The sequence below is a fragment of the Erpetoichthys calabaricus genome, chromosome 1 (genome assembly GCF_900747795.2).
Source record: "Erpetoichthys calabaricus chromosome 1, fErpCal1.3, whole genome shotgun sequence".
In the NCBI taxonomy this organism is placed as follows: Eukaryota; Metazoa; Chordata; class Cladistia; order Polypteriformes; family Polypteridae; genus Erpetoichthys; species Erpetoichthys calabaricus.
Window position 1 is genome coordinate 150841293 of NC_041394.2, and position 288358 is coordinate 151129650.

The following is a 288358-nucleotide window of genomic DNA, read 5'->3' on the forward strand; positions in this document are numbered from 1 at the left end:
AGTGAACTGACCACAACAGCTTTTGCACACTCTCTTTCTTTCTACACTTTTTTGATATTCTTTTCTGTAGTCAGCACACAACATATAATCTACTTTTTTGATGTCGAAGAGAGAAGCTCATATTTTTTTCTTTACTGTACTTTTTAAACTGCAGTTGCACTGCTCCAGGATGTGCACCATATGTGGTACACAGGCTGCTAAAAATGGAGAAATGTGTGTACCCTCATCATTTCCTCTCCAGAAAATTCTACCAAAAAGGGAGGGCTCCTTAAGTGGTCCATGTTTCAGAACCCTTTCTTGACTATGTTGGAGATCATATTTTTCTAAGAATCTACAAACCTGTGATATGTGTGTGAGCATCAGTGTGCAGGCATGGAGAGCGTGTTCTGAAACTTTAATTTTCCATAATGACTAATAGATAGAAACTGCGATAGCCACAGTGTTAACAAACATCAACAATCAGCAAAAATGCTGTTAAAACATAAATGAGTGCTAGTGGTTTGGCTTTGAATGTAGTTAAGATGACTTTCAAGTAATGTACATTCTGAAGCTAACAGGTTGTCAGAGCAAAAGATACAATTTTCAGATATGTTGCACTACTTTTCTGAAAAAAAATGGACCTTATAATGAAACTGAATGTATCATCTTCATAAATAAGAAAGTACTGAGTCAGCAGGGGAATATCAAAAGTCAGCAGACTCTCCTAGTATAAGTTTCATAGAGTCCTTTTACCACTAACATTATTTACCTCTATTTTGCCCATTTATGTACTTCTCTTGGAATATCCTCTTCAAAAGTACTAATACAAAGTATTGTCCACTAACATTTGCCTCAGAAAGATACTCATTTAGGAAACACAAACATAAAACAAGTAAAATCAGAGCAGTCAATCAACTGCAGGGGGTGCTTACCCCGTGGTCTGTGTGTGGTCAAATACAGTGACACTGTGCTGTAAAAACTGGTGCCATCCTTCGGAAGAGACATAAAGCTGATGACTCTCTGTGGTTGTCCAAGATCCCTGGGCATCTTTTGAAAAGAGTAGGGTGTTTCTTAATGTCCTGGCTAAATTGCCCACACACGGCCTGGTCATTCTGGCCTACTAATAATCCTCTATCCTGTATTGGCTAACTGTCTCTCTCGCCCTTTCACCACCTTGTGGGGTGAACATACTGGTGCAAGAATGGCTGTCTTTGCGTCCTACACATTGGTGGTGGTTGAAGTAGTTCCCCATTGTTTATGTAATTTGTTTGTGCAGATTAGGATAGTGCTATATAAATTACATTTATGAATTTATTAATCAAATATTTGGTCCAGAATGGGGCTGTACACCGGTGTCAATAAGTTAATTTTATGTGGTTGATAAAACAAGCAACTACAGTTGTGTGGTGAAATCACCATGATGGTGTCCCATGACACATCCATCCAAGCATTGTGCAGCTCTTTCAAAGTGTCAACAGCTCATAGAAAGAGTGGGAATGCAGCAGTTCAGGAAAGAGGACTGACATCACACTCTACTTTGGAACCTTTGGATTACAAACTGTGCCGGTGCTAGGTAATTTTGAACCCTAGGTCAAACTTATTAGTGTGCCAACTGACTGTTTGGTAGCTAACCCATGTGGCTGGGTCTCCCCCCACTTTTATGATCTGCTTAGATTACAAAGCAGCTATTGACGCTCTTACTGGTCATCCACCAGTTGAAATTGGTTAATTTCCACTACAAATGGCTCGAACGTAAGTATCCACATTTTATTGACCTCAAAACAAACAATTATTTACATTCTTTTTGGAAAGTTTTCAGCCCCTTGAATGTTTTCACATTTTATTGTCCTGCAACATTGATTCACATGGGATTTAATTTGTCTTTCTTCAGAGTGTCAAAGTGGAAATGGATTTTTAAAGAGTGATCTAAATTAAATTACAAAGATAAAACACAAAATAAATGATTGTATAATAATTCGGTCCCTTGAAGTCACTATTTAGTAGATGCACCTTTGGCAGCCATTACAGCCTTGGATCACAGGACTTGTGCACAGGTCTCTATCAGCTTTGCACTTCAGGACATTGCAGTTTTTCCCATTCTTCTTTGCCAAACCGTTCAGGTTCTGTCTGTTTGCATGTGTGTGAACAGCATTTTTTCAATTCCAGCCAAAAGTTCTCAATTGGATGACTTCTAGTCTCTGAATCAGACACCCTAGGACATTAAGGGTTCGCTTCCCAGTTCCTCCCTGTGTGGATAGCGCTTTGAGTACTGAGAAAAGCGCTATATAAATGTAATGAATTATTATTATTATTATTATTAACTTTGTTGTTTTTAGGCCACTGTTCCTGTGTAGCTTTGGTTTTATCCTTGGGGTTGTTGTTCTGCGGATTGATACATCTTCTCCCAAGATACAGGTTTCTTGCAGACTGCATTAAGTGCTCCTCCAGGATTCCCATGGATTTTGATGCATTCATGTTACCTTCCTGTTGTGGTGTGAAATTCTGTATACAAGTGGATAAATATGTTGTATGTCTTTAAGTCAGACAAAGCAATGAAATATTAGAGTGTCATGATTTAATTGATAAAAGCCGCAATACTTTCATGTCTAAATAACCAACCCGATGAGTCTTTGGTACTGGTCCAGGAAGTGAATTGTATTACAGGGTTGGGCTAGGGAGCTTCAAATCAGTTTGGTACGTGATTCTCTACAGAACATACTCTCAGCCCCCACAGGAAAGCCACAAACTTACCTAGCTGGCAAACTTCATCTTAATAATTGGTCTTGGGTGAAGGCAGTGAGAGGGATGGACCATCAGAACAGCTTGACCAGAGTGACTGTGTTTGGACTGAGAGCCTAAACACCATAAACAAAGCAACTGGGGGATAAGTTGTACCGAAATTCTTTTGGTCTGAAGTATGGCTGTTTGGGATTGGTTTTGAATTAGAGGCCATTCTGTACCACAACACCCTATTGGCTTTAGAATTTGGACAGAAAATGAATAAATTTGGTCGCTTTACCCCTCCCACTCTCTCTCTCTCACACACCATGGCCTCAAACACTGAGAAGCACAGCACAGCAGCCATATTGAGACAGGTATGTGGCCTGTTCTGAAGAAAGCTAGAAATGATGACTTAACTAAAGACATTCAAGTAACTGACATGTCTGTGTGCCACCTGAAACTACACATCAGCATTTATCAGGTTGTATGTTTGCCAATATTCACCTGTACTTTGCTTATTGTTATTATTTTATTAATATCATCAATAATACATTATTTAAAGTGTAACTTAACTCCTGCTTATCTTTTACTACATCTAATTGCCTGAGGATATAAATGTAGAAGGGAAGGTGGGGAGAAGTTATATAGTACAATACCTTATTAACAGTAGTAAATCTGGGAGATTTGAGGCATTCTGACAAAGACTACACATTAATAATACAAAAGAGGAAAGTAGAGCAATATAGAAGTCTACAAAGACAAAACACCTCTACCCTGACAAGCCTTCCAGGTAGTGGTGTGGAGCAGAATCCCCACAGCATGTTGCTGCCACCACCATGTTCCACGTTTCATGGTGGGGATGGTGTGTTTTTCATAATTTGTGATGTGTGGCTTAAGCCAAACATGGCAAATAGTGTAATGGATAAAAAGTTCAGCTTTGGTGTCATTAGACCAGAGAACCTTCTTCCATCTGATTACAGTGTCCCGTGTGCCTTCTGGCAAACTCTAGCTGATATGTCATGTGCGTTTTCTTTTACAGCCTTTTTCTCTTTGCCTCTCTCCCAATAAGTTGCAACAGGTGAAGTACAGTTATTGTCTGCAGTCTCTCCGATCTGTGCTTGTGACTCCTTTAGAGCTGTCATAGATCTCTTGGTGGCCTCTCTCATTATGTCTTCTTCTTCCATTATCACTCAGTTTTTATGGATGGCCTGCTCAAGGTAGATTTGCAGCTCTCCCATACTCTCTGATTTAACCGGACTCCATGGGATATTCAGTGACTTGGGTATTTTCTTGTACCCATCCCCTGGCTTGTGCTTTTCATGGAGTTACTTGGAGTGTTCCTTTGCCTTCGTTGTGTAGGTTTGGCCACCATACTGACTCACCACAAGCTGGATTTTCCAGAAAAGGGGCATTTATACTATAATCAACTGAAACCCCAGACTGGTGATCTCCATTGAACTAATGATGTGACTTTTAAAGCCAACTGGCAACCCCAATGATGATCAGGCGTGTCGTATTAAAGGGGGTGAATACTTATGTGGTCAATTATACTGTGGTGTACATTTGTAATTAGTTTGGACCATTGGGCAGAGATCTGTTTTCACTTTGACATTAAAGAGTCTTTTTTCTGTGGTTTGGACATGTGCAGAGGAGAGATGCTGAGTATATTGGGAGAAGGATGCTAAGGATAGAGTTGCCAGGCAAGAGAAAAAGAGGAAGGCCTAAGAGAAGATTTATGGATGTGGTGAGAGAGGACATGCAGGTGATGGGTGTGACAGAGCACGATGTAGAGGACAGGAAGATATGGAAAAAGATGATGCGCTGTGGCAACCCCTAATGGGAGCAGCCGAAAGAAGAACAAGAAGTGTCAAAAAAGGATAATTAAATCCATTGCATTGTATAAGAATAAAATGTGAAAACGTTACTTTTTACAGGTGCTGTATATTAGTGCAATGAGGATGTGAAGGTTTAATACTCATAACATTTAACTGACATTAAAACAAACTAACAGAAGATAACAGAAACAAGTTTAATCAGTCATTTGAATAAATACATTTCGTACATAGGAATACAGTTTAGAAATTATATTCTATACTTAGTATATGCTTAAATATTTTTAAATAAATACTTAAAAGAATGTAAACAGATATTTAGATTTACACAATGTTCAGAAGTAAGACAAACCATTTCATAATTGTAATGATTGAAATCAAAGTAGTTAATTAAACAACAGGTTTTAAAATGTTAATGTAGGAATGTTCGAGAAATTGCACAATACTCTAGGTCCTTATAAATTTCGGTTGAGAGTTTCACTGCGGCTCCTGCACTCAACTTCTTCATTGACTCCTCTTCTCACGGCAGAACCGAGTCAGATACTCAAACAGAATGTCCAGCTCCCCGAGAGCTTTGGTCTGTCCTTGTCTCCCCAGCTACAAAATATTAAGAGAAAAAACATATAAATTATATTTACAATTATTTACTTATACAATGATAATTGCTGATAGGAGTCGAAAGCTTACAAATAAGGACATTTTTAGAAGATTTAAGATACATGATTCATTTTCTCCCTTTGTGGATTTCCAGCTACAAGTATACAAACTGTATCACAGGCCTTCGCTTCCATTCGTACATTCATTTATATACATCTGTTCAGACTTTCCTATACACTATATATCACTTTAATTAATAATGCTTCCCTCCATTATAAAAGTTGATCCATTACATCACAGAAGCACCAGATGTAAAATGGGCACCAACCCCAGACGGGATGCCAATTTATCACAAGTCCACATGTACACACACGAACATACACTGCACCAGTTTAGCTCTCCACATAACTTAACATCAATGTCTTTGGAACATGAGCGTGCAGCAGAACTTCCTGAGAGGGACTGCAATTCCCAGCATGCCACGAGATTGCCTGAGAGGCTACTGAGGGGACACACAATTTTGAATGCCGCCGGTTAGAACTGAAAGGGCTTTTTATTGTAGCCATCTTCCATTCTCCTTATTTGTGTTATAAACTCTTCATTACCCACAAGGATTGCAGACTTTTCCTTAATGTATAGTGTTTGTTCATCATCTAATGTGTTCGTGGGATTTGTGTGTTTGGAGTCATTGTCACACAGAATGTGTTCCTTCCAATACTGGTCATCATTGGACATTCAAGATATGGCAAGACAAAGTTAATGTTTTTCCAAAGGGCTGCTTATTTGGATGTATTTCTGTATCTCATCTTCTTCTTCATCAGATAGCTGGACTGTCTTTTGAACTGTGCTTGTGGTTTTGCTAGTTGTTTGTCGTATGTTGTTGCTGTGGGTTATTGTTATCAGATTGTTAGGTATTTACTTGTGTTTGTAAATAGTTTTCTGAATACACCTTTTTGAATTTTACTTCAATGTGGTGTACCTCTGTGGAAAGGTTGTGCATGCTGGACCACAGAGGATGATGTCCTATTACATATAAGCAAATCACTGCTTAGAAAAGTGTGAATCATAGCACTTCAAGACCACCAGAGGTGTAAAAATTGAATTCCCAAAAAAATCCCATATAGACAAACACCACACAGTCTGCTAGGTGGAGAAAATAAAAATAAATAAATTGTTAATTCAATACCAGGCATGAATGAGGCAGACTTAGTACTTGTCTGAATTAAAATCATGCAGTTTACATGACTTGATATGAAAATAAAATACTTTATAGGTTATCAGCAAATAAGATTGCCTAATGGTTTGGTGTGTATGCTGTCCACCCATACAACAGTAGATGTGTTTAATTCAATTAGTGTGGCAAAAGCTTCAGAAATGTCCTTCAGTCACAGGCCCTATTTCTACACACACTTTCACTCTCACACTTGGCCACTAGGCCCATCTTGAATCCATTATTAACCTACGTGCATGGCTTATGGATGTGGCAGGAAAGACTCCACACAGTGCCACTGGAGTGTTCATGCTTCTATTCAATGAAGCTTCTAATTCCAATTCAGAGTTATCAGAAGCGACAGCCATTTCTGGCAGCTTTGAGCATTAGGTAAAGAAACAGAACCCTCAACTGTGCCATCTACAGTACATAGCAAATGTAATCAAGTGGAATTTGTCTAGAGCTGAAGAATCTCTAAGGAGATCTCTTTGTGTGTCCTGGGGTGGATGGGTTTTGCTAAAACTGGCTCTTGTGTGGTTGAATCCCTGAAAAGGACAAAGCACATCTGAAAATATAACAGTTAAACAGAGCACCCCATTCAAAGTGCAGTTCTGCTGCTACCAGGGATGAAGGAGAAGATTAATCAACATATTCTTTCACTTATTTCCCAGATTTATTCATTTCAATTTAGAGTCGCAGCTGTCTTGTACATACATATCGAAAATGTTTAGTTGCTCATTGTGTGCATCTTCCTGCTGTTTCGGACATTTATACAGTAATAAACCATACAAAATGCTTAGTGTGGACTCATGAATTGTGCTTAATAATGTGACTTCAGGCTGGAGTTTAGAGAGCATTCCTTGTAACCTGGGTGAAAATCCAAAGAGCAGGACTGCTTACCTTTTTGTATTCTTCTTTGAAGGTATGCAAGTGCCGGTCATACTTCCCATTTTTGGTCATCTGAAACAAAAATATGAACACAATGACTATTTCATCTCTTCATCTCTGCCCTGCCCAAGAGTTCCCTTATATAAATTTAATTTAGGCGCTTCTTCTAAAGTAAAATGAGTAACCAATTCCCAAATTAAAATCTACTGCAACAGACTTCAAAATTTATATTTACAACTAGTTAGGAATTTGTAATTTTCTTGTTTTTATGCAGTTCCAAATTTATCCCGGGAGTATGTGACACAATGTAGGAATTAATGCTGTCCAAAGCACGAAAATGTTGATTCTCATTTTCATTCATTCATTTTCCACCACTTATCAAAGAGCGGTTCACAGGACCAACAGTCTTAACTGTGAGGCCCAAGTATCCTTTTCTTTAGTCACACTTGCCAGCTCATACTGTGGAACCCCAAGGTGTTCCCAGGGCATCTGGGAGATATTATCCTCCCAGCAAGCCCTGGGTCTTTCCTAGGGTCTCCTCCTAGGTGATTGTATAAAACCTCCACAGGAAGGTGTCTAGGAGGCATCCGTATCAGATGCAAGAACCACCTCAATTGACTCCTCTAGATGCGGAGGGTCAGTGGCTCTACTCCGAGATGTCTGTGCTTCTCGCCCTTCCTATAAGGGAGAGCCCAGCCACCCTACAGAGAAAGCTCTTTTTCTCAGATTCTCATCTTCTATGTACAATTAAGAGCCTTATGCAAAGCTATTGGATCTGAACAACTGCAAATGACCAAAGGGGTCCATATTTCTTGGACAGCATAGTTGTAATAGCAAGCAAGAATGAAGGAACAGAAGTGACTTTGCAGCATTGAATGAGTCAACTTGCAATTGACAAGAACAAGACCCTCTAGAAGTGGACACAGTCCACCATAGCCACTTCATCATATCTTCTCATTTGCTTACAATTTTATTTGCGACAGTATATGAATTGAAGATCACGTTATGGCATGTCCAATTTACACTTTTAAAACTGCATCAAAGTGGTAACTAGGAACTAAGAATTGTTACATTACAGAAAGGCAGCTAATGAAGCAATGACCCTGGTAAACAGGAATGAATTATGCTATTGTAGTTCATTTAATTTATAAAACAATGATAATAATAATAAAAAAATATTTTGATTTTAATGTACACACTAATTAAATTAGTTATATAAAATAATAAATAATGCATACTCAAAAATTATATCAACAGCTGGCTTTTATAATCAAATAGTCAATCCCATTGATACGCAAGTTCGTCTATCCACACTTGCCCTGGTACGAGTGCGTCATCTTGCTCTTGGAGGTCCTGGCACCCCTTACCAGGTAGACTCTTGCATTACAGCTGGTATAGCAGGTTCATGAAATCAGTGAGTCGAAACTGAGATCAGTTTATTTTTGTTTGCCTTTTTTTGTTATTACTTCGAAGACACATTTTGCCTTTGCATTGTATGATAATCTCCCTGTCCTTTCAGTTAAACTTTGCAAAATGAACCTCTGCATAAGATGTGAACACTTTTAGCACTTACGCAGCTTTTTAGGTCTTTAGCAATCCTGTGGAGATCTTCGGTCACAGTCCTTGAAATCGGAAACTTAATCTCTAACGGTTCTGAAGGAAGCATGACTTGGTGGAGGTAGAAATCGAGAATATTAACATGAAGGCAGCAGAGGTAATGATCCTGCAAGTGAAGAGAAGATAGCAAAATTTAGAATCCTGTTGCATAGAGCTAAAAGTGAAGCTCAGACATTTTGTTTCTTGGCTTTACAGTACACTATCCATCCATCCATCCATCCATCTATTTTCCAACCCGCTGAATCCGAACACAGGGTCACGGGGTCTGCTGGAGCCAATCCCAGCCAACACAGGGCACAAGGCAGGAACCAATCCCGGGCAGGGTGCCAACCCACCGCAGGACACACACAAACACACCCACACACCAAGCACACACTAGGGCCAATTTAGAATCAGCATTCCATCTAACCTGCATGTCTTTGGACCATGGGAGAAAACCGGAGCGCCAGGAGGAAACTACAGTACACTATACATTGCCAAATGTAGGATAGAACAATTTATTAGCATAAACTCTTTTTACAAATGTTTACTGACCGTCATGTTGGTGTGTTTTTCATTGAGTCGCAGCAGTCTAGTGTCCGTGTCATTGTCATGACGTTGTGCCTGTTAATGAAAGAGTGGGTCAGAAAAGTATGGCATACATCTACTTTTTAATGAATTCATGTCTGCTTTTAAATAGCCCTCTCCCAGGCCAAGAAGTCAGAGCACAAGCTTGACTGATTACTTTGCATTATTTCCTATCTAGCTCATGGATCAGGAATGACTAGTTATTATCCAAATAATAAATGCCCTGCATGCTTCATCCTCTTTGCTGAGGGCTGTCCTATTAATCACCTCAAAACAGAGGATAACATAGCTTTGGTGTAAGTTATCCTGCCATTCATTTTTGAACCCTCTCTTTCCCACTAGAAGTTTAATGTTATCCCAGGCTACATTGGGAGCATGGGTCTTGAAAGGGGCAGATGTGCAAACACACCCTCACAGTAACTAGTAGCAAATCACCTTAGACATCATAAGAACATAAGATATCTGACAAACAAAAGGAGCCCATTCAGTCCCTCAAATTCGATTTGTTTAGCTTATAGCTAAGCTGTCCCAATATCACATCCAGATTCTTCATAAAGGTTGTGTTTTCTATTTCAACTATATGCCTCAGTAGTTTGTTCTGGAGTCCCACAACTCTTGCTTCCTGGCTTTGGTCTTAATTGCATTTCCCTTTAATTTCCACTGCTGTTCTCACATACATAATTCAACTGGATCTAATTTATGGATGCCTTTGAGACAATGTGTGGGATATGTTTGGAAAACTGGGCTTTCATTTGTTTATCCTTCAAATCTATAAATTTGTTAATCTGTGACATTCTTGTTCCTTTACAGTGTCACTGTTAGCTGGAGCGTATCAGGCAACACTAGAGTAAACAACAAGGAACCACATCTGGATATGAAGTAAACCCATTGCAGGGTATGCCCCAGAGTGACACTTCAGTGCAAAATATAAAATTTGGGGATGTGGGAGGAAATGCAGGCAGATATGGAAAGTCCATGAAGACTTCACACAGACCAGGTTGGAATTCAAAACCCAGATGCCTGAAGCTGTTAGATGGCAACCACTGTCTAATCACTGCTCCAACCTAGCCATAATTCTGCTACCTAAGCAGATGATTCGAGGCTGAATATCAGCAAGAAATCTGTGACAGGGTATTAGTAAAACCCAGTTTGACAAAGGAGGTTCAGATGTAGGCTTATTAAAAGAATGTATGTTCATTTAGGAACAATACTAAGTAAGTTCTTAAAGAACTTACTTTTAATCTCATGACTTGTGATTTAATGGCTGAATCTGTCTGACATGACACAATATATTCTTAACATAACACAATACCAGTTCATATATTTCAGCATTAATATAAACCTTGAGGACAGACTACTTGAATTATTATGAGCATTAGTTCCCATCCACAGTTGGCACCACTGCTGCCTCATATATCCTGCATCCTATAGGTTCACAAATCACATCTGCACATTATCTGTGTGGACTTTGCACCTTCTCCCTGTCTCTCCATGGTTCTTCTCTACTAGTTTCATTAGTAATCCCAAATTGTCTCTGGTGCCTGTGTGGACATGTGTACAAGTGGACCTTGTAATGGACTGGCACCCTGTCCAGTCCTGTTTCCCGCCTTGTGCTGCCAGGATTGGCTTGGTTAGACAAAGCTAGCTTGAGAATGTGAGGGTATATTATAAGTGGCCATCTAGGAACTATAAGTGTAACTAGAGTAAGCCTAACTGTGTAAGAGCCAAGAAGTTACGTTTTTAATTATTATGAATTTCTCAAGATAGTGGTCTACAGTTTTTAATGCAAATAGAATGTTTTCACTGAATTAAAGTCTGTACCTCTGAACCTCTAAGATCAGGACAATGAAGGTTTAAGAATTTTTAACAAGTTCATGGCAGTTCAATCAAGGTGGCGCAGCCTCAGCTTCCTTATTAATTCACATATATTTAAGCAAAATATCTCCTGATCCAAATTGACCACTGTATAATGGTACCCAGTCTGAACAACGTCCTTCCTGTAAAGCAGATTTATTAATTTAAGCTTACAGGTTAGAAAGGAAGCTGCTTGGTGTGGATAGCCCAGGTCCCATACTGATAAGTTAATTTTGTTTAATTTCTAACCATTTAAAGACTGCACCTTCTTTTGCCCACAAATACTCACCGCTCTGGCAAACTGGTTGACACGCTGTCTTGGCAGGGGGCTATTTAATGGTGCACTCCTCAGATGCTTCAAAGTGTTTGTGCTGTTGGTCTGTGCAAGCATTGTGCAGCTGAAGAGTAAAGCGATAACTGCTGTCTGCCACATCATTAGAAGCCGTGCTGTCCAAAGACCTAATCTGGAAATAAAGAAGGTGATTGAAGTGAAGGCAGGAGTAGGACAAGCCCAACATTTAGAAGTTGTACTTGTTGTGTGGTTACTTACCTCTTGGGTTTCAGTCTGTTGTGGATGAACTCTATCCAGGCCTTCATTTTATAGCATCAATTGCATGCCCCAGATCTGCAGATAACATCATGACGTAGCATCTTGTGGGCTTTGCTTCTCTGAAATTACGTTGAAGGAGTGTGAGCTATTGAAACCCCCAATATTCATCTCTACATATTTTCAGGTCAGTAGAGCAGTGGTTTTAAAAGGAGGCATTAAAAAAAAAAGAAAAAAAGCAGTTTGAGTAGTGACTCGAAATCTCTCCTGCTATTAAGCAGTCCTTCCTGCTTCCCTTCTCTGTCTTAGATGAGCCTGGTGTTTGCTGGGAACAGGGGGAGCCTACCACACAGAAAAAGAAAAGTCATTACAGTTGTACACCTCGGCATGACCTTGTGGCCTAGGAGTTCCCCAGTAAACCTTAACCACCATGGTTCACTCTTACCGAAAATGAAGGCCTTTGGTTCTTCTGATTGATGTGTATGAATTACCTTGGGACAGAAATTACATAACTTAAAGCCGTAACATTAGTTTTACGCAGAAGCTGTGATCACCTTTGTATGAAACTTGCAATGGAGATCAGAATATTACAAAATACAAGTATTCATCACATAAAGGCTCTAATTGGACTGTGTCATATCATAGGTGTCCTTTGTATTGCAATGACTGTGAATGTCTCAGCAATGTATGGGTGAATAATGGACTAAGTGAGATAGAAGCAGGATTACTGGTGTTCAAGAGGACAGGTAGTCAGCATTTCTCATAACGTAATGTGCTGGCTGTACATGCTGGACAGTGGGACTCCACTCATGTGGATTATTGAAGAAAGGCTGTCATTTCTATCAGCTATGGTTCGGTAACCCTGAACAAACAAGACATTGGGAAGACCACAGTCTGTTACGTTAGTCATTGCCGGTGTTGGACATGAATGACATCAGGAGATCATCATCAGCAATGTGTCTCCATTCTCCCTTGAAAGAGAATGGAAACACAGTAGTTGTGGGAGGCAAGCTGTCAGACTCCATCACCTGCAGTACAATACTGGTCATTTTCCTGATTGTTGGAGGAAATTTTATTACACAATTTAAAGTTGAAGAGACCCCTTCTTATTGCAGACATATCTAGAGACAATTTTCCAAAAGAACAATAACAAATTACATATGACTATTAGGGTGTCAGAACTCTTCCATTCTAGTATCCTTGTCCCCAGGCTGTTCAGCACAGAATTTTATAGAGATGAACCTGAAAATGAAGCCAAAAAAACAAAAAAATATCAAGTCAAGTTCAAACACCAAAAAATACCTGTACAGTACAAGTAAACACAGATACACAAAATGAAATCAAAGGTCTGAAAAACAAACCAAAAAAGTTTCAATTGCCTGAAAAGCCTGTCCCTAAATGACTCTTGAGAGTCCTTTTATCCTGAGATTTAGATGCTCATATTACTGTATCGCCATATTAAATTCATAGTTACAGATCATAATTACAATGTCTGACATTGTGTCACCATCAATCACATGCCCAGCAGCTAACAAGACAGAAATCATAGTTCACTTGCAGTACCAATTTATTTGTGCAAATAAAGAGAGAGATGCAACGGACACTCACGTGCCAGGCTCGGGGGATGTACCTTTAGCTAGCGAATGAGAGAACTACTTAACGGATGTAGAGTCTAGGTTTTTTAGGTTTTTTTCTAAAATTTGCTTGAACATTCCAGTTGATTTTGTGACTTCTCTCATCATGCTACGAATCATAGTTTGCTTGCAGGAGCAATATATATTCGTGCTAATCCAAGACAGAGGCTGCGGGCCGAGGGGAGGGGCAAGCGTGACGTCAGGAGTAGGGCTGCGGGGGGTGGCTAGTTTATTATAAAATACAAATCCACATATATAAGGTTTACCTCTCTATACATTCCTTATTTTTATTGATGCCTTTGTATTACAATTCTAGCATCCTGTAGATCTCCTTTTGGTAGAACTCCATTCCAGCCATGCATAAAGAGCGACGCTCTGCTGCTGGAATAAACTCATTTCTGTGACTGTCACATATCAATTCTCTCTAATGAGCTCATTCATTTTTTGCCTTGTTGCTCCTGGTAGTGGCAGTTTGTTGAGGTTTCTGCTCTGAGGTTACTCTGCGATGTCAGTATTCACCTGTATAAAATGCTTTACCCAGTGTCTGACTCTACTAACATCTACGCAAGCGGCTCTGTGTACACGCTGAATTTATTTAGTTTGAAACTCCTAATGCTATTTAACCAATTGTTTCTACCTGTTTATCTATTGCTTATTTACTTACTTAGTACAGCTAATTTTAAATGGAAATTTGTAGCAGTATTATTGTGCATATGTAGGGTACACACCAACATCTGTGTTTTTGTTTATTATTTCCTCTACATATTTAGAACATAAAGTTTTTTCAGACGCACCCAACCTCACCAGGAAGCATGGTCATTACAAAGCTCAGACATCAGTAAAGAATATAACATTTCAGATTGTAGTAATACCAGAAATTCACTTGAAAAACTTTGTCATTAATGAAACTTGGGAAGATTTTAGTTGAGTACCATCACACCTACCACTAGCTAAAGAAAGAGAGATGTGAAAATCGTAGATTCTAGTTTATCACTAAATGGATAATCCCTTTACCACCCAATAAGAATGCTCCTCTACAAGCCGCACCAATCAAGCATGTACAGTAAGTCACACCAATATTCTCTGTATGGATACAGCTAATAAAATGAAGGATATAAAGGTCTCAATAATTTTTGGACATTTCTGATAACAGATGGATGAAATGTGCTTATTGGTTTGTTTGTTTTTTAAATGCTATGTGACATGGGAGGCTCCAACTAATAACTAAATAACATAATAATTGGTATCACGTCACTACACGCTCATCCCAGCTCACATAATAGAGCTCCACTCATTCTTCAGTCCTCTCTGTTAGGGTCTGTTCATTGGCATAAACTGAGCCAGGGATCACTGATACTACAGACTTTACTAAAGAATGCATTTTAGATGTCTAAATCTGGCAGTCTTAAGATGCCAAGGTGAGATCAAGAACATTTTGTATAACGTTCAATCAGACAGGTAAGCCAACCATGATAAAACATTGACAAAGAACCAATCAAGCACTCCATGAGTATCAAGGCTAAAGTACTGTCTAAGCTGATGTCACATTGTGTGCTAGTCGGGGGGTATGTCAGACATATCAATTTACACAACTGAAAATCTCTGGGCACATAAGTGGAGACTTTCCAGTCGTGCTCAACCCTTTTAGTGACATCCAATAAAGTGCTCCCTGATACAGCTGGTGCTGTACGAAGGGTTAAAAGGTACAGCGAATTCAGTCTCAACCTCCACCTTTTTTATTATTCTGTTGTGGTACATAAAACATGAGACATTAGACAGATGAGGTTCTGTTCTGCTTATGAAGTCCAAAACACCCACTTTCTTTATTCCTTGTTGCCGTTTTATATGTATTGAACTTTTAGATGAGCATTCATTGGTTGTCTGTTCTCATGAACACAAAGCCCACCCCTATGATTAAAGTCAAAACCATCAACTCAAAATCACAATGTTTCATTTTGACAGGGGGAAGAGGTGGTCTAGTTGGAGTGAGTCGTTGGGTATGTTACACTATGCGACTGGGATTCATGGGAGCATGCTGCTGAGTGCCCCTGACTTGCCAAGATAATGAAAAAGAAGGCTACAACTGAAAATTGCTGGAAAAGTCATCTAATGTGACATAGCCTTAACAAACAAACAGAAGCACAAATTATAAAAACAAAAACAAAAAAGTATTCTAAATAATTACAGTTAGCTTAATAAATAAAATGATTAATGAACAAAGCAAAAGGAAGACCAATCACTGAGAGCAGTCAGGTGCTGTTGGTTGCCATGTAATTGCAGTTGTCAAGCAACTATACCTTACAAGCATAGTTAAAACCAGCTAGGACATAGAAAGCTTGTCACAGGTTTCATGATGAGTGTATCCAAATGAAATCAAGCCCACAATGACCATTGATCATCCTCCACGCTCAACAAGTAGACATCTCTACATCATACATGTTCGTCAGAATTTTATTGAGGGCAAGAATACAAAAAGCCAATAAAACATTCTGTATGTTTCCACACTAAGTTTGGTTTAATAAATTCTAACTTTTGCATATTTAATGGCTTACACATGTTTTCAGGTGTAAGCAAGTTTTATACATGAGGCTCCAGTATGTTAAAGAACTAGAATAAACTAGAACAGACTTCGAAAAGTGAAACCATGCAAAATAAATGAGAAGATGAAGAAAAACATTCTAAAAACCAAAATACGTATGCCTAAGACCTAAAAACAAATCAGAGTCCATACTCTAAAGCAAATTAACAAAGAGCAGCGTTCTGCCATACAGCAAGTGGAATGATGTCAGAGAAGAGTTTATTAAAGGAGCAGAAGTTGAATACTGAAAAATCAGTGGAAAGTATGAGTCGTTACCAAAGTCAAATGTAGTCAGAAAAACCAAAACTGAATTTACAAATGAAAATTCAAGTTATGGAAATCTGGAAGAAAATGCTAAGCTTTTAAATCTTTCTTCAACACTAAATAATCACCACAAACATTTTTGGTGAATATTCAGAATCTTGGACAATAAATATGTGAACAATGCTTACCTTTATATGGTCACAATAGCGTGTCACGATTTCCGGTTATCATATGGTAGCAATGGGATAGCTACAATACATAATGTTTTTCCTAAAATGGCCATGCCACTAAGAAAAGAAAAACAATTACACATATAAAAAGTACCTTAAAATATTGCTAAAATTACAAAATAAATACAGAATCAAATTTCCTCAAGTTTCAAAATCTGAGAAAGTGGAGGAAAAATGAAGAAAATACATGAAACCAAACCCAAAAACATTAAAAAGAATACCAGTTAATTGTAATTACAAACACAGAAAACAAAACCTCAAGGGAGATTGACATGATGTCTTTAATCTTCCCTCCGGTGACTGTACGTATAATTGGTGGCAGAATTTGTCACAATGGGAGGCCCCTCCTGTGCTGCTCCTCATCATTATTGAAACGCTTAGTAAATGAACAACTGCAAAGGACATTATTGTAAAATTTAAAAAAAAGAAAAGGTGGAACAAGGAACAGTGCTCCAGCAAACCACAGCCCCTGGTACAATGTAAGCATTGAATTTTCTCATAAAGGGTAGCAGGACCTAGCGGTTTATCCTAACTGCAATGGACATAAAGCATAGGCCCACCCTAGAAGGAAATATCATTCTATCATAGAGCACATTCATTTGCACAGAAAGAGTATAACGTTTACATTCAAACTTGTAGGACATTGTTGAACTGTGGAAGGAAGCTGATACGTCTGGAGGAAAACCAAAGATGAAAAACAGATTTGGCATGTAAACTCCCCACCAGAAGCTGCCGATTTGAGAATTGACCTGATTTTTGACAATGTATAAGTATCCACTGATCACTTGGAATTGCCTCAATTTTATTTTATGTAAAGAATTAGCAGATGTTTTTGTAGTATGAATGGCTTGCCTTCAAGGACAGCAATCTAGAATAATGGATCTTCATTTAACTTTTAAACTCCTGAGATCAGTGGGGCACCTCTATCAGTCAAAATGTAAAACACTCAAATGGTTTTACTCATCGTGTAAATGCAAAGAGCTCTTGCATCTTGTGATTGAATTAAACGCCTGCAGAATGGCATTAGTAACTTCTAATGAAACTTAGGCTAAGGTGAAGCATTACTTCTGGAGGAATTTTTTAAAAATCTGCAGGAAAATTAAACTAAGGACAGGGTAATGAATTAAAAACTGAAGTTCTATGGTCATAATTCAAACAAGAGCTGGTTGAAAAGTAATGAGATTTATTTTTTTTATTCACAATCACACAGTAACTCCACAGACTTGAAATATTTTTTATTTGCCCAGTAGTGTCCTCCATGTTGAATATATTTCTTACAACAATACAATTTAAAGACAAGTGACAGACATCACTTTTAGTGAAGCGGCCATGGTGTTTTTCACTTACATCATCTGGGGAGAACTTCTTTCCGTTGGGAATGCCCACAAATCACACAATGCTAAATCTGGGCTATATGAAGGGTGTTCCAGTGTGGTCCCACCAGTTTCAGTCAGTGCTGGCAAGGCAACAGCATCAACATGCAAATGGAGTAAAAAAAAATGTTTCTTGAGCAAATCTGGTATTTTCCTCCTTCAGGGTCCATGCAAATGGCTTTTCAGGATGTGTGTGCCTCATAGTCACCATTAACTGTATAAATACCTGGGAGTGCAGCTGGATGATAAATTGGACTGGACTGCCAATACTGATGCTCTGTACAAGAGAGGACAGAGCCGACTATACTTCCTTAGAAGGCTCGCGTCCTTGAACATCTGCAATAAGATGCTGCAGATGTTCTATCAGACGGTTGTGGCGAGCGCCCTCTTCTACGTAGTGGTGTGCTGGGGAGGCAGCATAAAGAAGAAGGATGCCTCACGCCTGGACAAACTGGTGAGGAACGCAGGCTCTATTGTAGGCATGGAGCTGGACAGTTTTACATCCATGGCAGAGCGACGGGCACTGAGCAGGCTCCTGTCAATCATGGAGAATCCACTGCATCCACCGAACAGTATCATCTCCAGACAGAGGAGCAGCTTCAGCGACAGACTGCTGCTGCTGGAGTGTGTGAATTTCCCCTTAGGATTAATAAAGTATCTATCTATCTATCTATCTATCTATCTATCTATCTATCTATCTATCTATCTATCTATCTATCTATCTATCTATCTATCTATCTATCTATCTATCTATCTATCTACGTAACTGTCTGTCCATGGGGAACCCAGTGATGTAGGATCATCGATAAAGTAGATCCAGCAACATTCTTGCAGCTTAAGGGTGAATCACGTACTTGAGGACATGAGTGGAAAACTGAAGCAGGAAGGTACTTCTTTACACAAAGAGCTGTGAGACTTGATAACAAACTACCAAGCCATCTAGCTGAAGCCGAAATCTTGACAAACCTCAAAGAATTATCTGGATAAGATGTTGGGACAGCTTAGCTATTAGCTAAACAAATGTGTTTGATGGACTGAATGGTCTCCTTTCATTTGTCAAATTTCTTATGTTCTGATTATCATACTGTGCCCATCAAAGAACAGCAGAAGCATGACTTTACCCGCCGAGAGACACACACAAAATTTTTTGGGCAGTGGCAAATCCGCATTTTCCACAGACTTGACTGTTGTTTGATTCTGGGTCATAATGACAAACTCACAGTTTGTCAAACATCACAATTGAGGTTAAGAAATCAGGAATTCTCTGTGACATTTGTACAGTGTTCTCCCATACCTTAACTCATTCTTGCATCTGCTCTTCTGTGAGATCTCTGGATATACACCTGGCGAACATGCAATGCATTTTCAGTTTCTCTGTCACAATGTGTTCGGTTTGTTCAAATGAGATGCCAATGAAGCTGAAAATGCATGTAGAGTGAGCCTTCTGTCTTCTTGCAACAGTTCGTTAGCCTTCGCATTGTTGACATCCATAACTGCGATGGATGGCTTCCCTGAATGTGCTTCATCATTCACTCCCATGTTGCCAGCCTTAAACTGCTTCCACCAGTGAAACACAGCAGCGCAGCTAATCTTTTCCTCACCATATGCTTGCCGTAACACTTCAAGAGTTTGCTGTAATCATACAATAATGTCTTCTTCATCCACCATGATGACACATATGAAGTGCTTTCACTTGCGGCAACAGAATGTTGAGGAATATGGTGGTCCAACTGCAGGTTCACACACATTGATGTATGCCATTCACAATCACCTACACAACATTCCTATGTCTTCCTCCACGAAGGAGAAACAGGCACAGTCGAATTACTTTCCAAATAGCCCTCTTACAATTGTTGCAACTGTGTTTTATAATTACAGTAGATACTCACGTATAGGTTGGGTCTTGAAACACAAAAAATCGATCATAAAATCAGACCCAGACTTACACACCCATTCAAAAATGCAACACTTAAATCTTTTTGCCTCCTCCAATCTCACATCAGTTTCTCAGATGCATCTAATTTTGTTATAGCAGCGCAGTTACCAATTTCTTTCGCTACATCGACAATGTTTAATTTAAAACCAGCTTCATATTTTTTTCTGATCAAACGCTCCATTGTAGATAAGGGATGCTCTTACGATAAAGGTATATGAGGGTGTAAGATACAAAAAACACAAAATAGTGTAATTGTTGCTTTGGAATAGTTCAGGTATTACCATGTGGTCATGTAGGCACAATACGTAGAAAAAAAAGGCAGTGTGCTCTGTGGTTACTCTCTCAGGTGAATGTTAGCATATCATAATCTCTTGGACCAATAGCGCGACTTAAACGACCGACATTATAAAATACCAGAAATTATACAGTAGAATCAAGTCCCGACTTATCTGCGGGAGAACTTAAACGTGAGTATATATGGTAAGTGTAGAGTGTAGAAGCTCACAATTTGATCAGTCATATAAAGCGTTATGATTATTAATTCTCTTTAATACACATGAATGACCTATCTGGGTAGATGCTACATATATGTTTGTGGTTTCTTCAAGGAGGAAAATTACATGTTATCAGGGGAATGTTAGCTCTACAAATCAGATTAGTCTGAAATCCACCTGAATTTGACAAAACCTCATACCAATTAGAGTATATTTACTATTATGACGTTTTATTTATAACCCTCCAGTTTACTTAGCGATAAGCTGAAAGCTACAACATTACATGGAAAAAATGGCAAAAATATTTTTATGTTAAATATTAAGGCTTTCAATAATTAAACTTGTTTATTCTTTAAAATCCCGGTGATGGACTGGTGCTGTGTCCACGGTGGTTTCCTACCTTGTGCCCACTGCTACTTGGGTTAGCTCCAGTACACCTCGTCCCTTAACCGGATTGAACGATTTTGAAAATAAGAGGCATATGCTGTGTTAATATTTTGTGATTCAAATGTGTATGCTTTTACTTTCTAAGATATCATAACCACATGGTTGGTAACAGGAAAAATGTCTAGTGGTTTTACTAATTAATTAAATCTTCATACTTGTAAGAATACAATCTGTAGACTGCAGACTGGAGGTTGACTTTCATTCATGATGCTTATCACAAACCAATATTGCCATTTCTCTTATCATTTGTGATCTTTTCTAGTAACTCAAACCTGATATCAGCTTTCACAACTGAAATGGAAAAGCTCTGTGGCCAGGGTTGACTCGACGTAATCATTATGGTATATCTAGAATGCACCGATAAGGAAACATTTACACAGAGAAAAAATTTGCAGGTCTTACATTCACATGCTTTTTTTTCTAATTCAGATGAAAAGGATGAGCAGCATTTCTTGGACTCAAGAGTTTCATGGCTTTGGCTTCAGTTTCTGGCAGAATGACAGCCTATTGAGATTTCATGTTCTACCCTCCAACTTACAGGGAAAACTTGGAGGTTGGTGGCAGGATTGGCACTCCAACCATCATTAAAAAACCTTACACTGTTCCAGTGTGGTGCTGCGGTGTCACCCGCTGCATCCTAGTAGTTTGTTATGTGATGGGTGCGGCAACGCGCTATCAGCTCATGTTCCCATGGTTTTTCTTTGGGTATTCCAGCATTTGCCTGGACCCCAAAAACAAGCCCACTGGGCTAACTGGTGGCACTAAATGATTTCAGTGTAAGTGTAGTGTGTTAGTGCTCTGTGATGAACATTCAGGTTTGCTTCCAGAGCAATCTGAGTGAGGACAGGCCATTCAGCCCAACAAGTTCACCAGTTGTATCAGCTGAATTCCTCCAAAATAACATCAAGTCGAGTTCTGAAGGTCCTTAAAGTCGTACTGTCTACCACACTACCTTATTCCATGTGTCCATGGTTCTCTGAGTGAAGAAAAACTTCCTAATGTTTGTGTGAAATTTACTCTTAACAAGTTTACAACTGTTTCCCCATGTTCTTGCTGAACTCATTTTAAAATGACAGTCTCGATACACTGTACTAATTCCTTTCATAATTTTAAACACTTCAGTCATGTCTTGTTTTAATCTCCTTTTGCTTAAACTGAAAAAGCTCAGCTGCTTTAATATTTCAATCTTTCCTCATAACTCAAGCAACAAGCAAGTGGTTGGCTGTAACACTGCATGGATAAGTGAGGATGTGTGCACATCTGTGTTCATAATGTCTATCCAGGGTTCGGTCGTGCCTCACACTTGATGCCACAAGAATAAAGTCTTGCTCTCCCAGAACCTATAATGGGATAGTGGGTTTAGAAAATGGAGGGTTGTCTCTTCCCATGTGCTTTGTAGTGTGAGGGGAGGTATGTGGGTTGTGGCAGCTGGGGACTTAGTGGCTTGTGCTGATGATTCAGCTGGCTGGGGTCAGAGTGACATAAACTGAGATCAGGAAGCTGATTATGTCTTTGCTCATATCATAAAACTAGCTGTGTTACTCAGCTTTGCCTGGGAAATTTCGTAAGACAATGGGCCTAATTATAGTGTAGTCACTTAATCGGATGTATCAGAAGTAGTATGAAAGGTAATGATTTTTTTTATATGCTATATTTATAATTTTTTTTTTTTTTATCAAAGGCTCATATTATTAGCAGGTTGGGTTTACATAGTGGTTAAGGCTTAGGCCTTCAAACCCTGATGTTGTGGGTTCAAATCATCCTACTGACACTGTGTGACCCTGGGCAAATCACTTCACCTGCCTGTGACCCAATTAGAAAAATAAAAGAAATGTAACCAATTGTGTCTTAGATATTGTAAGTCAAAAGATCATAAGTAATAATAATTTTATTAGATCACTGGAGCTGCTCACTGTTTAACATGCTACATAAAACTGCCCATGAGTAAAACATTCCTACATTAGATCACTTTCTGCTTTCCTTAGTGCCTTGGCTTTTGCTGATGATCATTGTAAAACACAAGTTTACAGAAAACTGTAATCTTTTGTATAGAAACAGGAAATCAGTAGGAACAATGTTTAATTTGATTAAACACTCTTATCAGTGGGTGGCATGGTGACACAGTGGTAGCACTGCTGCTTCGCAGTAAGGAGGCCAAGGTTTCTGTCCCTTTGTGGAGTTTGCATGTTCTCCCAGTGTCTCCAGGGGTTTCCTCCCACAGTCCAAGGACATGCAGGTTAGATGGATTGATGATGCCTAATTGGCCTGGGTGTTTGTGTGCGTATGTGTGTGATGGACTGGCGTCCAGGATTTGTTCTTGCCTTGTGCCCTGCACTAGCTGGGATAGACTCCAGGACCTCCCATGACCCTGTTCAGGACTAAGCAGGTTAGAAATTCTTATCATTATGAGAGGTTTATGATTTTTACATGTTTACATGGATCACTCGTGTATTTCTGTTTGTGTTTTTCATCAGTTGCATGTACATGACTGTCTTTTTTTGTTGTTTTTGCTGTAGCCATAGGCAGACAATAAAGTTCTGACACATCATGTTGTACTTTTAACTTCTTACAAACAGCAATGACGTTTACAGACTGCACACTTAGGTGGCTCATGTAATGAATTGGATGTTTTTGCTTTTGGGCTTGTTTTCTCTAGTGCTTGAAGGGGAAGAAAATAACTGCAAGGGGTATGTTTTGGAGGCTTCTTAAACCTACTGCTGGGCACTATTTAAAGTTCAACAAGTGCAAATGTTTGTGTAAAGATTTTTGGAGAGAAGTGCAGGTGGGGGTCGAGGTATCCCCCATTCAAATTTAGCAGATGCTCAGATAAATGTAAATAATTGCATAGGGTGGGGTAGGGGTGCCTTTCAAAGTCTGTACATGCAAAAGTATATTATAATGGAGTTGCACGTGCAGCATCTGTCAGCTTTAGGTCAGGTTTATACTTCACGCGACGCATGCTCCAGCGGATGCTACTGTTACGCAAGTGTTTTATTGTTTATACTTGCGCACGTACTTTACGTAAACCTGGAAGATTCCACCAGGTGGCAGTGTGAGATACCGCTGTGTGGTGAATTGCCTGAAACATTCATTAAATGATTACATCCATCAATCCAGGGATGTGCCTATTCCAGCAAGCATCAGGCATAAGGCAGAAACAATCCCTGGACTGGGCATCAGCTCATCGCAAGGTGAATACAATCATTCACATACACTGGCGTCATTTTAGTGTCACTAAATCTGCATATCTTTGGAAGGAAACCGGAGCACACTGTGGAAATCCGTCAGGAAAACATGTAAACTCCAGGCAGGGAATACCAGCGACGTGACTCCCTGCGAGACAGCAGCGCTACTACTCCGCCACGTGTCACCCCCATGTGTGTAATTATTAACAGTATTTATTATTTAAATGAAATTAACGATTTATCTGTAAAATGTAACATAAATACTTTAATGCATTTCATCATGAAAGTGATATCAAGTATAAATCTAAGGATTCTAAATGTGCAGAGAGTTGGAATATCATACATCAATCATATGTTTTGTGTGGTGATCTATTGCTGTTTGCCGCTGCTGTCAGGTCAGGAGGAAGCCCCAGGAGCTCATAGTGATGAAAAACTGGGATGACGTTTACGATGGTCTGCTTTAATGATAAAGTAAACTACGAGATTAAAGTGGACATTTCAAGATTAAGGCTGAAATGTCCACTTGAATCACAAAATACACCTTTTCACCATGTCCTTAATTTTTTTTCTCTGTGGCTCAAATACAGCGCTGTACTTTATGTTGCTGTTGTGAAGTTGCAAAAAAAAAGACGGCAAAAAAACATGAAATGTGAGACTTTTAAAATGTATCATGTCATTATGTTGGGGAGTATGTGACACTTGAATATAAAAGCACCATGAATGCATTTGTATGTCAGCATTTTGCTTCACTACATCGAACCATTCATCAAACGTCGAAGCAGGCACATTGATCCTGGAGGATCCGCCTGGCGGCTTTCTGTCACATGTAGATAGTAAACAGAGACTCTGACGTCACATTCCAACTTTTATCACACTGCGCCCCCTGACTTTTTGCTGGTACTGCAACTCGCGCATGTGTCGTGTTAATTTCTGAGGACTGTCACAAGAATGAGTCGGAGACATCATAAAGAGTTGGGGCAGCCACCCGTATAATATGCTCGGCTGCAAAATTGCTTCGTTAGATACAAATTGTTGATAGGTTGGAGTCCAGAACAGAACTGCCTGTACTGAGGCAAGATGGCCGTTTTAAAGGCCTAGAAAGGATATAACATCAATGGGCAGGAACTGGGAGTGTCCTCCTCAGGCTCGGAAGTGACGCCATCCTTGGGGCTGGCAAGAGGCGGGATTTCCCAGGAAAGGTCTGCAAGGGACTGAAAGAGATAGCCAGTACACTCCGCCGCCCCCTGGCCTGGCGTAAAATTACTAGTGAGTAAGCCCTTCAGCTGTTTCCCATGCGCACGTGTGTGACAGGACATACTCAGAGGACGTGTCAAATGAACATTGGGAATGTGTGGCGGCCATGATGCGTGCACGTTCGAGTTCTGAGCGTGAAGTATAAACGAGCCCTTAAACTTACACCATCTGTCCTCCTTGGCTTGGATCAGAGGACACTGCGTCCACCTGTACTTCTCTCTCCCTGCCTTTTTGCTTCTTGCTAAGCCACACAAACACTCACATCTGCAGTATCTGGCAAGGGCACTGGAGGTTTATAGCATTTGCCAACCACTGAGCTTTGCTGAACTTTTTCTTTTCATCTCACCTCACTGTGTAAGGCAAACATGAAGATGTCTGTCTTTTTCTGACCAGGACATCTCCACGGTATTGGTCACTGGCACTGTTCACACAGCTCGTCAATTGTTTGTGATGCACTCTTCATTTGCCTAAACACCCCTTCCAGTGCTGTGCAGCCAATGAACATTACCCTGAATACAGTTTTTACCCTAAAATCTTGATATACTGTATCAGGTCAAACATTTGGATTGAGATATAGTCTAATGTCTTCCCCTGATCAATTTAGGGAGCTGTGCAGACTTTAGCAGAGATTGGTCCAACGGTGTGGATTTGTATACTGGACATATACATATGCAACATATTTTGAACTTTGTATATTAGATAAATGCAGTAATACTCTAAGCACACTGAAAAAAAGGGAAATGGCAGGTTGTTACATTTACAAAAATATATTTACTTTATATTACATGTATTGTTTATGTTCCACTTTTGAACATAACTCAGTCATGTTTAATTTATTGAATCTTGTGGGATATACAATATACTAATTTTAGTCATTTAGGTAGAAGTCAAAAATAGTTATATTTAGTCCTCACTGAAAATTAATACACACACTAAAAGGATTCATCGTCAGTGGAGGCTAGATAATTTGCGGTAAAGTCATGTGACTTTCAAAGAAGCAACATGTTGTGGGTTTGAGTCGCTGGTTAAGAGCAAAAGGTTAGTGAAATAAAAGTTAAAAAAACACATAAACAAGAAATATTCAGATATTCATTTAAAACACTTCATCACACAGACTAACTTTACTCCGTTTTGCATTTTTCCTTGTATCCTCTTTTAATGTTTTATCAGACTATGCTCACTAACTACCATCAAAAGTCAGTAAATGTACTATTAAGTAATTTAGATTTACATGCTTAGTACAGTTACGTTTACGTACTTGAAAAAAAAAAGGTTTGACTTTCATTACAGGACAACTACTTTCAGCATTGCTGTTCATTAGTATTACCATAACATTGCTCAACCAGATAAATACTATTAATCCAGACCAATAAATAATACACCCGAATGCAATACAATGCAGTTGCCGAATTTGCTTGTTTGAAAACAAAAAATAAAAAATAAATTATTTTGTGAAAGCAGGTGCCAAGCAGCAATTTTTACACTTTATATTCTACTATTATTTAACATTTATTCTATAATATATACAGTTACATAAATATAAATAAATGTATTTTATAATATAACACTCTATCCAAGGTGAATTTTGAGTTCATATTTAGTAATACATTGGTCATGGCATTATAGCACAGCCAAAGAAGCAGTGTTCTTGTACAGCTGTTGTACATTTCAGCTTTTGAATAATAATCTTTTGTATTTTTGTTGGTTTGTATTGTTTTTACCAAATAAAACTAGTTTTGGTATAAGCAAATCTGTTTATTTCTTATTGATAACTTGAGACATGAACTATAAAATGATATTGGAATAAGCATAATTGACAACCTAAAAAGGTTATTCCTAAGTAACTTGGTGAGGTGCATTTTTTAAAAAGTGTTTATAAAACAATTGTTAAAATAGTATGCTTTATTCACATGTCCTTTTTAACACAATATAATTAATTTAACAGAGAATTAAAAAGTTTCATTCATTTTACATAAAAATATGTTGTTTCAGGATATATTAATTTAGTGCATTAAGCATAATTAAATTATTTTTGATACAAACAATTTTATTATGTGCAAACGATCTGACATGCCATTTTTTCAGTGCATTAGAGGTCTGTTTTTAAATAAATAAAGAGTTAAATAGCCGGCTCGATCTCTGTGGGTGTGTGTGCTTGTGCGGCTACAGGAGGTTGGTAGGGTGATTGAGACAGAGCACACCCAAACACATACGGGTACGGTCTGTCTTGATTACTCCATTGGCTTTCCATGGTTCACAATTGAGGCGCTGCGCCACGGAGGCATATAAGGGGGAGCCAGCATGGCAGAAAGGGATAACATGGAAATGAAAGAAAGCTTGGAGGTTAAGAGATGGAGAGAAGCATGCAAGAGCAAGAGAGAGAGCTGATGAGGGAGACAGAAAGAGAGAGAAAAGCAGGCAGCCATGAGGAGAGCCCTTGGGACAGCATGTGGCCAGCACTCGGGGCTGAAGAGTGGAGAGGGACATGACATGTGGCTCACTTCCGCGCAAGTCCAGGAGAGCAGCGGGAGTTGGGGAGGCTCAGATGGGGAGCCCATGGATGGCTGCAGGGACTTGAGCCTCAGTAAGAAGAGGTTTGGATGGTGTGCCCTACTGGGAGCCATGGAGAAGTAGGGACCTGATCCTGAAGATGGTTGTACGTGACTGTTGGTTAGGTGTCTCCCCTTTTGCAAGGTTCCATTTGGGGTTAGCAGAGGAGATGTCAATTTTAAAAGGACGCACCGGAGACTGTAATTTTAGAGAAGTTCCTCGCCTTTGGATTTTAACTTCGCTTTTATGGAATTTTTATTTGACAGTGTTTTTTTAACCTTAACCTTCCTTCCTTTATGGAAGACTTTTGAGCTCTGCACCGTTGAACACTGTTTATATGATTGATTTTAATGAAAGCACTCACTTTAACTGCTACCTTACTGTGGTGGAGGAGTTTGCGTGTCCCAATGATCCTAGGAGCTCTGTTGTCTGGGGCTTTATGCCCCTGGTAGGGCCACCGAAGGCAAACTGGTCCTAGGTGAGGGATGAGACGAAGAGCGGTTAAACAAACCTCCTATGATGAATGAAAACTTTGGACGGCGTTTTCCCTTGCCCGGACGCGGGTCACCGGGGTCCACCTCTGGAGCCAGGCCTGGAGGTGGGGCTCGATGGCGAGCGCCTGGTGGCCGGGCCTGCACCCATGGGGCTCGGCCGGGCATAGCCCGAAGAGGCAACGTGGGTCCCCCTTCCCATGGGCTCACCACTTATGAGAGGGGCCAAGGAGGTCAGGTACAGTGTGAGTTGGGTGGTGGCCGAAGGCGGGGACCTTGGCGGTCCCATCCTCGGCTACAGAAGCTGGCCCTTGTGACGTGGAATATCACCTCGCTGAAGGGGAAGGAGCCTGAGTTAGTGCGTGAGGTTGAGAGGTTCCGGCTAGATATAGTCGGGCTCACCTCGACGCACAGCTTGGACTCTGGAACCAATCTCCTTGAGAGGGGCTGGACTCTCTACCACTTTGGAGTTGCCCCCAGTGAGAGGCGCCGAGCGGGTGTGGGCATACTTATTGCCCCCCGACTTGGAGCCTGTTCATTGGGGTTTACCCCGGTGGACGAGAGGGTGGCCTCCCTCTGCCTTCGGGTGGGGGGACGGGTCCTAACTGTTATTTGTGCGTATGCACCAAACAGCAGTTCGGAGTACCCACCCTTTTTGGAGTCCCTGGAGGGGGTGCTAGAGGGCATACCTTCTGGGGACTCCCTCGTTCTGCTGGGAGACTTCAATGCTCACGTGGGCAATGACAGTGAGACCTGGAAGGGCGTGATTGGGAGGAATGTCACCCCCCCCCCCCCCCCCCCGATCTGAACCCGAGCGGTGTTTTGTTATTGGACTTCCGTGCTCGTCACGGATTGTCCATAACGAACACCATGTTCAAGCATAGGGGTGTTCATATGTGCACTTGGCACCAGGACACCCTAGGCCTCAGTTCGATGATCGACTTTGTGGTCGTGTCATCGGACTTGCGGCCACATGTTTTGGACACTTGGGTGAAGAGAGGGGCGGAGCTGTCAACTGATCACCACCTGGTGGTGAGTGGCTTCGATGGTGGGGGAGGATGCCGGTCAGGCCTGGTAGGCCCAAACGTGTTGAGAGGGTCTGCTGGAAACGTCTGGCAGGGCCCCCTGTCAGAAGTAGCTTCAACTCCCACTTCCGGCAGAACTTCGACCACATCCCAAGGGAGGTGGGGGACATTGTGTCCAAATGGGCCATGTTCCGTGCCTCTATTGTTGAGGCAGCTGACCGGAGCTGTAGCCGTAAGATGGTTGGTGCCTGTCGTGGCGGCAATCCCCGAACCCGTTGATGGACACCGGCGGTGAGGGATGCTGTCAAGCTGAAGAAGAAGTCCTACAGGACCCTTTTGTCCTGTGGGACTCTGGAGGCAGCTGATAGGTACCGGCAGGCCAAGCGGAATGCGGCTTTGGTGGTTGCTGAGGCAAAAACTTGGGAATGGGAGGAGTTTGGGGAGGCCATGGAGAACGACTTTCGGATGGCTTCAAGGAGATTTTGGTCCACCATCCGGTGTCTCAGGAGGGGGAAGCAGTGCAGTGTCAGCACTGTATATGGTGGGGATGGTGTGCTGCTGACCTCGACTCAGGACGTTGTGGGTCGGTGGGGGGAGTACTTCGAAGACCTCTTCAATCCCACTAACATGCCTTCCAATGAGGAAGCAGAGCCTGAGGACTTGGAGGTGGGCTCCCCCATCTCTGGGACTGAGGTCACCGAGGTGGTCAAAAAACTCCTTGGTGGCAGGGCCCCGGGGGTGGATGAAATACGCCCGGAGTTCCTCAAGGCTCTGGATGTTGTAGGACTGTCTTGGTTGACATGCCTCTGCAACATTACATGGACATCAGGGACAGTGCCTCTGGATTGGCAGACCGGGGTGGTGGTCCCCCTCTTTAAGAAAGGGGACCGGAGGGTGTGTTCCAACTACAGAGGGATCACACTCCTCAGCCACCCAGGAAAAGTCTATTCGGGGGTCCTGGAGAGGAGGGTTCGTCAGATAGTCGAGCCTCAGATTCAGGAGGAACAGTGTGGTTTTCGTCCTGGTCGCGGAACAGTGGACCAGCTCTACACCCTTAGCAGGGTCCTGGAGGGTGCATGGGAGTTTGCCCAACCAGTCTACATGTGTTTTGTGGACTTGGAAAAGGCATTCAACCGTGTCCCTCGGGGAATCCTGTGGGGGGTACTCCAAGAGTATGGGGTACCGGACCCCCTGATAAGGGCTGTTCGGTCCCTGTACAATCGGTGCCAGAGCTTGGTCCGCATTGCTGGCAGTAAGTCAAACCCGTTTCCAGTGAGAGTTGGACTCTGCCAGGGCTGCCCTTTGTCACCGATTCTGTTCATAACTTTTATGGACAGAATTTCTAGGCGCAGCCAGGGCGTTGAGGGGGTCCAGTTTGGTGGACTCAGGATTGGATTGCTGCTTTTTGCAGATGATGCTGTCCTGTTTGCTTCATCAGGCCGTGATCTTCAGCTCTCTCTGGTTCGGTTCGCAGCTGAGTGTGAAGCGGCTGGGATGGGAACTAGCACCTCCAAATCCGAGACCATGGTCCTCAGCCGGAAATGGATGGAGTGCCCTCTCAGGGTTGGGAGCGAGATCCTGCCTCAAGTGGAGGAGTTCAAGTATCTCGGGGTCTTGTTCACGAGTGAGGGAAGAATGGAGCGTGAGATCGACAGGCGGATCGGTGCGGCATCCGCAGTAATGCAGGCTCTGCATCGGCCTGTCGTGGTGAAAAAGGAGCTGAGCCGCAAGGCGAAGCTCTCAATTTACCAGTCGATCTATGTTCCTACCCTCACCTATGGTCATGAGCTATGACCGAAAGAACGAGATTGCGAATACAAGCGGCTACAATGAGTTTCCTCCGCAGGGTGTCTGGGCTTTCCCTTAAAGATAGGGTGAGAAGCTCAGTCATCCGGGAGGGGCTCAGAGTAGAGCCGCTGCTCCTCCGCATCGAGAGGAGTCAGATGAGGTGGCTCGGGCATCTGATCAGGATGCCTCCTGGACGCCTCCCTGGTGAGGTGTTCCGGGCACGTCTAACCGGGAGGAGGCCCCGGGGAAGACCCAGGACACGCTGGAGGGACTATTTCTCTCGGCTGGCCTGGGAACACCTTGGGATTCTCCCGGAAGAGCTAGAAGAAGTGGCCGGGGAGAGGGAAGTCTGGGCATCTCTGCTCAAGCTGCTGCCCCCGTGACCCCCCCTCGGATAATCGGAAGAAGATGGATGGATGGATGGACTCACTTTTACTCCTATCCCTTGCTATGTTAGTGTCCTCATGTGCCTGGCTCATCTTGATTACGGTATCGATGGTGCCGGGTTCAACAGGCTCCCAAAGAGGAGTCTATATTTTACCTCCACATTCGTCATCTTCTCACTTGGTGACATTCCAAATATCAATCTGATCGTTCTTATTTCTATTCACTGACAAATATTTTTAGTTTTTCATTTAAATTTGCACTGCGGTGGGCTGGCGCCCTGCCCGGGGTTTGTTCCCTGCCTTGCGCCCTGTGTTGGCTGGGATTTGCTCCAGCAGACCCTCGTGACCCTGTAGTTAGGATATAGCAGGTTGGATAATGGATGGATAGATTTAAATTTGCAATGATTATCTTAGTAATACTGATCTATGTGTTAGTAATCTTGCTGGCATTAAGAAATGCAATTTGATGGTGTATGCTAATAAATTTACAATATAAAAATAGGAATTGTGATGGTGGTCTTGTATTCTGCGTGATGCCATTAATGATGCTACAAAAAATGAAACATTGATTGTTTGACCGTGTGTGTTTCTTGTTGGCTATGGGAGCCTCTTACAGTACAGTAGTCTCATTTAAAAGAAAAAATGAACTCTTAAAGCAGACTGACCTGTACTGTATATTGTTTTTAATGTTACCAAAAATGTTTGCTGGATCATTTAGCAGCATTTCGCAACTGTTGAGGTCATGTAACAAAAACTGTGCGCTGCATTTACAACTTTGATGTGCAGTGTTTTGTTTTTAATCACTGAACAATGCTGATGTAAAGCCAGAGTGTCGACCTCAGGATGACACACATACATTTCAGCCTTGCCAGACATTTTCCATGAAAAAACAATTACATGGAAATTGTGCAAAACTTATAAATACAAAGAATTCATAAATGCATGTCTCTGGAATAGCTAAGATCTTGTGACATACAGAATGACAGGTTTCTAATCCTGTATATCTTATTTTGAGAATTTTGCACATTTTATGCTAAACCTTGATATAAGTTATCAAGGTTTCTCACAAAGTTTGGTGTGAAGATGTGTGCCCTGGCTTTTTGAATACACTTGGCTTTTATTTCTGCTGGTGTCCTCAAATTTATAATTCAGTAGAATTTAGCTGCCTCATCTTATCAGTGGCTTTGAGAACTGTGCAGACTTTGATGAGGTTTGGATAAGCGCCCCATGTAGCCTTTCTAAGTCTAGAATAAAAACAGAATGTTAGATAGTTATTGGGTCACTGCATAACCTGAAAAAGGCCTTTGGGCTTTTCTTCCCTTCCGTTAGTAACTAGCTTGTATATGTATGGTTGTGCTGTCAATGCAGGCTAATGTAAAAGGTACAGTGCAACAAAGATGTAGTGCTTTTTACTCCATGTGTGGACCAGCTTAAAATAAATAATGAGCAAGGTACTCTGACAGCATGCTTTTGGAATAACTACTACTACTACTGCACACACAGACGCGTATATACATATAAAAGTATATATGTATGATGTGTGGGTCACAGACTTACACAAGACGGAAGGAGCCGAGTCCAAGTTTCCGAGAAAATCAGCTTTATTGTTGTGAAGACGAACATTCTCAAAGCATTTATTGAAATGGAAGCTGTCACTCAAACACACGCAGCATGCAAGCAGGCACAATGAAGTCATCCTGCATTCACTCCCTTCTCATATTAAAAGAACAGATAGCCTTCGTGCACAAGCAAGAAGACAGAAAGAGAGAGAGGCCCGGTCAGTGGTCAGTTTTAAATGTTCCCAGCATCAACCATCGGGCAACAGACATGTTAGGTAGTTAGCCTGCAAACTTGCAGTTGAACCAGCAGTGAACAACCTCCCCTGCCTGTTTTAATAGAGTTTCATCACACAGGAGATTTGGGGGGTGCTGGGATCTCACGATATATATATTGTAAGAGCGAGCCCTGACACAGACAGACGTAGGACACAGGTTCAAAGCACACAGGGCTTTTATTTTCTTTTTTCCCCCCTTGTGGAAACATCTTCCCCATTCCCACAAGCACAACAACACAGTCCCAACACCAAAAGACAATTCTTTCTCTTCTCTCTCTCTTTCTTTTTCTTTCTCCTCCAGCACTCATCCTGGCAAGCTTTATCGCCCTCCTCCCGAATATGGCTTCTGGATTAGTGGCTGCTGGCTCCCTTTATAAGCCTCCTGGAAGTGCTTCAGGTGATTGATTGCTTGTTTCTGGCTGCACTTTCAGGTGTGGCGGAAGAACCGCCCACACAGGCTCAAGATCCATTGCAACACCCCCTTGTGGCACCCGCGGACCCCAACAGGGCCCTGCAGGTATCCGAGGCACCACTGCCATCCAGGGGGGGCTGCCATCTTGTATCCCGGAGGAGGTATTGTGCAGCCCATACTTGTTACCCCAGACCGTATGCAGAAGAGGTTTCCCAGTCGAGCTAGGGCCTCGGCCATCCGCCACAATATATATATATATATATATATATATATATATATATATATATATATATATATATATATCCATCCATCCATCCATTTTCCAACCCGCTGAATCCGAACACAGGGTCACGGGGGCCTGCTGGAGCCAATCCCAGCCAACACAGGGCACAAGGCAGGAAACAATCCTGGGCAGGGTGCCAACCCACCGCAGGACACACACAAACACACCCACACGCCAAGCACACACTAGGGCCAATTTAGAATCACCAATCCACATGTCTTTGGACTGTGGGAGGAAACCAGAGCGCCCGGAGGAAACCCACGCAGACACGGGGAGAACATGCAAACTCCACGCAGGGAGGACCCGGGAATCGAACCCAGGTCCCCAGATCTCCCAACTGCGAGGCAGCAGCGCTACCCACTGCGCCACCGTGCCGCCCTATATATATATATATATATATATATATATATATATATATATATATATATATATATATATATATATATATATATATATATATATATATATATATATATATATATATATATATATATATATATATATATATATATATATATATATATATATATATATATATATATATATAGTGATGGATGGCACGTAGGTACTGGCATTGATGTCAGGATGATTTCCAGTCCCTTACCTGGCCAGGTGGTCATGGCACAAAGAAAGGCAAGATGTTTCCTGCTATAGCCAGCCGACTGATAAAGTTTGTCAATTTGCAGGTAGGCACGTTGATTTCTCACAAGAATGGACTGAACGGCCAGGGGGAGATAACCTGGCTGACCTACTTATTCCCCTAACACGCTAGGTGTCAGGATCCCTGGGCGATGTTACCTGCACAAACACCCGCAAGGTATGCTGGGAACCGGAGTCCATTAGGGCAGCCTTGTCAGTTTCCAGGTGGGGGTGCTGCAGGAATACGTGGTCCCTACTTTGTGGAACTTCTGTTTGACCAAGAAGTGCTTCCAGCAGGCTATGCCCCTGGCACCGGAAGTACTCCTGGGTCTTAAGATAAAAGGAGCTGCTTGACCTCATCCAATCGAACTGGAGTTGATTGTGGAAGAAGGACAAACTTCACCTGGGAGGAGTGGTGGAGAAGCAAGAAAGAGAAAGAGAGAGAGAAAAGAATTTGGATTGATGATTGTGTTTATTAAAGAAGCTTTTTGTAAGGTAATTTATAATAATTAACCTTACATTTGCATCTGTGTCTGTGTGGTTGTGTCTGGGGTTTGGGATGATCATAATTTTTATATAAAACACAAATAAACCCAAATAATGTATTTTCCAAGATTATCCCTATGAACACTAATACACATATGGTAAAAGTCACAAAGCTTTTCTATGCAAAACAATACTCTTCTGTAGTTGACTTGATGTCTTCATTGTTGGCACAGCAGACCCCATGTAGATAAGGCCTTCAGTTTGGGGAACAGGAAGTCATCATTCAGAGCCAAGTCTGGAGACTAGGGTGGGCATGGCACCTCTTTTATAACACAGTTGCAGAAAGCAGACTTTGTGACCCATGTAGGGTGAGCGGGACCATGGTTGTGACGCAGAAGAGGGATGAACAACAGCTTTCACCCAAATATGCACAATATGGATTGATATTGTGGCCATTTTCAGGCATGTAGTCAAGGTGGGCTACACTCTCAACTTAAACATTAAATCTGTGCATATGATCTGGCAGGCTTGGGCTTGTGCTTTGTATTATATTATATTATATTATATTATATTATATTATATTATATTATATTATATTATATTATATTATATTATATTATACTAGCCAAAGCGCGACATAGCATACGCCGCATAATCACGCCGCTTTTTTAATGATCTTTAAGCACAGGGAAAAAAATGAACATTTGAAAAATCCGTAATTTAATAAACCACCAAGAAAAGTAACATTGCAACAATGCACACTACGAACCAACATACAATCATCGTTCAGTACGCACTGCCTGCTCATGTGCCTACCCCCAATGCTTTTGTCTCTGCTACAGTCCACATGCACCTCTGAGCCACGTTATCTTTTCATTGTTTTTGCGGTTCTGGCTGCTTCTCTGTATACTGTATAATCCACCAAGTCACCCGACCATGGTAGTAGCGAGGGGGGGTGTGTGTACAAAGGGCAGGAACGTAATCAGTGCGAGCGTATGACCCGCACTTACTGGGAATTCCTCGTTTGTGGGGAGCAATTGCAAGCCCCGGTCTCCATCACGAATGGAGTTCAATGGCTTACCCATGCCTGTCGGCACCGGGTAGACACACGTTGATCCATTCAGTGTAGCACGCGTGCAGCACCGGACATCTAAGGGCATCACAGACCTGTTAATGCTCAATCTCATGTGGCTGAAAGCCACTTGTCCCTCTAAGAAGTTGGACGTCGACCGGTTGGCGATCGCATAACTATTTAGCAGTAGGGAGTCTCATTCATTTTCAGAATTAACCAGACAAATCGCTCCACCAACTAAGAACGTCCATGCACCACCAGCCAGAGAATTGAGAAAGAGCTATCAATCTGTCAATCCTCTCCGTGTCCAGGCCGGGTGAGGTTTCCCGTTTTGAGTCAAATTAAGCAAAATTTGTGTGTGGTGAGTTGTTGCATCCGGGCACATGAGCAGGCACTGTGAATGCCTTGAGAGCGTGGATTTGATGCGTGCCGGGGAATAATGAGTATCTATATATCTTCTTAGATATAGAAAGCGTCTGATGCGGTGTTTGGTGAATTGTTGCAGTTTGTGAGTTAGCAGTTGTGATGGTTTTACACTCCAGTACATTGCGGTGAACGCTGGTAACAGTCAGGCAGGCGGGCGGGCAGGCGTTCTCGTCCCATGCTCTTAGAGTTGGTGAGCGTGTCCCTGTATCGGTTCGAGTTGTTGGGCGGTGCTCTGTCGTTTGTATCCCATGGTCGGACGACTTGGTGGGTTATATATAGAAATGCAGCTGAAACTGAAAAGAATAATGAAAAGTCAACGTGGCTCAGTGGTGCATGTGTACTGTAGCAGAGACGAAAGCGAGTTGGTGAGTTGCTGCGTCCGGGCACATGAGCAGGCACTGTGAATGCCTTGAGAGCGTGGGTGGACACGTGCTCGAGTTGGTGGGCGTGAGTTGGTGGGCTGGGCTTTGTGAGTTGACTGACATGGCTATTTTTTGCTTATCCCATGGTTGTGTTCTGGCAGTGTGAATGCCTCGAGAGACAGGGTGTCCTTGTTTGGTGAGTTGTTGCAGTTTGTGAGTGCATACAACGATTCACATCCGCGACAAACATGATTTTTCTTAGATGGTCCTGTCGCGTCCACCCTCGCACTCGAAGCATACACACTGCCTGGTCATGTGCCCACTTGCAAGAGCAACTGACAGAGACCCGCCCACCAACTCTAAGACCATGGGATACCCCTCGCAAACTGTTTTACACGCTGCATACAGCGATTCACATCCGCAACAAACATGCCTCTTCTTAGATGGTCCTGCCGCGTCCACCCTCGTTCTTGAAGCATACACACCACCTGGTCATGTGCCCGCTCGCAAGAGCAACTCACGGAGACCCACCCACCAACTCTAAGACCATGGCGTGTAAAACAGTTTGTGATGGTGGGCGCGGTCGTGCGTCATAACCGAAAAGAATAATGAAAAGTCAATGTGGCTCAGAGGTGCATGTGGAATGTAGCAGAGACGAACGCTTAGACATCTATTGCTTGACAATTGTTTGAACTCTGGGTCATGTTGAAATATCCATGTTTGTTCCCTAGTTATGAAATTCTGCTTAAATTTCTCCTAGTCTGAATTCCTTATCTAAAGATTCTTTGGAAGTAGTGATGCTTCAGGTTAGGAGTCAACATTCTAGGCACCCGATATGTACAGATCTTGCTCATGTGTTATTATTTATAAAAAACTAATTCTAATTACCCATGACTAATCCTTATAGTTTCATGCACCCATCACTATTCCATCCTTCATTTTGATGTAGTCTAGATCTAGAACAATGTTTTCTTCTGTTGTTGATGTCAAAGGCCAATCAGACCCTGGGTTATCTCCAAGAGACATTGTGTCACAACATTATTCTGTACCCCATCTCTTGATTTTGGCATATGACGAATTAATGTCTAAAGGTGTATTCTTTATTAGTGATGGAACTTCATTTATACTACCATAATTATGTTGTATTTTTAGCATTCAATTGACATTGCTTAGCTCTAAAACAACAAACTAAACCACAAATGTTAGAAACACATATTTAACATATTTCCACACAAAGGAAGTAACTTTTAGTCACATACAAAATTACCACTGTTAGAAGAGCCTCAGGCTCAGGTTCAGAACCCTTCATCCTACTGTATGTTTATTATGAATGTATATGTGGTGTAAGAAGACAGAAGAAATGTCAAAAAGAGTTGGGACACTACAGTGTTCCCTGTATATTGTAATAGCTAAAACAGACAAAAAATGCAGTAATCAAAGGTTGTCTTGATCACATGCAAGCCTTCTTCTGACTGCCCCAAGACAGCATTAGAGCCGGTTATGACATCTGCAAACCACAAAGGGTGGTTTAGAAGGGTGGAAATCAGAAGTGATGTCATGGATGGAAGAGCTGTTAATCTTCCTTTATGCAGAAGGGAAATGTGAAAAGGCATTAGACAAGAGCACCCCCCTCTGGCTCGGAGTGTAACAGTTATTAATTAAGTCCACAGGTTGTCTCCCAGATACACGTGTGACAGTATATGTATAAGTATATATGCATATCTATATATCTCTATATATATAAAATCCAGCGTCTGTGTGTCTGTCTGTATGTCTGTTCACTTTTCACAAGAAAACAACTTAAATGATTTCTATCATTTGTTTTAACATTCCAGTTGATTTTGCGACTTCTCTTATCGCGCCAAGTATCATAGTTCGCTGGCGGTACCGATTTACTTGTGCAAATCCAAGAGAGAGGCAGTGGGCCCCTCCTCACTCATGCGCCAGCCTCCGTTCCAGTCGGTCTACCTCTTGCCATGTGTCGGGATGCCCCTGGCCTTCGCTTAGCTGGCAATACCTGTTTGTTCAACAGACATTGTCATCTACAGATTGTTAAGGTGTAAGGTTTGACATTTATGAGCGAGAGAGAAATCAGAGCTACATGTGTTTTAGAGGGGAGCTGTTGATTGCCAAGGATATCCCGGTCACATGCTGTTCTCCCCACGTGGGGGACGCTCTCCCATCAGAGCTGAACACGATCAGACACAGTGCCAGCCGTTGACGTTGGCTAGAATTACATTTTTTTTATTATTGATTTTTAAAATTTGTCCTGTCTCTCTACTACATGCAGGGACAGCTAGTATATGTATATATATTTAAAACTATGACTCAGGTGCTGCCGAGAGTGGCAGCCTTTTCAGCAGCTCCGTGTATGACTTTATTTTTCTACCTTTTATTTTTCTCTTTTTTTTTATTTTTTATTGATCACTCTTATCACTTTCTTTTATGTGGATTCATTCCCTGGACACTTTTACTTTTACAACGTGGACATACATTTTTACAAGTATTCAACTTCAAGCGCTGAGAACAAATGCCAGTGCCAGTGTGGTTCCCTATTTACCCGACGAGGTAAGAAGGCGGTATCGTGGCAGCAGAGCCGGCACTAAGCTAAAAAATGAAGCAACTTGTGAGCAAGTGCCGTTTTAAGCCTTCCGTGCCTTCTGTGATCCTGGGAAATGGGAACTCAATATCAAATAAGATCGACGAACTGGCTGTGCTGGTGAAAAATGTCAGAACCTACAGAGAATGCAGTTTGTTGTGCTTTTGCAAAACGTGGCTAACTACCACCATCCCAGATGCTAACGTGGAGCTACCCGGGTTTAGCACAGTTAGAGTGGACAGAGATGCAAGTACCTGTGGGTAGCACAAAGGAGGAGGACTCGCTTTCTATGTTAATACACGGTGGTGTGACTCTGGACATGTAAACGTCAAAATCTCCACTTGCTGAAGGGATATCGAACTGTTGGCCGTAAGTTTGCGTCCCTATTACTTGCCCAGAGAGTTTGGACACGTCATTGTTGTTATTGTTTACATCCCTCCTCGGGTGGACGTGGAGATAGTGGGTGACATCACCCATTCTGCTGTTGCTAAGTTACAAACGCAGCACCCTGAGGCACTTGTGCTAATCACTGAAGATTTTAACCATGTGACGCTGGACAAAATATTACCTTCCTTCTCCCAGTATGTGGATTGTAACACCCAGGAAAATAAGACTATTGACTTACTGTATGCAAACATTAAAGACGCATACAGCGCCACCCTGCTGCCTGTGCTTGGGAAAGCAGATCATAACCTGGTTCTGCTTCAGCCTCAATACAAACCAAGAGAGAGGGAGCTACCTACAACCACATGCTCATTCAGGAAGTGGTCCCCTGAGCCAGAGCAGGCTCTGAGAGACTGCTTTGGAACTACAGACTGGGATCACATAGTGAGAACATTGAGGAGGTTTTTGACTGCACTACTAACTACATCAACTTCTGTATGGACATTGTAGTTCCAGTAAGAACAGTACGCTGCTATGCTAACAACAAGCCATGGATTACAAGTGACATCAAGGGCCTTTTGAACCAGAAGAAAAGGGCTTTTAAAGGCGGTGATCAGAATGAGCTCAAGCGCGTGCAGAAGGAACTCCGAGTCCAGCTCAGGGCGGTGAAGGAGTAGTACAGGAGAAAGCTGGAGCAGAAGTTGCAGAATAACAGCATGAAGGAAGTGTGGGATGGGATGAAGATCATCACTGGCTGCACCTCGAAACGGGGTGCCACCATCGAGAGAGACGTGAAGAGAGCAAACCAAATGAACAACTTCTTTAACAGGTTTGACCACCCTAACCCACTATCACCTCGGAGTACTGCACCCTCCATCCATCCTTCTGCTGATACCAGCATAGGAGAGACATCCCCACCCATAATTACAGCAGCGCAGGTGAGCAAAGAGCTGAGGAGACTTCGTGCCAGCAAAGCAGCGGGTCCAGATGGAGTATCGCCACGACTGCTGAAGGTCTGTGCGTCGGAGCTGGGGTGTCCTCTACAGCGCATCTTCAACCTGAGCCTGGAACAGGGGAGAGTCCCGAGGCTTTGGAAAACATCTTGTATCACCCCAGTCCCAAAGATATCACGTCCTAGTGAGCTGAACAACTTCCGGCCTGTCGCTCTGACGTCACATGTGATGAAGACCATGGAGCGGCTGCTGCTTCACCACCTGAGGCCACAGGTACGCCACGACCTCGACCCTCTGCAGTTCGCATACCAGGAAAAGGTGGCAGCGGAGGATGCCATCATCTATATGCTACACCGATCCCTCTCCCACTTGGACAGAGGCAGTGGTGCTGTAAGAATTATGTTTCTGGACTCCTCTAGTGCCTTCAACACCATCCAACCTCTGCTCCTTAGGGACAAGCTGACAGAGATGGGAGTATATTCATACCTAGTGGCATGGATCGTGGACTATCTTAAAGACAGACCTCAGTATGTGCGTCTTGGGAACTGCAGGTCTGACATTGTGGTCAGCAACACAGGAGCACCGCAGGGGACTGTACTTTCTCCAGTCCTGTTCAGCCTATATACATCGGACTTCCAATACAACTCGGAGTCCTGCCACATGCAAAAGTTCGCTGACGACACTGCTATTGTGGGCTGCATCAGGAGTGGGCAGGAGGAGGAGTATAGGGACCTCATCAAGGACTTTGTTAAATGGTGCGACTCAAACCACCTACACCTGAACACCAGCAAAACCAAGGAGCTGGTGGTGGATTTTAGGAGGCCCAGGCCCCTCATGGACCCCGTGATCATCAGAGGTGACTGTGTACAGATGGTGCAGACCTATAAATACCTGGGAGTGCAGTTGGATGATAAATTGGACTGGACTGCCAATACTGATTCTCTGTGCAAGAGAGGACAGAGCCGACTATACTTCCTTAGAAGGCTGGCGTCCTTCAACATCTGCAATAAGATGCTGCAGATGTTCTATCAGACAATTGTGGCGAGTGCCCTCTTCTACTCGGTGGTGTGCTGGGGAGGCAGCATTAAGAAGGACGCCTCACGCCTGGACAAACTGGTGAGGAAAGCAGGCTCTATTGTAGGCATGGAGCTGGACAGTTTGACATCCGTGGCAGAGCGATGGGAGCTCAGCAGGGTCCTATCAATCATGGAGAATCCACTGCATCCACTAAACAGTATCATCTCCAGACAGAGGAGCAGCTTCAGCGACAGACTGCTGTCACTGTCCTGCTCCACTGACAGACTGAGGAGATCGTTCCTCCCCCACACTATGCGACTCCTCAATTCCCCCTGGTGGTTGGGGGGGGTAAACGTTAACATTATTCAAAGTTATTGTCTGTTTTTACCTGCATTTTTATTATTCTTTAATTTAATATTGTTTTTTGTATCAGTATGCTGCTGCTGGAGTATGTGAATTTCCCCTTGGGATTAATAAAGTATCTATCTATCTATCTATCTATCTATCTATCTATCTATCTATCTATCTATCTATCTATCTATCTATCTATCTATCTATCTATCTATCTATCTATCTATCTGTCTATCTGTCTATCTATCTGCAAGGAGGTCCTCCAACTTACAGGGAAACCTTGAATGTTGGTGGCAGGATTGGCACTCTAGCCACCATAAAAAAACTCACACTGTCCCAGTGTGGTGCTGAGGTGTCAAGAGTTGCATGGATGCACTTGGATCTCAGTCCGGGTGGTTCGTCGTGTGATGGGTACGGCAACACACTGTAATCAGTGCATGCTCCCAACCTTATCCTCCTCCTCCTATATATATATCAAAGGGAAGTTGGAGCCTATCTGAGCAAGCATTAGGCGTAAAGCAGAAACAAGTCCTAGAAAGGGTGCCAACCCATAGTAGGGTGAGCACACATACTTACATACATATATAATGCCAATTTTCTATATGTATATTCGCATTTATTTGTTATAGCAACAGGGTGCCCAGCTCTTATGTTGTTAAAGAGGCCAAGTAAAGTAGAAGTATTGCCTCTAGACCAGTTTGGGCAGGTAGGGGTTGCTGGGGGTTGTCCTTTTGACACCAGTGCTAAATGGAGGAGATCCACAGCACATATGTGCTGCTCTTCTAGAATACAGTTTTATTGTGGTAGGAAGCCTAGAGTCACCTTATTCTTACTTTCAGACTCTTTATTATGTAGAGCTCACAGAATGCCCCAAAGTCTAGGTAAAATACACCTATATCTGGGTATCCATTAACACATAACAACGATCTTTATCTTTCTCTGTCTAGAGCAGGTCTTTCCTAAGATCTTATCTATGCTAGTTCTGATGTGGTATGTGGTAAGTAATGGTTACAAGAAAAGTTTCTAAAACAGTATTTTTTTTCTTTTAAGCACATACAGTATTTTTATCATAGTATTAAACTGCACCATCCACATGACAGACACTAGAGGGCTGGTTACTTCTGAGGTATCACAGGTATAGCAGTGTCTGCTATCGCTAACTGGTTCCATACACGTGCCCTCTCATCTCTGTCCCCTTTGGAAGTTTGAGTCCGTCCAGTTAAATATTACTTACTGCACATAAATCCAAAATGTGCAGCAACTATTGCTATAAAATATCCTGAACTGAACATTTGTGTCTAATGCAGAGCTTTTTGGTTGGGTTTTCAGGTTGATCAGCAGTCAGATCATAATCCCCAAGCTCACTTTAGTGGCACATGACACCATACTTGATGTCACCTCTGTTTTATTCATGCACCACAGACCACAAAGACATAATTTTAGACAAAACACCTCAGCTGCTTAATGCCCATTAGAGAAGGTGGAATAAATTACACAGTCCAGGTTGCGTGTCATAGCTGCATCTCTTTCTGTCTACTTAAATGGAACATGGATTGGTGAATAGTTTGCTAACATGGTTTCATAAAAGGTGGCACTCTGACCCACTTATATTTGGTGACTAGAAATACAACTAAGAAACAGACACTAAACTTTTATCTCAGTGCAGACCAATAAGTCAACTTAGTGGACTGTTTTGAACCCATGTAGACCACAGCTCTGACATCCTAACTGCAGGCAGTAAATGAGAACATTAGAATAATTTTGGGCCATACAGGCCAACAAGGCTGTCACTCCTAATCGCCTAACTTCTCCAAAATGTCATGAAGTCAGGTTTTCTTTTTTACATGTTAATCTTTACCTTGGGGAATGTAAAAAAATGGTATCTAGGTTACTGAATAAAAATTAACTCTAAATTCAAATTGAAGCCAATATAAACTACTCAAAAAAATTCAGGAACACTTTGAAAACAGATCAGCTGTCAATGGGAAGAATGGACTGGATGTGTTAGGAACAAAAGGGAGCCGGAAATGGAAATGAAAATTATCAACCTACAGTGGGCTGAATTCAAAGACACCCTAAAAATCAAAGTGAAAAAATGATGTGGCAGGCTGGTCCATTTTACCGAAATTTCATTGCAGCAACTCCAAATCATACTTAGTAGTTTGTATGGCCCCCACATGCTTGTACGCATGCCTGACAACAGATGGTGTCCTGGGGGATCTCCTCCCAGATCTGGACCAGGGCATCACTGAGCTCCAGGACAGTCTGAGATTCAACCTGGCGACGTTGGATGGACTGAAACATAATGTCCCAGAGGTGTTCTATTGGATTTAGGTCAGGCGACTGTGGGGGCCAATCAATGGTATCAATTCCTTCATCTTCCAGGAACTGCCTGGATATTCTCACCATATGAGGCCGGGCATTTTCATGCACCAGGAAGAACCCAGGACCCACTGCACCAGTGTAGGGTTTGACAATGGGTCCAAGGATTTCATCCCGATACCTAATGGCAGTCAAGGTGCCATTGTCTATCCTGTAGAGCTCTGTGTGTCCCTTCATGGATATGCTTCCGCAGACCATCACTGACCCACTCATCTGTGAAAAGCACAGGGGGCCAGTGGTGGACCTGCCAATTGTGTTATTCTATGCAAATGCCAATTGAGCTCCACAGTGCCGGGCAGTGAGCACAGGGCCCACTAGAGGACGTCTGGCCCACAGGCCACCCTCATGAAGTCTGTCTCTGATTGTTTGGTCAGACATTCACACCAGTGGCCTGCTGGTGGTCATTTTCTAAGGCTCTGTCAGTGCTCATCCTTTTCCTCCTGGCCCAAAGGAGCAGATACCGGTCCTGCTGATGGGTTAATGACCTTCTATGGCCCTGTCCAGCTCTCCTAGAGTAACAGACTGCCTCCTGGAATCTCCTCCATACCCTTGAGACTGTGCTGGGAGACACAGCAAAGCCTCTGGCAATGGCACATATTGATGTGCCATCCTGGAGAAGTTGGACTACCAGTGCAACCTCTGTAGCCTCATAGATAGATAGATAGATAGATAGATACTTTATTAATCCCAATGGGAAATTCACATTCTTCAGCAGCAGCATACTGATACAATAAATAGTATTAAATTAAAGAATGATAATAATACAGGTGAAAAAAACAGACCATAACTATGTATAATGTTAAATATTAACGTTTACCCCCCCTGGTGGAATTAAAGAGTCGCATAGTTTGGGGGAGGAACGATCTCCTCAATCTGTCTGTGGAGCAGGACAGTGACAGCAGTCTGTCGCTGAAGCTGCTCTTCTGTCTGGAGATGACATTATTTAGTGGATGCAGTGGATTCTCCATAATTGATAGGAGCCTGCTGAGCGCCCTTCGCTCTGCCACAGATGTTAAACTGTCCAGCTCCATGCCAACAATAGAGCCTGCCTTCCTCACCAGTTTGTCCAGGCGTGAGGCGTCTTTCCTCTTAATGCTGCCTCCCCAGCACACCACTGCGTAGAAGAGGGCGCTCGCCACAACTGTTTGATAGAACATCTGCAGCATCTTATTGCAGATGTTGAAGGAAGCCAGCCTTCTAAGGAAGTATAACCGGCTTTGTCCTTTCTTGCACAGCGCATCAGTATTGGCAGTCCAGTCTAATTTATCATCCAGCTGCACTCCCAGATATTTATAGGTCTGCACCATCTGCACACAGTCACCTTTGATGATCACTGGGTCTATGAGGGGTCTGGGCCTCCTAAAATCCACCACGAGCTCCTTGGTTTTGCTGGTGTTCAGGTGTAGGTGGTTTGAGTCGGACCATTTAACAAAGTCATTGATTAGGTCCCTATACTCCTCCTCCAGCCCATTCCTGATACAGCCCACGATAGCAGTGTCATCTGCGAACTTTTGCACATGGCAGGACTCCGAGTTGTATTGGAAGTCCGATGTATATAGGCTGAACAGGACCGGAGAAAGTACAGTCCCTTGTGGCGCTCCTGTGTTGCTGACCACAATGTCAGACGTGCAGTTCCCAAGACGCACATACTGAGGTCTGTCTTTAAGATAGTCCACGATCCATGCCACTAGGTATGAATCTAATCCCATCTCTGTCAGCTTGTCCCTAAGGAGCAGAGGTTGGATTGTGTTGAAGGCGCTAGAGAAGTCTAGAAACATAATTCTTACAGCACCACTGCCTCTGTCCAAGTGAGAGAGGGATCGGTGTAGCATATAGATGATGGCATCTTCCGCTCCCACCTTCTCCTGATATGCAAACTGCAGAGGGTCAAGGGCGTGTTGAACCTGTGGCCTAAGGTGGTGAAGCAGCAGCCTCTCCATGGTCTTCATCACATGTGATGTCAGAGCAACAGGCCGAAAGTCATTCAGCTCACTAGGACGTGATACCTTTGGGACTGGGGTGATACAAGATGTTTTCCAAAGCCTCGGGACTCTCCCCTGTTCCAGGCTCAGGTTGAAGATGCGCTGTAGAGGACCCCCCAGCTCCGATGCACAGACCTTCAGCAGTCGTGGCGATACTCCATCTGGACCCGCTGCTTTGCTGGCACGAAGTCTCCTCAGCTCTCTGCTCACTTGCGCTGTTGTTATTATGGGTGGAGATGTTTTTCCTAGGCTGGTATCAGCAGAAGGATGTGTGGAGGGTGCAGTACTCCGAGGTGAGAGTGAGAGTGGGTTAGGGTGGTCAAACCTGTTAAAAAAGTTATTCATTTGGTTTGCTCTCTTCACGTCTCTCTCAATGGTGGTACCCCGCTTCGAGCTGCAGCCAGTGATGATCTTCATCCCATCCCACACTTCCTTCATGCTGTTATTCTGCAACTTCTGCTCCAGCTTTCTCCTGTACTGCTCCTTCGCCGCCCTGAGTTGGACTCGGAGTTCCTTCTGCACGCGCTTGAGCTCATGCTGATCACCGTCTTTAAAAGCCCTTTTCTTCTGATTCAAAAGGCCCTTGATGTCACTTGTAATCCATGGCTTGTTGTTAGCATAGCAGCGTACTGTTCTTACTGGAACTACAATGTCCATACAGAAGTTGATGTAGTCAGTAGTGCAGTCAACAACTTCCTCAATGTTCTCATTATGAGATCCCTGCAGGATATCCCAGTCTGTAGTTCCAAAAAGTTCTCTCAGAGTATTCTCAGCCTCCGGGGTCCACTTCCTGAATGATCGTGTGGTTACAGGTAGGACTCTAACTTTTGGTTTATAGTGAGGCTGAAGCTGAACCAGGTTATGATCTCCTTTCCCAAGCGCAGGCAGCGGGGTGGCGCTGTATGCGTCTTTAACGTTTGCATACAGTAAATCAATAGTCTTATTTCCCCGGGTGTTACAGTCCACATACTGGGAGAATGCAGGCAATGTTTTGTCCAGCGTCACATGGTTAAAGTCTCCAGCGATTAGCACAAGCGCCTCAGGGTGCTGCGTTTGTAACTTAGCAACAGCGGAATGGATGATGTCACTCGCTGTCTCCACGTCTGCCCGAGGAGGAATGTATACAATAACAACAATGACATGTCCAAACTCTCTGGGCAAATAGTAGGGACGTAAACTTACGGCCAACAGTTCGATATCCCTGCAGCAAGTGGAGATTTTGACGTTAACATGTCCAGAGTGACACCACCGTGTATTAACATAGAGAGCGAGTCCTCCTCCTTTGTGCTTCCCACAGGTACTTGCATCTCTGTCCGCTCTAACTGTGCTAAACCCGGGTAGCTCCACGTTGGCATCTGGGATGGTGTTATTTAGCCAGGTTTCGCAGAAACACAACAAACTGCATTCTCTGTAGGTCCTTACATTTTTCACCAGCGCAGCCAGTTCATCGATCTTATTTGAGATTGAGTTTACATTCCCCAGAATCACAGAAGGCACCGAAGGCTTGAAACGCCACTTTCTCGCAAGCCGCTTCTTTTTTAGCTTAGTGCCGGCTCTGCTGCCACGATACTGCCTTCTTACCTCGTCAGGTAAATAGGGAACCACACCGGCACTGGCATTTGTTCTCAGCGCCCGAAGTTGAGTACTTGAATAGGCGAGTCTCGGCGTGTTAAAATCCATGCCCACGTTGTAAAAGTAAGTGTGTCCAGGGAAGGAATCCACATAAAATAAAGTGGTAGGAGTGATCAATAAATAAAAATAGAAAAATAAAAGTAGAAAAGTACACATACATATACAGTCATACACGGAGCTGCTGAAAAGGCTGCCACTCACGGCGGCGCCGGATGCAATAATGGCTACCAGTAGTGACACTGACCATAGCCAAATGCAAAATCATTCCTGTTTTGTGGGTCGTCTCATTGTTTCCCCTCTATTACACCTGTTGTTAATTTTATTTACATCAAAGCAGCTGAAACAGATCAACAGCCCCCTCTGCTACTTAACTGACCAGATCAATATCCCAGAAGTTTCATTGACTTGATGCTATACTCTGATTAAAAAGTGTTCCTTTAATTTTTTGAGCAGTATAGAACCTCACATTAAAGTCAGATATTCCTAAGGGGTGTCATTAATAATTTGCTTCGTACAAGGGTAAATCAAAAAGTAAAGACAATTTGAAAATTTTGCTGTAACTGTAACAAAACACGTTCATGATGGCTTATGGGTAGTTTGAACACACCCAGTGTGTGGGATCAGTTTTTATAATGGAAACAAAAATATTGTGTATAGAAAGGGTTCAGTCTTCTTAGACTTGTTGCGACATTTTAAGATCATCTCAAAATTAATTTTTACTATTATAAAATGCAGTTCAACTTTTCAGATGTCTGAAACTCAATTCAAAAGTTGCAACATTTCTTTACATTTTAAGATATATGCAATACATTTTGGGACATCTTTGGGACATCAAATTCGCTTACTAGACATCTTATTAAACATCTTATTTTTGTCAACATGACTTTGTGTTATTTGAAATATCGTAAAATAACAAGAAATCATTTTGAGGAATCTTGCAAGGCAGTTGAGACATCTTTAAATGGTATTTTGGATATCTTAAAAAAATATTCAAATGTCTTGAGATGGCCCTGCAGTGGGCTGGCACCCTGCCCAGGGATTTGTTCCTGCCTTGTGCCCTGTGCTGGCTGGGATTGGCTCCAGCAGACCCCTGTGACCCTGTGTTAGGATATAACGGTTTGGGTGATGGATGAGTTAGTAATATGTTGATGAAGCTACTGGATGGTGCAATGATATTTTGAAATGCTATCAAGATATCCCAAAATGTCAAGAAACTCATTTTGAGAAACCAGAAAATGAATTTTTAAATGTGTTTTAAAATATCTTGATTAAATTTGTAGATATCATGGAATTTTAACCAAATCATTGAGCTCTCTAATGACTAAAAAAGGGGCACCACTGAGCCCCAAAGCAGTGCCACAATCAGACCGGACACAGCTCCAAGTTCATATGCAACTGATTTTATTACTCACAGGACCTTCTTTTGGTGTACAAAGCCCATATGCCACCATCACAAATAATGAACAGTCCTTCTCTACTCCTTCTGCTCCTCCAGGTGAGTGTTGCCCTCTTCTTTGTGACTCTGATTCACCTAAGTGAGGCAAGATGACTCCTTTTATGTTGGACCACTTCTGATGTCTCGACATAATATAGCAGAAGCACTTCTAGGTTATATGCAAGTTCTACAACGTAGGAAGACCTTCCGGTGGCAGCACCCAGGGATTCCAACAGGCTGACCCTTCTGATCTACAAGTCCCATTAAATCCTGCAGGAGTCCAAAGTGGGGCCGCACCTAAGTAGCATTGCTACCTTTTGCCCTGGGGGATAAACTGTCCCTGATAACCAATCTCCCCCAAGTCCGTCCATTATATGCTTGTCCCGACTGGCATAGCAACGTAAAGCCATTCCAGCCTGTGGTGCACCTCCACTTATGTAGTCCATCCATTTTGGCCCCTAAGCCAGGTAAGGCATCACTCTTTGTCCCAGTCAGGATACCATTCCATTTGTTCAAGCATTTATATCTTATATGGTAAAATAATTTCCCAGGCATTTCGAGTTATTTTAGAAGGCCAAAATGTTTAATTTAAAACACAGAAAATCTTGGTGAAAACCATTTTGAAAAATATTGAATTGAATGAGATCTTTAATTTTTGAGTTTCTGAAAGTTTCTGAAAAGAAACATTTTAAAACTGCATTTCATTATATCATGAAATACATTTTGAGATATCTCAAATACAGTACTTATTCAGCTTGCCATAGTGATGATGATGATGAGATGTTAGATTTCATTGCTGTGAGTGTCGTCCCAGGGTTGGCACCGGTACAGACTTAATGGGGGTAGATGGAGCATTAGGTTTTTATGAGGGGCTGATGTGTGATTTCTTCTTCTTCTTCTTCTTTTGGCTGTTCCTGTTAGGGGTTGCCACAGCGGATCATCTTCTTCCATATCTTAATAATAATAATAATAATGATAATGATGATAATTGAGACTGTGGCATTTTCAGAGTATGGCAAATATGCCCCAAGGTGGAAACAACAGACTGGAGCAAACAGAACTTCATCCTAGTCATCAAAACACCGCAGGTTAGCACTGCTGCTCAACAAGTACAAAGTCAAGCAGACATCATATCAATCAAACACACGTAAAGTGAAATGTGTAAGAGCTCAGGCTCATACAAATATAGAAGACCTAACGCACAGCACTGAATATACCATTCAATACAACAAGAGATCATAGAATATAACAAATAAATGTAGACATAAAAATGTACATCAGGCCAACGAAGTTATTAATATTAACATTAGTTATCAAAACACTTCTGCACTAATATATTACTAATATACTAATATATAACTTGGTGTGTGGGTGTGTTTGTGTGTGTCCTGCGGTGAGTTGGCACCCTGCCCGGGATTGGTTTCTACCTTGTGCCCTGTGTTGGCTGGGATTGGCTCCAGCAGACCCCCGTGACCCTGTGTTCGGATTCAGCGGGTTGGAAAATGGATGGATGGATAATATATAAACACAAAGGCAGCTGTTAAAGCAGTAAACTCACCATTAGGAGCGCCGAATGTTATGAGCCTGAGGAGACGAAATTTTCAGCAGTTGGGCAATCAAAATCACACTGCACTGCTGTCTATTTTGTATTTTTCATTAAATAGTATTCAGTTTTCACTTTTATTATGTTACATGTGTGTATCATGTATTAAAAACATGCAGTATATACAAAGCAGCGAACTGTCAGGGGGCACATCCTTCCTGGGATTGTGTTGGTTATTGAAATATAGGAAATTAACTTTTTATAACCATCCATCCATCCATTTTCCAACCCGCTGAATCCGAACACAGGGTCACGGGGGTCTGCTGGAGCCAATCCCAGCCAACACAGGGCACAAGGCAGGGAACCAATCCCGGGCAGGGCGCCAACCCACTGCAGCTTCTTATAACCATGGCGGAAATATTCAGACAAGAGGTATACAGGGTATGATACAATACATTTATACATATACGTATATATTTAACTTGCTTTAAAAATGCAGCTTTCACTCCCACTGTATAGTGTAGCATAATTATTTATACATACATATCCAGGCTGAAGAGATGCCCTGAAGCAGTACAATCATCGTCCATTTTTTCAGTAGGACACACTGATGATAGATAGATAGATAGATAGATAGATAGATAGATAGATAGATAGATAGATAGATAGATAGATAGATAGATAGATAGATAGATAGATAGATAGATAGATAGATAGATAGATAGATAGATAGATACTTTATTAATCCCAAGGGGAAATTCACATACTCCAGCAGCAGCATACTGATAAAGAAACAATATTAAATTAAAGAGTAATAAAAATGCAGGTAAAAACAGACAATAACTTTGAACAATGTTAACGTTTACCCCCCCGGGTGGAATTGAAGAATCGCATAGTGTGGGGGAGGAACAATCTCCTCAGTCTGTCAGTGGAGCAAGACAGTGACAGCAGTCTGTCGCTGAAGCTGCTCCTCTGTCTGGAGATGAAACTGTTTAGTGGATGCAGTGGATTCTCCATGATTGACAGGAGCCTGTTCAGTGCCCGTCGCTCTGCCACGGATGTTAAACTGTCCAGCTCAGTGCCTACAATAGAGCCTGCCTTTCTCACCAATTTGTCCAGGTGTGAGGCGTCTTTCTTCTTAATGCTGCCTCCCCAGCACACCACCGCGTAGAAGAGGGCGCTCACCACCGTCTGATAGAACATCTGCAGCATCTTATTGCAGATGTTGAAGGACGCCAGTCTTCTAAGGAAGTATAGCCGGCTCTGTCCTCTCTTGCACAGAGAATCAGTATTGGCAGTCCAGTCTAATTTATCATCCAGCTGCACTCCCAGGTATTTATAGGTCTGCACCCTCTGCACACAGTCACCTCTGACAATCACGGGGTCCATGAGGAGTCTGGGTCTCCTAAAATCCACCACCAGCTCCTTGGTTTTGCTGGTGTTCAGGTGTAGGTGGTTTGAGTCGCACCATTTAACAAAGTCCTTGATGAGGTTCCTCTACTCCTCCTCCTGCCCACTCCTGATGCAGCCCACGATAGCAGTGTCGTCAGCGAACTTTTGCATGTGGCAGGACTCCGAGTAGTATTGGAAGTCCGATGTATATAGGCTGAACAGGACTGGAGAAAGTTCAGTCCCCTGCGGCGCTCCTGTGTTGCTGACCACAATGTCAGACCTGCAGTTCCCGAGACGCACATACTGAGGTCTGCCTTTAAGATAGTCCACGATCCATGTCACTAGGTATGAATCTACTCCCATCTCTGTCAGTTTGTCCCTAAGGAGCAGAGGTTGGATGGTGTTGAAGGCGCTAAAGAAGTCTAGAAACTTAATTCTTACAGCACCACTGCCTCTGTCCAAGTGGGAGGGTGATCGGTGTAGCATATAGATGATGGCATCCTCCGCTCCCACCTTCTCCTGGTATGCGAACTGCAGAGGGTCGAGGGCATGTTGGACCTGTGGCCTCAGGTGGTGAAGCAGCAGTCTCTCCATGGTCTTCATCACATGTGACGTCAGAGCAACATGCCGGAAGTCGTTCAGCTCACTAGGACGTGATACCTTTGGGACTGGGGTGATACAGCGGGACTCTCCGCTGTTCCAGGCTCAGGTTGAAGATGCACTGCAGAGGACTCCCCAGCTCCGACGCACAGACCTTCAGCAGTCGGAGAAATACTCCATCTGGACCCGCTGCTTTGCTGGCACAAAGTCTCTTCAGCTCTCTGCTCACCTGCACTGCTGTAATTGTGGGTGGGGATGTCTCTCCTATGCTGGTATCAGCAGAAGGATGGGTGGAGGGTGCAGTACTCCTAGGTGATAGTGGGTTAGGGTGGTCAAACCTGTTAAAGAAGTTGTTCATTTGGTTTGCTCTCTTCACATCTTTCTCAATGGTGGCACCTTGCTACGAGCTGCAGCCAGTGATGATCTTCATCCCATCGCACACTTCCTTCATGCTGTTATTCTGTAACTTCTGCTCCAGCTTTCTCCTGTACTGCTCCTTTGCCACCCTGAGATGGACTCTGAGTTCCTTCTGCATGCGCTTCAGCTCATGCTGATCACCGCTTTTAAAAGCCCTTTTCTTCTGGTTCAAAAGGCCCTTGATGTCACTTGTAATCCATGGCTTGTTGTTAGCATAGCAGCGTACAGTTCTTACTGGAACTACAATGTCCATACAGAAGCTGATGTAGTCAGTAGTGCAGTCAACAACCTCCTGTATATCTAGTTCAGCAAAGTGCAGGCAGTATTCCTCTTGCAGACAACTTCTATGCTTCTACAAGGTCCTCACCATTATAAATAACCCTACATTTTGCATATTCAGTGAGTTTTTCATGAAACTTGCCAGGTATGGGTAACTACCATCTGATTTTATGTTATATATGGATTGTGTTCTACCAAGACAATAATTGCACCTTTTTTCCTATTTTTGCAGATTAGACCTGCTCTAATCATTCATGGCCTCTGCCTGAAAGTGATGGGTCAGGCCTGCTTTAATCAACCAAAATCCCTGCCTGAAAGAACAGTGGCCACATTAGCTGCATTAGGCTCACAAATCACCATTATCAAATAGTCATTTTGTAATTCTAGATACACTGGACCACTCTGTTCTTCTTGTTCTAACTCCAATTATAAGATATCTCATTTTGAAGTCATGCTTAACATGTCATGTTCTTTCCAGAGGATACTTGAGCATGGGAAAGGCGCTATATAAATAAAATGTATTATTATTATTATTATTATTATTATTATTATTATTATTATTATTCTATAAAGGTAATTAAAAGTGAGGCAGTAAAAGAGTATCTAGGCAAATGATTCCAACTGGGGACTAGAGTGAAAAAAGAATAACATGAGACGAGTGAACTGAAAGTAGTGAACTGTGGATGCTGGGCAGAACCAGAGTATGTAGCAACAGAGCTGAAGGACTCAACACTCCTGTTACTAGCAGAGTTATTAGTAGTGATGTGGCCAGGCTGGGGTCAACACTGCAGTTTACGGAGGCTGAAGGTTGTTCAGAACTAGAAAAGGGCGCAGTCCACAAACGTGAAAGGGCTTGTGATTTCAGGAGTGGCTGAGTTCGGGGATTCTAAATTGGGATGGTGCTCTTATTTAGAAACAAAATATGGCTGGCATGTGACTGAATAATAAATACCAGTGTTTTTGCAGGCCAGATGATGTAGGGTTCTTTTTTTAAATTTTATTAATTTTATTGTAATCATTCCATACAAATAGATCAATTTTTACAAAAGATAGCATTGAAAACAAGTCGCCCCCCACCCCTGAACAGATGATGTAGGGTTCTGTTTGACTGTGCGGTAGTTGCTCCCATTCTAAAATGAGCACCTCCTCTATGTTTTATGTCAAATGGACGATCCTATAAGATGTGAACACTGCTCGACTGGTCTCTTGAGTGCCTTTGTGAGCCTTGTTAAGAAATTGGTAGGAATGCCCCTGTAAATGTGTGACTTCTGCTGCACTGTCACCCAGTCTTCAGTTTCAGTGGTTGCAGATGACTGAGTAATGTTCCCCTCAAAACTGTGAAACAATGTTATCTTACAGATAAAAGGCCACTGGGGACCTTTGTTGATTGTTTTTGAATGTTTGCACAGCTAGGATGGCTATCATTTTTTTTATACCAGAACTGACAAAAAGGCCTTCAGGGCTTCAACCTCATTTCTTTTCTAGACATGAGGTGTCCTTCACGGTGACATTTCTGGAATGTATCAGCATAGCAGGCTGGAGTTCAGCCCAGATTGTTCATGCTGCCACAAGTATTTGCTAGAACTACAGCATCATTTTTAAGGCTGTCATCTTTCCTGGCCTTGTTCAGTGATGTGCTGGCTGTTAAACCACATCCTACTTGTCAAAGTCAATGACTATAGAAGTCTGAAATGTGTCATACAATAATGAAGAAGGAATTTCTTTTTAGATGTGTGCACAGGCTTTTTATGTTTTTCTTCTGGTGGTGTGGTATAAAGTAGTAGTTCAGCATTGCCGCCTCACCACTCCATAGTGCAGGATTCAAATCCTTGGGTCGCTGTCTATGTGTGGATTGCACATTCTCCCTGTGCACATGTGGCTATGCTTGAGCCATTCCAGTTTCCACTCATATTTCACACACATTTATGTTTGATGGATTATTGATTTCAAACTGGCCTGCAATGAGATAGTGGGCCCTGTGGTGGACTGGTGACTCATTGTGCTTTAATAGCATTTGGTATTAATGTGCTCTTAAACGGAAGAAGCTCTTATAATTTACTCGCATACTTCATTTTGTGTATTTTTTATTTTGTAGACGCACAAACATTCTGGTGTCCCATTCCATTTTGAAATCGCTTGTGTGGGTAGAAAGCAGATGTTTGCGGAGCAGACAGAACTTCAAAAAAGAGCCAGGATGAAAGTGTGTCTCAGCTATGTGAATTGGCTGCTTGGATTGTTTATCCAGTTCACTTACCCCTTACTTGAAGTAAAGGCCTCGACTGTTCTTATCCAGGGTTAAGCACTCAGGCATGGCGACCATCTGAAGGTGCACTTATTTCTACCCTAGACTAGAGGAAGGCACCTCAAAAGAATTCCTGTAAAGTCACTTCCACCTCCGTCAGACCAAGGCACATTATCATCAGTCCATAGACCACCACCATCTAATTTGTTTTCCCTTTGCGTATTAAATTTGTTACATTACCTTACAGGTAATTTGATAGTCATTTTCCTGATGATGTGTATATTTATAAATAGTTTTGCCTGCCCTTTGCCTTAGAGATTTCATGGATGTCAACACTCCAGAGCACATTTCACAACCTCTTAAAATGCCAAAGACTAATCAGTTGAGTAGAGGAAGCAGCGCCTTTAGTACTGGAGTCAACCACGTACAAATAATAAAGAGGTGATGTCAGACTTCGCTTCAAATTCAGACCAAAGCGGAGTGAGACTACCGCTTTTTAATAACATTAGCAATCATTTTGACTGAACAGTATGAAGTCTAACCGATTTACTTTCTCTCTGTCCTGTGGTGGCATTTACTGACACACTCTCTTTTATAAGTTCCTGATCTTGGAATGAGAAATTACTTTTAATTACATTACATTTACATATTTTGCTGATGCCTTTATCCAAGGCGACTTACAACATTTATGATATATTACAGTTGCATTTCTTTTGGTTTTCCAGTTGGAGTACAGTTAGGTCAAGTGACTTGCTCAGTGTCAGTAGTGGGATTTGAACTCACAACCTCAGGGTTTAGAGGTCCAAAGCTTTAACCACAAAGCCATAGAAATTGAAGTAGCTGTGTCACGGCTATTGCAGTTACTGTCTGTATATTTGACAATATTAATACTCTCCTACCCCGACACAACTCTGACAGTGACAGCAATAGCAGTATTAATATTGTCACATATACAGAGTGCAGGGAAATTCATACTTGAATGCCTGCCCAACATGAAACATGCTGCCACACTCCGACACAATGATTAGCAACAATAAAGCAAAAAAGAGAACTTACATGTATTTAGCAGACAACACAGTTCAGCTTATCTGATATACTCCTTACCCCTGATCCCATACCACTTGTTTAGTTATACCCCCAGTTCTTGATATCTCATTGAAGAAAAAAAAAATACATGAAAAACTCCAGTATAGTTAGCAATGCACAATTCATTGCAGTGCTGGGGCAGGTGTTGACCCCAGGAAATTGGAATCTGGCATTTGATTTTTAGCATGGTGGGCAGTTGATAACACTGCCACCTCAGAGATCTGTGTCACAAGCTTTGAAACTCATAGTCTCTTATACCCAGATACTTACAGGGCAGGTGATGGGTCATTCAATCAGTGTGAATTAGTGGGCCCTATGATGGGCTGCCAACCCATCCAGGGCTGACTTGTGCTGTGAGAATGGGCTCCCGCTCCTCCCCATGCCAGATTGGAGAATGAAATGACATAAAACATGGCATGTTTGTGTTTAACATCATGTTTTGTTCAAAGTTATTATTCATTTTAATTTGACTATGCAGCATGTGTATATCCTCAGAAAATGGCACACTAACCCTTTCTAATGACACACAGACTGGAACGGCTTGGATTATTAAGGTGGCAGGCAGCATGAAGATCAAAGCCACTGCCAAAAGGGAATCCTCAGCTGTGACGTCTGCTCTGAAGGCAAAGAAAATCTGCAATATTTCAAACATGAGAATTTAAAAGTAACAACAGTCTCACTTTTTATGGACTCTGTGTAGCATTGAATGGTTGGTAGAACTTTATTTGTTCTAAGAGAATATTTAGCTTTAGAGGCACAAGAAATATTATAACAAAAAACAAGCAAACAACAACAACCCACTCAAATTCACACAAAAAAATTACAAAAAAGAAAAAAAACTTATTGGCTTAAAACATCAGTCACAGTGAGGCACTAAAAAGGTAAACAGCCATTAATATATTGCATTTCTCGATACGATTCTGTTGAATTATTCATTGGCTAAAGGTACTCATGGAGAGGATGTGCAGCATTGTTCATAATGGCCACCAGTTTTAGATAAGTTAGATTAGATAAACTTTATTAATACAAAGGGGAAGTTCATATACATACACCAGCAGAAACATAAAAAACACAGACTCCCAGGACATATAATAAAGCCAATCAATCAATTGATAAGTAAATAAATAAAAATAAATAATATAGTGCAGACATTTCAATATGAACTTTATGACTACCTCAGGAGGAAGCATCAAATTGAATAATAGCAGTGGGCAGGAAAGACCCCTAGAAGCATTTCTTAGCACACAGTGGTGGAATGAGCCTGTGGCAAAAAGTGCTTCAAGAGAATGCCTCCTGAGGGGGATGGAGGGGATTTTCCATGATGGCATCCAATTTTGAAACCATCCTCTTTTCTACAACAACTTCCAGTGTGTCCAGGGTTTGCCCAGTGATGGAGCAGTCTTTCCTGATACGTTTATTCAGATATTGGGCTTCTTTTAAGGTCAAGTTGCTTCCCCAGGAGAAAACAGAGTAGAACACCACACTGGCTACTATGGACTGATGGAACATTTTGCAGCAGTTTCCAGCACACATCAAACCACAGGAGTCTCCTTAGCAAGTACAGTCTGATCTGGCCCTTCTTGTACAGAGCCACTCTGTTGTCAGACCTGTCCAGTTGGTTGTTCATGTGAATCCCCAGGCACTTGTATCTCTACACCATTTCCACATCCTCCCCCTGGATGGTGACTCAGCTCCGAGGCTTCTTCACACGCCCACCACCAGCTCTTTTGTCTTGCTGATGCTGAGTTGCAGGTTGTTGTCCTTGCACCACAAGACAGACCTTCCTGAACTCTGATTTTTCTCAATTATTAATACAGCCTATGATGGAGGAGTCCTCTGAAAATTTCTATAGATGGCAAACACTGGGCTTGTACTGGAAGTCTGTTGTGTAGAGGGTGAACAGGAAGAGAGACAGGACATTTACTTGAGGTGCTCCAGTATTACACATCGCCATTTCTGAGACACAGTCCCTCAGCCTCACAAACTGCTGTCTCTTGGTCAGGTAGTCCTTGATCCAGGAGATTGTGGGGGCATCAAGACTCAAAGTCTTGAGTTTTTCCCCTAGTCGATGAGGCACCGTTAAAGGCACTGTCTTCATTTATGCTGTAGAAACTGAAAAAAAATCTGGCGTCCCCAAAATTATTCAAAATAAAAACCATGCTAAACCATAAAATAACTTTTAATTTTTCAAATTGAACGGAAACATACGGGTGTGCTGAAAATAAATACACTCCCTTCTTCGTTTTCCACCTGTAAACTCCTAGCTGAATTTTTCAGAGATTAGTGGCCACTTCTGCATATGTCAAGGAATGGAAATCAAGGATGTCAGACTTTGTCAGAATCATTTTAGCTAAAAATTCTAGCCATACAGCAGAGTAGTTAAAAATATTATTATTATATATATTATATATATTATCACTATCATTAATAATAATTCTTTAGATTTTGTTAGATTTTAGAGTTTGAAAAATAAGCATAGTGTCAACATTTGGACATTTGGAAGCACACATTAAACTAGTGGATGTAACTTTGTTTCATTTACCTTTGTGCTCACAACACTGAGCTCCACAGACATTCATATTCAGGTCAACTGGGAAGTTTCTGCAGACACTCTCTAAACATGAAAATACCACAGCTACTACATTAGAAAGAGCTAAATTTACCAAAAATGTTAGTGAAGGGCAGAGTCAGTTATGATTCGGAAAAAGGAGTTCAATTTCATTTACTGACACAATGTTTTGGCTCTAGTGAAATAACCCTGTAACTCTCATCTTGAGTCTTGCTCCACAAACAGATTATATGGTTAGCAGCCTGCATGCTGGTTATTTTCATGCCGTCAGGTGAACATTCACCTATTGTACCAGTGAAACTAAACGTTGTATGATATGGAAAAAAACACCCACAGAGCAGAGCAACTGAATCACACTTTCTGCTAAACAGCAGTCACAGAGCAAAGGGGTCAAAGATCTGCTCTAACTTTGTGAATCTCAAAACTGGCATTTTGTTGTGTGGTTTTCGTTCATCACAACCTAGTTTTATAAACAACCTTTATCAGAAATTCTTCAAGCTGTTCAAGAATGATTGGCTAGAGAACAGCAATATATCCTAAATGAATTCTAATGTTCACCATCAATCAGCTGCCAGTACTTCAAAGCAGGTGTCCTAGGGGGTAAAGAGCTGAACTGGGTAAAACTCTATTACTGGCCCAGTTGTCACCCATGGCTTATGATGTGACCTGGAACAAATTATTCATCCAAGCAAACAACAGTATTGATTTATTCCTGATGATTTTTTTCTTGTTCTGAATTCAAAATTGTGTTTCAAGTATTTATCTTCCATTACTGGAAGAATGCAGGGAAATTTCATATTGCAGCTATCAATTTTTTTTGTAAAGCAGATTAATCACTTTTAAAGATTTGAAATCAGGGGAAAAGACATACAAATTCTTTCCATGTCCACCTGTTTAAGATGGCATGTAAACTGAACCAATGAGAGAAGCAAGCAGTCCCTAGTTTAATGTTGGGAACCCATGAGCCTTTCCCAGAACTTTTAAATGGACATCAAAAAGGTGAGACGCACAGAAAAGTGGAGATGACAAGTTTGTTGCTTCAGTAACATGGGGCGTTAGAGGCTGGACACAAACTTTTCAGCCACTGAGTAGTCTTGTTACACTGAAGATTCCTCAGTTCTAAGATTGTTCAGGTAAGTTCAATCTATCAAATGGTGACGCCAGACAGGTAAAATTATGAATGTTAATCAAGTCTTGCAAGTAAGAATAATATTGTACTCTCCAGATATGACAATAATCACCCTATAAACCTAAATTTTGGAGTGCCAAGTTGTGGCAAATTCATCTCCTCCAAATGAATATTTTTCCCAAAAGGATACATGGGATTGTTGGTATCCTTTACACCCTTGAAACGTTTTGTACTTGCTCACAATGTGCTATTCAGCAGTTCTTCCATCAAATTGTCATCAAATACTAAAGTCTCATCAGTCAGATATATAAGGGTGCCCTGTTGCAAGCAGAAGCTCATATGCACAAAGTAGCTGATGACCTCCTCCTGGCTGAAACGTTTTGTGGCATTTTCTCACACCGGGAGGGGTCCAAATGCACACAGTGAGTATACAGATCATTCAGTTTTCAAGTTAATGCTTGGTGTTATTGAAGTTTGATGTTATTTGTGTACAACAAAAATGTTCTGACCATCTCCTTGTGCTGGCAGAATATTCTGTCTTGACATTGCATTTATTTTGGGATTTACTAGTCTATTTGTCTGACACTCTTTTCACCTCCAAAACACTTGACATACTGTTCCTTCAGAATAACCCCTACTCCATTTCTCCTCCTATCCACACCATGATAGAACAATTTGAATCCACCTCCGATCCACCTGGCCTTACTCCCCTTCCATTTAGTCTCTTGCATGCACAATATATCAACCTTCCTTCTCTCCATCATATCTGCTAACTTTCTCCCCTTACCAGTCATACTGCCAACATTCAAAGTTGCTACCCTCAGTGCCACTCTCTTTACCTTCGTCCTCTCCTCCTGCCTCCGGACACGTCTCCCCCCTCTTCTTCTCCTTCTTATTCTTCGGCCAACAGTAGCCCAATTTCAAAATTCAAATCACCATTAAATTTTATTCCCCATTTCAATTGGCAATTAGGCTCAAAAGGGTAAAAAGCAGAAATAGCCAAAATTAGTACCATTTTGGCAAACCATTTTGTATCTCCTCCATATCAGTAGTGCTGCTGCTTTAAAGTAATCAACTACTGCAGCACAATCCCTCTTAGCTGGCCTCGCATTAACCGGCCTGTTAAAATAAAATAAAATAACTTTTTTTTTAAATCCTGAGTTCTTCTTTACATTATATGTATGCACTTCCTTCTTTCTTGGAAGGTGAGGGGGCTCCTACTTTCAGAGTGATTTCCGTTTAGATATTCCTTTATGAATTTTCCATAGTGCCTTCTTCTTTCTACCTGGCGTCTCCCCTGCGCATCTCCCATCGAGCTTCGTAACAGGGGAGTCGCCCTACCTGCAGGTGCAGCAGCCTTCCCACTGGTCCGGTAGCCCTCCGATCCCTGGCTACGTCAAGCTCCATCCGGACTGAGACTTGGGTTCTTTCCCCAGTGGCCAGGGCGTTCATGCTGGGGCTAAACCAGCCCAAAGCCTCCACGACTGCTGTTGCCTTTCGATGGTCAGTCGTCTTTAATACCGGTCACTCCAGCTCCGTGATCGCTCAGCTGGAGCGACCGCTTTCTTCAGCCCCACTGAGCGTCGGCCAAACACTCATCTGCAGGGGATCACCTCCCAGCTGCCTGCCTTTGCTCCATCGAATCTGCTCTTTCTTGCTCACACTCCTGCACTGGCTTTCCTCTATCTGCTTCCTTCTCCATTAACCTCCCGTTCTTTCCTGTTCTCCCCCTAGTCGCCTCGCGCTTCTATTTATCACAGGGTAGTGAATAAGATGTGGCAATTAGCAGTTCCCGGGAACAATTACAGATGCAGACGACTCCTCACCTGTACACTTAAGCTAGGATCGTCCACATCACGAATTCCCCAGGAACCGATCGGCCACACATACTCGCTAAGCCGCAAGTGAGGTGATTATTTGCGAAATTGTGGATGAATCCTTGTGGATATGGTTTCTTCAGGAACGTCGAAGAGGTACAGTACATACCTTAGAAATATTTTTCTACATGAAAATAGGTATGTGTCGGATTAACTAGCCAAAACGGTAACCGGCCATGGGTCCAGTCCCGAGGTGGATTGAACAGGGATTGTACTGTAATAATTAAAGCTCAAACAAAAATAAAGAAGGAAGAAACACATTTAGAAACCTGGTTAAAGTGAACAATATTTATGAAATACTTTAGCTCACCTAAAAAGCAGAAAGAAATGGAAACCATCAGAATCAGCAGTGTGCTGCAAACCATTTTACATCTGCAGTGCTGCTGAGACAGAGAGACAGATAGAGAGAGCAAGCACTAGGTTTCCTAATAAAAAAACAATTAGAATCACATTTCTCAGTGCTCGCACATTAATTTAACCAGCCACAAAGGCAACTTCAAGTATTGCTTTATTAAAACCTTCTGGAATTTTTTTCTTTTATATTTTTCAATAGGAGGTTGGTTGGATCCACAGATGCAGAACCTATGGATATGGAGCACTGACTGTAGTAAAACAGTTTTATGCTATGCTATGTTAGGTATGCTAACATTTTAATAGAAACAATACAAACATTTGGTTGTGTGCAAAGATATTTATTTTTATGTACAACCAGGTTTTTCTTGTTTTATTGTATGGTAATCTATAGTCTTTATGGGTAGGGCAGTAGGGAAGCATTATCAGGATGCTGAGCTGATGGGCTGTGTGTTAGAACAAAAGCATTCAGATGTAACATGGTGCAGCCTTGGAGGCTTTATTTTTGAAAATATGAGTAACAGTTCTAGTGGTAAAAATAAAAAAAAAAAAAAAAAGGTTTTACCAGATTATATCAAGTTCAGAATTCCGTTGCCAGGTAGCACCCAACCGTTAACACCAACATTAATTTCTTGTTCTGTGGCTGTGGTGCAAATATGGCTCTGTGCATGCAAGTGTGGCCGAGGAGCTGGGCATATGCAGGGTGTACAGCAGTGGCCCCCTGGAGGAGCAAGCGATCAACGCTCCAGGGGTAGAATGTCCTCTGCTGAGCATTAGGAGGAGGGAGACAAAACAGAAACCCTTAAAGGGATCCAGTAGATGCCGGAAGGGCCTGAGGAAGATGAAGGTCTGGCTTGGAACGTCAGCAGATACCAACGGAGGCAGTCAGTGCAAGAGCCGGTTGTAAGAACTAAGAAGGGTAAGCTGGCAAGACAGAGAGTGGAAGGTGTGCTGGGCTGAAGGAGAAACCCAATTTCTGTATGTTTTTAAGGGTACTGTATAGTGATTTTATGACCAATTTTAACTTTCATGGAAGACCACCTGTTTTTATGAAAAAACGTAACATAAAAGCACATCCAATTTCTTTGAGAAATTTTGGAGGTTGATTCCCTCAATGGCAACCAAGGACAGTGCAAAAGATGAAGTAGAAAGTTATTCATTTATTATTAATGCTAACATACAGTTGAGAAAATGATCAATATCAGTATTGATCTTCAAATTCAACAAAGCACTTTTCACAATAAATTTGCTGCATTCACATGTGTGCAAAATATTTTTTCGGGAAATTTGCCATGCAGCCAACTTAAGCAACCCCCCCATTCCCCCATGATGATCTGCGAGGCCAGCATTACATCACAGAGCTGTAGCTGCCCTGCACAGAACTTTCATGCATGCCTACTGTAGGATCCTTGCCCAACAAGAACCATTCTCGTGCTGTCGCTTTGGGGCACAATCAATGTATGTCCCCAGATTGGAGCTTTGTGAGTGAAACGACCTATATTGTATTTATTTACAGCTAGTCTAGATCCTTTTGTTGTATTTTGTTTGTGGTATTTAGTGTACATGCATCTTTTGTTATTTTAGGCACAGTGACACTGTGGTTAGTTCTGCTACCTCACATCTCAGATCCAATTTTTGTGCACAATAATCGATTGGTCCAGCATAGTTGGCAGTCACTTCCCTAGCTGTAAGGAATTCTTAAAATGCCAATGCACCATTATAATCCAACTCAAAACTAGCTCAGTTCCTCCTCCTCCACTTCTTACTTCAATGCATTCTGCCAAGTTTGACAAAGTTACAGAACACTTCTGTGGTTTTGCCAAATTCAGGTTCACACGTCGCTAGTCAATATGTGCCACTAATTGTCACCACCTCACCGTCTCTTTGCTGCTCTGATACTGTGTACATTAACTACTTAATTATTGCTGTGGCAAAGGTGCTATATAGGCGTCGATCCAACACAGACTGAGAATGGAGGCACATGTAGAAATAAATGAAGGTTTTTAATTTTTCTTCACCTGTGGGACATGTCTTCCCTGTGATCTCCACAGGCACAACACAGTCCCAAAACATCACACAAAGTAAATCACCCCAAACCACACTGTTCTTCCTCCACTACTCCTCCCAGGCAGCTGCGGCAGCTTCTTCTTTTTCTTTTTTTGTTGTCGTCGTCATCCTCCTCCTCTAGCGCCCGGAGTGGTGGCTGCTGGCCCCTTTTATAGCCCACCTGGAAGTGCTGCAGGTGCTCGTTGACCTACTTCTGGCTGCACCTCCGGGTGTGGCTGCGATACCGCCCAGACGGGCTTGTTAGACCGTGCAGCTCCCCCTGGCGGTGGCCACGGAGCCCAACAGGAATGAGCTCCGGTGTTCCAAACTATTGGCTCCGATGCAACCCAGGGGGGCTACCAACAAGTGTTCTGGGGGACGCAGTGTGCATCCCATGACTGCTCCCCCGGATCCAGTGTCAAAGGTGTATCCGGACCAGGTATGGGTCCCGGCCATCTGCCACTTTGTGATACTTAAGTATAAGATCTAATACTACTATTCAGTCCAGGTTTTACTAGTTCCATTTATTTTTTAATGGCAGTTGTTTTGAGTGCCTTAAAATGACACTATAGATAAAGGTACAGATTTAATGTGTTTGGCAATAGGTCTTTTAATCTTTTAACAAATGGCCTAAAAGGATGTATTTCTTCCTTGGCTATGTTCTTGTGGACAGAAATACAACCAGAACTATCCGTTCCATTAAAAAAAATAAATAAATAAAAGCTTAACTGAGTAAAACAAATTTTTAAGACTAGCTATGTCCAGATCCAGGGAAGCAAGTAACACTTGGAAACAAGATTACCCACTAAAAGATGGATCGAAATGCAGGGAAATCACATCACATTCTGCATAAATGTTTCACACTATTTAAATTGTCACTTACATGCTGTAGTGTAATTTAAAAAAAATGCTTGAATGGACATCACACATATGACAAAAGTGTGAATTAGGATGCCAGGCTGTGCTTGAAACATCTAAATCCTTCATGATGATCCCAAAGCACCATACACAAGCATGTGTTTACTATTGCCTCAAAATGATCTCACACACTGGATATCCCATTATGGACATGGTGTTGCAGAAACTATAACTACTTTAAAACCTTAAAAAGAAAGCCTTAGAACATTTTTTTTATTGTTACGTCACAGGACACACAGAGAACTCATCAAACCACTGTCTGCTTTCTCTGAAGTGTACGTTTTTGTTAAGTTAGCAAAAGTAGTAGATAAGCAAACCACAAGCTTTCCGAATAAACAAGTCCATTTCTCATCATCTGTGACTCAGTACAATATTCCATTATGAAAACCCTTATAATTCCTTGCTTTCAAAAGTGAAGAAAAATTAAATGGAATGATTTGATGGTATTAATAACCTGCACAAGTTACAATAAGAAATCCATTAGGTAGTGTCACAGCAAGAGCACATTTTGAAGGACTACTTTTTTTTAAATTTTTTTTTAGCATTTGACACTCACTGGCAGGGCAGTATCTGGAATGTCAACACCACGTCATGCCTTCACTCACTCAATGTCATATAAAGGTGTATTAAAGAAAATGAAGAAACAAAGTGCTAAAAAGGACAAGTTTCCATATGAATACAAAGTAACTGATATTCTGTTGTGCGGCAATACAAACCATTTACTTCATTTTCAAGCAAATGTAATAAGCACCAATTGGTTTGTAGATAAGGGCGGCACAGTGGTAGCGCTGCTGCCTCGCAGTAAGGAGACCTGGATTAACTTCTCAGGTCCTCCCTGTGTGGAGTTTGCATGTTCTTCCCGTGTCTGCGTGGGTTTCCTCCAGGTACTCAGGGTTCCTCCCACAGTCCAAAGACATGTAGGTTAGGTGCATTGGTGATCTTAAATTGTCCCTAGTGTGTGCTTGTTTTGTGTGTGTGTGTGTGCTCTGTGGTGGGCTGACACCCTGCCCAGGATTTGTTTCTGCATTGTGCCCTGTTCTGGCTGGGATTGGCTGCAGCAGACCTCCATGACCCTGTGGTAGGATATAGCGGGTTGGGTGATGACTGACTGGTTTGTAGATATTCAAGCATACTAGCTCATAATATTACTGATAGCACTGATTTTTATTTAATTATCACTGACATTTTATTCCAATTACATGAGGACTTTGGAAATAAGTAGCTGACCATTGCACCTGAAAAGTAAAAATACAACTCACAAGAGATTTATTGTTTATTTTTATTTCTTGACTTTAATGTTAACCAAAATCTTTTATGTCTCTCCCACACACAAGCAAAATGACCAATGAAAACTTTGCAGTTCATTATGCAAGATTTAACAACTAGCTGTGATAAAAATAAAAAGATATAAAGGTATACATGAAAAATACATAAGCTATACCATTAATTTTAAACTGCGGTTTGGATTCTTGTATTTACTGAATGATCAAAATAATCAAGTCTGTAAACCAAAAGTATTCACAAACCATACAGACATTTTATTTTAGTAAGCATCCTTTATAGTAAATGTTACCTCAAATGTCTCTCAAAGACAAATCACAGGTACAGCAGCTATGAGGCCCTTTCACACAAAGACTCCACCCTGTGCTGTAAATGCCACCATTTTTCAGCACTGATATTAGTGCAGTTAGATGTTTCATTACACACTACCTTTAAATAAAGCAGGGTCATTCACTTTACCTTTCAATAAGAGCCTACTGGGGGGGGGGGGGGGGGGGGAAGCTTCAGAAGACACATAGGCTAACTGTTATTTGATTAATAAGTTAAATTATGAAACAGTGTCAGTAAATGTAAAGTTTTCAATAGCAGTGCTGGGAAGCTAGGTGTCACGCCATCTCCATGGTATTTTCATGTCATCCCTTTGGGTTTTTTTTCCCTGGGCAGGTGAGTTTCTGCTATGTAAAGTTAACTCAGGTTCGAGTGCTGGTGTGAAAGTGCCTCTACAGTTTGCACATAATCAATAAATTGACTCTACACACACAGCAGAGAAATGAAGCAAGCAGGGAAGAGCAGAAAGGGCAAAGTCAGCAGAATGGAATGCAACATGGAGCAAGAATGTCATGGAGAATTTAACAGACAAAACTGAAATCATAGTAAACAGGATGCATCCTCAGTTTTGGCCAAGATACTAGAATAAAAGAAGTGTCAATGAAAGACACAGTGGCTTTGGGTTAATAAAAAATAATTTTTGTACAAACATGTAAACCTGTAGTAAGAATTTTTTGCTAGGAACCAATCTAGGAAACTTTGCATGTGTACTATGTGAGCAGCTGTGTGAATTTGGTATACATTAGTGACCTTGAGACTCCATTTTACTTTATTGTTATATCGGATTCTCCTCCTTCATGACCACTTTCCAATACTTCACTGCACTTTTTTTAAAAGAAATGTTACCAAGTGTTTATCATGGCAATGGAAAGAAACAGCTGGTGGACTACATCAGCCCACAGAGGGCCAGATCTAAAATTCCTTTATATAATGCTATAATGAAAGGTCAGACACACAAAAAAATAAAATGACAATCATGTAGCACCACTGCAACATCTGTTACATGGAATTTAAATATATAAAGTTCATACAAACAAAACAACACAGACATACAAAATTAGGACTGCCAGTAACTACCAATACCCCAACAGCTTCTGTAACATCCTGTGCACGTGCATGAGAGTTGTAAGATTCAGGGGAACTACGGATTTTTTTCATCCAAAATGTACTTTTTTTATTGGAGAAATGGTGAAGAAGAATCAAAAAGTACAACTGTGCCTAAACTCGTTCATTCTCTTTTTGACCCATTTTATTTCAGTACAGGGTAGCCAATTGTGGACCAGCCCTGGATGAGGTAGAAGGCCAGGCTAATAATCAAGCTAATCTGCATGTCACTGGGACGTGAGTGAGAAACTTGGAGAAAAACCCAACATGGACATGGGGGAAACATACACATTCCTCATTTTAAACAAAAGTTGCCAGCTTCTATAAAGCAATTAGCTAACATGTTTACAGCTTATTGGCAACATGTCAATACGAGACTAAAATGCTTACCTGAGCTTTCTGAATTAAACAAGCAAACTCGGTTTCTTATACTTTTAACACCCTGTGTTGTTTTAAGTTCTTTGTAGTCAACCAACATTTTGAGTGGACACTCAAACATGAAACTATTATGAACTGTCTACAAAAGTTGCAAATTCATATATCTTTGTAACCAATGTTAATTAAGATTAATGACTAGTCATGATTCAGTCCACAATACCTCTAATTCAAAAGGTCTTTTATAAAAAAAAGAATGCACATCCTTTTCATGTGTCTAATATATAGGGTTAGAATCAAATTGTGAGTAAAATTACTTAAATGACAAAAAAAAATGTATTTTGAAATTGAAAATAAAAGTTAAGTGAAAAAAGGAAAAAAACAGCAGGCAATAAGAGCAAGATAAAAAATAAATCTGAAACTTGCAAGTAAAACATAAATGGTACAGTGAAAAGGACAATTTTACAAGAACTAAAAGATTATTAAAAAAAAAAAAACAAAAACAGGATTTTTTACAAGAATATTTCCATTGCATTTCCAAATATATTTTCAATATTAAAATATTTGTAATCAATTTAATGTAAACAAACAGCATTATTAAATAAATTGTATTTAAAAAAGATCAGAGGTGTATCACTTTTCTAAAATCTATACAATCACATAATTAAGAATCAAAACATTCCCCCATTTAGGTTTAACAAAATAGAAAAAATATAAAATGCTCCATTAAAATACAAAATATTTGCCTAATTAAGAAATTTTAGTGGTTCTCCATGATCTGGGGATTGAATCACCTAGTGTTCCAGAAGGTTTCCTTCCTCTTCTGTGCTCGTTCCAGAACCAGAGAGGCTAAAGAACTTGAGGCTGCTGAGCGAGCAGAAAGCTGAGACATTCGGTCATCTGTTGAAGAAAATGAGCACATCAAGTGATAGTTACGATGACTTGTTTTAGACAGTTGAGTTACAAACTCAGTGTGTCTCTTTCATCAATTTTTTGTGAGTGTGGATGGACCTGTAAACATGCTGTACAATGTACTAGTGCATGGGGTGGGTTCCTACCTTATACCCAAAGCTGCTAGACTAGGTTTTAACCCCTGAAAACCTGAACAGGATATGCAGGTTTAAACATTTATGAATTGACGGATGGGTCGCAGATTTTTGTCTACTGGAATATTACAGGACCATTTAGTTGTGTAGCACTTGAGACTGAAGTTCATTCTGTTATGAGGCAACCAGTGTGCTTCTCTGCTCTAGAAGTAAATCAAGTCAACACAGCAACAAGTATCTACTTTACATCTATAGTATTCATGAGGTTTTTTTTAACAGACCAAATGAAATACTGCCAAGTTTAAAAATGGTTCAGTTAAGCCCCAAAACTGCCCTTCTGCCTCTCTGTTTAGTGACACAGACTACATGCTGAACATGCAAAAAACTTTTCTTTGAACAAAAATATTAACACCTAGAAACTGAAACTGAACATCCACACTGAACACTAACAGTGGGAAAATATAGAAAAGACCTACACTACAAGGATCAAATGAAATTTGAGTCCTGCACTCCTCCACCGGAAACCCACCCCATGAAGTGGTCAGAATCGTTATTTACATAAGCTTACAAAAGCTGGAAACTTGAACTGCTGTTTAAAGCATTAAAGAACTCTCTCTCTCATATAATCCCAAGCAGTCTGGCACTATTCACAGTAGTGTCTTCAAATGCCCATTTGATTTTAAAAACAAATGAAAAGACGTTGTGAAGTTAAATGAAGGGACCTGGGCGTAAACTGTGTGATACTTTAGTGACTGCTGACATTAGTTGTGCCAGTCATCTAAAGGGTTTCACTTTAAATCTTTGTCAGTGCTAAAAATAACACTACTTTAAAGCAAAGTTGCATTTTTAAACTTGTGTACCTGCAATAGGTGAACCACAACAGTTGCAGAATACTTTATTTCTCTGGCAACGTATTCTTGCCCAGAAAGACAGCTATTGGTTATATTGCTGTTTCTTTCAATTATTTACAAAGAACAAAATATCAATTAATTACTCTGACTTAGATGATCCAGTTAAGAGTTGAGATATATTATTTCATCTGTATTTGTTTCTAGGGTCAGATGACTATAATCTGTGTATCCATAACAAACAGAAGCAGACTGTAAAAATGATGTGATACTTCATAAAAAAGAAAAATGATAGCAAAGCGCTTTGAGTAGTGAGAAAAGCGCTATATAAATGCAAAAAAAATTATTTTATTATTATAATCATACTATACCATTGTCATCACAGTCACAGGGAGGTAGCCTGTATAGTCCAGCTCTTGGACCCCCTATGTCACCTTTTGAAAGGAAAACAAATCTCATTAACATACACAGAGACAATAAGCTTTTAAATCTCTGCAGTCATCTTCTCAATGCAAAGCACTACATATTCATAAAGGAACATCACACAATCTAACTTCAAAACAATTTTCTCTTCTAATGCTAACATCCACTTATAAACCCAATGAAGTAAACAAACAATATAGTCAACACGACACAAAGACTACAAAAGCAAAAATATATAATGCTGAAACAGGACAACATAGTAAGCAATATTACATATTTATTATTTGTAGGGTTTTATTAATTCATTCTTATCATATTAATTCATATCATTTTATTAAAAAAAACTGGCTCTTAAAATTCCTAATAGAAATAATATAAATTAAAATCTGGTTTATTTTAAAGATGTGGGTGTTTTGTTAAAAAATTCTAGTCTAAGGCTTTCATTGCTGAGAACTTCCCCACACAAAACATATTTTCAGGTTCTTAACCATTTCTGTAAGCTTTAGTAAGGCAAAGAAAAACAAAATCATCATTATATTTTCTTTTCAATATTGCAAACTAGTGTCAGGGCCCCTTCACCTCACAGCCTTCTCATTGACATTCTGGAAAAAAATAAAAAGGGAGAGTAAGGTTTGGAACAGCAAGTACTGACAAGGTTTTCATTCAATCATAGAGGTGTTTAACTGACTAACTCATGTCTGGTTGTACATAACCAGTCATGAATGCATAAGGGGCTGGGCATGAGATGTGTAACATTTTACGAAAATAGCATCTCGGAAAACTTTGATTAAAATAAATGAAAGATTATCAGATCCTGATGGGCATAAAACGTTATGGTGTTGGGAATTTATTCAATTCCAAATTAATTCTGGTTAACATTTTATGCAAAACGGTGAAAGGGAATTTATGAAAAATGTATTTGCATTAGTCATTAATAAGATCACTCAAAAATTATTAATGGCAGGAATCTTTAATTGCATATTTAGATGGGGCTTCACCAAACTGCAACATCTAAAACTGCAAACACAATTACACAGTTAATTACAGATCACAATCTGTCTGACCATTTGACATTTTTTGTTCAAGAGAATATTCCTTCTCATCAGTTGATCATAATTAATCAAGTATTACCTTCTGTTAAATCCTGCAAATACTGTGCTATTTTTTTCATCTTCAACCATGCTCCTCTGACTCTGGATATTTATTATGTCATGTTAACCTGGCATCTTAATCCATAGTTGCTAATGGATGAGGACTTTATAAATTTCATATATACCAAATTTTTTTTTTTCTTTCAGAGCCCAACACTTACTCAGACACTATGGGAAACACTGAAGACAGTTTTACCTGGAAAAATCATCTCGTATGTTTCACATAAAAATAATCAGACAATTAAGAAGGCGTAAGAACTGATTAGAGAATTGACCATGAATAACCTAGATTAATGTTTCTTAAACTGTCTTAAAAGACACCGAAATGTTGTACATATGATTGTGTATTAAAATTAGCCTACTTCATCCAAGCGTGAAATCTGCAGTGAATGATATTCCACACTTTGTTCAGCGTACTATTTATTGCATTGTATATATTCTGAGAAATAGCATATATAAACAATATCGCTGATGCATCACATGTTTCTATGTTCCAAAAATGTAAATATTCCCCATGACATGATCTCCCTTTTCACAAACTGTGAAACATCCAAACTGAGATGAAAGACAAGCAAAGACATGACACAGACAAGTTTGTGAATCGAGGAGATGATGGCACTCATTTGAAATGTTGAAATTAATGGGTGTGGTGATTTTCAGGCTGTTGTTGGCGATATATATAGTGATAATATAGCAGCGATATGCAAATGCAGTTTCAGTGGCCATAGAAAACTGCTTTGTACCTCATTTTGCGTTCAGCATTACGAAGAAGATTTTGTATTAAGTTTAATGCTTTGGTGAGGAAAACTCCCTTCACATTACACTTAATGTGGTTCAATAAATTTCAATCTATTGGGAGTTTGAAGGTTGTGTTTGTTGGGAGTGTTGAGAACTGTTAGAACAGCAGGAAATACAGAGTGAGCCAAAAAGAAGTACCACATTTCAAACGTTTATTCTACAAAAACACAACAAGATAAAATAAGTTTCATTACAACACAAGAAAGGGTATAGAAAATAGATTTTTTTCACTGTGTTTTAAAAATGTCTTCAAGGTGGTGGCCATCATTAGCGATACACTCTTCGAGACAATTTCAGTACACTCACATGACTCATTCGGCCATTTCAAGGGGAATAGCAGTGATTTTGTGGCAAATAGCGCCCTTGAGGGCTTCAAGGTGTTGAGGTTGGTGTATGTATACCTTCGACTTGAGATAGCTCCACGAGAAGAAATCGCACAGAGCGAGATCAGGCAAACGTGAAGGCCACCCGACACTGCCGCGCAGGGAGATCAGCTTCCCTGGAAACATCTACCACAAAACTTGCATGGATCTCCACGCCGTATGAGCTGTTACTCCATCCTGTTGAAACCAGACATCCACCACATCTATTTCTTCCAGTTGGGGCCACAAAACGTTCTCTAGCATTTCGATGTAACTTTGTGAAGTGACGGTGACCGCTGCTCCACACTCCTCAAAAAACTAAGGGCCTACAATGCTAAATTCTGCAATGGTGCACCAAACTATAACACGCTCACTGTGCAGGGGTCTCTGATGAAGTTCACGAAGGGTTGGTTTCAGCCCAATAGCAACGTTTGGCTTATTTACACAACCATTCAAATGGAAATGTGTTTCATCGCTGCACATGACGATGGGATTTCGATGAAAGGTTTGCAGAATGTTCACGCACAACTTTCTATGGCTCTCCCTTCTAACGTTATCTTATTAACGTTAGAAGACAGGAACTGAGGAAGAGCTCAACACACTGTGCAGACTGCATGATAGGTGGAGGGGGAGAGAAAGAGACCACTCACCTGACAATAGGTGTGGAACAGAAAGACAGCTATTCCCTCTGAGCCAATGTGAGCACTGGATGACAACAATTTGGCACAAGTGGTAGACATAGAAAAGGAGAACATGGCTGGGAAAAACAGAAGTCAGGTTCGCCTGCCCAATATTGTGTAAAAATTTCTCGTGCCACAAAAACAGCTGATTCATCAAGGCATGGACCATACAAAACCTCCAAAGGTGTCCTGTGGCATCTGGCACCAAGACGTTGCAGCAAATCCTTTATATTCTGCAAGATGCAAGGTGGCCCCTCCATGGATCAGACATATTTTTCCAGGAAATCCCACTGTTACGCAATTGACTTGAGATCTGAGGAATTTGGATGCCAAGTCAACACCTTGAACTCTTTGTCATGGTACGCAAATCATTCCTGAACAGTTTCTGCAGTGTGGCAAGGTGCATTATCCTGCTGAAAGACGTCACTGCAAGTTCACTGCTATCAGGGAATACTATTGCCAGGAAAGGTTATACTTGCTCTGCAAAAATCTTTAGGTAGGTGGTATGTGTCAAAGTAAGGTCCACATGAATGTCAGGACTCAATGCTTCCAAGAAGAACGCTACCTAGAGTATCACACACGCACCCGGTGATCCACGTAATATAAAAGAAAAATGTGACTCATTAGACAAGGCCATCTTCTTCCATTGCTCCATGGTCCTGTTATGATGCTCATAGGGGCCGGCATAGGTGCCCTTTGATCGTTTTGTGGATATGCAGCAAGCCTCATGTGCTAGCTTTTGCTCTCCGCATGCATCATGGGCCTTGGGTGCATATGAACTATTACCGGTTCATCTCTTGTCCTTCCTTGCACCAATTTCGGTAGGTACTAACCACTGCATTCTGGGAACACTTCACAAGACCTGCAATTTTGGAGATGCACTGACACAAACATATAGCCATTTCAATTTGGCTCTTGTCAAAGTCACTCAGATTCTTACTCTTGCACACTTTTTCTGCTTCCAACACATCAACTTCATATATTATATATCCATCCATCCATCCATTATCCAACCTGCTGATAGATATCCTAACTACAGGGTCACGGGGGTCAATTTATATATATATATATATATATATATATATATATATATATATATATATATATATACATATACACACACACAGTGATCCCCCGCCTATCACGGAAGTTACATTCCAGACACACCTGTGATAGGTGAAAATCCGCGATATAGAAAGACCATTTTTTTTTTTTTTTTTTTTTTATAGTTTAAGCCTTAAAATATCCCCCCACACGGTTTAAACACATGTAAACTTATTAAACCGCACTTTGTAAACACATATGATATGTGGATGTCGGGTTCTCTATTATAAAACATTTTAACATCACGTAAGACAAGGCAGTGAGACAGAAAGACAGCTGCTGTACAGGCTTTTAAATGATTGACACGCAGAGTGACAAGCAGAACAAGTATCTTGGCAGAAACAGCACAAAGTCCACTTCTCCTTAGCGTGCATTCAGCTCAAAACCCCTCCCCCTTTCACAACGCGAAGTGGTAGGAGCGTAGCGCACCTCCAGGCGGGTATGGAGTTTGAGCGAAGCGATCGAGACCGGATCATCTTGGACAGACACTTTGATGACACGCCCTACTTACAAACAATTTAAAACAAGTTCATTGACATCTACCCTAACAGTTGTTGGAATGCTTTTGGTGAGAAGCAGAACATGCAGCTTGCCAGCAGCAGCTGCAGAAACCCAGCAGATAATTCAAGCACTTCTCCTTAGCGTGCGTTCAGCCCTCATCCCCCGCCTGCCCTCCTCCTTCAGAATGCGCAGAGCAACAAGCAAACAAGCAGAACAGGCATCTTGATAGAAGCTGCCTGTAGCTGATCTGTCCACTGTGAGCAGACGCAAAGTGGCAAAAGGACAGTTGCTGTACAGGCTTTTAAGTGATTGATACAAAGCGCTTCAGCTGGCCAGCAGCAGCAAGACACCAGCTGAACCGATCGCATCTCTTTTGCATGCGTTCAGACCCCCCCTTCACAACCCGAGCAGCGTTTTAAGTATCGCGAGAAAGAGATTTAACCATGCCCGGGACAGGAAATAAAGGACAAATATTGTTTTTACAAAAGTTTTAAAGTAAAAATGAAAATAATGCATATGTAACAATTCCCATGAAAATAACAATCACTTTATATTGTTTATCCGGTAAACCAAACCCGGAGGTGGGCGAACGAAGCGAGCAGGGGGCTGCCCCTAGTAATAATAATAGTATTAATAAATCCACGATGTAGCGGGGGATCACTGTATATATATATATATATATATATATATATATATATATATATATATATATATATATATATGCATACATATACACACACACACACAGTCCACTTTATTAGGTATACCTTTCTAGTTGGACCCATTTTTCCTTCAGAACTGCCGTAATTCTTCGTGGCAAAGATTCAATAAGGTGCTGGAAACATTCCTCAGGGATTTTGGTCAATGTCGACAGGATAGTATCACACAGCTGAAGCAGATTTATTGGCTGCACATCCATGATGCGAATTTCCCATTCCACCACATCACAAAGGAGCTCTATTGGATTGAGATCTGGTGACTGATGAGGCCATTTGAGTACTGTGAACTCATTGTCATGTTCAAGAAACCAGTTTGAGATGATTTCAGCTTTCTGACACGGCATATGCCGCTCCTGTATTTTTCTTAACCTGCCAGACCTGGCTTTAACAGCAACTGTGTCTGTGGCCTTCAATTTCCTGATTACATTCCTTACAGTTGAAACTGACAGTTTAAACCTCTGAGATAGCTTTTTGTAGCCTTCCCCTAAACCGTGATACTGAACAATCTTTGTTTTCAGATCTTTTGAGAGTTGCTTTGAGGATGCCATGCTGTCCACTCTTCAGAGGAGAATCAAAGGGAGGCACAACTTGCAATTGACCACCTTAAATACCTTTTCTCATGATTGGACACACCTGTCAATGAAGTTCAAGGCTTAACGAGCTAATTCAACCAATTTGGTGTTGCAAGTAATCAGTATTGAGCAGTTACATGCATTCAAATCAGAAAAATTACAAGGGTACCCAAATTTTTGCACAGCCAGTTTTTCACATTTGATTTAATTTCACACAATTAATACTGCTTCACTAAAAATCTTTGCTCAGAAAACAACCCAGTACTCAGATGTTCCTAGGAAATGAAAGACATATCACTGTTATCTTTTTTGTTGAAAATAGAGCAATCCAGTTTTTAATACCTGGAAAAGTTTTGGGATTAAAATGCTCAGAGATCTTTATAGAGACAACATATTTACATCTTTTGAACAATAACGTTCAAAATTCAACCTCCCAGCTACACATTTCTTTCACTATCTTCAAATTAGAAATTTTGTTAAACAGAAATTGCCCGATTTCCCCCACCTCGCACCCTCCACAATGCTGGAAAAAATACTGCTCAATTTCGAGGAATTAAACACCATTTCCACATTATATAAAATCTTATTAGAGTCCCTACCTTTCAAAGATCCAAGAGGACATTGGGAAGAAGATCTCTTAATCAATATATCAGAAAAGGAGTGGAAGGTAGCAAAGCAGAGAATTCACTCGAGTTCTATATGCGTAAAGCATAGAATTATTCAACTAAAATTATATATCGAGCTCATCTGTCTCGCTTAAAACTGTCCAAAATGTTTCCAGGGCAAGATCCAACCTGCGAACGCTGTGGTCGAGCTCCTGCCTCACTGGGTCACATGTTCTGGGCCTGCACCAAACTAACATCATTTTGGACAAAAATTTTTAAGTGCCTTTCAGATAGCCTTGGGGTCGCAATCCCTCCTAACCCATTAACAGCTGTGTTCGGTGTTCTTCCAGATGGACTTGAATTGGAGAAGGACAAGCAAACGGTGATTGCATTCACTACACTTTTGGCACGCAGACTTATTTTGTTAAATTGGAAGAATCCTAATTCTCCTCTGATAAGTCAGTGGGAAACCGATGTTTTATATTATTTGAACTTGGAAAAAATCAAATTCTCAGTTAGATGATCTGTACAAAATTTTTTCAAAGCCTGGCAGGATTTAATCAATATTATTTTAGAATAAGAGAAATAACTATTACCGCAGTTAAGTCCCTTCTCCATCTCTTATTTACATATATATTTACTTCTCCCTTTCTTTTGTTTAATGTTGCCTTATTAAAAAGCCCTAAGCAATTTTCCTTTAGCTAAGCTCTCCTTCTCAGGAGTGGGGTTTGATTTGTCTTCAATTTTGTTGGGTTATAAATTGATCTATTTGTATGGAATGATTACAATGAAAATTAATAAAATAAAAATATATAAAAAAAAGAAAATAGAGCAAATTATTATGCAGGCTGGGAGGGGTTCCCAAACTTTTTCATAAGACTGTACATGCATATATTTAAGAACACAGTGTGAAGGAGATATAGAGCAGAAGACTGGAGCACACAGCTGTACTGAACAAGCTATTTTATCAGACAGGACAGACCCAAAATAGCTCTCATTTTTTACACTTCTGTTTAATTTTACTTTGTGTCATCACTGTATTAATTACACTGCTAAATATTTTGTTTAATAAAATGACATATTTATCATTTGCCTCCTTTATGTTTAAGGACATACTATATTGGTTTTCTCACCTGCACCCTAAATAAAAAAAGCAAAGATCAGCATTGTGGGAAAAGGTTACATAGTGCCTGGCATATAATAATCATATATAGCATGAGAAATTACAAATTAAATGGAAAAATGGGGTAGAAGCAGTGCTGTCTTTGCTTGTTGGTCTGTGCCAGCAATGAGGTTGACCTAAATACTGTAACCACTTGCCCTTGTATCTCAACTTGTGGTAAATCTAGTCTCTGAGTCACCTGTGGCATCAAATTTGCAACTTCAAAAAAGTCAAAAAGTAGACTGCTTTCTCTTCATTTTCTTTGTAAAAAATACATTTGTGACTTAAAGCTTATTTTTCTTACCTGTATTGCACTCTAAACCCTGCAGTAACTGGGAAAATTAATATGATTTGAAATGAGTTTAAGAGATGCTTACACAGCAGGAAATTGGATCCGATTATATTAAAAATACAGAACAACAGTCAGTCATTTTTTTTTCAATTGCCAGTTCTTACATCTAGACACTCGATCAGAGCAGTCACCTACAGCAAGTTGTGCAGCGGCTTCCTTTACAACTGTAACCATTTGCAAGTTATGGTCACTGAAAGCACAATTAACTATTTAAATATATTCTTTTAAGCATCCTTATATATACTACGATAATAATAAAGGAGAAAGTCATGTAATCTGAAATCCATAATCATAAGCATATTTGCTTAATATCTGAGTGTTGGTACAAATTTTATGTAGCCATTAGTTTTAGAAATAGACAAATCTAGTTTTAGATTCTGTAAAACAGACTTGTGTATTTGTTTCTTTTTCAACAGCAAGTTAAAATAGTTGAAATATTACTCGATCTGATAAAAACAGCATTTCAATGTTCGGAGTTATCCATCAGTATTATTGCTATATGACCTACTAGTACTGCAAACTTTGAATGGGACAGTTAATGAATGATTGCTTCCTCTGCATTTCCAAAGGGATCGGGGAAACCACTTGACACTTTTTAAAAATGAGTTTGTGCAGTATGCCTCTCCTTTACAATTAAGTAATCACAGTATCTAAATATTTCTGAATATGAGGAGCACTGTGTATTTACATTACAAATGTGGTATAACCTATTTAAACCAAATGTTAATATTCTATAGAATGAGTATTCATCTATAGGGAAAAACGGAGTTGAAAAGTTAATTTCACTAGATAATGGCTTACTAGTTCAGAAGAGACGATTCTTTTTAATTATTTTAACTATTTCTTTCCATATTGTTGTGATGAGTTGTCAGCAAGCAGCTTGTGTATAAGCCTTCCTCTTTACCATGACTTTTAAAAATCAATGAGGCCATTACATTTGGAAATTCAGGTTTTATTTCTGATATGTAAACAATATATCTGAATTCACATTTATGTTTTCTTTCTCAGTGAATGAAAAGGACATTTTAAATAAAGAGGAAACTTAAAATGTACAATACATAGCATAACAAAGTAGGACCTAACTTAGAAAAGGTTGGGATGGTAAGGAAAATGAAAATACAAAAACCACACGGTTATTCTTAAATTTACTTTGACTTTAGCTTCATTGCTGACAGTACGAACCCAAGATATTTCATGTTTTGTCAAGTCAGATTCATTTCATTTCTTAATATACATTCATTCATTCATTCCTGAATTTCAGGCCTGGAACACACTCCAAAAAAAGTTGGGACGGTGGCTAATTGGGACAAGCAATGAGGTAAAATAAATAATGATGTGATTTCAAACAGGTGATGTCAAATAGGTGATTGTAATCAAGATTTAGTACAAAAGCAGTATCAACAAAAGCCTAAATCTTGGAGGAGCAAAGATGGGTAAAGGATCTCCAGTTTGCCAACAAATGTAAGAGAAAATTACTGAAATGTTTAAAAACAAAGTTCCTCAAAGAATGATTGGATGGAATTTGCATATTACTCCTCCTACAGTGCATAATATTATTAACACTAGAATTACCAGAGCCTACGAAAAAACTCGTAAATCCGTCCCACCTTAAATCGCGTCTTAAATCCGTTTGCACCTCTCCGCCAGAGTCCTTTGTCATCTAAATGTGCTGATAAACAAAAGCTACTAGCAGCCAGCTATTCCATCCCCCCACCGACTTAGAATGAACTTCTCCTAGCTCAAGCCTTGCCTTGATTTGATTACCTGGGATTGAAGTGGAGCTTTAGAGTGGAAATAATTCTAGCGTTATTTGGAATACACGCATTTCATGTATGTTCCATTTCTATAGTAGGCTGTGCAAACACATTTTTAAAACAGAAACGTTTTTCATATTCTAATAGTAAACAAGGGGGCTCCGCCCCCTGCTCGCTTCGCTCGCCTACCCCCGGCGTTTTGAACCCGTGCCCGCTGGGCAGCTACGTGTCCGGATGACGCACGTTTAATACGGAGCGTTTGCCCGTGTCATTCTGGAGTCCCCCACTGGTAATACAGAGCTTCGTCCGTACTATTACGCGGTGCATTTTGGACTACTGCGGACCCCGTAGTTTTTCTCGTTTCAGTTTGTATCTTTGGTCAGTTGAGCTCATGTTTTTCAAGCTTTTGAATTCCGGTCTTCATTATCTGTAACCTGCTGACCAAGTGCGTGGCCCCCTTGTTCAACCTGTTTATGACGTTTTACTTTGCTTTCTACTCTGTCTTTAATTTCTGACCTAGCTTTATTCCGGTTTTGTTTCAATGACACTGGGTCCGTGGTGATTATATGTAAAGGAGGCAGTCTAATTTTACCCTTTTGACAACTACGTGTAAATTCATTATTTGTATTGCCAGTTGTTTCTTCTGGGAAGTTAAGTGAATGACAATGATTGCAAATGACATTCATTAATCCAAATGAATTTTCCTCAATAGTGGACTCATTATTGAAGGCGTTGTCAGCCAACTGGCGTAAGCATTTAGCAGGTGTCTGGCGTTGATGTCCGCGACGGGCATGTTTTGCTTGTGGCGTTTGACTGACGCGTTGTTGCATGTACATTATTTGTGACGCGCTATTTTGTAGTTTTAATTGATTTGCCACCGCTTTGCGAAATAAGGAGGATCGCACTCACTGTTAATATGTATCCTTTTCTGCAGTTGAACGGTTAATAGTGCTTTATTGTAAGGAGATACACCTATGCTCACACCTATGCTGCCTAGTGTGAAGGTGTTCAGATGACGTATGTTTAATATGGACGTTTCCTTTAGAAATGTGGTTTTGGGTGTCACTTCTTATTGGGGGGGGGGGGGTTGAGGATTGTTGTTGCGCGAGCGTCTTCTTTCTTTTTGTGTCCCATGGGCTTGACACCTACGCCGACACCCATGCTGCCTAGTGTGAAGGTGTCGACGTTCACTTTAGAATATGTGGCTTTGGGTGTCACTTCTTATGGATGTGTGGGGGGGATTGTTGTTGCGCGAGCGTCTTCTTTCTTTTTGTGTTCCTGTGTCTTGTTTGAATCCCCCTGTTTGTGTGTGTCCCGTCCCTTGCTTGTAGGGTCTGTGGGGTGGTTTTGTGTTCTTTTTTATTGTCTTCCATGGGCTTGTTGAATCCCCCTCTTGGTGTGTGTCCCGTCCCGTGCCTGTAGGGGGGGGTGGGGGGTGGTCGTGCCTTGCCGTTGTGCGCTCGTCTGTTCTTTTTTTTTGTTGTGTTTAGTTTCGTGTGCAATGTGTTTTGTGCTTTGCCCGCGGTTGAGTACTTTTTTATGTGCCTTTTCCTTTTTTCGGTGCTTGTGTGACTCCTTTTTGTATGTGCTCACTCCTTTTTTCTGTGGTCTTGTCCGCCACTCGCGGCCCCTCATCCGCCTTTGTCGCCCTCTTTTGTCTGCCTTTCTCCGACTCTCGCGGACTCTTTTTGCGCCTGCGCCTCTCTCGCCCTCTTTTGTCCGCCCTCTTTTGTCCGCCCTCTTTTGTCCGCCTTTCTCGGCTCCTCAGCCGACTCTCGCGGACTCTTTTTGCGCCTGCGCAGTACGTCTTTTTGCAGCTACGGCCCATGGCCGGATGTGCCTGCGTCCATCATCCGGTTTAGCATTCTCGGTTAGTAATATAGATGACAAAATGTAGGCATAAACTATATAACGTATGAAGCCTGAAGTCCATATATCAAAGAAACACTTTCACAAAAGGTACAAATAAGAGAACACGTGCGCTTTCATTCAAAAAATTTAAAAAAAAAAAAAGCCGCGTTAGCATGCCACATTGACATTCTTATTACAACCGCCGCGGTGGCGTAATGGTATCAGCCCCTGACTGGGAATCAGAGGGTGGTGAGTTCGATCCCGCACGGCTCCACTTCGAGAAATGAACTGCTCTTATTCTTACAATTTTAGAATAACAACATAAATTTGATTTCAGTCTGTAACAGCCAGTGTAACTTATGATACTGGTAAAGGTTAGCTTTTTTTTTTTTTTTAATTCACTTTTCATTCTCGCAGTCGCATTCAGAATCAATCCATACAACCCCATCTGACACAGCTGGTTTCACATAAATAAAAGTGCACTTTTATTCAAGACTACAACCGAAGAATAAAGAAAGCAAGTTACAGTTGGTGGTTGATACGACAGCTTGCGTGGTGCAATGTTAAGAACTGCTGATTTCCGATCCGTGCTATATAAAATCATCACATTTAAATATTAACAGTTCCCACACACCCAAGGTCCGCCATTCCTACATTTACGACATGTGTACTTGTTGCAGTGTACACACCTCTCTGTGCTATGGATCCTATTACAGTGAATGAGCACCTGACACTGTACTTTCTTCCCTGGGGGAAGCTGAGGTCTTAGAACGTAAGTTTGTTGATGCTGTATCATCTTTTCTTTTTCCATCGCCTTTTCCTGTAAGAAGCGACGACGAAGTTCCTCTGCAAGGTGAGCCATGAACACTCTTCTTTTCTCAGTGGACCCCGTGCATGCCTTATACAGTACATGTGCGTTCATCGCTGCTAGGTCAAGGATGTTGTAGAACACAGCAACCGGCCACCTGCGTGTTCCTGTTCGCACTGAACAAGCACGCGCCTTCTGGTCCATGATGTCAACGCCACGCTGGGGAAAAAGAAAGACAAATATATGTGACATTTTGAAGAAATCATTTTATCACCAGAATAGCACCAGAATACTTCGTCACACTAATATTTTTTTCATTAGCATACCTTCATGTGGTTGTAGTCTGTGACCGTGTTTGGTTTTTTTTTTTTTATGTTGCCCAATCTCCACATCATGGTGCATTGTGCTGAGAATGCAGACAGACTTCATCTTTTTGGGCACATACACTGTCAGCATGGCACTGGGAGATCTAAACACCAGCGTGGAGAATTGTTCGTGTACTGAACTGACTTTAGCTGCAGGTGGAAGTTCCCGTCGCACTTTATTCATGGTGCCAAGCAGAGTTGTATTGCGGTGCAGCAGTCTATTAGCCAGCGAAAGTGACGTGAAGAAGTTGTCTGTTGTTACGGTTCTGCCTTTTTGGATTGCGGCAGATTTGGAGACAAAGTACATGTGCAATGCCACTCCTTATTTAGGAAAAGATCCCAGTCGTCCCACGGGAGAAAGACTTTCCGAGTCTGTGGTCATAAAGCTTATGGAGCCATTTCTGGACAAAGGCAGAACCGTAACAACAGACAACTTCTTCACGTCACTTTCGCTGGCTAATAGACTGCTGCACCGCAATACAACTCTGCTTGGCACCATGAATAAAGTGCGACGGGAACTTCCACCTGCAGCTAAAGTCAGTTCAGTACACGAACAATTCTCCACGCTGGTGTTTAGATCTCCCAGTGCCATGCTGACAGTGTATGTACCCAAAAAGATGAAGTCTGTCTGCATTCTCAGCACAATGCACCATGATGTGGAGATTGGGCAACATAAAAAAAAAAAAAACAAACACGGTCACAGATTACAACCACATGAAGGTATGCTAATGAAAAAAATATTAGTGTGACGAAGTATTCTGGTGCTATTCTGGTGATAAAATGATTTCTTCAAAATGTCACATATATTTGTCTTTCTTTTTTCCCCAGCGTGGCGTTGACATCATGGACCAGAAGGCGCGTGCTTGTTCAGTGCGAACAGGAACACGCAGGTGGCCGGTTGCTGTGTTCTACAACATCCTTGACCTAGCAGCGATGAACGCACACGTACTGTATAAGGCATGCACGGGGTCCACTGAAAAAAGAAGAGTGTTCATGGCTCACCTTGCAGAGGAACTTCGTCGTCGCTTCTTACAGGAAAAGGCGATGGAAAAAGAAAAGATGATACAGCATCAACGAACTTCCATTCTAAGACCTCAGCTTCCCCCAGGGAAGAAAGTACAGTGTCAGGTGCTCATTCACTGTAATAGGAACCATAGCACAGAGAGGTGTGTACACTGCAACAAGTACACATGTCGTAAATGTAGGAATGGCGGACCTTGGGTGTGTGGGAACTGTTAATATTTGAATGTGATGATTTTATATAGCACGGATCGGAAATCAGCAGTTCTTAACATTGCACCACGCAAGCTGTCGTATCAACCACCAACTGTAACTTGCTTTCTTTATTCTTCGGTTGTAGTCTTGAATAAAAGTGCACTTTTATTTATGTGAAACCAGCTGTGTCAGATGGGGTTGTATGGATTGATTCTGAATGCGACTGCGAGAATGAAAAGTGAATTAAAAAAAAAAAAAAAAAAAAAAAAACCTAACCTTTACCAGTATCATAAGTTACACCGGCTGTTACAGACTGAAATCAAATTTATGTTGTTATTCTAAAATTGTAAGAATAAGAGCAGTTCATTTCTCGAAGTGGAGCCGTGCGGGATCAAACTCGCCACCCTCTGATTCCCAGTCAGGGGCTGATACCATTACGCCACTGCGGTGGTTGTAGTAAGAATGTCAATGTGGCATGCTAACGCGGCTTTTTTTTTTTTCATTTTTTGAATGAAAGCGCACGTGTTCTCTTACTTGTACCTTTTGTGAAAGTGTTTCTTTGATATATGGACTTCAGGCTTCATACGTTATATAGTTTATGCCTACATTTTGTCATTTACTATTAGAATATGAAAAACGTTTCTGTTTTAAAAATGTGTTTGCACAGCCTACTATAGAAATGGAACACACATGAAATGCGTGTAATTCCAAATAACGCTAGAATTATTTCCACTCTAAAACTCCACTTCAATCCCAGGTAATCAAATCAAGGCAAGGCTTGAGCTAGGAGAAGTTCATTCTAAGTCGGTGGGGGGATGGAATAGCTGGCTGCTAGTAGCTTTTGTTTATCAGCACATTTAGATGACAAAGGACTCTGGCGGAGAGGTGCAAACGGATTTAAGACGCAATTTAAGGTGGGACGGATTTACGAGTTTTTTCGTAGGCTCTGGTAATTCTAGTGTTAAACGATTCAAGGAATTTGGAGGTATTTCAGTGCGTAAATGGCAAGGGGGCAAGCCTAACCTGAACACCCGTGATCTCCGATCCCTCAGACGGCACTGCATCAAGAGCAATCACTCATCAATAGCTGATATAAGCACAATGGTAAACCTTTGTCAAACACTACAATATGGAGTTACATTCACAAAAAAAAGCCTTATGTTAACCATGTCCATAAGTGGTGTTGACTTCTCTGGGCTTGGAGGCATCTGGGTTAGACCATCACACAGTGATGTGGTCAGACAAATCAGCATTCCAGATCTTTTTTAGAATAAATGAATGCTGTGTGCTCTGGACCAAAGGACCATCTAGACCAGGGGTCTCCAACACGTCGCTCGCGAGCTACCAGTAGCTCACAACCCCTTTCCAAGCAGCTTGCCAAAGGGTTAATGAATCCTACATAAATTTGAAAACTTGATTATTCAAGTTTTAAAAGTATTATTCAAGTCCATTCAAATTAGGGGTGGGCGATCTTTCCAAAAAATCATATCACGATCCACAATCTGAATTGCAATTTATCTTTTCAATGTGGCATACACTTAAGAGAATATCCGGACTCAAACTCATCAAGAACCTAAGTAACAATTTATTTTAAATATCAAACAAAGTTGAATTCAATTGTTCTCTCATTCGCTAGCTAAACGGAGTTAAGGAACACGCCCTGAAGCTGGCGAGTGAGTGAGGAGAGACTCTAACCCCAAACGCCCTCGGCCCGTTGCGTGGATCTCGGATTCGCGAAAATAAATCAGTACCGCAAGCAAACTATGATACATAGCAAAGTGAGAGAAGTCGCAAAATCAACCAGAATGCTCAAGCAAATTATAGAAAAAAACCTGATCTAAATCCGTTAAGTAGTTCTCTCGTCAAAAGCGGACAGATAGACATTGGATTTTATATATTATATATTGGTAAACCTTCAAAATAATGTGCAGTTAAAGTCTCAACAGCATTCTCAGCATTTCTGGAGCTTAGTAGAACCAGATAACTATAAGAATCTTCACCAAACAGCTCTGAAAATGTCTGCTTAGTTTGGGTCTTCATACCTCTGTGAGTCAGCCTTTTCTGACATGAATGTCATGAAATCAAAGTTCAGAACAAGACTGACAGATAAACATTTACATGACTCTTAACAGTGAACTTAAGTGGCTACACTACACCATACACCTCTCTTGTTGACTCCATGCAGTGCCAGTCATCTGATTAACTAAAAAACACACCACACATGCAACTGGACATGTGAATACTCTTGTGAAGTGAAACAGTGACATGTAACAAAATGACAAATGAATAAGTAATATCTGTGTATTTGTAACTGCATTGTTTTGTTTTGAGAGCATTCATGTTTTAATTCAGTAGTGTGAGATACACTAGAAAATGCATATAGACATACAAAATGCACTTGCAGGTGAAATAAATATTTTTTTGTGATGTTTTAATGCAAAATGTGAGTTGTGGACACCAACATTTTATAAATGTTCAGGCAAAACAAGCTCACTCAGTTTGTTTGGGTTGAAATAAGCTATGACAATAAACATTAGAAAACATGAGTAGCTCTCAGCCATTTTCATTTTGTAAAAGTGGCTCTCGGGGGGAAAAAAGGTTGGAGACCCCTGATCTAGACTGTTATCAGCAACAAGTCTAAAAAGCCAGGATCTGTCATGGTATGGAGTTGTGTCAGTGTCCCTTTGGGTAGCATTAATGCAGAAAAGCACATTGAGATTTTAGAGTAACACATGCATATGTATATGTAGTATATCTTTATCAGTGACATCTATGCATTTTTCAACAAGACAATGCAAAACTACATTCTTCACCCATCCAAATGCATGGCTGCAGAAGAAGAGGATACGGGTATCATCAGACTGGCCTGCCTGCAGTCCTGACCTGTCTCCAGTTCAGAATGTTGAGAATTTTGAAATGAAAAATACAACAATGATGACACCGTACTGTTGCACACCTTAAGATGTGTTTGTAGGAAGAATGGGACAAAATATCACCTGTCTTTTAAGTGTTGCTAGAAGGAATTGTGACATTACAAAGTGGTAAACACTTTATCGTCCCTACTTTTATTATAATGTGTTACAGGCCTGAAATGGAGGAATGGATGTATATTAACAAATTAAATTAAGTTGACCAGACAAAACACGAAATATCTTGGGTTCATACTGTCTTCAATGAAATAAAAGTCAAAGCAAATATAAGAATCGCTGCTTTTTTTTTTTATTTGCATTTTTCATACCATCCCAACTTTTTCTGATTTGCCTATAGAACTATAGTCTAAATATCTAAAATTTCATCAGACCTAGTTTTGCTGCTGTTCTGCGCATTGTCGTCCCAACCACACAAAAAAAAAACTGAATCTCAGGTGGTTGGAATTTGTGCAAGGTTAATGCTTTCTGTATTGGTGGTCAGACCCTAGGAATTTTTTTTTTTTTTTTTTTTTAACTACTATGTAATTATTTTACCATGGCTATACGTTGTTTCATTAGGCTGGACACTTTCTGTACTCAGACTTAGTGACATTTACAGCCACAGTAATATCTGTATGTCACTTTTATCATATCTGACACCTTACACCAATATTTATCCTTATTGTTGTATCTGACAAACTAAAATGGATTATTTTTATTTGCATTATAGATTACAATTGTTTATTTGGCTCTGCAGTCAGGGTTGAAAATTTACTACAGGTTTGATGGATTGTTAGTACTGCCCTTCTGCAGTCCACGCAAATGCTGTTAAGTAGACTGGCAAATCTAAACTGGCCTGGATTAAATGTTTGTGGGAAAATACACTGTGATTGCCTGAAACAGATAGATTTCTTGAGACCTAAAACTGCAACAGGAGACAAGGAAAATAATTTGACCCATTTGGACTATTAAATATTTTAACAACTAACATCATTAAAAAGACAAAACAAAGTTGCTCACAAAAATGCAGGTCATACCTTAACACCAATCAACAGTTTTAGGTAACACTTGATGGCTACTAAAGAAGGTGTAATGAATTACTACAATATGAGGGTTTCAAAAATTATTTTTCCCTCAAAGTCAGTAAACAGTACAGATAGGGATGGCAAGGGACTCCACAATACAATACTATCTCAATACATAAGTTGCAATATAATACTGCATTTTCTAAACGCTTTAAAACACAAGTATTACAATTCATTAATTTTTCTATTTACCATTATGGTTTTTATCTCAATTAAGTTACGGTAATTTAAAACCATATCCCAGTAGGTAAAATGTATATTTTGGACAAATATTTCATGTACTGTTTCTCAGTAGTCTTTGTAGTAAAATTGGTAATGCTCAGTTTATGGTAGTTAATACACATACCAGAGCATTATATAACCTTAGCCCTGTTTGTTTCACTTTGAGATGATCCCTTATTTTATAGTAAGAATGTTAAGTAATAATTGAGTTTAGACAGTATATGAACATAGACGAGTTAAGCACCAGATGCTTACTGGGACAGGCCCCAGCTTCCCGACAACACTGCTCAGAATAAGTGGCTTTAGAACCATGGATGAATGGATAACATGCTAAGTTCAAATTGTTAATAGTGGAGGATATCTGCGAATTGAGCAGCTCACTGTGGCAAGTCAGTGGAATTCTTCTAAATAGACAATGCTACAGATTGGAGAGATTTCAGACAAAGCTGTCCATGTGAAAATGAGTGAGGAGCCACTCCAACAATCTCTAAAAAAAATGCACGTGTGAGGCAGGACATTTCAGAAAATATGTAACAATCAGGGTGAAAAAGCAGACGTCCTTTATTTTACAGAAGTGAAAAAGAACTTCCTTTGCCTCACAATATATTTAAAAGGTGAACTTTCTGTTTAACTCGGCAGCTTAACAGATAACCTACAGTGATGATGAAAAATATATTCATAAACTTAGAACATTGCACCACATAATTTTAATTTAGGCCCCTGAAATAAATTGACTACCCTAATACAGTATATGGGGAAAAATGAAAAAAATATGGAGATAAAGGAAAAAGTAGAGGCAATTTGAAAATTTCGCAGTAACTACAATAGATAGAAGCTGATGCAATACAACACATTCGTGATGGGTATTTAGAACATGCATAGTCTGGCCCTCTTCTGTTAGTCTAGTTGAACCCAAGGTCAAAAGAATATGGAGGCTTCACTGTCGGATTGCACAACAGTTGCTGATCAAAGCACCATAGTTAAGATTTATTTGGGCAGAGAGTGTGAAACCTGCTGAAATTTACCAAAAGATGTAAACTCAGTACAGAAGTGAAAACAGCATGACTCAATGAAAAGTTATTGGTATCAATAAGTAGAAATGTTTAAAGCAGGAAGAACAAGTGTAACAGATGAAAGCTTGACATAGTTGACAACAAATATTGTGCACACAAGGCCACATTAACATGGTGAATACCTCCATTAGAGAAGGCAGATGCATTATGTTGTCCATTGTTGCACCGCATTTGAATATCTATGGATCTGCACTTGCAATAGAACATGGTGACTCGGGATACCATATAGTGTGTGCAAGATGGATACCCAAACAGCTTTCTGATCTGCATAAGCCAACATTCTTTGATGAATTTCAGCAGGTTTCCATCTGTCAAAATACATCTCATTATGGTATGATAATTCAATAATGGTGCAATCCCAAACTACCCATAAGCCATCATGAATGTGTTGTTTGGTGTCAGCTTCTATCCGCTGCTGTTACCACGTAATTTTCAAATTGCCCTTATTTTTTCAATATACCCTTGAAATTACAATATTATATGAAATTGAAGTATAATGATCGTCATTAAATATATACCTTTGATTCCTGTTTGCCATACCTCACAAAAGTATTCAGTTTACTTAGAATTAAATCGCCATTTAGCATTGCAGTCAAAGCCTCTAAATTATTTGCATCCCCCCATGTTTATGACAAGTCTACACCTGTGTACTTCATTGATTGCGTTGTGACAACTGCAAATACTTTGAAGTTTTTTTTTTTTTTTAATTACTCATCTTTGGAACCATTTAAGTCCAGCACAAGGCAAAACACATTTCTTTAGTGTTGACAAGAAGACAAGCTCTATTCTACACTGCATGGGTTTCTTGAAAACCACCATAAAAGCTATGGAAAAAAATTAATCTTAAGCAAAAAAAAAATTCACAAAAAACCTCAGCTGAAGGCAGGAGCCGATATCCCTGTACCTTAGTACTTATGCATGTCTTTGTGGAAGTGGAAGGAATTTCCACTTTGCACAGCAGAACATGCAATCTTCACACAGATAACGACTGCACATAAGACTAGAATGCAGCAGTGCTAATCAGTTCCCATTTCAATTCCCATTACATCTACGATTTGCGAGTTTAGATGAGATGAAACAAAAAGTAATGCATTGATTAGCCTTTGAAGCACCTGGGTGCAATGTAGTGTATTAGTCTATTAGCCATTACTACTACAAGGACAATAAAGTTCTTATAAAAGACAAAATAATGTCAAAATGTTTTCCAAAACAACTAGTTATGATATATTTTAGTTGCTTAATAGCATGATTTTATATTAATTGTAGAACTAATCATTGCATTCCTTTATCATTAACAGCTAGTTAGGCTCTTACTACAGTATACTATGTATTAGAATAGGATAAAACATCATATAGTAACATATTTATGAAAAGGATGACATTTGCTTTTATATATTTTCTATGAATATTTATCTACAGTGTTGATACCATTTTATGGTTTTATCTTGTAATGTGCCCTTGAATGGCTTGAAAAGCACAATTAAATAAAATGTATTTTTATTGTTTGCATTTTCTAGAAAACTAATTTTCTTTGAACTTGTGTGAGAATGTAACCCTGAAAAGCACACATTTTCACATGCTACAGAAAAACAACTGTTTAAAACCACTTAAAGTTTAAAACAGCGTTCAACTTTAATTACATAATTTAAGAAAAGATTGTTGCTGGATTTAAACAGGTTATTTAATGCTAGAAAACTACTTAAACCTTTCACTGTTCCTACTCGTATATTTCAGGCCGGTTCTGTGATTGTTTATAGTGCAGTATAGATAAAGTACTGCAAGATAACACAGTTTTACACAAAAAAAACCCCACTTCATTGGGTGTACTTACCTTTTCGCATGAGTCCACCATTAGAACATGGGAAATACTAAGCCACAAAATTAGAATCCAAATCATTGTTAAGTTTGAAATTACTGAATGACAGCCTTTATTGAATAAAAAACAAATTACTCAAATAAAAAAAATCAACATATCTGAGAAAACTAATGAGGCTTACCATTGTGTTGAAACTCTGGATTTCTCAGAGTCCCCTGAATTCGACATGCTGGATCTTGGAGTCGAACTGGAGAGGTGTGTGGTAAACGCTGAGCAGTCACTTTACATTGTGATGCAGAATTACTTTTGGGTAATCTCTGAGGCGCCTGAGAGGGGGGTGGGTTGTAGTCACTCATGGGAATTGGATCGTGCGTTTTGACACCTGCTACAGGAGATGTTTTATAATCGAAAAATTGACTCTACAAAGAAAAAGAACATATGTTTTCTAATGAAAAGAAATCTACCACAAATAATCATTTCAGAACTCTTCTTATAAACTGTACATTTCAAAAAATAACAATTTGCCCACATTGGTTTCAAATGAACAGAGATGACCACAATGCGTTGGATTACCAAACACAAAATGATAGGTGCCCAGTGCATGGTTTGAAGAACATTATGGATAAATCCATGTGCATCTGCATATTAAAGTGTAAATTCAGGATTATTCAAGTTGAAGCTATTTTTGTCACAATTATTGTATGCATCAATTTGCCATGGAAATGTGTGCCCTAATGTGAAGCATTTGTTTTACACATTTCTAAAAATACTGTGCCGGTTTTTGTGGTTTAAACTAGAACTCACACTGTATACCGACTGCAATGACTAGCAACAGCCCCAGCATCAGGCTTTTGTTGTATTGCAACAAAATTGCTGACGCTAGTCTATGCTAATAGAAGGCCCTGGATGAGGGTTCAGTTGGACAAGTTGAAATTTCTTGAAAGATCGTGGCACTCAGAAATGTATTTTTCCTTCTCCACTGGAAGTTAGCCTTTTGTCAAAAACATTTTTGTAACAATATACTAGATGCAGCTTTAAATACCTTACTTGTGTTTATTAACTGCATTGTGTTCTGTCCTTCTTAAATGTTAATACACAGTAGCCATCACAAAGATGTAATATGTTTCTTATTGGCAGAATACTGGTGATAACTTAAAACAGTGGAGCAAGGATTTATGAAGGATTTGATTTATGGATTGTTGAAAATGCTCCTGGTTAATATCAGCCGTCTATAGCCAACACAACTGGGAGTAACCAGACAAGAGTGCTAGGAAATGGGCACAAACAGTTGGATCTGGGTGAGGACAAAATATCACAGAGTTTGAGATGGTTCACCAAGAATAAGCTTGCCTTCCTACACCATGGTGCCAAGAAAACAATCTCCTTCTTAAGCATGTCATGAACTTGAGAAAGCTGAGGGCAGACCACACTCTCATCAAAAATGAGATTCTGTGGAGAAGGTAATCAGCTTTAACTTTCTTAGAGTTGCTGTCACTGATGATCTGAAGTGAACACAACCCATCTTGGCTCTTGTCAAGAAGGCTCACTAACACCTTTACCACCTCAGATGTCACTAGAAAGTCAAGATGTCTGTATCGATGCATGTCAGCCTCTAGAGCGGGGGTCCCCAACAAAAGGGCACACAATGTTTCCAAAAGGGGGTATACCTTGTGCCACACAGTATAACTTTGCAATGCTTTGAGACATGACATCTAAAGTTGGTACAATGATAGCTGACAGATTGGGACACAAAAGAAAATGAATTCCAGGGTTATGCATCATAAAATGGATAGGCTATTTACTATAAATTCAGGTTTTAAAAAGAAATCCTTAAAGTACACATTTGTTGTGTTTTACCTAGTTGGTATTGGTGTAAATAAAAGGTTTTTAATCACATACTTTTTTTTTTTAATTTGGAGTGTTGTACTCACTGTTCTGCCATTTGCTGCTCCTTTTCTACATAACCAGAATAATAGTCGTTACTTTTGAGTATATACTTTAGTCACAATAATGTGAAAAATCTCTTAGTGCATAATGGGTTAATTATGTACTTAGGTTACATTAACACTCTCATTCTACCTGCAGCTGCCCTGCTGAAAATAGTAAAATTAGCACCAATGATACATTATATTAGTTATTATTTTTAATTAAATAAGGTTATTCTCACCAGGAGTATATTATAAAGCAGCAGAGTTGGTGAAGAACAAAATTGTTTAGCAAGAATGTGTTTGAGTTTTTACATTAATCACGACAAAATGAACTACTGTGTTTCCCATATCATTGTGTGAGAGTACAACATCCATTTCCACACACCTTTATGCTCCTGAATTGGATACAAAAAACAGACTCATTGTGTATGAATATGCTTGAGTTACAGGCCTTTTAGACTACCATCACTGAGTATGAAGAGTGGAGGCAGTTTGAATGAGCACCTCCTGTTCCAGGGTTTCTCTATGATGTTTGCCCATTTATCTGTGATATAACTAACTGCTCTGTTAATAAATAAATCTACATCTACTAACTGCTCTGTTGTAACTACATCTACATCCAGTATGTCCTCAAAACCTTCAAGAAAATAACCAACAGCAGATCATTGTTGAAGCTCTGCTTCTCAAACACCTATGTAGCTGATACATTTTTAATTAATTAATTTACCAGAGACACACTGCTGCAATTTAGATCACTGCCAATTTCTTAAGCAAGAAATGTATTCTGCTTTTTCTTTTGCTCTCTGTTTTTCTGTTTTAATATAACTTTCTTACAAACTAATAATAAATCTTACTTCATGGTTTTTCCTCTCTGGAGACTCATGGGTGATGTACTTGTATGGTGAATAGATCTTCCCAAGTGGAGGTTCTGTTCTTCCAGCAGGAGATAAGTTCTTAACCTTAGGTGGAGACACTAAAATTGCACCACCTTGAGAAAGTCAGAATAAGACAAAAACTTAAAATTGCATAATAACATCTGCAAGGAACTTATGAAAATAAAAGTAAGAAAATACATCTTATAATACTGCATTCATTTTTTCACTATCAACACATACACAAAGTGTATTTCTGTTATGGCAACAGCACAGGCTGGCAGCAATACTGTTTTGTTTAAAAAGAGCCTTTACAAAACTTAATTATGAAAATAAGTTATCCAAGGTTACACATTGAAATGTAACATGCATGGGGTACAACAAAATAACTCAAAGGAACAAAACAGACATTTCACCAGTTCCTTCTTAATATTCTAGTAACAGCATAGCATGTCTAGAAATGCTTACTTGCTCTGCATCAACATACTGACGCAGCCTGATAATTTCACAAAGGCACAGACGGAGTTTCCAAGTCATTAGCAGTGCTGTCACAAAATCTGCAGAACGTCCTCCACTAGATGAAATAAACCTCCATCCACCCATCCAGTCACTTTGGTGCTAAGCACCTTCCATAATAAGCAACGATACTGCAGGTAAGAAAGAATCATTTTCAAAAACAGAAGTGTGGAATTGGGGTGGGATGAAGATGCACTCTTAATTAAAGGATCAAAACAGTACCTTACTGTTATTCTACACGTTAGGCTTGTTACTGCTGCATCACAGCTCCAGAGTCCAGGCTTTGAATCCTGTTCCAAGCACTGCCTGTGCAAAGTTTGCACATTCTCCATGGGTGTTTTCCTCCAAGTACTCTGGATTCATATCATATTTGAAAAATATGCACTTTGGGTTAACTGACAGCTCTACATCTGCCTATGAACAGTAAGTGTGGCTGCGTGGACATGTGTTCCCTACACTGGAGGGAAGGGTCCTTACCCTGATACTTGTTATGACAGATTGTTTCACTGATTTGGATGCACTTAGAACTATAACGTTCACTATGAGAAAATATAACTTTTTAGCACTTTTCCTAAATATCTTTCAAAAATAATTTTAATATTCTGACTCATTTGTACAATGAACTGAACTCTTACATTTTTAACATATTTTGATGTCAACTAGCTAAACGAGGGATCAACAAAAGCCTCATTTTATTTACATACAATTTACATGTAAATTAACTCCACCACCACAGTAGGCAATTTTAGTGACATTTGTATACAGGCATGGACAAAATAGCACTTAATATATTAATATCAAGAACTAAATAAGGAGTAGGGCAATCCATTGCCTTCAGAACAGTTTCAGCCTTTATTTAATGCTTCCATAGTTGCCCTGAACTGTGTGAAAGGATACTTCACAATTTTTTAAGAAAATCCCGTCTCTTTGAGAGAGGGTAATGGAAATCTAATTTCCACTCTGTACTCCAGAACTTCCCATAAGGTTTCAATAATATTTAGATTGAGTGACTGGCAGGCTCTGAAAGGTACATTAATTCATCCTGGTTTTATGAAACCACTCTTAAATAGTAGAGTGTATGGAGACATTTCACCCTGGAATAGGAAAATACAATGAGAAAACTGCTTCTGCATCACAAGGTGCACCTGATTGTGTGAAAAGGCCTCATATTCCATTACATGACCAAGCTCGCAAACATTGGATCCAATAGCTCCAACATTAACTGTGCCCCTACCCTAACAGAGCGCCATGTTTAACAGTAGGCAACAGAAATTGTTGATTGAAGGCACCTTTTGGGCTTTCTCCAAACCTAAAAATGCCAAGAGGGAGCATACAGGCTGAAAGGGAACTTATCAGACTATATTATTTTAATCATTTGTTCAAGAGTTGAAGTTTTGGGCTCCACTCCTTTTGTATCGCTGTGTATCACAAGCTGTTCTGAAACAGAAGCCCTGGCATAAATGCCAGCTTTGTGAAGTTCACAACACAGAGACTAGGTCACACAGTTGTTGATTCAGGTCTGTAGTAATATTTGAAGCTGTAGTTTTGCAGTATTTACAGTAGCTAATATCCCTTGTCAGTGATCCTAGATTTGAAACCATTGTTTCTCTTTCCAGCTTGCCCATTTTTGGCATATGCTGTCAATGTGTTTCTGTCTGTTCCCTAGGCAAATTACATTATTTTGAAGTTTTGGACTAATGCACCTATAATTCAGGCTTTCATCTACAGTACTTGGCATCCTTAGAACTCTGTTGGTTGCCTAATGTAGATCTGAAAACTAACGTATCAAATTATTATACATCTTTTAGGGAAGAAATAATTAGCAATCAACCTAATATTACTCAGCTGCATTTATATCTGTCATTAAGTTAGTTACAGATGGTAGTCAACTTTCAGGTTATGTTTTGGTTTATTTTGCCTGACCTGTGTATTAATCAAAAAAGATGCTCCTGCCACACTCATCCTACTGATGCTATATCTTCAAATGTAAGCATCAGCATAAAACTTTACATGGCTTTCATCTGACTAGAAAGCGTGACTATATTACTATATCAGTTACAGCCTTCCAGCAGTTGTGGTACAGAACCTCCACACCTGTTTCTATGTACTACAGCCTTGGGAGTGAAATCCTTGATCAGAAGTTAACACAATACACATTTTTACAGTGCTACCTATGAGCATGTGTGCATCTTCTGGAAACGGGGATGGGGGCTAGGAGGACCTGCTTGCAGAGCTGGATTAACATCATACCCAGGAAAAAGCAATTGCAGGTTAAGGACCTTTCTCAAGGGCCCAATGAAATAGAGTCACTTCTGGTGTTTACAACATTGCTGGTGAAGATCCCTAGCCTCTGAGCCACCAATCCACCCTGGAAATCAGGCAGTATATTTAACCTAAATCTCCAACTGTCATTATAGTCATGTCAGAAATACCTAGTTAATTTAGAGTTGGTCATAAGTATACATATATTGGAGGGTCACATTATAACTCTGGCAGCTCTGGAACAAACTAAAAATTGGACTGGCCTGATTTGTTTAGATAATTTGGCTATTTCTGGACACTACTAAGAGGATGTGTACAAGCTCAAAATGCAGACAAAACTGTTAGATATGGGTCTAAAGCATCACAAATTACAGCCTTGGTATCTAGCTCACTGGACCAAAAATAGGAATTCACACACTGGTCATATGTTAATTCTAAAAATATAATGCTCATAAATCGCAATTCCATAGTAAGGTTGTTAAAATTCTTATCTAAGAAGACTCAACAGTGAAAATTAAATACTTTCTATTAGCTGGGGTCCACAATGCCAAACTGACTGAGCACGCCCATACTGAAGCTGTTGCAAGTATTTTTTTCAGGAATCTAACATATTTAAAAAGTGTTACATATCAGTGAATGCAAACAAAAAGAAAAAAATCTAGTTTCCAGTCCCTTACCGACCTCATTTAGAAGAGATGTAGTCTATAATTTCCTGCTTTCTGTGCACTGCTGGATATAGACCTAGACTGCATCTATAAATACAAACTGCATAAATACCCAGCATTGATGTTTCTCATCCTAACTGTAGATATTGATTTATCCCTTATTAATTTTGCTCTGACATATAACTCTGTCATTAGGTAGTGTCACTACAAATATGCCTAAAGGCACAAATATTTAACCAGTTTAAAAAAAAAAAAGAAAAAAAAAGGTTGAGCTAAAATATACAGTCAAATAAAAAGTATGTGATCCCCTAGGAATCATCTATATTTACTGTATGTCTAATTCCCATATAAAACATGGTCGTATCTTCATGTCAGTCACAATAATGAACAAACACAGTCTCCTATAACTAAAGATACAAAGATTTTCAGAGAATTTTTGACCATATTGAATAAATCATTCAAACTGTGAAACTGAAGGTTGGAAAAAGTAAGTGAACCCTAAGCTAATGACATTTTAAAAAGCTCATTGCAGTCAGCATTTAGCACACCTGGAGTCCATTTAATGAAACGAGTTCAGAGGTGTGGCCTAGAATTATTTTGATTGATAAAAAACACTATAAAGTTTGAGTTTGAGCTTTTGACAAGCAGCATATCCAGATGGGAATCATGCCTCTCATTAATGAGCTATCTGAAGAGGTACAATAGAGAATTGTTAATCTACACAGGGCTGGAAAGGGTTACAAAGTCATCTCAAAGATTTTAGATATTCATCAGTATACTTTTAGGCAAGTTGTCTATAAATGGAGACAATTTGGTATTGTGGGTACTCTGCCTAGAAGTGGGCGCCTTGCCAAGATGACCCCAAGAGCACAACGCAAAGTCAGCAATGAGGTAATGAAGAACCCTAGAGTGACAGCAAAGGACTTGAAGAAGTCATTAGAACTGGCAAACATCTCTGTTCATGAGTCAACTATACGCAAAACATTGAACAAGAAAGGAGACCATGGCAGGACACCAAGAAGGAAGCCACTGCTATAAAAAAAAACAAAAAAAAAATATTGCTGAACGCCTGCAGTTTGCAAAAGAGCACTTGGACACTCCACAACGGTACTGGGAAAATATTTTGTGGAGTGATGAAACCAAAACTGAACTATTTGGGAGGAACAAGCAGAACTTCATTTGGCATAAAAAGGGCACAGCATATCAACATCAAAACATCATCCCTACAATAAAGTATGGTGGAGGGAACATCATCATTTGGGCCTGCTTTGCTTCATCAGGGCCTGGACAGCTTGCCATCATTGAGGGGAAAATGAATTCACAAGTTTATCAACAAATTTTCCAGGATAATGTGAGGGTGTCTGTCTGACATCTTAAGCTCAGAAGGGGCTAGGTGATGCAACAGGACAAAGACCCCAAACATCACAGAAAATCCACAGCACAATGGCTTCAGAGGAACAAACTCCGCCTTTTGGAGTGGCCCAGTCAGAGCCCAGATCTCAATCCTATGGAGATGCTGTGGAATGACTTGAAGAGAGCCATATACAGAAGACAACCAAAGAATATGGAAGAGTTAAGGCAGTTCTGCAGGGAAGAATGGGCTAAAATTCCCCCGCACAATGTGCAGGTCTGATCTGGAGCTACAGGAAGCGCTTGGTTGAGGTCATTGCTGCCAAAGGAGGATCAACCAGTTATTAAATCCCAAGGTTTACTTACTTTTCCACTACCACTGTGAACGTTGAATGCGTTTGTAAAATAAAGGCATGAAAGAGTAGAATTTTTTGTGTGTCACTGGCTTAAGCTCATTGTGTATATCAGTACCTGTGACTTACTGTTGATGAAGATCAGATCACTTTTTATGACCAATTCATGCAGTAAACCAAATAATTCCAAAGGGTTCAGATACTTTTTACTTTGACTGTAAATAATTCAACCTAAAACAAATATCTTATAGAAAGTGTACCTTTTAAAATAAATTATTATATAATAAAGACTCACATAATATTATACTTACAGTGCATCCGGAAAGTATTCACAGCGCATCACTTTTTCCACATTTTATGTTACAGCCTTACTCCAAAATGGATTAAATTCATTTTTTTCCTCAGAATTTTACACACAACATCCCATAATGTCAATGTGAAAAAAGTTTACTTGAGGTTTTTGGAAATTTATTAAAAATAAAAAAAACTGAGAAATCACATGTACATAAGTATTCACAGCCTTTGCTCAATACTTTGTCGATGCACCTTTGGCAGCAATTACAGCCTCAAGTCTTTTTCAATATAATGCCACAAACTTGGCACACCTATCCTTGGCCAGTTTCGCCCATTCCTCTTTGCAGCACCTCAAGCTCTATCAGGTTGGATGGGAAGCGTCGGTGCACAGCCATTTTAAGATCTCTCCAGAGATGTTCAATCGGATTCAAGTCTGGGCTCTGGCTGGGCCATTCAAGGACATTCACAGAGTTGTCCTGAAGCCACTCCTTTGATATCTTGGCTGTGTGCTTTGGGTCGTTGTCCTGCTAAAAGATGAACCGTCGCCCCAGTCTGAGGTCAAGAGCACTCTGGAGCAGGTTTTCATTCAGGATGTCTCTGTACATTGCTGCAGTCATCTTTCCCTTTATTCTGACTAGTCTTCCAGTCCCTGCCTCTGAAAAACATCCACACAGCATGATGCTACCACCACCATACTTCACTGTAGGGATGGTATTGGCCTGGTGATGAGCGGTGCCTGGTTTCCTCCAAACGTGACGCCTGGTATTCACACCAAAGAGTTCAATCTTTGTCTCATCAGACCAGAGAATTTTCTTTCTCATGGTCCGAGAGTCCTTCAGGTGCCTTTTGGCAAACTCCAGGTGGGCTGCCATGTGCCTTTTACTAAGAAGTGGCTTCCGTCTGGCCACTCTACCATACAGGCCTGACTGGTGGATTGCTGCAGAGATGGTTGTCCTTCTGAAAGGTTCTCCTCTCTCCACAGAGGACCTCTGGAGCTCTGACAGAGTGACCATCAGGTTCTTGGTCACCTCCCTGACTAAGGCACTTCTCCCCCGATGGCTCAGTTTAGATGGCCGGCCAGCTCTAGGAAGAGTCCTGGTGGTTTCGAACTTCTTCCACTTACGGATGATGGAGGCCACCGTGCTCATTGGGACCTTCAAAGCAGCAGAAATTTTTCTGTAACCTTCCCAAGATTTGTGCCTCGAGACAATCCTGTCTCGGAGGTCTACAGACAATTCCTTTGAATTCATGCTTGGTTTGTGCTCTGACATGAACTGTCAACCGTGGGACCTTACATAGACAGGTGTGTGCTTTTCCAAATCATGTCCAATCAACTGAATTTACCACAGGTGGACTCCAATTAAGCTGCAGAAACATCTCAAGGATGATCAGGAGAAACAGGATGCACCTGAGCTCAATTTTGAGCTTCATGGCAAAGGCTGTGAATACTTATGTACATGTGCTTTCTCAATTTTTTTATTTTTAATAAATTTGCAAAAATCTCAAAGTAAACTTTTTTCACATTGTCATTATTGGGTGTTGTGTGTAGAATTCTGAGGAAAAAATGAATTTAATCCATTTTGGAATAAGGCTGTAGCATAACAAAATGTAGAAAAAGTGATGTGCTATGAATACTTTCCGGATGCACTGTATGTTCTTGGCATGAAAGCATTCTTTTGCTGGGAAATAAAGCAGTTTTCATTAATGATACTGTTTTAAGCCTTACAACGGTTTCCTAAACTACATGTCTTCAGCTACATCATTAATTGACTGCTTTATCGAAGTAAAACATTGAATGATCGTTACATTTTTAAGAAAAATAAGCAGAAATTCTTTTAGTGGGCAGAAACTCTATAAATAAAGTTATTTAAAGGTGCAGGATCTTTTAAAGCTAGTTTATTTTTCATTTGCCTCAAGTAGAGCTGCCAATTGTAATACATTAAACTTGGACTATTTAAACTGTCCATTTGCTTCTCTATAGTTAATTCATAACACAACAACAATCACAAGCAGAAGAAAGAAATACTATCATATAAGCTTCCAATTAAGTTTAAAACCAATTTTAAAGATATCACTTTCACTTATAAAGTCAAATAGTTTCATTCCACCCAACTTGTCTTTATAGAAGATATGTCTATACAGTCTAGAGCATATGGTGATTTTAAGATTGAGGCCTACTTTAAATTGTAAAGATTATTAAACATAAGTTTAGGAGGCTCATCTTAAAGCTAATGAGTATACCAACACTGAAGAGATGTACTTACCAATACTGAGAAGCTCTACCAGTCCTAGGTTTTAAACAAGGGCTGAAGATTCATTATTTTAGCATTAGATGCTCTTTTAAAGCTGCTGTTTATCCTTGCCATTATCTCTTTCTGAATTTGCTTTATTTAATAATAGTAATTGTTTTGAATGGTCATTATTAAAGTATATCCCATTGTTGTTTGCCTCCTAGTTTGCCCGATGGCACTTGGGCTACTATGGAATAATTGTGTCATCCTAAATTATGGATCTATTCTCAACTGAAATTGTCAATACTTCCCTTTGTAGAGAAGACTGTGGCTAAACTAGGACAGATGAAATCTGGATTTTAAAAATAAATTAATTAATTCATATAGCATATATTCCTTAAGGTCCCCTCATAGTTTTACCACTCTCCATAAACTATACATTAGAAGGCAAGGATAAGGATTTGGACTAACTTGTACTACGAGAAAGTCTGTTGGTTCTTTTGAGGTCCTAAGGATAGACAATAAAATTGAATTAAAGAAAGTTATTTTTCTAATTTGTTTACCTACTATGCCTTAATTCATATTCTTTAAGTATGTTTAGCTGTATTTGTCTGAGCGTAATATTCACAAAAATGCAGAACCTGACAATCTCACCGAAAGTTCTCCATGGTTTATCCTGTGGTTTTCTCCAATCTCCTACCCACATTCATGATCAGACTTTAGATTTCAGTTATCAATCAAGGAGTTAATTAAACCAGTTGTGATCATTATTTGGTTACATTTGATTTGTTTCATCCTCTGCCAATAAATTCTAAATTTAGGGCAAACACTATGATCCAACTAAATATATATATTGTAAGATTTACTGACCCTGTAAAAAAAAACTCAGTTTTAATTGTAAACGAACAATATTAATTAACAATATAAAATCGTGATAAATTAACTACTACACATATAAAACAGGATTTACATAAAATTGCTCTCTAAAAACAAAACTTATCTAAAAGGAACTAACTCTTAAATGAGAAAGTTCAAGCAAACTGCAAGTTTATTAAACTTTATATCAACTAACTGTGTTAAGGTATATACGAAAGCTCTCCTTCAACAATAGCTAACTTCACAAATAAACAATCTAAATTTATTTCAAATAATACTAGCTATTAATTTTTAATAATAATAATTTAGACAACACAAAATCACAGACTGAGCAGTAAGCTTCCAAATCTAGCAGCACTTTATCATGTGTATGTCATGTCACTACTCACACCCATTACTCTGGTAAATTTACATTGAGGATAAAACAGGAGAGGTTAGTTCTCTAATTACCCAAATTAAGCATGGAAATGGGTCTACAGGACAAATACTAACTACTCTGTTGAAAAACCCACTTCAAATAGTTTAATAATTGAACATAATTAATAAATCTTTATTAAATGGAACTGTTCCCAATTCCTTCCAGCAGCTATTGTTATACTGTACTAAACAAATAAGATTTAGATTGAAATGTTTTTAAGAATTACAGGTTAATTTAAACGTACCTTTTCTGGGTAAAGTTTTATTGAAAACTATAAGCATATAACTAGAATGTATTTGTACAAAGACAGGTCTTTATGAGAGACTTTTATTCTGTCCTTTGCCCTATTTTATAAATAATATTCTCATTTTTCTGATTCTGAACATGCCAATATTATATGTCTTTATTCACAAGTGCTGTTTTTAATACTATCAAAAAAGTCTTAAGGCTCAAGAATGTACTTGGCCTATCCAGCAGAGTTTTTAGTTGGTATACTTCATATACAAATAATTTTTAACAAGTGCAAAATCCAGTATTCCCTTGTTCTTGCCCACAGTCAGACATGATATTCATTTGGATTTAGTGTTAAGATTTCTGTTTTCCATATTGCTGCAACTAGAGGATATTATATGTATACAAGTATGTTGATGGCACTCGGCTGTACTCATTTAAATGAAAAAAGTACTTTTTCAATTACATTTTTTTAACTTTTTATCATTACTTCTGTTTTAATTCAGATAATACAAAACACATTCTTTAAACAGGTCTCTCTGTAAATTGTAAGGCAATACTAAATATTTTAACTTCAAAAGGTGTGAAATTTAAAATCTAATGTCTCAATTTCATTTGGGTTCAGCTAAAGTGACATGGACTTAACCTGTAGTCATCATACTTCTGTGTTTTCCAAAACCTGCTTCTCAAACTTACAAATATTTTAATATTAAACATTATTTTAAAAAACCTGTTTATTAATTTGTCTCAAGCAGAATTGACTATTGAAATCATCTATGTTCAGGATATTTGAATTGTTCACTTACTACTCTACAGTTAATTCAAAACATGGCTATGATTATCACAAATGGAGCAGATTTTAATATCTTCCTTCTCACATATAAATTCCTAAATGGTGTCTATAGCAAATGACTACTATTGCAATATGAAGATATTAGACTCTTCAAAGTTACAGTAATAATTAAAATTAATGCAATAGGCAGAGTCATTAGCTATAAGGTACCTAATCTGTGGAAGATTTGATTAAAATAGAAATTCTTTCAGTATAAAGACTTATTAATTCAATATACTATACTCTTGTTAGAGCTATTGTTTTAAATAGGGATGGGAAATGCCATGAACCCCATCATATGATGTCCAGATACAAAAATTTAATAATAGATTATTTAAAAAAAATGCAGTAACTATTGCAATTAAATTCTTCAAATTACTGTTTCCTTTAATTTAACTGAAATTAAAGTTAAAATTAAATGTGTCAATCTATTTATACTTAACAACAATACCCCTTGACTCAATTCATCCACTTAAATATTTTAATTCCCTGAGCTGGCAATAAGAAGTCAATTTATATAACATATTCATCTGACTTTTAAAATTATTGGGACACCTAAATGTATATTGCCATAAAGTACAGTGAGTAAAGGATATTAGCTGTGTTTTCTCAATAAATCATTAATACACCAGTAAAATATTTTCAACACTATTCAGTGTTCAAATAAGGACAAACATTTTGTTATCAAACATTGTATGAGGTGGGAGGAGTGGGGGTGCATTCCTGTAATTCTTTACATTCATATATATTAATTATTGATTGCAGATTCACAGTGTAAACCATCTTTCAAATGGTACCCTGAGCTAAAGTAGGAAAGACAGCCCTAGTTTAAATTTCTCTACCTGAAAATAGCATGTTTCACAGTAAGGTCTTTCTTTACTGAAACACTGTGAAAACAACAATGAACTTAACCTTTTAATTTCAGTGGGGAGAGCATTTGGCAGAAGCTCTGCTTGAAAGACTGAGGTAAAATCTGCAGAAACAAACAATATAAAAACCTACTACTCCATTTTAGTGTATCAATGATACAATGCAAAGAAAAACTGAACACTGAAGAGTAATTATGCAATACCCCCCGCCCCCATCCCTATCACTGATGAGCTTATTTCATATTGCTCTCGTATATTGTTCTCTTCTCTTACTGTCACTGACTAGGGAACATAGTAGACCTAAAATGGTAAAAATGTAAAAGCAAATATTTAAAAGAAGTAGTAACAAATAAAATACATTGATAAACGTACTGTGTGGGAGACACCCAAGATCAGTTAGCAAAAAAAACCTAACATTTTAAGCTTGAAAGTGTTGACAAACTGAACAGTAATGCATTGTGTTCTAGGAAAGCTTAATCACAAAGCAATACTACACCATTACAAAATGTAGCAGTACCTTAGAAACTTTTGCACAAGACATTTTCATGGAGCACTCTCTTAGCCGCTCAACACTTGTACGCGGGCTCTCTCTGTTTCACTCTCTGGAAAGATATCTTTCCTTTCTTTTCGACTAAGGAAATATAATTTGTAACCAAGGAACTAAATCACCCGGAGCACGTTGCTTATACAAACAGTTTGTGCAAGGAATTTTGGCATAGTGAGTTAAGTCTTTGGACTTTAAATCCTGAAGATATGAGTTCACATCCTGCTATTGATAGTGTGTGACCATGACAAGTCACTGCACCTGCCTGTGCCCCAATTGCAAAAACAAAAGAAATGTAACCAGTTACGTCTCAGATGTTGTACATCTTCTTCAATAAAGCATTAGCCAAATAAGTAAATGTTAACCTAAGTTGTGTAATAGTTTGAATTACCGTACCTGTATTTGCTACAGATTGTTTTGATGCAAATAAATACAATTTTAACTGAAAGCTTAAGCCAATGCTTGTGACCAATTGCAGCCAAAAAGCTAAGATTCTTCATTTCATGAAAAAACTGCAGTTCCTTAAGGGCTCAAGAGGAATGCCTTTGATATGTCCTCTATTAATGGTAAATTTTGTTAAAGGCTCACTCACTGAAGTAGCTTGCAGGAGGAGGTCCTTATAGTTGAATATGTGCAGTGCAGTAAAGACAGGTAAGAACCAAAAAGGTTAGTTGGTACTTTTCATGTTACATGCATGCCATAGGTAACCTGATAACACGATAAAACATTAAAATTTATAAGGAAGTCTTACAATTGTTAGGGTAAGCAAAGCCTGAATGGGGGCAAACTTTAAAAAATATACATAGATATTGGGAGGTGACATGATTAAATTATTTACAATTATGCTGTAATTTTTAAATTAACTCTTCAACAAGGATATGGGAAAGAGATGGAAGCCTATTTAAATTAGATCTTGCATAAATGTTACAAGGGTTTTCTTTTCTTTCACAAGGAGAAGCATAGACACATTGAATAAGCTACCAAGTAGTGTAGTAAACAGTAGTTCCTCTGGACCTTCAAAACTTGACCTGATATAATATTGTAGAGTAACACTGGTGAGTTTATTGGGCTGAGTGGCCTGTTCATATCAAAATTGTCCTAATGTTCTAATATAAAAATACCTAGATCCACATAAATTTAATATGCAGTGCTTTTAAAATGCAAAATAATGTTACTTTGATCATTTTTATGAATATAGAATACTTACCAAACAGAATCATTAAGTTTGATGCAGGTATGATATGTGAAGCTCTTTTATATTGTGAGTGCTCAAAAGACAAAATGGAGTGTTTCTAACTTAATTTTTCATTTTCTCAGTATGGAAATAGGCTTTTGCCTACTTTTTACATTTGCAAAACATTACAGCCGTAACCGGGTTTAATGTGGTAGTGTAGTGGTTAACACTGGTTAACATTAACATTGGTTTGAAACCTATTCTGGACTCTGTTTGTGTGAAAGGCAGAGCCCCTTCTCATGTCTGTATGGGTCTGGTTTTCTTCACATATTCCAAAGAGGTTCAGGTTAGGCTAATTAGTTTTGCTAAATTAACCCAGAGTGGATATGTACAGGCATAAATCACAGTCACTTTTACACTCACTGCTGCCAAGATAAACTCCACCTGGAGTACAAAATACATGAGAGATTTTCTACACATTACTCAATAATATATAACGTGGATTAAGGAAGTATTCAGACTCTTTCACTTTTTCACATTTTGTTATGTTGCAGCCTTATGTGGAAATCATTTAAATTCGTTTTTTCCTCACATCAAGCAACACTCAATATCCCAGAATGACAAAGTGAAAAAGGGATCTTAGAAATTTTTTCAGATTTATTACACTTAAAAAATGGACATATCACATTGACTCAAGCACTCAGACCCTTTGCTATGACACTTACAATTTGTCTCAGGTTCATCCCTATGTATTGATCATCATTGAGAGGTTCTTATACCTTATTTAGAGTCCAACTGTCATTAGTTCGACTGACTGGACATGTGTGTGTGCCCTTCCTAATTGTCTACAAAAAGTGCCACAATCAATAATATGTATCAGATCAAAAACCAAGCCATGAAGTTGAAGGAACAGCCCGCAAAGCTTAGAGATAGGACTGTGTCAAGGCACAGACCTGGGAAAGGGTACAAAAATACTGCAGCACTGCAGGTTCTCAAGAGCAAGGTTGTGTTTGTATATGGAATAAGTTTGGAACAACAATCCTAGAACTAGTCACCCAGTCAAATTAAGCATATCATGAAGAAGGGCTATAGTAAAAGAGGCGACTAAGAACCTGACAGTGACTATGACTGAGCGTCACAGAATTTATGTGAAAATTGGAGAAACTTCCAGAAGGACAATCATCACCGCAATACTCCACTGATCTGGTCTTTATGATAAGAGTGGGCCAGGCAGAAGCCTCTACTTTGAAAAAGACACATGGAATCCTTGAAGTTTGTAAAAATGCACCTAAAGAAGTCTCAGACTGTGAGAAACAAGATTAGCATCATGTCTGGAGGAAATCAAAAGCCACTTATCGCCTATGAAATACCAATCCTTAAGGTGAAGCATTGTGGTAGCAGCATCATGCTGTGGGGTTGCTTTTCAGCAGAAGGGCCTGGGAGACTAAACAAGGTTGAGGTAAATCAGAACGGAGAAAAGAACAGAGATATCTTTAATGAAAACCTGCTTCAGAGTGCTTTGGATTTCAGTCTGGGTTGAAGGTTCACTTATCAACAGGACAATGACCCTAAGCACAAAACAAAGACAATATGGGAGCAGCTAAAGTACCACACTGTGAATGTCCTTAAGTGGCCCAGCTAGAGCCTGGACTTGAATCCAACTGATCTCTGGAGAGACCTGAAAATAAAGTAGCTTTTCACCAATGGTCCCCACAGAACCTGACATAACTCGAGAAGATATGCAGAGAAGAACAGCAGAAAAAAAAATATATCGCCAAATCAAGGTGCACTACGCTTCCAGGCAGCAATCACTAGCAATCAAGCTCAACTGAGTACTGAGAGGAGGGTCTGAATATTTGTATCAATGTGAGATTCAATTTTTTAGTTTTAATAAATTTGTAAATCTGCTAAAGTCCTGTTTTTGCTTCGTCATTTTGTGTTGAGTGTTGCTTAATGCAGAAAATTAATTTAAAAGATTTTAGCACAAGGCTGCAAACATAGCAAAATATGAAAAAAGTGAAGGGGTCAGAATACTTTCTAAAGTATAGTCATATGAAAATGTTTGGGAACAACTCTCAGCCTGCATAATAATTTACTCTACTTTCAAGAAAAAAAGATAACAGTGGAATGACTTTCATTTCATAGGCACATCTGAGTACTGGGGTGTTATCCAAACAAAGATATTTAGTAAAGCTGTATTTAGTTATGTGAAATTAAATCAAATATGAAAAACTGGCAGTGCAACAATTTGGATACCCTTGTAATTTTGCTGATTTGAATGCATGTAACTGTTCAATACTGATTACTTGCAACACCAAATTGGTTTGAACTTCATACACAGGTGTGTCCAGTCATGAGAAAAGGTATTTAAGGTGGTCAGTTGCAAGTTTGCCTCCCTTTGATTCTCCTCTGAAGAGCGACAGCATGGGATACTCAAAGCAACTCTCAAAAGATCTGAAAACAAAGATTGTTCAGTATCATTGTTTAGGGGAAGGCTACAAAAGGCTATCTCAGAGGTTTAAACTGTCAGTTTCAATTGTAAGGAATGTAATGAGGAAATGGAAGGCCACAGGCACAGTTGCTGTTAAACCCAGGTCTGGCAGGCCAAGAAAAATACAGGAGCGGCATATGCGCAGGATTGAGAGAATGGTTACAGACAACCCACAGCTCACCTCCAAAGACCTGCAAGAACATCTTGCTGCAGATGGTGTATCTGTACATCGTTCAGCACAATTTGCACAAAGAACATCTGTATGGCAGGGTGATGAGAAAGAAGCCCTTTCTGCACTCATGCCACAAACAGTCGCTTGTTGTATCCAAATGCTCATTTAGACAAGTCAGATTCATTTTGGAACAAAGTGCTTTGGACTGATGAGACAAAAATTGATTTATTTGGTCATAACAAAAAGCGCTGGCGTGGCGGAAGAACAACACCGCATTCCAAGAAAAATACCTGCTACCTACTGTCAAATTTGGTGGAGGTTCCATCATGCTGTGGGGCTGTGTGGCTAGTTCAGGGACTGGGGCCCTTGTTAAAGTCGAGGGTCAGATGAATTCAACCCAATATCAACAAATTCTTCAGGATAATGTTCAAGCATCAGTCACACAGTTGAAGTTATGCAGGGTTTTGTTTATTCCAACAAGGCAATGACCCAAAACACCATTCGAAATCTACAAAGGCATTCATGCAGAGGGAGAAGTACAATGTTCCGGAATGGCCATCACAGTCCCCTGACTTGAATATCATCGAAAATCTATGGGATGATTTGAGGTAGGCTGTCCATGCTCGGCAGCCAGCAAATTTAACTGAACTGGAGAGATTCTGTATGGAAGAATGGTCAAAAATACCTCCATCCAGAATCCAGACACTCATCAAAGGGTATAGGAGGCGTCTAGAGGCTGTTATATTTGCAAAAGGAGGCTCAACTAAGTATTGATGTAATCTCTCTGTTGGGGTGCCCATATTTATGCACCTGTCTAATTTTGTTATGATGCATATTGCATATCTGCGGTGGGCTGGCGCCCTGCCTGGGTTTGTTTCCTGCCTTGCACCCTGTGTTGGCTGGGATTGGCTCCAGCAGACACCCATGACCCTGTAGTTAGGATATAGCGGGTTGGATAATGGATGGATGGCATATTGCATATTTTCTGTTAATCCAATAAACTTAATGTCACTGCTGAAATACTACTGTTTCCATAAGGCATGTCATATATTAAAAGGAAATTGCTACTTTGAAAGCTCAGCCAATGATAAACAAAAATCCAAAGAATTAAGGGGATTCCCAAACCTTTTCATATGACTGCATGTTCGCATTCATATACTCGTAAATATTATTTTGATACTAGAGACTAATTTCCTATATTTATAGGAAAACAGAATATTTGTTTCATTACAAACCTTTTACAGACTAGCTTGAGGAATTAAAAAAAAAAATAAATAAATAAACCCTCTACCACCCTGAAAAGCTATAAGCTAAATTACATAGGAAACACCTTATGCATATTGAGCATGTGGTCTGCATTTAATTTAAGAGAATTTCACTGTAAGCACAAGTTGCAGCATGAGTCTTAGTGGTATCTGGTCACAAGGTACTTCCTAACCATTACTATTCATTGACATTTTTTATAAATGTATCGTTATTTTTGAGAAAATGTAAATATTACACAATGGCTGACCCTGTAATTTGACTTCCAATGGTCATGCGAAAAGATGATTTCCAATTCGCCATTAATACAGTGTACAAAATAGTAATTGAAAAATGCACAAAGACCACACAGTGGTTTAAGTTGCTGTCTTATAGTTAGTTTCAGCTAGCTTCACTGCAAATATCCTAATATAGAGTTGGTCCCTGCGCCTTGTACCTAATGTTATCAAGGTATATGCTTTAGCATCTTTAACAATCAACAACGCAGAGTTCAGAATGAAGGTGGATGAATGTATTATTTGATCTGTTAAACGGATGTATTTACTGGTTTGTAATTCAAATAATGGACTTACAAATTCTGTTTTGGTCTACTGAGAGCAGTTAAGTCCCTACATTAACATATACTTACATTCTTGTTTCTTTGCTGTGGTGTTCACATTTATAAAATACTTCCTTATTAAGTAATCATCATGAAGAAGAAAGGTTTTCTACTACCTGTATGTGAATGGGTTTTTCACCATCCCAAACTTATACATTTTGTTAACCAGCAACTCTAAATTGACCGTGTGTATGTGTGTTCTGTGATGGACTGGTGCTCCACTTAAGGTTGGTTTCTGCCTTGTTCTTGATGCTGCTAGAACAGCTTCCAGCCCCGCGCAATCCTAAAATTGGATTGAGTGGATTCAGTAATGGTTGGACAGACTTGTAAGATTTAAACATGTAACTTAAAGGAGACCTCTTACCATAAGATGGTGTAGTTAGGTCATGATGTGTTCTGCGCACACCTCCAAACAACTTCATCCTCGGAGTTGGAAGCCTGCCTTCTTCATGATTATTACTAGATGATAAAGCAGAGTCTTCAGAGATTGACCTAACCGATGGCTCTGCCTCTGCTTTAACCCTGCAATAAAGTCACCAAACATACTGATAATTTGCCTTTCAAGTTCAGAATCAAAATATATACAGATAATAAACACCTGAATATTTCAGTAGTTTATTGTTTAGCAGTGTTTTGGCTGAAGCAAACACACATTTAGGAAGATGACAATTTAGATAGTAGTTGCCATTTACAGTTAACTTCTTTTGACATAACTCAAAAGTGAGAGAGCAAGGCTTTTCAATTACATCCTGGAGGGTTGCTGTGGCTACTAGTTTTCACTTTAACTTGTTTCTTAATCAACACTTGTTTATTTACTGCTAAACAATGGTTTTGCTTGGGATTATTTTTAATTAATGTTACAATTCAGAACCCTTAACTGCCTATTTTAGTTTTGGACGGCTGCATTTAGATCTCAAAAGTCGCCTGTTTTCTTAATCATAGATTAGTGAATAATGAGGTACAAATGATAAAAGAACGACCGGTCTCCAGCCAACATGTTTCAGTTTAAACCTCTGTGTCTGCATAATGAAGTATCTGAGTTAATAAAATGATTTGAAATAAATGACAGAAAAGGAAAGGACCAAGAAGTACAAATTTGCTCTGGATCACAAGACTTAAGGATAATGTTCTAAGAAAACAACAAATCCATAATGTAATAAAGAATTGTCTTGGAAGAATGAAAATACTAACAGGCCAAATTATTAAACACCCAATTTAATTATCTGTTAAGCCTGGCTTCTAATTGTGAAACTAGTTGTAAAGAAAATGTGCAGCCATTGGGGCCCTTCCAGGAACATAATTGAGGACCTTGGTGATAAAGAGATTCATAAGCACTAATAAAACGTAATGTTTTACAATTTCTGCCAAGTGATTAATGATTTTCGTATTACTTAAATCTCTCTATTATAATAAAAAAATCTTGGGAAGAGAGACGAGATGTGATTTTCTCACAGACACTCTTTCACGTCCCGTTAGACAAGACTTTGTACCAAGAGATTTAACCACGCCCAGGGCCGGAAATAAAAGACAAAGAGTAGATGACAAAGTAGAACGTCGTAAAGAATTCAAAAACGGTGCGATACACATGCAGAGCAGGTTAGAGATAATGGAAGTACGAAAATTCGAAAGTCTCAAAAAAAATGATTAAGTAAAGATCGCATTAATGCAAACAAACGGAAATTATTACTCGGTGAAATAACGGAACAGCGAAAAGAGATTGAATATATTGTTCGGATTTAAACTTCAAGTCAGAGACTTGTAGATCGTCTAATTCGTATTGCCATCAGGGAAAAGTAGTGTTTCTTCCCAATGAAGAGGTGTATCCGTGAAAATTAAAACATTTGTTGTTTGGTGAAAGTGAAATCCACATACACGTGCGGCGGGGATGCGAAGTTGCTGGCGCTTAGCACAGGCAAGGGGGTTGGCGAGCAGGGGGTGAAGCCCCCTGAATTAAATTAGTTTGAATCCAAATGCTTTTTTGGTAATTTTTACTTGCTACTAGAAAATCATCGAAAAATAAACTAAAATTCCAACAGTTCAGAATCCTGATGGTAGGTGTTGATAAACTTTGTTTTTATTTAAATATCAAATAATGTATAAATCAACAAATCAGTTATACAAGGTTTTATTTATCCAAATCTTTAATTGTTTGCTTTACAGTGTGTGTATGAATTTGGCCCAGAAGACTTGTTTTTGCTGAACAGACCTCTTCTCAGTCTTCCAGAGAGCAATGACTAGCGTGAATGGGAGGTCTTACTATTGATAAAACATAAAACACCCTAATTGCTGATGAAAGATGAGGACTTGTGAAAAGTTGCATATATAAAATAAACAAACTATTGCAGTTGATGGCCTTAATATCTCAAATTACTCATATCTTAAACATTTAAACAAGGTTTACTTTTTTATTGTCCATTGTACAGTATATATCAAACCGCAATACATTCCGACATAATGGTTCAGCAAATAATTTAACATACCTACTCTTTCACAACATATTGGTTTTAACCACTACCATACTATTGTAATTTTACTATACTACTATTAAATCTGGAGGACAAAAATTATTTTGACCCAAAATGTATTTAAGTGGAAAAAGGAAACATCAGTATTACAAAAATTGAAAACATGAGTATTACAGCATTAGGGATGGGAATTGAAAAGATTTTCACGATTCCGATTCCATTTTCGATTCTGTTTAACAATTCGATTCTTTACCGATTCTCCTATCGATTCTTATTTTTAAAAAAGGAGACACACAGGTCGATTAACTTAGAACTTTGTTTTATATCTTATCTTTGAACAAGATAGAAATTTAGGAGTAGCATGACCTTACAAACCCAACAGTGAGATCTTAAGAGATCCACAGTCTACGGCTCCTCGATGGGGTGCCACGGGGTTCCCAGAAAAAAATGTGTAAATGTAAAATAATAATAAAATAAATATTCTTCTGTAGCAATAACAAAGTATAATATAAATTATTCTGTGGCAATTACACAAGAATGTCCAGTAACATTTACACTCTCCTTTTTAAAAGTATATATGAGCTGAGCACTCAAAAATAAAACTACATCAGCCAGCAACAAATACAATCAACTCAAGTCCAATGGAACTGTGCACAGTGCAATTCTGCAACCATCAACTATTTTGACAGCTACATCCATGTTGGCCGCATTATCAACAGTGGCTGCCACAACCTTGTCTTTGATACCATACTCCTCCAAGATCTCATCAGTCTCCTCTGCTATAGCTGTCCCTGTCTGTGCCTGGTACACTGGTTTGGGTTTGAGGACTTTTTCTTGAGCCTGGCCATTCCTGACATAATGCAGCGTTACTGTGAGGTAATGATCTTGACTAAAACTTGCCCATCCATCTGCAGTGACGGCTGCCTTCAACACGTTTCAGCTCAGAAATGGAAACGGATGAAACATCTGGTAAGAGGAGAACACGCAAATTTGACATTCCCTGACTTAGCCTACAATTAAACACATTCACTTACCGAAAATCGGGGGCATCTACTGTGGCAAATGGGTGCAAGCCTTTTACCACAAATTTAGTCACTGCTTGGTGACATTCGTCTATCCTGGCCTGTGTCATTTTACTTTTCCCCGCCTCTGTGAAAGGAGAAGCTACCGGTAGACTGCAGCGAGAACTGCCAGCATCTGAGACAGACAGACTGTCTGTCTCTCTCGTCATGGTAATATGCAATGTTAGTTGATTAGTTACCTGCCGTATTAACTGGAGAGGACCTGCAAACGTTACCGCTGCTGCTGGGTTGAGATTCACTAGTCCGGAGCGGATCAAAAACACAACATTCATTTAAAGTTATCGCGTGTTTTGTGTGCAAATGCTTTTGCATATTCGTAGTGTTTCCTCCCTTTGATGAAATATCTACTTTGCAAGTATTGCAAGTTGCCCTGTTGTCATCCTTTCTCGTAAAGTATAACCAAACTTTTGAGCATTTGTGCCGCTTAGGCGCCATGCTTCCTGCTGGGTAAATGACGCTACGCAACGCGGTGACGTCATTCGAGGCGACTGGAATTGATAGGGGAATCGTTTGCAAAAATGGCAAACAATTCCAAGGAATTGAAACAGTGGGAACTGGTTCTCAACAAGAACCGGTTTTCGATTCCCATCCCTATACAGCATAGTATATCACTTTTTTTTAAAGATATCATGAAGAAAAATATTTCATTTAGTAGTAGCAAGGAATAGCTTACTTAACATCTATATCTGCTGTAGCTTCGATGTTCTCTTCCACCTGGTCTTGGTTTTTTTCTCTTTCCCAATTTTCTACCTCCACAGCATGATCCTCCTTCTCCTCCTCTGCTACTTCACTATAGTCTTTTACTTCATCCCAAGCCAGCTTTCTTCTTACAGGGTGGACAGAACCAGAGACCTTTTTCTCCTTGTCTTTGATTGAAAGTTTTTCTATACAGGCATGGTTCTCTACAGTAGAGGGATCATCAGGTTTTGTCTGATGTTCAGGTTTCCTTAAGTCCTGTGGTCTACAAAAAACAAAAATGAATAACTACTACCTGGAGCAAGATATTTAGATGATAGATACAAGCAGTTTTGACCAGAGGATATGTATCTGGACAAAACAAAAGATGAATTATCATTTCAAGGCTATAATATATACAAAACAGAAATGCAAAGAAATGTGTGTTGCTTTCAGCCATACAAACAGTGACCCATATTCATGTTATCTATCATAATCTTCTGATCTGTTAAGATACATGATTAATTGATTGCACAGTTCATACACTTTTAAAACAAATGTATAAATACAATATTTCGGTTTCTCTAAGTAGTTTTACATTAAGAACTTTGCATATGCCCTTCTAAAACTGTACTTGCTTAAAAAAATGTAAAAGATGTACATGCCTAAAAATGTATCAGTGTGCAGCTCAGCTAGTATAGCCTGCACAGCTCAAGTGGATTCTATTTCCAAAATGAATTTTCCATGGGGTGTAATTTTATTCAAGTCCCCTTTTTTTCTTTAAACTGTGCACAACTAGGCTCTCAAAATATGCCAATACATTGTAGGAGTCTACGCTAATGCACAACAATTGTCAATCAACTAAGTCAGACAGAGAGGAACACAGTGTACTAATGCAATAATCACACATCAAAAAGTACTTTATCTGTCACCATAATACTACATGGTAATTCACCCTTTCCATTTGTAAAAAGAAATTTCAAAACCAAGCATGCAAATTTGTCATATTGTTACAATTTAAACAATAATAAAACTGCTATTTATGAGCTGATTTCAGTTGCTAGCCAATCCAAATGATAAAGCAGAACAGATTACTCAATTCATTATGACATCCAGATAGGCAGGTAGCATGCTGTGAACAGCCAGAATGATTGAACGAGCAGAAAATAGTTTTTTGTAATTTTAGGTAAATACATTGTTCATATAAGAAACAAAAAATCTATAATTTTGACACATGGAAAGTCAATACAGTTCAACCTAAACCTAATCACATTAGCCCTTAGAAAAGAAGCATATAAGGGAATAAAGATTTAGGTTAGTGAGTGAGTGTATGAATGTTTAGTGTTATATGTGCTGAGTTATGTCCATACCTTGCCAGATCAAGAGCTCTAATATTGTCACTAACAGATTCCTCAGAGTGAGAGGTGGATACTTCCCAAAAAGCATTTTTGTCTGACACAATCTGGTTCAGGTGATCTCTAGAAAAGTGGGTCCCAAGTGCTCTTCTTTTGTAAGCATATGCTCTTTCCTTCAGTTCGTTGACCTACAGGAAATACATAATTAAATGTTAAAGCCTATATTACATGGGTGCAAGGTATCCACTTCAAAGCTGCAAAGTGAATGTTGGCAGCACCCAATACAAACTGTATTACAGTAAGCAAGTTTAGAAGAACAGATGACTAACCTGCAGGCAAGTGTTAGAATAATGCACTGATTAGAGATGTCACAAGAACCAATATTTCGGTACTGATGCGATACTAAAAAATTTCGAAGATTCAACAGTTCCAGCTATTTAACAGTTTTGGTAATACCAAGAAAGTCAATACTGCATTGATGCGCAACTGCAAGTAGACAAATTACTCCAGAAGACACAATAAAACATTATAAAAATATGAATAAATACCACATACAAAAATGGCTCACATTAGTGATGCTACAGCACCGCATCAACACATCGTAAAGAAATATAGCAGAGGTCATGTCTGGAAATGTTTTGTGCTTGCACAGGAGAATTCCAACATGCATTTCATCACACTTCCTATTCCATTTTTTAAAGTTGGTGTCACACATGGAGGAACCATCCCTTCACCAACCTGATGGTGTATAAACACCCTATTTTATGAACCGAAAATTTCAAAGGCGAAGCAATACCAAAGCTCTCAGCCACACCTTGTGGCACCTGCATTCAAGCTTTAAATCTCTTTTGCTAAACATGTACGCAACTGGTCAAAAGATTTAGAACACCTCAGTTTTTCTACAAATGTAATCAGTTGAAATACAATGAATGACCTAAAATGGTGAAAAACTAGGCAGTAAACTGTCAGAGGTATAAACTGAAAGTTTGGTTAACAAAAACTGAAAAAAAAGGGAAAATTCATAATATTACAAATGGGTAAGAACTTACGAATGTTCTGCAGCAATTAAAGTAAATTAAGCCTTGCAAGCTGAAGCACACAATTTGCACAGGTGTCCCAACTTCTGTAGATTACTTAAACTCTCTCTGTCTTAAAGTAGAATTGGAAATGACTGCGTTACAACACCATTTGAAGTACTACTTGGACAATGTTACACTGTAGAAAGTTGTAAATTCCAGTGATAATGACAAGAAAAAGGTAATTCACAAATTAAATGAGAGAGCATTACTACCCTTAGAAGATTAGGCCTTTCACTTAGAGAAATTGCGTAAAAAAAAAAAAAAAGTGTCGGTGTCTGGACGCCTCAGAGCACAACAGCTTCAAATACAGCTTAACGGTGATTGAAAAAAAGTTTTTACTGTGAAGTAAAAACAGAACCAGGGACCAACACCGCTTGTTTAAACTTAACAGCTACAGTGATCCCTCGCTATATCGCGCTTCGCCTTTCGCGGCTTCACTCTATCGCAGATTTTATATGTAAGCATATTTAAATATATATCACAGATTTTTTGCTGGTTTGCAGATTTCTGCGGACAATGGGTCTTTTAATTTCTGGTACATGCTTTCTCAGTTGGTTTGCCCAGTTGATTTCATACAAGGGACGCTATTGGCAGATGGCTGAGAAGCTACCCAACTTACTTTTCTCTTTCTCTCTCTTGCGCTTTCTCTGATCCTGACGTAGGGGGTGTGAGCAGGGGGGCTGTTTGCACACCTAGACGATACGGACGCTCGTCTAAAAATGCTGAAAGATTATCTTCACGTTGCTACCTTCTGTGCAGCTGCTTAGTGAAGCGACATGCTGCACGGTGCTTCGCATACTTAAAAGCTCAAAGGGCACGTATTGATTTTTGTATGTTTGTTTTACTCTGTCTCTCTCTATCTCTCTCTCTCTCTCCCTGCTCCTGACGGAGGGGGTGTGAGCTGCCGCCTTCAACAACTTTGTGCCACGGTGCTTCGCATACTTAAGCCAAACAGCCCTATTGATTTGTTTGCTTTCTCTGTCTTTATGACAGTCTCTGCTCCTGACAAGCACTCCTTTGAAGAGGAAGATATGTTTGCATTCTTTTAATTGTGAGACAGAACTGTCATCTCTGTCTTGTCATGGAGCACAGTTTAAACTTTTGAAAAAGAGACAAATGTTTGTTTGCAGTGTTTGAATAAAGTTCCTGTCTCTCTACAACCTCCTGTGTTTCTGCGCAAATCTGTGACCCAAGCATGACAATATAAAAATAACCATATAAACATATGGTTTCTACTTCGCGGATTTTCTTATTTCGCGGGTGGCTCTGGAACGCAACCCCCGCGATGGAGGAGGGATTACTGTACTGCACTGAAATAAACATTCGCATCTACAGAGTTCAAAAGGGACCCCCTGGGCTGTAAAACTTAAATATTGCTTTTCCCTGACACTTCTTGAGCTCATCCATTGACATATACATTTTTAACTTCACTTTTAAGGCAATATATGCCACAATCAATATAATATAATGCAATATGCATATATACAGTATTTTACACTCGCTCTACTCTGCTAATATGTTCTCTAGCTTACTAATACCACCATGCTTCACGCTACTAGCGCATCCCTAACCTAAAAAGCCTTGCACCACAAATAATATGCATTTTTACTGTTTTCTTCACATGTCCATCCAAGCTGTTTGCAAACAGCAATTCTGGACTTTTTGTAGTTGATTTTCTTCACTTTTGTGCGATATAAACTGATTTGATATAATGTAAGTGATAAATACATACATTTACATCTTGGTTGTGTGTAGGTTGTTCTGATATTTAATTGACAGACACATATAGGAGAAATGACAAAACTGCATCCGTGCATTACATGGAGATTGATTTGTAGTGTTGGCCAACCCACCCCCATCCCCACCCTCCAAAGTGATTTATATTTACATGCAAGTCTGCTTATGTTGAAATTTCTGCTGGAAGCAAAACAGCATCACTGACCAAACTGATTCTATAATCTCACAGACCAATTGAGCTGGCAGCAAGTGTAAAAGGACAGCTGCCCCGCAAATGAAAAAAAGAAGGGGTGATAACCAGTGTGGAAAATGAGCTACGAAGTGGAGGAAGAACATTTAGGTGAAAATTAAAGGAGATGTGCTTAGCAAGTGTTGTGCCTCCTTGGGTACATGCTGTGTTGCTTGTTCTTACTCCAACAATCTATATATATAATTCACTAAGCCGACAGAACAAGCAAGATAACCATGGGATACACACAGCATAGCCGACAGAACAAGCAAGACAACCATGGGATACGCATGGCACAGCCACGCCCGCCAACGCTAAGACCATGGGATACGATGACAACTCATAGAGCCCCGCCCACCAACAATTCAATAAGCAGCCGACCATGGCACATGCCCGACAACAATTCGAGCGAGAGCAAAAGCATTTGCCAAGAATGTTTTCATTAATCAAGAACGAAAGTCGGAAGTTCGAATACGGTCGCATACTGTCGTAGTTCTGAACATAAACGACAGGCGATCCAGCGGCGTCATTCCCATGACCCACCAGGTGGCCAACCGGGTAACCAAAGTCTTTGGGTTCCGGGGGTTGTATGGGGAGGGGGTTGGTGGGGGTGGGTGGTGGAGGGGGAAGTATGGTTGCAAAGCTGAAACTTAAAGGAATTGACGGAAGGGCACCACCAGGTGTGGAGCCTTTCGCTTAATTTGACTCAACACGGGAAACCTCACCCAGCACGGACACGGAGAGGACTGACAGATTGATAGCTCTTTCTCGATTCTGTGGGTGGTGGTGCATGGCCGTTCTTAGTTGGTGGAGCGATTTGTCTGGTTAATTCAGAAAACGAACGAGACTCCCGCCTGCTAAATAGTTACGTAAACCAAGAGCGGTCAGCGTCCAACTTCCTAGAGGGACAAGTGGCTTTCAGCCACGTGAGATTGAGCATTAACAGGTCTGTGATGCCCTTGGATGTCCGGTACTGCACGCGCACTACACTGAATGGATCAACGTGTGTCTACCCGGCGCCAAGAAACGTGGGTAAGCCGTTGAACCTCATTCGTGCTGGAGACTGGGGCTTGCAATTGTTCCCCATGAACAAGGAATTCCCAGTAAATGCAGGCCATACGCTCGCACTGATTACGTCCCTGCCATTTGTACACACAACCTAGCTACTACCATGGTTGGGTGACTTGGTGGATTATATATAGAAAAGCAGCCGGAACCGCAAAGGACAATGAAAAGACAACGTGGCTCAGAGGTGCATGTGGACTGTAGCAGAGACAAAAGCGACTGGAGCGGTGTTTGGAAAATGAACAGTCAACGTGACTCACAGGTGCATGTAGACTGTACACAGATGAAAGCGACTCAGGTGAGGAGTTGGGGGCGGGCACATGAGCAGGCAGTGCGTACTTAACGATGATCGTATGTTAGTTCGTAGCGTGCATTGTTGCAATGCTACTTTTCTTGGTGGTTTATTAAATTACGGATTTTTCAAATGTTCATTTTTTTTCCCTGTGCTTAAAAACCATTAAAAAAAAAAAAATCGGCATGATTATGTGGCGTATGCTATGCCGCGGGTTGGCTAGTGTGGTATAAAAGCTAGTGTGGTATAAAATACATCACCTTTTAAGCCAGATTGTTCACTGAGCTCTCATATCAAAGAACAGGGGGTTTTGCCGGCTTGGTGGTAAAATGTGTGCAATATTGTGGAGAACTAGGGTGTGCCCTTCAGGGTTAAAGTGCAATATGTCACTATGCTCCAGATCATTTTAGGGTCTGGGTACAACACATTCAGGAAGTGATGGCATGCCCAGATTAGTTTAAATGCTTACTCAGCTCAGTAAAGGGGCCCTCCCATGGACAGAAATGTTCTTATCTGTACAGTGCTTAAAACGTTGACTTCATTTCATGAAACATGTAAATGTGCAGTCTGTAAATGTCAAATTTGCATGTAACAAGTTAAAGAAAACAACATTTTGTGTATATTGCTTTTGATCTAAATCTCTCAAAACTTTGTACCGGTACAAGATTACAAATCAAAGTGTTACATTTAGATATGACTGTAGCTACCACTTTTATAAATCTGCTATAAGGTTAAATTATGTTCATATCCAAAATGCCCATTATTCCTAAAAAATATCTGCTTGAAGCTTAATGTAACACGGTTTCCTATAAAACAGTGTTTTTCAAAGACGATCAGCAAAAGCAAGAATTGATCTACAGCAGGAATGTTTTACTTACGTGCACTTGTTTTGAGCATGTTAAGAGTGGGTGGCAAAGTGCCACAATGGTAGGGCTGCTGACTTGCTGTAAGGAGACCAGGGCTCACGATAAAGGTTCTCCCTGTGTTTGAGTAGGTTTTATCCAGGTGCTCCAGCTTCCTCAATGCAGGGTAGGTAAAAACGAATGCTTTTCCCCCCAGTAGAACACCAGCAGTGTGTAAAAGTGCCTGCTTTCTTCAATATATACTGCTTGGCTGCAGAATTCTCTGAACTTTTGCTGTCATGATGGAAAGATGATCCTAAATTGACTGTCCTGCTAATCAAGGTTTTACTACATTATACAAGCCAAACCATTTCTTTATGCTCTTTATGCTATATTTGATTTCTTTATGCTACTATTAAAACAGACATCTAGTAATTAGTACTGATTAGAAGACGAGTCATTTAGATCTCTAAGAAATACTCCTAATAACAAAACATTGTAACCCTAAAATAAAAAAGCATTCTTTTTATTTTTTCATTAACCACATAAGAATAAGCCGCAAATCTAAAATCTCCTATAAACTTTCATTAATCCTTAATGATGGATTCAAGCCTAGAAATAAACAAAATACATCACTTATAGATGAGTTACAAGAATAGCAAAAACAGTCTTAACATACATTCTTAAAGAATGATGCAATATTCAATGAGCAGGACAATCATCATTAATGTGGTCCAGAGACTTTATTTAGAATAGAACATCCAAAGGTTCATGGTGCAATGCTTTAATGTTACTAAAAGCAGGTTTTAAGTATATGATAATAAATCTTACTGTCATATCTAATAAACCTTACTGTCATATCTCTCTATACAGTGAGGCAAAAAAGTATTTAGTCAGCCACCAATTGTGCAAGTTCTCCCACTTAAAAAGATGAGAGAGGCCTATAATTTTCATCATAGGTATACCTCAACTATGAGAGACAAAATTAGAAAAAAAATCCAGAAAAGCACATTGTCTGATTTTTAAAGAATTTATTTGTTGAAAATTACAGGCCTCTCTCATCTTTGTAAGTGGGAGAACTTGCACAATTGGTGGCTGACTAAATACTTTTTTGCCCCACTGTATATAAAAGAAAATCCTGGAATGGAAAGCAAATGCAAGGCTACGATACGTGATAATCTCGAAAGACATTTTAAAGACCCATGAGACCAAGGAGACTTGCCACGGTGCGTCTCGCGGGGACCATAAACATGAGACTTGGTGCCAAGAGATTGTCCCAGGGCCGTAGCAAAAAGGACAGTGGCTGTACAGGCTTTAAAAAGATCGAAGGGCAGCGCGACAGCAGCTACCCCAACCGAACGCGAGCAGCGTTATACATCCTGCAAGAAAGAATTCAACCACGCCCGGGGCCAGAAATAAAAGACAGGTATTGCTTTTACAACGTCACGCAAGACCAGGCAGTGAGCCATTATTTAAAACAAGGCAACAGACCTCTAAACTAGCAGTTGTTGGATTGCTTTTGGCAGGCAAGCGTCATGTGCTCTGAGCTCTTAAAACAATGACATGCAACAGGCAGAAGAGGCAGGTAGCAAGCAGCAAAAAGACAGCAAATGATCCAAAGACATATCCTTAGTGTACGTTCAGCCGCAACACCCTTCACAACACAAGCAGTATTATACGTCTGGGAAGAAAGATGTAACCACGCGCAGGGCAGGAAATAAAGAAACAACTATTGTTTTTACAAAAGTTTTTAAAGTAAAAGTGAAAATAATGCATATGTAACAATTCACAAGAAAATAATCTCTTTAAATTGTAGATTGCCTGCCTAAGGTAAAGTCATCCCTGATGAATGGGGACGTGGGAATGAGGCGTCCTTTCATCGGATTAGCGCTATTTCAGATGTGGAATGGCAAAATGGGGGAGGCAGCTTGATGAATGAGGTCTCCAGGACTTAAAACAAATCCAAATCATATTATGTGTTATCATCTAATGTGAAATTGTACTCCGTACTTTTTATTTTTATACTGTATTGAGGATTTATTCTGTTCTGTATTGTACTGTATTGTATTGACCCCCTTTTTTTTGACACCCACGGCACGCCCAACCTACCTGGAAAGGGGTCTCTCTCTGAACTGCCTTTCCCTAGGTTTCTTTCATTTTTTCCCTACAAGGGTTTTTTTTTGGGAGATTTTTCTGGTCTTCTTAGAGGGTCAAGGCTGGGGGGCTGTCAAGAGGCAGGGCCTGTTAAAGCCCATTGCGGCACTTCTTGTGTGATTTTGGGCTATACAAAAAATAAATTGTATTGTATATCTGGTAAACCAAACACAGGGGTTGGCAAGTGAAGCAAGCAGGGGGGCGGAGCCCCCTAGTTAATCTATAAAATGAAGTTTATTTCTTTAATTTGAAGCAAAAAAGAGCAAAGATAACAGTGGCCAGTGATCAGAAGCCCAACTGTATGAAATTCCAACTGATTTTAAATGTATGCCACCATAGAGGGTTCCATAAATGAACACTGAAATGTACACTGCAAGTTCTAGAAAATAAAAAAAGAATGCCTTGCTGCTTTATTAAGTTTCAAGATACTGATTGCTTTGTATAGAAATACAGTTTGATAGTAATGAATAAAATTATGTATCAAATAATACACTGCACTGTAGTTGAATTTTGAACTACAAATACATTGTGTAACAAGCAGGAGACACCACCTCAGTCATGTAGGCTTAAATAAAAACAAAAGAAAGTTCAACATAACACAGTCATGACACTCTGCTAGAACAAACACATAACACGTATGAGATTAAATTTAAGGAACATATATGAAAGCAAAGAACAAACATGCAAAGGAATAAAAATATTAGTACAGTGGGAACAGCCACAAATGGTAAAAAGCAACACTTTGCATTTTTGTCTTTTTGATGAGTGAAGGTTATAAAACTGAATAGTCACATTCACAAAAAAGCACACATACACATTTACCTCATTGTACCAAAAGTGATTAAGGGGCAATTGACAACCCTGAAAGGAAGGGAAAAATTAATTACATTTAACTTAAATATCATGAAACTTGATAGAGGTCTGATTTAAAAATAAACAAATGCATTTAGTCCATTAATATTTTCAGCAGTAAATGCAGAAAATGGCATCACTATTAACTGGGTCAAGCACACAACAGTGATGCACACAAAAAGCACTGAATCATCAGTTTCCCTTCTTGTATTCACTTAGATTCCAGATAGTCAAGCTATTGCTTAGGAATTACAAAATTTCTGCATGATAACAATATTGCTGCACCATATGTGTGAACTTTAGGTTGGGATATCCTTTCTAGTGATTTTTTTTTAATGGAGCAGGCTGGCAAGCGTTGCTATTTTATCACGACCAAGAAATAACTATTAACACTCCTTTCCCAAAATGTATTGTTATAACAGTAAAACCTCCTGTTATATGCAGAAGTGTGTTTTAAAAATATTGCTGAAACAGAATATAAACAAACAGTTACCCCAGATTTTAAAGATATTATAAAGAAAAAGATTCAACTTTACCCTGAAGGATACTATATAAAATTTCGAATGCCATCAAAACATTGACATTATGTTCTATATTGCTTGCTACTAGCACGATTGACAATGAGCAGCCTTGGTTTTGCTTAATGGATTTTTGAGAGGAAATTAGCAATTTATGGCAACAAATATTTTAATGCCACCTTGGAAATTTAACTCTGTCCAGCATCATCTTGCTAGTTCTTACTTCAGCCTGCACATAACTTTTAATATAGAGACAGAGGACTAAAGCATTTATGTTGCTTTTTTCCCCAACCATCATCTTTCATAGGAAAGTTAACTAAAAAGGTAGGGTAGTCAGAAGTAACATACTGGTTGCATAAGTCAGCTTTAAGACAACTACTAATCAAGTTGTTACCATTATCATACTTGTGTTCTACTTACAGTGGACAAAAATAATTAACAGAGTCAAGAAAAACAAAGAATTAAGCAACTGATCCCATATAAACATAAAACAAATATGCTAGAATTATAAAAATGCATTGATAATGTAAACTCAACGAATGTACAAGTAAATTGCATAATAAAGTGTTAGTCACAAGTCAAACAGGAGATTGCTTAGGAGTTAATGTTTTAATGGCCTGTAGTAGAAACCTAGCAAGACACTGGTAGTAAGATATTGAGTGTTTTGGATGGGCTCAAACAGCTTGTTGCTGAAGTATGTGGGTCTTTCACAATGGACAGGGTTTTCTTAAGGCATCACCTCTTAAATATCCTGTATGGATGGGTGCAGAGCTAAACTCATGAAACTTTTAATACCCTGTTGCATGTTCTTGCAGTCTGCTATAGAACAATCCTTTACTGAAAATGGCCTGCAAGCTATGCTAGAAAGGGGAAACCTTGTAATCATTCCTGTACTACCCGACAAACATTTCGCAGAGTGTGAGTTTGCTCATGTATAGTATAGTGTCAATGTCCCTAAGGTCTGTGTTTTTGAAAAATGTGGTCAATTTCTAAAGTACATCTATATACCAGCCTTTTCTACAAAAATAATTAATCAAATCCTTTATAATACTGCTTATGCTGTCTCTTACTAATTCAGATTTAACCGTATGAGAAGAGACAAAAATCCTATGTGGAAGAAAAACAAACAATGCCTTATTTTTACCTTCAGCTGCTTAATTGTAAAGAGTGATTCAACAAGAACTGTAATGAATTAAAGTCAAAATGAATATGCAACATATGTGAACTTTTTACTTTGACTTTCAGTATGCTTCTATCCAATTATTACTGTCAAAATACATGTGTAACATTTTCTGTAAAAATCAAAAATGCAAATTATGAATGATTCAGCACCTGTTTGTAAGTGTATCCTAACTGGAAAGTAATTTTTTTGTACAATACATTTTCATTGCCCACTGCTATCCATTCTGGCAATTTTCAATCCATGATGCAATCTTCTGATGCAACTGGTGTTAAAAAGCAACACAGATTTGATTCTGTACCAGGGATGTCCAAACTACGGCCCATGGTCCATTTTTAATTGGCCCGCAGCAAATTCTAAAGATATAATGAAATATGGTCCACAAACAAAACTTGTTCTTAACTGTATTGTACTTCTTAGGTTTGACACAAGGCAGAGCTGCTGTCTTGATCAAGGCAGCGTCTTCACAAACAAGCGCAACCAAAGTACAATTTTGCTACAGGTGACCAAAAATGGCAGAACCAAAGAAACACACAATGGGATGTGAGTGCAGAAAATTTCAGACACGGTGGGAAAATGAATATTTCTTCATAGAAGTCAAGGGCAAATGTATCTATTTGATTTGCAATGAAACTATTGCAGTGATGAGAGCATAATGTGTGTCGACACTACAAAACCAACCATCCGACCTACACATCCTACACTGGTGCTGAGCGAGAACAGAAAGTTAAGCAAATGGCAGCTAGTCCGCCAGCTCAACAAGAGTATTTTTTCCCGTTCTAACAAAACACAAGAAAATGCCACATTAGCCAGTTACAAAGTAGCGTAACTCACTGCCTGTCAAGGGAAACCTTTCTCAGATGGTGACTTCATAAAACAGTGCCCCACTAAAGTTGCAGGAATAATGTGCCGGGAGAAATTGCAGGAATTCAACAATTTTTGCCTGTCTAGAAATGTTTTAATTTGCCGCACAACTGCAAGTGTCAGATAAAGCTTGTGCTTTTGATTTTTACTCGATTGCATGTGATGAGAACACTTTGTAATACAATAAATGAAAACCCATTAATGGAGAGATGTGATTCGGTTTTTTCTTTAAGCAAATTCAATTATGAAGCATAACTTACCTATATTTGATTGATTTTGCTAGCTTAATACACAGGAGGTAAGGCAATATACCTCACCTCTAGTGGGTGGCCCAGCCCTTCATATATTTCTCTGTATGTGGCCCCCAGTAAAAAAGTTTGTACACCCCATTTCTATACCTATCATTTTAGTATGGATTCTTTTAAAGGATTCTTGCACTTTATTAATAAATAAATAAATCTGCAAATAAATAAAAGTACTGTGAAATGTGGGCATAAATAAATGTGTCATGAAATGTGAGCATAAATAAATAAATGTGTCACGAAATGTTTTTTGTTGCTTATTTTATTCATAATATTCCTCCAAATGCATCAAGAAATACACAATCGGGGAATGTAACTTTTATCAAAGTTAAGAGGGTGGGCTCTAGCACGTACTGTGTTTTGATTGGTGAATTGTCTTCTGTAGATTGCTCATGCCTAATTCTGCACCCAAAGGTTAAGGAAGTAGCACAAGAATTAATTCGAAAAATGCTTAGTACTGGGGCAGCATGGTGGCGCAGTGGGTAGCGCTGCTGCCTCGCAGTTAGAAGACCCGGGTTCGCTTCCCGGGTCCTCCCTGTGTGGAATTTGCATGTTCTCCTCGTGTCTGCGTCGGTTTCCTCTGGGTACTCTGGTTTCCTCCCAAAGACATGCAGGTTAGGTGCACCGGCAATCCTAAATTGTCCCTAGTGTGTGCTTGGTATGTGGGTGTGTGTGCCCTGCGGTGGGCTGGCGACCTGCCCAGGGTTTGTTTCCTGCCTTGCGCCCTTTGTTGGCTGGGATTGGCTCCAGCGGACCCCCGTGGCCCTGTAGTTGGGATATAGCAGGTTGCATAATGGATGGATGGATGCTTAGTACTGCTGATGAAATGGATTCTACCGAAGTTATCATGTATTTCAGGGAGATTTAACAGAAGAAATTACAACTTCGGCGGCCCTTTTACACTACGATATCGATGAAAGAACTGGTGCAACAGACTAGGCTACATGCTAGCTCGGGTAATGATGTTACCTGCCCTGGATGCCCATCCTTTGACATTGTAGTGGAGTCAAAAGAATAGTTTCTTTGGAGTAAAACTACAACAGATTGCAGATTTCTATGGCATATTAGAGAAGACAGTCACAAAGCGAATGAGCCAGTGTGAGATGCAGTAAGCTGTACCTGTATCACTTTAGACACTTTGACATGGAAAACCCAAAACAGCGTCAACTAATATTTTGAACTGAATATTTCACCCTTGTTCTAAGAGTCTAAAGTCAGGAGCAGAGCCGGACATTTACAGTCAGCGGGAGCTTTCCCAGTGGCCTGCTGTCTGGTCTGGCCTGGCATTCAGAACAACCAGTGAAATAAACTAATGGTGAAATTATATAATGCTATTATACTGGAAAATGAGCAGGCGTTATTGCTCTGAAGTGGCCACAAATCGGTTTAACGTTGGAGGTTTCTGGTTGAATGGTTTCTTGTTTTTGTTCAAGTCAAGTTTTGACTTTGTGTGACAGTTAAACAAGAGCGCAATGATGAGACGTGCGCATGTCTGGTGCTTTTGTGATTAAAGTTATATATGAAGATTGTATGAAAATGTATACTATACTTTGAATTATATTTGGATGTTGTATGGGTTTTGGTATTTGTTGCTGTGTATTCATTTTGCTTTATTTTTGTTTCAAATTTTAATGAAGTGTAGTGTATGGTCACATTTTTCACTTTTTTTTTTCCTTTTTCCCCTCAGAGTAACTGAATAAGCTACATGAAATTTTTTTTTTTATTAATGAAACACGTATGTGAGTGGAATTGTGTGTTTTTAAATGTACCTGTTCTTTATTTCATGACAAGTTTTTGTTTTTACCTTATTTTAATATTTTTTAAACATCATCTCTTGCGCTCTGACAGTTAAACCTTAGTGCTATGATGAAAGAGTGACTGGATAAGCTATACAAAATGTTTCATAGTTTTTTGTTTACTAAGTGCATGCTTTAAAAAATGCTTGACAGAATTCTGTTGCACTTAGACATTTTTGAGTCTTTTGTCTATTGAAGAAATTCAAAGTGGTCTTTTTTCACCAACACTACAAACTTTGTGGAAGCGTATTCAGCATTACCATCCAGACACTGACAGCGGCTGTGTAGATTCCAGACTCACAGTTGAAATTGCAAACAATCTATGCATTGTGGATTCCACTGACAACTACTTTTTGTGCTTCAGTGCTTTTTGCACATTTGTTTTAATATAAATATTATAGAACTACAAGGTTTATTTATTTATGAAGTGTTGTTCCACACTTTATCAGAGGTCTTGAGACTAATATTTAAGAGTGAAATGTACGTGTAAAATCTGAATCTACTGTCACCTCATTAATAAAAAATTCCAAGACAAAATGGTGTTTGTTGGCTTTCTGAGTCTGTGCCTGTACAAGAAAACTGATGTATATTGTGTGGCCTGGGTTAGACTTGGGATTCGTGGCCTGAATAAGATTCTCAGTCTGACCCTAGTCAGGAGTATATTCGCAGCTACTTTTTCAAACAACTTTACAGCTCTGATCATAAAATCTCTCAATTTAAAGATAGCTTTACAAATTAGCCAATGATTCTGAATGTGAGATTTTTATTTATTTTTTTAATTGTGCAACACCACATATTCAAAATATCTCAGCAAAAAAAATGGTTTTCCTGTCAAATTTCCTTTGAGAACAAGTGTGCCAAGTTTCAACACAATTGTTCATTTGAACAGACAGCGGGACAGACAAACACAGACATGGAGGTTGCTGTAGGAACAATTAACCACTAATTCAAATAATACACTGTTAATATAACTTTGCTGCAGTGCAACCTATCTGTCCTCAACACAACGAATATGTCACACTTTTCAATTCACTAATACTTTCATAACAAAAACATCCACACACCTCTCCACGATGATGAGCATGTTTCCTCCAGGCTCCCTTGCTATAGCAATAGTCCGTTGGAGAATGGAAATTGTCATTGTATTCAGATTTCATACGCCTACTGTAAGAAAATTCAGAAAGAACTATGTATTTATTACAAAAACACATTAAGTCTGCTTCAAACACGTAAAGAAGCGTTGCCCACCGAACCTTCAGAATTCAACTGTCAATGTAGATACATCAGTTCATTTACCATTACCAACCTGCGACTTCGATGTGGAAAGAAAGGCTTCTGAGGATTCTGAACTTTAAGAATTTGTTTTTCAGTAACCAGTGGAGAATCATCTTCTTTAGGGGAATGTTCTGATTTTTTTGTACTCTGAAATTTACAACAATGAAAAAAATCATCAGACAAATATTTAAAAAAAAAAAAAAAAAACAACCTCTTGATAACTGGTAAATCTAAGACCACTAGTCTTCATTGGAAAAAAAGAAATTAGTACAGCTTATATATTTTCTCTTTTACATGTCCAACACATGCTCTCAACAGTATAACAAATCTCTCCATTATAAGTTAATGTCTCACTCGCTAGATTAGAAAAGTTACTTTCTATCGGGCACTTGTGCAGACCGACAGGCAGATTTCAACATAGATTTTAATACTCCAATAGATGCTACTTAAAAAAAAAAAAAAAAAAAAAATTGTTAAAAAATATGAATTTACAATTGGTCACGGATGCGCCAAACCAATTACTAACAACAGCATATCAATCCATGAAATATTCACGTCACTTGAATTGAAATCTACTGTCTTTGAAAGCTATATGAGCTGCTGCAAGATTATTTGAGTTTTAATTACATGATACTGTAAAATGCTATTGTACTAATACATGTAATTACATTCTCATTGTTATTTCAGAACATAAAATATTACAAAAATAATTTATGAACAAAAAATGTGATATAGCTGTCTTTAATGGATGAACAAAAATTAAAAGTGGTCTAGCTATCTAAACAGTCTAGTCCTGGAACACACCCAAGTATTACACCATACATATTTGTGTGTGTGCATGTGTATCAAGGTTATTATAGTTAACAAAATCTAAAATCAAAACTGAAACTATTAATAAAAAAACATTTTCGTAAACTGAAATAAAATAACAAAACAGAAATGAAAAACTAAAACTAAACGAAACTATTAAAGTAGCTGAAAAGATTAAATTAAATAAAATAATTATTTAAAAAATATATTTTTAGTTTTCGTAACAACCGGACTTATGCAAGGACTAAGTTAGAATAGAATGCCTTTTATTGTCACTATACACATGTACAATGAGATTAAAAGCAGCTCCTTCAGTGCAGACATATATGTAGAACACAAAAAGTAAATAAACAAATGGTGCAAAAAGTTGAAAAGAAGTTGCAAAAAAAGTTCTGCGACGCTATATACATAAGGAAAGAATAATAACTATTGCACTATTGGATTATTGCACATAATTTAAATATTGCACAATAATGATGATCATGTGCAGTGAGTAGTGGATGATAGACCCTGAGAGTAATGATATTGTACAGTATACAGATATTGCACAGTTATAATCAGTACCATTTAGATATTGGATATTGCACAGTTGATGGATAGAAGGAAATCCAGGGGTTTGAGGGTTAGACTGTGTAGTCAGTGCATGTGTGAGTTTAGAATGGTTATGGCTTTTGGGAAAAAACTGTTCTTGAGTCTATCTGTCCTTGTTGTGATGCACCTGTAGTGCCTCCCTGAGGGCAGCAGGTCAAACAGATCAGAGCCAGGGTGGAAGCTGTCCTTGATGATGTTTTTTGCTCTGCTGAGGCAGCGTGAGGTGTAAATGTCCATCAGGGAGGGGAGAGGGCAGCCGATGATCTTCTGTGCTGCCTTTACTACTCTCTGAAGCCTCTCCCTGTCTGCCATGGTGCAGCTGATGTACCATACTGTGATACAGTACGTCAGCAGGCTCTCGATGGACGAGCGATAGAAGGTCAGTAGCAGGTTGGAGTCCAGGTTGTGCTTTCTGAGGACCCTCAGGAAGTGTAACAGCTGCTGAGCCTTCTTAATGACTGCTGTGATGTTGTCTGTTAGGAGATGTCAGCGGAGATAAGGACGCAGAGAAACCGGAAGGTATGGACCCACTCCACACACTTGCCGTTGATGTAAAGGGGGGCTAAGTCGGTGCTGTGCTCCTGAAGTTGACAATGATCTCCTTGGTTTTCCTGGTGTTCAGAGCCAGATTGTTCTTTGAACACCAGGCTGCCAACTTTAGGACCCCCTCTCTGTAAGCTGCCTCGTCTCCCTTTGAGAGGAGTCCGACCACTGTGGTGTCATCAGCAAACTTGACGATGAGGTTGTTGTTGTGGGCCGGACTGCAGTCGTGGGTGTAGAGACAGTACAGAAGGGGGCTCAGTACACAGCCTTGTGGGGTACCAGTGTTCAGTGTGCGAATGGAGGAGTGGTGGGGGCCGAGTCTCACAGTCTGGAGCCGGTTGGTAAGAAAGTCTTTTATCCAGACACACGTGAGAGGTGGGGAGGCCAAGAGTGACCAGTTTGGTGATGAGAATGTCAGGAATGATTGTATTAAAAGCTGAGCTGTAATCCACAAAGAGCATACGAACGTAGCTCTGCTGCTGCTCTAGAAACGTAGCTCTGCTGCTGCTCTAGATGGCTCAGCACAGAGTGGAGAGCTACGGCGATGGTGTCTTCTGTGGATCTGTTCGTGCGATATGCAAATTGGTAGGGATCGAAGTCTTGGGGGAGATAGTCCTTGATGTGCTGGAGAACCAGTCTCTCAAAGCACTTCATGATTACCGGAGTGAGGGCCACAGGGCGACAATCATTTAGGCTGGTGATGGGAGACTTCTTCAGCACTGGAATGATTGCGGCTGATTTTAGGCAGGACAGAATGACTGCCTGGGCTAGGGAGAGGTTGAAGATTTTGGTGAAGATAAAGGTGAGCTGGTGGGTGCACGCTCTGAGCACCCTACCAGGCACTCTATCTGGGCCTGCAGCCTTCTTGGGGTTCACTGCCAGAAGCACCTGTCTGACATCGTGCTCCTTTACAGTGAGTGGAGTAGTACAGGAATCCGGTGAGGGTGGGAGCAGGGCTGGAGCAGGTGAGTGCTGCTGTTGTGATGATTCAAAGCGAGCAAAGCAGCAGTTTAGCTCCTCTGCTAGCTGCGCACTCAGATCTCCTGTTGTTGCATCACAGCCTCTGTAGTTTGTGATGTTTTGTATTCCCTGCCACACCTCGCGTGTATTGTGGCTGGACAAGTGGGACTCTATACTCCTCTTATGGTCCGTCTTGGCTTTTTTAATTCCACTTTTCAGAGCAGCTCGGGCAGCCCTGTACAGACCTCTGTCATCTGACCTGAAGGCAGCGTTGCGGGCTCTGAGGAGTGTACGGACCTGGCTGGTCATGCAGGGTTTCTGGTTTGGGAAAACCCAAATGTTTTTGTCCACAGTCACATTTCCGATGCAGAACCTGATATAGTCCAGTACCGTTCCTGTGAATGTTTCCAGCTCTTGGTGTTCAAATATGTCCCAGTCCGTCTGTTCGAAGCAGTCTTGTAGTTTGGAGAGTGCATTTTCAGGCCAGGTTGTAACAGTCTTTACGGTGGGCCTGGCACTGCATCTGAAGGGGGGTGTAGGCTGGGGAGAGCAGGAGAGAAAGATGGTCGGACTGTCCGAGTTCGGGGAGGGGTATAGCCCTGTACGCGTGCTTGATGTTGGAGTAAACATGGTCCAGAGTGTTCTCCCCTCTAGTAGAACACTTAACATGTTGATAAAATTTCGGGAGTACAGTATTCACGTTGGCCTTGTTAAAATCTCCTGCAATTATATGAGCACCGTCAGGATGGGCTCACTGCTGTTCATTAATGGTATTCAGCAGAAGAGAGAGCGCCGTGTTTACATTGGCGTCAGGTGGAATGTACACAGCCATGAAAATCACTACTGTTAGCTCTCACTGTAGAAAAAAAGGCAGGCATCTTACAGTCATGTACTCGAGGTCAGGGGAACAGTGTTTGTCTATAATTGTCCCGTTGTTGCACAAGTTCTCATGCACGTAAATACAGATCCCCCCTCCCCTGCTCTTACCGGATTCCTTTGTCCTGTCCCAGCGGGAGCAGAGTGCGACCTGCTAGCTGCATGCTAGCACTGGGTATCCCCAGGTGAAGCCAGGCTTCAGTGATAATCAAAACACTGCAGTCACAAACATAGCAATTTCCAGCGAGTTATAATTCCAAGTCATCCGTTTTATGCACCAGGGATCTGGCATTGGTGAGATACAGGCTCGGTAGAGGTGGCTCGTGTGTTTGTTTCTTTAGCCTTAGCATAACACCGGATCTGCGGCCTCGCTTCTGCTTCCTTTCTCTCCTCCGTCTGCGCCATCTCCTAGACCCGACAACAATCCACGGAGAGCCCGCTGGTCTCGCTATGTTGTCTGGGATGTTGTGTGTGATGAAAAACAGATGTCTGGCACTTGACACCGATATCTATAAGGTTCTAACGGGTGCAGCGGATGTTCGCCAAACCGATCGTGCACAAACAAGCAAGAACAAAAAGAAAATAAAGTTGAGCTTAACCAGAAATTAATCAAAATATATTTATAAGGAGTTGGTCTCATCCATTGCGGGAGATGGATGTCTGAAGCGGAACACCATTTGCGGCGGCGTTTATTTTTCTCTTATTTTTATTATCCCGAGGTATCCTGTATTAACCCAACTCGAGGAGGTTCTAGCACAGTATATGCAAGCATATATACAGTTGGGCAAAAAAGTATTTAGTCAGCCACCAATTGTGCAAGTTCTCCCACTTAAAAAGATGAGAGAGGCCTGTAATTTTCATCATAGGTATACCTCAACTATGAGAGACAAAATGAGAAAAAAAATCCAGAAAATCACATTGTCTGATTTTTGAAGAATTTATTTACAAATTATGGTGGAAAAAAAGTATTTGGTCAATAATAAAAGTTCATCTCAATACTTTGTTATACAGTGATCCCTCGCTATATCGCACTTCGCGGCTTCACTCCATCGCGAATTTTATATGTAAGCATATTTAAATATATATCGCGGATTTTTCGCTGCTTCGCGGGTTTCTGCGGACAATGGGTCTTTTAATTTCTGGTACATGCTTCCTCAGTTGGTTTGCCCAGTTGATTTCATACAAGGGACGCTATTGGCAGATGGCTGAGAAGCTACCCAACTTTCTTTCTCTCTCTCTCTCTCTTGCGCTGACGTAGGGGGGTGTGAGCAGGGGGGCTGTGTGCAGCTGCTTTCTGAAGGACATGCTGCACGGTGCTTCGCATACTTAAAAGCTCAAAGGGCACGTATTGATTTTTGACTTTGTTTTTCTGTGGCTCTCTCTCTCTTCCTGCTCCTGACAGAGGGGGTGTGAGCTGCCGCCTTCAACAGCTTTGTACCGGCGGTGCTTCGCATACTAAAAGCCAAAAAGCCCTATTGATTTTTTTTTTGACTGCTTGCTTTGCACTCCTTTGAAAAGGAAGATATGTTTGCATTCTTTTAATTGTGAGACTGAACTGTCATCTCTGTCTTGTCATGGAGCACAGTTTAAACTTTTGAAAAAGAGACAAATGTTTGTTTGCAGTGTTTGAATAACGTTCCTGTCTCTCTACAACCTCCTGTGTTTCTGCGCAAATCTGTGACCCAAGCATGACATTCTAAAAATAACCATATAAACATATGGTTTCTACTTCGCGGATTTTCCTATTTCGCGGGTGGCTCTGGAACGCAACCCCCGCGATGGAGGAGGGATTACTGTATACCCTTTGTTGGCAACGACAGAGGTCAAACGTTTTCTGTAAGTCTTCACAAGGTTTTCACACACTGTTGCTGGTATTTTGGCCCATTCCTCCATGCAGATCTCCTCTAGAGCAGTGATGTTTTGGGGCTGTCGCTGGGCAACATGGACTTTCAACTCCCTCCAAAGATTTTCTATGGGGTTGAGATCTGGAGACTGGCTAGGCCACTCCAGGACCTTGAAATGCTTCTTACGAAACCACTCCTTCGTTACCCGGGCAGTGTGTTTGGGATCATTGTCATGCTGAAAGACCCAGTCACGTTTCATCTTCAATGCCCTTGCTGATAGAAGGAGGTTTTCACTCAAAATCTGACGATACATGGCCCCATTCATTCTTTCCTTTACACGGATCAGTCGTCCTGGTCCCTTTGCAGAAAAACAGCCCCAAAGCATGATGTTTCCACCTCCATGCTTTACAGTAGGTATGGTGTTCTTTGGATGCAACTCAGCGTACTTTCTCCTCCAAACACGGCGAGTAGAGTTTTTACCAAATGACCATATGACATTCTCCCAATCCTCTTCTGGATCATCCAAATGCTCTCTAGCAAACTTCAGACGGGCCTGCACATGTACTGGCTTAACCAGGGGGACACGTCTGGCACTGCAGGATTTGAGCCGCTGGCGGCGTAGTGTGTTACTGATGGTAGCCTTTGTTACTTTGGTCCCATCTCTCTGCAGGTCATTCACTAGGTCCCCCTGTGTGGGTCTGGGATGTTTGCTCACTGTTCTTGTGATCATTTTGACCCCATGGGGTGAGATCTTGCGTGGAGCCCCAGATCGAGGGAGATTATCAGTGGTCTTGTATATCTTCCATTTTGTAATAATTGCTCCCACAGTTGATTTCTTTACACCAAGCTGCTAACCTATTGCAGATTCAGTCTTCCCAGCCTGGTGCAGGTCTACAATTTTGTTTCTGGTGTCCTTTGACAGCTCTTTGGTCTTGGCCATAGTGGAGTTTGGAGTGTGACTGTTTGAGGTTGTGGACAGGTGTCTTTTATATTGATAATGAGTTCAAACAGGTGCCATTAATACAGGTAACGAATGGAGGACAGAGGAGCCCCTTACAGAAGAAGTTACAGGTCTGTGAGAGCCAGAAATCTTGCTTGTTTGTAGGTGACCAAATACTTATTTTCCACCATAATTTGCAAATAAATTCTTTAAAAATCAGACAATGTGATTTTCTGGATTTTTTTTCTCATTTTGTCTCTCATAGTTGAGGTATACCTATGATGAAAATCACAGGCCTCTCTCATCTTTTTAAGTGGGAGAACTTGCACAATTGTTGGCTGACTAAATACTTTTTTGCCCCACTGTAAACATGAGCGATAAGAAAGGGGCTCAGAAAGAAACCCAAAGATACACCCAAGCCTAGACAGGCATCAAGTCCAAGTTCAACCTCAAGGTATGACCTTATAGAGACTGACCCAGACCTGACGGGCGAAAGTATGGATCTCCCGGGACCCCGGTCCACTGCATTGTCTCCAGTTGAGAGTGAAAGTGGGAGCGAATGTGCAAGTGATGCAGGTCATGATAGCTCGTTGATTCCAGAAGATCACTTGAAACTGGAAATGGCCTTACCGTCCGCGTTATCATCTACTCCTTGCAAGCCGGGATGATCGGCTCTAAAGTGGCTTGCCGCTTCACATGCGGAACGCAAAGGCCGAAACGATCTGACCGAACTGAAGGTGATGATCGCTCAGCTCAAGAAAGATATAAAGAAAGAAATAAATGGTATGCTCAAGACAAATGAGAAACTGCGGCTGGAGCTGCAGCAGGATAATAAAGACTTGGAGAAACGTGTATATACTGTAATCACTTTGACAGCCTTTAAAGGTATGTTGGAAAAAAATGAGGAACACGTTCAGGAAAATGCGTCTAAGTTTGAGGGAAAACAGAGCACTTGGTGATCATTTGAAAGAAGTTAAGCAAACATTTATGACTCGAATTGAAACAGCCGCATATCTGGCATCCACCGCCAATGGGAAAGCAACAGCTGCGAATTCTGAACTCAAAAAACAGACAGACTTGCTGCTCTGGAAGATGGATGCAGAATGAATAATATTAGAATCGAAGGTCTACATGAGAATCGTGAAAGTCCAGACCCAGTGAAATTCGTAGCTAAACTATTCTCAAAAATAATTGGAGAGGACTTTAAATCAGACACAGAGATAGCAGCAGCTTACCGCATACAGGGATCAAATACCTCTAAACGTAGGACTTTTCTCATGCATTTAGAAAAATCACAATCTAAATTTAATGTAATGTCACTTCTCAGACAGAAACAAGAGATTTTATTTGAAAATAACCACATTCATATTTTCCCTGATTTCTCACCCTCAACAGCTGCTGAACGTGCCTCTTTATACAACATTAAACAGCGCTTACGGAAAGCCGATATCAGATACAGCCTCTTAATAATACATTTATTTGTATTTTATTTATATAGCTTGTATATATAGCCTTTTTATATAGCTTGTATCCTGCCAAACTGAAAGTGGATATTCAAGACAAGCATTACATCTTTACCACTACAGAGGAAGCAGAAAAAGAGTAAAGAGAGGTAATCCAGACACTTTTTTGAAATACAATCATGAGTCACATCCTGTCATGGCATGGCAAAGAAGATATTACCGGCTGTCTGATCTGCTGGCAATGATACTGGCACCGTAATTATACATCCTTTTCCCTTCTCGGCCACTTTCTGTTTATGTTTTAATTACAATTATATGCGTACAGTAGAACCTCTGGTCACGAACGTTTCCGAACACGTACAAATCAGGTTATGATCAAAATGTTTGCATCTGTTCACAACCACACGCTCTGATGGCAAACAAAAACACTGGTGGCCAGTTTCCCTACGCGTGTTCGTACACGCCAATGATTTCCCATTTTCGGGTGGGTAAGTAAGTAGGTAGGTAGGTAGATAGGTAGATAGACAGATACTTTATTAATCCCATGGGGAAATTCACATACTCCAGCAGCAGCATACTGAAAAAAACAATATTAAAGAGTGATAAAAATGCAGGTATAACAGACAATAACTTTGTATAATGTATAATGTTAACTGAAGAGTCGCATAGTGTGGGGGAGGAACGATCTCCTCAGTCTGTCAGTGGAGCAGGACGTTTACCCCCCCCCCCCTCCCGGGTGGAACTGAAGAGTCGCATAGTGTGGGGGAGGAACGATCTCCTCAGTCTGTCAGTGGAGCAGGACATTGACAGCAATCAGCTCCATGCCTACAATACAGTCTGCCTTCCTCACCAGTTTGTCCAGACGTGAGGCGTCCTTCTTCTTTATGCTGCCTCCCCAGCACACCACTGCATAGAAGAGGGCACTCGCCACAACCGTCTGATAGAACATCTGCACCATCTTATTGCAGATGTTGAAGGACACCAGCCTTCTAAGGAAGTATAGTCGGCTCTGTCCTCTCTTGCACAGAGCATCAGTATTGGCAGTCCAGTCCAATTATCATCCAGCTGCACTCCCAGGTATTTATAGGTCTGCACCCTGTGCACACAGTCACCTCTGATGATCACGGGGTCCTCCTAATATCCACCAGATTTTATATTTGATTTGATCAATTTATTTTTAATCCAATAGATATACTGGGCCTAACAAAGCAGCTGACGTTGCAAAAGGAGTTACAATGTTTTTCAAGCAGAGGCCTGAAGAGATGGAAAACTGTTGCTAGTGTGGTTGAACGAGAAGCAGCTTGCAGGGGATAGCGTAAGCGAGGCGATCATATGCGAGAAAGCCAGGAAGATTCATGGCGATTTGCTGAAAAAAAAAAATCTTTCTTCGAGTGGAGAAGGTGAGGAATTTAAAGCCAGTAGAGGATGGTTTGAAAAGTTTCGCAAGAGAAGTGGCATTTAATTTTTTTTCCCTGTGCTTAAAACTCATAAAAAAAGTGTTTACAGCGAGCGGCCTGTAAGGGTCTAGCGTGAACTCTTACAATGTTAGTTTTCTCTGTTGTTCAAGGTTTTCTCAGTGTTATTCAGTGTTTTTACATTTAGCTTACTATTACACTGTGCATTCTATGGTATAATTAACTATTTTTGTGCTTAAAAAATACATATATTTACATACAGTTCATACGGTCTGGAACAGATTAATTGTATTTACATATAATCTTATTGGGAAATTATGTTCGGGTCGCGACCAGAGTTTTGGAACAAATTACGGTCGTGACCAGAGGTACCACTGTATATGTATGTATGTATGTGTGGAAGAAATTGAATTAGTAACTTGTCATTTTTTTCCCTTCTTTTTTTACTGAGGCCTGAATCACGAATTAAAGATAAAGAAAGTATTCTCTCACCTAACAGGTCTAAACGTTACAATAGTATTTTTAAAGGAGACCCACTTATTAAGAAAGGATCAGTTTTGGCTACAAAAAGACTGGACTGGCCAAATGTTACATTCCAGCTTTACAAAGAAAACTAGAGGTGCGGGAATTCTTATACATAGAACAGTCTAATTTGTAGTATCAGATGTAGTAACTGATCCTGAAGGGAGATACGTGATTGTCATGAGTAATTTATTTAACTGTAAAGTGATTTTGATAAAGGTTTATGCACCCAATGTGGATGATAGGGACTTCATCCAAAATGTATTTGCATCCATTCCCAATGGGCACACTCATAAAATTATAATGACTGGGGACTTTAATTGTGTTTTAAATCCAGACCTACATAGGTCTCCTGTTACAGGGGTGATGACAAATACACAGTTTGTAACTGACCACAACTTATCAGACCCCTGGAGATTTCTAAACCCAAACTCAAGAACACAATTGTTATTTCTGACCATGCCCCTCTGATCTTGGAGCTAAAATCAATTATGCCCCCCATATTCATCTCGCAGATGGCATCTTAACCCACTTTTATTAGCAGATGAGAACTGCACAGAATTAATATCCAAACAAATCAGTTTTTTTCTAGAGACAAATACATCCTCAGAGGTCTCTGCAGCAATACTCTGAGAAACCAGAGCTGTGGAGTTGGGAGTCGAGGAGTCAGACACAATTTTGGGTACCTGGAGTCGGAACCTAATAAATTTAAATTGTAATGAAAACAAAAATACAGCAAGTTCAAATGTCCCATTTCACAAACAATAGTCATAATTAAGTACTTCTCTGATGTAAGACTAAAGCCCAGTGCATAGTTGTGTTACTACTAGTGTGAAGTTCAGCTGAGCTATTATACAATCAGACATTCACATATTGTAATCTGGATTATGGTACATTACAAAAAGTGTTTTCACTTTATTTCAGATATAGTGTGTTTAACAAGTTCATTTGAGTGTAAACAAGTGTAATGATGTAGGTGTAGGTGTGTGCTACGGCCTGATGTGTGTTCAGAGGTTCTGTCTGCACTCTCCACATATGCTCCCACCCAGGGCTGAACTTTAGCATAACTTTGCACACCACCTGTTCTAGAAGATTTTGAAATTAAAAAGGAACAGATTCTATGTATTATGACAGATAATGCTTCTATGTTAAGCACAATAGAGAAAATGAGTAAAGTAGATGAAGAAAGTGACAAACAGATATTAGAGGAAGACAGTTCTGCAAGTATAGGAGAAAGTGAAACCAGAACAGAATAGTGAAATTTTGGATGACATTGCTAAAGAAGAATCTAAGCTTACAACTATTCAACATGTGCATTGTGCTGTTCATACTCTGCAACTTGCAATAAGAGATGGATTGTAAGATCGTCATGCAGGTACTCTAATTGGCAAATTGAGGCAAGTAACTGTTGTAGCCAGGGCTCCTAAAACATATGCCATTTTGAAAAGACGTGCAGGAAAAGGAGCCATTTTGAATCAAACAACACAACACTGAGGAAGCACCTTGAACTAAAAGATTTTCTTGAACAACTGGACAATGAAAATGTTTTATTAACTGAAAGCCAGTGGGCACAAGTAAAAGAACGGGAAAAAGTCTACTTTCTTACCCCTTTACTGTCACCAAGAGGTTGCAATATGAAGATTTAACACCCGTTAAATTTTTCTTGGAATGGAAGAGCTTGATATACTGCCTGAACAAAAATGGAGGGTTAATAGCTGATGGCATCGTATCTTCAATGAAGAGAGAGTCTCTTACTGGATAATCAAATCTTGTTAGCTGCTATTTATGTTGATCCAATGAGCTGAATTTTGTTGAGCAGTAACCAGATTGCTAATGGAAAAAAGTCACTCTATGATGTAGCAGTTCACATGAAGGGATTACTACTACCTGAAACACCACTACTGGATTAAGCTATAAGCACTGGTAACTCAGGATCATCCTCTTCAAATGAAGAATTAGACTGATTCCTACTTGGAAAAAATGGAAGTTTCAAAAGCAAACTGACATCACCTATGCGTGAAAGATAAACGACCAGTAAATGTCCAAATAAAGAGATTCCTGCAGGAGTTTTTTAAAGAATTAAAAGTAGTTGAAAAGTATGATCACTCATCGAAATGGACTATAGAAGAAGTCATCCTTGTTGATCCAGAAGATTATTAGTGATGTGGCTAGAACTGTAACAGCAATGCCACCCACCCAAGTCAGTGTTGAAAGACTATTTTCAGCTCTAAAAATAATCAAGTCAGATTTAAAAGCTTTTATGAACGAAGATCTGGCAGAAGCAATTCTGTTTCTTAGAACACTGCATTGAGTTAATTTTGGATTGCAGTGAACAGCTATTCTACTCTACAACTGTATTCCAAGTTTTAAAATATGAACTGTTTTTGTTCATGTAGTTAAGCTTTGTTTTTGTTTTTAAAACTAACGAAGAATACAACTGCAGAGTCCGCAGGAGAACTGCCTCGATCCTCAGAGACCTCACCCACCCCAAAAATGAACTGTTCACACTTCTACCCTCAGGCAGGAAGTATAGAAGTATGAAATGCAGGACTTCCAGGCTAAAGAACTCTTTCCTTCCCAAGGCCATTAGACCCCTAAATAACTGACTGGAGTTTATAACCGTGGTTCACCTCATTCTATCTACCTCACACAACTGTAACTGTATTTAACTTATCCATCACACACCTACCGGAAACATTACACTTTATATTTCTATTCTGTTTTTTACTTTCTGCTGCCGCTGTTACTTATTATCTATCTGCTACTTATTATCTATGTTCATCTTTATACGTTGGTTTTCTCATTTGGTGTGGACAGCAAAGAAAGAATTTCATTGTACAGGGGAAACATGTTTCCTTACTGTGCACATGACAATAAACTTTGAACTTGAATGTGGTTTATATTTTTTGAACTGGTAAAGTTCCTGTTCCTGATTTTTATGCATGCTACTACTTTATAGCCACTTGATAAAAACAATAAATAAAACCTTATTGTTTTCATTTTTTTGTTTAACTGGCCAATATGGTAGAGAGTCAGCTTCCTAGCCAGTAGTTATGTGGTTACATGACATGTATGTTGCCTTCCTTCAATCAACATGGAAAATACATTAGCATATTAAATACAGAGGAGTTGGAGTCGGAGTCAGAAGTACCGGAAACTAAGGAGTCGGAGTCGAAGAATTTATCTACCGACTCCACAGCCCTGTGGGAAACCCTCAAGGCCTTCTTAAGAGGACAGATTATCTCATCTTTCCCACAGAAATAAATTAGAAACCAAGAAGGTATCAGAGCTAACCAGCAAAATTACTAGAATAGATCAAGAACATGGCAGGTGTCCAAGTGAGGCTCTTCATAGGAAAAGGCAGGCTCTGCATTCAGACCTAAACCTCTTAACAACTAAAGAAACTGAACAACTCATTTTTAAATCAAGACATCATTACTATGAACATGGAGAGAAAGCTAATAAGCTCTTGGCTCAACAAATCCACAAGCAAGATGTTCGCAATACATTCCCAGCAATCACCAAGACAAACGAAGACAAAATCATTGACCATAAAAATATAATGCATACATTTAGAGACTATTACAAGTCCTTACATTCCTCCGAGTTTAAAGAAGACACTATCTAATGTATTTCTGGATACATTACAGATACCACAAATAGATACTCTCAGTGCAGAGGATAAACTGGATAAACCTTTGGCACTATCAGAATTACCAGATTCTTTAAAGTTACTTGAGAGTGGGAAAGCAGCATGCCCTGATGGCTACACTGTCAATTTTTATAAGAAAATCTCCTCTTGGCTAGCTCCCCTTTAATTAGCAACATTAACAGAAGCTAGAGACCATCAAATTCTACCTCAAACTTTTCGCCAAGCATTAATCACCCTCTTTCCTAAACAAAATAAGGACTTATTACAATGTGCATCAGACCAATTTCACTTCTGCATAATGATGTTAAGATACTCTGCAAAGTCCTAACTAGAAGGATGGAGAAAGTGCTGCCTTCGGTAATATCACAAGATTAAACTGAATTTATTAAAGGCCGACACTTAGCTTCCAATCTTCGGCGCGTATTTAATGTAACATATTCCATGCACATAGTCAAACACCCCAGAGATGATATTATCATTGGATGCAGAAACAGCATTTGATATAATTGAATGGAACTACCTTTTCACTACATTGGAGAAATTTGGGTTTGGGCAGAACATTTGTGCATGGACCAAACTACTGTATACCAATCCAGAAGCTTCAGTTTGTATTAACAACATTAATTCAGACTACTTTAAACTAGAACATGGTACCAGATAAGGATGCCCCTTGTCACCATTACTTTTTGTAATCGCCACTGAGCCACTGGCAGATTCACTGTCGAAATGCTTATGAGATAAAGGGGATTATCAGAGAAGGACTTAAACAAAAAAATTCTCTATATGCAGATGATATGGTACTGTATGTATCAGACCCACAAAATACTGTGCCTGCAGTCCTAACAGCACTAACAGAATTTCAAAAGATTTCTGGTCTCAGAATTAATTTGAATAAAAGTGTGCTCTTCCCAGTGAATTCTCAAGCATACAATATTAGATTGGACACCTTCCCTTTTATCATCGCAGATCAGTTTAAATACCTAGGGGTAAACATACTGTGCCTGCAGTCCTAACAGCACTAACAGAATTTCAAAAGATTTCTGGTCTCAGAATTAATTTGAATAAAAGTGTGCTCTTCCCAGTGAATTCTCAAGCATACAATATTAGATTGGACACTTTCCCTTTTATCATCGCAGATCAGTTTAAATACCTAGGGGTAAACATCACAAGTAAACATAAAGCTCTTTATCAACAAAATTTCACCGTCTGTATAGAAAAAATTAAGCAAGACTTGCATAGATGGTCAACCCTTCATCTCACTTTAGCTGGAAGAATTAACATTGCTAAGATGAACATCCTTCCTAAGCTTCTCTTTTTATTTCAAAACATTCCAATATACATCAATAAACCATTTTTTTAAGAAATTAGATTCAACCATAACCTAATTTATTTGGAATTAAAAACATCCACATATCCAAAGAGCGACCCTACAAAGACCTAAGACAGAAGGTGGCATGGCTCTACCTAACTTTCAATTTTATTACTGGGCAGCAAACATAAACTATAAAAACTTGGACATGGACACAAATAGATGAACATACACAGGCTTGGTCTACAATAGAAATAAAATCTTGCAGTACTTCTTTATATTCCCTGCTTTGTGCCCCAATACATCCAAGTTATCGCCAATATACTAACACCCCAATTGTGCTTCACTCAATCAGAACATGGAACCAATGTAGGAAATATGTTAACATACAGAAGCTTTTATCTGTGGCACCTCTGCACAAGAACTACCTTTTTTCACCCTTGCAAACATATGCAGTTTTTAATATCTGGAAAACATTTGGGATTAAATCACTTAGAGATCTGTACATAGACAATGTCTTTGCATCATATGAACAATTACATTCCAAATTTAACTTTCCAGCAACACATTTCTTTCACTACCTTCAAATTAGAAACTTGAATGTTCAACAGAATCTGCCCAATTTTTCTCACCTCCCACCTCCCTCTATGCTGGAAAAAATATTGCTCAGTTTCGAGGACTCAGACAGCATTTCTGCAATATATAAAACCATTTTATAGTCTCTCCCTCCCTGTCCAAGAGGACAGTGGGAAAAGGATCTCTCACTCAACATCTCAGAAAAGGAGTGGAAGGTAGCAATGCGGAGAATTCACTCTTGCTCCATATGTGCAAAGCATACAATTATTCAACTCAAAATTATATATTGAGCACATCTGTCTTGTTTAAAATTGTCCAAAATGTTTCCAGGGCAAGATCCAACATGCGAACGCTGCAATCAAGTTCCAAGCTCACTGGTTCACATGTTATGGACCTGCACCAAATTAACATCATTCTGGACCAAAATCTTTAAATGCCTTTCAGACAGCCTTGGTGTCACAATCCCTCCTAACCCATTAACAGCTGTGTTTTGTGTACTCCCAGATGGGCTTAAAGTGGTCCACACACACACAGTCAAATTATAATATCCAAAATACCTAACATACATTACAAAAATTAAAATGGGGTTTAACTCTTATTTCACCATTCTACAATATCTTGAAAGATGCTAATATTTTGTTCCATATGAGGCCACAGAGCCTGACTGAAAGTTTTTATATTACCTTTGGCAACTTCATGCTTTCTGGGTGGCTGTTCATCTCTTCATTTATCTCTATGTCTTTGCGAAGCCTCAGACCTTTCACAGGTGGAGAACCTTTGAAGCTCTTCGTGTATTCCGTCTCACTCACAACAGCACTAGGCTTTGCCCCCATGTTGTCTTTTTTGCGGTCTTTAGTTAACTGTGAAAGTAAAAACAAAAGAACAGTCACAATATGAAAATTAAAACATAATGCAATTATTCAAGGAGCCCATGTACTTATTATAAATCAAACCAAAAAAAGAAAAATCAAATTTGTTGTTCATGTAGACTATAAAGACAGATAGACATATTAAAAGTCTAGTTAAGTGCAGAGTCACAGTGTTACTGGCCCTTATCTAAATAACAGAACTGCTACCTGAAGGTTCCGAAGATCCTATTCTCTACCACACTAGTAACTTATTTCACGTGTCTATGGTTCTTTGTTTGAAGAAAAATGTGTTTGTGCAAAATGTCCCCTTAATAACTATCCAAATGTGTCCCTGTGTTCTTGTAAAGTAATGCCTGGGATCTGCTATCCTAAATCCCTTCATGATATTAAGCATTTCAATCATTTAACCTATTAACCTCCATTTGCTTAAACTGCAATGGTTCTACTCCTTCAATAACTCAGTCCTGCAAGCAGACTAGCCACTCTACTCTGGACTTATTCTAGAAATTATGTAGGTTTTTTTTGTAATATGGAGACCAAAAGTGTAACTTAACATTCTATTACAGTTCTGAATTGGTTCTCAACATGGTCTGGATGAAGAAAGTGGAAATTCAATTACAACTCCTAGGTCCTTTCATAAGGTGTACTTTCAATTTCCAAACCTCCCATTGTGCATTTATATCTAACATTTTTACTTTTGCATGTAATACTTTGTTTACTTACATTAAATTTCATCTGCCACATATCTGCCCAAGCCTGTATGCTGTCTAGGTCTCTCTGTAATGATTCAGCCAATTCTACATTATCTGCCTTTCCACCTAGTTTTGTTTCATCTGCAAACATAACCAACCTCTTATTTATTTCCTTATCCAGATCATTTATATACAGTATATTAAAAAGAAAAGCAGCCACATTCTTCAGTTTAGAACAGCTCTTCAATAAAATACATATTTATTACATTTTTCTACATTACTTTTCTCAGTTTGTATCATAATTGTTTAATTATAGCATTTCATATTACAGACTAACAATGAAAGGCTTGACATCTTAACTTAATAAAAGAATAATCAAAAGATCACGAAATTAAATTTCCAGTCCTTTTTTTGTTAGTTTTCTTCCTCTCTCCTTAAACTATAATACAGTTAAAATCAAACAATTCTGTGACCTGATATCATCCTCGTAGCTGTGAATGGACAGTATACCTAAAAATGCATAAATTTTGACATTTTCTGCAGATACCAGTACAATATATTTGAATGTACTTTTCTGACTGATATTTATTTTTTAAGAACTCTATTAACTATTAATTCTGTAAAAACATGCTCTTTATCGTTAAAATTCTTGGTAGCCTTATTAGTATTAAGTTTATAGAAAATGAACCGAAACTGATTAATTTTGTTATTACATTTTAAAGAAACCTGTAAATATCAAAACATCAATAAAAATGCAGTTCAATAGGTATGTCTAGTGTCCAACGTTGTACTAATGCAGATTAAGTAAGCACATTTTTATTTTTCTGTTGCTTGCATATGAGAAGGTAGAATGTTAGTGCCTAGTCTTCATGAGAAACACACCCCATGTGTTATTGCAGGCTACCACAGTACAAGCCCACATGACCAAATTCACCAGACATAGCACAGAGTTTTGGCTGTACAGTGAAGTATAATGCACAGGTTTTGTTTTCCGTGTCAATGTCTGACCAATTCATAATGTCATCACTATCACTCGATGATAGAAATGGTTCAGTTTCAGTTCATTCTGGAACTGCCTTTACAGCTTTTTGTTTTTCATCGTGTTTAGTTGGAGGCTCCTCCCCACTCATGAATACTGAGGAGTTACCTTGGAGTGGCAAAACACAGAAAAATTCATTATTTTTTGCAGCATGATATCATTTCATTCATTAGATGGCAGTAGAATACTGTCCCTTGTGTTATTCTGGCTTAAAAAAAAGTAAACCAGATCATTAAACATTACTCCAAGTGTGACTCATGGTTAACCATAATTGCATAGAATGCCGAGCCCAAGTCAAACTCAGGGTTAACCCCAAAGAGGTTAATGTTCTGTTACTCAAATAGATTGAACAACAGGTATTCACCTCCCCAGCTTGTGAAAGTGATTCTTCTTAGTTACTCATGTTGCTGGAAGGCATAAAAGGGGGCAAGACGTGGCTTTTTTTATTCTGTCTTTCTCAGTTTCAAACTGCTGGCTTTAAACATATATGTACTGTCAACTCCCCTTAATCCAATATGGAGTTGCAGGGTTCCAGAGCCGGTGCAATCTTAGTAATCAGGTTGAACCACCCACACTGGACAATATTCTTAAAGGGGTGGGCTCACGGTTTACATAGAAATCCATACACAAAGACATTACCTTTAAGACACTAATATGCCAACATAAAATCACAATTCACACTTCAGTTTGCATTCAGATTTGCAAACCAGTAAAATGTGTTTTTTTCTAAATCCTTACCACAAGAAGAATTTCTTCTGATATTGTCCACTTCTGCTTATAACTACAAGGTTATGAGCTCAACTCTGCCCAACTCTAAATCACTTAACCTATCTGTTTAAGAATAAGGTTGATTGATTCCTTTATTTAGATCGTCCCTTGTCGCATCTCATTTTATCATTTCAAACTTCTTTTCTTAGGGAAGAGCACAGTGGAGGCAGGCCAAGCAGGACAGCCCAGACCTCCCTATTCCAAATTTCAGATTCCAGCTATTTCTGGGGAAATTGCACTCATTACCAAGCCATTTGAAAGATCTTCTGTTGACTTTCAGAATGTTATTTTTAGTGAATTAAATTTCTTAATTGAAATAGGTTAATCTGAACACCGTAGAATAATTTCTCAGCTTAAACCTTCCACTTACGTCCCTGACCCAGTCCCAACAACCGTCTCCAATCTGCTAATCAATAGTGTATTTGGCATAGTTAACTTTTTATTAGTCTCTTTAAGGGACTGCAGGATTAAACCTCAGCTCAAGAAAAATAACCTTGACGATTCTATCTTCAACAAGAAGACCTATTTCTAACTTGCCTTTTTAAAGTTAAATTCTAGAAAAAACACTATTTCCAACAATTAAATGATTATTTGAATAAACATATTCTTGATAAATTTCAGTTGGGTTTTAGAATGAAAGCACAGAGACTGCACAGGTTTATAGAAATACATGACTTGTTGATTAAGGTTTACACATCTGTTTTTGTTCTCATAGACCAGAATTTGACACCATAGATTACAGCAGTCTCATAATTCATCTTAGACAATGGATGGGTATCTCTGGCAGAGTTTTAAATTGATTTTGATTTAACACTAGAATTACCAGAGCCTACGAAAAAACTCGTATATCCGGCCCACCTTAAATCGCTTCTTAAATCCGTTCACACCTCTCCGCCAGCATCCTTTGTCCTCTAAATGTGCTGATAAAAGACAAGCTGCCAGCAGCCGGCTATTCCATCCCCCCACCGACTTAGAACGTGAGCGAAGTTTTCCCAGCTCACGCCTTGATTGATTATGTGGGAGTGAAGTGGAGTTTTACAGTGGAAATAAGAGATCATTATTCTAAAGTAATCTGTGTAAACACATTGTTAAAACAGAAACTTTTTCATATTTTAGTAATAAATGTTACAAAATGTAGTAGGCATAAACTATAGAATATATAAAGCCAGAGTTCCAAAGATCAAATAAACACTTTCACAAAAGCTTCAAGAATGATTCAACAGCTTCTGTGGAGTAGCGCGCTAAGATTTGCCTCTTAGCGCAGAGCAGCTTTTCCTTGCCTCACAGACCTGAGTTCGATTCCCCGCTGGGGATGAAGTGTTGCTTTTTTTTTTTCTTTTCTTTTAAACCTCAAACGGACATAAAATTTATACATTGGTATGCACTGTCAGTTACTGAGATCGTTATATTTTCATGTGGGATGCTCCTTTTCAAATATTTTTTTTAACAATTGAGACTGCAATTAACAGGAACAACTGTCCTTATAACTTATTTTTAAGATCCATAACACACAGACAGACAGAGCACTGCGTAATAGAGAGACAGACAGGCAGAGAAGTCACTAGATATATAAATAAACAGGGAAGCCACGTGTACTGAAAGAAAAAAAGAACAACATGTGCGTTGTCCCTGCTGCACTGAATAAGCGCAGGCGCTCTAACATCACCCCTCCCCCAGTGCAGCAGGGACAACGCACATGTTGTTCTTTTTTTCTTTCAGTACACGTGGCTTCCCTGTTTATTTATATATCTAGTGACTTCTCTGCCTGTCTGTCTCTCTATTACGCAGTGCTCTGTCTGTCTGTGTGTTATGGATCTTAAAAATAAGTTATAAGGACAGTTGTTCCTGTTAATTGCAGTCTCAATTGTTAAAAAAATATTTGAAAAGGAGCATCCCACATGAAAATATAACGATCTCAGTAACTGACAGTGCATACCAATGTATAAATTTTATGTCCGTTTGAGGTTTAAAAGAAAAGAAAAAAAAAAAGCAACACTTCATCCCCAGCGGGGAATCAAACTCAGGTCTGTGAGGCAAGGAAAAGCTGCTCTGCGCTAAGAGGCAAATCTTAGCGCGCTACGCCACAGAAGCTGTTGAATCATTTTTGAAGCTTTTGTGAAAGTGTTTATTTGATCTTTGGAACTCGGGCTTTATATATTCTATAGTTTATGCCTACTACATTTTGTAACATTTATTACTAAAATATGAAAAAGTTTCTGTTTTAACAATGTGTTTACACAGATTACTTTAGAATAATGATCTCTTATTTCCACTGTAAAACTCCACTTCACTCCCACATAATCAATCAAGGCATGAGCTAGGAAAACTTCGCTCACGTTCTAAGTCGGTGGGGGGATGGAATAGCCGGCTGCTGGCAGCTTGTCTTTTATCAGCACATTTAGAGGACAAAGGATGCTGGCGGAGAGGTGTGAACGGATTTAAGAAGCGATTTAAGGTGGGCCGGATATACGAGTTTTTTCGTAGGCTCTGGTAATTCTAGTGTTAACTGGTAAAAAAAAAGTTAGTTCCAGTGACTGTAGTTCAAAAATCCAAAATATTGTATATGGAATATGAATTTCTGAATGAAGGAGTAGTAATTCCTCAGACTTTATAAGGAAAACTACAGAAATCTTAGTTGTTGGCAAAAATGGAAATAGTTAAGGTCTAACAAACAAACTCCATCTCTTAACATAAACGTCAAGGCAGAAGTAAAGAATTTTGGTGCAATCATGGAATCTGATCTAAATTTTAAATCACTCATTTAACCATATTACTAGGACTACTTTTTCATTTAAGGAACAAAGTCAGATCTCTAATTTAAACATTGCGCAATGCTGAGAAATTCATTCACACTTTTGTTTTTAGCCAATAATATTACTTACTCTAATGCACTCCTAACAGGGCTATCTAAGAAAAGAAATCAATCAGTTGCAGATAGTTCAGAATGCAGCAGCAAGAATCTTAACTGGAAAAAGAAAAGTTGACCATACCTCACCAGCTTTAACATAGTTACATTGGTTACCTGTGTCCTATAGAACGTATTTAAAAATACTACTAATGGTATATAAAGTTTTAAGTAGTCTTGCTCCTGGTGCCTGGTCCCTTACATTCCCAGTTGTAACCTTAGATCTTCCAATAGTGGTTTGCTTCTTACTACAAGAGCTAATTATAAAATACTAGCTGTGTAAGCCCGTGCTGTAAAAAGCCTGGGGTCCTAGAAACTATTGAAATTGTCATAAAAAAAAAATTGAAATGTAGAGATGTCAGGTAACTGAAAGGAACTAATCTAGTCATCTCTCCTAGGAGGATTCATTTTTGAATCTTGTATATTAGCAGTGGGAGGAAAAGTAAAAGGGATACTGTTTTGCCGATGTTAATGGCTAAGCAACTTTGTCTTTCTTGTGAGGTTTCGTATTGCTGACGTGCTGGCCTCACTTGTGTTATTAGTGGCTAAGCGAGTTTTCTGTTTCCTCGGAGGCGGAGCCCTTACCCTGACTCCCCCTCTCACTTCCGGGCCAGACAGACGCACACACTTCCACGCGTAGACATTTATATATAAGAATTGGTGAGGCAGCCTTTTGGCCATGCACCAAAAACTTCAAGTATTTCACAGATAGTGAATATCTAAAATCCCACTGTTTTAATTTAACATTTTCATTAATGCATTTTAGTTATACTTTTAATAGACTGAACATGCCAAGAAATATTCTTTATGGATGTGCAACAATCAACCCTTTTCTCTACTCTGCTTTCTTTGGTGTTTTTTCTGTGGTGGCATTATGTGCCACAACCAGCTTGTCGAAGGACTGTGCTAGCCACCTATAATCCTGGAACATAAGCAGACACCCAAACTGTCAACAAGACCTACAGCATCAAATTTCCCAAGACAAAGCTTTAAAAGAAAGAAAAAAACAATAAGAAACAATTTAAGTACATTTATGTTAGGTAGAGTGCCCAGTGGGTCTCTTGGAGATTTATTGCTGGTGTGTTTAAATATTAGGTCTTACTAAAATAAATCTGAATTAAAAGAAAAAAGATTAAGTGTATAATGTATTCACACAAATTAAAATATATTTAACCGTTTGTCACACACGTGCTAAAGGGCTTGAGTAATTGTAATACCACACCAGACCAGGGGGCGGCAGGATATGCCGACTGTCTTTCTCAGTTCCTTACAGACCATTCCCGGGAAATCCCACCAGGTTCTGGCACCTTGGATGACGTCACTTCCTCTATGGGCCAAAGCCGCCAGCTTACCTCCAGCCTGGCAATTCTGTTTTGGACTCAATCTTGTAAACATCTCTGTTCAATAATTTAACAATTTTGCAGCCAGGATACAATATACGGGTGGCTCAAACTGGCATCCCAGATGGGACTCCTGGCCATCTGTTGGTAGGAGCCCCTTAATAATTTTGTGGCCCAACCCAACACAGCAGTGCGAGGCACACAGCAGCACGGAGGCGCTCACCCGCACACACACAACTTGTCAGTGGCAGGTGCTGAAGCCACGCCCGAAAGGAGAAAAAGAAAAAAAAAAAAGCCAGAGTCAGGAGGAAGGAGTGGACAGAGCTTGAGGCAGAGTGGAGGCGGATGGACTGGTGGCAAGGAAGGGAATGGACTGTGTTGGTAATGCGCGCACAAACTGTAAATAAACACGGGTGTTGAGTAAACCTGTGTCCTGCCTGTCTGTGTCAGGGGGTTAGGGTGGCAGTACACCCCCTAGTGGCTCACACTTTAAATTGGTTAAATGACCACTCCTAATTGTATTCTGCAGGTGCCATGAGTACAAGTCTCTAATTATTAAATTAAATCTTATAATTCATGGACAACAAAATTGTTAAATTAGGTACTTTCATTTAATGATTATAGGAAGTAATGCATTTTTTAAGGAATTAATGAATGCAAAAATGAATCAATCAATCACAGGTGTATATATGCCGACTGAGGTGTGCATTAATGTTTTCCTGTTTGTTTGCTACTGAAATATTTATTTGCATATCTCCTAGAATGCCACTTGTAGCAAGACTGAGAAGAATAAGCTAAGACAGGCCTGAAAACGAGCAAAGTAGTAGCATATTAATGCATTTTAATAACAAATAAGGGCACCTATCATAACTCATAATATTAGTACACTAGCTTTCTTACAATTTATAAAGGGTCAGTGTAAAAAACATCTGCTTTGTAAAAATGTGTAACATTTTAAAATTCCTTTGATGTATGTGAAGAAATTATTGATTATTTCACAGCACAAAAGTATTTTTGGGAAAATAATAATAATTGTGATCGGCTCCAGAGCCAGAGTCACAGGGACTGCCCTCCCAACAACCAACCATCCAGCTCCTCCACACTCTGCACACTGCAGCTAGTGATAGACATTTCAATTCACTTTACTGATTCGATTCTTTCGTATTACCCATTTAAGTGAATCAGTGTTTTGATTTTAGTATTAGATGCTGGTGCATACATAAAGTCTCCTTTTGATCACATCACAAATACAAAATTTAGTAATTCGTATTATTTCATATATATTATATATACTGTATATACAGGTAAAATTCTGTTACAACGAATATCTTTACAACGAAATTTTCATTACAACGAAGTATTTTTATGGTCCCAACAGCTTCCCCATATGACACGAATCTATAGAAATCACGTTACTACAAAGTACATTCAACAGATACTTTCATTACAATGAAGTGCCCAAAAGACATTGATATGCCTGAATGAATCATCCGCAAAGCAGTTAGTTCTGTGGCCATAGCTCAGTTGTGCACAACGATCCCCCAAACAGAAACACTAATTTTTTTTTCTTTCTTCGCACTTTCCTCGTAATGTTGTTTTTTTTTTTGTTTTTTTTTTGCCTTTTTTGTTTCTTGCAGTTTTCAGTGATACCTTTTGCTTATCGCTCGTCAACATTTGAAAAACATCCATTGGAATTTAACTCATTGTCACCCTCCTATAGAAACCGCAGACATGAAAAAATAGTAACAGTTCATATTAGAAAAAAAACTTTACATTTTTGCAGCTCTCGATTGCGACAAAAAGTAAAAAGACGTTGCCAGTGAAATCGTAATTTCGCTATCGACGCTGTCAACTTTCTTGAAAGACCGAGCAAATAAAGAAGAAAAATCTCGGGTTGCAAACATATGTGATCTGCTGCATTTGAAGACGTCGAAAAAGCCATTTTTATGTGGTTCAGTGATGCTCGTTCAAGAAACATTCCTATTAATGCGCCACTCATTCAAGAAAATGTCAGGTTTGTAAACTCTCTTGGCACCTCCCTCAACTAGACAACACGCCGAAGAGCGTCCCGAAGTCCAAACGTCTATGGAAGACTGTTTATCTGTTGCCGGGGCAACATTTGGCTCAAAGCTGTGCTGTGTCTCTCAGCTATGCTGCATCTCTCCGCCAAAGCAAACAGAAAAGATATCGATGGGCGATATGCAAGGAGCATTGTAAATGCAGGGAACAGGATTACTTGATCACTGATCTGCTGTGTCTGTGTATAGCAGAGTGGCAGATCACGCTACAATAAATAAGTGTGCCGTTCCTGTTTCAAGCTGAATAAAGCTGGTTTTGCTAAAGTACTGAGACTCAGCCTCATGTTTTGGGGTACAAGACAGGGACTTATTGCGCGACGCACTTCAGCATGTCATTACCATTGGGTGGGGAGTGGGGGGTCTCAAAAGAGTTCAGAAACCTCACAATATGAAGGATGATTCGGCTCCTGATTGATAACTGTGCTTCCACATTTAGATTATGTCGCGTGGAATTCCTCCCACCCAATTGCACAGCAGTGCTTCAGCCATTGGATTTGGGCATCATTTACACCCCTGAAAATGTATTATCACAAGGAAATGTTGAGCAAAATTCTCGTCAGCATAACTTGTAGGCAGGAGGAGATTAAAATTAACGCGAAAGAAGCTATTGAAATGATTGCAAACGCCTGGGCACAAGTTAAAGAAAGCACTATATAGTGATAAATACAGAATCTCATTACAACAAAATATTTTTTAGGTCCCTGAGAGTTCGTTTTAACGGAATTTTACCTGTATATGTATAAATACATTATATAATCCAGAAAAAAATGGATTACAGTATTTAAGAAAACTGAACTTCAACAGTAAGTAAATGAATGACTTTAATATTAATGTCCGGTGAAAACGTACATTTTTGTCAGTTCTCAGGATGATGAATGCTGGTGAAGTTTAATGATTTGAAGCACCTGGAATTATTGAGCAGGTACATTCTTAATCCTAATTCGTTAATATCATTCTGCATATCAGTAAAGGAGAGCAGCTTTTCAAACTGCATATTTTTTATACTAGAAAAGCAGCTAAATAAATGTGCTTTGCTTGGAAGAGTTCCAGCATCATGGTATCACTGCTAGTTCAAGTGATACTAGTGTATATGCAGAACTTGCATATCTCCTGTGGAGCAGGAGTGTATTTTACAAATATCAGGATGTCTTCTGCAGAATATATTGCATCAAAGAACTTTTCATATAAACTGCACTTCTGCATGACTTGAAGAAACAGAGGAATAACAAAAGAAAAAAAAAACACATCCAAACACACAGATGGTAGTTTGTACTGCATGTTTAAAAAAAAAAAAAAAAAAAAAAAAGGATCTCTGAAAATGAACTGCTATAATATAGTTATAAATGTAATATTATATTAATAAACCTATAGCTATAAATAGTACTGTTTTTACTCATCATCAGGAAGTGAACACCTTTTGCCAACACATTTTACTCACTTCCAGTCCATGGCAAATCACAAATATTCTACAGTCTAAAACATTTTGGAAGAAGCCATCAATAACTTAACATGAAGTTTTTTATAAGGCTGTCTTGCATCTTTTTTCCCCCCAGTCATATCTACTCTGTAGACAGACAATTTATCTGCATGAAAAATGTACAATATGTGCATTAAAGGATTCCTGATATATGCTGATTGGCTAGAGTGTGGTGATCACGGGAGATGCAATTTGCTGAATGCAAACATCACTATTTTTATTTTAGCACAGTAAGAAACAGCATTATCCTATGAACTCTATTCCTAGTATACATATGAAATGGCAGAATTCACAAATGTTACTGCCACTCACATGATTTCAAGTTGAAAGATTAAACATGGCCTCAGAATACCCAATATTTGTGAATATTTTTTGTAAACATGAAAATAAAGAAATGCAATATTGTAGTAGTACAATTTTTGAAATAAATTAGTATTTACAGTCAAGCATTAGAATTGTAAACCAAATGAAACTTCATGTAACCAAAATAATTATTTAAAAACACTGTAAAACAGAAAAAAGAAAAACCCAAACACAATAGAAAGCATATAGTGTTGATTGACTAAGGCTCTTTCATTCTAAGAGAGTCTTAACTTAATGACAGAAGTTAAAAAAAAAAACAAAAAAAAAAACACCATATACATTACCCTTTAGAAGGCACACTATAGTGTAATAATAATAATAACCTTTGACTTTTTCACAGGAGAGATATTTTCTGGTTCATGCACTTCAGTTTCATTCTCATGATTTGTCCGTAGTCTCAATCCTTTTGAGTGCGCAGAGCCCCTGTAGCTCCTGGTATATTCAGTTTCATGGATCATTGGAGTTATTCTAAATGGAGACTCAGTCCTTTTTGCAATTAACTAAAATGTGAAAAAAATTAGTGGAGTTAAATAATGTTTAAAATTTTCATTGTTTTCCTGTGGAAGGAAAAGGCAATAGCGTTTTTCAATCTGGTAAGACACATTTTTCACAATGACCATGAAACACAAATATATGCTGCCATGCAATTTCACACTGTAAACTAAGGAGAATTCTGCACAGAGCATTTTAGAACAAAAATAGCTCAGCAAAGAAAGACCACACAAGCCTGGTTATGCAAGTGCATATAATGACAAAATGCAATACATAAATGTAATATATAACTTAAAATTAGGGCTGGGTGATGTGGCAAATAAATTTATGGAAGATTCATGATTTTCACTTTCAACTATTCTTGATGGAAGAAAGAAAGAAAGAAAAAAAACAAAAAACACAAAATTAGGTCTTCCTCAATTTGTAAATCGAAAGTACAACTGTATCCTTCCTTGAATTACAAAAATATGTATATTTCTATTGTCAAAGGGAAAATGTACAAAATAAGAAAAACTTTTCTGTGCAGATTTTTCGGTATTTTTTTTTGTAATTTGTTTCTATATTTGTAGCCGTGTTTCTTCTTCATTGTGGCCTCTATATTCTTTCTGTATCATTTCCAGGGACCTTTCCTTCCTATGTGCTTTTTATTTTGCTGCCCTCAGTGCTCTTTTCTACAACTAAGACACACCTTTTGCTATACCACAGGTGACTTTTTTTTCTTCTTCATACATTATAGCTTGCAAAGCACACCGGCCAGCTTCGTCATTCTATTGTAACTATAGGTCTTCAGTGTGCCTGCCTGTAGAGGAATCCCTCCTTCCTAGTGCACTCTGATAGCCCTCCAACTACACATTATAGACAGCCTGCTTGTTCTTCTAAACCACTGTAGCCTAGGTACCATTTCAGAGTAAGAAGGCATGGAAAACTCTGAAATAATGCCACAGTGACAATTTACTGAGCAGAAATCAAACAGGTTTACATCCATCAACAAAAACAATAAAAAAAAACAACTGCACAACCAGTTAATGTTTACAAATCTCCCATTTTAATTAAGCACCTTGCACTTTCAGCCTCCCGTTTCAAAAAATGAGGGGTTATTATTTGTTAATATAGTGCAGCCTCTATTCAGCTCCAGCACACCAGACAAATTTACAGTCCCACATACAGCCAAGCTTGTGGTACTATTACCACTCAAAATGAGAAGTGTGCCCGCTCCCCTTAGCATCCCATTTTCATCCCCAGTTGCTGCGCCTCAGCATTTTAGTTGCTGCTTTGCATAAAGAGCAGGCTGATGGAGCTCCTTTATGCTCACACCACCTCTTGCAGTGCTCTGAGCAGCCCTATTTGCAAGCCTCTTGTTTTTGAGCCACCTTGACTTCTGGGGATTTTTGGGCCAATCATTATGTTTTGACTGTACACACATGAGTAGCCAATTAAACTAAGGTGTTTGCTCAAATGTTCAACTCTACTAAAATAAAAATCATAATTTTTATGTTTGAATACTAGGGGGCTCTGCCCCCTGCTCGCTTCGCTCGCCCACCCCCAGGTTTGGTTTACCGAATATACAATTTAAAGAGATTGTTAGTTTCCTGGGAATTGTTATATATGCATTATTTTCACTTTTACTTTAAAATTTTTGTAAAAACAATACTTGTCCTTTATTTCCGGTCCCGGACGTGGTTACATCTCTTTCTCACAGAACGTATAACGCTGCTCACGTTGTGAAGGGGGTGTGGCTGAACGCACACTAAGGAGAACGATCAGATCATCTGCTGGCGAGCTGTGTGTTTTGCTTGTCGCTTGTCAATGTTTTAATAGCTGGGAGCACATGAATAATGTCTGCCAACAGCAATCCAACAACTGCTAGGTTAGATGTCCATGGACTTGCTTTAAATGATGTCCCACGTGACGCTGTAAAAAACAATACTTGTCCTTTATTTCCGGGTTCGGGCATGGTTAAATCTCTTTCTCGCAGGACATATAATGCTGCTCACGTTGTTATGGGGGTGGGGGTTGGTTGGGATGGATGAACGCATGCTAAGGAGATGCCGTTGGATCATCTGCTTTCTTTCTGCTGCTGTCGATCATTTAAAAGCCTGTACAGCAGCTGTCCTTGTGCCACTTCGCGTCTCTACCGCTCGCATTGTGAAGGGGGGGGATTAGGGTCACTGAACGCACGCAAGGAGAAGCAGTCGGATCATCTGCCAGATTTCTGCTGCTGGCGAGCTGCATGTTTTGCTTGTCATTGTTTTAAGAGCTGGGAGCAAGTTAAAGTATCTCTCGCAGGACTTAAAATTGTCTTCCGAGAAGATCACGTCTTGTCTCCCTAGTCTCTCTCCCAAAGATTTTTTTTTTTTTTTTATAATAGAGAGATTGTCAAAAAAAATGAATTCAAATTAAACAAATTAATTAGGAAAAAAACACCCAGCCTAACACAAACAATGGATACAGAAAAAATGAGCCTTCCAGTAGAGAACAGGAACTTCAGTGCTTATAGATAACCATTTCAAGAAAAGCATCATCTATTGAACAATATCCATTTCACAATAAGAAGAATGCTTTTTATACAAATATTAAAGAACCCATTTGTCCAAAAGCCATCACTGGAGTCAGTCCCATAACCTCTTTGCTGGTGTGATAAAGCATAACAAGAAATATCACTGTATTGTAGTACTGGGCGGTATGACCAAAATTCTATATCACGGTATTTTTCAAAATTATACCAGTTTTAGGGTATTCAAATGGTATTTTCTTCCCATGCATGAGTGGATGTTAACCACATTTTCCACTGCAATTACTGCAGTAGACTGGCTAAGAATAACCTATTCCACTGTCATGAGAATTGTACATTATAAAAAAAATATTTTGATATGCACACAAGTATTAATACAGGTTTGCATGGCCCCAAAAAGTGATAGTTTTCAAGGGGGTGGTACTAATGAAGAGAAGGAATCACATTGCATGACAATTGCAGTCAAAATATAGAACCTTTTTATTGAACAAATCTTGCAAACAACTTAAACTAAAATTTTGATAACATATTTTCAACCATCCAAAGAGGCATTTAGACTTAGTAAAATATCCAGAGGTGCTTGTCAAAAGTTGTATTGCACTGAACATGTCATAGAAAAGGAATAAATAGTACATATGTTTATAAACCAACAAGGGGGCTCTGCCCCCTGCTCGCTTCGCTCGCCTACCCCCAGCGTTGGGTATCCTGAAATACATTAGTCGAGCTCGTTCGTTTTGGAGCCGTGCCCGCTTTGCCCGCGGCATTTCAGACGCGCGTTGTAGGCGCCTGCGTTCATTGATTTTATCCAGGCAGGTTCACGTTTGTATATCCGTCAGTCGAGGTTGTTCGTTTTGAACCCGTGCCTGCTTTGCTTCCGCAGTTTCAGACGCGCGTTGTAGGCGCCTGCGTTCATTGATCTTATCCAGGTGGGCTCGTGTTTGTATCGTTGAGCTGTATTGTGTTTGAATTTGGTGTAAAGCGTTCAGCGGTTTGTACAATCCCAAGCAGCACATTATTCCTAACTTCACTCGGCAGTAGTGCCACTCACATTATGGCGGTGACGCCTGCGCCTTCCATAGTATCTTTGTGGACCTGTGGGGCCTCCGTAGCCTCTCACGTTTGACTCTGGGGTGCAGCGCAGAATGACTCTGGGGTGCAGCGCAGAATCCTCTTTTTTGTGTGGTTGTGTCGTTAGTGGTAGCTATGGGCGCATTGTTGCTTCATTTCTCATTCACGTTAGTTGAGCTCTTTCTTTCTTGGTCCGTGACTCCTTCGTTCGCGGTGGATACGACTTCGCTTGCGGGTTTATGAGACGCGCGCCTGCGCAGTACGTCTCATGGTCCCATCGCCGTGTCCCTGCGTCCATATCCGGTTTACTCTTGGTTAGTAATATGGATTACACTTTCTGTTAATGGTAACAATCGCTGTCCACTGACACGTTAAAGTCACTTTTTAAACAACTTTACCATCATTAAACTGCATAATATTTAAACTAATAAATAATAATAAAATAAATAATAGTGCAACTTCCAGTAATAATACTATTACTTCAAGCCCAGGTGCATTACACAGTATTCACCAAATAAAAATAAAATAAAATTAAAAGTGCAAATTGGTGATGACATCTTTACCAACTGAACCATCATTAAGGCAAATTGCATTAATATGGACCTTGCTTCAAGCTAAGCTGTATACATAAAAAATAAAACTGCAACTTGCATTTGTAATGCTATTTGTGGTATAGCCCTACGGAAGCGTATTAGGGCCACGGTGAAGAAGAAAAAAATATGGACACAGTGAAGAATAAAAAAACTATATGTCGAGAATAAAGTCGCCATGTTGACTTTATTCTCAACATTTCCACTTTATTCTTGCCGTTTATGTTGAGATTAAAGTCAACATTTCCACTTTATTCTCATAGTTTATTCTGTCATTAAAGTAGAATGTCGTAAACTAAACTTTATCCTAAAATCAATGTTTCATTTACTAGATTTTCTCAAACCCCGTCATAAGTTAATGTAGCACATTAAATGCATCATGTTAAGGTGTTCCCCGACCCAGTTGTTAATCGCTACGCGCTTCTTAAACGGACTTCCTCTGCACTAAGAGGAGGCGCAGGCAGCTATCACCACACAGAATACATTCACTTCATGATATTCTTGCTGTCTGAAAATTTAGAATGCTAAGATAAATACTTAATATCATTTTCATGATGAAATGCATTAAAGCATATATTAATCATGTGGGGGCACGGTGGCGTGGAGGTTGCATTGCTGCCTCGCAGCAAGGGGGTCCCGGGTTTTCCCTGCCTTGAATTTGTATGTTTTTCTGGTGGGTTTACTCTGCATGCTTCAGTTTCCTTTCAAAGTTATGTAAGATGTGGGGTTTTGTTACGTTATATTGACCCTGCTAGTGTATGTATTGCTCGTATTCACCCTGCGATGTGCTGGTGCCACGTTCAGGATTTCCTCACACACAATGCTTGCTGGGATGGGCGCAACCCTGAATGGCTGGCATAATTAAACATATAAAACAAAGATTTTTTTTAAAGTTCTGAACACTCCGTGGCCTAAGTTTATAACTAGTTTTAATTTCACAAAGACATTTATCGTGTGGTGATTGGTTTTGTGGAGAAAGAAAAAGGAAGGATAGGAACTTGGGGTTTGGTACGTCAGACAGAGACAGCACACATGCAATAAAGAAAGTCCGCTCAAAAGAACATCCAATTCGAGTCCCTACCTTTCAAAGACCCAAGAGGACATTGGGAAGAAGATCTCTAAATCAATATATCAGAAAAGGAATGAAAGGTAGAATTGATTATTTTTTTTATAAATAATAATTTCTTGTCTACAATTAAATCATGCAAATATGACACAATTGTTATCTCTGACCATGCACCTCTAGTCTTGGAGCTAAAATCAATAAGCCCCTCACACTCACCTCGCAGATGGCGCCTTAACCCTCTTCTACTGGAAGACGAGAACTGCACAGAATTTATATCCAAACAAATCAGCTTCTTCCTAGAGACAAACACGCCCACAGAGGTCTCCGCAGGAACACTCTGGGAAACTCTAAAGGCCTTCTTAAGAGGACAGATTATTTCATTTGTTTCCCACAGAAATAAATTAGAAACCAAGAAAATATCAGAGCTAAGAAGCGAAATTACTAGAATAGATGAAGAACAAGCCAGGCGTCCAAGCGAAGCTCTCCACAGGAAAAGGCAGGCCCTGCATACAGAACTTAATATCTTAACAACTAAAGAAACTGAACAACATAAGTCTAGACATCATTACTATGAACACGGAGGAAAAGCTAATAAGCTTTTAGCTCAACAAATTCACAAACAAGAAGTTCGCAATGCAATACCAGTAATTACCAACACGAATGGAGAAGAAATTATAGACCATAAAAATATAATGCACACATTTAGAGATTATTATAAATCCTTATATTCTACTGAGCTCAAAGAAGACAACACACAATCTAATGCATTTCTGGATACATTACAGACACCACAAATAGATGCTTTAAGTGCTGAGGAACTGGATAAACCTCTAACGCTAACAGAATTACTAGATGCTATAAAGTCACTACAAAGCGGGAAATCAGCAGGCCCTGATGGCTACCCCATATAATTTTATAAGAAATTCTCCACTCAGCTAGCTCCCCTCTTATTGGCAACATTTACAGAAGCTAGAGACAACCAAATACTACCTCAAACATTTCGACAAGCATTAATTACCGTCTTTCCTAAACAAAATAAGGACTTGTTACAATGTGCATCATACAGACCAATTTCACTCCTGAATAATGATGTTAAGATACTCTCAAAAATTCTAGCTAGAAGGATGGAGAAAGTGCTGCCCTCAGTAATATCACAGGATCAAACTGGATTTATTAAAGGCCGACATCTATCTTCCAATCTCCGACGCTTGTTTAATGTTATATATTCACCAGCAAAATCAAACACCCCAGAGATTTTACTATCATTAGACGCAGAAAAAGCATTTGATATGATTGAATGGAACTACCTTTTCACTACATTGGAGAAATTTGGGTTTGGCCCGAATATTTGTGCATGGATCAAACTACTGTATACCAATCCAGAAGCTTCAGTTTGTATTAATAACATTTGCTCAGACTACTTTAAGCTAGAACATGGCACCAGACAAGGATGTGCCTTGTCACCACTGCTGTTTACAATCGCCATTGAACCACTGGCGGTTCACTGCCAAAATTCTTATCAGATAAAGGGGATTGTCAGAGAAGGACTGGAACAGAAAATTTCTCTATATGCAGATGATATGGTTTTATATATATCAGACCCAGAAAACACTGTCCCTGCAGTTCTAACAGCACTAACAGAATTTCAAAAGATATCTGGTCTTAAAATTAATCTGAATAAAAGTATACTCTTTCCAGTGAATTCACCAGCATATAATATTAGATTGGACACCCTACCTTTTACCATAGCAGATCAGTTTAAATACCTAGGGGTATATATCACAAGTAAACATAAAGCTCTTTATCAACAAAATTTTGCCGTCTGTATGGAAAAAATTAAGCAAGACTTAGATAGATGGTCAACCCTTCATCTCACTCTAGCCGGAAGAATTAACGTTGTTAAGATGAATATCCTTCCTAAACTTCTTTTTTTATTTCAAAACATTCCAATATATATCAATAAATCATTTTTTAAGCAATTAGATTCAACAATAACCTCATTCATTTGGAACTCAAAACACCCACGTATCCGAAGAGCAACCCTACAAAGACCTCAGGCAGAAGGTGGCATGGCTCTACCTAATTTTCAGTTTTATTACTGGGCAGCAAACATACAAGCCATAAAAACCTGGACACAAATAAATGAACATACACAGGACTGGTCCGCAATAGAAATAAAATCCTGTAGTACTTCTGTATACTCCCTGCTCTGCTCTCCAATAAATGCAAGTTATCGCAAATATACTAATAACCCAATCGTGCTTTACTCACTTAGAATATGGAACCAAATTAGAAAGCATTTTAAGATGGAAAATCTTTTATCCGTGGCACCTCTGCAAGAAAACCACCTCTTTCAACCCTTGCAAACATATCCAGTATTGAATACCTGGAAAAGTTTTGAGATTAAAATGCTCAGAGATCTTTATATAGACAACATATTTGCATCTTTTGAACAATTACGTTCAAAATTCAACCTCCCAGCTACACATTTCTTTCACTATCTTCAAATTAGAAATTTTGCTAAACAGAAATTGCCCGATTTTCCCCACCTCGCACCCTCCACAATGCTGGAAAAAATACTGCTCATTGCCGAGGAATTAAACACCATTTCCGCATTATATAAAATCTTATTAGAGTCCCTACCTTTCAAAAGATCCAAGAGGACATTGGGAAGAAGATCTCTTAATCAATATATCAGAAAATGAATGGAAGGTAGCAAAGCAGAGAATTCACTCGAGCTCCATATGCGCAAAGCATAGAATTATTCAACTAGAAATTATATATCGAGCTCATCTGTCTCGCTTAAAACTGTCCAAAATGTTTCCAGGGCAAGATCCAACCTGCCAACGCTACAACCAAGCTCCTGCTTCACTGGGTCACATATGTTTTGGGCCTGCACCAAACTAACATCATTTTGGACCAAAATTTTTAAGTGCCTTTCAGACAGCCTTGGGGTCACAATCCCTCCTAACCCATTAACAGCTGTGTTCGGTGTTCTTCCAGACGGACTTGAAGTGGAGAAGGACAAGCAAACGGTGATTGCATTCACTACACTTTTGGCACGCAGACTTATTTTGTTAAATTGGAAGAATCCTAACTCTCCTCTGATAAGTCAGTGGGAAACCGATGTTTTATATTATTTGAAATTGGAAAAAATCAAATTCTCAATTAGAGGATCTGTACAGAACTTTTTCAAAACTTGGCAGGATCTAATCAATATCATTTTAGAATAAGAGAAATAACTATGACCGCATTTATTTTCCTTCTCCATTTTTTATATACCTATATATATTTCTACCTTTCTTTTGTTTATTGTTGCCTTATTAAAAAGCCCTAAGCAATTCTCCTTTAGCTAAGCTCTCCTTCTCAGGGGTGGGGTTTGATTTGTTTTCAATTTTTCTTTTTTGTTTAAAATTAAAAAAAAAAAAAAAAAAAAAGAACATCCAATGAATTCTGTGTTCGTGTCACCAACCACCAGGTCACAAAACCAACATTTACACAATATTTAAGTTAAACCTATGCAATACCCATTCATACATCCAGGTTTTTTTTGAAGCCTCGTTACACCTGCCATAAACTTCTCTACACTGAACGTACATCTGGGGACGCCTTACTGCGAGGGAGCAGTTTGTCCTTTCTAGTTTCTGAGTACATAAATGCTGGGAAAGCACTAACGGCGGCTCTTGTATCCAGTTTGAAGCTGGCTGCTTTTTGATTTAGTAGAATTTTCTGTTTCCAGATACAACCTTCGCACTGCTGTCTAGTATTGCTTGCACTCTTTGCACTGTCCTGCACACCACAGCAAAATATCCTTTTTTTTTCTACATTTCCTACATTCAGCCTCTCTAGCTAGGCATTGTTTCTATACATAAGTGCAGAGGGTTTTTCTGCAAATCTGTTGAAGCTGTCTACCTGTTTCAGTTTATGCACTATGAGAGTTTTCAGTGTACACTCCTCTAATTTACACAAGTCTGTTTTTTTTTTTGAAAGATTTCCTCGTCAATACCGTGTCAATGTTTGCTTCTTTCATTTCACCATTTTCACGTCTTATCAGCGGTTGCGGTTTAATTTCTTCATTTTGTCTGACCTGGGTTACTGTCTTTGCCAGCGTTAAATCTGGATATAGCTGCAAATTTTCCCAGAATCTTGCACCTCTTATGCCAGTACTATACTATACGACCCCTTACTTCTTCAAGCAGGCTGCCGAATCTGCAGTGTTTCGCAAGCTTGTAGTGAACTTTATATTGTTAACTCATTATTTGATACTGGGGTCCAGATTTTCTAAAGACTGCAGTAGTTACACCCCTACTCAAGAACAATAATCTTGATACCTCTGTCTTTTAACAATTTTAGACCTATTTTTAACCTGCCTTTAAGTAAAATTCTAAAAAAGCAGTTTATACCAATTACTTGAATAAACACAACATTTTTGATAAGTTTCAATCAGGTTTTAGACCAAATCAAATCACAGAAACTGCACTGGTTCAAGTAGTTAATGACTTGCGGGTTAATGCTGACTCAGGCAATACATCAGTTTTCATTCTTTTAGACTTGAACGCAGCATTCAACATCGTACACCATAGCATTCTTATTAAAAGTCTTGGCCAATGGATGGGTCTATCTGGTAATGTTCTAAATTGGACTCAATCTTATTTAAAACATAGAAAATTTTTTGTTAGTTATGATGATTCTAGCTCAAGAATCCATGATATTTCATACATGGTACCAAAAGCATCTATTCTGGGCCCACTATTATTTTCAATTTACATGCTCCTGTTAGGCCAGATTATCTCATAGCACAAGGTGGGCCCCAACAGTTATGCAGGTGGCACACAGATTTACTATAGCACCCAATGACCCTGACTCTCTGTGCCCTTTGACCCAATGTCTGTCTTGGATAACTGAATGGATGAACAGCAACGTTCTCAAGTTATACAAGAGAAAACAGAAATGTAAAGTTGTGAGAAAAATGTAAATAGTGAAGATCTTAGAAATAAACTTAACCTCTTGGCACTCAAAGGCAAGGTGGAAGATAATAACTTGTGTGTGATCATTGACTCTGAACTAAACCTTATAATGCACATTAACTAGATTACTAGGACTGCATTTTTTCACTTAATACAGTAGACCCCCGCGAAGTTGCGGTTCAGAGTTCGCACCCTCAGTCATTCGCAGATTTTTCCTTAGAAGCTATCTAATAATTGTTAGCAGAAACCGCAAATATCCTCCGCAATTGTTATGGCTTTTTTCGTGGCAATACTGTACTGTAGGGAGAACAGGAAGCAACTGTAGCGGAAACGCGGCTTGGGATGGAGAAAGTAGCCAATACAATTTGAAACTGCAACTCCAAGCAGTGGCTCTGATTGGTCTTCTGCTGAGTGTGCTGGGGCTATTGCGGTCAAAGGATGTTAGCGCGGCTTTTAAAAAGGGGGCCGGTGACAAAAAGCAAAAAAAAAAAAAAAAAAAAGTTTTTGTAATTTGTGTTTCAAGTTCCTGTCTCTCTGCCTGCCTTCTGTTGGGTTATCTGTACTAATTTGTTTTGTCCTGGATCGTTTCATGTTTGGTGTCTGCATTGTCTGCCGTCTGCCTGTGTACATGAGGACTGTAAGTGGATTTGTGGCCATCCTGCAAAGAAAGAAACGCTCCTGAACCCGTCCAGCCGTCTTCACCATTTCAGGAACTAGCGGTAGGACTATCTTTACATTCCCATTCAATGTGCGGATCTCTGGACTATTACATTTCATCCGTTGCCGTTTTTCACGATTTTCTGTGTGTGTTTTGTTGGTGCTTTGTTGTATTTAATGTGTAATCGCTGTAAGGGGAACAGGGGTGGTATCATTGTTTTCATTTATTTCATTTGTTTTCATTACATTCTTTATTTGCTGTTTGATTACCGGTTTGCTTTGTTTTTGTCTCTGTGTGTGCGTGTGGTTAGGGCCAAGGCTGGGTGCATCACTGGAATCTCCCCCACAAAAATAAATAAATCACCATCTTCTCGACGGTGTGAATCTTTGCGCCACCGGACCACTACAGCGTTATTCATTTCTCCTTGCTGCTGATTGACTGTGATGCATCTCCAGCTAAGTGTTCTTGTGTTTTCCATTTTGTTCCACTTAACCCTTAAACCACCACAAGCAGCGATAGTCATTTCCCAGTGCCATTTGCAAGCACCCAGGAGCTGATCAGGCAGTGCCGTACATTCGTTGAGCAGACAGCTCATGACCACTGACAGCCCCTTGTGAGCAGGGGGGCTGAACGCACCCCTAGAAGACACGAAAGCTCCTCAAAAAATACCTCTTAAAAAACGCTGATAGGCTACTTTCACATTGCTGCTGAACAGCGCCTGTCTTTTATGGCTGATTGCTTTGTTTCTCTCTCCTCCCCCAGACATCATCTGCTCCTGTTGCGGGTCACACTCCCGTTGTGCTCCCCTATGATGTTTGCCTATTCTTTTAATCGATAACTAACTGCATACTGAGCTCGTTTTACTTCTGAAAGGGACATGTTTGTTTGAAGTGTTTGAAAAAAGTTCCTGTCTCTACAATCTCCTGTGTTTCTGTGCAATTCTGTGACCCAAGCATGACACCCTGCAGTCTCACTGTCGCTGGGACTATGGAAGATAAAAATTTATATATTAGCATAAATAGCCACAAAAGTAATTAACAGCTTCTAAAGCATTAGATTTAGCTTAATTTAGACATGACAAAATAAGATATGGCAAGCAAATAGTTAAATAAAGACATTAGTTATACAGTAATCCCTCCTCCATCGCGGGGGTTGCGTTCCAGAGCCACCCGCGAAATAAGAAAATCCGCGAAGTAGAAACCATATGTTTATATGGTTATTTTTATATTGTCATGCTTGGGTCACAGATTTCCGCAGAAACACAGGAGGTTGTAGAGAGACAGGAACGTTATTCAAACACTGCAAACAAACATTTGTCTCTTTTTCAAAAGTTTAAACTGTGCTCCATGACAAGACAGAGATGACAGTTCCGTCTCACAATTAAAAGAATGCAAACATATCTTCCTCTTCAAAGGAGTGCGTGTCAGGAGCAGTGACTGTCACAGAGATAGCCCTATTGATTTGTTTGCTTTTCTCTCTGTTTGGCTTAAGTATGCGAAGCACCGCGGCACAAAGCTGTTGAAGGGCGGCAGCTCACACCCCCCTTCGTCAGGAGCAGACAAAGAGAGAGAGACAGAGACAGAGAGAGACAGAGTTTGATTTTCAAGCACAACTCAATACGTGCCCTTCGAGCTTTTAAGTATGCGAAGCACTGTGCAGCGTGTCGTTTCAGGAAGCAGCTGCACAAAAGATAGCAACGTGAAGATAATCTTTCAGCATTTTTAGACGAGCGTCCGTATCGTCTAGGTGTTGCGAACAGCCCCCCTGCTCACACCCCCTACGTCAGGATCACAGAAAGTCAGCGCAAGAGAGAGAGAGAGAGAGAGAGAAAGTAAGCTGGGTAGCTTCTCAGCCATCTGCCAATAGCGTCCCTTGTATGAAATCAACTGGGAAAACCAACTGAGGAAGCATGTACCAGAAATTAAAAGACCCATTGTCCGCAGAAACCCGCGAAGCAGCGAAAAATCCGCGATATATATTTAAATATGCTTACATATAAAATCCGCGATGGAATGAAGCTGCGAAAGGCGAAGCGCGATATAGCGAGGGATTACTGTATTGCATTTTCTAGTTAAAGCTTGAAGGAAAATTACCAATATTGGGAAAGGAAGGATAGAACAGAAAGAATGACATACAGAAACTACCCGAGGACAGAAGAAGGGGGAACGTGGACACCTGTTGTTAGTTAGAAGACCAGAAAGCAAGGAATGATACCATTAACGGAATACAGAAAAATGGTCAGGGTAGGTACGTGAGAAACCAGCTGGAATAGTGAGTCAGCAGAAACAGCAAAGGCATTGATACAAGGTCAAGATGATGTAATGTATGGAAAATAAAAATTAGTATATTCATTTACTAGTATAAATAAATATAGAGAAATATATAATCATTAACCTTAGTGTAGATATTACTGCAAGTCAGGCCTACCAAGCAAATGATTAAATAAAAGCACATGCCATATTTCTTTTTAATTAAAGTTTAGTGTTGAGCCACCAAGTATAAACTAGCATGCCAGCCAAAGAAGGGGAAGTGACAAGAAAAAAGCCCAAATATGGAAGAAGGAACTTCTGCCCAGCCAAGGTCAATAGAAATAAGCAAAACAGAAAGTAAAAATGAGGGGCCAGCTGCAGGGAAAGTCAGGAGATAATAATGGTTCCCATGAGAACTCGAGGTATCGGCTGGGTAGGTGCAGAAGGGAGTCAGAGAAAAGAGCAAATGAGCTCATTTGAGCGAGGTCGGAATGATAAGAAATTACTATATAAGTTTCCGGAACTGTTCAGAGCTCAGCTCAATTTGGCCGTATTGGGTTGAGTCCGTGTTATTTTTTATTGTTATTTTATTGCAATAAAATTATAGACCGTTTGCCTATCTTGAGTCTCCTAATTGCCTTCATTTCAAGTAAAAAGCCTTTTGGTGACAATTTTTCGCCACGACAGGACTGAGCCGCTGCACTAGCCTGCAAGTGCCAGCGTTTACTTCTGTGTGCTTGCGTGCTGCCAGTTCAAGCGCAGTTGGCTCGGTGATTTACTTAATTTCATCCATGGTATCAGCTGCATCTTATACATATTGTTCCACTAGTTTTTTTAAAATAGTTTTTACAGTTCATTAGCAGTGTGTAAAATGATCAGTGTTGCAGTAATTGTGATGCTCTTTGCATGAAAAAAAGTGTTCTATTAAAATATACCACTAACAATTTGAGATAAGGATCTGTTTTTTTGTGTAGCTGACTTCACACAGCCTCTCCGCTGTTTTATAAACGAACGTCATATAAGGTCTTCCTTTTTCGTTGCTTCGCCAACGGAAGCAGCCTTTTTATTTAATACTGTTTTTACGATTGTTCTGTTTGTATACCAGTTTGTCAGTTCAGCACTCCGGTTGTAATATGACCAAGCAGTGCAAGCACACTCTTGAGAATGCAACGTATAGTTGTACAGGAGAAAAGCAATCTTGCCTGAAATCAATGGCAACCTTTTGTAGGTCTATGAACTTAATTTAAACTTTAGGTTTACACGGTGCTTTGTTTCCGAAGTACCTGCACTCATGAATATGTCTGTATGCGTCAGTCGCTCAAATCCCCGTGGTTCGCACCGGCGAAGTTCTGCATTTAAATTTTTATTAAGAAGAAAAGAAAACCTTTTAAAATTGAGGTAAAATATACCAATAACAGTTTGTTAAGGATCTGTTTTTTTGTGAAGCTGCCTTCACTCGAGTGATCACTTCGAGCTTTAAGCCTGAGAAATCACCCCGTAAATGCACACGTTTAATTGCACATCTGTTAATATGTATGCTTACACAGTATTAAAAGACACTCAACAATTAACGTCATTTACCTTCGTTCCCGCATTTGACTCGTGCTGTAAATCTCTTCCTTGTTTTCACTTCACGTGATTACGTAGGAGGCGTAATACGTGATGACGCGATACGTGACTCCGCCTCCTCCATTAGAGTATATGGACAAAAAACAGGTTCCAAGTTATGACCATTACGCGTAGAATTTCGAAATGAAACCTGCCTAACTTTTGTAAGTAAGGTGTAAGGAATGAGCCTGCCAAATTTCAGCCTTCCACCTACACGGGAAGTTGGAGAATTAGTGATGAGTGAGTCAGTCAGTCAGTGAGGGCTTTGCCTTTTATTAATTAGTATAGATAGATATAGATTAAACCATAGAATGCACAGCGTAATAGTAAACTAAATATAAAAACATTGAATAACACTGAGAAAACCTTGAACAACAGAGAAAACTATCACTGCAATAGTTCGCACTATAGCGCTACCAACCGCTGGCTAAAAACACTTTTTTGAAATGAGTTTTAAGCACAGGGAAAAAAATGAACATTGGAAAAAATCCGTAATTTAATAAACCACCAAGAAAAGTAACATTGCAACAATGCACGCTACGAACCGATTGCTGTAAACAGAACTGAAAACAAAATCAAGCCCAGTGCATTCTTTAACTGCCTTCCTACCTTATGCGTCCAGCCCCCACTCTCTCTCGCGCTGCCTGTGTGTGTGTGTGTGTGTGTGTGTGTGTGTCGCGCTCTCGCACTCTCTCTCTTGCTCGCTGCACAGGAAATGCACAGGGAGAGACTGAACATGTACAAACCGAAAGGGAAACTGGCTTGTTCGTATAACGAGTGTGTGATCATGAACCGAGGCAAAACTTTGGTGAACTTTTTGGTCGTAAACCGATTTGTACGTGTACCGAGACGTTCGTGAACCGAGGTTCCACTGTAAAGGGTTTAAACTATAAAAATAGGCATTTTTTTAACCACATCCAAAATTTGCGGTTTTTCACAATTCGCGGGTGCTCTAGGAACATAACCCCTGCAAATTTTGGGGGTGTATTATATTGCAAAAGTTAGACCTCTTAAAACACTGCAAGATGCTGAAAAATTAATTGACACTAAATGTTTAGCCGACTAGATTACTATAATTTTTGAGACATTGAATTTCTGTTCTACTTCAAATAGATTATATATGCTGTTTTTTTCTCCTTTCCAATATGGCACCCGAGAGAGGTTGCATGCTGCTCCTCATAGACTTTGTTATTGTGTACATTTTTCTGTTACTGTCAGTTTGTACTGTGTCTGCGGTTTTATTACGTATGACCTATGAACATTGGTAAACATCAGAACGGTAAATGGACAAGTCACCATTTTTGAAGTTATCGACCCAGAACTATTCACCACAATAACCGGAGACCAACATGGCAGACATGACTCACCCGACTACGTCTGAAGGACGCAAAGGAGAAAATGTGGCAGGCGTGCCAGGATCCGAGCAAGAACGAAAAGCAGAGGACTGAGACTTTCACTGCCCAGCATTTTCCTGCTCAATGTCCAGTGTTTGGATAGCAAACTGGACGATTTCAGCGGTAGACATTGTTTCTAGCCAGATCTATGCGATTGCATGGCTCATCAGCTGCACGTCAGATTGAGCTGTCCAGCCAGACAGATTTTCTATCAATCGCACTGATCCGGTGGACTACTTTGGGAAGAACAGAGGTGGTGGGATATGTTTCCTCATCAACAAAGCATGGTGTACAGATGTGGAGTCATTTCACAAAGCTGTTCAGCGGACCTCGAATGACTGTTCACTAAATGGTGGCACCTCTACCTGCCTAGGAAGATTACAGTTCTGTTTACACCCCCAAAACCATCCTAGACTGTCACTTTTCACCTTCCTCCCACCTGGGAAGCACCTGAAGTCCATCAGAACATACACCACCAGATTCAGGAACAGTTTTTAGCCAACTGCAGTTAGGCTCATCAATCTTGTCACCTCCAATGCTACTACTATCTTGCACATGCATTTGCTGTCATTTTTTATATGTATTCTATATTAATTTCACCCCTAGTGTTTGTTTTCTGTCTGCAGTGGCACAAGCACGTAAGCATTTCATTGTATATGGAACCTGTACTTGTACACATGACAATAAAGAATTGAATCTTAAATCTATGCATTGCAATATCATATATTTTTTGGATGAGAGGACATTATTCCCAATTTTTCTTTGTTGTCTTTTCTGATTTCTCTGTGGTAACGTTTTACGCCACCACCACCTAATAAAAGCACTATGCAACCACCTATGATGATTTAATGAAAACAGATACTCTGTCTACAAGACCAACTGCATCGAATGGCCTAAAATGAAGATTAAAAATAATGAAAACTTGGGGAATTGTGCACCTTTTGGTCTGGAACATCCTCCCTGGCCATCTGACCATAGGATCAGACTTATCTTAAGAGTTTTTTTGGGAAATCCAAGACCTATTTATATAATTTCCAAGTGGACACTATTAGAGGCAAGCCAAATCTAATCCTAAAATTAATTTAAACTAGTATAATGAGATCAAAACAAAAAGGAGAACACAAAGTTTCTGTAAAAGGATGCTACCTGTGCAGCTAGCAATACAAATTTATTGTCATTAAACATCTGATAATTGTACCATTCTTAAGTGTGATGTATTTTGGATAAGAACTGTTGGTTAGACCAGAACTGACATCAGTATAACAATATATTACTACTGGAATAATTTACCTAAACATTTTGTATTATACAAATAAAAATGGTATGGTATGGTATACGTTTCATTACCTAAACTGCATCATTAAATTCAGCAACTCTGTCTGATTTCATTAAAAAATCAACACAATTATAGAGGCATTTTACATGCGGTATGTACTACATATGGCTCACACTGGGGGTAAGGCCTCAAGGTAACACCCTTAATGCAAAACATATACAACACTCATGGGACTTCCTATAAACCCTGGGTAAAGAAAAGGGTTATACAATACATCCTGTTCATTCAGTTAACACCATATCTGTAACCAGGGTAAAAAGCCTTACAGCAGATGAGAGAATCCTTTATATTTTTTGGGCTCCTTGACAAGGAAGGTAATACAGGATATTATATTATCTTCTTTCCTCAACAATTATTTATTTTTAGTCAGAAAGATTAACTGAAACCAGAAAAATAGAAAAAAAATACCATTTTTCCATTTATAGTGTATTTCCCCCTCTCTGACTGAACATAGCTGGTTTTCTATCAATTTTCCATATCACAATAATTCTTATAACAGAAAAGTTGTATTTACAGTATAACCTGATTCACCATGTAATTTGAGAAAGTCTAATTTGTTTGTAAGCATATGTTTATCTTTGCATATTCAAGCATTAGCCCTGGTTTGTTGCATCTTAAAGCAAACTTGTATAATGAAGAAAACTAAGCCAAGATGGTACTGGTTTTCCATTGCCAACAACACTTTTAATATGCATAACAGTGAAAGTTTATTTTGTATAGCACATTTCTTACAACAAACATTCTTAACAGGTAGCCTTGGCAGCAACGAGGTTTTATACTACTGACAACATGGGCTAAAAAAACTATCTGAGGCTCATATCAAGTCACAGTGGGTGACTGAAATAGTAATTTTGGTGTTTAAAGACTTTTTTCATTTAAGAGCTAATACAAGTAAGAATTTCACAAGTTAGTTAAGTAGGGATGTCACAAGAACTAATACTTGGGTACCAAGTCGATAAGCAACTTCTGAAAACATATATAAACAGTACTAGCCTTTTTACTGTTTCGTTAGTATGCCGTGAAAGTCCATACTAAACTCATGCATGACTGCCAAGTAGACAAAGTACTTTGGAAAGCACAGTAATAAATACATTAGATAAACATGAGCAAGAACTGTATATGAAAATGACTAACAGAAATGATACAGTACTGGATCATATGTCAAAAAAAAAAAAGCAGGAGTCATATTTGGAAATGTTTTGTGTTTGAGGCAGGAGAATTTCAGCGTGCAACTACAGAAATCATATGGATTACTATTTTAAAAATTAAAATTGCCACAGACATTCACACAGGCTTTCATTATTGATACTTACGGAGTTAGTCCAGAAATAGACTTTGAGAACACAATTGTGAGACTGATCAGAGTTTTAACCATTCAACTTGTAGTGTCAAGTAATTGTAGAGGAGACAATATTATGATGAGATGAATCACTTTTTAAAGCTTTGACATGCATAGTCTCCAGAAAGGAAAGGAGCCTTTGCATTTATTCTCAGATTGCACTGAGAATGTCTAGAGATTTCTGGTTAAGTATTCACTTTCTAACCAATATAGGCAGTTCAGGGTCACAGGGGACTGTGCACACTGGCTGTGCCAACAGTTTAGCAAGTAAAACTAAATGTAAATTACAATTACAATTCACATCAATTTAATATTCTAATTAAGGCTAAGAATACTTATCACTCAAATAAGGTACTTGAAAATAGCACAACAAAGGGTGTTTCACAGGAGTCTTGAAACAATATTAATATAAAACTAATAAGTTTGATTCCACACATAAAATTAAAATGTGGACAAATGTAAAATGATCTAGAATATTAAATCACCAGGATTTTATGACATTTGAAAAGTGATTCAATTTATCTGTTAAATATTACACTTTAGTAGATATGTTAACCAGTGTCACGCATATACATTTGAGGACTCCCTGGCAGGTTCTGTCAAGGTATGTAAAAACCTGCTACGGCAAGAGAGGGGCTCTGCCACTAACACCTTCTTTTCTTTCTTCCCCTATAGTCCCAAGAAGCCACCCGGTGAACGCAATTAGCACCTCCTTGTCCTCTTCCACCAACATAAAACGCGGGCATCCCAGAAAGAGGCATCACATTTGGCCCAAGTAACCAGCAAGATGGAGCTCCACTGAATTCAGGCCCTCTCAAATTTATTTTGAATCCCTGTTGAAGGGACATGCGCATATAGCGTGCTATTTATGTTCTTTTTGTCTTTGTTATTTTCTCATCCTTGGGACAAATAAAACAGATGACCCTGTTGCTGTCTGGTCATTCCTGCACCCAACCACACCAGGTAATGATGCAAATATAAATCTTAGAATTTTACAAAAGCAAATGTTACAGAAGAAAATGTTAAGAGCTTAATAGAGGGATTCTCTGATAAGCAGATTTTAAAAACATGTTACAAAAACAGCTTTAAAGAGTTTGTTTAAATTAAAATATCCTAAATTACCTGTGATTTCACTAATTCAACAGTAAAGCTATAATATTTTTTACTTTTAGTTTTGATTTTAAGCAGTAGTTTTTTTTTTGTTGGTGAGAAAATACCTAAGTATAAATTTAGAATCTGCACATAGTACAATAAATCAGGTGCTCCAGGGTTATATCTTTATAAACCCTATGCTGAAATCCCCTTTCAAAATTATAAAATTCCCCCAATTTGTTGTTAAACTGGGGGACTCCCAATGTTTATTAAATAAAATTTTAAAATTCAAGCCCTGTAATGTATCGTAATACTTATGAATGATGATATTACTTTACTTAAATTATAGCTGGGTTAACTACTTGATGGATATACCACTATTCTAATGCTGCTTTTACTGTATTTATACATATAGATTGAGCATCCCTAATCCGAAATTCAAAATGCTAATAAAATCCGAAAGTGAAATTGCTGTTAGCTATGACAATAGAGCGGGAGTCAAAGTCAGGCTGAAAGAATTGCCGGCTATGCTTGTGAAATTTGAAATTCAAAACACGCATTTGATGTAACAATGTTTCATACCTTATCAAAGGACTGTTATTAAATTGAGCTGATAACAAAGACCTACAGAAGATGCAAATTACAATACTAAAAAACCCTGAATTAGTAGATGTTCCTAACGACACTAGTTAGAAGCATGGATGAGGCTTCACGGTATCCACCTTCTGACTGCACTTCTAAACGAATAACTGAAGTAAGTAAACATTACTGTCTAATTAGAAATGCAAAGATTCCAACCAGAATATAGCCTTAGCATTTAAGCACAAAGTATATACATAGACCACAATGCCTATCTATGCTCTATTTGCTGCCATTATGCTAAATAGTAATGCAATAATCAAAATGACAGAAAGATATCTCAGCAGACAGAAGCACACCTTTTCAATAAAAAGTTGAATGGGATTTCTGTATTTGTAGTGGTATTGAGTATCCTGATACATCATTTATATTGATATTGAATACAAAAATTCTGGTATCATGACATCCATATAGTAAAGTTCACATACATTCAAAATATGGAATGGTGTTTCATACATAATTACACACCTTATATTGTCAACTGTTTTAAAGGTATGTAGTGGTAACATTACTTTCATTAATTACACACTGTTTCATAGAAACAATTAATTACTTCAATCACAGGATATCAGATTAAGAATGATTAAAAATTTAGGAACTTTTGGGATTTAACAAACAAATTCATCCACCACAGCATTCATCAACTATTATGAAAAGTTTTCAGGAAGGCAAAAGACATGCGCATAGCATATATCCATTATTTCACTCATTTTCCCTACCTTGTAAATAAACATCTGATCTAATCTAAAAAATGGTAACACCACTGTGAAACCCAACACAGCTCACTCCACTGTAATCAAATACAAGGATAACATGAAAGATAGCAAAGATAGTTTACTAATCCAAGTGAATAATTATAACATGAAGGAAGAAATACAAAAGTGTTAATACTGAAAGAAGAAAAATGCCAAGTGAGCAAAATGAAATATTAACTATATTGTTCACACAGAATACTGTTTGCCATTACCTGTTCAGCAGAAAGCACAGGAGAGGTTTCAGGAAGCATCTTCCAAAAGTACTGTCTTTGATACTCTGTAGAATGACCCATATTCTTAAGATTAGCTGATTTGAGACCAGCTTTCTTTTGCAAAGATCTATGAACCTGCAAAACAAGGTTTTGTTGATTAGGCAAAGCAAACGTACATTTCCACATATAGGAAATTGACTAAGTGCACTATGTTGCAAAATAAAGACATTTTATTCTGTAATTGTATATGAGGAAGGAAAAACATGTTTCCAAAGCATTTTTTTTTTGAAAACTGGAACAAAAAATAGACAATTTGACAAACAAATAGACAATTTGACCAAGTCACTCCCAATGGAAACAGATCCCCAATGTAAGTTTTTGGTATGTCGGTACGGACATGTGCAAGGCTGATAACATCATTACAGTCACTAGAAGCAAAACTGTGCGGCCCCAACCCACTTTTCCAGATACTAGAAATCATATTAAGTTAAATTATCTTCATAATCATAAAAGTAAAATAGGCAAGCAAGAAAAACAAGTCACTTAATTTATCTTCAACTAAATGGAAGAAACAGCACCCTAAGGCCAGGTTTATACTTCACGCGACGCAATGCATGCTCCAGCAGACGCTCATGCTACGCAAGCGTTTTACTGTTTATACTTGTGCAGGTACATTATGTAAATCTGGAGGAATCCAGCAGGTGGCAGTGCGAGATATTATCACAGTGAGAACAGGTTCGGCTTCTGTGTGTTGTGAATTGCCTGGAACACCCATTAAATTACGATGACACCTTACCGCAATATCTCTGAAAAGGATGTTTAATGATTAAATCAATCAATCCAGGGATGTGTCCATTCCTGCAAGCATTGGGCACGAGGCAGAAACAATCTCTGGATGGGGCCTCCAGTCATTGCAAGGTGAATACAAGCACACACATACACTGGAGTCATTTTAGTGGCACCAAATCCCCAAATCTGCATATCTTTGGAAGGAAACCGGATCACATTGTGGAAACCCAACAGGAAAACACGTAAACTCCAGGCAGGGAATACCAGCGACATGACTCCCTGTGAAGCAGCAGTGCTACCACTCCGCCACTATGTCACCCCCCATATGTGTAATTAACAACAGTATTCATTATTTAAACAAAGTTAACAATTTATCGGTAAAATGTAACATACATACTTTAAGGCATTTCATCATGAAAGTGATATCAAGTATAAATCTAAGGATTCTAAATGTGCAGAAAGTTGGAACATCATTCATTTAATGTGTTCTGTGTGGTGGTCTATTGCTGTTTGCCACTGCTGTTTCGTCTTGCAGGACATGAAAGCGTCTCTCTGAAAAAGTCACGTCTCGTCCCGGGCTAAAAAAGTCTCAACCCTTAATTATAATAGGGAGAAATAAATTAGCAACCATTACCTTAAATAAAAGATAAGTATTTGTGGATTAGGCATTTCTTTTTAATTTACTGTATATTGAAGAACTAGCTAAAAATCTTAGTTACTTGAATTATCAAGCATCTGTGGAATTTAAAATGTTTGAGAGGAGACAAGACAGTGAATAACTGTCAAAATTAAACAGTCAAAATCTGTTACATTTGCATTAATTAAAATTGTGCAGGCATTCGACTCATGCCATTGTAAGAGAAGCAATCATGTCTGAGGGTAACTATTTAGACATTTGAATAATTAACAGTTAGGTTTTGAGAATTTTGGGATCATTTTTGGTTGAAAATAGCAAATGTTTCAAAACTAATCAGTGTTAGCAAAGACCTATTTAATATTAAAAGATGTAAACATCACTACCAGGCAATTAAAAACAATGTCATCTTACTCTTCATCTTTTTCGCCACTTCAATGTGGAGTCGATATACTTGATCAACCTTCTCCAAACAGCTCGGTCCCGCACCTCCTCACCAGTCAATTAAAACCAATGTAATTCAACAAATACAGTTAGGTCCATAAATATTTGGACAGAGACAACTTTTTTCTAATTTTGGTTCTGTACATTACCACAATGAATTTTAAAATGAAACAACTCTGATGCAGTTGAAGTGCAGACTTTCAGCTTTAATTTCAGTGGGGTGAACAAAATGAATTGCATAAAAATGTGAGGCAACTAAAGCATTTTTTTTAACCACAATCCCTTCATTTCAGGGGCTCAAAAGTAATTGGACAAAATAAATAACTGGAAATAAAATGTTCATTTTTAATAGTTGGTTGAAAACCCTTTGCTAGCAATGACAATGTACAGCAATGTACAGAACCAAAATTAGAAAAAAGTTGTCTCTGTCCAAATATTTATGGACCTAACTGTATGTAATAATCTGTAGATCGTTTTGTCTGTGCTGAAATTCCAAACAAAGAAACCTATCCTGAATTATTGTACAAAGTCATTAAAAACATGTCTCACGGACCTCATTTAAAAGATTCAGCATGTTGGGACTCGAAAGATTCCAAATATTGTTTTTAACGAAGTTCTGAAAAAAAAGTGAAACTAATGAAATAGCAACAATTAAAAGAAAAATAAAATCTTAAAAGTGTGTTTCCGGAAAACCAAACATGAGGGTTGGCAAAAAAATCAAATATAATAGCACACAAGATAAACGTAATAAGGAATCAACCAAGTCATAAAGGAATCAAGTTTTCTCTGATAATGATGAAGACTCTGGAGATGTGAGGCAGAATCACTTAGTGCTCTGTCACTTTTTCATTTTATGGTTTCATTAGCCTCCCGATTCTTTGATTAATTAGAGATACTGATATTCTCATTCCAAATAAATTTTTTTGAAGTTAGAATGCATTTTCACCAAAAATATACTGTCTGTGTCAGGGTTATCAAACTCAGATCCTGAAGGGTTGTACAGTCGACCCTCGATATACGACCGGCCTGACATGAGAATAACTTGGTTTACGACCAAAATTTTTGTTTTGAATTACGTCTTGTGTTACGACCCGAATGCGGTCAAGTGTATCCACTTGTGCGATTGTAAACAAACAGCCGAGAGCGTTTGTAAGTGTCAGTTGGAGCCCAGATACTTGTGTTTGTGGACGTAATTTCGGTCAGTGCAGTGATTTATATAATTTATTTCGATAATTGCTAAGGAAGGAAGAGAAGGTGACGAAAGTAAAGAAAGCGATCACAATCGAAACGAAGGAAATTGTGTGGAAATATGACAGTGGCGTTTGTGTGACTGATCTCGCTAATATGTACAGCATGTCGAAATCCATCACCTCGACAATTTTACAAAGAAAAGATTTGTATAAGGAAACTCCTTCCAAACAATAACCACCTTCCACTTCATTCTTCTCCTCCTTCCTTCCTGCAAGCCAAAAGATGTCAACTTAAATGGTGAGTACAGTATCAAATTGTTGTTTCTGGTAGGCTAGGCACTTTTTATAACTTTTTTGGTTAGTACATTAGAAAAATGATTGGTATTTTTGGTAAATTATGCACATTATACAACCCTTTTTTATTAAAAAAAAAAAGTTTAAGTAAGTGTTGCTGTGGGAGATTCAGAACACATTAAGGGCATTTCCATTCTTTCTTATGGGAAAAATAGTCTTGACTTACAACCAACTTCAGTTACAACCAGCCCTCGCGAACAAATTGAGTTCGTAAGTCAAGGGTCCACTGTATTTCATTGTTTTCATTCTTGCCAATTTCTTAATTGGTAACTAATTACTGCTGATTGACGAAAACTTTTACTACCTTACTTAACTGACTTGCATTTTAAGATTCATACCTTAATTCTTTCATTTTCCCTAAACCAGTGACCAAACAATAAAACTATGAAAAGCAAGCTAACAGGTGACCAGACAAAATGATTACATTTGTACCCATGCGTCCATTGACAAACATGTTTCAACAAAAACATCTGAAAGGAAACGCATGAAGATCTAAGAAATATTTATCAGCTCTTGTTCTTAAAACATTTGGATGGTGCTTTCAGAAAAAGAAAACCAATGGCTCTGGAAATGCCTGGTGGGGCAGATTAGAGCATTAACTAATCATAGAAGTAGAGAATAGGGTACATTAACACGAAGAATGGACTTCTAATTTAAAACTGGTTGGAACAAAAATGGCATCTCACCAGGAACTGATCCTCAGACCTCTGGGTGGGTTAGTGAACTATTGGCTGCAACTAAATAAAAGGAAATAATTGAGTGTACTGCATTCTATCAAACAAGTCAGTTACAGGCAGTCCCCGAGTTACGTACGAGATAGAGACTGTAGGCTTGTACTTAAGTTGAATTTGTATGTAAGTCGGAACAGGTTCATTACTTTAATAAATGTTATTGTTGACCAACTGTAACCAAGTGCTCTGCCAATGAATGATGGAGTTTCACCTCTTTCTGACCTTTTCATTATTTCTACTTTATTTTCAATGGTGATGGTTTTTCTCTTCTTTACTGCAGCACCAGCACTTGCATCAGATTTGTGTTTCAGAGACATTCTTGAAGGGTGAAGACAAAAGGTTAAGATGAGCTCTTCTGTACAGCACTGTACACGCTATAACAGCAGATTAGGCACCAGTCGTCAACACGTCTGATGTATAGGGTGGTCCAGATCTAATTATGCAATTTTTCATTACGCTATAACTTATTCAGTTTATTACATAGAAAATCACCCGAAAAATCCCAAACCATCGAGAAGTGTGCGAACTGACGACACGAAGAATTGTCTTTGCGCCGAACTGGAATCGTCCCCGCATAAATCAAAGTCTTTCAGATGATCTGGATCTGCAGAATTAGATCTGGACCACCCTGTACTGACAAGAGACAACTTCCTGCTATGTGCGTAACAATACAAGCAAGCTTGCTATTGAGAATGAATGGGGGCAGCGAGGGGCGGTTCATCACCAGCCCACATCAGAGTCACATCCACAACAGTATGCTGCCAACAGTATGCACCACCGCCCCCCATTCAACACGCAGCCATCCGAGGCACACTACAATGCTACCCCCCGTCTCCCTGTTCACCCTCAATGGCCTCCGTTCAGCCACAACAGGGTAACCACTTGCAGCAGGGGGCGGGCAGTGAAACCGCTTGCCGCTAGGAGCCGCCCGACGGACACTACACTGCGCAAGCAGCAAAATCGACCCCCTCCAGCCTCCGTCCAGCCACCGCTTGCAGCGTCCCCAGGCCGAAGATGACGGAGCGGCAGTTACTGAGGCACATGCGTCGCAGCTGCGGCCCTGTTCGTATGTTGTAGGTCGGGTGTCCGTAACCTGGGGACTACCTGTACATTTTAAGCAAAACAAATCTGATCATGGTTATTAAAAAAAGAAAGTGGCTGAATGGAAATCTGTAGCCACTGCACAGGGGTTGATTTAGTGACCTAAGTCAAAGATACTAATGGGACCCTCATCAATCCCATTTCTCACACTTTTCTACACTCGTCAATAATTTGTGCAGTGAGCCGTGTAAAATCAAGGTGTGCCTATGAACTTATGCAGACAAGTATACAGTATGTGTTAATACCATAAATTAAACTATGAAAATCGTTGTTCTAAGAAATAGTTTAATTATAAACATTTTACTATAAGCTATTAAGAGTAATGCTCAAACAATAATAACAGATTCATTTTATGCAGCTGCTCTGATAATGAAACTGTTTGCTTCTGCCCAAACAGTTAATAGCCCCCAAGATGCCAGACATAGCAAAAATTAATTTATTGCAAGGATGTATCCGTTAGTATGATTTGTTACTTGCTTTTAGTAATTTTCATTTGTTAACCTCTATTGCATAACCCACAAGTCTGTCTCAGGCTCAGAATTCTATGTAAAAATGGCTAACCCCAAATATTTCTCAGGGTAAAGCTGCCATGATCCAATGTCCAGCATTAAACCAGAAAAACACTCAGAACAGTACTCTGCTGTCATCTAGTGGATAAAATAACACTATGCTGCAAAAAAACATATTTCTAAGCATTTTGCCACTCTAAGGTAACTCGTCAATATTCATGAGTGGAAGGGCGCCTTCAACAAAAACACAATGTAATGTAAATGAGAAGTTGTAAATCCAGTTTTAGAACAAACTGAAACTTAGCCATTGGTTGAATCAAGCGATTCTGTTGACAATGTAAATTGGTCATCAGACATTGACACAGGTAGTGAAACAGATGCATATGATACTATATGCCAGAAATGACAGGATATGCCTGATGAATTGTGTCACCTAAAGATTCATAATGGTGCAAGCAGGTGCATGGCAAAAAGGTAAAAGGAATGTGATCAAGTGGAAGGAGAAGACGTTAGCCTCTAAGCAGTGTTCACAATGCAGCAACTGTCAATGTTCATAGCAGGGTAAATGTGTTACTAAGTCACTAAGACATGCGCTGCAATATCCTACAATATCACGAGCGGGTGTGGATCAGGCACTTTCATTCTATCCTCTCTCGTTCAAGCAACAGAAAAACAAAAACAGTATAAGAAAAATGCACAAAGACATTGCTTCTACCTGTTTCAAAATATAAAGATGTACTAAATCTGCATTAGTACAGAAATGGACATTAGAAACACCAATCCCTCTGTACTAATGCTGACATTATTTTTAATGGAAAAACACAGAAAAATTAAACGATTCTGGCTTGTTTTGTCTGAATGTAAACATAATGCTAATGAGGTTGAAACACCTGCTCACAATTGAAACTGTTCCCACATAATGATGACATGTGAACAGCAGGTTTGCAAAGCCTTGGAAACAAATCTCAAGTAATATGCAATCAATAAAAATCAAACAAAGAACCTGCTGTAAACTTATTTTTATTATGTCCTGTTGCCCAAGAGTTCAGTTTCTTTTAGCTACAAGAGTTCAAGCACAATGTCCACATTAACATCAAAAGGAGTCCAATATTTGTTTCTTAGAGCTTAAAGCCTCAAGGCAAAAATTCATATTCACAACAAAGGTGAATGTCTGCCAAAGTACATACTTCTGACTGTACTCTGTTCCTTAAAATTTAGAAAACGAATGGGTTTTGCCTGTTGCAACTGACACGGATTATTTCAAAGTTAGAGAGTGAAGACAAAGATAATTAACAGTGATAAACTAAAACTGAAGCTCACTTAGCTGAATCGTAATGAACCATTTGAAAAACATAAATTGCCTTATCTCACCAAACACAGAGAATGAAGTACTGTAATAAATTGTTTTGGCCGATTGCTACCGGAAAACCTCTCATTTAAAAAAATCCTTTCACATTTGTAGACAACACTCTTTATTCCAATTTGCACACAGAGCCACAACTGAACATATGTTTTCTGGGTGTTGCTGCCAACAAAATCTATTGTTGATATCACCATGAGGAAAACATTCTTTAAAATGAACATTCAAGACAAAGCCAGTCGAACAACGTAAAATCATGCCACACTTGCTGCTCTACAGACCGACCCCTATTTGTATGGTAATTTCTTTTTGGATGACAGTGCATGGTAACTTACTATGCTTAAACGAACCAACCTGCAGCATCATCATCTTCAAAATCCCTCACAAGGGCCAGAACACTAGATACAGCAAGGGCTACCTGCATGAGTAATACCCATCCACGATAAAGAAAATGCTGCCCTTATTATTACCATCAAACTGTGAGAGGTGTTAAGTGTTTAATATTCTGGTAGTAGCAGAATATTATTTGATTGCTTTCTTTCTCCTTGTCTATGGCATTTACTGCAACATTACTAATAGGCTCTCAAAAAATTACACCAAGCGAGCAGTTTATTTTCAAGAAAAAAAAATAAAAAAAGAGTGAGTTACCTTCAAGTGTTTGCTTTGTAAACAATCTTTTGCTTTCCTTATTTATCCTTACATTTCTCTGCACAACTTACAGAAATTTGTTTCATTTTGTATTCATTAACTTGGGTTTTATAATATATAATTTTTTTTTAATTTACTTATTCCACTGATGCCTTTATCCAAAGCAACTTAGAACATATGAGATACAATTAGTTACATTTCTTCAGGTTTTTCCATTTGAAGCACAGGCAGATAAAGTGACTTGCTCATGGTCATACAGTGTCAATAGCAAGATCTGAACCCACAGCCTCAGGGTTTGAAGTTCAAAGCCTTAACTACTATGTCACACTGCCCGTAATTATCCCGAAACGAACGCAGACATGCTACAAGGTCGTTTTTTACTACTTGGTAAAGTCATTTAAATGAAGATAGCAGGGGTAGAGGTTGGTCTTCATTCAGTCTCATGAGGCTCTTAGGTTGCTGTTTTTGATGTGCTGTGATTTTCCCTGAAGCACCCATTCAACAATATTTTAGCAAAAAGCATGCATTTTGCATGCATCTAATTGGATAACTGACATTTGCCATTGTACCAGCATTGGTCACTACTGGCTTCTATAAAATCAAACTTTTTTTTTTTTTTAATGTTATGTTTTCATGTGGAATATAAAGCTTTTTTCTTGGCCATCACTACAAACAACAAGGGGGTAGGTAATAAAAAACAATTTTGGGGTGAATTATTTCTTTAAGTTTGCTGTTTCAGGCTTCACTTCTAATTGTACTGAAATATGGAACAGTCCACTATATTCTGGACTGAAGAAGGGCCCCACATTGATGGAAGGCCACTGAAAAAAACAGCTGTAACAGCAAGTTTAGTATGTTTAAAAGTTTTATATAAGTTTAAAAAATTCATTCAAATATAAATGATTTTATTATTATTTGGGCCCTAGGCCGACATTTGTCTAATGGTTAAGTCTGCCTCTGCCAACCTCCAGGATCCAAAATTGACTCCTGGGCTCTATGTACATTCTTAAAAAATATTGTTAAAAATAATCCAATGTTCTCTTTTATAATTCTGTACTTGTGTAATGATCACTTGGGGTTTTTTAATAGTATTATTTGAACACTGAATGTAAAAACATACTTCCAACAATTCCACAACACAGGAGACCTATACACTCAAGGGAAACTGAACACATACTTAAATATCACAACTGTAATTAAATATTTACCCTGTTACAATGAAGCAGATGTTAACATAATACTTACTCCACTTTGCAAGTTTTTAGAATCTCTTTTCTGAGAATGCCCACCATCCATTTTTGCTTTGTTTGCTGGAGGAGCACTGTATGGTCTCTCTTCAGTCGACAGTGATCTAGGAATTCTATCTATCCGTGGAGCATCAGGAGTTTGAACTTTGTGCTGAACTTCTCTTATTACAGCTCTCTCATCTTCAAAATAGGGCTTGGAGCCCTGTGTCTGATCCCACACAAATGACCTAGAAACCTGTGATCGATAGTAAGGCACTTTTTTCTTGGAATGAAAACTGGGTTCTTTTGCAATGCCTGTGGGTTATAAAAGAAACAAGTCTCAGTATATCTCAGTGCATATGGAAAACATCATTTATCCTTGCAATCCTAGACAAAAATAAGCTTTATTACTGAATTTGCAACAACATTAGGACTCATTGACTCCAATATTTAAACAAAATTTCTTTTAATGTCATTTATTTATTTTTATTTTATTTTTTAACACAAATACAAAATAAATCTGGATGAAAATTACAAAAAAAAAAACTTACAAAATTCAATAGGTAATATTTGCAGGCATGTATATTTAGCATATTGTTTTCATCGTTCTCTGAGCTGAACAAACAATAACTCCAGTCAGTATGCCACAGTTTATCCTGCCGCCTTTGGTCAGCACAGGTATGCCATAGTTTGTGCATCTCTCTTTTCAGGGGTTAACTGAAAGTATCAAATAGAAGCTAGACTACAGAAATTTACTGGATATACCAAAGAGGTTTCCCAAACCATTAAGGTCATTAGAATAAAGTAGACCACATTTTTCTAGTCAAATGATATAGGTCTAGAATAAAAGAAGAGCCCAAAATAGTTAAGGATTTTAGTTCACTTCTGACAGTGTGGAAGAGAGGAATTGACATGAGAACATGCAAATTCATACAGACAGTGACCGGCCAAGGATATAAACAGGAACACCATTCTACACTTCCTTCAAATTCACCTTAACTATATTATCATAATTTATTTTTAGATCCTATATTTACACATATCTGTATTATTCACACTTAACTTTCTCCTGCGAAATCCGGTTCAAATTCTGCTCATTATAATTAAACTTTATCGTTAATCAAACTTTTTTGCTATTTTTTGTCATGGTTCCAAGCCACCTTGACAAGGGTGATATTATCTCCAAATTTATTTGTCATAATAAGCATAATCGCTCCTCATTACATCACCATCACGACATTCCTAGCACTGTTTCTTCTACTCTGTTTCTGTTACTTGAAGTGGTATAACTCAGGCTTTAGACATAAAAAAATGAAACCTCCTCCAGGTGGCAGCAGGAGCTTGTACAGGGACAGAATTAATGGTTGAAACTATATAGTCAAGTAACTTCTAATAAGAAATTAGGGAACACAAATCCTATTCAGTCACAACACAATCATTTTTACTTCATGTTAAAATTTACTGAGAACTTTCGAAATAGAATCTGGGAAAAGCCAAGAAAGAAAGCTGCTGTTTCAAAATACAAATGTTACCTATGAATAGGTGGGAAAAACAGTACAATGCAGATTATATTATACATAGCTCATGCATACATACTGTGTGTGTGTGTATATTTATATATATATATATATATATATATACACTGAGCCATGGATAAATGATTCAGGCTGTCTCAGGGGAAGAAAAAAAGTGACACATCAGTATTAACAGCCAGAAGATAACATCACTTCTGGTGCACTCACCACAAGCCTAGCCCTCCTTGTCTCTCAGATATTTAAATCACTCCTCAATCAGAAACAGGCATTCTTTGTTGCACCTACTTTAGAGGAGAACAGTTCTCCACATCTAAAGTATCACTTACTTGTTCGTTAGTGCCAAGAGCATTGATAATGTCAATTATTGTCACAATTATTTATTTTCATACAGGGTATCAAAAATGATTATAGGGTGGGGGTGGGTGTGAATGTGTGTGTCTGGCCGTGGCTCCCATGGAATTTGTGATAGCCGACTAGGAGTGGTTGAGGCTAAGATGTTTATGTCAAGAATGATTCTGTGTCCCAAAAAATCCAGACGTTGGTGTGATTAATGAGGAGGAGCTGACCAGTGCTTGAGGACAATACGAGAATGCATCTAAAAGAAAGGCCCATGAATGAATTACAGAATCTGTGTAGGGTCAGTTCATCTTCATATCAAAGACAGACTTGGCACCAGTGAATACTGAGGTGCCTTTCGTGCTTCAGCTCAGGTAGTTCCCTACCAGACTGGCATTTACCATGTCGATAAAGAAGTCTCATTGCCAGTCAATGACTGAGGTTGGGATGCATCTACCTATATGGGTGTTTGCATATGAGCAGTTATACATATGAGGTGAATGCTGGTGAAAGAGTAACAAGAAAAATAGTATACAGGTGATGGTCATAAAATTAGAATATCATGATAAAGTTGATTTATTTCAGTAATTCCATTCAAAACGTGAAACTTGTATATTAGATTCATTCATTACACACAGACTGAGGTATTTCAAATGTTTATTTCTTTTAATGTTGATGATTATAACTGACAACTAATGAAAGTCCCAAATTCAGTATCTCGGAAAATTAGAATATCAATTAAGACCAATGCAAAAAAAGGATTTTTAGAAATGTTGGCCAACTCAAAGGTATGAACATGAAAAGTATGAGCATGTACAGCACTCAATATTTAGTTGGGGCTCCTTTGGCCTGGATTACTGCAGCAATGCGGCGTGGCATGGAGTCGATCAGTCTGTGGCACTGCTCAGGTGTTATGAGAGCCCATGTTGCTCTGATAGTGGCCTTCAGCTCTTCTGAATTTTGTTGGGTCTGGCGTATTGCATCTTCCTCTTCACAATACCCCATAGATTTTCTATGGGGTTAAGGTCAGGCGAGTTTGCTGGCCAATCAAGAACCGGGATACCATGGTCCTTAAACCAGGTACTGTAGCTTTGGCACTGTGTGCAGGTGCCAGGTCCTGTTGGAAAATGATATCTGCATCTCCATAAAGTTCATCAGCAGCAAGAAGCATGAAGTGCTCTAAAACTTCCTGGTAGACGGCTGCGTTGACCTTGGACCTCAGAAAACACAATGGGACCAACACCAGCAGATGACATGGCACCCCAAACCATCACTGACTGTGGAAACTTTACACTGGAACCTCACGCAACGTGGATTCTGTGCCTCTCCTCTCTTCTTCCAGACTCTGGGACCTTGATTTCCAAAGAAATGCAAAATTTACTTTCATCAGAGAACATAACTTTTGGACCACTCAGCAGCAGTCCAGTCCTTTTTGTCTTTAGCCCAGGCGAGACACTTCTGACTCTGTCTCTTGTTCAAGAGTGGCTTCACACAAGGAATGCGACAGCTGAAACCCATGGTCTTGCATACGTCTGTGCGTGGTGGTTCTTGAAGCACTGACTCCAGCTGTAGTCCAGTCTTTGTGAATCTCCCCCACATTTTTGAATGGGTTTTGTTTCACAATCCTCTCCAGGGTGCGGTTATCCCTATTGCTTGTACACTTTTTTCTACCACATCTTGTCCTTCCCTTCGCCTCTCTATTATGTGCTTGGACACAGAGCTCTGTGAACAGCCAGCCTCTTTAGCAATGACCTTTTGTGTCTTGCCCTCCTTGTGCAAGGTGTCAATGGTCGTCTTTTTGGACAACTGTCAAGTCAGCAGTCTTCCCCATGATTGTGTAGCCTACAGAACTAGACTGAGAGACCATTTAAAGGCTTTTGCAGGTGTTTGAGTTAATTAGCTGATTAGAGTGTGGCACCAGGTGTCTTCAATATTGAACCTTTTCACAATATTCTAATTTTCTGAGATACTGAATTTGGGACTTTCATTAGTTGTCAGTTTATAATCATCAAGATTAAAAGAAATAAACATTTGAAATACATTAGTCTGTGTGTAATGAATGAATCTAATATACAAGTTTCACTTTTTGAATGGAATTACTGAAATAAATCAACTTTGTCATATTCTAATTTTATGACCAGCACCTGTACAGGGAGGTATAAGTGTAGTGGCAAGCGGTTTGGGATTGATGTATTGTCACAGCAGTAGAGGAGACAAAATAAATGGTACAAAGGATGAAAGGATTTCTTATTTTAAACATTCTGATAAAACTAACTTTTAAAAACAAAGTTTGCTTTTAAACCCTTTAACATGTTATTGTAAATAGATTTCAAAGCAACAATATACTGTTTTGATTTTAAACAGCTTTGTAATGACTTTTCTTTATATTTACACCCTATTTTTCCCCTCTGGCATCTGTGTATTTCTTCAAAACCTGTCTTTGATGGTTAACAATAGCAGTAAATTGCCAGAGGATGTTTGTTTTTTAAGTTTAGGTTTCCAAAAATTGAAAAATAATTTACAGATTATTTTAATAATATTAAAAAATGTGGCTTTTCTATATAAATAGATGTTAATTCTTTTCTTTCGGCTGCTCCCATTAGGGGTTGCCACAGCGGATCATCTTAAGCCTTGAAATTTGATGCAAACGAACCAGCTGTGTTGCTACACCCTCTGAAGACTCATTTCAACAATATTGCACTGTATATTGCCACCATAATGGTGAGAAAAAGGCAATTAACAAAGATAGACACACAGGCAGATAGGCAATTACAACCCTTAAAAGCATATAGAGTCTTCCCTTTAGGTAAATTACAAAGAAAAAAAAAAGTACCAAGGTAATAAAGAGTAGTTTCCAATACCATCAAAAGGAATTTGGAACCTGGAGGTAACTCTCGACAGTAACACAACAGAATCAGCCAAGCGTGCATAATAAGTACATCACAAGAAGGTAGTTTTGCTGTCTCAGGGTTTTTCTTTGTGCATTTTAAACACAATACAAGCAAATGAAACAACAAATTTCAAGGACTACCCTCTCCATGCTCTGTAACAGGACCTCCTATTTTTCTGATCAATGACACTGAGGCATTCCAGTTCTAACAAAGGCCTAATGAACAGCAAGTTTATCTTGAAATTTTACAGGTTGGCCAGACTGGTACAGACTAATATGAAAATAACTCAATATTTTCTTCAAAATGGATCCCAGAGATTTTCAAAAGGACCTTTCAAAGCTATGTAAGCTGTAGCCAATTATTTACTATGTTATTTAAAAACCATGGCAAAATCAAGCGTTTAACATTCCATATGCATATCTTAAAATTAACACATTACTAAAACATCTTCAATTGTGACATCTAAGACAAAGTTTAACTAAGGCAAGTTTACAAAAAACACTGGACAAACAGAATTATAAATTAAGATGGCAAAGTTATTTTGAATACATTAACCAACATTTTCACATTCTCTTCCTTCCATGTTTTGCGGCTCATTTGTCTGCTTGGACAATTCAAATATTTTCTAAGGGTAATATTTATTTTTTAAAATTATACTGATTAATAAGTGTTTCTAATTTTTACTAAAAATTGCCAATCTCACCAGGTTTGCCACTGCTATTCTTCAAGATTTTTATTGTCCACCATTACTAGGCAATTGCATTAATTTTTAAAGAGGAAAAATGACACAATTATTTCCTGTTCATACTAGATCATTTTGGTTTCAATGAATAATTTATAATAATATTTTACCTATTTCGTCTGAGCGAAGCCCTGCCCAAGGGATCATGCATTCTGCAGGTGGGCTTTGAGATCCTGAAAATGTTTTCTGAAATTTTTTTTTATATTCACTTATTCCCTTAACATAAAAAAAATAAATAAAGTTAACAATGTAATATGCAACTTTCTGTGTAAGCCAACAAGGCACTAGCTTCCATTTCAAGAAAGGTCTTAACCCCATATGTTTAATTTTTATCTTCGATTCAAATTAAAGCTGCTAACAATTGAAAAACACAAGACAGACAGATAAACTACCTTATACATTTTAATTCAGGTGCAGCAAAATAGTACAGATACATCAAAAGGTAAAAGTTTAAAGTTCAAAAATGACTTGAAGACAGAGTTTTTTGATGATCACTGCTAATAGTGAATTATAAAGCAGCACGGAAATTATTGGTTAAAGCGTATTAATTAGATCACTATGTAGGCTGCCATGAAGTTTAATTTATTATTCAAAGCTCTGCACTCATATAACCTACTTCTGAAAATTTTATACCTTCACTTACAATTAATATTATTTTTACTGTAATACATTACTTGTTTTCCTTTTCCATTATACAGCCTTGATTTTTGTTTTCATTGTTATGTGAGAAAGTATTGGGCTCTGTCAGGAGAAATACTGAGAATATCCGTTTCCAGGTACTTACAAAATTTGAATCTGCTAGTTAAACACTCATTACTTTATTGTACCAAAGCAGTATAATCTTAAATGTTATTTAAATAAAATTACCAAACCCCAGCAGTACGAATCCGATAACCGTTGTTCGAATCATCTATTGTTATTGTTGCTGTTACGGTTTTGATACAGCAGTGAGTGCAAGTAAAACAACTTTTTCTCAATGCTCCTAACACTAAATCTTGCCCCAACCATGAAGTCAATGCTTTGGGCTGAACACAAAAAAACTTCATTCATATCCACTGGTTCATTTGGAAAGCGAATTGATAACAAAATCCTTTACAGATTAATTTAGTACTCAAAAAGATCTCAGGTAAATCACACAGTAGGCGTGAATAATAATGCATACAAGAAACTGAGACCTTTAAGAAATATGGTATGAAGTACCACTGTGTAACAAGGAAACTTGGGTCAATAGGGTTAAGCAAGCACTCCTTTTTATACATTTATCCATTTTCCTAATTCACTTATATGTAGTTTAATTAATACAGCTCAATATTTACTTGTTCTAGATTAATTACAGTGCTGGTTTTCACTTTCCTACACATTACAACTGGAATTATGACCTCTCTTTCAGAAAGCAACACAGTCATCAGCTATGATCTATCATTAGATGCTGAATAATTACAGTGCTGGTTTTCACTTTCCTACACATTACAACTGGAATTATGACCTCTCTTTCAAGAAAGCAACACAGTCATCAGCTATGATCTATCATTAGATGCTGAACTACCCTGCAACATGTTGTAAATAGGCCAATATCTGAAACTAGAAGGATGGATTTAATTTTCTCATCATATGTATTCTGCAGTTATAGGCAGGATGCTATGTCAACATGGTTGTAACACAATGGACAGGCACCAGGTCCAGGGCTGGTTCCTACCTTGCACCTATAGATGCCAAAACAGGCAGTTCTTTCTCAATGATCCTGACCTGAACAAGCCAGTTACAAAGTGCATCAGGGGGTTCTTAATAGTTAACGTTCCAGGCAGTAAAATAAGTGCGGGTAAAGAGGATGCCAAATTTGCCAAGCTGCATAACATGCTTACAAAGTACAAAGAGGAAATGAACAATAGTAAAAAAAAAAAAAAAAAATTGGAGATTGACTGAAAGAACATACTTCATATTTCTGAATTTTCAATGAAGAAGAATTACAATGAAATTGGATGTGAAAGCATAACACAATTTTTATTTTAGTCATTAGAAAAAGTAGCAGTGGTTTTACTTGCAGTGTAACATATACATGAAGGAGGTGTCAGATCAACCAGACTTACAATTAATGTCCAAAAGGTTGGCCTGCATGCAACCCTGTAAAGAATTACCCACCTGGTCATCTGCTAAGCTATACTGAAGCAAATCCGTACGCTTAAATCGGCTAGACCAAAACATATTTCTGCATTTATCCCTGAACAAAAGAAAAAAGAAACAAATACACGCACACAAAAAGCAATCCCCAACAACTCAGTGTCAAAACAGGTCAGACCACACTTGAAGTTACTGTTAGTAGGCACACAAAAAACACACAAATCATCAAATCATTTAATTCTGCATTACAGTCCCAAAACTAGGCACACTAAGCAATTTAGCACTTTCTTTTCAATAGTGGTATCAAATATTTAGGATGAAAGACAACATAAAAGTAGAACTTCACAAATAGGGATATTGAACCTTGAATGCCTCAAGCACACCCTTCTACACAAGGACGTCTTCACTGTTCTTCCTAAACTTTCCCTGATATAACCTACCCACAATTCTAATGCATATATTTGCATAAATTAGTATTAATCTAACCATCATCTTGTGCTGTACCAGGAATCAACTACAGAGTATAATCTGATCCCACAAGAAAAATGTCTCCAAAATTCAGAACATCCTGTCAGCAGCTTACACCTTTCTCAATGTACATTCTTGGCCAGATACATCAACAAGATGGATCTGAGCAGAAATAATGAACACAAAAAACAATTAGTGCTACAAAGGAAAATGAGAAAGAAATGTCCAAATATTAATTCATTACACATACCAAGCTTTGTTAAATTCAGGGTCACAGGGATCTTATCCAGGAAGTATTGGGCACAAAGAAGGAGACAGGAACATACACTGGAGAGCCCCCAAGCAAATCTCAGGACATATACATTCAAACTCGCAATCACTAACACCAGCACGTTTTAAAGTGGCCAATTAACATAGTATACACAATGGCATGTGGAAGACAAATGGAGTGTACCCAGAGAAAACCCAAAGAAGTTATGGGAACAATGTGGAAATGCCACAAAGACAGTGACTGTTGCCAAGAGTTCAGACCTCAATTTGTGGTACCACCAGCCCTGCTAAACATATGCACTTTAATTGTTTTCATAAAGAACACTGCAGATAACGATTAATATTATGCACAGAATTGCCTAACCCTAACATCAAAAAATAAAAAAACGGCAAAAAAATAAAAATCACATAAAACCACCTAGTCACTTTTCAATGTTTAGGTTTGGAGCTATCTTCTCCTAAACACATTATAAAATATTATATAAGTATCATGTAAAGATGGAGTGAGGGGTAGCAATCTATGTGGAAATGTGTTTATTACTCATTAACATTATAGTAAGCCTAAGAGTAAGACACTGTCAGCATGAAGTTTCTATAAAATAAATGCCAGATAATTAACTTCCATCCATTTTTGCAGTTCAGGATCATAGGTAGCCAGCACCTATGATGCAAGGCAGGAGAACCAATCCATCACTGTGGCACATAGGTCTAATATATAGTTTTTGATTTCTGAGGTAATTAATGGTGTGGAGTTCGTTTACTTATGTTTACTTTGAGTTTTTACTAGGGATGCTCTTTGTTCCCTGCCATACTTTAAAACAGATAAAATATTTTTATTTATAATCCTGGCACTTCATGGAGAGTACCACATAAGCAACAGAATACAAAGAAAACAGGGAGATGAGATGAACTAAGCAGAAGTTTGTAAAGGATGAGCAAAGACACTGAAGCCGTGGGTTCCTTTTCAACCTATTCTTTTCTTGTGCATCGAGGGTAACAAAAAAATTTGTTTCTTTTATTTTTCCCCTCCTTCTCTCTCTCCAGACCCAAGTAATGCAATTATTTTGTCCAAAGAAAAAGCAACCAATTGAGAGATTACAAACTACTGATCTGAATTATATAGAATAAACAATATTTGTATCTATACTTTAAATGTATTAAACGATTATCTAAAAATATATATCTTAGCAATGGAAGTCCTGTCTTTGTTTGTTAAAAAATAAACGAATCACCGGAAAACAAAATTATTTGCCGGGGGACTCTGTAATCTAAGTGGATGGCTTAAGCAGGTGCTTCAATTGAATTATATCTGTTTTAAAGTATGAAAAACATTGTTTTCTTTCTCTATTGATGCTGATCAGCAACAGTACATGGTACAAGTTTAATTAAAGCAGTTAAAAGGAGGTTTGGAGAGCAAATTTGTCTGTGAAACAACCGAAAGCTTCCAAGTGCGTTTGTTTAGTTGAATTACTGCTTGAATGGGCTAAAAGAATTCATTACAAGACAGTGTCGATATCAAAACGCTGAAGCTTACATACAAGACAAAAAGCACTATAAAAATTCCACAAACGTATTTAATTTTGTTGTTCACAAAACTACAGCATATACATTACCTTGAAACGAACAGGCATCATGCACAGCTAGGGTCCGAGCAAAGAAATCTGTTAACGAAAAGCGTCCTGCCGCCGCGCTGTATTGTGCTCCGTTTCCTTAGCAAAGCCATAGCGTCCCTCGACACGCACATGCGCACCACCGAAGACTGTTGTCTTCGCGCCGATGTCCTCTCAAATTCGAACTGTTTACCGGAAGTGGGTGGGGCGGCTGCGCAGGCGGATATTACGCTAACTCTTGTTTCTCCGAAGTAAAGGTTGTATAATTATTCTTCTAGGTAAAGTTACGTTAAGTTGTTGGTTCCAAAAACTTTTAACATTTTATGACGAACTGGCTTTATTGTTTAAAAATGTAAATATATGTTCAGAACTGTCTCGTCGCATAATCCTAAAGTCTGGCGGGGGCGCGGTAAAGTTTTGTGCTACTTCCTCTGTACACAGAATCTAATCTTGGAAGATGCGCTAGTCCCTCGCTGGTTGTTTATTCTATTTTATTTTTTTCTATTTTACATAAAACACAAACGAATACTGTAAATATCCCAGTATACACGAACTTGGAACCGGATCTGAATAAATTGTTCCCTGTCAATGAACACTATTTACATTAATTGATTAAATATATTTAATACTATTTTTGTGTGGTTAGAAAATTGGTTATAATTCCATTTCATGCTGTTAAAACATGTTTAAATAAGATGCCTTTATCAATGGTAACAATTTATAAGATCAAAGTTCCATACTTTTTACATTTTCATATAATTGTAGCAGATGTTATGCACCTTTAAATATTATTATTAGAAAAACAGTAAAGTACAGTTTACTGAAATATAAGTCAATATAGTACCGCAGATTTTGCATTCCAAAATGTTCCATCAAACTGAACCCTTAAACCCTTTCACTTCGCCAATTCAAAAACATGTAACAAGAAAGTTTATTTACATTGTCACAAACTCCACAAAGAGACATAGCAAGGTTTGGGGCAGCCACCCGCATAATTGGTTTCCTGGCTGCAAATTGACATTTAAATGATCGCACCACTGAGCACAAAACCAAGTCCAAAACAGAACTGAGGGAATATGGAAAAGGTGGAGGCTTTTAAAGGGGAAGACAGGAAGTGAGATCAAAGGGGTCGGGGTCAGGAACGTCATCAGCCATAGGTTCGAGCCAAGATGTGACATCACAGGGGGCGGAGCCGGCAAGGTCTTCTTCCATAGGCTTTGTCCGGAAGTGACGTCAAGAGAGCCAGGTGGAATCTCCCATGAATGGTCTGCAGGCAAGGGAGAAAAAGAGTCAGTGCACTCTGCCACATCCCGGTAAGCGTGTGTGACAACATTTATTTGTTTAGCAGATGCTTTTATCCAAAGCGACTTACAAAGGTGGTCAACATAAGCCTGAAACATCAGTCTTGGGACATTTTTCTAAACAAGTGTAACTGAACAAGTGTACAAAATTGATCATCATAAGTGAAGAGTCCAGAAACAAAATACAGCATTTTGGATGGAGGTGGACAGCTCGTTCCACCAGCTAAGAGCTGAAAAAAGTCTGGACTGAGATTTGATACCACACAGAGATGACATCACCAGTTGCCATTCAACAGCGAACTTGAGTGGTCAAGTAAGGAGCACAGGACCTCAAACGTGTCTCCAAATATGTAGGTGCAGATCCACTGACTATTCTGTAGGCAGGCATCAAGGATTTGAACTTAATGCATGCTGCTAAAAACAGCCAGTGTAGTAATCTTAATAGAGAAGTGATATGTTCTGCTCTCGGCTGGTTGAACACCAGACATGCCACTGCATTTGGAATGTTGTGCAGCTGCTTAGTGACACATGCCTGCCGTCCTGGCATCTGAGAGTTGCTGTAGTCCAGATTTCACAAGCCTGGACCAGGAATTGTGCTGCACATTTTGTCAGATATGGTCTAATCTTAATTAATCTCTTAAGTGTGGGGGTCAGATGAGGAACATTGGAACAGGATTGAATTTTTTTACATATAATGCAGGACAGGTACATCCCAAACTTTGCAATAGGTAGGAAAATAAAAAGTTGAAAAAGAAGTTGCAAAGGAAAAAAGCAGCTGTATAAAGTGTACAAGTCTAATAACTCTAATGTGAATTACAAGGCATATGAGACCATAAGGGTAATCATTAGGAAGGTATGGCCACCAGAGGGCTCTCCAGCTACCCAACCCCATCACAGACACAAGTCTTACCACACAGCACACCTTTATTATAGCGGAGAAGCACTTTTCTTTCGCTCCCCAGAGTAGCATAGTTCCCAAGCACCAAAGCCCTTTCTTTTAATTTTCTCTTCCTCATTCCACCTCCACTCCTTCTCTGGCAAGCTTCATCCTCTTCCTCCCAACTCTGGCTCCCCAAGTGAAGTGAGGCGGGTCCTTTTATGCTGCTCCTGGGAGTGCACTAGGAGGTTGATTAACCAGATCTGGAATCACTCCCAGGTATGGTGAAAGCCCAATGTAGCAGAGCTCTGCCACATCCACAGCTCCCCCAGCGGCATCCACAGAGCCCTGCAGGGCTGCAGCAAACTCCAATGAAGCCCTGCAGAAATCTAAGGTGCTGCTGCAACCCAGGGGGGCTGCCATCTAGCACCACGGGGGAGGTAGTGTCCTGTGCACATCTGCTCCCCCAGTCCTTCCTATATGGCCATCTGTCACATTGCCCTTCCTCAGCTGAGCCTTGTGGGATGCAGAGTCTCATCCCACGAGGGTTGTCTTTCTCCTGGAGGCATGATCCACATAAGCCAGTTCACGGCTCTGTCCTGTAAAATATAAACAAGAAAGCAGCGGGAAGACACTGCACCACCACCATCTCCTGGCAACTTCTTGCCATGCATAGGGATAGCGTCTCCAGCAATGTCTCAGCCGTCTACACTCGAAACACAGTTGTGACCCTCCTGGCTTCTGCAACCTGTGGGAATGAAAAGAGGATGGGAACTCCTGCTCCTTACGGCCAGCTGAGGTTGGATCTGGCCCTCCAGTGCTTGTGCACACACAGGCTCATGCGCTGCACTCTTTGGGGACCCTGGCTTTCTCTTTCAGGTCTCCTTCCTTCTCAGGGGTGTTGGGACAGTCTTGGTCTCTCTGTGACATGAAGAGAATCTCCACATTGGGGCATTGGGACAGTCCTGGTCTCTCCGTGACATGAAGAGAATCTCCACATTGTCTGCACCCCTTTAAACTTTTGGGTGACTACCGCTGATTTGGTGAGGGGCTGGGGGTTCCACAGGATGGCACCAGTAAGCCGCTCCATCTGGTCCTCCCCCATCGCACAGCAGTCAGTCATCACGCTTGCATCAACTGTTGGACTTCCAGCTACTCGCCTCCTTTCAGGCATCACATCTTGGGGCAATTCGCTTGGATTTCCAGTATTTTGTACAGTACAGGATACACTTACCTGTACTGCCAAATGTACCTTAAACGACAGTCCAATGTTGAGTTGCCATATGTATTCTTCAGCCTGCATCAGGGGCACCTCGGCTATCGCCTCCAGTTCCTCAATCATTGTCTTAAGGTTCCCAATAATCTGTAACAAATATCAGAGAACAGAGGAAGCTCTAGCCGCCCAACCCCAACACAGATATACACAGGCTCAAGTCTTACCACACAGCACACCTTTTTTATAGAGGGGAAGCACTTTTCTTACACTCCCCACAATAGCACAAGCAACTTTTCTCTTCCTTGTTGTTCTTCCTCCTCCTCCTCCAAGCTTCATCCTGTTCCTCCCAACTCTGGCTGTCCAAGTGAAGTGAGGTGGCTTCTTTTATGCTGTACCTGGGAATGCTCCAGGTGGCTCATTAACTGGATCTGGAATCACTCCCTGGTGTGGTGAAAGCCTAATGTAGCAGGGCTCTGCCATCTCCACAGCTCCCCCTGGCGGCATCCACAGAACTCAGTAGGGCTACAGCGAACTCCCATGAAGCCCTACAGGAATCCGAGCTGCTGCTGCAACCCAGGAGGGCTGCCATCTAGTGCTCCGGGGGAGGCACTGTCCTGTGCACATCTGCTCCCCCCATCCTTCCAATATATTGGCCTCCCCGCCAGGAAAGGACCATAGCCATCCGTCACATATTAGGGAAACTAAAAGGCAGTTAGAAAGGAATCTAGCAGATAAGGTGAACAATGACCCAAAAAGAATCTTACAGTATTTTAACATTAAAAGTACAATCATAGAATAGGTGAAGTACATCAGGAATAGTAAAGATGAATTAAAAAATAACAGACAGCAAAATAGCAAATACTCTAAACTTGTATTTTTCTGAGATCCCCACATATGTGAAAATGGACAACCTCCCAGCGGTAAAAGGGACTAATAAGGAGGTACTGGTACAGGGCCAGATAATATTTTTTCTCAAGTTTTTAAGAAAATTAATTGAAGGAATTACTAAGGAAAATATAGAGCAACTCATAGCAAAAATAAGAGTATAACAATCAGCATGTGTTCAGAAGAGATCGATTGTGTTTTACTAACATGCTGGAATTCTTTGAGAAAGCAATAAAAGGATATGATCAAAGTGGATCATATGATATTATTTGTCTTGACTTTCAGAAAGCATTTGATAAGATGCCACATAAGAGGTTGGGTATCAAACTAAAAGAAGTGGGAGTTCAGGGTGTAGTGTGTAGATGGGTGCAAAATTGGCTCAGACACAGGAATCAAAGAGTGATAGTGCAACTGACTGATATTACGAGGTGTTCCACAGAGGTCAGCGTTAGGGCCACTGCTATTTTTAATATCTTTGTTATGTAAAAAAAATCCTGGGATGAGACAAGACTTTTTCAGAGTGATAATTTCATGTCCCGTGAGACAAGACTTTGTACCAAGAGATTTAACCTTGGGCCGTAAATAAAAGACAAACAGTAGATGACAAAATAGAACGTGGTAAAGAGGTTCAAAAACGTTGGCACGATACACATGCAAAGTAGATTATAGATAATGAAAGTACTAAAGTTCGAAAGTCTCAAAAAAATGATAGTAAAGATCGCAGCGCAAACAAACGGAAATTATTACTTGGTGAAATAATGGAACATCGAAAAATGATGGAATATATGGACATAGGTGATATGACAGAAGTACAGTGCATCCGGAAAGTATTCACAGCGCATCACTTTTTCCACATTTTGTTATGTTACAGCCTTATTCCAAAATGGATTAAATTCATTTTTTTTCCTCAGAATTCTACACACAACACCCCATAATGACAACATGAAAAAAGTTTACTTGAGGTTTTTGCAAATTTATTAAAAATAAAAAAACTGAGAAAGCACATGTACATAAGTATTCACAGCCTTTGCCATGAGGCTCAAAATTGAGTTCAGGTGCATCCTGTTTCCCCTGATCATCCTTGAGATGTTTCTGCAGCTTAATTGGAGTCCACCTGTGGTAAATTCAGTTGATTGGACATGATTTGGAAAGGCACACACCTGTCTATATAAGGTCCCACAGTTGACAGTTCATGTCAGAGCACAAACCAAGCATGAAGTCAAAGGATTTGTCTGTAGACCTCCGAGACAGGATTGTCTCGAGGCACAAATCTGGGGAAGGTTACAGAATAATTTCTGCTGCTTTGAAGGTCCCAATGAGCACAGTGGCCTCCATCATCCGTAACTGGAAGAAGATCGAAACCACCAGGACTCTTCCTAGAGCTGGCCGGCCATCTAAACTGAGCGATCGGGGGAGAAGGGCCTTAGTCAGGGAGGTGACCAAGAACCCGAAGGTCACTCTGTCAGAGCTCCAGAGGTCCTCTGTGGAGAAAGGAGAACCTTCCAGAAGGACAACCATCTCTGCAGCAATCCACCAATCAGGCCTGTATGGTAGAGTGGCCAGACGGAAGCCACTCCTTAGTAAAAGGCACATGGCAGCCTGCCTGGAGTTTGCCAAAAGGCACCTGAAGGACTCTCAGATCATGAGAAAGAAAATTCTCTGGTCTGATGAGACAAAGATTGAACTCTTTGGTGTGAATGCCAGGCATCACGCTTGGAGGAAACCAGGCACCGCTCATCACCAGGCCAATACCATCCCTACAGTGAAGCATGGTGGTGGCACTATCATGCTGTGGGGATGTTCAGCGGCAGGGACTGGGAGACTAGTCAGGATAAAGGGAAAGATGACTGCAGCAATGTACAGAGACATCCTGGATGAAAACCTGCTCCAGAGCGCTCTTGACCTCAGACTGGGGCGACGGTTCATCTTTCAGCAGGACAACGACCCTAAGCACACAGCCAAGATATCAAAAGAGTGGCTTCAGGACAACTCTGTGAATGTCCTTGAGTGGCCCAGCCAGAGCCCAGACTTGAATCCGATTGAACATCTCTGGAGAGATCTTAAAATGGCTGTGCACCGACGCTTCCCATCCAACCTGATGGAGCTTGAGAGGTGCTGCAAAGAGGAATGGGCGAAACTGGCCAAGGATAGGTGTGCCAAGCTTGTGGCATCATATTCAAAAAGACTTGAGGCTGTAATTGCTGCCAAAGGTGCATCGACAAAGTAATGAGCAAAGGCTGTAAATACTTATGTACATGTGCTTTCTCAGTTTTTTTATTTTTAATAAATTTGCAAAAACCTCAAGTAAACTTTTTTCTTGTTGTCATTAGGGGCTGTTGTGTGTAGAATTTTGAGGAAAAAAATGAATTTAATCCATTTTGGAATAAGGCTGTAACATAACAAAATGTGGAAAAAGTGATGCGCTGTGAATATTTTCCGGATGTAGATGCAGATAATGTTTGGATTTAAATTTTAATTTGAAGAGTTGTAGATCGTCTAATTCGTGTTGCCATCAGGGAAAAGTAGTGTCTCTTCCCAATGAAGAGGTGTATCTGTGAGAATTAAAAGATTTGTTGTTTGGTGAAAGTGAAATCCACATACGCGAGCGGCAGAGACGCGAAGTGGTTGGCACATAGCTCAGGCCGGGGGGTTGGTGAGCAAAGCAAGCAGAGGGCATAGCTCCTAGTCCTATATATAAACGCCTATGCGTGTAAGTATGTGTGTCTGTCCAGCCCAGAAGTGAGAGGTGGAGTCGGGGTAAGGGCCCCCCTCTGAGGAAATTTGCCTAGCCGCTAATAACACAAGCGAGGCCAGCACGTCAGCAAAACGAAACCTCAGAAGAAAGACAAAGTTGCTTAGCCACTAACATTGGCAAAGCGGTATCCCTTTAACTTTTCCTCTCACCGCTAATATACAGTTAGGTCCATAAATATTTGGACAAAGACAATTTTTTTCTAATTTTGGTTCTGTACATTACCACAATGAATTTTAAATGAAACAACTCAGATGCAGTTGAAGTGCAGACTTTCAGCTTTAATTCAGTGGGGTGAACAAAATGATTGCATAAAAATGTGAGGCAACTAAAGCATTTTTTTAACATTGACTCAAAGGCTATTTCATGGGTAGGTGTGGGCAAGTCCGTCGTTATGTCATTATCAATTAAGCAGATAAAAGGCCTGGAGTTGATTTGAGGCTAATGCACAAGCGATGTGAGCATGTCGGCAAAAGATCAAAAATCTTCCTAGGAGAGAGATGCCCAGAGTAGTTCCTTTCAATTACCTGACATCTCTACATTTCAGTTTTTTTTCTGACGATTTCAACAATTTCTAGGACCCCAGGTTTTTTACAGCACAGGCTTACACAGCTAGTACAGTATATAAATGATTTTGATAGGAATATAAGTAACAAGCTCATTAAGTTTTCAGATGATGCCAAGCTTGGTGGACTGTCAAATAATCTAAAATCCATTTAATCATTACAGAGGGATTTGAACAGAATACAGGCTTGGGCAGATTTTGAAATTTAACTTTAGTAAATGTAAAGTATTACATGGCGGCACGGTGGCGCAGTGGGTATTGCTGCTGCCTCGCAGTTGGGAGACCTGGGGACCCGGGTTCGCTTCCCGGGTCCTCCCTGTGTGGAGTTTGCATGTTCTCCCCGTGTCTGCGTGGGTTTCCTCCGGGCGCTCCGGTTTCCTCCCACAGTCCAAAGACATGCAGGTTAGGTGGATTGGCGATTCTAAATTGGCCCTAGTGTGTGCTTGGTGTGTGGGTGTGTTTGTGTGTGTCCTGCGGTGGGTTGGCACCCTGCCCAGGATTGTTTCCTGCCTTGTGCCCTGTGTTGGCTGGGATTGGCTCCAGCAGACCCCCGTGACCTTGTGTTCGGATTCAGCGGGTTGGAAAATGGATGGATGGAAGTATTACATGTATGAAGTAAAAACGTTAGAATTGAATACACAAAGGGAGGTCTGAAAATCAAAAGTACACCTTATGAGATTTTGGAGTCATAGTGGACTCGTCATTATCAACTGCCAAAAAGTGTTCAGAGGCCATTAAGAAGGCTAACAGAATGTTTCAAAACTCAATGTTATTTTGGAGAATTTAAGTGGATAGTTCTGGCAAGATTTATTGAGCTGAGTGGCTGGTTCTCGTCTAGTCCATTCCTATGGTCTAATGAAGCAGCAAACAGAGTGCTAGTATACTACCCAATAATAATAATAGTGTTATGAATTTGTCATGTCTAGAATGTAGTCTATTAGTGATGTCTTCCTTCTGTTTATGTTTTATTATAAGTGCCTTTATGGGTGTGATTCAAAATGTTTATTAAAGTAACAGTTTACTGCTTTCCCTTTACTATCATTTCCTTTGTGTTTATATTATGAGTGAAATACAGTGTTTAAAAGTGTAGGATACACTTGAGTATGACTTAAAAACATGTACTGGATTTGTTTCTATAACCTGCAAGACTACACTGCCTCCTGAGTCTTGCTGAATATACATACCATTAACTTGATTGATAACACTGTAGAAGAATGCAGTGTGTATGTTGAGCAGATTGAACAGTACTTTAATGGTAAAGACTTATATGAAGATAACTGTGTTTTTGTACCTATTCCACTGGTGGAGGAAAAGCATATGGCCTTCTCCATAGTTCAACTGTTCCGCAAAGTCACTAACACTAGTTTTAGCAACATTATGAAAATTATGCAGAACTGTTTGTCAAAGTCAACAAAACCAGTGGTGATCGTGAGACACTTTTAGTGTCATAAACAAAAAGACAAATTAGGAAGAAGCAAATTCCTGCATAGGTCACCAAATTTAAAAAACAAAAAAATTACAAAAGCTGCAAAACTGATTAACATTCTAAAAAAAAAAAAAACTACTAATAGTGACAATAATGAGTTTTCAGTGAGCACTGGAGATCCCTGTTTCAATGGAAGACAGTGGCTAAGGATGAATTAGAATTACATTGTCTTGAAAAACCTGGAAATTTGAATAAGCTCACAGAAATGGAAAGAGTGACACTGAAGTCTACAAGCAGGAGCTGTGTTACCATTGTAGTCATGGGTCTCACACACCATTCTAGTGTCTTCAGTTCAAAAATGAGGTACAGAAGAAATGCTATAAAATAAGGAACATTCAAAGTGACTGCCATGCTACAGGGACCTAGTGAGACTTAGAGGAAATAAAAAATATACGCAATGTAGAGTACTTGCCTGATGCTAAATTTAAAAGCATCTTGGCTACCTTACTTAGATTTAAGACTTAGAGCCTCCTGCACCACTCAGTGTATAGGGCAGCAAGCTTTCTCAAATGATCATAATCAGCCAAAATTTTTGCAGCTTTTTTCCAGTCAATGTTGACTGCTTTGAAGTCTTTGCATTAGGTAATTTCCCAAGTATTGAAAGGGAGTCCTGCTTTTGTTTTCAATTTTTTGATTTCCAGTTTATTGCTGTCTTGAGGAATTCAGTGGTTGGGTAGATTGAGCATGTGACCAGTCAGGCACATTCAACGACCAGTGACCGTGTCATCCAGTTTGGGCAGGTCACACTGACAGTGTACTCACAAGTCTCACAGTCACATAAAGCTCAAGGCACCACAATGCTGTTGTAAAGTTTCAGCTTTACCAGGCAGTCAATCAATGTTGATGACCATATTCGACACATTCGCTGAAAGACTGAAACTAGTACAGACTGACATTCCTCATGATGGTAGGTGATTTCAATCACCTTATTATACTTACCGGTAACAAGTTTCAATGGTGAATTCATCTGTGAACCCTTCTTCAGAGAGTGGTCATAAATAAAACAAAAGTTGTAACATTTTCTTTTTTTTTTTTCTTTTTACTATTCTAAAGGAGACTGTTTAACATCATACCCTTGGTTTATTGTTATTATTGCATTAGTGTTTACAATGCTTATCCAGGGCCACTGTGAATGTCCTTGAGTGGCCCAGCCAGAGCCCAGACTTGAATCCGATTGAACATCTCTGGAGAGATCTTAAAATGGCTGTGCACTGATGCTTCCCATCCAACCTGATGGAGCTTGAGAGGTGCTCCAAAGAGGAATGGGCGAAACTGGCCAAGGATAGGTGTGCCAAGCTTGTGGCATCATATTGAAAAAGACTGGAGGCTGTAATTGCTGCCAAAGGTTCATTGACAAAGTATTGAGCAAAGGCTGTGAATACTTATGTACATGTGATTTCTCAGTTTTTTTATTTTTAATAAATTTGCAAAAACCTCAAGTAAACTTTTTTCATGTTGTCATTATGGGGTGTTGTGTGTAGAATTCTGAGGAAAAAAATTAATTTAATCCATTTTGGAATAAGGCTGTAACATAATAAAATGTGGAAAAAGTGATGCGCTGTGAATACTTTCCAGATGCACTGTATCTCAGTTTTAATCCTCATACTCCGCTGCTTGGGGGCTTGTTTTGTTTTAGACGTGCTTTGTCTCTAGGTATGTCAGAGGACTGGGACTTTGTGAAGTGGGATCCAGCCTCACGTGGGGAGGCAAAATGGGGGGGGTGGGGGAATAAGGGGGGGGAGAGAAAGAGAGTAAGCTATATCTAATCTGTCCTTTTACTCCTTATAATTATAATTACCAACGTAACAATAGGCTGCCTGGCAATAACTTCTGGGAAAACTGGAAATTAAGGCCAAAGCTGTCTCACTTCCAGTTAAGACTACAAAATTACATCAAAAATTCAGAATCAATTTTTCCATGATGGGACAGTTAACTTTCTGAGCTGGAATGTTAAAGGCCTGAATCATGAATTAAAGAGAAAGAAAGTAAACTCTCACCTAACAGGTCTACACGCTAAAATAGTATTTTTACAGGAAACTCACTTATTAAGCAAGGATCAGTTCCAGCTGCAAAAAGACTGGACTAGCCAAATGTTCCATTCCAGCTTTACAAAGAAAACTAGAGATGTGGGAATTCTTATACATACAGTCATATGAAAACGTTTGGGAACCCCTCTCAGCCTGCATAATAATTTACTCTACTTTCAACAAAAAAGATAACAGTGGTATGTCTTTCATTTCCTAGGAACATCTTATTACTGGGGTGTTTTCCGAACAAAGATTTTTACTGAAGCAGTATTTAGTTGTATGAAATTAAATCCAATGTGAAAAACTGTCTTTGCAATAATTTGGGTACCCTTGTAATTTTGCTGATTTGAATTCATGTAACTGCTCAATATTGATTACGTGCAGCACCAAATTGGTTGGATTAGCTTGTTAAGCCTTGAACTTCATAGACAGGTGTGTCCAATCATGCGAAAAGGTATTTAAGGTGGTCAATTGCAAGTTGTGCTTCCCTTTGACTCTCCTCTGAAGAGTGACAGCATAGGATCCTCAAACCAACTCTCAGAAGATCTGAAAACAAAGACTGTTCTGTATCATGGTTTAGGGGAAGGCTACAAAAAGCTATCTCAGAGTTTTAAACTGTCAGTTTCAACTGTAAGGAATGTAATGAGGAAATGGAAGGCCACAGTCAAAGTTGCTGTTAGACCCAGGTCTGGCAGGCCAAGAAAAATACAGGAGCGGCATATGTGCAGGATTGTGAGAATGGTTACAGACAACCCACAGATCACCTCCAAAGACCTGTAAGAACATCTTGCTGCAGATGGTATACATCGTTCTACAATTCAGTACAATTTGCACAAAGAACATTTGGATGGCAGGGTGATGAGAAAGAAGCCCTTTCTGCACTCACGCCACAAACAGAGTTGCTTGTTGTATGCAAATGCTCATTTAGACAAGCCAGATTCATTTTGGAACAAAGTGCTTTGGACTGATGAGAAAAAAATTGAGTTATTTGGTCATAAGGAAAACTGCTTTGCATGGCGGAAGAAGAATACCGCATTCCAAGAAAAACACCTGCTACCTACTGTCAAATTTGGTGGAGGTTCCATCATGCTGTGGTGCTGTGTGGCTAGTTCAGGGACTGGGGCCCTTGTTAAAGTCGAGGGTCAGATGAATTCAACCCAATATCAACAAATTCTTCAGGATAATGTTCAAGCATCAATCACAAAGTTGAAGTTACGCAGGGGTTGGATATTCAAACAAGACAATGACCAAAACACAGTTCGAAATCTACAAAGGCATTCATGCAGAGGGAGAAGTACAATGTTCTGGAATGGCCATCACAATCCCCTGACTTGAATATCATCGAAAATCTATGGGATGATTTGAAGCAGGCTGTCCATGCTCGGCAGCCAGCAAATTTAACTGAACTAGAGAGATTTTGTATGGAAGAATGGTCAAAAATACCTCCATCCAGAATCCAGACACTCATCAAAGGCTATAGGAGGTGTCTAGAGGCTGTTATATTTGCAAAAGGAGGCTCAACTAAGTATTGATGTAATATCTCTGTTGGGGTGCCCAAATCTATGCACCTGTCTAATTTTGTTATGATGCATATTGCGTATTTTCTGTTAATCCAATAAACTTAATGTCACTGCTGAAGTACTACTGTTTCCATAAGGCATGTCATCATTGGCTGAGCTTTCAAAGTAGCAACTTCCTTTTAATATATTCTACCTAACATAAATGATCAGTCCTCATTGTATTCAGGGTTCTCATGGAAGGACTTGATGATGACGGTCACATGAATTTCTGGGCTTTAATCCATCAACGTAGGGACATCATGGTGCTTTGATTAGGTGGTGATGGCGCAGGTCACCACCACAGAAAACCGGAAAAAGAACAGAAAAGAGAGAGTAGGGGTTAGTACGGATTTTGGAGCCACCATGAATAGTAATGATAATTAATTGAATATGCAGAGCATCAGGATTAAATTAAAATGAAGTAACAAGAAAGCCATGTTAAAGTAATGTGTTTTTAGCAGTTTTTTAAAGTGCTCCACCATATCAGCCTGGCAAATTCCTATTGGCAGGCTATTCCAGATTTTAGGTGCATAACAGCAGAAGGCCGCCTCACCACTTCTTTTAAGTTTAGCTCTTGGAATTCTCAGCAGACGATTTGGAATATAAGATGTCAGACATTCCGATATATAAGATGGAGAGAGATTATTTAAGGCTTTGTAAACCATAAGCAGTATTTTAAAGTCAATTCTGAATGACACAGGTAACCAGTGTAGTGACATCAAAACTGTAAAAATGTGCTTCGATTTTCTTTTCCTAGTTAGGATTCTAGCAGCTGCATTCTGCACTCGTTGCAATCGATTTATGTCTTTTTTGGGTAGTCTTGAGAGGAGTGCATTACAGTAATCTAGTCGACTGAAAACAAAAGCATTAACTAATTTCTCAGCATCTTTCAATGATATAAGAGGTCTAACTTTTGCTTTATTTCATAAGTGAAAAAATGCTGTCCTAGTGATCTGATTAATATGCTATTTAAAATTCAGGTCCTGTGGTGGGCTGGTGCCCTGCCCAGGGTTTGTTTCCTGCCTTGCGCCCTGTGTTGGCTGGGATTGGCTCCAACAGACCCCCGTGACCCTGTAGTTAGGATATAGCGGGTTGGATAATGGATGGATGGATGGAAATTCAGATCACAGTCAACAGTTACCCCTAAATTCTTTACCTCCGTCTTGACTTTTAATCTTAATGCATCAAGTTTATTTCTAATAACCTCATTATATCCATTATTGCCAATCACTAAAATTTCAGTTTTCTCTTTATTTAGCTTGAGAAAATTACTACTCATCCACTCAGAAACACAAGTAAGACATTGTGTTAGTCAATCAACAGAGTCGGGGTCATCAGGTGCTATTGATAAATACAGCAGCATGTCATCAGCATAGCTGTGGTAGCTCACGTTATGCCCCGAGATAATCTGACTTAATGGAAGCATGTAGATCGAAAAGAGCAGCGGACCCAGGATAGAGCCTTGTGAAACACCATATAGAATATCATGTGTCTTTGAAGTATAATTACCACAACTAACAAAGAATTTTCTACCTGCCAGGTAGGATTCAAACCAATTGGAGACACTGTCAGAGAGGCCCACCCACTGACTAAGACGATTTCTAAGAATATTGTGATCAATGGTATCAAATGCGGCACTCAGATCTAAGAGGATGAGAACTGATAAATGGCCTCTGTCTGCATTTACCCGCAAGTCATTTACTACTTTAACAAGTGCAGTTTCTGTACTGTGACTTGTTCTGAACCCCGACTAAAACTTATCAAGAATAGCGTGTTTATTGAGGTGGTCATTTGCTGCATAATGACTGCCTTTTCTAGAATTTTACGTAAGAAAGGCAGGTTAGAAATAGGTCTAAAATTTTCAAAAGCAGAGGTATCAAGATTATTTTTCTTGAGTAGGGGTTTAACTACAGCAGTCTTAAGAGAGTCTGGGAAGACCCCGTATCTAATGACGAGTTTACTGTATGAAGAATACTATAAATTAGCACACCTGATACTTCTTTGAAAAAACTTGTTGGTATTGGGTCAAGGATACAGGTGAAGGGTCTCAGTTGAGAAATTATTTTATATAAATCAGGTAAATCTATCCTGGTGAAAGAATTTAATTTGTTTATAACAGAGTACTGGGGCTTAAGAGGATGCACAGTGTTGGGGAGATATACTATATTATTTCTAATATCATTAATTTTTTGATTGAAAAATACAGCAATAGCCTCACAAGTTTCACTGGAAGTATTCTGGAGGCATTCCATTGAGTTAGCTGGGTTTAGCAGACGATCAATCGTAGAGAATAAGACTCTGGGATTACTAGCATTGTTATTTATAATTCTAGAGAAATAGCAGCGCCTCTCAAGATGGACTGTGTTATTGTATTCTGTTATTTTAACCTTCAATATCTCATAGTGGATAGTTAATTTAGTTTTTCTCCATTTACGCTCAGCTCTCTGGCATGTTCTCTTTAAATCAGACAATCTTTGGGTCTTCCATGGTATAACAATGCTAGAAGATTTTTTAACTGTCTTTTCAGGTGCAACTATGTCAACAGCAGCTCTCACTTTAGTATTCAATTTTTCCACCTTACTATTTACATTATCCTCGCTATTGTAGTTAGCACTACAAACGGACTGGTTTCTTAGAATGTTTGTAAATTTTGAAGCTGCTGATGAATCAAAGAAGAGTTTTTTAACAATATGGTACTCGTGAATGTTTTCTATCATTATTTCTATATTAAATAGTAAAAGTAAATGGTCTGATAGACCAATATCAATGATCTGCTTCACATCAACTTTCAGTCCTTTAGTAATTACTAAGTCTAACGTATGACCTGTTTTATGTGTAGGCTGATTAACAAGCTGTCTCAAATCAAAAGAGTCCAGGAGGTTCATAAATTCTTTTACTTTTGGGTCACACTGTTTATCGATATGAAAGTTAAACTCACCAACTATTAGGAGCGCATCATAGTTCGTAATTATAATTGAATCCAAGTCTGAAAATTCCTCAAAGAAAGACACCGCAGTACTTGGAAAACACCCCAGTACTCAGATGTTCCTAGGAAATGAAAGGCATACCACTGTTATCTCTTTTGTTGAAAGTAGAATAAATTATTTTGCAGGCTGAAAGGGGTTTCCAAACTTTTTCATATGACTGTAATTCACTGGGAATAGTGACTGAGTTAAATCAGTCCAAGTCTTATATGCATTACTTAAAATATATGTACTGAAACAAGTGGGAGATATCTATTGAAAAGAAATGCTATCCTCCACACATTTGAAAGCCTCTTCAGTAATTAATTCAGAGTTGTAATTAAGAAATGCAATTATCTGGTGTTCTGATTGTTGCCTGTGAGATGTCATATGCAGAGTGTCCATTCTGACTTCTTCTTCTTCTTTTGGCTGCTCTCGTTAGGGGTTGCCACAGTGGATCATTTTCTTCCATATCTTCCTGTCCATCTTACTCTGTTACATCCATCACCTGCATGTCCTCTCTCACCACATCCATAAACCTTCCCTTAGGTCTTCCTCTTTTCCTCTTACCTGGCATCTCTATCATTCACATTCTTCTCCCAGTATACCCAAGCATCTCTCCTCTGCACATGTCCAAAACAACGCAGTCTCGCCTCTCTGACTTTGTCTCGCAAACATCCAACTTGAGCTGTCCCTCTAATGCACTCATTTCTAATCCTGTCTGTCTTTGTCACACCCAATGCAAATCTTATCATCTTTAACTCTGCCACCTCCACCTCCGTCTCCTGCTCCGTCCTCCAACCCATATAACATAGCTGGTCTCAATACCATCTTGTAGACCTTCCCTTGCAGTCTTGCTGATACCCATCTGTCACAAATTACTCCTGACACTCTTCTCCACCCATTCCACCCTGCCTGCACTCTCTTTTTTACCTCCCTTCTACAATCCCCATTACTCTGTACTGTTGATCCCTAGTATTTAAACTCATCCTCCTTCGCCAACAATATTCCCTTCATCCTCATCATTCCACTGACCTCCCTGTCATTTATACACATGTATTCTGTCTTGTTTCTACTGACCTTCATTCCTCTCCTCCCCAGAGCATACCTCCACCTCTCCAGGGTCTCCTCAACCTGCTCCCTTCTCTCGCTACAGATCACAATGTTACCAGCAAACATCATAGTCCACAGGGACTCCTGTCTAATCTTGTCTGTCAACCTGTCCATCACCATTGAAAATAAGAAAGGCCTCAGAGCCGATCCCTGATGTAATCCCACCTCCACGTTGAATACATCTGTCACTTCTACCGCAGACACTGTCACACTTCCCTCATACATATCCTGTACAACTCTTACGTACTTCTCTTCCACTCCCGACTTCTTCATACAATACTACAACTCCTATCAAGGCACCCTGTCATATGCTTTCTCCAGGTCCACAAATTCACACACAATTCAACTCCTTCTGGCCTTCTCTATACTTCTGTATCAATACCCTCAGAGCAAACATAGCATCTGTGGTGCTCTTTCCTGGCATGAAACCATACTGCTGCTCACTAATCATCACCTCCCTTCTTTACCTAGCTTCCACTACTATTTCCCATAACTTCATGCTGTGGCTCATCAATTTTATCCCCCTGTAGTTACTACAGCTCTGCACACCCCCCTTATTCTTAAAAATTTGTACCACTACAATTCACTGTTTATTTTAACACTAATAATAATTTCAATCAGCAGTCTGAGGCGTTGATGAAGAGCTCCATGATATATGATAAAATGATAAAACATGATAAATAGCAAAATAGGAAATTTAAGAATGTGTGTATGAGAATTAAGATCTATAGGGTGGGTTGTTAGTTGCCTGTCAAAGCTCTTCTGGCAAGTTTCTCCCAAACTTCTTTGCTGCATTCAATAGATAAGTGCAAGAAAAGCACTGCTAATGTGAGATATTCATGTAAGCTTGGCTATGTTATGAAGTTGGACTGAACAAGTGTTTTAATATAATGAATTGTAAAATGACACCATGAACACAGATAAAGATTGGGGAACCACCTTGGTAACCCTCTGTAATTTGACTGTTCGAAAAAATTAAACATGCAGTTAGTTGCAGTGGTGTCTTTACAGACATGAGTCCAAATAGAACCAAAATAGGTAACTGGTTTGCCCATTTATGAAGGAAGAAGGTTGAAATGGGTGGGTCTTGAAGGATGGACACTAAAGATTACATCAGTTATGATAGGGTTGTCAGTCACTCAGTCTGCAGAGGGAAAGGATCAGAGAACAGTATCAACCCCTGCTTCAGCAGGTAATTACATTTATTAGAGCCCATAAGCTGTCTATCTTGCATGTGCATGTGACAGAATATACATAGTATGTCAATTTAAGTAAAGAAATAGCCACAAAAATATAGATGCATATGAAACATGCTATTTATCAGTACATAAATACCAATTTAATAAATGGCCAAATATATAGTAGTACGCCGTGTGGTAATCATTACTAGCTGTTAATGACCCTTTTGTGTTTTTTATTGGTCTGTCTACTTATTATGATTATGAAACAAAGCCATCAGAGTGGTTGGGCACCTCAAAAGTAGGAATCAACAATTACTAACAGAGAACTAGATGGTCATATCCCATGTATTATACACTTATTGATTATAGTATTTAGCATATGATGCTTTGGAATTCCTGGGAGATTGTGGTGTGCTGTCAGTTTACTGTTGGTCTGCCACTTTACTGGTTTGCTTTGTTGCTGAATACTATGGACTCAGAGAAGTTTGTTACTGTTGTTCAGCTCAGCTCACTGTTACTAACCCATGCCAAATCAGTACACAGTTTTGTGACTCTATGACCAGCTGTTCTTCATTGACAATTTCACAACCATACCTAGGTTTGCAGATGCACTCCATACAAAATCCACAAGTTCAGACCACATCTAATGGGGTATGCAGCAAAACTCCTTGTCAAGGCTTTGGTCTTGTTAAGCCTGGATTACTGTAACTCTTGGCTGGCCGACCTGCATGTGTCATGAAGCCACTGCAAATGATGCATAATGCAGCTGGACATCTGGTATTCATCTAGCTGAGGTGGACACATATTACTCCGCTTTTCAGATCACTACATTGGCTCACTGTGGCAGCATGCATTAAGTTCAAATCCTTGATGCATGCCTACAAAGTAATAAAAGGGTCAGTCCTATGGTCCTTCTCCCTCTCTCAGGGGTGTTGAAGAATGGCTTTTAGTGATAGATAGATAGATAGATAGATAGATAGATAGATAGATAGATAGATAGATAGATAGATAGATAGATAGATAGATAGATAGATAGATAGATAGATAGATAGATAGATAGATAGATAGATAGATAGATAGATAGATAGATAGATAGATAGATACTTTATTAATCCCATAGGGGAAATTCACAATCGTTTACGGAGGTGCTAGAAAGGCTGCCACTCACAGAGGCACCATGTGCACCTCTTAGCTGGTGGAATGTGCTGCCCATCTCCATTCAAACTGCCGACTCCCTCAATGTGTTTAGGAAGCATTTGAAGACTCTCTTGTTCAATTAATTTCTAATAATAGCGTTGATAGATTCTTGTAACCAAGAAAGTGTATATAGCTTGCATTTTGTTCTGAGCTCTTCACTTGTAATGATAAGTTTTTTAGCCTTGTCCTGTAACCTAAACAGCCCCTGGACTGATGTTATAACATCAGGTATAACATTATATAACATTAACTAGGTATAACATTAGTGACTTTTGCTTACCTGTTTAGTTTGTTAGTAAATAAATACATTATCTGATTAATTTGACATTGAAACATTTTAATTTAAGTTATTAATATTCATTTTTACTTTAAATTTGCCAATATGAGTAAATGGAGATGTATGAGTAAGTGCAGTTCATCCAGGTTGTGTTCCTGTCTTTTGCATGACCCTGCTGTGAAAGGTGTTGGATCACTTAACCTGTAAAAAAATGTAAGAAATCTTCTTAAAGCTCTGCTCTGTTAAGGCACATGGACACAGACCTATGAATAGTTGTCATATACATTGTTCTGTAGCCTCCTCCTCTGAAGTCTCTCTGGCAGCCCCAGGTAATGTTTGTTATATAAACTTTTGGTCTTTCTAGAATCAGCTGCTGTTTAATGTGGAAACATGACCCTCACTACACCTTACAATTCCACTTCCCCAAAACTATTTGTTCAACTTTTGCCCTCCAAGTAAGAAATTCTGGGGTATTAAAGTTTATGATCTAAAGTTTAAAGACATGATCTCCTCTAATGGATGTTTCTCCATGTTATACTGCCCATGGATCCCACTAGTGAGAGTGCCCTATTCAGTTCTCAGCATTTGAAGAGCATCTCATCTATTTATTCAAGTAAGGCACACTGACTCTTAAGTACCTGGTTTAAATCTTTAAAGGGGGTTAAATGCCTTAGAAACCTAGTGCCTGTTGGTGTTTCGTTAATTCATCCCAAATCTGGTTAATATCTTGGTCTGCAAGTTTTTATTGCAGGTTACCTTCTGATGCTATCTCGTATACACCACCATTGCAGTAAACATTGAGCATAGTGAAACTTGTAAATGAGATTAGTCTTCTGCTTTTTCTCCTGAATGTAACCTTTGGCAACACTCAAGAATTACCAGATGTAAAGGGGCACCATGAAAGGTACACGCCATTCCTTTCATCTCCAGTGTCTGTGTTTCTTACTTTTTGAAGACAAATAGCCAATCTGTTAAAAAAACCTTCTCATTTTTCTGTAAAACTCCAGCCAGCGGTCAGAAGGATCACATGATCTAGGAAGGAGAAGTTGCATGACCATGGCAAATGAGTTAGTGGGAAACAGAATGGGCAAATAAACAGTAAGAGTCTTATGACATAGGCATTTATGAACAGGCATTGTACCCAGATCAGTATCCTGTTGAGTCACAAAAAAAAGGATTTTATTAAAGAAAATCAAAGGGATGTACAGCAGGTTAGTGTAGAATAATAAAATGTAGTGTTATCACTATAAGAAAACAAAATCAAGACTATGCCACTTTTGCATATCAATCTACAAAGTAGCCAATTTTCTTCCACACCTTGAGCCTTCCTCTTTCAACTCTGGCTTTTCTACACTAGATAAGTTCCTTGCTTCTGAATTCCTCCCAACTCAAAGGTCTCCATGAAACTCTTTTAAGTCCTGATTCAGGAATACTTCTGGTGCCATGCCATGCATCACTGGGAATCGCAATCTCCGTATAATCACACTGAGGATATTTTTCTGTGTGCTCCCTCCAACTGCCTCACTCTTTGCTACAAGTAAGACTGCCTACTGTGACTACAAGTACACTTGTGGGATTCTGCACTATGGTCAAAACATATTTTGGACACCCTCTGCCAAACTGGGGGACTGGACTATGAATACCACTCCAGCCTTCTTTAAATTATTTTATTCTACCTCTTCCTCTTGGCATCTCACTGCAACAGTAAATTCCTCAGATCCTGATCTGCCAAACCTTTGACCTTCACAGCCTAGAAAACACCCCCAAACGAAGCAACACTTTTGGGGGATAACAGTCAGTTGTCCTTTTTTTCTGGTATGCCTGATGATAGTGCCTCTGTTAAATTTATAGAATCAGAGTGGCTCTGAAGTCTAATATTATTTTATAAGCGTTTTTAACTCTTCTGTCTATTCATGGATAACAATGTGATTGTTGGCTAGCCCTGAATGTTTAATTTGTGATAATGTGTACAGTGCTGAAGTTGGTGGTATCGTGGTAACATGGATGTGTGAAGGTTTCTAAACCTTCACCATGTTCTTGCCCGTATGACGTTTTTTAAATTCTCCCCATGCCTGCACTGGTTTTCCTTCACGTGGCTAAAGATGGACAGGTCATGTTGATGACTGTTAACTCTAAATTGGCCCAATGTGGGTCTGTGTGATAGTGGACCCTGTGGTGGATTGGTGCACTTCCTTGTTCCCACTTCTGCCAGTGTAGACTCTAGCTCTATGCAACCCAGGATTCAGTGGGCCAGAAAAGGTTATGTTACACAGTCTAGTAAAGTATGAGATATAAAACCTGAACAAAATAAAATCCAAGTAATTGGTAAATATCTTTATTTATTGCTGCTAAACACAATGGCCAAATAAGATAAGTGTCCTATAGGCAGAATCCCCTTCTTGCATAAAGCATTGTAAATGATACTGAAAGTGAATGCAAGCCAATTGTGTAATGAAGTATGTAATTACCTGAAATGCCAGCTGTCATATGTGCCACTTATAATAAAGTCAACAAGCTCACCAGCATCTGTTTCAATGACTCTGTATGACTCTTCACATTGTCTTAGATTGCTGAACTGAACTGTTCATACCCACCAATATCCTAACAGGTACCAGTTATTAGTTTTTGTCAGAAAATTATTAAATAATATAAATTATTATTCTCAATTTAAATACTATGAGTAGTGGGAACTGGTCCCTCATTAAGATTGTTTTCAATTTAAAAAGTATGTGTAGTGGGAATTGGTCCCTCTGAGCCCTGGACACAGCACAGATGGCAAAATCCTGGACTTCTGTTTGAAATGCATAGCTAGAGTCAAGTATGTTCTAACATCAGTGTTTTATATGCTTTATGAATTAAGTGGACAGTGTTTGGTCTCCAAATACTGAACAAAATTCTGTTGCAATGACAGGTAGAGCTATTAAACTGTTTCTTCAGGATCACTGCTTATGATTTTCATGTAGTGTGCATCATATAATTCTGCACAGAATCCTGTTGCTAACATATAAATAAACTGCGATTTTGGCTTTTCTGAAATTAGTATTACATTTTAATTAAAAGTATAAAACAATTACTTTTTTGTATTTTAACAGATGGACTACTGTACTCTCTAAAAACAGATTTTGGCCATTGTTGTTTTGATTTGATAATTGCCTTAAATAATACATGCTAAAGTTAGTACAAACACCAATGGTCCTTTAGGGATGCTCAGATATAAAATAAAAGCTGTGAATATCAAGTAACTCTTAATTGATTTTGAATGATGTATTATCAGAACCGGCTTGAGCCTGCAGACTTCTGGTTCATATTCAGCTAATGGCTCACTTTTGGACTCTTCACTTATTTTTCTGAATTTATAGTTTAAGTTCTTCCATATAGCAAAGCTTAAGTATAAAAAATAGTTCGTAGGGTGGGGCACAAATCCAACTGTCTTACACCTATAAACCTTATAACTATTGGTCTGTTGTAACACTATTCACTTTAAGGATATTTAAGAATTAACAAAATAACCCTGATGTATTCATAAGAGCAGAAGATTTAGGTATGGGCGACATGGGCAGCTGCCAAGGGAAGCATCTTGGCAGGGCTGCACGGGACAACCACACCAAAAACACCGGAAGGTGAGCTGGTCAATCCATTGGGAGCACAGTTTATGAATATTAAGGGGCTCTCACTCTGTAAAGTCTGCGTTATGTACATGGAGAGCACCAATTACATAACTGAGGGGGTGCCTGCTCCAGAAACCAAGGGGAACAGACCTGCTCCCCTTGGTTATCAAAGTCTAATACTGACTACCCACTATGGACACTGTGGGGTGACACCCCCTCACCAAGCCCGCCACCCCTCCCTCCATTGCCTAGAGCTCCAAATGGGTCTCAACCAGCACTGTTCATAAGCTTTACAAATTTTTGGTCTAGTAGTGTCAACATCCCTTCTTCTGAGATTGCTTACATGATTGCAATGAGAGGAATGGGAATGGGGAGACTTGATGGCAAGTGATGCACTGCTACCCTACTTGCAGGTCCAAGAAATCCAATTCCATTTCGGGTCCTTTCACATTTTGTTCAAGGTTTGCTCATTTTCCCTAGTGTTTTTTCTGCAGGCAATTAAGTTTTCACTCATATCTTAAACATTTGGAGTCATCTATCCAAAGATGTTTTCTGTCTAGGCTCTGATTCCATTTGCACTGTAGGATCAGAAAATGATGGCACAGTAGAAATTAGGTAAGCCTATGTGGTTAGGCTCTGATGTCTGTGAGGTGGCTAAATGACCCTTTAATGAAAAAAATAACAAATCTGTCACAATAGATATATTAGTAACATGGGAATGTATGCTGGATGTTGAGATCCAAAATTCATTACTATGTATTATAAACATCTTTGGTCATGAATAAAAGAAACAAATAGCTATGTTCCCTTGTAAACTGAACCCACTCTGTAATTGTTATTGCATTATGTAACCTTAACCCAACTTGGTGAGCAGAAGGTTGTAACCTGTGTTATGGAGAAAATTACAGTTTATACAGACGCAGACAGAACATGCATTGTCCATACTGACATTGACCAGGCTGCTGTTCAGACCAAATGTCCTGGAGTTTTTAAGGCAGCAGTGTTAGCACATGCTCCTAACCTCCTCCTCCAGTCTCCAGTGTTAACTACAAACTACCCTTAATAAAATTAATTTTAAAGTGTACTGGAGACTAACTTCCTAAAAGTCTATAAGTTATGTAAGTTTCAGGAAAATGGTGGATGGAGTTTAGACCACAAACTGACAAGGGTATCCAAAATTAAAAGTCTTCTATAAACACTGTCATAGACAGCCGGGGACCTTGCCCGGTCAGGACGCCCTTTTGAGGAGAGGACCCAGGGAGTGGACATATCACAAACAGTACCTCCCCCAGGACATGAGAAGGCAGTCCCCCTGGTTTGTATCAGGGCCACGGGTTTGGGGCTTAGAAGCCCAACCCTGCTGGAGCCCGTGGCCACCGCCCTGGGTGCCTGGACAGTTCCAGAGCCTGGGTCTGCAGCACACCGGATTCCCATGCAGCACTTCTGCTACCGGAACTTGATCAAGGAACACCTGGAACACTTCCAGGTATGATATAAAAGGCTGCCTCACTCCACTTGGGAAGCCGGAGTCGGGAGGAAGAAGACAGAGCTTGTGGGAGAGGAGTAGAGGAGGTTGAAGAAGAGAGGGAAGGAAGAAAGGACTGCGTTTTATTGGGGTTTGTGCACTGTGTGCTAAAAGAATAATAAACACGTGTGTTTTTGGACATTGTGTTTCAGTGTCGGTCTGTAGCCGGGCTAATCTTCTACAAAACTTAAATTTACAGTCTAGTAAAGGAACCAAGTATTACACTGACAAATATAATGATGCTCTAGTATTAAATCCAAAATAAAATAACTGAACTATTCACTGTCTTAATGATGGTAAACATCCTCCCTCAGATGGAATATCTGCCAGATTGTACCACACCATTAGGGGGACATTACAGGGTGTGATTAACCAGTGTTTTAGCCTTTCAGGAAAATGACCATTTCTTCTTTGGAATTTTTAGAGTTGTTTTTATTGTTTTTTGTTATTTCTGTTACATTATTTCATTTTGTTTCTGGTTTCATGTGGTCTGTGACATTTTTCTTTATAGTTATTACACTCATTGCTGGTCATATTACATATTATGTCATTTTGTCCCACTTATTTAAGATGTGAACATGCAGTTTTTGGCATCCACACATTGGATCCACTTTCCTTTTTTCCTTGATTATAATTGCTAGAATAGATGAAGCTAAAGACCATGCCACAATGATTTTAATGTTTGGATTTGATTTGTTTTTTGACTACCAGTTTGGGTTTCTGCTTTTAGGTTTTGATAAACAATTGGCTTCTTTTGGTATTCTGACTTCAGCCTGTACCCTGTCTATGCTTCCACTTACCCATTTTTTTGGTAATTTTTCTTATTCTCCTCTGAGCACATGCCTTACATTACGTGTTCATAACACAGAATACTTTAAGATAGTATTCCAAGCAAAACTGTTTCCTCCCAATATAAGGAAAGAGACTATGAGATTTTTGAGACCCCAACAACACCACAACAGCGCCTGCGCGAAACTCTGTTAATGCAGGCAGGGACTAGTTGTCAGCCGATGGTGCAACTGCAGGTTCGCAGGGTCACCGTGTAACACGTCTGTTGCCCGATGGTTAATGCGGGGAATATTTAAAACCAGTTACTGACCTGGCCTTGTGCTTACTTTATGTCTTCTCTCTTGTGCAGGAAAGCTATCTGTTGTTTTGATCTGTGAATAGAGCGTCATCATCACTGCTTGCATGCTGCGTGTGTCTGAGTAACAGCTGTCACTTGAATAAATGCTTTGAGAATGTTCCTGTCTTCACAACAATAAAGCTGATTTTTTTGGAAACCTGGACTCCCCTCCTTCTCTCTTGTGCAAGTCTGTGACCTACACGTCACAAGATCATTAACTTCATTATAAAAAGACAGGAAAAAGGAAAACTTTCTAAAATCGCTAACCTGAAAGACATTTTGCACAGAGGACAACATTGTAATGAAAGCTCTTGGTCAGAAAATACAGGGTGTTTTTGGTTCAGATTTGAACTCTGGCATATAGCCTCTGATCTTCAAAAGAACCCCCCCCCCCCCAAGCCTCACTCATGACCACCAGCATTTAGCTACAGATCTCCAAGATCCCCCTTTACTCCTGTTTTGACATGTATAGATGACCAAACAAAAGTCAACATGGGACACCCCCTGCTCTTCAACTGCACAAAACAACACAGGGATACACCACACACACACACACACACACACACGCACACACACACACACACACACTCTTTGACTAGCGGCAATAACATTGAGGGGAGCTAAACGTCTAACAATTGCTAAAGGTTGAGGTTTCTGGAAATAGTTCTGTAAATAAAAGGTCTTTTGAACCTAGAACTCACATCTGCATAATTGTGTCTTACATTTCAGGGTCTGAAGCACCCCTCAATAGATAGCTATAACATTATTTATACCAAGGGGGAAACTTGGTAAATGCTTATGTATAAGTAAGAAATATTCTATATATTCTATACACACATACACAAATAAGAACACAAATTAGTCAAAAAGGTATACATACAAGACCAGCTCTACTACTTAGGCGAAGTAGGCAGTTGCCTTGGTCAACAAGGTCTCTGGGGTAATGGCATTTTTTTAACCATCACTGACCATGATCTACAAACACTCGTAGCCATTACAACACCAAGTGATACACTCCTACCAATAATTCAATGTAATTTACAGATACTTTAAAGATCAATACTCTCCTTTGTGTTTAATTTATTTTATGAAACTCTTTGCATTTGAAACACCAAGAGTGATGATACATTCCCTCCCTGTATTTTTGATTTAACATCTTTAGATTATCACAGTAGAAACAAAACATCCAGCCAAAAGCTAGAGCCGACAAATCAAAAATAATATTATATTCTAAAGAAAAAAGGTACATATGGTATGTGTAAAGAAATCCATCCATCCATCCATTTCCCAACCCGCTGAATCCGAACACAGGGTCACGGGGGTCTGCTGGAGCCAATCCCAGCCAACACAGGGCACAAGGCAGGAAACAATCCTGGGCAGGGTGCCAACCCACCGCAGGACACACACAAACACACCAAGCACACACTAGGGCCAATTTAGAATCGCCAATCCACCTAACCTGCATGTCTTTGGACTGTGCGAGGAAACCGGAGCGCCCAGAGGAAACCCACGCAGACACGGGGAGAACATGCAAACTCCACGCAGGGAGGACCCGGGTAGTGAACCCGGGTCCCCAGGTCTCCCAACTGCGAGGCAGCAGCGCTACCCACTGCGCCACCGTGCCGCCCTGTAAAGAAATCGATTTATTGAAACCATATGCCCAGAGTTTTATTTACTAGTATGTCTTTATTGTCCTTTGTCATGTAAGAAATGGCCGGGAGCCCAAAGAATAGCTGGACGAGGGAAGGCAGCTACTTTCAGACACTGCTTCCCCCGAGATGATAGATGGCACCTTCCCTGGACTGTAGTGGTGCCCCGGATTCCTGAAGGGCATCATGGGACATGGAGTTCACTATCACAGCCCTGCTGGGTACCGTGGGTACTGCCAGGGGATGCTGTGGGAAGACATTGGGAGATAAGGTTCTCACCTGGCCCGGAAGTACTAGTAGGTCACGAGGACAGATGCCCCGAAGTGCTGATTAAAACCTTGAGTTCTCCATCTGACCCGGAAATGTTGGCAGGTCACGTGGATGGAAGACCAGAAGCACTTTTGGGTCAGGGACTGTATAAAGGGAGCCTGAGTCAGGAGGAGGTGGACAACATTTGCTGGGAGGGAGGAAGAGATAGAAAGAGAGAAGATTAGAGTTTATAGTGTATTGTGCTTACTTGCCTGTTTATCTGTGGCTGTGGTGCTTGGAGGGCACTGTATAAGTATATATAATTAAAGACAACTTCATAGTGCTTTTACCTTGTGTCCTCCGTGTCTGTCTGTTGGGTTTAAGGGGCAACAGTGACCTCTAGCGTCTTTTATAATGTCTTTTATTTTTATTTAGTTTACCTGATTGTTCCTTTTTTGGACACCCTCAAAGCATCTCAGACCAAAAAATGTTAGATCACTGGGTGTGACTCATTAAATAAAACAAGGTGAAACCCTGATGTCCAGTGACGGACAGAACTCCTAGTTAGAACAAGAATTAATCATAAAAAGACGATGCAGTAAAAAAGAGAGGAAAGTCTCAAACAGAGGTGAAATCATGACTATAATTATTTTCATTATGTTTCCATTGCTTGATTCTCTACAAAATCGAGTAAATGATTTTGATTAATTCCACAACAACAAATATAGACTTTTTAATGGAGTACTTTTAAAAACTCTTGTTTATATAGTGTAATATATTTGGCCATTTATTTCAACATTATTTACTTAATTTTAAAAATTTTAAACATACTTTAAAAATTAAAATAAGAGACTCCCCAGCTAAAAGTATGCACACAAAGTGGGGCTTCATGAAATAGGCACGTTCTGTACTGTGTTGCATGCTCCAAAACACTACTGGTGTCTTTGTTTTTAAAAGTTCTTGACTCTAATTGCCCCAGACTGGTATCAAACTGCTCTTTGAAGTCCAGCTGTGTCCCTAGCTATTTTAAACATGCTACTGTTCATCCTTTGCTGACAAAACCTAATCCTGATTCTCCTGTTCCTAAACGTTACAGGCACATTTCTAAACTCCCATTTTTCTCAAAAATCTTAGAAATGTTTTTGAGTAACAGCTGGTTGTTTTCCTTGAGAAATAAAAGCTTTTAGATTCCTTCCAGACAGGCTTTCAAAATCCTCATTCCACAGAAACAGCATTCCTTAAAGTGTCCAACAATTTATTGGTGACTGCAGACTCAGGCGAGTTTTCTGTGTTAGTACTGCTTGATGTTAGTTCAGCCTTTGACATGGTTGATTAAAAGCCCCACTTAGCATGGTTAAATCACTCTGTGAGTATCACTGGTTCAGCTTTGGTTTGCTTTACATCATATTTTTTTGATAGGAGTTTCTCCATTTCTGTGGGTGAGTATACTTCTGCTTCTGCTTCTTTGACTTGTGGGTTGCCCCAAGGATCTGTCCTTGGACCCATCTTGTTTTCACTGTATATACATCCTCTAGCTTAAATTATCAATTACTTTAATGGTATCTCCTACCATTTATATGCTGACGATCATCAACTTTAGTGTTTTTTTAAGCCAAAACAACTACAAAAGTTGTCTTATTTGGTTGACTGTCTGAGGTCAATAACTGGCTACTGGCTAACTACTTTAAGTTAAATGCTCAGAAAACTGAGGTTTTAATCCTTTCCCCTCCTGATCTGCACCTGGCTACTATCTGCTATCTTTCAATTATCTCCCCCTCTTCTCAGGCATCCATGTGTAATTTATGTGTCATATTTGATCAATCTCCAAGTTTGATGCATATATCAGGTGTCTCAGTCTTTGTTTTTTTTTTCATTTAAGAAACCTATCCAATTTGAGATCTGTTGTTACCATGCTTATCCATGCTTTCATCTCGTCACATCTGGATCATTGCAATTCCCTCTTTACCTACCTAAGTAAAGCTGGTTTGTCTCATTTTCAGACTGTCCAAAATGCAGCTGCCAGGCTTTTAACACATTCTCACAAATGGACCAACATCTCCCCAATTTTACACTCTTTACATTGGATCCCAGTAAAATTTAGGATCCAGTTCAAAATTATGTTACTTACTTACAGGGCTCTACATGGTCAAGTTCTCCAACATATAACGAGCCTCCTTCGCACCACACCTCAGGCCGTGCTCTGAGATCTGCTCAGTTAGATCTCATTTCGGTTCCTCATTCCAGATTAAAGACACAAGGGGATCTCACATTTCAAGCCATTGCTCCAAGGTTATGGAACAGTCTTCCACTTACGTTGAGATCAGCAGAATCTATTGAACTGTTTAGTGTCAATGTAAGACGCATCTGTTCAGACGGTTATTTGGGTAGTGCTCCCATCTGTGAGTGTTTTTTATATTGTCTTGTTTTGTATTTTGCTTTGATATTTAATTTTATTACATGTTTTATTGTTCAGCACTTTGTGACTTTTGTCTGTGATAGGCGTTTTAAAAATAATTTTTTACTTACTTTTTACTTTACTTACTAAATGCTGATAGGTATACCCGGAGGCACATATAAAAATAAATAAACTTTTATTTTTCTTCCCCTGTGGGCGCACGTCTTCCCTGTGACCCAAGAATAGTACTAAGCACCACTACAACACTTTCTCTTCGTCCACCACCACTCCTCCTCAACAAGCTTTGTCCTCCTCCCACCTGACTCTGGCCGCTAAGTTGTGGTCGCTGGCTCCTTATATAGTTCACCCGGAAGGGCTCCAGGTGTTTGATCACTGAGTTCCAGCTGCACTTTCGGGTGTGATGCATTTGCTGTCCACATGGGCTCAGGAGTACCAAGCACAGCACCCCCTGGCGGTGCCTGCAGGACCCAACAGGGCTGCACCCAACTCCAATTCCCAGGGAGCCCTGTGGGAAACCGAGGCACTGCTCCACCCCAGGAGGGCGGCCATCTGGCGTCCAGGGGGAGGTATTGCAGTGTCCAGGGCTGCTCCCCCTGAATATAGTGTGCAGGGGCGTCCCGGCTGGGCATGGACGCCAGCTGCCTGCCACAGTTGTTAGTTGTCCTGTGTCACACACGTGCACATGGGCGGCAGCTAGAGGGCTCAAAAGAAGTTAATTCCTGGGTAGACTAGGGGGTGGCAGAGTGCACTAATCCTTTCTCATATCTCCCCACAGACCAAAAGTGGGAAATTCTGCCTGGCTCCCATGACATCACTTCTGGTTCTGCCCCAGAAGATGTCACTTCCCTCCTCTGATTTTAAAACCACCTTGATTGTACTATTGTTTCAGTTCTGTTTTGGACTCTTGTCTGTGAAGACCGTTTCCTCAAACTACAAAAATAAGTGTCCATTACAACATGGCTGGAGATTTTTTCCTTAGATAAAACTACAGGAAGAAATTATTAATTCCACGAAGAAGGTTGCTTAAGTCAGATGTATGAATCCTGGCTATTAGCTTCTCATTTCCAGAACTGTCCTTCATTTTCTTGTTGATGTTCTATCTGTGTGCTCAGATTACAAATAATCTTCCAGATAAACAAATATACAGTACCTACAATGCACTTTTCATTGGCAAATTTTGCAAAGAAAGTTTGATTCCAGGGTTGCAGAAGTTAATTGGCTAGTAGAGCAGCCTTCTAACTGGTGCATCGAGTACTATGCTGTGCTCCACAACTGGGCATGTAAGAGCATGCATGGCATTACAGCACTTCTCCTCTGCATTTTGAAGGTCAAGGAATGGAGTAAGGCGCCTAGTGTCTCAGCAGATACCCACTACCCCCTGGCACCTGGTAATGACACGTTTGCTCTTACAGTGAATAGTACTTGTTATATAAAATGTTGAGACTTCATCCAGTTACCTTACAAACAAGCCAGCCACCATGTGCAGTACCATCATGTCTGTCAAAGCTACTTTGCCTCAAAATAAATGAATCATGGGTTGACCCAGGCCAACAAGCCATGACATTTGTCTGTCACATCTTGGCATCACAGGATGACTTGTGCATTAATGGAATGTAACTGCTTATTTTTTTAAAAAAAGCACCTTCATTCTCGCTAGGTGGTTTAATGGCATAATGAATGCAGTATATTGCTTTGATTATGTTAGGAGAAACAGACACTGTGTACATTGCATTTTTATGTTGGCATAAAGATGTTTCATGTACAGTATGTACACCCATATCATATGAAAACTGAAAATAGTGCCTTGTTGGTCAGTTAATGCTTTCCCACAGAGCAGGAATGATGGAGTGAAGTTTGGCTGAGATATTCCAGATGTGTTGGCTAGTTCTCCGAGAAGTGACAACATGTAGCCTATATAAAGTGATGAATAATGAAAAAAGTTCTTCATTACAAACATGCAGCACTGGTCCTCTTAAACCCGAACTAAAATACAGCCTGTATATCATATTCATCACTTTTAAAGTGTAATATGTTTGTCACATCAATGTATGTTACAATAGCAGCTTTATGATATGAACTATTATATGCACAAGTCATCATTTAGCTGGTTTGGATACATTTCCCTACTTAATCAAGGGTGTCATAATTTCCCAGTTTCTATGAAATGTTGCATTAGGATGGGTCAGCGCTGCTGTAATTATTCTCCTGTCAAGTTTTCTTTTAGAAATTCCAACTTTTGTGTGTAAAGTTACATATGCACATGTTGAGCCTCTTTTTGTGTGTACACAAACTGTATAAATCTAATTCCTGGTCACTTTCAGTGTGGACCAAACACATTCTCTTATCCTCTGCAGGATTTTAATATCCTCACACATCCTAAAGAGGCATGTGTTAAGCCAATTGGTGACCCAAACTTAACTGTGTGCATTAAGTACCTACCTTGTACCTGATGTTGCAGGGAGAGCCTCCAGCTAGGGTTGAACTTGCTTAGAAATAAGAGGGAGGAGGAGAGAGGTTGGGAGCATACACTGATAAAGCGCATTGCTATATCCACCAAATGATGAACCACCTCAGGATCCCAATTTAGGACCCATGCAACAGGTGACACTTCAGCACCACACTAGTTCAGTGTGAGGTTTTTTACATTGGCTGGGGTACCAATCCTGCCACAAACCCCCAAGTTTTCCCTGCAAATTGAAGGACCTGCTTGCAGGGCTGGATGCAGGTTAATAAGTAGGATTAGAAAATCAATTAATACTTTTGAAAGTATACTTTGTGATATTATAAAAAAATACTGGCAGAGTGAAGACAGATCTTTACTACAAAACAGATCATGATCACATGAGAAAGAAAAATGTTTCTTAAGCTTAGTATGTTGCTGTTCTCCTGAAAACAGTAATATGGATGACTGGCTTTGAGAACAGGCCCATATTGTTTGTGTCCTTGAAGCTGTACAGATAAAACTGATCTGAAAACACAGGATATTTAATAATGCATCTCAAATTAGCTCGATTTTACTTTCCAGCTTCTCCTAAGACTCAAGCATATACCTTGGAGAGGTCTGATTAGTTAATGAGTTATTTGGTATCTCATGTAGAACCAGAGCATTCTGAATTACAGAACTAAAAAGTTCAGTCATCCAAGTAATACTTTCCCATTCTTCTAAATGTAAGGAATTCAATTCTGGGATAGCAGACACCCACGAGTTCACGGCCATATCAAGTACCCATTTGTCATGGGTGATTTTTGCAAAATGTATTGTTCTTTCCTTTTCCAGTGGTATCATTGAATTTTGCTGCTCCTCATATTCATCTTCTATCTCAAACTCCTACTCGGTTTCCTCCTTTTGTAGCCTGGTGACATTCTCAGCATTTCTTTTAGCCTCCTCAAATGTCTCTAGGTTCCAACAGGGAGGATCTATAGGTACATATGGAGGCAATGCATCTGCTGTTAAATACAAAAGAGGACAAGCCGCAGAATTCTGTTGATCTCTCTGCTCTGTCACCAGCACATAAGATGCTAAAATTCCTATATGGGAGGGTGAGGCAGCTTCTTCTAAAACTCTGCTGACATTTGAAGTTTTCTGGGTTTTTATTTCCCTCCTAAGGTGTTTATTTTCGTTCGTTAGCTGGTCAATCTGCTGCTTGGCTTGCTGTAACTCCCGAAGGCTAGCAGCTAGCCATATACTGACCTGCCCCTTCTCTGCCTGGAGCTGTCTGAAGAGCTTAGAGTACATCATGGACTGCTTTTGGACTTCTTCCATCTCTGCCAGCCAATGGTTCACCTGCTGTTTGTGGTGAATACATTGCCTGAGCAAATCTTTTGTCTCAGAGGCTAACTGCAGGTACTGGGAGTCCTTCTGCTGGTGTAACCCTCTGACCTCCATTTTCTCTTTAACCTGTTGCAGCTCCAGCTTAGTGGTGGCAAGTTGGCTGTCAGTCTGTGCTTTGTCCTGCTGTAGTTGTTTGATATGCTCAGATAGCAGCTGGCCCTCCCTGCGCAGCCTGTCTATCACCGCAGCTAGCTGGCTGCATGTTGCTTTACATCTCTGGATGTATCCGAGGTCACTTTGCTCTTGCTGTCCCTTGACACTCAGCTGCTTTCTGGTCTTATGCAGATCCTCCTGCAGTTGCTTGTTGACCCATACCTGCTCTTCTAACAAGAGGTGAATGGCTGCATTCTCTTGCTGCAAAGATCTGACCTGAACATGTAGAGCTGTTTTTTCTGGTTGATGGTGTGTATCAACAATAACCTCCACTTGGCGATCACACTGTCCACTGCTGATAACACTTCTGTCATTGCTAGCTGTCCTTTGTTGTTTCCTTTTTGAACTTTTTTGAAACTTCTTTAATTTCTTCTTGGCAGAGGCAAGCTGTTTCTTTCTAATGTCTTCTGTTGTTTCTGAGGCCTCTGAAGAATCTTTAAAAAAGAGATGAGGAGCTCGTAGGGTTGCTATTCGGCGAGCCTCCTGGAGCTGAGCACTTCTTGAGGTCAACCTGGTCTGGAGTCCTTTGGTGGTATGTTGGAGTCCTTTGGTGGTATGTTGAATTTCATCTTCATTATTCATGGATTTCATCTCCGGTGGTATAGTGGACACTGGCATTTAAGCAGTGTGCTGCACTATGTTAGCAATTTAGCAAACCAGTGCTAGAAATGTTTTGGCTTTTCATGAAGTCCATTCTGGGTAGCAACATGACCACACCCTGAAGATGAGAACATTGTGATAGATTAATCTTAAGACAAATGTTCAAAAAGAGCAGAGTAACACATAAGGATTAAAGGCAGTAGGTGGGTGCAGCATTACTTCAGGAGAGGATATCTGTCTTTGGTACCTGGTGACAAGAAAATGTATGTCTCAAGCACACCTTTAAAGAGTAATACAATGACATTTGTTTGAATAGTACCAGTAATTTATTGCATTGAAGAAGATTGCATCATTCGATATTCTGCCCCACCCCCACCATCTAAGATATGTAACTGTCTGCCAACTGTAATTGTCCTCTGCGTGGGGGAAAGCTTTTGTTAAAATAAGCTTTGTGTGTACAGCAGAGTCGTTTCCAATTTCACATATACCTTCACGAACATGTTTTAAAAGTACATATGAAGTCTTGGTTCTGACATTTGCAGTATTAAAAATTAAACACACAACAGTGCAAGAAGTCAATCTCCCCGCTCCCTGTCTTCTGCTGTATAATTGGTGAGACCTATGTGGAGGCATATGTGCATCTCTCTCGAAGGTGTTCCGCTGACATCACAGAGCAGAAATCAATCAGAACTTTGTGTGGTGATGGTGGTGATGTGACATCAGGATGCATAGATGATGGAGCTTCATTGAGTGTTTATGGGAGCACAATATTTTTAAAGATTTTCTTTATTAGATAGTTATGTGTCTTTTATGTACTTTCTTATATCAATAAACAAAATTGCCTTGGGTTCCAAGGATGAAAACCACAGGGTACAAATCAAGGTTTTTTTTCTCTTTTCTTTGACACTAATAAAGAATAAAGCTTTCCAGTGAATATAATGGGAACAATCTTCTTTCTCAGTTTCTAGGGTTTCCATTATCTTCATAAGTTACAGTTAAGTGCGTGTACTCTGATTGTGCCCTTGATTGACAAACTCCTATCACTCTACATTTCTGTCTGTTGCCTTAAGTCCTTCTGTACAGCAAACAGTAATTGGATGTTTTTTGAGTATTACCTGTTGGTACTGAAATGCTGGTTTCAGTTCAGATCTCTACACAAGTTCTTCCTTTAGAGAAACTAAGAGCCTTTATTGTGTGTGACAAGTTGTTGGGAACCTATCTATCTATCTATCTATCTATCTATCTATCTATCTATCTATCTATCTATCTATCTATCTATCTATCTATCTATCTATCTATCTATAGAAATTATTTGTAGTTGTGTGCGTGAGTGTGCTATGCAGTGGACTGACATGATGTCCATAGCAACTTAAATCAATGGTTGGTACCTGCGTTATGCCCAATGGTGTCTGGAAAAGCTCCAGGTCCTGGTAATCCTATACTCAGAGTGAAGCATTGGATAGATGAATTAAAAAAAAATAATGATCTTTCATATTGTTGGTTGATTTGTTGTTACATTTAGTTTAATTGCTGTATTGATAGTTAATCTATGTTTGTAAATGTATTAGTTATTACAGTATATCTGTTGTGAAATGATCAGACTCGACATACTTAAAAAGGTTTGGGGAAGCCACCCATATATTATCCCTGGGTGCAATGGGTTTTGAAATTGAGACTGAAGTGTCTCTGATGGAGTCCAAACAAGAACTGAGGATGGTTGAAGAAGATGGTGGTTTTAAATGTCCAGACAGGAAGTGACATAGGGGAACTGGAAATGTTTGGCTTCTGGCGTCGTAACCAGAAGTGATGCTCTTCTGGGCACCGGAACTGGAAGTGATGTCTCCAGGGTTGATTCAGGCAGGTTTTCCCATTTTTGGTCTGCACAGACAACAGAAGAAAGTTTAGTGCACCCCGCCTCCCCCTGGCCTGGCATGGAATTACCTTCACTTGGTCCATACAGCTCCCTCGTGTTTGCACGTGTTTGACACTTTTCTCTTGCAGCAATCAACTTTTATTACATGTCCTACTACACTTGCTGAACAAAACATGCCCTAGCCTAATGTTACTCGACTATGTTTACCTCTTCTGTAAGTTGCTTGGGATAAAAGCATCTGCCAAGCAAATAAATGTAAATGTAAATGTTGGGCAGCATGGTTAAGCAAAACAGTCTAATATCTCTGTAATTCTGGGTTTAGTTCTGGGAGAGAATAATATAGTTATGTAAGAGTAACAAAGTTATCGCATATGAAGTGCTTTGGTATTCTTTCCATATTAATTATAGCATTTATCTTAAAAGTAGCATTTTTATTTTCGGTATATAAGCTGGCTATGCTCTCTGAAAACATCTCATGTCTTTTAACCAATCAGAGTAAATGTAAGGAATAATTTAGTACTGTTGTGCAAATCTGGTTATCTATAATTTGAGTATCTACATTTATTCTATGACCAACTGTTGACACCACTGTTTGGGATACTATCCCTTAGTAGACTGTTGTAACAGGGTGCTCCCTCTTCATGAAGAGAAATTAAAGACATGTTGAACAGGTTTCCTCCTGTCTGGTTCCTGACTCAAAGAGGTCCTAGTTGAGGACAAAATTCTTTCTTTAATATATTTACAATTTAATGTCTTCTACAATTGTAATCTGGTCACTTCCTATGTGGGCTTTTCTTGCTCTCACCTTTTCTACAGTGTTTATAGTAGCAGTAGGGTGTTAGTCATTATGGAAGCAATAAGAAATTAAGCAAAATGACACCTTTTATTGGCTAACTGAACCGATTACAATGTGCAAGCTTTCGAGGCAACTCAGGCCCCTTTTTCAGGGAGGCTGTAATCAATTGCCTCAAAAGCTTGCACATTGTAATTGCTTCAGTTAGCCAATAAAAGGTGTCATTTTGCTTGACTTCTCATTACAGTGTGTATAAAAAGTATTCACCCCTTTTAAAGTTTTCACATTTTTTTGTTATACAGCATTGGATCACAGTAGATTTAATTTGGCATTTTTGACACTAACCAACAAAAATTGACTCTTTAATGTCAAAGAGAAAACAGATCTCCACAAGTTCTTAACAAATATAAAATACAAGCTAATTAAACCTAATGTGATTTGATATTATGTGAACACTTCCAAGTGAGTGAATACATGTTTTCTCCAGGTTCTTCGTGTGAAAGTTCATGCCCATTCGGAGGAGGCTCAATGTCAGTAGACTGGACTGACTGATTGCTGCTTAAGGATGCTGGGAAACTTCAGCTGTTTGTGACCTTGTAAAGGATAGAGCAGTTTCAAAAAGTTAATAAATGGAAAGATAATGACATGTCTTAGCACCATACTTAAAGATTTCATACAAAGTTGCCATTGGTGTTCCTACTTTATAAATGTCAATGTACTGTAATTCATATTTCGAATCAACTGTCAAAAATGAGTATTTTTCTAATGTTTTCTATGTTACCTTCATTATTTTTTATACAGTAAAGCACAGTAACTAAACCTGATTTTAATATTCAGGAAATGTAGTATTTGTAACATGCGTATACAGAACTTCCACTGAATGTTTTAATTGTTCAAGTATTAAATAATCTATTGTAGCTTGTGTTTCATAGAGTATAATAGAGTATAAAAAAATGGAGCTTAACACTTTACATTTACAAACACTGCTGACCTCTGCTGGTGAAATAACAGTAACGCTCTAACATGGCCAAATAATGAGGGTAATGTTTGGGCTGGGCTTTACCTTCAATTCTACAGTATGAATGAACGCCTTTCCCAAGATTATAGAACTTGCAAAATGGGGTAATAAACTGAGAGAAAGGACTTTTCCTAGAGAGACACTAGATGGACCGTTAATACATTGTCTTAATACATTTCACTGACATTATCTACTGCTAGCAAGAGTGCTGTACCCTCAATAGTGAAATACTAGGAGTCATACACAGCATCCATGACACAGCTTCCTTACACGAAAACATTAGCCTCATTTTATATAAAGCTTTTAATAAGTGCCTTCATAAGGGGGCATTATCTCAAAGCACTTGACAAAGCAAATAAAATGACAATAAACCCTTTTGCTTTGCAAGTGTATTCTGCAAGATGGAATTTCCATCATCCATCAGTCCATTAGCAGAACTCATTTTCCATTAAAGGGTCATGCAGTGCTTGAGATAATTTCAATGTAATATTTATTAAAAGAATGGATACTTCAGCAATTTAATGTAAGACTGCCTAGAGTATAATAAATCACACATTTATTCTAGGGGGAATATGTGCAGGTGTGTTTTTACAATTAACATAAAAATACAATTCAAAGACATTAAATTCAGACAGCAATTGCCTTCAAATGGACCTTTTACTGTGAATAAAAGGAAAACAAGAAGGGATCAATGAAAACTAAATGAAGAAATAATGAATAATCAGATTTTATTTGTCAGCAATAACAGTGTAAAAATCATGTATGGGATGAAATTAATGATGCAGTCTTTCTATACATTTTTTAAGCTCCATTTCCCTCGTGTATAAAGATCATTCCAAATGCACAGTCATTAATTAATACAGGTTCTTTATCCAAGCAGATCTGACAGGTTATAGGGCCAAAGGGTGCCAATCTTCAAGCTCTTCCATTAGGGGTGTGAGAAATTAACAAAAAAGGATAACTTGATATTTTCTGGGATTTTGTCGATAACAATAAGTAGGCAATATTTTGCATCATTCAAATATATATTTGTAAAAGCCTGATATCCAGCTCACTCTTTTAATAGTATATTGACTGTTGCTTACTATCAATATTAATAGAATCATATTTAAAGGAATACTCCACTCAAAAATATATTTTTAAACACTACTTGCTCCATGTAGTCTGTAATGATAGCTGAGAAAAAATATACAATTTTTAGTATTCAAACACAACTCGATAAGCGATCAATGCTGGGCAGTTGCAAAGGATGTGAAAAAAAGAAAAACAAATCTCACATAACTCAGGAGAGTTTAACAAATTTTAGCAAATAATGCATGCACTTTGCACATTTTCACCCTACAAATGTATATCAGACATTTGGATGTGGAAGAAAAATCAGTCTTAGTGTGCAAAGTGTTTTGGTATGCCCTCCACATTACAATATAGGATCTATCTTAGTAGTTTAAAGGGTTCATATATGTCAGAAAGCTGTTCAGGAATATCAGGAAACCAGATAGTGGCCAAATGAACAACAAAGACAAGGAGGTACCTGGAGAACCTCAAAATACACCAAATGTACTAAAAGATGACTAAGAGATAAGCAGATGTCCTCTAAACAACAAGACTGGACAGTTGTCATATACAAAGAAACTTCAAAGGCGATAGGTATAAAAAGAACAAGAGTATGATGAAATAGACTTTAATTTACTAAGTTATCTGGGTATGTAAGCCAAGAAACAAATCAGAGTAAATGTCAGGTGATGTGTATGTATTAATTGGCACTGTTAGGTAAATTCAATTGTTTACATAATGGATCTCTGCCCTTATTATTTTGACCATACTGCTGTGAAGAACGCACCCTCTTTATTATTTGCTGTGGGGTAAATTAAAGATCCAGTGAAAAGTTTTCCTCTTGCCTGATTTCTGACTCAAAGATGTTTATCAAACTTGTCCTAGTAGAGGATAATTTTCTTTCATTAGTTAATATGTTTGATTTCTATCACATGGATTATGCAACACTAGTTATGTGAGATTTTGTTTTCTTTTTTCCGTGGACATTTCTCGCATCCTTTGGTACTGCCCAGCATTGATCACTTATTGACATCGTTGAGCTTGAAAATTCAATATTTAATTTCTCCATGAAAGCATGAGATTAAGTATTTTTCTTGGCCACCACTACAGGGGATAAAGTAGCATTTTTAAAAAATATTTTGGGTGGAATGTTGTGGACTACTGACTCCTGAAGTTTTTCATATTTTGTGCAGTGGTTAGTATGCAGAGGGTGAAACAAGCTGGGATATCTTTAACAGCAACTGATTTCCAACATAGTTTGCAGATTGCTGTCTTTTAAACAACATCTGACTTTTCAAAGCCAAACCACCTTCATGCAGGTGTGGATAATCCACATCTAGCAATTATATCTAATGGCATGGATGGTGAGGCTGGTGGGATCTGTATTTTGTCTCCTGGTGCTGTCTGTGCACTCATTTTTAACTAGTTCCACTACCTTAACTACTGGAGCAGTGATCATGTACGCCTATACTAGCACACTCCATCCACTGTCAATGTGCACAAGCAGTAGTCTATCCTAATAGGCTACTTGTAGTCGCGCTGTGTCAGACCGATTTGGAGACAGCTATGAGTGAATTTTCTTTAAAACTAGGTGGAAACAATCAGGGAGTATCATTTCTAAACCAATCCAATGCTTCATGAAGGCAGCGCTCAAAGTTGGGGGCAGTGGTTTTGAACTGCAAAGAGCAGAGGCGCTCTTGTTAATTTGATCTGAGAGAGACCAAGCTTCTCATTACTGAACTGCTATATTCATAATAATTTCAATTACAAAATAAGCACTTGACGAAAACAATGTGTCACACTCCATCAAAGGAAATTAAAAGGGCTTTCATTAAGAAAGTTGATAACAAAGAACCCCCAAGAGATGCAGATTTCAGTACTCAAAACACCCAAATCAATAAATCTGCCTAAAGACACCAGTAAAGCATGCAGGAGGCTGCACAGCTTCCACCATTTCATGGAACATCCTAGTGAATAACTAAAGGAAGTAACATTACTGTCTAAATGGAAATGCAAACATGCCATGCCAGAATAGCCATAGTGTTTAAAACATGGTATATCCATAGACCACAATGCTCATCTGAACAAAGATATTGTTGCACACAGAAGCACTTCTCAAACATGTCTCTTCTGTTACAACGCTCATTAAAATGTTTTTTATTTTCTCTCAGCATCAAGTCTTTTGTTCAGTTTATTTTGCTCTCTCCCTCAGCCTTGGTGGTTTAACCTTCTTGGTTCTTCATGGTAGGTTGTTTTAGGAAGAAGCCCTGTGGGTGTAGCCTTTGCAGCATAGGATTTCACCTCTGTTTACTGCTAACTTTTTAACAGGTTCTCCCCAGACATGTATTTTTGATATTCAGCTACATGACACAGTGAATGCATAGACACTCAAGACATGTTTTTTGCAAAGTGAGTGACATACTCGATAATCTTGGCTCGTAGATTGTTAAAACAACAAATAAGATATTATCATAGACAATACATATTGCACACTCCTACTTCCATTACACTTGTAGCCTAGATTTACTGATTGGTGTCTTCCTGTCAGCTAAAGCTACTGAGCAGTCTTGGGCAAAAAAAGTGTGAGTTGTAACAGAAAAATATATCCCCCTTTGCAGATAATAAATTATGAGCTTGATGCCCCTGTGGACGATTTTTGTGACTGAAGACAGAGAAGAAAATTAAAATTAGTCAAAACCTTTTATTAATACATACCAAGCAAGGGTAAAATGTCAGAGAAACACAGTCCTAGGACACCGCACTTCATCTGCCTCGAGCGCAGATGTCCTTGTTCTTTTATACCTTTCTAATCTCCTGATCGTTGACCATGTAAGCAAAAAATAGCATCCTGACTCATTGTACTTTTCCAGTTTTTGTAAAGTCATTACCCTAAAGGTATATTTTCTTGTCACACACATCATCAAAAGAAACTTCCAGAAAGTATACATGCTTTTTGTCACGCACGCCAAACACAAACAAGTTTCATCACTCTGTCCTATTTTCTATACACACATACATTTTGTTCAATTACATCTTTTTTTGTTTCCACACTCCTCCCTTTTTGAACAAAAATGATGTGGGCCTATAAATTCTATTTTGAAATGGTTGATGAAAGGGAAAGGGGAGAGAAAATGGAAGAAGCTATACGAGACATGCGCTCATCATGTAGCACATATGCCCTTTCCATAGAGGCGGTAAAGTACTTAGATATTATATAGCGAAACAAAGGGATAATACAACAACCAACCAGGAGGAGGAGACAAAATGTCACAACCAAAGAAATGAAAACAGATCTTATCCATTGTCCCCAGGACCCAAAGGAGGATGCAAACCACTGATCCCAGGGATTTGTAATGCCAGAATTAGTGGAAAGTTCTTTAGAGAGAGCAGTGAGGCCTGCCAATGCACGAGTTATTGATCCATCTGGCGCGGTATTATTTGGAATATATGTACAACAAGCATCACCAAACATAGCACAAACACCTCCCTTTTCGGCAAGTAACATGTCCAAGGCTAGACGATTTTGCCAAGTCATCAGAGAAGTACGATCAAGCTGTTCATGTATACCTTCAATAGCGTCTTTGGTGAAGTTAAGGAAACGTTGTTGGTTATAATTAATCCAGTCTACATTCTTATTAATAGTAATTTGGGGTATGATAGATTCAAAACCGGCTGCGACTTGATTCCTAGCTTTAAATCTGTCTGGGACACCCCTAGGGACTCCAATAGCATCTATGTATACTCCAGGGCCATGTAAGGAGATATCAGTAGGCGTATGGAAAAGGGAGCGGGTATGTCGGAAATAAAAAAGGAGGTGTGGAATAATATGGGGAGTGAGAGGGAGGTAAGGATAGAAGTCTAAAAGGCATAGAAGTCTAAAAGGCATAACTAATTGGATTGGAGCACAGGTACCAGACCAATTAGGGGGAAAGGTGACAAATGAAAAAGTGGATGAAAGGGTAGAAATATTCATAATCCTAACAGGAGAAAAATCTGAACCAAAAGTTGGGGAGATGGGTGTGTGTGCCAGAGAATGAGGGGTGTTAGTAACAGGATTGTCAATCTTAATTAGAAATCTCCCTAAAGGGTCTGTTCCAGATACATATACCCCTAATACATAAATACCTGAGTTACAATGGTTGTCAGCACATACAATGAGAGGCATGTCCTTTTATGATAGAAAACCGATTTTTCAAACCGTATTTTTGGGCCTCAAAAGGTTGATAACCCCAGTCCTCAGTTCCAGTGTTAGCAAAAACCCATTGCCAGTTGTCGCAGTCACTTCCCCTCATACACACGTATTTGTCAGATCCGGTCCACTGGGCTTGTCGACCAGTCCCACAGTTGATAATAGAGCAGAAATCAAACTGCACTGATGTGGTGATTCCCAACGGGAAAGTCAAGGTGACCAGGGCAGTAGACAAGGGAAAAGAAAAACATAGTAGCACAGCAATCAAGGGTGCCATCTCTTGCAATGTGAGGCGTGAATCCAGGCAGGCAGTCCCTCAACTTTCACGGCGTGTGGTGTGGATAGAAGAATTTGGAATGGTCCTCTCCACCTAGGCTGATGCCAGTGTTTCCTCCGAGTATCTCGAACCAGGATCCAGGTGCCCAAACGAATTGGTAAATCCTTGGAAAGGGGGCTGGTCCTCCAGGCTTGATCAAACTGCTGGTGGATTTCCTTCAACGAGGTTCGCAAACCTGCAAGACTAGAGAGAAAATCATTGGGAGAAAAGGTTTGTTAGTGTGTTTATGAGTCCAGACTCCATCAGAGAGGGACCCTTCTTTGGACCATTTTCTCCTTTCGATATCCGTGGCTGCATTCTGTAAAGAAATAATTTAATTATCAGGGTCCTGGTCATTTCTCTGTTGGAATAAAGAAATTGGTGTGTTATTATATGCAGCCTCTTTAGCAAAGTGGTCAGCTAAATCATTCCCTTTGCTAGCAGGATCCTGTTTTCCCGTGTGAGCTTGACACCCAACAATCGCTAGCTCCGATGGTTTGGTTATAACTTCTAAAGGGATTCGATCAATTTCTGATGTTGGATGGGTTTGCCAGTACTGGTCTTAATTTGTGCTTAAAGGTTATCTATGCAATATATTTAAACGCGTCTTTTCCTTCATGCTTATTATTAACAAGGAAAACATACGTGCTTGAACCTTTATTCGTATCAAGTGTGCTGACCACTGCGTCACCATGCTCTTCCTTTATAGTACCTAAAATACACAACTTCCATTCATATCACAATTAGACACACACATTCATATCACAATTAGACACATTCCGCTTATCGCCAAAAAACTTGTCTCCCTTCTCATGTAATATTATTAAAAGAGCATTTTCCCTTCAAACTTGATCAGGGTTTAAAAGGAAAAATACTTTTGTATATTTACAAGCCTTAAACAAAAGTGGAGACAATTCATTTGCGCTAAACCAATTACACAAATCGATAATTATCTTTTTCAGTTTTTTAGTTAGAGCTCTCCAGGACTGGTCTTAAATTCCCTTAGTTTCCATAGTGTTCCATGATCATGGCAGACTCCAAAAGCATACCTGGAATCTGTATAAATTGTTACGATCTTCCCTTCGGACAGCTGACATGCTTAAGTGAGTGCTACGAGTTCAGCTGTTTTGTGCACTTAGCTTTATGAAATTTGATTTGCTTCCAGCAGGCGGTCCCCTTGGACCACTGCGTAACTGGTTGAGGGCGCTCCATTTTTCAATTGTAGCATTTGACAAAGTACAGAGTACATTCTGATACTCATAGGGATCCCTTTTAATACACTCTATAACATACAAAATCACCCAAAGCATTTTCAACACACTTCACCCCAGTATTATTCTATATTTACACTATATTTGGAAACAATGCAGCAAAGGAAACAGAAACGAATGGACTCTGAAGAAAAGCAAGTTCAACTCTTCAGGACAAACAAACATAAAACAGCCTCTCATGATGTTAGCTGGTGTTAACACAATCCTGCTCAGCTAAACGGCGCCGGTTTCCAGATCAAGGAGACTTTGTTGGCGAACTGAGTCAGCGACAATCAAGGAAGAAAAACTTCCGTGGCGATCCAATTACGACAACAAGGACAAATCCAACTATCGAGAAACCACACGGTACGATACCACAGCAAAACCGCATTCCCAGAAAAAAAGGCTACAGTCACAGAGAATATTAACTCACAAGAAAAAAGAAAAGGACAGAAGAAATTTCATGAGAACTACATCCGTGCTTGCTAATACAGCTTCTGTTGTTGCAGCCACAGCACGAAGACACGGAGGAAATGCTGCGGCCACTGGATCCAGTTTTGTTTTAGAAAAAATAAGTCACCGGTCTTTGTTTATCTCCATGTTGTTGCGTCAGTACTGAATTCATAAATCCCTGCTTTTCGTCCACGAACAAAGTGAATGGACGAGAATGATCAGGCAAACCTAGCGCGGGCGCAGATAAAAGAGTAGTTTTGAGGTTACAGAGCCTTCTCAGCCAGTTGTTGCAACGGCTGTGCTCTTTCAGTAAAATTTAGAACCCACTGTCTGCAGTGGCTGTAATGCGATTTTACAGTTGTTTTGATTAGCTGCAGCTTAACTTTTAGAAACTTTATGGCCATTGTCCCCCAAAAACAGCAACAATTTCTGGGTATTCATTGTACAATTTTTTTTTTTTTTTTTTTTTCTTCTGTAGCGCTACTGTATCCCGTCCGGCCAAAAGCCTTCTATCTACATACTGTATCCCGTCCGGCCAAAAGCCTTCTAAATTTTTTTTGGGCAAGAGCTTAACCATAAACACAAAAGGGCTTCTCTGTATCCCTGAGGCATGACGGTCCATGTCCATCGGCGGTACCGCGTTTGACGAGATCGGGATGTACGGCGGAGATGCCAGCCTCTGCTTCGGGAGACAAAGGATATTGGGCACGGTGCGGGCGGAAGGAGGACTTCGGGTGGATCACCAGAGGCTCACAGTGGGCTATCCTTTGAAACACTACTTTAGTTATTAAATGGTCAGGAGTATCAAAAATACCTGGAGTAACTTGTAACCAGTCTGTTCTTTCAAGGCATTTTTCCACCCATGGCCCTATTTTCTCCCATTAACAGTGTGTGATTTAGCTAAGGAAAAATGAGGCACTATGCCGCCAAGATAATATATGTGCTGTGAGCATGTAAGATGAACAGAAGCAGCTGCCTTTGAGGATGAAATAAAAACACAGTAGATGTGAAGGGTTTCGGGGCAAGTACCAGAAGTAAGGAAAGATTCTAGCCAGGTGGTGTCTACTTCTATAGGGAAGTATTGGGCAGTACAGTGTAAAATGTCAGGGGCCTGTAAATTGGGAAAAAGACAAGGGGAAAAAGAATGTAGGGCTTTGAGGAGAATGGTGTGTGGGGAAATATCTAAAGTCCATGCTGCAAAAGAGGGTTTGGGATAAGGGGTAATTTGACACAACAACTTGGGGGTTGAACAGAAAAAACAAAGCTGATTCAAAAGAAAACGATGCAGTAAGGTATGTCCGCCAGGACGTGACTGGACTTGAAGAGGTTTTGATACTTGAAGAAGATGAGGTTGTCCAGAAGCAGTAAGCACAGTAACAGTTTTGTTCGAGGTAGGGACCTTTGCCAGCAAGCGAGTGGCACCAGTATCGATTAAGAAAACAGTCTTAGTGCCATCAACGAACAATGTCAGTAAAGGATCAGTCTCTGAATTATGGGTGAGCAAAGGTAGTTGAAAAGAGTGGCTGGAGGTCCCAGTGTTTTCCTATGGCCAGTATTGTTAGTCAGGGGTGTCAGAGGAAACAGGTGGAATAAGGGGAGGTGGGGGCTGTTGCTGTCTGTGAGGGCACTCCCGACGAAAATGTCCAGTTTCACCACAGGCGTAACAAGAGTAGGAATTAACATTGGGATTAAAGGGAGAGGGAATAAAAGGATTCTTAGTGTGGTCAACAGGAGGAGCTCTAAAACCACCTCGTCCTCTTCCTCGTCCTCGTCCCCTTCCTCTAAAGCCATATCCTCGACCTTGGTCAGGAGCATTCCTGGTATAATAGTTCATCTGTGCTACCAATAATTTGGCATGAGAGTCCGATTCGGCCTGTTCAGCATGTCGTTTGACTTCATCAAACGTGGCACTTTCCCACTCAATACAGGAAGTGCGGACTTTGTTTTGTATATCAAGGCGCAAGCCGGAAACAAAAGGTGGAACTGCAGCTCGGGTGCGGTCATCAGCATTTCCCAAGCCCGAGTGATTAGCCATAAGGTCTTGAATCCTATGTGCCCATTCATCAACTGTTTCGTCTCTCTTTTGTTTTGCAGCAGAAATAAGGGACCAGTCCGTTCCTTTTTTATATGTTTCTGCAATATTTTGTCTCAACGCCTCCCATTGTGAGTTAAATTCGCCTTCTCCACCTATCCCCTGTCCTCGAGTTAAAGCTGGGTTCCATACCCATGGAATGTCATTGCGGACACCCCTGCTAACAGTGGCCCATGTGGTCCCAAACTTTCGACGAAGTACCTGGGTCCATTCAGCAGCATTAGGCTTATACATGCTATCTAATTGATCAAGTTGTTCAACAAATTTTAGTCCTCCTACTTCCTTTGGATCTGGAAGTGCATTCACGACATCTTTTAGTTCTTGGATGTCCCAATTCCGATTTATCATAACTGTTGTGGGATTTTGGGGTCCAGCTGGATGGGCAGGGTTATAATGGGGATTGGGAACTTCTATTAAAGGGCAAGTAAGTGAAGGATTAGAGGAGAAAAAAGTTGGAGCTGGTTTGTGAGTGGAGGTTTGACTTCGAGTGCATTTGGAGACGGGGGTTTGTCTAGTACAGGGTGGGTCATAGTGATCTGTGCCTGGGGAATCATCAGGGGAAACTTCTGCTAGTTGTAGTGCAGGGGGGGGACAGTCGGAATGGGGAATAGAGGAGGGGATAATAGAGGTGTCTGAGGTCGGTTCTGAGGAGGGGAAAAAAATAATAGGATCAATCTAAACCTGTTTTCTTTTCTATAAATTTTCTAGGAGACCCATTTTTACGGGGCGTCTGTTGATCCTCCGAAAATAATCCTTCCAGCACTAATGATTTTGATCCCCCTGTGCGGCGATTAACAGGCTTACTGTTATAAATTCCCATTATGTCCCCTTGCTCTCCCGGGTTCTGTATTTAATTTTCCAACTATATACTGATTTGTCTAATCCCTTGTACGTATGAATCAGCAAGGCATTAAGTGTGCCACTCACTAAACCTAAACTGTTCCCTTCTTAGTCCCAAGGGGAGACACCTAACTATCGGTCCTGTCCCAGTTCCCAGGAGAACACGGTTTTGTTGCTTATTCTGTATGTAGATTTATTTATTTCGTCCTAACAGCAATCCTGTAATCTGTGCTCTTTTCGGTTTATATTTCCATACCACCCCGTTACTCGTCCCGTTAGCCTGTCCGCTCACATCCCCGGGTTCCAGCTCAGGTGACTTCGTGTCCGATTCGGTTCAGCAGAATACTACATCAATACGTCCAGCCGAGTCTAGGATATGGGTGAGGCCAGTATCCTTTCGTCAGACCTTTCGTATGCGTCAAACTGCTTGGGTCAAGTCTCCATCACCTTAAGCAACCCGTTGAGATATGAGTATGACTAGACGGTCAACAGGAAACTCGCCCTCCCGTTATTTAGAAAATAAAAAATATTCGGAAATCCCCCGGTGCTTACCCCAGCCTGGAAATGTGCAAGCTCTGTCTGGAAATCCGTTCAGTCACCGTGGATGTAGCAAAGAGGAGACCAGGGGCTCCTCACGCAAGAACTGTTTCAGGACAGGGCAGTCCTAACTTTTGCCGGAGCTGCATGCTCTGCTGCCGGATATCTCAAGTTAACGGCAGTCCGCTGGTAAGACGGATCACTGAAATGGTCTCGCTGGAGGAGTCGACCGGCCGTCTCTTGCCCCACGTTTGGGCGCCAAAACTGTGGACGATTTTTGTGACTGAAGACAGAGAAGAAAATTAAAATTAGTCAAAACCTTTTATTAATACATACCAAGCAAGGGTAAAATGTCAGAGAAACACAGTCCTAGGACACCGCACTTCATCTGCCTCGAGCGCAGATGTCCTTGTTCTTTTATACCTTTCTAATCTCCTGATCGTTGACCATGTAAGCAAAAAATAGCATCCTGACTCATTGTACTTTTCCAGTTTTTGTAAAGTCATTACCCTAAAGGTATATTTTCTTGTCACACACATCATCAAAAGAAACTTCCAGAAAGTATACATGCTTTTTGTCACGCACGCCAAACACAAACAAGTTTCATCACTCTGTCCTATTTTCTATACACACATACATTTTGTTCAATTACATCTTTTTTTGTTTCCACACCCCCCAGCAGGAATGACTGATGAGTTCAACCCAGGTATTGTTGCCATTACACACCAATGATGTTGACTTACTTTCTAGTATTTGAACATACACCTAGCCAGTTTATCACTGGGAGTGTACAAAGTGTGCTCACATACTGGTGACGTGCTTGAAGGGACCAGCGCAACGGGCTTATTATAACCTTGATGAGTGGGTGGCCACTCCACAAAGATAGTTGTAAAATTACAACCAGGACATGATGGGCTTTCAGAGGGGCAAGAAAGGGAATAGTTAATAATCAAATAGGGGTCTGCGCAAGTTAAAGACAGAGAACTCAAATACAGTATCTCAAAATGAACCAAACTCAAGATCAGCAAAACCTGGAGTCAAAAGGTCCTTATAGTATCTGGTTATGCTTCTCCTAAATACAGTAGACTTAGTACTTTATTTGTTTTATTCTTCAAACCACTATTGAGTGTACTGCCATCTTTTACTGGCAAGTATGATGACATCATAGGTCACAAATTACATTATTAGCAACATGGAGCATTACAACAATATTCTGATTTCTTTCTGATTTAATTGTTTTCTAAAATTTATACATTTTCTGAGCAATTCCTTTAGTTTAAAATTGAAAGTCAAGTTCATTTCTAATGCTTAAAATCTGGTACTGTTTTATTTATTTTTACGATATTTTGTTTTCAGTTTTGCTGAGGCATGGTTAGATATGTCAGGGGAGGCATATCCCAAGGATCCATGTTGGGTGGCATCGTTGGCATGGTAGTTTGTGGACCAACTCAACAGAAATTGTCACTGTCTGGGTTTCTGGTTATTTAGTAAATATTCTGTGAAACGCCTCTAAATGATTTTCTGGCAATCGACCAAATGTTCTGTTCTTTTGACTTTGAATGTTTGATCTCTCTGTTGGCTTGGTTTAATTGCTCGTCTTGATCCTCACTTTGTCTAGGACTTGGTTCTTATTTCCCAGTTCTTCTTATTTGCTATCTGCATACCAGCTTTGGAGTTGGAGCACAAACCATATGGCAGAAGCCATGCAACCAACTTTGAAAATAGTTTTGGTCATGTAAAAGCACTAAACAAAATGACGATGCAACAATGACACACAAATGTGAATATGAATAAATAAAAACAGCAATAACAAAATTATGCATACAAAAATAACTTCTGGAGGAAACTACATGAGATTTTCACAGCATCCTAATTTATTTTTTACTCCTCTTGCCCAGCACAACCACATTGTGAATCTGTTCCAAAGGTTTGCTTTATTGTTTTTTGTCTGTCGGCAAAGGTATGTCACCACTACAATCAAATGTGGACAATATACATAATCCACGTGAATGGGGAAAAACATGTGAATTAGCTTCATTTCTTGGAATGATGATATATTCCTTATACTTTCTGTCTAATTGTTCTGCTATGACTAAGCCACCACAATGGCTACTGCAGAGGGGTACACATTTGGATTGGTCCTCTCCTTGTAATCAATAAATTTGTTGTCTAAAACAACAGTTTACATCACCCACAGCCCCAGCACACTTCAATATCAGCAACTCTGTCTTCAAAACTAGTAATACACAATCTTCTGGTATCAAAGCTATGCACTCACAAGTGTAAGACGGCCATGAGCAACCTGTTGCTTTTCCTTCTCTCTTCCCTCACCCACAAAACTGAAGTATTCTGTTTAGGAGAACAAAACTGTTTATGCATTTGGGTCTGTGAGCACCGCCATGTTTATTAAATCTCTGCTGGGCATCGCAAACACTGACCACCATCCTCTGCAGATTGTCTACACCACTAGAGTTTTACACTCCAGTTAACCCTGGGAAGAATACAGTGGTAGACATGCTGTCACACTTACTATTTGTAATTTATTTCCAAGTTATTATCTGCAAAGGAGGTTATATGAGATGGTTGCAAATCCCAACAATCCCGACTTCACTCTCCCCTTGAGAATATTGCATCCCATCAAGAACTGTAGGAAACTTTCTATGCTGGCCCCTTTATATAATTCTAAACACCTAGAGTAATTTTAAGGGATTGCCTTCCAGAGTCTCCCTTGATTCTCTCAAGCAAATGATTCCTGCATTACAAGGGGAGATGTCACTGATATATCTGAATCACTCCAAGGTGGACCTTTGCCAGTGGTGCATAAGGGTCATCTTATTATCGTCAAGGGGAAGTAGAGATGCTTGTATTAACTATGACATTGAAGCTTTCATCCATGGTTGGGAAGTCTGTTTATGGAGTGGTAAGACAGGCTTACCAACTTCCTCTCCTCTTCAGTGTTTTGTTTAGCCTTCTTGGTCAAGGGAAATTCTTCAGCTTGGCATTTATAAACAATGCATGATGTTTCATACTGCTAAACCTTTGTTTCTGTGGTCTATAGTATACATTCAAAGTGGCCTGAAAATTTTCCAGGGGCTTTGTTACATCGACATCACTGGCACTTTGTTTGCTGATAGGGGTCTGCTGCATGCTTTCAACACTGATAGAGGCACACAGCTTCTCTAACATGATTATGTTTCTTTCCCACATGCTTATACTGCTGTCTGTGGTTCACATGCAAATAATGGTGTAGAGGACTATAATCAGACATTAAAGAATGGTTTACAAACTCATTTAATTCAGGCATGTCATTTTCCCATTGAGCAAACCTACTCCTTACAGGCCTCAGTTAACAGCAACCAGGCCAAGATGAAAGCTAGAGTGGAAAGAACTTACAGGGCCTATGGGTACACCTACAAGACTGGGTATGTACAGGAAGTCCCCAAAGAAATAACAAGTTGTCCCTGTTTTTATTGCTACCATTCTACAGGAATGCTCAAAATAGCATGCAAGATGCCTCAAGAATGCCTCCAAGAGTACATGTCAGTGTCTCAGGAATCTGAACCACCCTTTCAACCTTTTTTGTTGGGGCATTATAGATACATGAAACTCAAAATTAGCCAAGCCTCAAAACTAAGGACTCCTATATCTGTTTTCCTCTATTGCTTTACAGTAAGCCTCACCTGGGAGGTGTTCTGCATCAGCCATTTATGGACCTCCCCACTCAGAAGGGACTGCCATCAGTCAGCCTGTTCACCTGCTAACACAGGCAGTTCATTTGAAGGATTTTGTTAATGTACAGTTAAACATTTTTTTGTCTATGGCAGGAAATGATCTACAGAGGGTCACTTCTATACATCAGAAATGGAATTGGTTGTTTATTACACATCAGGAAGATAGATTCTGTACTCTGTTAAAGAGAGTGTGATAAAAGATTTAGAGTTTGGGGAATGTGTAAGAAATAAGTTGGAAATATATTAAAGAAATAACTTTTGTCCTCAACTATGACATCTTTGAATCAGAAATCAGACAGGAGGAAGCTTGTTCAATGTATCTTTATTTTCTCTTCATGAACAGGGAGCACTCATGACAGTTGTCTGCCAATGGATGGCCCTTGATAAGGGGTTGTCACATAGCAAAGACAGAGAGTCATATTTATATACAGGGTGGCCCATGAAAAAGTGGCATGTCGTTAATTTTGGCTGCACTAGTACACACTGACCACTTCAGCATACTGCCACCAAAAGTGGTTTCCAGGGGTTAGACAGCAAGGATCTATCCGGTGGCAGATGAGATGGGAGTTGTCTCAGTGGAGGCGGGACACTTTTTTGTGGGCTATCCTGTACAACTGTGGTTGCATAGCAGAACTGAATTAATGCTTACACAACATCTGACATTTTCCCCGATTGGTTCATTAGCTTACACACCCAAACACATACCCAAAATAAAAATCCCTTTTAATACATTCTTGTCCTTTACAATACTTTCTAACACTTCCTGAGTTCAATTCAAATTATTTTATTTAGTTTCTGTGTATGTGACAACTATCAAGTCTTACTGGATACATGACAGTCAGCCACTTCTTCAAAACATCACATAGAACGTTCTTGTTCCTTGTTGTTATTTCTTGACCTTTATCTGGTTTCGTGATGTGCTTGAACAAGCTTATACTATGTTTATTAACCCTTTATGCTATATTTATAATGTGTAAAGCATACCAAAGCACTTTATACACAATAACTATATTACCCCTGAATGACTATGTGACCCCTTAATCTCATTTTTCTTCCACAGGAAACAACTTGCCTCATTTACTATTTCACTGTCAATGCTATATATAGAAGGTTTGGTCTACAGGGGCAAGCAAGAATAAATGTCTCAGGGATAATAAGAAATAACAGCTCCCTACCAGTGTACATTAATCTAGGAGCCGGAAAGCAGAGGACGTCAATCACACATAGAGAAACACATCATTTGAATGGAGAATTTAAAAAGTAGTAGGAAATTAAATAACATGGAGCCAGAAAGAATACTGCACCATCCTGGATATAAACATTCTTCACCATTAGCTAGGCCCCTACAGCACTGTGAGGTGTTTGTTCATTTTGCTGTATTTTGATTTTTTTAATTATAATTTGTGACAAGGTAAATGCCTTAAGATAAATACACACCTTGTCTGTCAGATCATTTGTTACATTTTCTAGTTTATTTGCATGTAAAAGACCCTGAGTTAGATGGAGAGTTCATTCAGGTAGACTGATCTCACATTCATAACAGAAGAAAGCATAAATTAAATGACAAATCAAGACAAACAGTAGGACAGATTATGGTAAGCAAAAGAGGATAGCCACAATTTGTAACCATTTAGAAATTAACTGAGTGCTAAATTAATCTATTCTACGGAGACCAAAAGTAATTATCCACAGTCTGAGAGTCAACATGTGCTGAAACAATTCTTGTCAATTTACTTCATGAAAAAATGGAGTTATATATGGTAGCCAAAGCTGTGTCAGGATATTTAAAACCTAATGAAATGTTACTGCATTTACCAGAGAACAGCATGCACCACTAGACATGGAGGAGATTCCACATTAACTAAGCAATTGCATGTATGGGAAAGCATTGTTAATGGATAAGTTTGGTATTTTTCAAGTCTTAAAAGGTATTTCTTCACAAACATAATATTGTAGTAGCCAGCATTGTTACCCTGGAGATGGGCTGGGTCTGGACAGCTGATTGAAAGCTGGTTATTCACAGGTGTGCTGAGCTCTGCATTTCAGGATCCCCTGGAACTTTCTCGTTACATTTTACAAGTCCAAGAAAGCTCAAGAAGACAGGTGTAGACCTACCAAGGCATTATAAATACAGCCTTGCAGATGATAACAGGAGGACGGAAAGGGACGCCACGTGTGAAGCTGGACGACCATTGGGAACACTATGAGAGTGGACCAGCCTGCCTAGTTAAGTGACTTAATGGGGCATCTTACAGTGACAGAAAACTACTGCGAATCATTTATTTTGAAATCAACGCGCCCATTATTGGGCTTAATTCAGTGTGTTTCTTCAAATTTTCATCTCGATGCTCATTACAATATATATATATATATATATATATATATATATATATATATATCTAGATCTGAGGATCTCCTTGAAGACTTCTTCGAGGTAAATGGTAACCCACCAGGACGAGAGGGGGCGCTGTCGCTAAACTTGTTCCCTTTTTTCGTCAAAGCTCCCAGACACCTCCCAGTGAAGGAAATTAGCTCCACCTCTTCCAGTCCTCCCATTATAAAAAGACCGGGTGCCTCCACTAAGTTGTCTTGTCTTGATGAGACCAGTTCTGGAGAGTGAAAGGTCTGGGAAAACGTTCCGTGTTTTGTTTGCTGTTAATAAGCACTATAGTAGTTTTTGTTTTATTCTTGCTTGCCTTATGTTGAGTGTTACAAGACGGCACCTGTTTAAGTTTGAGAAATTTGAAAGAATTAAAAGGGACTACCCAGCTGCAGTCCCAAACCTTTTTGATTTGTTCCGGCTTTGCTTGAACCCATGTTCGACCACCCCACAATATATGATCAAGCGTTACCTGGTAGGTAACCACACATACAATCAGATTGTGATTCAGACTACGAATGCCGTGAATGTAATTACCCCGATCTACATGCTGTCAAATGAACGAACCACACGCTGTGGCGCAACGTTAGGGGCTTCGCCTCTAGCGCTGACGTCCGAGGTTCGATTCCCATAAGGGAGTGCAGTGAGTGTGTACGCCTGATGAGCTCAGAATTAGGGCGAAACACGTGTCGCGTACTCTTTGCATTATTTGACAGTAAACTATTTCAACCATTCTATGATCTGCTTGTTGCAACTGAAAGAGGGCACGTGGCGGATGTTAGCCGACTTGCTGACCAACCACAAGTGTTACCTGGTAGGTAACCACCCATACAATCAGATTGTGATTCAGACTACGAATGCCGTGAATATATATATATATATATATATATATATATATATTTATATATATTTATATATATATGCATTTACGGTGCAAAATTGTGTCCTAAACATCCATCCATCCATCCATTTTCCAACCCGCTGAATCCGAACACAGGGTCACGGGGGTCTGCTGGAGCCAATCCCAGCCAACACAGGGCACAAGGCAGGAAACAATCCCGGGCAGGGTGCCAACCCACCGCAGGACACACACAAACACACCCACACACCAAGCACACACTAGGGCCAATTTAGAATCGCCAATCCACCTAACCTGCATGTCTTTGGACTGTGGGAGGAAACCGGAGCGCCCGGAGGAAACCCACGCAGACACGGGGAGAACATGCAAACTCCACGCAGGGAGGACCCGGGAAGCGAACCCAGGTCCCCAGATCACCCAACTGCGAGGCAGCAGCGCTACCCACTGCGCCACCGTGCCGCCCGTGTCCTAAACATGAATTTTAAAAAATATCTTGCCTGTCCTGGTGTTATATAATGGAGCATGGAGCACCCCCAGAAAATAAAGGCTTAAAAACATACTGAATATGTCCTTTTTTCAAGCCAAGAAATTTTCCAAACACCAATCTGCATATTGAGTTTAGATAGATAGATAGATAGATAGATAGATAGATAGATAGATAGATAGATACTTTATTAATCCCAAGGGGAATTAAATTACAATTACAATTAAAATTACACACTCATTGTAGTAATCAGACTCCCAGTAATCAGAATCAGTGAAACAAATTGAAAAATAATCCAAAAAACAGAAAATCCAACAATAAACAGGGTTACGTATAGAACAGTAAACTACTTCAAATGATGAATGGTTCCTACTTCTTTTTCTTCTTGTTTGTGGCAGTTTTTACACTCTGTAGTTCATTACTGCCATCTTCTGTACTGAAGCTGGTAATATCATTATTTCCTTTTAAAGAGTTCTGACCATTTTAAAAATGTTAATGTTTTTTCTTGTATTTCTTTTTTAGAACTTCCTAATATATTCTTTAAGCTCAGGTAATGGATACCTAAGGATATTAACTGTCTTTTCAGCCAGACGTGGTCCATTTCATAATTTTGACACTTCAGTAAAATGTGTGATACAGATTCAGTGGTTAAACATTCCTTACAGTTCCCATCTGTTAATTTCCCAATAATTTACCATTTAACTCACAGTGACCTATTCGTAATCTTCTTAAAATAATTTCCTTTATCCATTGGCTTAGGCTTTAAGAGTGGGTTGGGTTACTTTGTATGCTATGTCTGTTTATTGATACAGTATATCCTGTCAATTTGTTTTTACTTAATAAAAAGTTGACCACAAAAAAACAATACCATCCCTTTGTGTTTCTCTCTAAAGACATCCCCATAAAATGAACTCTGAATTTAAAATAAATGCCTAGTTGAATTTCCATAGTTTCTCAATTTTCTTTTTACAGAACTTTCTTATTAGTGACGATTACAACATCAGAACCTTCTCAGCTAGTTTAGATAGCAAGAGGGAGGGCTCAGAAGTGGTGACAGAGAGCTATAAAACCCATAACAGTGGTAGAAAAGAGCAGCAAAACACCTCATTAAGACAGCAAGAAAGGTTAAAACAAACTCATTCATGGCAGTAATAAATTATGCCATTGTTTTTCTTTTCCAGTTAGTAATTTGTAACTGGAATTCCAGTATATGCAATTAATCATTTATCTCGTCACGGGTCCTGGAGAGTTTGTCTATTCTAGAGCACTGGGGCCAGGCAGGGCCCACTCAAACACACAGAACTCATTTAGATTTGCCAGTGTGGGATGTGGAAGGAAAACACAAGATGACACAGAACAGATGCAGGATTCATACTCACTGCTTTGAAGATGTGAGGAAGAAGGACTAACAACTGATGATCTGTATGCACTCATGCAAGGTGTGACTAGTAAACAATGAGACTCGGTTTCTGTCAATCAAACCACATGACACAGGATAGATGTGCCTAGTGGACACTGACCTCGGACAAGCGTAAAGAAGCCCTGCATGTTTCTGTCATATTGTATTATTAGTTTATTGTCATGCTTTGTTTGAAGTTTACGTTTTTTCTTGTGTGTCAGAAAAATGAACAGTTTGCAAATCGAGCAATGTATCAATTTGAAATTTTTGGTGAAACTGAACAAAACAGCTTCTGAATCTTTTCAGATCCTAAGTGAAGTTTACAGGAAAGAATGCATGTTATGTGCACATGTCTTCGAGTGTTACAAAAGATTTTGTGGAGGTTGTGAAGATGTCGAGGACGATGAACATCTTGGACACCCATACACTTCAAAAACAGACCAGAATTTGCAAAACGTTGATGAAATTGTTTGAAATGATTAAGACCTCAGCATTAGAATGATTGCATAAATGGTTCACATTGATAAAGAGATTGTCAAGCAAATTTTCCACCACAATTTGAACAAAAGTTCCAGATGGAGCAAGAGTGAACCGGCACTACTACAACCAGGTTCTGGAAGCATTCAAAAAGAATGGGTCAGAAGAAAGAGGCCACAATTGTAGGAAAATGGTTCCATTCTACATCAAGATAATTCACCAGTCTATTCTGCGAATTTAGTGAAGCAGTTTTTGGCTGAAAACACATTGCAGAGATTGAACAGCATTCCTATTCTCCAGACGTTCCTCCATGTGATTATTTTCTTTTCCCTACGTCAAGTCTGAACTCTAGGGAACCTGTTTTGAATTTGTCACTGACACTCTTAAAAATAATGGTTCTCTAATGGTACTTTATGGTTCTTTAGGGTTCCTCATAGCACCGTTGCTTGACAAAGCAGCGTTTAATTCAGGGAAGGATTCTTTGCATATGAAGTTGGTTCTTTGTGCTTTGAAAAACTTCCTAATATGTAGAAAAAAAACTAAAATCTTTAATATATGATAAGCCACCTAGCAGAACACTAAGAGATTAAGAAAACCTGGAGTTACCCTGTGTTATTGTATGCAGCAAGGGTCCTTTGAAAATCATGACCCATTGGTGTTTCACAAATCTGTTACCATCTATTCATAGTTATTTACTGTATGGAGTCTGTTACAGATCTAAATAATTAAAGGTTCCTTTTTGAGAGGTCTTTTGGGAACCAAAAATGGTTCCCCTTTGCCATCTCTCTGATGAACCTCTCTGGCACCTTTATTTTTAAGAGTACAGATGAAGAAGAAAATGACAGTACTACTGAGACAACTGACGAAATTAACCTACCTCCTTTGATATGATGAAAATCAGAATGCAGCAGTGCTGCGATGCAACAGTGTAGTATATTGAGGAGAAAATGAGTTGAAATGTATGTTTTTAATAGCCACGCCTTGTAAAATGAAACCCATGCAAACATGACAACAGCCATCACTGAACCCAAAGGAACTTAAGAAATGGAGCTCAGAGACTAGAATGCAGAGCTAAATAACTGGCAAATGGTGCCAAAAATTGCATGGAATGGGCTTAATGTAGTGAGGAAAATACCTTTTAGAGAAGCAAGAGTAAAAGAATACTGTTACTGTTGACAAAATGCATCGTAAAACATAAAGTTGTTAATACAGTTTTATACCCAGTGTTGTAGTAGAGTGTTGTACCGTGTTTGCCATTATGGATGCAATGAGAAGTCAAGAAAATTTTGATTATATCTTGCCTGAAGAAGGGGCCTGAGCTGCCTCAGAAGCTTGCATATTGTAATCTCTTTAGTTTGCCAATATAAGGTGTCATTTTGCTTGACTTCTCATTATACCCTGTGTACAAAGTTTATTTAAGGCAGTGGTGGAAGATGCTGTGCTGGGGTGATGTAATAATGTTAAATATCCAGTAGGTGGCGGGATAGTCAAAAAATATAAATAGCAGTAGCAGTGACTAAGCTGTGCAGGAGGTGGAGGGAGACTACTACTACTTCTCCTGCTGCTGCTGTTGCTTGCAGAGATATCATTTAATTCAATAATTTCTGACTTTTTTATGTAATGAGAAGTCAAGCAAAATGACACCTTTTATTGGCAAACTTAAAAGATTACAATATGCAAGCTTTCGAGGCAACTTAGGCCCCTTCTTCAAACAAGATGTAATATAGAGACTGAAGTTCCCTGTGAACTTACTTCAGCTAGCAGTTCCTGTCAGCTTTCCATAAAAGAATGAAAGCATCAATGCATGTACAATAGGTCTACATTTTCAAGATCCAAAATGCAGTTTAACTCCACTTAAACACATTAAGACACCATTAGAGTTGATCCGATGTTTTCAAAAATAGTGGCAACAAAAATGGCGATTCATTTTTACCTTTGGACCCTTAATATGACATTTAATTCCATGTTTTTCTCACCTTTCACGTATAATATTTACCAGAATTCAGCCTAACCATAAGGTTTTTCTTTTTATTGACCTGTTCTCAAAATTTTTTGAAGGATATAGAAGGCCAGTTTCCTCAAAATGGACAGGGTTTATTGTGCCTGGAAGAAGTTTCAAGTATTTCTGAATCCAGATCCAAGCACTTCCATCAAAACTGGAATCACTCAGGCTTTAGATTTCACAGTCTGATGGTCTTTATGTTTTCTGATTTTTTTTCTGCTTCTTTCAAAGAGATATTAGCATTGTCAAGGACAGCCACAGCAATCAGCACACATATGGCATCCTTCTAGTTGTGGAATATGATATGAGCACTATTTGGACTGTTGGGACAATTATTTTGAACATCTATGTCATATGCAACACCAGATTAACACCCCTACATACCCCTGGCTGATTTGATGAACAGAGCTCCTTAACAGAGAGTTGATCATATTTTTAACAATGCAGCACGCAGACACTCAGCCGTTTAATGCAACACGGTAATTCTCACTATTTATTGTGCATTGGTGTGGGATTAGACTTGGTGATTTCATCACACGGACAGTTGATTGTTTCATAGAGGGAGGGAGTGTTTGGTTGAAAGGGCCCCTGCTATCATGGGCCCCTGGGTGCACACCCAGAACACCATGATGGTAGATCTGGCCCTGGTCATTCACAATTACCAATTCTTCAGTTTCTATGACTTTTTTGGCCTGTGATTTTACCAGTGATCAGGTGTGCTAATACTGAATTACTTATGGACCCATGCAGATACAGTAGGTAGCAATTCAGTTGTGCCGAAGTATGTATACTGTCAGCACTAGCACTGGGCGACCAGCCCTGATGTGACTGATATGCTCTTCATGCTGGTGGTGTCGCAGTCTGCACTTGCTGTCTACTTTCTGCTTAACAGTCTCACTCTGATGGTGAAGCGTTTAATCTTGAGCTGCTGCTATAAGACTCTCTGTTTCTGCCTTGAGTCCTCCACTCCATTGCTCATTCATGTTCATCTATTTATTAATTTTTGTCAAGGCCTTTGTAAAACTGACAGAAAAGTTATTTTGATGGCAAGAAGTTGATTTTTTGTCTGTGAGCACAACGTCCAGTTTTATTTCACTGTCTTGACTAGATGTAAAGTTGTCTGGGTTATGGAGATATTTCTTTTTGATTTTGCATCTGATCTTAAGAAGAGAATATTTAGCCTTAGTTTTTCATGTCTCAGAATTACACTTGCAAATTTGTAATTAACCTGTTTGCATCACTGTATGCCCTTTCATGCTCTATGACAGGATTTCGACCACTTCTCCTAGGCATGAACAGCTATGCTACATCAGCTTTCAGGAGATGAAAGCTACATATTGTTAGGAGGGTCCTAGTTTTGCAATTTAATTTCTGATTTTTTTCAGTCAGTTATCCCAACATGGACTGCAGCACAGGTATTGCCAGGGTGTTAATTGCTTGGATTTTGATCTTAAAATTCAGCTCAGTGCCCAGGAAAAATTTCGAGAGTCAACAGTTTTCTTTTAATATCTTTTCTTTCATTTTGTTGTGCTGAATGACATCTACTGTAGAACCAGAGCTAAAACTTGGTTCCCATTGCTGGCAGAAAGTCAGACTCGTTCCTCTTGGGTGTGGGACGTTGCCAGGGTTGCCCTTTAACAGCAATTTTGTTTATAATTTTTATGGACAGAATTTCTAGGCACAGGAGTGGAGGGTGTCTAGTTTGGTGACCTCAGCATCGTACTTCTGCTTTTTGTGGATGATGTTGTTCTGCTGGCTTCATCAGGCTCTGACCTTAGATACACACTGGATCATTTTGCAGTCAAGTGTGAAGTGGCCAGGACAAGGATAAGTACCTCCAAGTCTGAGGTCATGGTTCTCAGCTGGAAAAGGGTGCAGTGCTCTCTCCAGGTTGGGGATGAGGTTCTGTCTCAAGCAGAGGAGTTTAATTATTGTGGGATCATGTTTCTTTGTGAGAGAAAAAGAGATTGACAGATAGTTAGTTATGTGGACATTGAACTGGTTAGCCATACTGAAGAGGGAGCTGAGCTAAAAGGCAAAGCTCTTGTTTTACCGGTCGTTCCTACCCTCATCTATGGCCATGAGCTGCGGGTAGTGACCAAAAGAACTAGGTCAGAGATGCAAGCGTCAGAAATGAGTTCCCTTTGCTGGGTGTCTGGGCTCAGCCTTAGAGATAAGGTGAGGAGTGTAGACATTCAGGAGGAGGTCAAAGTAGAGTTGCTGGTCCTCCAGTTCAAAAGGAGTCCGTTAAATTGTTCAGACATCTGATTAGGATGTTTCAAGCATGTCAAACCAAAAGGAGACCTGGCGGCAGACTCAGGGCACGCAGGAGAGATTGTATCTCTTGGCTGGCCTGGAAATGCCTCAGTATCCTCACAGAATAGCTGGAGGAGGTGGCTTGGAAAAGGGATGTCTACAAATCATTGCTTAGACTGCTTCCCCTGTGACCCAGACCTGAATAAGTGGTAGAAGATGTATGGATGGATAATATAATATAATATAATATAATATAATATAATATAATATAATATAATATAATATAATATAATATAATATATAGAGTATATATAAAATCCTAAGCCTATAAGTGCAACGATTTTATTTGACTTTTTATGTCACATTTTTTGTCACGTTTTAAATCAGGCTTATTTTAAAACCTACATATATATGTTTGGTATCATTCTTTTCAGAATTTATTAAACTTTAATGTGATGTTGTTAGATTTTCAGATTCTTATTCTGTTTTTAAATTATCAACTAAAAAATATCTAGAACTCACGTCCCACAGGACAAGACTTTGTGCCAAGAGATTTAACCACGCCCGGGGCCAGAAATAAAAGACAAAGAGTAAGACAGCTGCTGTACCGGCTTTTAAATGTTTGAAGCACCGCGCGAGATGAAGATCAGGCGGCACAGCTGTAGCAGCAAGCCAGCAACTGATCGAACAAAGAGGAGGTAAAAAAAAAGCTGTATTTGTTTCCTATTGTATCACCGTTTAAGAGGGGGTTTTGAAGGAGCAACCGCATCTCCTTGGAGTGCATTCAATCCCTCTCTTCACAACATGAGTGGCAGAGATGCGAAGTGGCTGGCGCGTAGCGCAGGCCAGGGAGGTTGGCAAGCGAAGCGAGCAGGGGGCAAACCCCCTAATATAATATAATATAATATAATATAATATAATATAATATAATATAATATAATATAATATAATATATTGTAATTGGATCCAGTGTCCTGTGTTCATATCCCATGCCTAGTCATTGCTTGTTGCATGGTGTTTGTGCATTTCTTCGTGTCTGTATGGATTTTTCTCCCAGTAGTCTGGTTTTCTTCCCAAATCCCAGACGCGTGCAGGTTTGATTTATTGGAGATTCTAAACTGGCTCGCATGAGTGTAACTGAATGTATGGGTGAGCCCTGCATTGTACCCAATGCTGCAAGAATAGGCTTATGCCCACCATTGACGAACAGAGTTGGGGACACTGGCGCACGCATGCTGTTGCCACTCCTCCCTGTTAACAACACTTTCCTTAAAATTCGCCTTAATCCTGCACTTTTTTACACTTGTTTTATTTCTTTATTGTACGTATAGTTCTTGGATGTAGCTGACTTGACTTGTATAGATTTGGATTAATTTCTGCGGACTTTAATTTTTACCTTGACTGGGAACTACTGAATATGTGGATCACGGTTCGAGACCTATGAACATGTCTTTGTACCTTGGTGATCTAGGAGCCTGGGATGATCTGTCTCCTTGATTATAGTTGCTATGCTGGTCTGCTCTCGATTCATTTTATTGTGCTTTATGACTAAGAACTGATCTGATGTTCACACCCACCTGGGATGATCACGCCTGTAAAACCCAGCGTTACTTGTTTGTGGCTGTATGTTGGAACCTCCAAATCCTGCTACCTCCTCCTGCTATGCTTTCTGCTGTATTGCTATTGCCACTCATCTGTGCCACCACATCCGCCTGTCTCACCAGCTCCGCTGTGCTGTGCTGCTTCTCCACTGTTATCAGATAAGTATTGCTCAGTATCATGCTAGAATACTCTCATGACAAACTCCTTCATATTAAACAGTTTGTCCAGAGCAAATGGTCTGACTGAAATATCCTAAAAGACACCTGTATTTTGCAGCGCCCAAAATATGTACATCGTGGATCAGGTCACCACCACCGCCGGGCTGCGAATGAAAAGATCACCGGCAGCATTTGCTCAGGAATATGCCATCCTACTCATGGCCCTGGAAATAGAAGTTTCAGTGTGCCAAATTTACAGTATGTAAAAATAAACTCCGGTCACGGCTCTGTGCAAAAAGAAGTCTCATCAACTAATATTGCGTTGCTTAATTCGAGATCTCTTAATGGCAAAGCATTGGGGCTGTCAGATTTCATCATTGACACCAAACTTGATATGCTGTGTTTAACGGAGACTTGGCAAAAACCGAATGAATTTACGTCTCTCACGGAGGCGACACCACCTGGTTATACTTTCCTCACAGAGCCTCGTAGCTCAAGACAAGGTGGAGGACTTGCAGTAATTGTCAGAATGGATTTAAACATCAAACAAATCCCAATTGATTGTCCATTGTCTTTCAAGTGTCTGGCTCTTAAACTAATAACGGAATCAGGTCCTGTCTTACTCATTGTTCTTTATCGTCCTCCAAAATACAATGCATCCTTCTTATCTGATCTGACTGAACTATTAACCCACTTAAGTTCCTTTTCCCAGAGAGTCATTCTTCTTGGTGATTTCAACATCCATATTGACATCCCCACATCTAAACAGAGAAATGAATTCCTATCCTTACTGGACTGTTTTGACTTGACACAACATGTTGATTTTCCCACCCACTCTGGTGGTCATATATTGGATCTGATCTGTACATCTGGACTCTCTGTTGCCAACACTTACAGCACTGATTTGGGACTCTCTGACCATAAACCAGTACTTATCACTGTTTCATTACCTCTCCCTCCTCTTACCTGTAAATGAGAAATTTCTTACAGAAACCTCAAAAATATCTGTCCCTCTGTTCTTGCTGGATCCATTTCTGATCTTTTACTGCCTTCACCTATTCCATCAATACTAGATAGTCTTGTTGACCACTATAACACAGCCCTTCATTCAGCAATAGATCAAACAGCTCTTTTAAAACATAAGGAGGTTTCCTTTAAGCATTCAGATCCTTGGTATAATTCAGCCAACGCCTTGAGAGAATGTCATGTAAGACTGGCCTCACCGTGCACATCCAGGCTTTCTCTGACCACCAAAGAGCTTACAGAGAAGCACTAACTGCTGCCAAGAACACCCATTATGGCAGAATAATAGAAAGTGGCCATGATAACCCAAGGGTTTTGTTGTCTGTAATTAATAAACTACTCCAACCCGTATCTGGCCCAACTACCTCTTCTACTGAAGTCTGTGAGAAATTCCTCCACTTTTTCCGTAACAAAATTAAAGATCTAAATAATTCAACTAACATAAATACATCATCTGTTTATATATTTCCCTGTTTTCCCACTCCATCCAGCTCCTTCTCTAAGTTCTCGCCAGTCACATCTGCGTTTGTTAATAACCTGCTTTGTAAGATGAGGCCGACTACTTGTATACTGGACCCCATCCCCAGCACACTACTTAAATCCTGCCTTCATGCCATAATCCCGACTATTACAACAATAATAAACTCATCCCTTGACACTGGTTTTATGTCGCTCACTTTTAAAATCGCTTCTGTAACCCCAATGTTAAAAAAGTCTGGTCTTGATGCTGACAATCGTAACAATTTTTGGCCTATTTCCCACTTACCTTTTCTGTCAAACGTTCTTGAGTGTGTTGTAGCTTCCCAACTCACCAACTACTTAACTTCTAATAATTGGATGGAACCCTTTCAGTCTGGTTTCAGGGCACAGCACAGCTGTGAAACTGCTCTGCTGCAGGTGATAATGATTTGCTTATGGCAGCAGACTCTGGAGAAACCAGCATATTAATTCTGTTAGACCTCAGTGCAGCATTTGACACTGTCAGACATGACATCCTACTGTCCAGAATGGAGATCATGCTGGGTATCTCTGGCACGGCCCTCCAGTGGTTGAAGTCCTATCTGACTGATAGGCAAGAGTTTGTTAGTCTTGGCAACAGCAGATCCAGCTCAGCGCCAGTCATACAAGGAGTTCCACAGGGCTCTGTTCTCAGTCCTCTGCTTTTCTGTGTTTATATGCTTCCCCTTGGCCATATTATTCATAGCTCTGTACTGGGTTATCATTTTTATGCAGACGATACTTAATTCTGTTTCAGTGTTAAAAGTGAAACTTCATCAGAGCTTTCTCAGCTCACAACTTGCCTAAGTGAAATTAAAATCTGGATGGAGCAGAACTCATAAAGTGCAACTTAATAAAATGAGCTCCTTCCCAGTCAATCCTGGAGGTGATCTCATCAGATCTGCCTCTACTGCAAAGAATCTTGGTGTCATTTTTGATTCCTCCCTTTCTTTTTCCACCCACATAAATCAATTTAAGAAACATTTTTACTTTCACCTCTGTAGCATATCATGTGTTCGCTCCTTCCTCTCCTTTTCTAACGCTACTGAGAAACTTGTCCATGCTTTTATCACATCCCGCATCAATTATTGTAATTCCCTACTGGCAGGTGCCCCTTCTAATCTTATATCACATCCATCCATCCATCCATTCACATCCATCCATCCATCCATTTTCCAACCCGCTATATCCTAACAACAGGGTCACGAGGGTCCGCTGGAGCCAATCCCAGCCAACACAGGGCGCAAGGCAGGAAACAAACCCTGGGCAGGGTGCCAGCCCACCGCAGATCTTATATCACAGCTCCAGCTTCTTCAAAACTCAGCTGCAAAAGTCCTTACATGAACCAGCAACAGTGAGCACATCACACCCATCCTGCTTCGCCTTCACTGGCTCCCTGTGTCTTATAGGACTGAATATAAAATTCTTCTAATAACCTACAAAACCTTAAATGACCTTGCGCCAAACTACATCAGTGACCTTCTCCATCACTATGTGCCTGTCCGCCCACTAAGGTCCTCGGATTCTGGAAGTCTTGTTGTGCCCCACACTAATCTACACTCCATGGGTGACAGGGCCTTCAGCTGTATAGCGCCACGACTCCGAAATGACCTACTGAAATTAATTAGATCAGCTGACTCCATGAATTCTCTTAAAAAACAACTCAAAACTCATCTGTTCAGGAATTCTTTTAGCTCTACTTGACTTTATTACCCTTCTTTCAGTTTACCTCTATGTCAAGATGCTCATGTAACCTGTATGTGTGTGTGTGCTATGCCATCAATTATGTTGTCTGTTAGGCTTTTCTCTGAATGACTATCTTACTCTTCTTTATTTATTTATTTGGTTTAGTACAATGCTATATACTGTATACCCTGCCGTTCTTTCTTAAACTCTGTGAAGTGCCTTGAGTATGGGAAAGGTGCTATATAAATAAAATGTATTATTATTATTATTACCCTAAATTGCATTAAATGGGTTATGCTATGTTTTGTTAAATATAGAGATATTTAAAGCGGCTCTTCTTCCTCTTGTTTCAACAGGATTCAGCCCTATACCTTGTCACTGTCAGTATTGAATTTGTAAATTTCACTCAATCAAATAAAATGTGCAAATACTGTTTGTTACGTGCACAGAACTGTGTTGTGTTTGGTAAGAATGAATATTGGGATACAGACTCATCTGTTGATCATGAGTCACCCAACTTCCCTACTTGAAAACATCAAAGTAAAATACTGGCTGTTTGCTCTTTTGTTTTCTTTTTTCTTCCTAAGCTCAATGTATGCTTAAATTTCCATGAAAATAGACACTGTGACCTGTTTTCTGGAATAGCTAAGCCTACAATATGCATTTCCTCTTCAGTAGGATGGCTTATTACAATAACTCTGTTCATAAAAACAAAACAAAACAAAAAGGATCTGCATGTCAAAACAGTTTAGCTTTGAAGTAAATAAAAATAGACAGAGGGATACCATCCTGTGGGAGGGCTGAAGTGGGTTTTTTCAAGTTTATCCAGTCTTTGTATGGCGTTTCCTTACTACAGCTTTAATTACCTACGGTGGCTGAGTTTCATGATGATGATAGTTATTGTTATGTGATAATGGAAGCTGCATGACACTAGTTTGGATTAGGTGGGTTTGAAAATGGGCAAACTGATGGATGAATAGTTGGATACTGGAAAGGAAACCCATCATAATTAAAGCAATGGCTTTCCCTGTAGCAGCAAGCTGTGGCATAAAGGAGGCAGAATGGCAAAAACCAAGGCTACAAAACAGTAATGTTGTGCATGCCATGATATGGACTGTAAGACGGGCAAATCCATCAGCGTAGTGTTAAATCTAATAGCACAATAAAAAATATGCTGATGTTAAAATATTTTGGTTACTTTGTGAAAATGGTGGAAAGAGAATGCACTAATGCTTCTAAAAGGCAAAGACATCTAAAGGTATAGATATCAAAGTTAAAGATTAAGAAAAGCAGTTATAAGGAATGGAAAGCATTAACAGTGACTGAAAACACCAGTAAGCTAATGTCCAACAGGTCACCATGAGGTACAAATGGTAAAATGGATCAAAGAACAATACAGATTTTAATGATGAAATGTTTTAACTAAAATAGGCAACTTAGCCCAACATGGCTTGTCAGTTCCAGTTCCCCACAGTGCTACTTACAACAGCACTACTAAATAATTTCTTCTTCTGTCTTCAGGTAACCCTCTCACTGTGCAAGATCAAGTCCAAGTATATTTTAAGCCAGATTGAGGAACAGACCCCACACCCAATGGGAGGAAGAATCAAGTCAACAAATCTCAAGGTAACTGCCCTCCTGGTGTGATGAGCTAAGAAAGCATTGTTCTTAGCATCTGGGACATTTGACTGTATGCTCAGAAAAACAGTAGATATGTCAAAGAACCAACTGATGCCTGTAGGCACAGAAAGTAAACATGGGGGAGAAATGCTGGGTTGCCTTAGAGGTACTAGGCGTGGTCACCCAGGAATGTCCTTGTGTGCTTGATCCTTTAGGGGATAAAAACAAATACTATGACTGTAATATGTCCTTCACCTTCTGGGTCATCTTCTGAGTTCTCATTTAAAATAAGAATGACTCTGGTTGAATGACTCAAAGGTTATTTAACCTTAGATGGATGAGTATTCCAGTTCTTGGGCTATAGATCTTGGGAACAGTGAGGACAGAAGGCTAATGTTTAGGAATAGCTTTCACATATTGGGGTTCTCCTCTTTCTCCTCCCATCTTTCATCTTGTATTTGCCTCACCAAAGGCAGTCAAAGTGAAATGTTTCTTGATAAATCATGAGGTGCCATAGGGACATTCTGTGGCTAGGATATAGTAGAGAGAAAAGATGTAAATCAAAGAATAACACATTGGGAAATGTACAGCCAAAAAGTTGAGGTAGAGAGGTACTGTGGCAATGAAGCCAATTGAGTTATAATTTGTTTTACTTCAAAAGCTAACTCTATTTTACTCTCATATTTCTTTTTCATTTTGAGAGTATGATCATTTTTATCATTAATTTTATCAGTATTTCATGAAAGCTGCCATTTGTGTGTTTTCTAAATGGCTGTGTCCGTATTGTTTGTGGTGGCTCAAGCTCTTTCTACCATGTATTTGGAAATCACCATGGTGTGATGTTACAGGCCGTTTCCAGTTTAAGATGACCTATCCTATTGGTGGTGTTCGAGTTTTTGGAGAAGCTCAAAAACTTTGGTGAGCATTTATCTAGTTTAAAATCTTGATAAAGAATAAGTGTTATGGTTTGCTTTCTTTTTAATGTTTTCTCTGATGGTTTACTTTTTATAATTTTTTGTGTGTTTCTGACGCTTGTCTATTTTGTTTTATGGATGATGTATTATGTCTACTAGTTGTTAAAGGTAAGAAATGCAAGCATACAAAGCCCAGGCCATTTGATTTCCAGATCATCCAACATTTACAGATAATCAAAGTGCTGCAGTGGTGTGTGTTACTGTTAGATCCTTTAGTTACTATATCCCTTGATCTGACTCTCTGACTCCTTGACTACAACTTTGGTCCTCATATTTTTGCATTAAGAAACATATGACAGACTCCTAATTTCAGATTCAGCTTGTTATTTGATTAACATTTCACCTCCTGGTCGATATTCTCATGGTGTCTCCTCTCAGACATCACAGCAGTCAGGATTTTGAGTGTTACAATGACTAAAAGTCTCGTTTACGTTTTGGGTTTGGTTGCTTTTTTGATCTTCTGACTTTTTGACTTTAACATATTCATATTGTGTTTTATTCTTCTATTCTTCTTATTATCCTTCTTTTAACATATAAAGCATTAAATGGCCGAGGTCCAGCTTACTTGTCTGAACTTATCATGACTTACAAACCAGAGCGCACATTAAGATCTCAAGATGCTGGTCTGCTTATGGTTCCAAGGATTAATAAAATAACAATGGGAGGTCGAGCTTTTAGTTACAGGGCTCCTAAACTGTGGAATGGTCTGCCTGCTACTATAAGAGATGCCCCTTCGGTCTCAGCTTTTAAATCCCGGCTGATGACTCACTACTTCAGTTTAGCATATCCTGACTAGAGCTGCTGATTAACTGTACAGACTGCATCTCTGTTGTTAGTCATTAGCACTAAAACATACAGTAAGTAACATGATAGTTAGAATTGGATAATAACCCTCACCTATTCTGTTTCTCTTCTTGGTACTGAAATGTGGCACTTGGTGCCACGGCCCACCTGCCAAGTTGTTTTGCTTGCCTAAGGTAAAGTCATCCCTGATGGAGGATCACAGGAATCATGAGAAAGAGGGGTCCTTTCATAGGATTGGCTGGCCCAACACTGTTTCAGCCGTGGAATGGCCAAATGGGGGAGGCAGCTTGATGGATGAGGTCTCCAGGAGTCTAAAATTATCTAAATCTTATTATGTGATATCATCTACTGTTAAATTCTGCTCCGTACTTCTAAAAAATTTTTAATTTTTTATTGAGGATTTGTTCTGTTCTGTGTATTGTATTGTATTGTATTGACCCCCTTCTTTTGACACCCACTGCACACCCAACCTACCTGGAAAGGGGTCTCTCTTTGAACTGCCTTTCCCAAGGTTTCTTCCATTTTTTCCCTACTAGGTTTTTTTTTGGGAGTTTTTCCTTGTCTTCTTAGAGAGTCAAGGGTGGGGGGCTGTCAAGAGGCAGGGCCTGTTAAAGCCCATTGCGGCACTTCCTGTGTGATTTTGGGCTATACAAAAATAAACTGTATTGTATTGTATTGTATTGTATTCTCTCATTTCCTACTGCAGTATTCTTACTTTGCCCTTTTATCATCACTGACAGTTAAATTAGACACTTTCTTATTGGAAAATCAGTGTCTCATCACGCCTTTTGGTGGCTTTGAGGGTCAGGAAATCAGAAGGCCAAATCATTCATGTATCATTATGAAGAAATTGTTTCTAACATTTGCATAATCGCATCCTTCATGAAAATGTCGTAAAGATGACTCAGTGACATAGATGATAATAACACCTTGCCCTTATCTTGTCCACTCCTCCTCTGTTCTTCTAGTTACTGGCAGAGAGCCTTGACCACAGCTCTTCCCTGACTGACTGGCTGAATGGTGAGTAGGCCCTTTTATCTACCGGCCAGCTCCCCCATGTGGTGACTCATGTGGGTGGCACATAACTTAATCTAAGACCAGTCTAGGTGGGAGGAACCTGAACAGCTGAGGGGCAGACATTAAAAAATGTAAGTGGTGTTGGAACAAATGGTTAGTGAAGAGTATTACATAAATACATTCTGAGTTTTAAGCAGTTAGTGTTGAACCTTTTTGTTCTCTGCCTACTTGAATTTTTCAGGTATTGTTGACATTTTCATCTTCTTATTGATGTGTCATTTAGTGATGTCTGGCCCCCAGGCAACCCTTTCTTGAATTAAACAGATGAATGGTACTTTATTGCAGTTGTAATATTTGTTACAATATCTAAAATACTTCACATTTTATTTTTTGTTATATTACAATATGTTCCTACATTGAATTTCTCGTAAAGGAAATTTTTAGCTATCGCGTTGTAACTACTTTTTGTAAACAATGAGAATCATGTAGGTTATTTATCCCTACATCCTCACATCATAGTATTCTTTTTTTCAACACAACATAATAAATTATCTTCCTTGTAGTTTTAAGATGCCTCATAATTCATATACAGTATGAATACCATGAAAGAAAACAGGGGGCAGATGAGAAAAAGTCACAAGGACTAGGAGATGAGAGTAAACAGCCAGTAACAAATTAGGGTCTAAAGCCAAAAAGCTTATGCAAACCCCAAGACGCAAACTAAAGATCAAGGTTGAGAAAAAGGCCTGTGTTATATTACAGCCCAGGAGTTTCCCAGGCTTATGTTTATTTCTCTTTTTATGGTCGTTCATATTTTTAATTTACAACTTTTCAAAAATTTCAATGCTGTAATTTAATATTATGTTCATTTTTAGTATTAATGTATTGTATACAACATTTTTTTCTTTTGTATTCTCAGGCGGGCCCACCGTGACATAACTGCTTAGGACCACCTTTAACTGTTATATTCTGGCTGAGGAATAAGGCAGAAGGTCATTGATAGCTGTGGGTTGTGGATTATTGTAAATATTTTATTGGATTTTTTCTAGTTTATAATTATTTTTTGCATTGTTCGTGGGTTCTGATTACTGGATTGTGTTAGCCTTGAGTTGTATTTTTAGGCAAACACTTTTTTGCCTTATTTTACAATTTTTTCCCTGAATTGACATTTTTTGCTTCTTTTTCCTTATAAAAGTAATGTTACAAGCAGATTTATACCAAATGCCAACGTCTATACTGGCCACAACATACACAAAACAGAAGATTAGGACCTCAGTAGTCTGCCCCCAAATCAGCCACATCCTAGGCAGCCATAAACTAAACTCAAGAGGAAGGCTTTCTGACTTGCACAGCCCCAAAATAAGGCACTGCCTTTAAAAGTACAAAAATACTTTAAAATGTTCTAAATGCACTACAATGCTTTTCAAGGGAGATGGAAGCCATAAAACATCTGGCTTAAAAGGACAAGGTAAAACTATATTTTTCCAATTCAAAAAATGTATTAAATAATCAGTAATGAAAAACAAGAAGGAAGGCAAATAATAAGCAAAAAGGAACTTCTTAAAAAGGAAACTCAAGGCAAACAAGTCACATTTATAATCCCCAGACAAAATCCTGATACCAGAAGCAAGACCTCTGAAAATTAGAAAAACACAAATAATACTCAACAGACAAAACACACTCCACAATGATCACATGAACCTCTGAGAGTCCTTCACTTTAACCTGAAATATAAAGGCTGAGGGCAGTCCCTCAGCAGTGATGTCATGGTGGCCCCACCTCTTAAGGTTCCACCCACAAAAATAAAGAATGTAAGTAAGCAAAAACACGCAATACATTAATACTAGATAATATATTTACATAAACAATTGAATTAGAGCTAAATTTTCCAGCTTCTGCTGCAGCTGGCAATGCGTGCAGCTTCACAGATCATTGGTGGAATACAGAATATCAAAAGATGCAAAAAATGTGCAGACATTTTGGTATTAACCTATATGAGGACAGTTCCACCCATTGATTCAGAGGATGGAAAAAGACGCATCCGTCGTATTCAAGACATGAGTCAAGTAAAACTCCGGGGACAGCACTTTGTAAGTATACGAATTACATGGGATGCCATAACCATTGCCAAAAATGAATCTGTAAGAATTCTGTTATATAGTGCTACTGTTCAAAATGATAACAGATATTATTTAGGCATTTGTGCCTTGGGATGGATTGGTGTCTTGTTTGTTTCTTCAAAAAGTAGGCAGTCAGCTTATTTTCAAAATTTTTAAGTGTTGTCAAAATAGCATTAACAAAACTGCAATCAAATTACATAAGCAAAGCAATAAAACTAATGAACGTGTTTATGTTGGTATGACTGAAGTTCTAAAACGATAGCCTTTTTTTGGCAATAATAAAAATAACACTAGGCTGACACGTGACAAATTTATGAAATCCTGGCGCTGCTACTGGCATGCATGCCATTGTCTTAAGTATCATCAGCATGATCACGTGGTAGCAACAGGGACTAATAACTAATAACATAAACATGGTTTCAATTATGAGAAAATGCAAATAAAAAGGCTAAAAAAATCTAAAATAACACAATGGCTGAGAGAAAAAGGCCAAAAACATCAAAATGAATGCATAGTAAAAAAGTGCAAAATCAGACTCCCCATGCTCCAGAACCTTACAATCATAACAATATGGACTTCGGAAGACTTTACATGCTACACAGACAAACATAATAATATACCAGTGACATTATAACCCTGCATGGAAATGAAAAAAAAAAAAACTATACGTAGGAACAGATAACTTGAATTATTCAAACCAGTCATGTATCATTTCATTTACTTGATTCTTGAGACAGTATATAAACAAAGACAGCCAGACAACTGAAGAGCAACATACAAAGCCTTTCTTGATTGGCCTTCAGACTTTTTTGCTAGTAAACAGGTGAATTTCAAACAGCTGTAGCTTTAAAGTTGTTTGTGGAGCAGACATGTTTTGTTGCCCAGCCATATCACGTACCCCCATAACTTTAGTCTATTCTGTTACCTACAGTACACAGTGCAATTTGATTAGCATTGAAGTGGTATTTTAACCTAATTACAGGAGTACTGTACTATAAATATCCATCTTCTTCTATTTAACATTTCTTTCAAACTTCTGTATCTCTTCACTAGCTATAGTGAGTGAGTGAGTAACTGGAGAAAATGACATCACTTCACGAGACTTCCCAAATCCAATCAGATGCTTCAGCTGGGAGGGTGGGGAGAAAATGAGCTAACGTGTAACACAGTGCATCATCCTTCCCAGAACAGACCTTCAGCACCTCAACACATTCCTTTCTGAGAAGACAGTCATTTGTGAGTAGGGAGGACTTTTTAGCCATGAGATCTAACCACATTATTAAAGAATTACTGAAGGAAACGGAGACAAGAGTTAAATAGACAAAAGGTCAGTAGTTGATCACAGGATACAGGAAATAAGCAAGAATGTGAAAAAAACAACATCAAGCAAGCTAATCGCAAACACAAATATTAAGGAAAGTAAAGTCAAAATCACTGAGACAATGGACACTGAAGACACAATGACTGAGCAATGAGCCTGTTTGAATGCCAAACTGCTGGATGTATCTGCCAGATACTTGTGGTCAGTTGAAAGTGGGAGGATATAGGTAAGCCATACACAGACTATGTGACCACAGGTCAAGTGATGGGCATATTTGAAGGCATGACATGGAAGAGATTCTGAATCAAAACATTTAGAGGTGACTCTGTTAACTGCTGGTAAGAGTAATTCTCCTTTTGACTTTTGATCAACAAAGCTTTGGGTTAGACATTTTGTACTATCATCAAGATTCAAATTGGGACAACTTGACCTCGTTTTTGAAGCTCTGTGGTGAGCCCCTAAATGTCATCAGAGTAAAATTCCTCAATGCCCCACACCTCACTTTTTCATTAGTGGAATAAAAAGGGCAGGGCGCAAAGTGATTTCTCGCCAATGACAGTTTATAAGGTATGTGGATGTGTTCTTCAGATCCTTTTAAAAAATGCATCCACTTACAGATAAGATGCTGCATCCCCATTGTGATGTTTTGTCTTCAATTAAAGAAATACAAGTCACATCAGGTCAGGTTGGAGTGCATGCACTGGTACAGCATGTTGTTGCACCCACCATGTGATGAAATAGCTCAGGATCCTGGTTAGCAATCCCCAAGGCAGACATATGGTTTAGTTCCATCCCCTGGAAATGATGATCTATCTGCCACAGCCAGATGTTATGTGAGTGTCTCCATGGCATGGTCCAGTCTCTCGGGTCCTCAACAATGAGGATCCCACAAAACGGGATCACCCTTAGGAAATCACACCACAAGGCTGTAGTGCCATAACTGATGCTCCCTCACAATGTAAGTAATGTGGCTCATTAGGGATTCCATGAGCAACTGCTCATTTGACACAAAGTCCAACCAACGGTACCCAAGGATTCTCTGAAGAGACACAGTTAATAATGAAGTATTAATAAGGCGCACGTGAACAACCCTAAACACTCATGCCAATATCTTCTAAGCATCTGAATATTTCATAGATTTACAAATGCTGCAGAATAGAGATAAATGTGCCATGCATAATAGGAATAAATCATAAAAAACTTAATTGTGAGAAGATTCAGGTCACAGACACATATTAACTTCAGGAATTAATGAAAAGGTGTTGGCTGCAAGATAAACAAACTTAATGGAGCATCAACTACAGCAATGGCTTTCAGTGTAGAGTTAAGATAAAGATCCTGAAAAGGACCCTGACTGCCAAGATAAATAAATAAAAGGAAGCATAAAGACACATGACAGTGATGGTCAAGCCTGAGTTCCTCCCCTGGCTCCTGTTTAAAGTGCTGCTTTTTGTCTTCTTTGTTTTCCTATCATTACTGTGCATTGTTTTCTATTATTTTTTATTGTATTCCCCCACACATAATGCAACTGTTTGTGCAGAGCTACTTTTCAGTCCATTTTGTTTTTATTTTTGTTTGACTGTTCGTTCTGTTATGTATTTTCTGGCTTCTTAATAGCCCACAAAACAGGTCTCAACTTAAGGCAAGTCAGACTCTAGGAAAATAGAAGGCTATAGGCTTCAATAGGCCTTCGAGGGAGGTGGTGGGGGGAGGGGACCATAAAACCATAGAAATGGCTGCTGGGGTTAGAGGTAAATACTTTTTATAAAAGTTTTATTAACAAAAAAAAAATAGCAAAAATCATAAAATACTAAAAAGACAAAAAAAAAACGAGGCAAAAAGAAATTGACTGAAAATGACTGTCATAGGTCAGCCAGGGTACATCCCCTGACTGGGTTTCAAATGCTTGTTTTATGTCTTTTGTTGTATATTTTTGCTTTATTTGTATCTGTTACTATTTCTTTTGTTTGTGTTTATATTTTACATTTCTGCATCAAATAAGAATATTTTTTTATATAGTGCCTTCCCCCTTACTCAAGGCTGTGTTATGTTCCTTGTGTTTTGTGGGTGGGCACCCAAGAGTCAGGGCAACCTACCAATCACCACCAGGAACTGCCCTCCAAAAAATCTGGAGTTTCTCCTACAATTCCTGGTTTTCTTGTGTTATACTGTGCTTTGTGATTTTTTCTGGATTTCTGTCCATTTTGTTCAGTTTTCTGACCTCACCTTGGACTGTGTTACTGAGATTTGTTCACTTTAGATTCACCTTTCTATCAGCTCATTTTTTTGTACTCAGTGTACATACAGAGCATTTTTGTGAAAATATATTTTATACAGATTCTATGTGGCTCCAGTAGTATCTAGTAGGGGTTTTGATGGGATTTCCCCCTCTACTGGGCATTATTGAAGGTGCTTTTTGGGATTTTCTGGCTTTGGGACTCCCAGCCATAATAATGAAATCCTTAAAGCAGAGCTGTAAAATGACACAAAAAACAGTAAATCCAAACAGTAACAGTAATCAAAAAGAGAACTCACCAAACCACCATGCACATTAAATGATTGGTGAGGGACTGCATTACCCATAAGGCTTTATACCACTGGGAGCAGTTTCTCAATGGTGATGGACAGGTGGCACCACCTCTTGGGGAATCATCCACAAAATGCGAAAACCTCAGAGATAAAGCAAAAAAAAAAAATAACAGATATTACATAACTAGACAAATAATAATATTTTTAATAAAAAGAACGATGTAATCAAAAATGTAAAACATTGAACAAAAATCAAAGGAAGACAAAGAAGAGAAAAAAAGCACTTTAAACAGGAGAAAGGGGAGAAACCCTGGCTTGACCAGAACAACAAACTGATGGAAGGCTGTCAGATGGGAAAATCCTGAATGATATCTGAGATCAATCAATGACCTCCACTACCAGATCCTAAGGGTTAAATGAGCTGTTATAGTGAACAAGTTTCAATTTATCCCTAGGGACTTTGCTGTGTACTTACGGATAATTTTCAAGTTTCAAGTTAAGCAGGCGTCTTTGTCTATATTCTTCCTGAGCCTGATCTTGTCAAATCCAAATGTTCATCTCTTTTATTGTAACATTGTCATATGTTAGATGCCTGTAACTGTCTTTCTTTGGTTCTTGATTCTAGTTCCAAGGTTGTCTCTAAATTTAGTTTTGATTTGCATAGCAATTTTCATGGTGAGACACCATTACAGAAGAACGTGAAAGAATGTATTTGTCAATTAGTGAATAGATCAGAATACTGTAAATGTCTTTAAAATTGAAGGCAGTAAATTTCAAATATCATAAGAGACAGTTCCAAATTATACTCCCAGCCCACGCATGCCATAAGCCAATATACAGTACATTACTTCACCAATTTGCTAAGTACCAGGCAAACACTGTCAGGCCTTGTAGAAAGGCAAAGAATTTTTAAGAAAACCAAATGAAGCTATTTAGTTACAGACAACCTTGACCACAGACCACAGATTTGATTAATTTTCCCATATTAAACAGAACTGAGACATTAGAATATTTTATATCAGAACAACTTTTAAAAATAGATTTGGATCTTTTATAAGGGGCTGTAATGTGCATCTTACTCAGTGTGAGAGCAAAACTAAACCACTCAATTATTTAGGAGTTCAATTAAATGCAGCACTGTTCCTTAATAATAAATCTATGTAATAAAATGCAGCTAGCCTCATGGGAGCTTCAAGAGCTAAACTGAAAATATGTAGTTTAACTAGACAACAAGTTTTTCGCAATGCTGGGCGGTATCAGAATCGTGGATGCTTGAGCTTCATTTTCTTGTTGTTCAGTCTAATTATTATTAGGGTTATTTGTTCTGGTTTTCCGTTACTAGTTTTGTTTGGTGATCCCAGTGTTGCATAGTGAGGATGTCTTTGTCATATACTCTGCATATGTATACTGTATATATGGCATTTTAGCCACTTCTCACTTATTTGGTAAAAAAAGAGAGAAAGCAACTCCAAGAAAATAGAAAAGGAAATATATGTGTACAATATATGCTAGATAATTACTGTATCAGATCCTGCTCAAACTACAGAGGGATAATGCTCTTATCTATCCTAGGCAAAGTCTTTAACTGGACCATCCTAAACAGGATGAGCAATATCATTGACTCCCAGCACCAGAACGCTGGATTCTGCAAGGAAACAGTATATCTTGCATCAATCAGATTGCAACACTGTGCATCATCCTAGGATAGTCGCTGGAGTGGAATTCACATCTGTACATCATATTTTTTAACTAACATTGACAAGATAATTCTCTGGAAACAGCCGAAATACTATGGGGTTCTAAAGAAGAGCACAAACATCATCTAGAACTGCTATAAGGTGGACTATAGTAGTAAACTCACTGATGCCTTCCATACGCAAAATACAAAGAACCTCAGAGTACATATTCAAGTACAGACAGGAGTAAGGCAGGATTGTTTGCTGTCACCTTTGTTACTTCTGCTGGCAATAGACTGACCTATAAAGACATCAACACCACAGAAGCAGTATGGGATCCAGTAGACTCCTGGGACACAGCTGGATGTGTCACAGACAACCTAACCCTTCATTCCCAGACCCAACAACAGATGCAGTAAAAGACCAAACATCTTTTCTCGCCTGAGACTTAACATCCACAAAGGAAAAAGTAAGGTCTTCAAGGTCAACTATGAGAGTATATATCCCATCACGTTAGAAGGTGGAAAGCTTCACCTAACTTGGCAGCATGAATGACAAGCGGAGTGTGATGGACACTGATGTCAGTAGCAGGATTGGCAAAGCTAAGGCAGCTTTCCTCCAAAAGAAGAATGTCTGAGGATCCAGAGATTTGTCCATAGCTGGCATAATTACATAATTAGAATTATGTAATTCTAATTTAAAATCAGTCCTTGTCTACAGTGAAAAGGAGGACAATCACAACCACCTCCAACAAGGTCCAAACATTTATTAACACCTGTCTGACAAAGATCCTCCAGATTCACTGACCCAATACCATCAGTAACCAAGACCTGTGGCAGAGAACTAAAGATGCTGGAAGCAGAGATTCTCCAGCAAAGTTGGACACACTTTTGATAAGCTTGTCTCAGGCATCACAAGCACCACAAGACACGCAATCACATGGAATTCCCAGGGAAAGTAGAAAAGAGGCCAACCAGGCAACATGTGGAGCCAGGACCTAAAAGCACATGTCATGAGGAAGGCACACACCTAGGAACAACTGGAGAGACCATCCCAAAACAGGGATGAGCTCTTGTTGGTGGCCTGTACCCAAAGATGGGAAACAGCCATAAGTAGGTAAATAAAAGTATATTAGGGTTGTCAATGTTAAAGTTAATACAAGCGATTCATTTTAAAAGTATCATATGCTATTTTTTCTTAATCGCATGTAGCACATGCATTGTTCCACACCTCTTGCTATCTAGACTAGTCCATCAACAAAGGCAGAGAAAGACGAAGTTAATGAAGATTACTTTCAATCTAAAACTCTCCCAAATGGTTCAAAGGACAAAAATATGGACATCTGTAAAATTAGTGCTAGCAAATTTAAACAAGAGTTTGACTGAACATGCTACTGTAAAAAAACAATGCTTAATCAGAAAAATCCACAGCAGACTACAGTCCGTGAATCTACACGTTCATGTCTATGAACAAAGCAAAATTTGAAGTATTAACTGTAGCTATCAGACCACAGACCTCGAAATACAGTTGAAGATACAGATCAGAGAGACATCATTCAGGTACTGAATTCTGATTAACTCTTACATATTATCTTAACATGGGACAATTGTCGATGATTTATATGAAAGCCAGAAGTCTTTGCAGTTTGAGCAGCTAAGAAGTTGTAAGGCAGTGACATTCGCAGGAGACTATTGGACATCACAGAGTAACCAAAATCACATTGGTTAAACATGCAATTAATCCAGACTAATTTTATAATTGAGTGTGATTAAATAAGAAAACATTTGTGACAGTCCTAATATATATATTCTGTATTTGGTTTTCGTTTATTCAGGGGGAAGGAAAAGAGTGATTTACCAGAATTAATGCAGTTCCATTCCTCTAGAGTGAAAGAGAAGCCACTGGAAGTCAATTGATGTCCCTTCCAGTATGATCACCTTAAGCCCCACCATACCTGTATATAAATCCTGCATTTCCCAGAAGATTTTTTTTTCTTCTTTCCATGGGAGTTTTTCACATCATTAGCCACTGTACAGCATAGGTCACTATTGGCTTCTGTAATATCATAAACATTTTTCATTGGTTCATTATGGAACTAGCTTTAGAAGAGGACAGGAAAAGAACAAACCTTTGATACAACGCTGTCATCATCAATACAACTTCACTTTTTCTCATTTTCAAAACAGGACTTTAAAAAGGTCTTCAGACAGAGCACCAACTTTTTTAACTTTGACCTTGGTTTTAATCTATATATATATATATATATATATATATATATATATATATATATATATATATATATATATATATATGTTGTGTGTGTGTGTGTGTCTGTGTGTGTGTCTGTGTGTATGTTTCTTTTTTTTTGTTTCTTAGACAAAACCCTTTGGTGTTTTGTTACATTTGGAGGAAAAAGGAAAAATAAAAAGAAGATCCTTATTTTTTCTCTGCAGAGAAATTATTTTTGTCTTATTTTTGCCTTGGAGGCGAGTTTGTTTCAAAGCAAAGCTTTTGTTTATTTTGTTTTGCTTTCAGTGTTAGGAACCTCTGGCACATCTAGACCAAGTAGGAACTCCAGGAAAAAATAATTATGAGTTTATTGTTTTGTTTAGATTTTTGGTCTTTCTAGCTGGCCAAATCACCCTGACTAGCAGCTATCTGATTTAATTAGGCCAGCTACTGTATATTCTATGAGTTTTTGCTACTCATTCACAATAGCCCAACCATAAAAAAGGAACAGCTGCTTTCATTTCTGATTAACCTTGTGTCTTATGTGTCAGATACACACTGACTGACTGACTACACGGTCAGATCAGAGGCACTCACTCACTCAGCATGACTTCCTGATATTGGGTTTTGTAGCAAGAATGCCAAGTCATAATGACAGAGAACAGAATGATTTGTTCTGTTCGACCAGCAGTGTGAGCCAAAGAGGAGCTACTGTACAACTGGCAGGTAGAAAACAAAATATATTTTACTCAATCCATACTCAAAAATCTCAAAAATAGTCAGAAGGCTCACAACATGGAAAGCACACCAAAATGACATGGAACAATTTCAAAACCATTGGATTTTGTACTAAGGCTACTAAGGAGTAGAATGTAATGTTGTTGACGTTAAATATTTTTCGTGCTTTGGATATATGTTTTTCTGGGTGTTCTTAAGCATTGTTGGAGTAACAGAAATTATTACTATATAATTATTTTTGTTATATTTGGATACTAGAATTATGTATATATTATTATTATGTTTTTGTTTGACCATGACACCATTTTGGATTGCAGTGGATGACGCCATTTTGCAGTCCCATTGCAACAATGCATTACTCAGTTGCAAGTACCATGGTTTCTGGAAGTTAGTCTGTGTGGCATCACTGGTACAGCTCTTAATAAGCCAGTGCTGTGTGACTGATAGCTTCTGAGACTGAATGATAACAAACAAATGTTTGAATGCAATGCTGGTGTGCTTTCTGCTTTATAAATCTTCCTCTTGACAATGTGTTTGGAATTTTGTAGATTTTTTTTCTGACCACCCTGGCCATCTGACCTTATCATTGCACTGTCATTTAAAAACTTAAAAAACAATTCTGTATTTAAGGACTCTATTTCTCTTAATTATATATCTTTCTTATGTTAGTGTGAATTATTTGTTTATGTTTTGTGTACTATTTTTTCATTATTATTCTTTTCTAAATATTACTTTTTTTTTTGCATGTAACTACTTCTTTGAGTTGTTGTAAAGCACTTTGAGCTACATCCTTTGTATGAAAATGTGCTACAGAAATACAGTCATATGAAAAGGTTTGGGAACCCCTCTTAATTCTTTGGATTTTTGTTTATCATTGGCTGAGCTTTCAAAGTAGCAACTTCCTTTTAATATATGACATGTCTTATGGAAACAGTAGTATTTCAGCATTGATATTAAGTTTATTGGATTAACAGAAAATATGCAATATGCATCATAACAAAATTAGGCAGGTGCATAAATTTGGGCACCCCAACAGAGATATTACATCAATGCTAAGTTGAGCCTCCTTTTACAAATATAACAGCCTCTAGACGCCTCCTATAGCCTTTGATGAGTGTCTGGATTCTGGATGGAGGTATTTTTGACCATTCTTCCATACAAAATCTCTCCAGTTCAGCCTGCTTCAAATCATCCCATAGATTTTCAATGATATTCAAGTCAGGGGACTGTGACTGCCATTCCAGAACATTGTACTTCTCCCTCTGCATGAATGCCTTTGTAGATTTCGAACTGTGTTTTGGGTCATTGTCTTGTTGGAATATCCAACCCCTGTGTAACTTCAATTTTGTGACTGATGCTTGAACATTATCCTGAAGAATTTGTTGATATTGGGTTGAGTTAATTCGACCCTCGACTTTAACAAGGGCCCCACACAGCCCCACAGCAAGATGGAACCTCCACCAAATTTAACAGTAGGTAGCAGGTGTTTTTCTTGGAATGCGGTATTCTTCTTCCGCCATACAAAGCGCTTTTTGTTATGACCAAATAACTCAATTTTTGTCTCGTCAGTCCAAAGCACTTTGTTCCAAAATTAATCTGGCTTGTCTAAATGAGCATTTGGATACAACAAGCGACTTTGTTTGTGGCGTGACTGCAGAAAGTGCTTCTTTCTCATCACCCTGCCATACAGATGTTCTTTGTGCAAATTGTGCTGAATTTGTAGAACAATGTACAGAAACACCATCTGCAGCAAGATGTTCTTGCAGGTCTTTGGAGGTGATCTGTGGGTTGTCTGTAACCATTCTCACAATCCTGCGCATATGGTGCTCCTGTATTTTTCTTGGCCTGCCAGACCTGGGTTTAACAGCAACTGTGCCTGTGGCCTTCCATTTCCTGATTACATTCCTTAACAGTTGAAACTGACAGTTTAAACCTCTGAGATAGCTTTTTGTAGCCTTCCCTAAACCATGATACTGAACAATCTTTGTTTTCAGATCTTTTGAGAGTTGCTTTGAGGATCCCATGCTGTCGCTCTTCAGAGGAGAGTCCAAAGGGAAGCACAACTTGCAATTGACCACCTTAAATACCTTTTCTCATGATTGGACACACCTGTCTATGAAGTTCAAGGCTTAACGAGCTAATCCAACCAATTTGGTGTTGCAAGTAATCAGTACTGAGCAGTTACATGCATTCAAATCAGAAAAATTACAAGGGTACCGAAATTTTTGCACAGCCAGTTTTTCACATTTGATTTCATTTCATACAACTAAATACTGCTTCACTGAAAATCTTTGTTTGGAAAACACCCCAGTACTCAGATGTTCCTAGGAAATGAAAGACATACCACTGTTATCTTTTATGTTGAAAGTAGAGTAAACTGTTATGCAGGCTGAGAGGGGTTCCCAAACTTTTTCATATGACTGTAAATGCTGTTGTTGTATTAGATTTAACATTTTGGTATTGGCAACTGATCCAGGATTTCAACTTTGCTTCATTTACATTTTAGATTTTGACTCCAGCTCCATCTTTACTCTTGAATGCAGGGATAGTGGGTCCTTAAAAAATGTGTAGCCCAAGGACAGCTTAAAATAATGAATTTGCCCAAGCAAACAGCCCAATACCTGAGGTAGACAAAATGACACACTGGTTAGCAAGGGTGGTGTCACACTGAAAGGGTTAGGTACATGCCATCAATGCCTGGAGACAGGAGGGTTGGGTTGGTGGGTTGCCTTAGACATATTCCAGAGTGATGGAATTGTATACACCATCACACAATCCCCCTTGGAGATTTTACTATGGTAAAAAAATATATATACAGTAAGTGGTAATAAAAGTGGAAGGGGTGCCAGATGGATGAAAAAGATTATAAAAATGCAGTTGAGTGGGGGTTGAAAAATAACCCAAAAACCACATTGTTTTTAAAAATGTAGTCTAAAAAGCCACAACCCATAAAGGATGATCAAAGATAGCCAAACTGGGTGAGAAAACTGCAGACCTGACAACACTGCTTGAAGGCCCAGACTGTCAGAGCTGGAACTAAATTAAGTTCTTTGTTCCCTTTTAATTCCTTTTCCCTGTGATCACATGACTATGGCATGGGTGATGTATCCAGGTAATATGTTCTGATAGCAGGGCTGTGGTCAAAAATCATTTAATAGAAGGGGTTAGTGGTTGTGTATCAGTACTCTCTTTCTACTTCTCTGCTTAGTTCCCACCACTTAGCTGGAGAAGAAGATGGCCATTTTTGTAGATTGATGGTTATGTTAATTTGTACAGCCATCAGCCACGTCCACACAGCTACAAAAGAAAATAATTTTCCTTGGTTATTATTGTGTTTTTTTCTGCCGCTTTAAGAGCTTTCTACTTATTGGTTTTCATTGATCACTGTTTTTATTGTTGTAGAGATCTAGTTGCTGCTAATTTTTCTATGTACGTGATTCTTAATGCGACGGCATAACAGCAAAGGGGTCCAAGCACTGTGTGTTTCACATTTTCCGCATATGTGTGAAGGTCTTTCTTTGAGTAAACCAGTGTTCCTTTTACACCCTCAACACTATATATTGTGTATTAGGTTAAAAGGAAAATCAAAGTCCCCTCAGCATGAGTGAATGAATGAGGACACATAATTATCAATGCTGTCAAAGTTAAAGTGTTAACGCATACGATTCATTTTCAAAGTCATAACTAGTTATTTTTCCTTAAGTGCGTTAATTAACACCCCTTGCTATCTCTGCCAAATGTTTTCTTCAAACTGAGGGCTGTGGCCCTGGCCAGATTGACATTATTAAAAATATCAATTCCAATTTTAAAGAGTGTATTTTAATTGCCTAGTTTAAAAAAACATACAGGTAACTGAAATGTTCTTCAGCTGTTAAACAGAAGATGCTACATTAGAGAAAAAAAAATTGAGGAAAAAAGTGGGACTTAAAAAATAATTGAATAATTAATGATTTGATGTCCATAAACAAAAATAGAAGACATATGCAACCACACAACAAACTTTCTGAAAATCACTTGTTAAAAATTCCCAAATGGAATATTAGAGAGGTTAGGGTTAAGAAATCTCATTTTTTAGTTGTGCCTAGAAAGAGTTCAGTACTTAACTGTTTAAGAATGAAAGAAAATGGGGATACTTCTAAATATTTGAATTCCTGAAGGTGGTACGCCAAGAAGAAAAAAGGCAGAAATGTCCTGGCCTAGAGATATCACCTGTCATTTAATCACATATGTGTCAACAGTCTGACATAGTGTTTAAGAGGTGTACTATTATACAAAATCTTGAGGCATGACTACTGTTAACAGTAACCGAGATCCAAGATCATGCCCCACTTCATTGCTTTTGCATTTATAGATTTTATTTGTGGGAGCTCCTGAACAGATTGTGGGCCATGCCTTAAAGTTTAGAAACTCCTAATATAAGCTATTCCATTAACTTAAAGCTGAAAAACATGAAATGTATGATGTTTGTTTTTGATACAAGACACTCCTAGGTTCAATGGATAAAACTGTCAATACTTGTAAACTTAGTGCAGGCAAATTGAAATAGCACAGAAGTACAACTTCCTTGGCTTATCACTTAAGAGAAAAACATGCATGATGCTGCTGTTAAAATATCTAACGTTAGGCAGCAACATGTGCAATAAACTGCAATCTATAAGTGTACAGCTTAACTTGTGTCCATATATAAAACTAAATCTAAAGCATTAAGTATTGGTAAGTATTACAAAATGGATCACATCAGACTGCAGACCCCTAAATTGAGGCTACGTCCACACTACCACATTTTCATTTAAAAACAGAGTTTTATAAACAAAAACGATCTCAATCCACACTGAAGTTTTTGTATCAGTCTCAAAAGAATCACTGTCTATACTGAAATGCCCGAAAAGGCGTGACATACACCTTCACCTACACTGGGCCTTGCACATTCACATCAGCGGCAAACTCTGTGAACAGACTTTGTAGTGAATAATTCAGAGCACAGTGAAAATGAGCTTTCAAAACTATCGGTGTGCACAGGACTCTGGTAAGAAACAAAGCAAATGTGAAAGTGACTGGTGTAGCTCTATGTTCATTCACAAAATGATCCTGTACCAAAGAACAGGTATAAAACTAAATCAATAGAGGAAATAAACAAATGAATGCCTGCATGTGCCTATATCTATTGCATTGTGCTTTCTTTTATCTCTCTGTCCTGTAATACTGCATTCTACAACCATCCACTTCATTAACTGCCTTGTTATTAATTTTGCTGCGGAATGCGCTCCTCCTTACTGAACATCCATCCATCCATTTTCCAACCCGCTGAATCCAAACACAGGGTCACGGGGGTCTGCTGGAGCCAATCCCAGCCAAAACAGGGCACAAGGCAGGAAACAATCCTGGGCAGGGTGCCAACCCACCGCAGGACACACACAAACACACCCACACACCAAGCACACACTAGGGCCAATTTAGAATCGCCAATCCACCTAACCTGCATGTC

General features: G+C 39.3%; 1 protein-coding gene across 2 annotated transcripts; it reads right to left on the reverse strand.

Moving 5' to 3' along the window:
* Window positions 1-67400: 67400 nt before the first annotated feature.
* On the reverse strand, window positions 67401-200464 carry mdm1 (Mdm1 nuclear protein). 2 transcript variants are annotated; one of them, XM_028807264.2, is made up of 16 exons: window positions 200323-200464; window positions 195964-196069; window positions 190369-190664; window positions 181364-181498; window positions 159710-159886; window positions 148539-148715; window positions 132386-132501; window positions 132144-132243; window positions 126390-126428; window positions 118185-118357; window positions 116813-117100; window positions 112957-113114; window positions 95436-95569; window positions 92835-93072; window positions 71498-71560; window positions 67401-70132 (listed from the first exon to the last, which is right to left on the reverse strand). In XM_028807264.2, the coding sequence occupies exons 1-16, from the start codon at window positions 200341-200343 to the stop codon at window positions 70023-70025; spliced, it is 2331 nt and encodes a 776-aa protein (XP_028663097.1). In that variant the 5' UTR covers window positions 200344-200464; the 3' UTR covers window positions 67401-70022. The 2 variants fall into 2 exon arrangements, with proteins under 2 accessions (XP_028663097.1, XP_051778467.1); XM_051922507.1 differs by lacking the exon at window positions 126390-126428.
* Window positions 200465-288358: the final 87894 nt, after the last annotated feature.

Bases quoted from the DNA above. Each gene is read 5' to 3' on its own strand.
- mdm1 (XM_028807264.2), bottom strand. From the start codon at position 200,343: ATGATGCCTGTTCGTTTCAAG. The intron at 113,115-116,812 runs GTAAGCTATTCC...ACTTTATTGCAG, and splicing joins ACAGCAGATATAGATGTTAA to GGTTAAAGCAGAGGCAGAGC. The intron at 93,073-95,435 runs GTAAGATTTATT...TTTTCTTTGTAG, and splicing joins CAGAGAGGAAAAACCATGAA to AGTCAATTTTTCGATTATAA.